This window comes from Podarcis cretensis (genome assembly GCF_951804945.1).
Source record: "Podarcis cretensis genome assembly, chromosome: 11".
In the NCBI taxonomy this organism is placed as follows: domain Eukaryota; kingdom Metazoa; phylum Chordata; class Lepidosauria; order Squamata; family Lacertidae; genus Podarcis; species Podarcis cretensis.
The window spans coordinates 51,424,495-51,712,852 of NC_137180.1; the positions used below are offsets into that span (position 1 = coordinate 51,424,495).

At 44.7% G+C, this 288,358-nt stretch overlaps 5 protein-coding genes and 5 long non-coding RNA genes across 12 annotated transcripts; 7 read left to right on the forward strand and 3 right to left on the reverse strand.

Annotated features, from left to right (window-relative positions):
* Positions 1-668: 668 nt before the first annotated feature.
* LOC307226426 lies at positions 669-6,644 on the reverse strand. The gene is made up of 3 exons (XR_013843407.1): positions 6,571-6,644; positions 2,340-2,400; positions 669-1,235 (listed from the first exon to the last, which is right to left on the reverse strand). It is a non-coding gene; the product is annotated as an uncharacterized lncRNA (long non-coding RNA).
* On the forward strand, positions 6,601-75,229 carry ATP8B1 (ATPase phospholipid transporting 8B1; the record flags this gene model as incomplete). The annotated part of the gene is made up of 25 exons (XM_079994750.1): positions 6,601-7,062; positions 38,512-38,703; positions 42,158-42,255; positions 42,968-43,081; positions 44,016-44,114; positions 45,048-45,109; positions 45,388-45,460; positions 45,582-45,652; positions 47,046-47,128; positions 49,627-49,785; positions 50,850-50,938; positions 54,058-54,248; positions 55,482-55,690; positions 56,516-56,559; positions 60,784-60,940; positions 61,860-62,048; positions 62,693-62,805; positions 63,830-63,994; positions 64,697-64,808; positions 64,994-65,069; positions 66,325-66,457; positions 68,329-68,617; positions 70,109-70,332; positions 73,315-73,398; positions 74,972-75,229. Exons 2-25 carry the CDS (start codon positions 38,526-38,528, stop codon positions 75,227-75,229), a joined length of 3,270 nt encoding a protein of 1,089 aa, XP_079850876.1. The 5' UTR covers positions 6,601-7,062; positions 38,512-38,525.
* On the reverse strand, positions 73,068-86,639 carry LOC307226454. The gene is made up of 3 exons (XR_013843439.1): positions 86,196-86,639; positions 75,122-75,252; positions 73,068-73,145 (listed from the first exon to the last, which is right to left on the reverse strand). It is a non-coding gene; the product is annotated as an uncharacterized lncRNA (long non-coding RNA).
* LOC307226967 (phospholipid-transporting ATPase IC-like) lies at positions 76,787-81,364 on the forward strand. The gene is made up of 3 exons (XM_079995952.1): positions 76,787-76,951; positions 78,744-78,874; positions 79,084-81,364. Exons 1-3 carry the CDS (start codon positions 76,813-76,815, stop codon positions 79,312-79,314), a joined length of 501 nt encoding a protein of 166 aa, XP_079852078.1. The 5' UTR covers positions 76,787-76,812; the 3' UTR covers positions 79,315-81,364.
* NARS1 (asparaginyl-tRNA synthetase 1) lies at positions 85,308-119,825 on the forward strand. Its single transcript, XM_079994909.1, has 15 exons — positions 85,308-85,503; positions 89,774-89,856; positions 90,204-90,269; positions 91,644-91,736; positions 92,830-92,919; positions 96,801-96,879; positions 98,813-98,883; positions 105,893-105,979; positions 108,806-109,027; positions 109,669-109,868; positions 111,921-112,056; positions 113,217-113,330; positions 114,227-114,358; positions 116,120-116,251; positions 117,997-119,825. The coding sequence occupies exons 1-15, from the start codon at positions 85,461-85,463 to the stop codon at positions 118,126-118,128; spliced, it is 1,680 nt and encodes a 559-aa protein (XP_079851035.1). The 5' UTR covers positions 85,308-85,460; the 3' UTR covers positions 118,129-119,825.
* A 5,598-nt stretch (positions 119,826-125,423) lies between these two features.
* Positions 125,424-148,151, forward strand: FECH (ferrochelatase). 3 transcript variants are annotated; one of them, XM_079995014.1, is made up of 11 exons: positions 125,424-125,667; positions 128,447-128,564; positions 129,869-129,988; positions 132,081-132,229; positions 135,849-135,983; positions 137,255-137,361; positions 137,883-137,981; positions 139,564-139,671; positions 140,167-140,331; positions 142,440-142,499; positions 144,716-148,151. In XM_079995014.1, exons 1-11 carry the CDS (start codon positions 125,604-125,606, stop codon positions 144,848-144,850), a joined length of 1,260 nt encoding a protein of 419 aa, XP_079851140.1. In that variant the 5' UTR covers positions 125,424-125,603; the 3' UTR covers positions 144,851-148,151. The 3 variants fall into 3 exon arrangements, with proteins under 3 accessions (XP_079851140.1, XP_079851141.1, XP_079851142.1); XM_079995015.1 differs by having other exon boundaries at positions 128,453-128,564; XM_079995016.1 differs by lacking the exon at positions 125,424-125,667 and adding an exon at positions 126,222-126,282.
* Positions 148,152-179,656: 31,505 nt separating this feature from the next.
* LOC307226552 lies at positions 179,657-184,045 on the forward strand. The gene is made up of 2 exons (XR_013843493.1): positions 179,657-179,710; positions 183,923-184,045. It is a non-coding gene; the product is annotated as an uncharacterized lncRNA (long non-coding RNA).
* A 5,243-nt stretch (positions 184,046-189,288) lies between these two features.
* Positions 189,289-266,223, reverse strand: ONECUT2 (one cut homeobox 2). The gene is made up of 2 exons (XM_079994960.1): positions 264,906-266,223; positions 189,289-196,753 (listed from the first exon to the last, which is right to left on the reverse strand). Exons 1-2 carry the CDS (start codon positions 266,137-266,139, stop codon positions 196,467-196,469), a joined length of 1,521 nt encoding a protein of 506 aa, XP_079851086.1. The 5' UTR covers positions 266,140-266,223; the 3' UTR covers positions 189,289-196,466.
* A 4,621-nt stretch (positions 266,224-270,844) lies between these two features.
* LOC307226449 lies at positions 270,845-272,678 on the forward strand. The gene is made up of 2 exons (XR_013843433.1): positions 270,845-270,962; positions 271,712-272,678. It is a non-coding gene; the product is annotated as an uncharacterized lncRNA (long non-coding RNA).
* A 4,402-nt stretch (positions 272,679-277,080) lies between these two features.
* Positions 277,081-278,690, forward strand: LOC307226970. The gene is made up of 2 exons (XR_013843749.1): positions 277,081-277,324; positions 277,803-278,690. It is a non-coding gene; the product is annotated as an uncharacterized lncRNA (long non-coding RNA).
* Positions 278,691-288,358: the final 9,668 nt, after the last annotated feature.

Below are 288,358 nucleotides of genomic sequence, written 5' to 3' on the forward strand. Positions count from 1 at the left end.
TAATGAGTTAAAGAAAATGTTTAAAAACACTTTTGTTAAAAAAACAGAAGCCTTTTTACTGGGTACAGTAGGCGAAGAGATAACAAAAGAAGATAAAAGACTGTTAATGTATGCAACAACAGCGGCAAGAATCCTTTTAGCCCCAAAATGGAAACAACAAGAAGTACCAATGAAAGAAGAGTGGCAGATGAAGATGATGGACTTTGCAGAACTGGTGAAGCTGACAGGAAAAATCCGAAACCATCACAATCAAGTATTCCAAAAAGACTGGAGTAATTTATACAATATTTGAAAGATCATTGTAAGCAATTAACAACACTAGTAGGGTTATCTGAATACTTGTAATGAGATTTTTTTTTTTACCTTTCTACGTTTATTTAAACTTTGAGGTATTTCGTAATGAGTAAAATTAGAATTGGAAAATATATAAAATGCTGTGATATAAAAGTTACTTCTGAAAGCCAAGAGGTGAAAGGGAAGGAAGATGATGACAGCTCTAAAGAGCCAAAGAAGTGAAGTGGATAATAATGATGGGATTATATATGCTTAAATGGAAAAAAAATAAAAAAATATATTTATTTATTTTTTTAAAAAGGACAGAATATCTGGAAGGGAGTGCACACATATAAATACACAAGAAGGTAATTTTAATTTATTAGTTTCTCCATTTTCAATCTTAAATTCAGTTCTGCACACTTCCACATCTGTTCACAATTTTTTAAACAGAAAAGTCCTCATGAAAATCCATCAACATCTTAACGCACATTTCTCCTAATATTTGTATGCACTTTTGCCTAATATACATTTTTTTTTTTGTAAAGCAATTTTCCATAAGCCAGTGCATTTTTGTAGACACTTTGGTTCAATAGGTGCGTGTGTGTGTGTGTGTGTGTGTGTGTGTGTGTGTGTGTATTACTTGTCTGGAGAATGACATTGCAATATTCGGAGAGCTATGAAATGTGAAAGATAGCTGTCTCATTTCCCGTACTGTTTTGAGAAATGCGAATGAGAGATATTTGCCTTTAAATACGAAGTGAATTGAATTCTTTCCCCCCATTGTTGGTCCTGACATGCATTTGCCTTCTGAAGAGTCACAACATTCCTCACTGCTGGGCTTTAATCACTCTTAAGTAACCCATTACTAAATTTACCAGTCACCTGGAGGTGGTGGTGAGGGAATGCTGTGCTGACACATTTGGAAGGTGCTATAAATAGATTGGAAACAAGGGAGGAACCTACAAAGAAAAAGGTGAATCGGCCACATCATGGTGTTCGAAAAGATGGTCATGTAATCAGAAACAGTAACATAGACAACTCACGCTCATTGCAAGGCTATAGATAAGTGAGTAAACTACTTACGAAAACAGGATTTCTGTGTTATATATTTATTACCTGCCCTTCACCCTAAGTTCCCAGGGCAGGTTGCGACATTAAAAGACAAGATTAAAAACAGTTTTAAAATGACTGACAACCATACAAGATAACGTGGGTCCGAAAAATATACACCTCAAGTGTCAAAAGCCAGAGCAAAGAAGTGTGCCTTCAGCATTCTCCAGAAGCTGTACAATGGAGCTGCTAGACACAACTCTGTGGGGAAGGAGTTCCACAGCTTAGGGGCCACCACAGAGAATGCCCTGTCAAATGATGCGTGCGTGCGCGCGCGCGCACACACACACACACACACACACAGCCTCTGAGGGCCCCTCTGCCAATCTAAGCACTCAAGGGTCTGTAGGAAAGGAGGTGGTCTTTCAGATATTTGTGTGAGAAAAACAGCACAAATTCATCTTGTCCAATTTGTCCAATTTACATTCATTTAAAGTGTGGGGAATGATTGCATGGATTAGATATAGCAACGCTGCTACATCTTTTCTCAGAATTGTCTGCATTTAGGCACACAATTCCTTTCATGCAGTTTAGCAGGCAAAAACCAACCAACCAACCAACCAACCAACCAACCAACCCAGAAAGAGAAGGAAAGAAAATGGGAGGCAGACAAAGCTTTGTATGTAGAGGGATGTAAAATACTGGCAGGAGGCAGTGCCACAGCAGGGGAAGTATCTCAGTAGGGATGTCTGGTGTCACAGGAGCACAACACTCCTCTGTCAGCCGGCTTAGTACTTTCCCTGGATCTCATTTCATGGAGCCCTTCCTAATTCATGCAGGTGGAAATGATTAAAAAATGCTGTGTGGGGGGAATTGAAAGAGTTAAAAAGAATTGGCAGAAAGAGAGGCAGGAAAGATGGTGGCAGAAGATAAAGGGGGTGGACCCACCCATCTCTGGCCCCAAAATGATTACTTCCAAGAATAGCAATCTTTTTTCATTGATAGGCACCTACCTGCACATGTGGTAGGAATGCCAAGAAGTTCAAGAATTTTGGAAGGTTTTTGCAGAAATTTCTGAAATAGTAAAACAAGAAACAAAAACTGCTCATATGCTGTACTTACTGAACTTATTTGAGGCCATTCAGTTCAAAACTGTACTGATTTTAACCACTGATTTCAAAACTGCATTGATCTTTTGATTTCTTTGCATTCCTATTAACAGAGCATCACTGGTGTAAAAGTACTTTATGGAATAACATAAGCAAAAATACAGGTTTATTCACCGAGAAGTTTTGCAATTTACATTTTGATAGTGGGAAAGACTATCAAAATTAGAGGGAGGAGACTGAAGCATTAAACAATGGAAGAGAATGTCCAAATGCAACCGCCTTTACTTAAGCGCAGTTTCCCTCGAAGGATGAGGCACAGTAGGTTAAGACAAAGGCTTCCTGGAAGGCATAGGTTTTGAGGAGGAATGTGAAGGAAGAAGTGACATTGCACAGGTGTTCTGGGAGGGAGTTCCAAACAACCAAAGGAGCAGCAAGAGTGAGGGTAGCAGACAGTGGTCATTTGTCTATTTTATTTGAAATCATTTCTAAACCATTTAATATACTGAGATATCATAGAATCATAGAGTTGGAAGGGACCCTGAGGATCATCTAGTCCAGCCTCCTGCAATGCAGGAATATGCAGCTCTCCCATACCAGGATTGAACCTGCAACCTTGGTGTTTCCGCACCACACTCTAACCATCTGAGCTATGAGGGAAGAGCTATAAGGTATGGCTACCAGATGTCCCGGTTTCCCGGGGACAGTCCCCGGATTTACAAATCTGTCCCCGGACAAAATCCGTCCCCAGATTTCATTTAATGTCCCCGGATTTATATTTTAAGTGTTGTAGATTTTTTAGTAGGGAATGAATGTTGCGCGATTGGTTCAACAGCACAAGACACATCATATGGGGACTTCTGGCGAGGCAAAATGGCGGGTGCCACAGCAGCGAGCAGCTCCTGAAGCCAGCCAGAGCCAACTGTGCTACCAGGCTGGCTCCGGGCTGCTGAGACTGCCACTGCCGAGGGGGAACCGGGGATGCCCGGCATGTCAACCGGGGGGGGGGGGGGAACCGCTGACTTCCCCATGACCCAAATCAAGCCAGGAGCGAGAGCGCCCGGCCACCTGGCCGACTGCTCAGTGGTGGTCCAGGGCCAGTAAAAACCCCGGAACCAACGCAGGGAGAAAGAGGAAAGGAGAAGGAGAAGGAAGAGAGAGAGAGAGAGAGAGAGAGAAAGAGGAAGGAGAAAAAAGAGGGGAGCCCCGACTTTGTCCTGCTGCTGCAGCCGCCACCGCTGAGGAAGAGAGGTAGGAGAGCACTAGGAGAGCAAGGACACGTGGCCGAGCCCAGGCCCGACCCTACTCCACGGCTGATAGCGCTCCAAGAGATCAGGATGGGGCCCAGAGGAAGGCCGCACAACAGAGGAGACCCAGAAGAGAATATCTTACTTCTTAATTATTATTTTTTAATGATTTTTTAAAAACAACTTTTTTTTCCTTTCAAAAAAAAAAGTGTCTCCGGATTCTTTGAAAAAAATCTGGTAACCTTACTATAAGGGGAGCAAAGTATGGAGGGTGTTGAAGAAAGGACATTGTTTGTTTGTTAGGCTGCATGCAGTGCTATTATATAGAGAACCAGGGTATGGGTTTAAAGAGGGGTGCCACATGGTCTGAACTTTGAGGTGAATGATTTTGGCAGTGAGGTTCTGGATAAAGGAGACAGGCTTAAGGTATGGAAATGGAAAGCCAAATAGGACAAAGTTGCAGGAACCAATAAACGAGATCACCAGACCCAGAAGACTTCATTCTTTGATGTTTGTGCAGCTGAACAAACAAAACCCAAAGAGAAAAGCTGGGCACACCCAAGGCTTGAATGGATCCTGCTAGGAAAGTTGACTTGCTTTCACTTCAGAAAAGACGCCCAACCCATACAGTACCAGAAGCAAACTGCATCTCAGAAACAAGACTTAGTGAATTCAGTGGGGCTTCTTCCCAGCTATGTGGTGTTAGGATCTTACCCTGAGTTTGACATAATCATAGAGTTGGAAGGGACTCCTAAGGGTCATCTAGTCCAACCTCCAATGTAAAAATCTCAACATGAGACACACCCCATCCAATTTGCAACCGTACCAGACCCTGCTTAGCTTTGCAAATGTGCTAGCAGTTTTTTAAAAAACCCCGCTGTGCCACTAGATTCAATGCAGTTTGTCATAGCTGGAGTGATGGAGTTTGAGACAAAGGCAAGTTCGAACTCCTAGTGGGCACATGGAAGGAATCATAGAGAAATAAGTGGGTGACGCTGTGGGTTAAACCACTGAGCCTTGGGCTTGCCGAACATAAGGTTGGCGGTTTGAATCTTTGCTACAGGGTGAGCTCCTGTTGCTCGGTCCCTGCTCCTGCCAACCTAGCAGTTCAAAAGCACGTCAAAGTGCAAGTAGATAAATAGGTACCGCTCCGGTGGGAAGGTAAACGGTGTTTTTGTGAGCTGCTCTGGTTTCGCCCAGAAGCTGTACAGTGGTACCTCGGGTTAAGTACTTAATTCGTTCTGGAGGTCCGTTCTTAACCTGAAACTGTTCTTAACCTGAAGCACCACTTTAGCTAATGGGGCCTCCTGCTGCTGCCGTGCCGCCGGAGCCTGATTTCTGTTCTTATCCTGAAGCAAAGTTCTTAACCTGAAGCACTATTTCTGGGTTAGCGGAGTGTGTAACCTGAAGCGTCTGCAACCCGAGGTACCACTGTACTCCCTCATCCAATAAAGCGAGATGAGCACCGCAACCCCAGAGTCGGTCACGACTGGACCTAATGGTCAGGGGTCCCTTTACCTTTACCTAAGCCCCACTTCACATGTTACTTTCATCTTAGTGGCTAGCCCAAACCACTGCTCCATACTGTTGCCCTCAGGTCCTGGTTACTGGCCTCCCAAAAGTCCCAGAGTTGGCCACTGTGAGAACAGGACACTGAACTAGATGGGCAAGCTTTTCTAATGAAGACAAAATAGAGAGGGATTTCGTTTCCTTTCAGGTAATTTCCAGGCAATTATACTGATTACATCTTAGGGATTTACAACTTCCCTATTCTTTGCAAAGCACTTGCAATACCACTTAAAAAAAAAAAAAAACTCTTTGGGAACGGGCGACAGTGACGTGTGTGAGGCACCTATCTACCACTTACATAGCGCGGGGAGTGGGGGAGGTAAATTCAGATACTGTAATCCTGAATGTAATCCTGAATTTAAAGAACCTTTTATTGAGGGTGAAAGAGGAGAGTGCAAAATATGGTCTGAAGCTCAACATCAAAAAAACGAAGATCATGGCTACTGGTCCCATCACCTCCTGGCAAATAGAAGGGGAAGAAATGGAGGCAGTGAGAGATTTTACTTTCTTGGGCTCCATGATCACTGCAGATGGTGACAGCAGCCACGAAATTAAAAGACGCCTGCTTCTTGGGAGAAGGGCAATGACAGGCCTAGACAGCATCTTGAGAAGTAGAGACATCACCTTGCCAACAAAGGTCCGTATAGTTAAAGCTATGGTTTTCCCAGTAGTGATGTATGGAAGTGAGAGCTGGACCATAAAGAAGGCTGATCGCCGAAGAATTGATGCTTTTGAATTATGGTGCTGGAGGAGACTCTTGGGAGTCCCATGGACTGCAAGAAGATCAAACCTCTCCATTCTGAAGGAAATCAGCCCTGAGTGCTCACTGGAAGAACAGATTGTGAAGCTGAGGCTCCAGTACTTTGGCCACCTCATGAGAAGAGAAGACTCCCTGGAGAAGACCCTGATGTTGGGAAAGATGGAGGGCACAAGGAGAAGGGGGCGACAGAGGACGAGATGGTTGGGTAGTGTTTTCGAGGTTACCAGCATGAGTCTGACCAAGCTGCGGGGGGCAGTGGAGGACAGGAGTGCCTGGCGTTCTCTGGTCCATGGGGTCACGAAGAGTCGGACACGACTAAACGACTAAAGAACAACAATCCTGAATGAGCAAGACCGGAAACCGAATTCAGTTTGCCTCAGGAAGGGCGCGCGCGCGCTGCTCCTGCAAAACTTCCTCGCCAGGTGCGCTGTTTCCCACCCAGCCTTCTCGCGCGCGCCTGGAAACGCAGCAGCTGGAGAAGCGGCCGCTCTCCCAAGCCGCGCCCTTTCTTAGCGGCGCTGGTAGGTAGGGGGCGGCGCCCGCCCGCCGCTCGCGCCCTTACCTGCGAGTCACGTGTTCGCCTTCCGGCAAGGGGCGGGGCTTCTTCTTGTCAGAGGTGTGTGTTTGTGTCTCTCTCTCTCTCCCCGCCTCCTTTTTTAATTTGGCTTCCCTTTCTCTCAGGAGTATCCCAATTAGACTCTTCTTCCCTCAGACCTCTCCACGTTTCACTCGACTTTTTCCTCTCGCCTCCACTCCCCGCGCGGAGGGAAGACACCTGGTGCGCGCCTCGCTTTCTGTGTGTGTTTTGCGCGCTGCGGGGAGAAGGAAGCGAGGAAGAGAGAGAGAGCGAGCGAGCAAACTTGAGAAACTTGTTTGTCCACTCGCCGGGCTGACTCTCCGCGAGCGAGCTCGTTTTAAAAGGGGAACGGTGTGGGGAGGGGGGAAGGAAGGAAGGAAGGAAGGAGAGGGAGCCGCGGGCCGAGAAAAGCATGAAAGCCAGCTGAGCAAAACATCCCCCGCCTGCTTGGGATTCTGCCTGGACGCGGAGAAGAGGGTGAGCGAAAGGGGGGGGGGCTATTGTTTGGGAGCGAGAGGGATGTTGGGAGGCGGGGGGAGGGGAAGGGGCTCCAGGTGTGTTGCAGCACAAAGGTAGGGGGACAACTTGGGGCTTTGTTCTTCTCACCTGCCCGTGGCATGACAGCGCCACAACTCCCCCTTCTTCCAGTCTTTCCCATATCTCTCCAGCAAGAAGTTGTATCAGATGCTGGGCGGAGGTCGGGCTGTACCTCTGACCTAAGCCTTCCACTTCATTTTCGTTTCCTCTGTTCCTTCTCCCCCAGGAAGACCGATCTTGTTTTTGAAGAGGGTCTTATTCTTTCCTTTTCACTTCCTGCTGTGTGTTTGTCCCCCCCCCCCCCCCCCCCGTTTTCAATCTCTGCAAGGTTGTGTATGTGGCATGTAATGTCTGGGTTGGTTTTTGATTTGCATCTCTCAGCTGTGTAATCGGAACGTGGACGGATAAATTCAGGAAAGCACACAGGCTCTGGACCATATTGCAACCAACTTGTTTTCCTGCTCACAAATCTAACTGTTTCTCCAATTAGATCTGGAGACATAAACAATGTCTGCAGTCCACGCCTTCAGAGATTCCTCCCTTTTCATTTCCCGTTCACAACTTCTCAAATGGATTTTCCTTAATTCAGATCCAGATGATGTTTAGGGATGGCTGGCTGCCTGTTAAATTTGTTTGGCGGATTCTTACTTAATGGTCTGAGATAAATCGGTGCTGCTGTTCACTGATGGAGGGAATTGTTGGGGAGACGGTTTTCTGATAGCTGTGAATCTCTGTTTGTGAATGAGGTACCCATTAGAGTTAGAAGACAGTGACACATGCAGATATTATAGGTAGAGGCAGAGAAAGCAGGAACTCTAGTTTGAAAACACAAAAGCAGAGAGAGAGAGAGAGAGAGAGAGAGAGAGAGTTGTTAGTTGCAGGAGGAGGATCTGGGGCTCAGAGTTTTTTTCCTGGGAATGTGACACAGGGTGGCACTGATCTACTGCCTTTGGCCTATTTAATTAATTATTATTACAGTGGTACTTCGGGTTACAGATGCTTCAGATTACAGATGCTTCAGGTTACAGACGCTTCAGGTTACAGACTCCGCTAACCCAGAAATAGTACCTCGGGTTAAGAACTTTGCTTCAGGATGAGAACAGAAATCGCACGGCAGCAGCGCAGTGGGAGGCCCCATTAGCTAAAGCGGTACCTCAGGTTAAGAACAGTTTCAGGTTAAGAACAGACCTCCAGAATGTTTTAGATTCTTAACCCGAGGTACCACTGTATTAAAATATCTGTCCATATCTGTCCTGTCATTTCTTATTAAATACTGTGCTTTATTTATTTCATAAAGTTTATATACGGCTTGATTGTAAGAACCTCAAAGCTCAAAGTTTTGATGGGTTTCTCTCCACCCCCAACCCCCCCTGCTTTGATCCAAATTGAGAAGAAGAACCACCTAGCTATGTTTTAACTCGGTGAGGTGTACACAGCCCCGTATACACTGTTTAGTTTCTTGATTTACCTATGTATTCAGCAGGTAAATTAAGATACCAAACAGCGGGGGTTGTGTACATGTCTCCGACTTAAAACATAGCCAGGTTGTTGTTCTTCTCAATTTGGATGAAAGCAGATTTTTTGTTTATGTCCCATGGACAAATGAGAAAAGACTTACTATTCAGTTTCTAATACAGTGGTACCTTGGGTTGAGTACTTAATTCGTTCCGGAGGTCCTTTCTTAACCTGAAACTGTTCTTAACCTGAAGCACAACTTTAGCTAATGGGGCCTCCTGCTGCCACTGCGCCGCCGGAGCACAATTTCTTTTCACATTCTGAAGCAAAGTTCTTAACCCGAGGTACTTTCTGGGTTAGCGGAGTTTGTAAACTGAAGTGTATGTAACCCGAAGCGTATGTAACCCAAGGTACCACTGTAGTAGAACCCACCATTTTCTACCTCTATCCTTTTGGGTATGCACAATACTGAAAGCAGTCGTTTTCCAGCCTGGTGTGCTCTTGATGTTTGGCACACCAGCTTTAATCAGGCCCAGCCAGCCAAGGCTGGGGAACGTGTGGCCCTTCAGATGTTGATGGACTGCAGCTCCCATCATCGCCAACCATTGGCCACGCTGGCTGGGGGAAGGAAGTTGGAGTCCAAGAGCTGGGCAGCCGCAGGCTATACACCTGCCTTAGACAGTCACCTGCAGCCTCACTGCCTTGAAAGATTAGGCAGGTGGCCCCAAGGAAAAGAGTATTTTCTGTGGTAGGCGCTTGTCTTTGGCTATATGTGCTGGGTAAAATAAAGAGGATGGAATGGGCATGGGCATTTGGAGGGAGAAGGCTTTGGGTATCCCACCAGCCATTGAACCCAATATGTTTTGACTATACACAATTTGGACTTTATGTACAATCCCCAGAACATAACCTCCATGTAAGCCGAGAGTTGTCTGTATGGGAATCAGTTGGTTTAAGAGCTCCTATATCTGCATTCTACCCCAAAAGCAGCTTCTAATAACTAGCCAAATCTCTCTAGAGAGGGATTTCACTATTTGGAATGCTGCAACTAAAAAACAGAAAATATTGTTAGTTCAATATACGTACTACTACTGGCATGGATATTCTTTGAATGAGATGTTGTGGTGCATGGTGCAGATAGAATCATAGAATTGTAGAGCTGGAAAGAACCCCGAGGGTCATCTAGCTCAACCCCTTGCGATGCAAGAATTGGCTAATAACTTGTTCCTTAGAATGTTTACTTGGAAATAAGTCACCCTGTGCTTAATGGCATCTATTTCCAAGAAAATGTGAGTAGGCTGCTTGCCTTGGGCATAAGCTATGCTTGTTATGTGCTTTAACCTTTATTCTGTGATTGAAATACGTGTTCCAGGTGTGGTAGATAAAAATGACCCCTTCCTGGTTGGATATTGCTTGGGCCAGAACAACACCGAATATCTATAAGTGATTCACTAGAGCAGGAATTCAAGCAGGTCACAACCAGACTGCAGAGTGTGGTTAGTCTGGAGATTCCACCCTTTCCTCCAGAATTCAGAGCATCCTTCTTCAAATATGTGCACTGTTTGCCCAGAGCTTTAGATCTTTCCATGGTAGACATGGCATGTAAACACAAAGTATTATTCCGAAGCGAAAGTGGGTTATTTTCCATCAAACAACATCAGTGTAGTTTGAAGGGGCAGAGCAAAAATTTACCGTACTTCCTCTTGTCTATGTGGCTACAGGCTACTTGCTTGTCTCTGGGGTATTTGCTTGTGAAATGACTCCATGTGGCAGCTTCTTTCAGATTCCTTTAGAATAATTTGGGCTGGCACAGTTCGTATTGCACCTGTAACAGGATAAGGAATAATAGTTTGTGGCTGTTCAGGATTTTGTTTTGTTTTGTTAACTTGCTTGCTTAAACCATTTGAAACACCTCTCCATACCCAATTAATGTTCCTCTTTTTTTAGTTTGTATGCGGGGTAGGAAAATAGACTAGCTGTTAGCTCTATCAAAATCCACTTTGTCTTAGTAAGCCAAGCTATGCACAAGCCTTTTGCTTCCATTGGCATGAGCTGTGATTAAACTAGGAAGCCTCTAATTAGCCATAGTTTCACACTCCTGTGGTAAACTATAGTCACCAGCTACAGAAGGAGCCAGGATCTTTCATCAACTTTAAACCATGGTTTAAGAGCCTGGCTTGTTTTGAAGCTGGTGACCATAGTTTCCCAGTTTGGAGCAACACTAAACTGTGGTTAATGAGACTTTCCTGTTCAGCTTCAGGTGGGAAAAGACTCGTGCATATATATTGCCCTGATGATTGGATACAGAAGCTAATGGAATATGCAGAAATGACGAAACTTACTATGGGGAGAAGAAATCAAGATAACAATTTTTAAAGAAAGGAATGGAAGTGGTTTATTGAGTATTTACAAACTGTAAACAGATCAAGACATTGCCAGGATTGTTGTAAAAAACCCTGCAGTTTTAAATATATATATATATATAAGATATATGTAGAATACTGTAGACGATTAAAAGAATAAGGCAATTTGGAGTATGCAGGAAAGGACGAAAATAAATGTAAGGAACTGCAGAAAGAGGGGGAAGGGAGTCAAAATTGAAAATGTTAAAAATATGGTTAAATAAAGGACTTGTGCATATATTGACTTAATAAGCTGAGGCACGATGATTGGAAGACAGCCCACATCAGCTCTGAACACATTATAAGTCCTGCATTGGAATTTAAAAAGAAACCTTATTTTTACTATTGTCAGGAATACTCAGTTTCCCCGGCCTCACTTGTGAGTAAACAAAAGTAGAGGTATCTGCTCCTTGAGCTTCCTTGGCAGTGGCGTAGCGTGGGGGGTGCAGGGGGGCCCGGCGGCACCGGGCGCAATATCTGGGGGTTAGGGTTAGGGGGCGCAAATCCACGGGTTAGGGGGGTGCAAATTACTTGCCTTGCCCCGGGTGCTGACAACCCACACTACGCCACTGTTCCTTGGTCACAGAATATTTCCCCCTTCAGAATACAAACATAAGCAGACATATATACAGCATTTCTGTTCTCTGTTCCTGTTGCTTAACTCTGTCTTAATCTGCACTGGAAAACTAGTGTTTGAATTTTAAGAATCCCAAGGGTTAATCTATGTAGGCTGGTGTGATACTGCACTGGAGAGAAACCAACAAAGTTTCCATTAAAGAAAGCAAGCTTATTCTCTTGTCTTCCAGTCACTTGGAAATTTAGCAGGATATATTCAATATGTACATTGTTTGGTCATGCATGTCCATAACGAAACATCATATAAGAATTCCTGCTAACTATCCTCTGTTTTGTTTTTTAAACACATGTACGCTTTCTGACTGGTTATGGATTTTGTGTTCCACTCCTAAATTCATTCTTGCAAAAGACTTAACTTATGCAGTCACTTGGAGATGTTTCACACCAGCATGTTTTTTCCACAGTAGTAGGGAAGAGTTGCTGCGATAACAAAAGCTTGAAAACTTCTCTTGACTGCATTAGAGGGGGAGATGAGAGTACACAAGCCTGAGGTTTACTATGACTTAGTGTTCCTGACATCCAAATTTTGTGTGGCATCCAAACAAGCTGTAGTTGGACTGGACCCATTGATATTGCTGTATATCACTAACTTTAGGTCCATTCATTTCAGTGGGTCTTCACTGAATAGAGATTAGCTGGATCCAGCCCTCAGATGGTATGTGGCACTTCCATAGACTTGTTATAACTAATAGCAATGGAAGGACGTGTGATATATTTATTATATAACCAGTTAAGCTAGTGGCCATCATCACATCCTGTGGTACCGAACTCCAAAAAGGAGAGGAGATAGATAAAAATGATGAGGCTGTGGCCAGGCATATGAAATGTGGCCATTCTCCTGGGTATGGTTGGCCAATTGGTGCCAAAGAAGGATAGAACTTTCTTTATGTACGCTACAGCAGCAGCAAGAATACTCATTGCAAAGCATTGGAAGACACAAGACCTACCCACCTTGGAAGAATGGCAGATGCAAGTAATGGACTACATGGAATTGGCGGAAATGACCGGCAGAATCCGAGACCAGGGAGAAGAGTTGGTGGAAGAAGATTGGAAGAAATTTAAAATCTATCTACAGAAGCACTGTAAAATTATTGAATGTTAATGACGTTGGAATGAAACGAAGTGGTTCTAGTAATAAGGCAAAATAAGAATATGCAAGAATGGATTGATATTAGATGAAAATTTGAAGTTATAACATGTGAGGATAAACAATTAAGGGTAAATTAAGAGGGTATGAATTTGCTGAACAAATTTTTAAATGGAATACAAAAAAGGGAGGTGTGAGGAAGTCATGAAAATAAGTAAATGAGTGGTAAGATATTAGAAAGAGGGATTTTTATTTTTTATTTTTACGTTAAATTTTGGTTTTTGTATTTTTTTGTGTTTTTCGTTTACTGTTTTGTAACCCTTTTCTTGTTAAAAACTTAATAAATATTATTTTTTTAAAAAATGAAATGTGGCCATTCTCTTAAGCTGCCGTCAGATTCCATTGTTGTAAAAAGCACTGGATTTGGAATGGAAAATTTCTCACGTAAGACCGGTAATTAGGAATTAGTCACAGTTCACACAAGCCTTGTATAATTCTTTAGAGCACGTTTATGAGACAATATTTGATATTTCTCACGCGCCGAAAACATCTGACTTAAAAATAGTAGAACCAAAGCAAACAAGGTATGAGTGATTCATGCTTTGTTTTAATCCAGTCTGAGTAGATCTTGTGATACCTCAAAGCAGGATTACCCAAGAATCACCCTAACCTTATTGGTTCGGGCCGTACTCTCCAGAGCAGGAGAAAACAAGCTTGCTCCATCTTCCATGTGACAGCCCTTTAGATATCTGAAGATGGCTATCATATCTCAGCCTCCTCTTTTCCAGGCTAAACATCCCCAACTCCCCCGTCCATTCTGATACGGCTTGATTTCTACACCCTTGATCATCTTGGTCACCCTCCTCTGTACATGTCCTGCCTTGTCAATATTCTTCTTGAATTGTGGCGCCCAGAACTGGACACAATATTCCAGGTGTGGTCTGGCTAAGGAAGAATAGTAAAGGTAAAGGTACCCCTGCCCATACGGGCCAGTCTTGACAGACTCTGGGGTTGTGCGCCCATCTCACTTAAGAGGCCCAGGGGCCAGCGCTGTCCGGAGACACTTCCGGGTCACGTGGCCAGCGTGACATCGCTGCTCTGGCGAGCCAGAGCCGCACACGGAAACGCCGTTTACCTTCCCGCTGGTAAGCGGTCCCTATTTATCTACTTGCACCCGGAGGTGCTTTCGAACTGCTAGGTTGGCAGGCGCTGGGACCGAGCAGCGGGAGCGCACCCCGCCGCAGGGATTCGAACCGCCGACCTTTCGATCGGCAAGTCCTAGGCGCTGAGGCTTTAACCCACAGCGCCACCTGCGTCCCCCAAGGAAGAATAAAGCAACGCTATTACTTCTCTTGATCTGGACACTAGACTTTTGTTGACGCAGACTGGAATAGCGTTAGCCTTTTTCTGCTTCTGCATCACACTGCTGACTCGCGTTAAGCTTGTGGTCTACTAAGATCCTTTTCACATGTACTGTTGGCCATCTAGGTGTCCTCCATCTTACTGCTCCAAGTTTCGGGTGCCAGTGTTTGTGGGTCCTGCTGTCTTCTTGCAGCTAGGGCAGGGAGGATTTCTGTAACTTTCACTTACCCTTCCTTTCTCTCCCCACATTTTCCTCCTCCAGTGGGTAGTGCAAGGAAATTAGCATTGCAAGGTTTATGGCTGGCATTGTTGAGGACTCCTTTGCAGGGCGTATCAGGGAACAAACAGGCTTTAGGATCCTGCAGGTTCTTATTTGCCTCAGTAAGCCCTGCTTAGACTCTCATCGACAGTGAAGCGTTGCTGGTGGGAGAGCTTTCCACCCTCACATCAGGCTTCTCTCACCACCAGCAGAACAGTGCTTATATCCTTCCTACAGATGCTCTGTTGGGTGAAGGGCTCTGCTTTTGCAGAAGAGCATCTGAGCGTGCAGAAGATCCCAGATTCCTGGCATCTCTAAGTAGGACTGGGGAAAACCACCACCAAAATCCTGGAGAATTACTGCTTGTCAACGTAGACAATACTGAGAGTTGCCACGGTACAATCACTCTGCATAAGGGAGCTTCCTATGTTCCAAAATGCCAGCTGTAGGATTGCACCTTTAGTGTTTTGTTCAGAAGTTTGCTTCCTAATTGCTGCTCAACCTTGCAACCTTAACTTTATTCAATCTTTAAAACTTGTTTTTTCCTCCTGTTCTCCCTTGGGCAATCTACCAATGTTCTAGTCCCCAGGCTTGCAGGTTACAATGAAGACTTAGGTGAGCTACTTGCCTGCCAAATGTCTTGGCCTCCTCGTTAATTTTGCAGTTTCTGCTGTAGCCTGAGAGCTCTTTACTGAGATGACAGATTTGATTGTGAAGCAGGTGTGTGTGTGTGTGTCTTTCTTTTTTTTAAGAGTACAAAACCCCATTCAGCTATTCTTGGCTTCGTCCTTGTTGATGACACCATTCCAAGTTAAATGAGTTTTTACTGCTGTGTTTTTAAACACAGTGAAATTACAACGAAACTATTGTCTCCTTCCCTTGATAAATATCTGATCTCAATAGACACACTCTGCAATTAACCCCCCCCCCCCCGCTATAGAACAGGGGTGCAGAATCTTCTTCAGCATAAGGGCCACATTTCCTGAAAGGCAAACTTCCAGGGGCCACTTGCCTGTGGTTTGCAGGGCCCAGTGTTCGAAACTCCCATTGTTCTAGGTGCCATTTGGGACAGAAAATTTCACTGGGGCCAGCAATTTCTGAGCTCTGGGCACAGTATTGCACCTAAGATTTCAGATTAAAACTGCATAGTGGAAGGAAAGGAGGACCTTTTCCTGCTTCCCCACTTCCAGCTACTCTCTGAAGACTGGAGAAGAGACCCTCTTAAGAATATTAGGAGGGTGGGCAGGGGAAGGACTAGACCACGTGAAAAATGAACATAATATTTTAGCTGCAGTTTGTTTATTTTCGGCTTTGTATTCTTGTTATTAAAAAGCATGCCTAGACATTCCGTTGTTGCGCCCATAACCTAGGTTTAAGGTGCCGTTTTGCTCCTAGCTTTCATATCTAACACTGGTGGGGCCATATGCAAAAGTGCGCAGAGCAACAGACGTGATGCTTAGATTTGTGCATTAGGCTGCACAAAAATGTCAAAGGTCTCTGCATGCACATATATCCCCAACCCTACCCATTCCTCTAATTTTTTAAAGGACTCAGTGCTTTACTTCTGTGCATAGAGCAGGTTGTTCCCATCAGTAATATTAAGAAATCATTCTTGAGAGATGCAGCCTTTGGCTTTACACGAATGTCTTCAGAACTGGTTTGCTTTCTGTTGAACTTTACAAGTGTAAAGTTCAAACATTTTGCCTCTCTGCAGTAGCGAAGTTTCCTGTACAAGGGAACACAGTTGGGAAAGTGCTGTTAAAGTGCACAAACTATCTATTCCTGTTCATGCGTCATAGGCGTTTTCAGTTTGCCCAGTACTTGAATGGTCCCAATATATCTTATCTCACTTTTATGTGATATCTTGCTATCTCCTGTTGGTGCATGCCAAGTTGATCAGGGAAAACCATGTATGAATGATTAATTGACTTTCACGAGTCCTTTTCAGGCAAAAGCTACACGTTACTCTAATTGTTTGGTTAGCAACCTTGTCTTGGGTTCTTTGGCCGTTTTCATTAGGACTACAGCCTGCAGAGAAGAGGATCTGGTTTGATAACTTGCTGGAATTGGTTCCATGACTTGGTAAACCAAACCATGGCTTACTGCCATTTTGCTCCTCTGTGGGCCTTTTTGTTCCTGAGCTTCCCTGAGCTATGCCAAGGTTTGGCTTAGCATGTTGTCTGAATCTGGGCTTGTGGTTAAGTGCTCTCCTCGCTTATCAGAAGCAGTAGTTGAGAAGAAACCTTGGCTACAGTGAGGACAGAGCTGAACCACAAGCAGGGGTTGCAGATGACATGCTAAGCCAAACATTCATTCTGCTACAAAGCATATTGTCCACTGTATTACTTAATGTCTACTTTCTATAAAGGTCATGGTGGGAAATGTTTGGTGAAAGAACACAAAGTGAGACTGTGTACTTATATATATATATATAATAAACTTAGTAAAACATACAATAATAAAATATTTTTTTTTTAATAATTTTTATTCAGTTTTCCATATATTTTTTTAACAAATAAAACAAAACAACAAAAGACAATAAAATGCAACATGTAAAATTTCCTGCTCTTAATTTCATATTTCTTACTCTCCCGACTTCCTCGTACCTCCCCTTTCTGCATTCTCATGTCAAATTAATTAATTAACAAATCCCTCCCTTACTTTCAGATTTATTATAAAAACATTCATTTTCTTCCACTTAATCATAATCGCTGTTAACCCCTATTTTTCTTATTCAACATCAATCTAACATTCACTAATTTTAGAGTATTTCTTTAAATAGTCTTTAAATTTTTTCCAATCTTCTTCCGCCGTTGCTTTTCCCTGGTCGCGGATTCTGCTCGTCATCTCTGCCAGGCCCATGTAGTCGATCACTTTCATCTGCCACTCTTCCACGGTGGGTAGGTCTTGTGTCTTCCAGTACTTTGCTATAAGAATTCTTGCTGCTGTTGTAGCATACATAAAAAAAGTTCTATCCTTCTTTACAACCACTTGGCCGACCATGCCCAGGAGAAAGGCCTCTGGTTTCTTAGGAAAAGTGTACCTAAGTACCTTTTTCAGTTCATTATAGATCAGTTCCCAGAAAGCCTTAATCCTTGGGCATGTCCACCAAAGGTGAAAGAATGTTCCTTCTCTTTCTTTACATTTCCAACATTTGTTCTCGGGCGAATGATAGATTTTCGCAAGCTTGACTGGGGTCATGTACCACCTATAAATCATTTTCATAATATTTTCTCTCAAGGCACTACATGCCGTGAATTTAATCCCGGTGGTCCATAACTTTTCCCAGTCAGCAAACATTATGTCATGACCAATATCCTGAGCCCATTTAATCATTGCAGATTTAACCATTTCATCTTGTGTATTCCATTTCAACAGCAAGTTATACATTTTTGACAAGTTCTTAGTACTAGATTCTAACAGTTCAGTTTCTAGTTTTGATTTTTCCACCTGGAAGCCGACTTTCCTGTCTAGTTTAAAGACTTCCATTACCTGATAATAATGCAGCCAGTCTCTCACTTTCCCTTTTAACTTCTCAAAACTTTGCAATTTCAGTCATACAATAATAAAATAATGGTTAAAATCACAGTTATATCATCATCAGCAATATATATTCTCTGATGGGACAGTAAAAGACAAAGTCACTTATGATCCAAAAGTTTGGACAAATAAAAATGTATTTTAGCTTATGGTTACCACAAAACACCACCACCACTACAACAACAACAACAACTGATCATTGCTGGCAGAAACATTGACTGTGAAGGGGGCAGAAATTACTTGGTGACACAATTTAGGTGACCAGGAATGATTGCTGGTGGCTTGTTGGTATCTGTCCATCTCTGGAGTGGAGAAGTGTGCTTTTGTGGGTGAAGTCAAATTGTTGTAAGGTTACAGCAGCTGCTGTGGCTGTAGAGACATGGTTTGTTGCAGCTGGGGCAGATGAAGGCATCCAGTTGTGCTGCTGCAGATGCACCATGGCGTTTCTTCTTTCCGCTCCTCCCAGCGGCCATTCTTCCTCTGGTCACTGCTGTGGATACACAACCTAATTGCCTGTCTCCAGGCACGGTGGTAGAAATTTGTGCTAATTAGGCTTTGAACCATTTGTAGCATGATAGTGTTCAGTAGGAACAGTCTCAAACTCTCTTCTAGAACTGTAAGTAAGTGCAGTTTTAAAACAAGGATAGGGAACCTGTGCCTCCCCCCCGATGTTCTTGGTCCCGCTGAACACTGGCTAAGCTGCTTGGGGCTGACGTGGGGGTTCAACATCTGGAGAGCAACAGGCTTTCCACCCCTGCTTTAAAGCATCCTGTGCCATGCTGTAACAGACTGCTTCTGATCCTTTCTACATGAGGTTTCAATGCAGGTACTTATGTACTTCCTGATGTCTATAGCAATTTGCAAGTAATAAATCATTAGACAGCTGTCTTGCAACTTCATTTTAGCCCTGGAAAGTTTGTATAGGTGCATACTGACTTGAATGCTGCATGCGTTCTCATTAGTGCTGGAAGAGACTTTTAATTAGCCCCATTTCATTCTGCCCCAAGGGAAGTAATTCCCTATTTACTATATCTTTTTCTTCCCTGCTCTTTATATAATAAGCATTCTGTTCTGCTGGGCAAAAAGTCAACAATTAAATTGCGTCTATAAGAAATCTAAATGATTTATAGCAAGAAGAAAGCCACAGTGCTGCTATAGATCTAGTATTAGATTGGAAACTGGGACTGTAATTGTAACCCCATTTACCCAGGAATAAGCCCCATTGAATTCAGTAGGAACTTCCTGCTGAATAGACACAATTTAGGACTGTGCTGTTGTTAATTATTTGTTGAAATGCATGCTAAACACATCTTTAGACTTGATTACAAGGCACAGTCAAAAATGCACCTGTGGATTTGAAAACCAAAATAATGGAAAGTCTTCCATATATTTAGCAGTGTACATTGAAGCAATGTAATGTAAATAAAGGTGCATTTTTGAATGTATAGTAAGACAAAGTTTCAAAAAATTAAATCTGGTTATGCCTTTTATAAATATCTCAAACTGTGTACAGTGAACAGTGCATTAACCTTCAGTGCAATCAATCAGATATTTCATGATGCAAGAAAAGAACCCCCATCCCTATTCTTTTTTAAAAATGCACAAATTAAACAGATGACTGCAGTCTGTTTTTTCAGTTCCATAATATAATCTACTTCCACAAAATATGTACAGATTGTTTCTCTTAGTGGTAGCCCACTAAATCAACATACAGCGTCTCTGCTTATTTATTTATATGGTTATTGAAGTTTATTGTCTTGCTTAATGTTTTCCTTTAGTTCCCTAAATGGTTTAATGCTTATTTTAATCCTGCCACATTGGGATGGGCAGAATGATTCCCATGAGTGAGGATATAAGATGCTCTTCATGTGTCTCATGATGTGGTCCAGAAGCTTGTTCTGCAGTAAATCTATTAGTTTTCAATGTGACTCCTCCTTGTCTTTGCCCTAATGCAATCAGTCTTCCAGTGGTTGTTGTTCTTTAGTCGTTTAGTCGTGTCTGACTCTTTGTGACCCCATGGACCAGAGCACGCCAGGCACTCCTGTCTTCCACTGCCTCCCGCAGCTTGGTCAAATTCATGCTGGTAGCTTCGAGAACACTGTCCAACCATCTCGTCCTCTGTCGTCCCCTTCTCCTTGTGCCCTCAATCTTTCCCAACATCAGGATCTCTTCTCATGAGGTGGCCAAAGTATTGGAGCCTCAGCTTCAGGATCTGTCCTTCCAGTGAGCACTCAGGGCTGATTTCCTTCAGAATGGATAGGTTTGATCTTCTTGCAGTCCATGGGACTCTCAAGAGTCTCCTCCAGCACCATAATTCAAAAGCATCAATTCTTTGGCGATCAACCTTCTTGATGGTCCAGCTCTCACTTCCATACATCACTACTGGGAAAACCATAGCTTTAACTATACGGACCTTTGTTGGCAAGGTGATGTCTCTGCTTTTTAAGATGCTGTCTAGGTTTGTCATTGCTTTTCTCCCAAAGAAGCAGGCGTCTTTTAATTTCGTGACTGCTGTCACCATACTACAAATCCATCAGGACAGATCGTGTTGGATCACAGCATCTTTGCTTTCCCACACAACTTTCAGTTCTTTTTCGCTAGAAGTTTTAAGCAGTGGCTTCTCAGTTTCTGGTTTGTCTCAGGAAGCACAAGACAACAAAATTGCATTTAATGGCACTTTAATATTGTTGCAGGCACCATGTGTCCTGCTGAACAATTGGATTGGCTGTTTAGCTGTTAAAACATTCCTGAACATTTTGTGACTTCAGAGGAGCTGAGATATATTATCAATTAATTAATTAAATAAATTTGTATACCGCTGTATGCTCCTAGATCTCAGGCAGTAGTCTACAGGTTGCGGTATTAGCGTGGGAAAACAGTCACAATCCAAGGATCCCTGAACATGCACCTCCAGATGGTGCAGGTCACAGGTGAGATGATGGTACTCAGGCATCTTCACTTGGTTTCAAGCTCTCAGATGGGCGGGGTACAAATAATAACCTTTTTTAAAAGAATTACTATAGTAATAAACAACCATGGTACAACTGACACAACATTTAAATAAGGAAAAAAAATAGAGTGGGGGAGAAAAGGCCAAGGGGAGACAGACCAGAAGCAAATGAGCACAGGGCTCTTTTATCTTTTAAGATTTATGAAGGAGAATTTTGGCAGGTGCGACTCATTAAGCTGGGTTTGAGAGAAGCTGTAGCTGCCAAAATTCCTCCCTCTGCTAAGCTGTTATAGGTACAATATCCCTGCCCTCATTTGCATCTGTTCACCTTGGAAAGTGAAGGGCAACATCAGGTATGCATGATACAAATATTAAAAGTGGATCCCATGTTGTAGGTAGTGTTAAAATAAAAGTGGATCTGAAAAGACTGAAGATTTAACTGCATTGTATTCTTTTTAAAAATATATATATACAGTGGTACCTCGGGTTAAGTACTTAATTTGTTCTGGAGGTCCGTTCTTAACCTGAAACTGTTCTTAACCTGAAGCACCACTTTAGCTAATGGGGCCTCCTGCTGCCACCACGCCGCCGGAGCACGATTTCTGTTCTCATCCTGAAGCAAAGTTCTTAACCCGAGGTAATATTTCTGGGTTAGTGGAGTCTGTAGCCTGAAGCGTATATATCCTGAGGTACCACTATATATTCTTTTTTTGTCCAACACTCCTGTTTGTGGAAATAAATGTTTTCTCTTCCTGGTATTTCTCTACACCTTAATTTCTGAAGTTGCATCATCCCACCTTCAGACTATACTGTTTTCAAAAGGGCATGCACTGACTTGGAACGCCTGCTTCCTCCTCTGCTCCCACACATCCTGACGTTTCTGTGGAATTTGCAGTCTCCCAAGGCATGCTTGGGCACCTGTGCTACATACAAGGGGCTACACATGGAAGCACAAGCAGGTCTACCTGCTCTCTGGGTCCAGGCCACTCCCTTTAAACATGAGGCTAGCTTCCTTTTACAGGAGCACATCTGTTCCCATGTGATGATAAACGACAGTACCAATTGCTCAGATCCTCTTTTTTCCCTGGCTTCCATTCTTTAGACAGATGCATTGCTGGTTAGCGAACTGCATTCATGCTTTGTAGGCACACTTTCCATGACACATTCCAAGTGACAAAGCTTCACGCTACCCTTTAGTTAACCTCCTCCCCGGTGTCTATGTGAATTGGCTATGCTGAGCCAAGATGTGACTGATGTTAATTATATAATAGCGGAACGTGCGTTCTGTTGAAATGTGCCTAACTGCTTGTGGAATCCGCGTGCACTGTGAACAGTATGGGTCTGCAGATGCACTGCGTGGCCAGATGTTACTCAGAAGAGAAACATCTGGAGTGTCACCTTCTGCTTGCTTGTTTTTGAGAGGCAGGTTTACAGGTGCTGGTGGTCGCACCCAAGCTTTTTAATTTCTGGCAAAGTAGTTTGGCTCCAACATGCTCTTTGGGCAGAGCTCACACTGGTCAGTACTTGCATGTATGTGCTGGGGTTGATTTTGTGAGAACTCGCTTTCTGCAGCCCCGGATTCCCTGCACCTTGTGTTGAATAGCGGAAAAGATGGACGAAGGACACAACTCTGTTGGATTCACAGCTCTTTATTGCAGTAGTTAGAACTGCTCCTGGAATCAGACTGACTGCAGCCTAGCTGGCTGCTTTATATAATACTAAGTAACTTGAAACATTAACAACTTACAACTAGCTAACCAATCGGGAGCGACAGTTTTCAATCCTTCATTTACATACTGGTGGCCCTGAGTGAGAACTGCAACTACTCTTAATACATAACACCTTTATTTCTTAAAGACATGCACAAACATACACAATGTACGCCTCCCATTCTTCCTTGCCTTCTCTGGTCTCAGACTTTCATATCATCCAACATTCCTCAGATGAAAGAAAATAGGGACATTTCTCACTCCCCCACAACTGACTCTCCTTGGCCCTCCATTTTTTGCCCCCTCATTTCCTATCAGAAGAGGGGGGGGGGGGCGTTACCACCACTACATGTGTGACATTTTGGTGTATTTTTAATCTTTGTTGTAAGCCACCCAGAGTGGCTGGGGAAACCCAGCCAGATGGGTGGGGTGCTAATAATAAATTATTATTATTATTACATCAATGGGACACAGCACACATGCCCTCCACCATCCTGAGAAAAGTCTCCAATTGTCCTTTAAGACAAAGTAATATTCACTTAGCAGTTTGAAAGCACGTCAAAGTGCAAGTAGATAAATAGGTACCGCTCCGGCGGGAAGGTAAACAGCGTTTCCCTGCGCTGCTCTGGTTCGCCAGAAGCGGCTTAGTCATGCTGGCCACATGACCCGGAAGCTGTACGCCGGCTCCCTCGGCCAATAAAGCGAGATGAGCGCCGCAACCCCAGAGTCGGCCACGACTGGACCTAATGGTCAGGGGTCCCTTTACCTTTAATATTCACTTGCCACTGGAAGGGATACAGTGGTGCCATTATGGCAGAGGTCCTAACCATTTGCCATTTGCTCCTCAAAACAATACAGGTACCTGGAACAGGGCCTCCAAAGCAGATCAGTTTCAAGTCATTTATGTAGCATTTAACAGTAATGGTCCGTTTTTGTTTGGTAATTATAAATTTGAATCACTGATTTGGATTGCAGAGGCATTCACGCTTATGACTGATGCTGGTCGCCACTATTTGCAAACAGACATCTTTGCTGCCATTTCCCATTATTCTTTGCTCCGCTCATGCTCTTAAAATGACCAGTTGGTCTAAAAACAACAACAGCAGCTCATGATCTTGTCTGTCTCTAGCATGCAAATCTGAAATTTTTCTCATTACTACCTCAGCACGTGGGAGCCATAAGAAAAAAAGAGCAGCTTTTGTTAGCTGGCAGTGCCATCAGATGTCTTAGTCTGCAGCTAAGCAGTTGTTCGGGAACACCCTTCCCAGGGTTCTTGATGGCTACACTTCTATCATTTGGACTCTAAACGAAGAGTACTGTACTGTATATTCTTTTCCAGAGTTGCTGCTTCAGTGAGATTCAGTGTTTTTGCTAATTCTTCTCATAAGGGTTTTGATGCTGCTTTGTTTTTGTGGGGCTAAGTCTGTTTATCGTCTTATAGTGATTTAACCTAAGCTCTTGTGCTGTAAACTCCTGTGTTTTCCTGAGCTGCCTTAGGTGTGCCTTGAATTCTATGCTGAGTGAATATTGGCATGCTTGCACTTACCTGGTTTTTTGCATGTTGCTGTGTGCTTATAGAATTGTAATTTGTTGTACAGGCACACAGATCTCTAACTAAGGAGGTTAGGTAGCAGAATCGCACATAGCTTCTGGTAAGGGATGCATTTTCCACATTTTTAACAGTCGAGTGGCTTCGTTAGCACTGGTATCTCTAATTCTGGACAAGTTTCTCATCAGGTAAGTCAAGTTTAATCCAGTCTAACGGCTCTTCCAGACAGACAGTGTTGCAAAAAAGTTGGCAACTGTAAACCACTTGGAGACAAATAGGCTTTTTGTTTTGTTTTGTTTAGACGCCTTTTGGATAGCTCCAAACTAGATTTTCAAGCTTCTTTCTGCAATTCGGGGCATGTGATTCCAACTCTCTCTTCCCTCCCTGCTCTCCAAGGCACTTCAAGTACTGGCCAGAATGTGGTGGTTTTTTTGGCTGAAGCGTCTAGAGTGAGGGAGGAAGAAAAATGGAGGGAAATCCTTTTTTTGCACACAAACAAAATAACAATAATAATGAAGTTGAGCTGAACAGAGTCCAAATAGGGTACTAGTGGGGCAGCTTTGGAGTGTATGACGCCACTTCCAGTTTTGTTCAACTTGCGTTCTTTAAGGGTAAGGCCACCTCGGTCAGGTTCTTCTCTTGCCATTTGGGTGCTGGTGCTAAAAAGTGGTATAATAGTGCTTTGGATGTATGGTGTGGCTGTGGCCCCCCTGCATGTGAGAACCTTATCCTACAATGTCAGTCCCTTGGCCACCACAGCTATGGCAACCCCCACCATCAATTCTGTCCCAACATTTTCTTTTATCTTAGAACGACAGGGGGTGGGGGAACATATATTGGCTCCAGGAAGAACAATTGCAGGTGTTTCATAAGTTTCACTGTTTGTTTTCCCCATTTTTTTTTCTTTCTGCACTCTATGCGTGAGATTTGGTGATTGACAGCCTTTTGGAAATACGGTTTCTGGTCTTTGCTTATATATAATCAGATGGCCTTGGGGAGACTTGCTTTCTTTCGAACTTGGTTCCGCACCTGCCTGCGGATGCATAAATCTATATCTCAGTGGTATTTTAAGAGCAAATAGATTGAGAGCGGAAGGGCGTGTGGACATAATCCTAGCTCATGGTTTATGAGGTGCAAAAATCAACCAACTTTCTTTTGAAGTTTCCCTGGTTTGCATTTGGGTTTTATGCACAATCTATGCCTGGAGCTTTGCAAATCTGGTTCCTTCTCCTTAGGGGAAACGTTTAGAGAAATGTTGTTCAAGTACTTCTTTTTTTTTACAGAAACTTCTGAGAACAGTCTTGAGCAATTTGACAGGAGAATGTGTGTGTGTGTACTGTGTGTGTGCGTGCGCGCGCGCACACACACACACACACACACACACACTTTAAGTAGATGTGCAGTAGGATTGTCAGCTAAGGATAGAAATAAGAGGGGTCTGGGAAGCAGGGTACTGTCAACTTGATGGGTTTGGCCGTGGGTTGGTGAGTTGGAAGGTACTGGGCTTTTGAATTCCACCTTGTTTTAGGCACTGGTCAGTACTACAGCTAGAAATCCTTTTTAAGTTCAGAAGCCTATGTTTTGTAACTCTGTGCTATTTTATACTAGTTAGGGCTAACAGAAGGTTGTTATCGTGCTGTACAATTAGAATCCATAGAGTCGCTCACGCTATTTCAGAAGTGAGATACCAGTCTTCAGGAAAGGAGCGAGAAGAAGCCTAACCTGTGAATCTCCCAGTTCAGTGCCAAGATTGACTGTGATACATGAAGGAGGTCCTGTTCTGCTCTTGGGTTTGGTTATTCTATCGCCTTTATTTTCATTCAAGTGATAAAGCGGGAAGATCGCTGAACACTCATCTTCAGCTTGACACATGTTAATGTTGTGCTTGACCTGGTTTGAACCCTTGTTAATATTTTCGAAGCATATCTGGTTGTGCAAATTGGACTCTTTTTTTTCTGGCAGAATCTCCTGTTACAGGAGCAATTAATACATCTTTAAGCAATTAAAGGCAACTAATACAACTTTAATGAAGGATAATATTCCATGAGGCTGTTTGGTTAGGGATTGCTCAAAATGACAAGAGCAATTGCTTATCCTCAATATATTGTGCATATCTGACGGATCCTTTTGTGAAGAATTAAATGGACAAGAGGGAACTGTAGAAGTATGTATTCAGCCTGTGTTAGCTGCTTGATATTGTGATTGATGTAAACTCTTAGAGATCTTGTGCTGCTGTCTTTATATTTTACTTTTGGCTTCCTGTATCTGCTTCTTAGCATTACCACCATTCATTCTTTCTGGAACTAATTGCTGTCTGTACCTACAGCTGCTTTCTCTCATGTCTTCCTTCCTTTTCTTTCTCAATATCAATTTTTTATTTAACATATTTTAATGCTGGAAAGTGTGACAAATGTGGTTTAAGGCAGCAAAACACAGCTGAAAGCTAAACCTACTTTTAGTTTTAAAATCAGCACCTTAAAATAAGAGCCTGCCCATCGCAGGTGTAAATGACACAACGTGAATAGAATGAAACAGCCTACCATATCCCCAGATCACTTTAAACCATTCTATTAAAATGTCAGAGATATCTTTAGACCCTGCTTGAAATTTTGTAGGGATAGGGCTAGCCCAATCTCACTCGGAAGCATATTTCACAGGAAGTGGGGCCATTGCTGAAAAGGCCCTGTCCTGTGTGCCTGCCGTTCTGCTTGCTCTCATAGGTGGGTATGTGGGCCTGTGATGTGGAAGGCATGATAAGGGCAGGTTGGTGAGAATGAAAGCAGTCCTTCAAGCAGTCCTTCAAGTAACCCACACCCAAACTTCTTAGGGCTTCAAATGTCACCACCAGTACTTTGTGCTGGGCCTGGGAACACACTGTCACACAATGCAACTGGTACAATACACATGAAGTTTACCGAATCAACTTCCTGGTACCAGCCATTACCTGTGTGGCTGCATTTTTCACTGGCTGACGTTTGAGCGCATTGTAGTCCTTAATGCATCTTTTCTTCAGCTACTGCAGTTTATCATGTCTACTCCTCTGCTGCCACCTGATCCTCCAAGATTCCATCTGAACTTTATTCCACCTGAACAGACACTCCTCTGCCTTATATATTAGGTGAGCATATAAATGTCCTGTGTGTCTTGACTCTAGTGTGGGGGTTGTCAACCTGGTTCCTACCGCCCACTAGTGGGCATTTCAGGATTCTAGGTGGGTGCTGAATCTTCCTTCCATCGAGCACTGGTGGGCGGTAAGGAAATTTTACTATCAAGAAAGATGCATTAGTGGGCGGTAGGTATAAAAAGGTTGACTGCCCCTGCTCTAGTGAATAAGAGACAACTCTGCCGCTTCTACTACTGATTCAGGAATCGCACCTCTCCAGCAACACAATATCTGTAATATATTTGACCTCTTTCTGCAGCGCCCGCCCCCTCTCCATCGCAATGATTAAGAATCTTATTAGTTAAATGATAAGAGGCCGGGATCCAAATAGTTACCATAGGCGTGGCCAAAAACTTTTGCCTCCCTAAGCACTGCCTTTGGTCAAGAGACCATGATACCCTTATCCTAAACTATATTTGAAAACCTCATTGGTTCGAAAAATCCTCTCCTCCTTACGGAGGGGAGGCGTTGTGATTGGGAACTGTTCCCGCGTGGAGCAGGGGGCGTTCCGGCCCCTGCTTGTCATCATCGCTGACGTGCCACGCCCCCAGGGAGCCTGTCTATCAGTGGCAGGCTCGGGGGCGGGGTTTAGCCACTTAAACACGGCTGCGGGAGCTCATTCCCCCATTGCGCTGCCGGTTTCTTCATCGGATCACCTACCCACCCTCCCTCTAGTCATTCCTTTTGCGCATGACCTTGCTATGGACCTTTGATTGGTTGCCCTGGTTGCATAGGGGGCCTGGTAGGATTTGTTTCCATTTGGCAAATTGGTCACTTGGTTTTTTCACCTACCTCATAGCAATTCATCACAACTTTTTGGTATTGGCGGTTAGGCATTGGAACATGTGGTTGGTGTATGGAAGGGCAGGGTGTGGCCATCACCTACCCTTTCACTTTTGGGTATTCCGTTAAAGGAATCCGGCGGTCGTGGATCCTGTCCGGTGCCATGCTGGGCTGGTGGCAATGGCGCGACCCGCGGTGACATCAGGGGAGAGCTTACAGTTGTATTTGCATCAACAGGCTCCCCCTACTGGTGATTAACCCCCGCTAGACTCACCCCTCACTGAGTGGGTGGAGTCAACTTTGCTGTTATTCCAATACCTAAGCCAATACCTCTCACATGCTGTAATCAATAAAGTTGTGGCCTTTTCTGGCCCAAAAACCTAACATACCGTGTCCATGTGTCTTTCTTATCCCAAGCTAAGGGGGTGGGTCCTCGAATCACAAGCGCTTTTTGTTTTGAGAGCAACGAGCCCGAAGCTCTCCCAACCCACTTGCCTATGTATAACTACTTTTGTGGATCTTGAGGATGTATGGATCTGTGATCACAGCACCCTAGGTCATCTGCTGGCCCTAAGTTGCTGTAAACTAGGAAACAGATTCCAGCTGCAGCTCTTGCGACAGCTGCTGTACTTTGTGGGGAAAGTTTTCTTGGGGTTAGTTGGACCAGGGTGGGGGTAGTTAAAGTGGTAAATCAGGATCGTGGAGGAGGTAGAAGTAATTCAGAACCGTAGAGAAGGTGGAAGTGACGCACCAGAAGAGCTTCTTTTCCTGTGGGAGTCTTTGCCACTTGGCATTTCTTCAATTGCCTTTCAGATCAGTGGCAAATGTGACCCAGTTGGGGCACTGGTAGCATTCGGCTTATGGTTTCCTCTGGTGTCCTCATCCTGTGCCCAGAGGGCACTGTTGTCACTCAACAGAAGGAAGAATGGCAGGGAGAAAAGGATGATTAGAGCAAGTTTGGAATTGGAAAGATGTCCAGGAGAAGTGTGGAGGCAGGAGAGAGAATACTTGTTCCTTTTAGGCTCTGAAACTTCAAAAGATCTGGTGTTTGCTTTTCCACACCCTTCTCTATTATTGCAATATTTGTTCTTCAGCAAGCATTGTGCATGGTTCTTAGAATTCCAGTTGCATGTGGAATATACTCATAAATGTGAACGCCACCTGTCTGGGTAGTCTTGTGTTGGTACGCTCAGTCATACATATATGAGCTGTAGCCTGTCTTGTATAGTTTCATTGCTCGATTTTTGTATATGCATGGTAGGCTAGAACATGTCATCTTATCGAAAAGCCCTTTGTCCCCAAAGTGGAGATCCATACATGTACAAAGGGGTGGGTTGTCTGAGGCAGTCCAAAGTACAGGAAAAGGCTCTCTGTGCATGCTGAGTGGCACTGCATTTGTGCCAGCAAGCGGGTGTGAAGGAAAGGTTGTTAAGAGTACATGCTGCTCAATGTTTCGCAGATGAAAACAGGGACACTTTTGTAATACTACCTGCTACTCCAACCAAGGTTAACTGTCTGAGCTTCCTATCCCTCTCATTCCATATTGCTGGGGATCTGCCAGTATCAGCTGCTCATTCTTCCAGTCTTCTTCTTCTCTTCTTCTTTTTACATTTTAAAATTCATTTTCACTTTTAACATTTATCATCATACATAAATCATAATCATGGCTCCCAGTATGTTTCCAAGCACAATTCAAAGTGTTGGTGCTGACCTTTAAAGCCCTAAATGGCCCCGGCCCAGTATATCTGAAGGAGCGTCTTCACCCCCATCATTCTACCCGGACGCTGAGGTCCAGCGCCGAGGGCCTTCTGGCAGTTCCCTCACTGCGAGAAGCCAAGTTACAGGGAACCAGGCAGAGGGCCTTCTCGGTAGTGTCGCCCGCCCTGTGGAACGCCCTCCCACCAGATGTCAAAGAGAACAACAACTACCAGACTTTTAGAAGACATCTGAAGGCAGCCCTGTTTAGGGAAACTTAATGTTTCATGCATTACGGTATTTTAATATTTTGTTGGAAGCCGCCCAGAGTGGCTGGGGAAGTCCAGCCAGATGGGCGGGGTATAAATAATAAATTATTATTATTATATTATTTTACAAACAGGATTCTCAGAATCCCCGAACTTCTCTCCACCCCTCCATGGTTTTCCCAGATACTATTTTCAAACTGCATCGTATTGTATTCTCCATATTTTCTTAAAACTCAATTTTTTTTATCATAGTTCTCTCTTCATTGAAAGTGTTTTCAAAATCCTGCTAATGTTTTCAGTTGTTCACAGTGTTCTTTCAAGTAACTTAAAAAAATCCCCCATTCTTTGTTCAGTCCAGTCGTCCACACTTTCACTTCAGTTTGCGAATTCCCCCCTGCCAATGAAAATACTTCAGCATTTGTGTGCAAATTTCTCCTGCTGTATACATGTAATGTGTGCAGTTTTGCCTCGTATACAAATTTTCACAAGGCAATTTCCCCTGATAAAATGTGATTTTCACAGACATATGTTTAAATGTTATTTATAATGCTGTTCCTGCTTTGATTTTTTTCGTGCACTATCTTAGTTTGCAGAAAGCTGGCATTAAAAAAAATAGCAGCAAGTGAATAGCAATAACGAAATAGCAAAATGCCTGAGTAATTGAAAGAATGAGCATGAGTTCCTTCAGAGATCCTGTTTTGGATCATTTGCTATGGAACTTCCTTTTCCTGCAAATTACTTAGTTTTCAGTGCATGTAACTTAAGGGTTCAGAAATAAAGGCAAAGGGCTTAAACACAGTACAGTCGTACCTTGGAAGGTGAACGGAATCCGTTCCAGAAGTTCGTTTGACTTCTAGAATGTTTGGAAACCAAAGTGCAGTTTCTGATTGGCTGCAGGAAGCTCCTGCAACCAGTCGGAAGCCGCGGAAGCCCCATCAGACGTTCAGCTTCCAAAATAGTTTGCAAACCAGGACACTCACTTCTGGGTTTGCGGCGTTCAGGAGCCGAAACGTTCGAGAACTAAGCTGTTCAAAAACCAAAGTATGACTGTATATAACTTTTTTTAAAAAATGGATGCTGTGCTGCTGCTGTTCTTGCACCGTGACGTCAATGACTACTGGCTCAGTAAAACACTGATTCCTACCTAATTTGTTAGCTTGCTGGAATGACAGTCTGGACACCAGTGCCTTCCTTCAGGCTGCAACAAAAAACGTATAATCTTTCAAATGTCTCCTTAAACAGCTCTATCCATATGCTGGGAAGTCCTGAGTGAACTGCATGTTCGCTGAGGCATGTACACAGCCAGTTGAGGATGGACGATTGTCATTTATGTTTGGAAGTACAGTAGGCAGCACCAACAAGCTTTTGGTATACCTTCAGCAAATGCTGTTGCTGTATAGACTGTGGCGTCATGAAGTCACTGTAGCTCCCTACCTATTCACCCAGTGGCGTAGCGTGGGGGGTGCAGGGGGGGCTGGCCGCACCGGGCGCAACATCTGGAGGTTAGGCTTAGGGGGCGCAAATCCACGGGTTAGGGGGTGAAAATTACTTGCCTTGCCCCGGGTGCTGACAACCCACGCTACGCCACTGTATTCACCTGATGTGCTAATACCTGGAAACCAGAATTCGAAACTTGTTTAATCCATCACTAGGCCTTTCCATGTTATCTATATGCATACACAAGTGTAATTGCAGAGGAGGGGAAAATGACTGGCTTTTTGTTTGCTCCTTCCCTCCCAACTTATCAGTCAGGCTAGGGTGGGGAGAATTGGCTTAGAGAAAGGTAGATCTTTCTTCCTTCATCTGCAGTTATTTCAGAGGCAACGGTAGGCTGAGCCTGAATAGTCCCCCCCCCCTCCAATGCCCTAAATGATTGTTGGGAAAGAGAGTAAAGGGGTGTGTAAAAGGTCACACTTCCTTTGAGCTTGTAACAAGTTTGCAACCTGTTCAAATCTGAGTCTTCAGCGTAGCTGGGCTCAGCTGACCTAGGCCAGCAAACCGGTTTCCAGACCAGGAAGAAGCATGTGGCAGTCTGCTTGCTTTCCCTGTGCCAGTGAAACTCCTTGTCTCAGTGGGTTGAAGGCTACCCCCTATGTACTGCCATGTGCTACTGAGGGTGGGATGACAATGCAGCATGCATTGGCTTAGTTGGCTGAGCTTTTGGGTAGTGAGGAGGGACATAGGGGTTCACCTTGTCACCTGTACAAGGGGTAGGGTTCCTGGACGACCTTACATAAAACATTTTGTTGAAGTTAGCAAAGTTGCATGGTTCAGGAGCAAGACTATACAATGTAATCAAAGAGGTAAGGGACGCGGGTGGCGCTATGGTGTAAACCACAGAGCCTAGGGCTTGCTGATCGGAAGCTCGGCGGTTCAAATCCCTGCGACGGCGTGAACTCCTGTTGCTCAGTCCCTGCTCCTGCCAACCTAGCACTTTGAAAGCATGTCAAAGTGCAAGTAGATAAATAGGTACCGCTCCAGCAGGAAGGTAAATGGCGTTTCCATGTGCTGCTCTGGTTTTGCCAGAATTGGCTTAGTCATGCTGGCCACATGACCCAGAAAAACTGTCTGCGGACAAATGTCGGCTCCCTTGGCCAGTAAAGCAAGATGAGCGCTGCAATCCCAGAGTCATTCGCGACTGGACTTAACTGTCAGGGGTTCTTTACCTTTACAAAGAGGTAAAACGTGGGGTTCCCCCCCCAGACCTGATTGTTGCGTTGAGCAAAGCCATTGACTTGAGTGGCAGAAAAGAATTAGATGCCTTAAACTCTTATTAGCTCTGTACTGTGCTTGATGTGGGGTTGTCTTAAAAAGTGCTTATTTCAGGAGCATAATTAATTGCAGAGTGTGTATTCTGGGGCGCTATTAAATACAGTACAAAAACAAGGAAACCTATGGCTAGAAAAGAAATTTCCCTATGAAGATTTGGAAAAACATGATATCATCTTGTCCGCTGTGAATATTTGGTCTGAGTTATATTACGTGGATGACGAAACTCTTGATGGCTCCTATCAAGGTTTGCTTTGGGCAGCAACCTTCTCTGTCTGGACGATTGGCAGACGAAAGTTCCATGAGTTCAAGTTTTTAGAAGGATTCTTCTTTTGAATCTGATGGGAACCACTGAATCAAAAGGGATTGCTGAAAGTGGAGAAGCAGAGACACTGTTGTGGTCCTTAGAAATGGTTCCGGGAAAGTGGGATTGCTGCCATGCTGGAGTTTGCAAAGCTCTTGCATTTTCAAAGGAAGCGCTCCATTCCTAATCGTACCTCCTAAAATGATTGATAATATGAATTACTTAGGTTCTACTTAGTTAGAATCAACAAAACCCTCTGCTCCATATCCTTTCAACAAATCTATGAGATTGACAATCATTTGATGCAGAAGGGCCTCTCATTCACAAGTAAGCATATGCAGATACTCTCTTGCCTGTAACTTATGTTATGTCCCATGTGCTGCTTTATTATTATTTACCACCACCATCATTTATTTAACTTGTTAGCCGCCTGCTTACCCAAAGGTCTCCAAGCGACCTAAAACACATTTCGTTGCTTTAGCCTTTGAACCAACAACAAAAAAAGCAGTCATGGAGTTTGAAAGCTAGTTAGGGAGAGAGGTTGTATCCTTGAAATTGGCATGTTGCTTTAGTTGTTTGACTGTTGATTTAAGTGGCACAATACACAATTCCTTTGAGTTTGTTGTTATTGCCTTTATTAGCAATCTAGGCTTGTTGTGTTTTGAGATGAAGGAGAAAAATACTGCTGTCAGAATGAGATCACCCAAGTTGCATTTAGGACTTCAGAAACTAAATCGACGCCAGAAGGCTTTCTTTCTTTCTTTCTTTCTTTCTTTCTTTCTTTCTTTCTTTCTTTCTAAAAACCTGTTTGGAGTGTGTTGCTCAGCTTACCCGGCAGTCTACACTTTTTTTAAAAAAATAAAAGCAATTGTACATGTCTCATGAGCAGTGTACCTCTTTCATATAAAATGGGGATCTGGTGTGTGGGTAGTTAGCATAACTGATTTGTCACGATTCTCTCTCATTATTATTTTTTGTAAAGGAACTGCTCAGGGTCATAATACTCTTTTCTTTATGAGTATCCGGTATCCAGCACAAAGAGTTAGTTGAACAGTTGGCTAGGGGAGCGGCTAAAAGGCTTTGGTTTGTGTGGTTTTTTTTTATTACCTTGTTAGGCATTAACAGGGCCACTCCCTAGCCTAGACTGTATCAGCAAAAACAGTCTTCCTAGTATATGCAGGTGTGGAAGCATATTTATGTAGCCTTACTAGAGTTCAAATGGAAAATCATGATTTAAAGTCCTTGTGGCATGGATGATTGAGGACCGGAATTGGGCTGTTATGACTACTGTCTCTCTGCAGGCCGTGATTCTTGCCCAGGGATGTGGAGCTCCATTCTCCTACTCAAGTTCCTTTTAAACCAAATCTTAATTGTCGGAGCTCTGAATTTTAGAACACACTTTTTTATTTCTTCAGTCTGTTTTGGCGGCTTCAATGTAATGGGAAATGAAGCAATGACAACGGCCCTTCCCTCTAGCAAATGGTAACTGCTTGTAGAATTATAAGCTTACCTCCTTTATACATCACAGAAAGGCAGCTTTTATATTTGATAAAATTCAAATTTAAATGTAATGATCTAATCCAACTAATTTGTTCATTAAGCACCCTAAAGCATAAAGGTAAAGGTAAAGGTACCCCTGCCCGTACGGGCCAGTCTTGACAGACTCTGGGGTTGTGCGCCCATCTCACTTAAGAGGCCAGGGGCCAGCGCTGTCCGGAGACACTTCCGGGTCACGTGGCCAGCGTGACATCGCTGCTCTGGCGAGCCAGAGCCGCACACGGAAACGCCGTTTACCTTCCCGCTGGTAAGCGGTCCCTATTTATCTACTTGCACCCGGAGGTGCTTTCGAACTGCTAGGTTGGCAGGCGCTGGGACCGAGCAGCGGGAGCGCACCCCGCCGCAGGGATTCGAACCGCCGACCTTTCGATCGGCAAGTCCTAGGCGCTGAGGCTTTAAACCACAGCGCCACCTGCGTCCCACCCTAAAGCATAGTGACATTCATATTAAACTTCAACACTATTTAAGTTCGTTCCACTTTCAAATGAGTTTCCCTTGAGCTTTGGATTCCCATTGCATATGCTTTTTACCTATGAAATTTTTAGTACTTTTTAACAAGCTTTATTGCAAGGATGGGCAACCTGTGGCTTTCCAGATGTTGTTGGGCTCCAACCTCCCTGCCTGCCCTGCCCCAGCCCCAGCCTGCAGGGTCCAATGATCAGGGATGGTGGAAGCTGTCATCCAGCAATTTTTCAGAGGAGCATAGGTTCCTCAACCCATCTTCTGGACCCCCCGGGAAACTCAACAAACTGTGCTGCACCTGGAACTGGGTGTGGAGAGGGGAACTGAATGGGACACAACTGTGGGCAGCCTGAGGAGGTACCATCCACCTTGGGCCAGTCTGTAAAATGCAAGTCTGGAGTGAAAGACTAGGGTGACTATTTCCAGGAACTCTTATTGTGAGACTTTTGTGGGTGAGCTGAGAGTTTGTTTGGGCCCTAGGAGAGAACCCAGAGCCTGAGAGGAAGAGGGTGTGCCAGAAGGAAAATGAATTGATGTTGATTTTCATATGTTTTGTAACTTCTTTGCAATGTTGTTGTTTCAGTTTTCTGCGTACTGCTTATATTAACAGTATACAAATTAAATCATCAGTCAATCGGGTTGTGGGGTGGGGTGTAGTGCTTGGTATTGGCAGAGGGTAAAGCTGTGTGTCTTCTTTAAATTACAACTTTCTGCTGCAAAACCATTGTTCAGGTCCCCTGAGAGAGAAGGATTGTAGTCATACTTCACAATACAACATATTCTATTCTGTTAGGCTTCGTTAAGAAGAAACAAAACGGTCTGTTAGAGGTGCCCTTCTTTGTGCTGTTGTGTTTTATTGGAAAATTGCCTTTATTGTCATCTCTGAAGCACATATGTGAGCTTCCTCCCTTTTGTTATTCATTTCCACACACAAATTCACAGAAATTCTATTTAATAACATATTCTTCAAAGGCCTGCTTTTTAGTATTCAGTTGCTGTACTGATAAGAGATGGCTGCATAATTGCACACCTCATTCTAATGAGTTTTCTGGGGACTGAGTGCGAGCTACGTTTGGCAGAAGGCAGGTGGCAATGCCAGGGTTGGGCCTTAGGCAAATAATCCTTTATCATAGAGATGAAAATGTGTACTCAGAGGTCATCCAGCTGAGCCCCCTTGCAATGCAGGATCTGTAATGCCGACTGCAGCTCCAGCGTCTCTGACGGATAGCTGTCCAGCCTCTGTACACATGCAGGATAGAAGCATGTGGTAATTTTATTAGATCCTGCCACTTGTTGAAAGAAAGGTTTGTGAAACATTTGAGTTTTAATACATTGATTAACTACCGTATTTTTCGCTCTATAAGATGCACCCGACCATAAGACGCACCTAGTTTTTAGAGGAGGAAAACAAGAAACAAGAAAGCAACGCGAAGCCTCTTGAGCGAAGAGGGAGGAGCACTCCCGCTGCACTCAAGAAGCTTTGCGTGGCTATCCATGAAGCCAGAAGAGCAAGAGGATCAGTGTGCACCGATCCCTCTCGCTCTTCTGGCTTCTGTGATAGCTGCGCAGCCTGCATTCGCTCCATAAGACGCACACACATTTCCCCTTACTTTTTAGGAGGGGGAAGTGCGTCTTATAGAGCGAAAAATGCGGTAAATTTGCATCTCCAAGTGAATGAGAGAATAAGGTATATTTGCAGCATGCAGATATCAAGAAGAAATCTAGGATTGTCTTTGCTTGTGTATAGTGTTGGGGAAACAAATGCTGTATGTATAACTCGGCCTGTATAAGGTTGGAGCTGCAGATAAATTTGACAATTACACTTTTTTTTGTTTTTGAAAGCACATCTTTCAGTTGCCTACATTTGTTTTTTGGATTTTAGCTGCATTTTATCTGTACACTACTTTGAGAATTTTTCTGATGTGTTTAAATTTGCCATGATGACGAGGATGGTGGCTAAAAAGGGATGAGTGCAGAAATCCCAGTGTAGGGTAGGTGAAGAACGAGAGCAATGAATCAGAAAGTCCTTGGATCAAATTTTAACATCTGGTGTGAGCTCACTAGGCACACTGCTCTCTCTCTGTCTCTCTCTCTCTCTCTCTCTCTCTCTCTCTCTCTCTCTCTGCCTCAGTCCTCCTCATCTTTAATATGGGAGATAATAAGACAACAGCTTTGTTTACAACAACTATATAGTGCATGTGGAGCATTTTTAATCCTTGAAATCATTATCAGGTTTGGGCAACTGTTGACACTGTGGCAGATGTGCACATCAAGGCTTATTTCCCTCCTTTCTCTGATGGTTCAAATGGAATGCAGGGATAAAGAATCTGTGGCCCTCCAGATGTTTCCGGGGTTCAGTTCCCATCGTCCCTGACTATGAGCCATCGTGGCTGGGAGCTGATGTGAGTTGGAGTCCAATGTCCTCTGTAGGGGCACAGGATCTTCACCATCCATGATCTAATGCCTGGAAAGCATGTGTGTTGCTCATGTATATGGAGACAGCTAAAACCCTCTGGCTCTTTGAGAGGAATTTGATGGGTGAATTGACTTCCCTTTGGATGTAAAGTATATGCCCTCCGCTCAGTAGTCCACCTTGAACTTGATTGTCTGCTAGCACCATGAGCCAAGAACAACTGAGGCTGGAATATACGAAGTTTTTAGCTGTACCTATTCACTTAGAAAATGACCTTTTAACGTTTCTCCACCACCACCATTACATTTTACTGCCTGTAAACTCCTAGGTGTATTTGCACAAGACTACAGAACTCTCCTAGGTGTATTTGCACAAGACTACAGAACTCTCAGGGACGCAGGTGGCGCTGTGGGTTAAAGCCTCAGCGCCTAGGGCTTGCCAATCGAAAGGTCGGCGGTTCGAATCCCTGCGGTGGGGTGCGCTCCCGCTGCTCGGTCCCAGCGCCTGCCAACCTAGCAGTTCGAAAGCACCTCCGGGTGCAAGTAGATAAATAGGGACCGCTTACCAGCGGGAAGGTAAACGGCGTTTCCGTGTGCGGCTCTGGCTCGCCAGAGCAGCGATGTCACGCTGGCCACGTGACCCGGAAGTGTCTCCGGACAGCGCTGGCCCCTGGCCTCTTAAGTGAGATGGGCGCACAACCCCAGAGTCTGTCAAGACTGGCCCGTACGGGCAGGGGTACCTTCACCTTTACCTTTTTACAGAACTCTCAGCCCAACTTCCTTTGGCAGTTTAATCTGTTACCAGGGACTATGTCTTAGGTGAGAGACTTCAACCACTTCAGGAGACAGGCAACTGAAAACAGATGCATGACTGAGATTCAGAAAAAATTAATACCTTTTATTATTATTTTTAAGTGGTGCTAAGAGAACTTGGTTCCAGCTTGTAAAGTCTCTCAGGGGGTGGGGCTGTATCCTATGGCTATCCTGCTAGGCTGAACTCAGGTTTGCTTTCATTTCCGGCTTTAGGAACGGCTAGGAGAATGAATTCGGAAAGAGATTCGGAAACTACCTTTGACGAGGACTCCCAACCCAACGACGAAGAGGTGCCATATAGCGATGATGAGACAGAGGATGAATTGGACGTTCCGCCTCCTGTCGAGCCAGAGCAAAACCGCATCAACAGAGAGGTGGAAGTGACTCGAGATACGCTTAGAAAAGGTGAGTCGGACGTGAATGATTCCGGAAGGGGAATGTAAGGCGAGCCGCACTGGATCACGTCAAAGGCCCATTCAGTTCTGTGTGGAGTGGTCAACCAGATGTCAATGGGAAGCAGGGCCTGAGTGTGACGGGACTCTCCCCACTTGTGGCACCCCCACTAACTAGTATAGCTAGCAGACAGAACATAGCTAGAAGCCACTGATAGCCTTATTCTCCATGAATTTGTCTAATCCTCTTTTAAAGCCATCCAAGTTGGTGTCCATCACTGGGGCCGGCCCACACCCAAGGCAAGGTGATCCACAGGAGCAGCAGCTCCAGGGAAGTCTTTGTCTGCTGCTGTTGCTTACACTGCGGCAGTGATAGCCGGGCCCTCTCCTTGGTAGTGGAATCTGCCTCCCCAGTGGCCTCTTGGAGAATAGGAGATGCGGCTGGTCTACTCCCACCCCCTAGGAAGGAAATGGTGAGGGCTGCCCTCTGGGGTCTCCTGGGCTGTGCACCCACCCAACAAGATTCAGAGCGGGTCCATTTTCCTCACTGCAATGGCCTTTGATTTCCACTTGACCATTGAGTAAAGCTGTTTTGAGTTTCCCAACTTGTTTCTTGAGATCTTCACTCACTCCTTCTTCCCTGCTGCTGTGGTGCTGGTGGTGGTGGGTTCCATTTTGTGGTTTGCCTCAGGTGGCAAAATGTATTGGGCCAGCCTTGGCTATCACTGCACCGTATGAAGTACTTTCTTTTGACTGTCCTAAATCTTCCAACAGCCAGCTTCGTCGGAAGCAATTACTCTGAGCGTTATGTTTTTTACTGTTCAGTTTCCAAAACACCACAGGGTTATTCCTAGATTGATCCAGCAGGGAAACTATCAATGTGGTTTGGAAGTGGCATAAGCCTGTTTAAAATGAAATTGATTTGGCCATATCCTCTAAACAACTGGTTGAAAACGCACAAGCCACATTTTATGCATGGGTTTTTTAATTTTTATATTATTTGTACATACAAAGTATACTATAAATATACATGAATGCATAGTAATATAATCAAGATAAGATATGGATGCAGAGAAAACTAATAGTCTAACTTATAAATATAAACGAGGAGTATAAATCTATGCATGAAAGTATGAAATAGGTATGTGGATAAATAGGTTGCAATATTTAACTTCCTATATATTTTACACTAGCATATAAACAATCCTTGTCCCAACTATTTCCAACTCTGTTTTTCACAAGCTTCAAGTTGATGCAATACTGTAAAAATTATCACTTCCCCCTTCTTTTAACCCTCATAAACCACCACATTTTAAAGCATACTTTCTCTACTTTTATTAACTTAGTTTTTCTGGTACTCCAGAACTCCCCCCCCCCCTAAAATATGTAATGTACTTCCAAAAATACATAACTCGTTTCTGCTTAGATGGACTAGCCCACTTCTCAACAAGAAAACTCAGCAAAGATAACAGCTGCAGTTCTGAAATTTGTTCTAGTAAATGCTGAGAATCCCCAGAACTACAAGTATTCGCTGCCAGTTTTTGTCTGTGGGGTGGTGGTGATGGAAATTCCTATAATCATAATTTCAGGACTTTGCAATGTAGATTTTGAAAGGGAATATACTATCAGGCTCAAGGTGCAATTTGACACAAACAGTTCATTCACACAAGCTTGGCACTTATGCATAAACCAATAGCCAGGGTGGATTTGATTTAAATCACTAGTCAGTAAGACTTGATTTAAATCATTATTTTTTTTTTACAGAAAGACTCATTCTTATTGGTATAATATTAATATTTACAAATGAGAAGAAGGGCCTGGAACCAGCGAACTCTTATTAGTTGACTGGCAAGCACTTCAAGGTCTTCCAAGGACTTACAGATCCCAGTTACTATTTCCACACACACACCTATTTGGATTTGCTTCTACGTTCAGGTGCCTATTCTGTACAGTTAAGTGTTAGCGCAGTTGTTGCAACCCAGCGGGATTGGGAAGAGGTTGCCAGCCCTGAAGTGCCTTCAGCACTTGCCTCAAGTCTGAGTTGCACAGACATGCAATTGACTCACACAATTATTACACAAAGATCCCAAGAATTGTGGAGCATTCCGCTCACAAGGTTGCACTTTCATTTTTACTGCTTCTTACTTAGCTACTTGTGCAGATCTGTTCCACTCCAAACAATCTATTCATTGAACCTCTTGGAACTTAGTATTTAAGAGGGGCTGATTCTGTGTACATAAATTTGCAGTGGAACAATGGGATTAAGGTCGTCCCGTCCCCCCCGCTCAACTCTGTGTATGTTTATTTTACAACATTTTTCCTGTGAAGAAAAGGCACGTTATCTCTGCAGACACAAATTCACACTTTTGAAAACTGCAAAAACAAGCATCTGTGATAATATCTTCTTGTTAGAAAAACTGCCCCAAATAATCTTACAGAAACCTCTGGAAGAGCATGACATTGTGAATGGATTAATGGAATTCATTTACCCAAAAATTAAAACATTGCATATAAAGGCTCATGCAACATAATTGAAAACAAATCCTTATTTCCTGAAGGACTATAATGTAAGTTAAATAGAAAACTATCTTTAGAAAGATTTTTCCTCCAAAAGCATTTTTTATATATATAAAAAAATCCAATTTAAATTTTAAAAATCCATTTTTTATTTTTATAAATCATTTATTTTTATCCACCCTGCCAATGGCTCTACATCAGACTTCCTCAAACTTGGCCCTCTAGATGTTTTTGGCCTACAACTTCCATGATCCCTAGCTAGCAGGACCAGTGGTTGGGGATGATGGGAATTGTAGTCTCAAAACATCTGGAGGGCTGAGGTTGAGGAAGCCTGCTCTACATGCTGATGTGAAAAGTAGGTCTGAGATGAAGAAAAATAGTTGTGGCAGTAAATTAACTTTTCTCTCCACTAAGATCCACCAGTAGATGAGTCATAAGGATAACCTTTAAGTGAGATTTCCAGTCTGTTCTTTGCTAATTTTCTAAAAGACAAATGGTTGACATCACCACAAATTGCATTGTATTTACCTGGGATGTTCTCCCCAAGGTCATTCCGGTAATAAAGCTTATTTCTCTCTCCCACGGCTAACTTGTTTTCCCACTTTTGCCTTAGCGGAAGCAAAAGTAAGCAGCTTGTAGGTAGTTTTGAAATTATGCAAATCAAGGGAAGTTGTTTGGAATTCCTTAGGGTTCCCTTGTTCTCTTAATTCTTTGAACAAGGAGTAAATGTTTAAAAGCAGAACACTTGTTCCACTGCTCATCTTTGTTGCATTTGTAGTTTCTTTTTGATCTTGGGTATGCTTAGACTGCTAACTGGGGAGTGGGATGGGGGTCCTAACCATTCTAGCCTTCATATGCCAGTGGGATTTAATAAATTTCCTGCTTTCAGTCACTTGATTATTAAGTTCATGATGATCACACTTTATGGTTTGCATTTTCTTGTTTTTCAGAATGCGGCTGGCAAGTTAAAGCAAACGATCGTGCCTTCTATGAACAGCCCCAATTTATGAAAACGACTTATCTGTGCCTTAAGAAAAGTAAATATGCAGTAAGTGGATTTAAAATCATGGTGTTGAAGGGGACCTTCACCTAGTCCAGGGATCAACTAGTCGTGGTTCATTGGTTTTCATTACTGGAGTACAATTCCCATCATCCCTGAGCATTGGCCCTAGATAAAACTGATGGGAGTTGGAGTTTAACGGTATCTAGAGAACCACACGTTTCTTATCCTTCATCCATTCCAGTTCAACACCTGACCTGGAGGAAAAAGTTCCTGCAGGTTTTTTTGGGTTTTTTTTTTTTAATGCCTCGTTTTAGCATGAAATGGGTTACACCAGGGGTCAGCAAACTTTTTCAGCAGGGGGTTGGTCCACTGTCCCTCAGACCTTGTGGGGGGCCGGACTATATTTTGAAAATAAAAATAAAAACGAACCGATTCCTATGTCCCACAAATAACCCAGAGATGCATTTTAAATAAAAGGACGCATTCTACTTATGTAAAAACACGCTGATTCCTGGACCATCCGCGGGTCAGATTTAGAAGGTGATTGGGCTGGATCCGGCCCCCGGGCCTTAGTTTGCCTACCCACGGGTTACACCTTTTCACAGAACATGAACACCCCCATATCTGCTGGAAAACTATAATGCACTTGCCTAACTGAAGAATGATTTCACTAAATGATAACGTTTCGCATTAAATGCTACCTTGTTAGTATATTTAATGCCTTTTCTGTAATTTGCTTCTTTGTCTTCTTCCACAGGGGAATGCAATCAAAACCTACAAGTATAATCCCATTACCTTCTTGCCACTGAATTTATTTGAGCAGTTTAAAAGGGTCGCCAACTTCTATTTCTTGGTTCTACTTATTTTACAGGTAAAACATGACTGTATCATTCATTGTGGAGACTGGGTCCCCCACCCCCACCCCTTTGTGCCCCATTTAAAGCAGGTGTGTGATGAAGTACAACTCTTAATAGGTGGCAGATCTCGGGGTCTCAAATTTCAGCGGCACCCTGCGTGATGTCAAAATTCAGCACCCCTCCACCTATCGCTTTTCATTCTGAATCGTAATTACGGTGCCCCCAGCAGCGCCCCCAAGACTCCATACCCAGTGTGACTGAACTGGTTGTTCTCCCCTAAATCTGCCTTTCCTCCTGCAGCTGAGCCTATTAAAACTGAAGGGTTGGGAAAGTCAGGTACAATTATCAGTAGGAAATGGTCAAAGAGGATACCTGAGTTGATTGATGTTTAAATTTATTATTTTAGTGCATGAATGATGGAGCATGTAGGTGTTAGGGCTCAGAGAATCACTCCACCTGACTTGAGAGAACAATGGCTCTCCAGCTTAGACCTTTCAAAGTCCTCCTTCCTGCGTAACTGCAATTCCATTCATTCCTGGAGGATCAGCTGTGATGCTGCATCTGGTTTTGAGCTTAACGTGTAGATGCAAGCTTGTCTCGGTTAACAGCATGCTCTGCTCTCCCATCACACCTGCCTGTTTACTTGCTGGTGCAGCTCTTCTTCTGACCATTGCTGCTTTTCAACCTTAGTGGAGGTTGGGGGGGGACAGGACTCCCCATGGTGCCAGGCATGGAGAGTTAACAGCTCAAAGATATTTACTGTGTGAAAATTTGTATATGCAAAGCCATGTGGTCTACTGCTGAGATATGGCATTTACAGATGTGTAAAACACCTTGTATGTAAATGCAGGGTAGTAGTTTTTTTTTTAAAAAAAAATCAAAATAAATAAATAAATAAATAAATAAATAAATAAATAAATAAATATTCCTCTCTTTTTTTTCTTGCAGTGCATTCCTCAGATAACCACCCTCTCATGGTATACAACTCTGATACCTTTACTCTTGGTTCTCGGCATCACTGCGATAAAAGACCTAGTGGATGATATTGTAAGCATTGTTTTATTTATTTATGTATTCTTCCTCTTTTTACATTTCAGGGTGTTTCTCTCCCCCCCCCCCCGGCATTATATTGGGGTAGTTAAAATAATTGTCACAAGAAACCTTCCTGGACCAAAGAACAAAAAGGGTGAATGACAAATTATAATTGTAACAACAGGTCAGTTTGGTGACCTGAAACAAATAAATAGAAGAGAGAATTGTGTTTTATGCCACCCCAAAGAATGAATCCACGAAACTTTTGTTCCTAGCAAGATTATTCACTGCAATTGGGACTTCCTATTCTTCGCCTTCTGACCTATCAAGGAATGTACAAAGGTTAATTTTGTTCATTCAAAATAGAACGGATGGTTATTACTATTACTGTTTCCTAAGTTTAGTAGCCACTTTACACAAACATCTAAAAAAATAAAATCTTACAAATAATAGTAACATGCGCATTAATTGAAAGCAAAGCAGGAGGAGATCAAACCATACGAACAACCCATTCCCTGTCCACCACAGATAGCAAAGCAAAAACAAACACCACTCAGTTTCCTGGGAGAAGATAAACTTCTTTGGCTAAAAATGTCAGTGTTGGTGCCAGGCGAGGCTCCTTGGGGGAGAGAATTCTGTAGACGAGGGGGGAGGACACAAGCCCATTCCCTTGTTGCCATCCCCTGAATAGTTTCTAGGGGGTGGGGGAAAATAGAGAAGGCCTCCGGTGCTGGGACATGGGAATGCTCACTTAGAAGATGATGTTCTGTAAGGTATTGGGGTTTTAAACACACACTCCTTCATTCCAACTCCATTCATTCTTCTGGGCTTAAGGAGCTGTGCTGAAGGAGTCTGAGGGCCTCATACAGGTTGCCCAGCTGTGCTTTAAGACAACAGCAACAACGATATAGGTTCTTTTAATCTCTTTCACTTCTTCCTTTTTTTTAGGCTCGGCATCGGATGGACAATGAAATTAACAACCGTACGTGTGATGTAATCAAGGATGGCAGGTATGGTTCTATAGGTGTCACCTTAAAAATTGTCTGTCCGAACCATCACTCTGCACTAATCATACATGTTTCAAAAAGGTTTTCTGTGGAAAGTTAGCATGGCTGTTTTTAATAATTTTCTGCACAGCCAGAAACTGAGAGGGTTGAAATATTATTAGTTAATATTACCTAGTAGAAATGGCATATATTCTTTGAGAGCATTCAGCCTTTTTCCTAAATGTTATCCAGTTCACTTTTTAAATATATATATATATATTTATTATTTCTCTCTACTTAAGGTTTGAAAATACAAAATGGAAGGACATCAAAGTTGGTGATATCATCCGTCTTAGGAAAAATGCCTTTATTCCTGTAAGTGAAATACTGTGTGTGTGTGTGAGAGAGAGAGAGAGAGAGATTTTTTTTTTTTTTTGCTGTGTGACGGCAGTATCATTCACATGCATTTAATTTGCTTTATTCTTTATTTAATCAGGCTGATATCCTGCTGCTGTCCACTTCAGAACCTAATAGCCTTTGCTATGTAGAGACAGCTGAACTAGATGGGTAAGGATTCTTTCCCCTAACGTTTACGTCCCCATAATATTAAAAAGTTACTCTTCTTTGTAGTCTTAGCCTTAGCCCTGCTAAATTCCCAGTCAATGTGTGGTTTTTTTTGGTGCTATGTTTTAAAACTTGCTCTGTCCATTTTAAGGTTGCGTGGATTCAGAAAAGCACATTTTGACCCAACATGCATAGGATAAGGAAATACTGCTCTTAAACATAATTAGGTTGTACAGTGGTACTTTGGTTCTTGAACTTAATCCATTCCGGGAGTCTGTTTGACTCCCAAAACCATTCGAAAACCAAGGCGTGGCTTCCAATTGGCTGCATGACTTTCCTGCACTCAAGCAGAAGCCATGTTGGATGTTCGACTTCCAAAAAACGTTTGCAAACTGGAACACTTACTTCTGGGTTTGCGGCATTCGGGAGCCAATTTCTTTGGGAGCCAAGCTGTTCAAGAACCAATATAAATATTGATTTCTGGGTGAATAGCAAGAGCAGAGGTGGGGCTATTCTTTACCATTACATCCTGGGAGGCTGTCGATTTTGGATCTAGCTGAGTGACATGACACTCGGACCTAACCAAATATAGTCTTATCCATCGAGCCATTGTATAAATTGTCCTTTTTGTAGGGGATGGCTCACCATCGCCAGGGCTGCTACTGATAACTTCTTCTACTGAAGGATAAAAACTATTAATTGGCTCTGTTGTTTTGAATCATAGAATTACAGAGTTGGAAGAGACCACCTAGTCCAATCCCCTGCAATGCAGATGGCCAAGTGACCTTCAGCATTTGCAGGAATACTTGACTATAGAGAGAGAAATTAGCCTGAATGATAAGGGGCTTACACAGAGACAGGTGCAGCCATTTCTGTGGTCCTGGCTTCATACAGCCATTTCCCCCCCGATCTTCTGCTTCTGTAATCATGGTGCAATGCATATTCTCCCGTTGTGATCAAAGAAATGAAGAAAAGGCCTGCTTGCATGTCTAAGCAGGCTCCAGGTAGCTTCCCAATAAAATCTATGTGCAACAAATGTGTTAGGAAAACCTGTTCTGCCTTGTTGGGATTAACATTTTATAGCACCATCATCGGATTGACCCAAATGGACATGCACCACTGTGTACTCTTATACTTCAGTAGCAAAGAACACTGTGAGACAAAGCACATCTTGTTGCTCATACCCTTGTTGCTCTCTTTGGAGCCCCAGGGATTTTGTTTGCTTTGTGTGTTGTTCAGCTGCTGTTTTGTTAGAAACCCGCAGAACAGTAGAACAGAAAGCTAAGCTAAGATTCCTTTTACTGGAACCTTGATGGTTCCTTTAAAATTTCTAATGGCCCATTGTCCCTATAGAATTTGCAACATTACAACTTTGCATTTCCCTCCTGTGCTTCAGTGAAACCAACTTGAAGTTCAAGATGTCTCTGGAGGTGACTGACAGATACCTTCACCAAGAGGGCGCCTTGGCAGCATTTGATGGTTTGTACAAACGTGCATTTCTTCTTAATTACATATGAATATGCTGTCTTATGCCATGTCAAGACACTGGACCAACTAATGCAGGATGGTCCAGCAGCAGGTCTGCAGGTTTGCAAACGGAGACTTTCCCAGCTAGTGATTTCAACTGAGAACTGTGCACGCAAAAGCCGTGCTTTACTAATGAGCTGCAGCTGCAAGTACCTAATGCCACTGAAGTTATAAAAAGAGGGGAAAGCCAGTCTCTTTCAAAAACAAAAGCCTGGTTTGCACAACACTCTTTCCTGATTGCTCTCCTGTGAGCGGTGAGGGAAGCAAGGTTGTGTCATCTCTTCCTCCTTGTTCACCTGTGCTGTGCGCCTATCCTGGGAGATGACTGTTTCAGCAAAGGCTTTGCCACTTGCTGCCCCAAATGCCTTCTCGGTAGTGGCACCCACCCTGTGGAATGCCCTCCCACCAGATGTCAAAGAGAAGAACAACTACCAGACTTTTAGAAGACATCTGAAGGCAGCCCTCTTTAGGGAAGCTTTTAATGTTTAACAGACTACTGTATTTTAATACTTGATTGAAAGCCGCCCAGAGTAGCTGGGGAAACCCAGCCAGATGGGCGGGGTATTAATCATCATCATCATCATCATCATCATCATCATCATCTCCCTTTAGTCATAGTCAGCAGGACTAGGCTAGGTAGATGAACAGCTGATGGCAGAGTCATGTCTTCATGGGGCCTGACTGCAGTGGGCCATCACTTTAGAAGTCTCTTCCCAAGGATATATGTTTGCACCTTTTCTACCGGTTTTCAAAAGAACACAAAAGCCTTAAGGGGGAGGGGGGAAACATCTAGTCAGCTTTTGAAAAAGTTTGGGTCTGTTTTTATTCCGCTGACACTGTTTTCAATTGCTGTTGCTGTTATATTTTTAGACATTTTGTGTTTATACTATGGTTTTTATGGCTTGGACTGTTTTGTGTTTTAATATGTGGTGAGCCACTTTGAAGCAGGTCGCCCTGAAAGGTGACCTATAAATAAGCAACAGGATGTGCACAAGATGGTACAAGTTGGTTTGGCACCCAATTCAGCACTTTGGAAAACAGCTGATCTCAGTCTGAGTTGGCTCATAGGCCAGTGATGGCAAAACTTGGCCCTCCAGCTGTTTTGGGACTACACTTCCCATCACCCCTGACCACTGGTTCTGTTAGCTAGGGATGATGGGAGTTATAGTCCCAAAACAGCTGGAGGGCCAAGTTTGGCCATCACTGTCATAGGCTGCCCAATTTGGCTTGTGTCTGGCTAATTTCCACCCCATTCATGGTTGGGAAACTAAACAGTTGCAATAACATTCCCCCCTTTTTGACAGAAGTGGATGGCATCTGCAGACGTAGTTTTCTTCTCACTGGATGCAGCCTGCTAAATTCCAGGCAAATAGGGGCAGAGGATTTTGTTCTGGACACTCCCAAAATGTCTTGTTTTTCCTCCCAAACAGGAACTGTGTTTTTTTTTAAAATTATTATTGGAAATAATTGGGTGAAATTTTCAGGCAAGATTGCCCCTTCTGAAGGCATGAATCCTGACAAATTTCAGAGCTATATCTGTAGTAGTTTCCACACAATGGGAGTCATTTGGGGTTGGGGGTATTTTTTGAGGGGGAGGCAGAAAAGGATTCGCTTAAATGACCTCAGTGTTTTCAGATCTGAAAATTGCAGGTATGGGGGGGGGTCCCCTGAGTAAGAAAGCTTTTCTGTTAGACACCTTAATGCTTGTTGAGCATTTCAAATAATTCCCTCTTATTGACGTGTCGGTCACGATGAAGCTCTCCAATGATTAGGGACTCCAACTCCCATCATTCCCAACCAGCATGGTGAATGGTCAAGGATGATGTGAATTGTAGTCCTGCAACATCTGGAGGGCCACAGATCCCCATATTTGCCATTGCTTGTGATTACTCCATAGTTTCCATTTATCTCCTGTGCAGAACCACTTCTAGCATCTGATCACATTCCAGTCAGATACAGATGCATATTTTTTTGCTATATAACATGCTCATCCAAATCTCCTCAATAGTTACTGAGAGGTCTCCTTAAATTGTCTTACTATAAATGTATTGCAGACTTATCCATCGTAGGCTAAAAGGGAACTGCAATCAGTGAGTTTCCTTTTTTCTTGATGATTGATCTGCTTCCTCGTTTGTGCCTGTATGTTTTTTACTTCGCTTCCAAATGCCGTCTTAACCTCATCCCCTGAAACATTTCTGCCACAGAGACCAACTCTACAAGTGGTACATAACTATATGTAAAAACTGCAGTGCATTTCTGCCACAGTTGATGCAGTAGGAAGCTTAGGGGTGTTGTTCCTTCAAACATCTCCTTTTAAATATTGTACTTTTGCAGAATTCATTGCTTAATATTTAACGAGAATGGCTTACTGTGAAAATGTATTAATACATTCTTGTGACGTGGTGTGTTTTTTTCTCTCTCCTCATTCTTTTTTTGAACTACCACACCAGGTTTGATAGAATGCGAAGAGCCCAACAACCGACTCGATAAATTCACAGGGACTTTGAAGTGGAAAGGAAAAAGCTATGCTTTGGATGCTGATAAAATCTTGTTGCGTGGCTGCAAAATCCGGAACACTGACGTTTGTCATGGGCTTGTCATATTTGCAGGTATCTGTTTTGGAAATGGAATGCTGCTGCCTGTTTAAATTAGACATTGATTGGCAGGGCTGAATGTAGGAGTTTTTCTTAGCCCAGCCTGGAGTTGTTGGAGGCTGAGCTCAAAACCCTCTCCTTCACCTAATGCCATACCCTCCAATATGTTGAGCCTCCAAACTGAGACACGCTCCCACACGAGTCATGTGACCTGTGAGGGATCATGGAGCCCCAAAAATGTGTTTTGGGGTGCTGCGTGAGATTGCTGCTCCAAAAAAGTGGGGTTTTCTTGGGGGGGGGCGAGATCTTGGCAAGACGTCATGTGAGATCACGGCACCCAAAATGGCTGCTGAGATCTTATGGGGGGGAAATGGGATGTCCCGGTTTTTCTGGGACACTTGTAGGGTATATAATGCCCCATCCACACATTGATTCAGACAGGGATGAAATTATTTGGGGAAGGGAGGTCTTTTTACCTTAACACAAGGTAGTGATTGTTTTTTTTTTAATAAAATACAAAAGGCTTATTGAAGCTTGCATCTTTCCCATGGGGCATTCTGCTTTAGACTGGAATGCCCATAGGTTCTTGTGAGAAGCCAAACTAATGGAAGCATCAGTAAGGTCTTTTTAAAAAAAAACTAAGAAAAGGAAATTACTTGCATATTCATGCAAAGAGACACCCCAAAATGTCTTAAAATCCTCCCCACACCTCTATATAAGTCACACAATACGCACTTTTGTGCGAGAGGAATATTCCTATGACAGTGTATTGTGCCTGGGATATTCAGCTTACTGTTTTCAGCAACAGAAATAGCAGCTTTAAAAAATAAATCATTTGTTAGAGTTGCCACTATATTAACTACACAAGTATATACATTTCTACCTAGAAGTAAGACTCATTGTGTTCAATGGATCCTACTCCCTCACCTAAATCTATGAGAGATAATCAAATGTACTTATATTATTTAAAATTATTCATGTTCATAGTTGTCTTTAGCCGTTAAGAAAGCAGTTTTAAAGTATTCATATTTGTTTAAAATTCAGTGACATTTACATTGCAGTTTTTAATATGATTTTAGGAGCAGACACAAAAATAATGAAAAACAGTGGGAAAACACGGTTTAAAAGGACTAAAATTGACTCCCTTATGAATTACATGGTTTATACGGTAAGAAGTTTTGTGTTTATTTTTTGCTTTTAGAGCTTACAGGAGCTGTAGCTCTTTACTGATCGCTAGCTTGCAGTTCTGTGCAAATTAAATATTTCTTTTGCTTATTGACAGAGTCATTTGTGTACCTAGCACAGGCTCTGCAAACGCTTCCTGCTTGCTTCCTTACTGAAGTTTGTGTGGGTGGATGGTTTTCTGTGAGTGAGGCAGGTAGAGACAGTCCAGGACTTGCAAACACATAGAAGTGTCATGCAGAGATCTGCAGGTTTGGCTTTCCCATTAGGCAACTCTTAAGTGTTTCACCTTATGTGCTTTGTTAGGGTCACGGCTGGCTTTAAAAAAACAACCTTACCTGGAGAAACAGGTTTTGCCACAGATACTTGCTGCTGGCTATATCCAAACTATAGTTCTGCAGCGTGGGCAGCTTTTAAAGATGGTTTGGAAGCTCCGGTTGGTGCATAGCTGTCAACTGTCCCTTATTTGGTGGGAAAGTCCCCTATCCCAGCGCTGTGTCCCGCTGCTGTCCCTTATTGATGATGTCCCTTAAATTTCCCGGGTTTCAAAGGAAGCAGCTCCTCTCCTTCCCTCCCTGCCGGACAGGGAGGAGGGAGGCTCCAACTGTGTTGCTTGGCTGCGTTGCTCACCCAATAAGGAGTCTAAGAACGACTGGGGGGTGGAGCCTGCATGCCTTGTGCCGATCAAATCGGCCGCGTTGCCTAGGGACTCACCTTTGCTCAGCGCTTCCCAGCAGAAAGGTGACGGTGGTTTTCCTTGCTGCATCCCCTTTGCCGGGTTGCTGCGCTGTGGGAACCATTGCTTGAGGCTTCGTTTGGCTGCTGGCTGGGTTTTCTGCCTTTGGCTCGGAAGGGCTCAGAAATTGAACATACTTGTGTTCGGAAAATCCCTTATTTTGGCTGCTGATCCCTTATTTTCAAATCTGTAAGTTGACAGCTATGGGTTGGTGTGGAGCTGCATTCGCCAACCTGGTGCCCTCCAGATGTTGTTGGACTGCAGTTCACATCAAGCCCCATTCAGAATAGCCAATGGTAAAAGACAATGCAGATTATAAACTAGCAACATCTAGTGCGCACCGATCTCTCTCGCTCTCCTGGCTTCAGGGATAGCCACGCAGAGCCTCCAGAGTGCAGCGGGAGCGCTCCTATTGCTGTGCTCCGCAGGCTTTCCGTTGCTTTCGCTGAAGCCAGGAGAGCGAGAGGAATCGGTGCGCAGCGATCCCTCTTGCTGTTCTGACTTCGCTTCGCTGGAGAGGCACTGCACAGCTTTCCCTCTCTGCGCAGCGCCTCTTCAGTGCTGGAGAGGCGCTGCGCAGAGAGGGAGAGAATATATTTTTTTTCTTGTTCTCCTCCTCTAAAACTAGATGCGTCTTATGGTCGGGTGCGTCTTATAGAGCGAAAAATGCAGTATCTTTAAAGACCTAAGCAGTTTGATGCATATGATCCCTACACTGATGGTTCCTAAAGGGGTCTTAAAGACTTTTTTTGTTTCATTCCACGTTGCTTATAATTGGCATTTATGTCAGTACTTTTCTGCTTCTGGTCTCCCGATGTACTATTTTTTGCTGTTTTGTCCGCTTTTATATGTGTCATAGTCTGGGCTGTTGATATTTATTTATCATGTGCTCTGATGCTTCTTAGCTTGGCTGCATTCACATGTAACACTGGCCATAAATCACAATTAGAGAAATTAACCAGTGCCTGAGCTGCGTGCTTCGCTTTATACCTGCCCCCTCCTCTCAAGGAAGGCAGAAGCAAGTTATGGGGTGGCTGGTTTAGCATTATGCAGTGATTTTTTTCCTAAAAATAAATAAATGTTTAGGGGTACTCTCATTTTCCTACTCAAATTGAAATACTGCCCCTCAATGAGGCCAAACTTAGATTCACAAAATGTTTAGGGGTATGTGTAGCCCTGTGTCCCCCCAGAAAAAAGCACTGGCATTGGGATGCGGGTGGCGCTGTGGGTTAAACCACAGAGCCTAGGACTTGCCGATCAGGAGGTCAGTGGTTCGAATCCTTGTGACGGGGTGAGCTCCCGTTGCTCGGTCCCTGCTCCTGCCAACCTAGCAGTTCGAAAGCACGTCAAAGTGCAAGTAGATCAATAGGTACCGCTCCGGCGGGAAGGTAAATGGCGTTTCCATGCACTGCTCTGGTTCGCCAGAAGCGGCTTAGTCATGCTGGCCACATGACTTGGAAGCCGTACACTGGCTCCCTCGGCCAATAAAGTGAGAAGAGCGCCGCAACCCCAGAGTCGGTCACAACTGGACCTAATGGTCAGGGTTCCCTTTACCTTTATCTTTACTTTTACAATTGCCGCACAGCCTTGGTTCCTCATTTGCACAGGATCGCTCATTTAGTGTCCTCTGGAACCCCCTGCCTATTGACATTAGGAAGTTGCTTTCCTTGTACTGTTCTAGATGCTTGCTGAAACCTTTTCTTGTTTCAGTGGACCTATCCAGACACAAGATTTGGGTACAACCGTTTTTAAACTTGTTTTAATACTTTAATGGCTGTTTTTTTTAAAAAAAATGCTTCAGGTTTTTGTTTAATTGATTTGCTTTACTTTCAGAGTGGATCTACACATAGGAAAAATGCTTTAAATAAGTTAGAAATTAAGTTATAACAAAGTTAAGTTCCCGGGGGGGGGGGAATGCTATGTGGAAATCACATAGAAATTTTTTTTTGCTCTCTGGCGCCATCTGGTGCTGCATGTTTATAACATTGTTTTTTGACCAATGTAGCTGAGTCCTCAAGGGTACTGTTTTATCACACATGGGTTTGCCGCCTTGTATTCTTTTGGGAGGAAGGGTGGGGTGTAAATGTAATAAAATAATTGCTGAATAGTTTTTGAGGCTTTTTTAAAGAAAAAAACAAGTCGAGAGCCACTTTGAGAGCAGCAACCTTGGTAGCCTATACGTAACAGAAAATAAAACAATTCTGCTTCATCTGTCAATGACTCCTGTTTCTATTCTTCTCAAGTATCAGCGAGTTGATAGCTAATTCTTCTTCATGGTAGTTAGTCTGGGAAGCAGGAAAAGATAAAAAATGCATGAGCTTCAGCTAACCTTTTAAAAAGCTTTGTCGTCTTAATGTTTTTTTCTCCAGATTTTCGTTTTGCTCATCTTAGCGTCAGCTGGCCTGGCTATTGGGCACACTTACTGGGAACAGCAGATTGGCAATTCTTCTTGGTACCTCTATGACGGGAAGGATGAGACCCCTGCTACCAGAGGCTTCTTTAACTTTTGGGGTTACATCATTGTCCTTAACACTATGGTTCCAATTTCCCTCTACGTGAGGTAACAAATATATGTAACTTTACTGCAGTTCTGCATGCAAGCATTGAAATTGTTAGAGGTTAATGAAATCTCAGTCTGTCCAATAAATTTCCTACATAACTAGTTTCTCCCACAGACTATGGGTTCTTCCAAATGGCCATTTATTGACCATTAACCCTGATTTGTTTATTCAACCTGTGTGTGGAGATTATATTATGTCATTGCTGAGATTTTGTTCAAATTAGTTTGCATAGAGATTATACAGTGGTACCTTGGTTCTCAAACTTAATCCATTCCAGAAGTCCGTTCCAAAACCAAAACGTTCCAAAACCAAGGTGCACTTTCCCATAGAAAGTAATGCAAAATGGATTAATCTGTTCCAGACTTTTAAAAACAACCCCTAAAACAGGAATTTAACATGAATTTTACCCTCTAACGAGACCATTGTTCCATAAAATGAAAGCAATAAACAATTGCAGTCACGCAAACAATCAATCAGTAGCTGAACTGGGTTCCACACAGTTACAAAAACAAAAAGAGCCACAAAAACACAAACACAAAATAAATAGCAAAGAGACATACCTCAGCATCACACTCGAAATGGAAGTGTGCTATTCAAAACAGAAGCGTAACACTCAAAATGGAGTATGTTCGGCTTCCAAAAAATGTTCGCAACCCGAACACTTACTTCCGTGTTTACCAGGTTTGGGTTCCAAGTTGTTTGAGTACCAAGGCGTTTGAGTACCAAGGCGCCACTATATAATATTGCCCGATGTCACCATTATCCCACAATTCCTAATGCATTTCTCCATCACTTTTCCTAATACAAAAATAAATAAATTATTTTTGGCGAAGTGGTTTTTTTAAATCCAAGAGCAGAAGAGCACTAAATCCACTTCAATTCTGTAACCTAAAATTGTGGGTATACTACAGAATCATACCCATAAAAGGTATGACAGTTTGGAAGCAGTGCAAGGTTGCAACAATATCTGTTTGTTTTTCTTGTAAGTGTAAACATGATTCAGATATTCCCCCCTGACAATCCTGCCCCTTTTTACAAATACCTTCTTCAAATAAGTCAGTGCTATCAGTTAGTGAGCATACAAGAAGCTGATCTGAACAGCCTCCCTAGATTTAACAGTTAAGAACCTTGCATGGTTTGCAGAACTCCATAGTTTTGTTAAATGCCCTGCTTTTGTACATTGAAGATCTCGAAGCAAGGATAATCATCACTGTTACATCTTGCTCCCTCAGTGTTGAAGTGATCCGTTTGGGCCAAAGCTACTTCATCAACTGGGACTTGCAAATGTATTACCCAGAGAAGGATACAGCAGCAAGAGCCAGGACAACCACTTTGAATGAACAGCTTGGACAGATCCACTACATCTTCTCAGATAAGACGGGCACACTGACGCAGAACATAATGGCATTCAAAAAGTGTTGCATAAATGGACAGTCCTATGGTAAGTCTAAGCGTCACTGGAGTTTCCCAAAGAAATAGGTTGGATGCCACGGAAATATTAGCAGGAGGAAGTGCTCATTCACTTACTATCAAAAATTATAGAATTCACCACTGCAGAATTTGGTTCCGTATCCAATGTTTGCCATGCTTGGAGGCAAACACATTGAAATTAGTGGGCATTACTAACTTAAGTGTATTTATTTAACAATTTGTTTATTGCTTAACTGTGAACAAAACCTCTAAGTGATTTGCCAACAACGCAGAATAAATGCTAACATTTTCAGTAAGAGCCAATGTTAAAAACAAGTTTATTAAAAAAAAATCAGAATAAATAAAATAGCCATTTAATTTTAGTTTACGGTGTAAACTTTTAAATGTTAAAATGCACATCAGCTTTCCATGCCTGGGTGCGTTTGCCAAAGCAGAAAAGCTGTCAGCAGGCATGGAAGATGTCAATGGGCACAGAGTCCCATAGGAGCTGTCACACGAAAATATTGGCTCCTTATGAGGTGCTTTAATTTCAGTGCATCTGCTCTGAGTAGCATTTAGTTGGATGCAAACCATGGTGATGGCCACCAGCTTTTCGATGGCTTTAAGAGATGATTAAACAAATGAATAGAGGCTGAGCCGACCAATACCATTGAGCACTGTGGCTAATCAAACATTCACATGCCAGAACTGTGGAAAAGCAGATCCTGGGAACAGAGAACCACATGTTCTCTTCGTTTGCTGCTTGTATGTTTCTTTAAAGGCACTGGCAGACTCCTGAAAACAAATTTTGGTTGTATCAAATTTTTATATTTATATTTATCTATTTTCCTTGCAGGAACGTGCAGGGATAAAACAGGCCAAGAACTGCATCATCCTGAGGTAGGTGACTTTCAGTAGCAAGCAATACATCCCTAAAAAGAGGCAGAGATATGACCCTTGGTCAACTCCAAAGATAACTTTCTCTGAGGCTCCACCTGCATCGTTCAACCTGGACACTGAGGTCCAGCGCCGAGGGCCTTCTGGTGGTTCCCTCACTGCGAGAAGTGAGGTTGTAGGGAACCAGGCAGAGGGCCTTCTCGGTAGTGGCACCCACCCTGTGGAATGCCCTCCCATCAGATGTCAAAGAAATAAACAACTATCTGACATTTAGAAGACATCTGAAGGCAGCCCTGTTTAGGGAAGTTTTTAATGACTAATGTTTTAATGTATTTTTAATCTCTTGTTGGAAGCCGCCCAGAGTGGCTGGGGAAACCCAGCCAGATGGGTGGGGTATAAGAAATTATTATTACACTGGTCAACAACAAATTTGTTGTCTGCATTTTTTCAGCTGATTTAGGACGAATCTGATGTACTGAACCCAAAAATCACATTGGTTTTGCTCAATCAGGTCAAATTTTTGAGCTATGGCCACATGTCATTTTTTTACATTTTTGTTCACATGTACGCTTGTGTGGAGCATTTTAGAAGAAGTTGGTGGGGGTAAAATGCCATGTCGAATAATTGTTTTGATTGGAAATGATTATTTTAATGACAAGAAGTATTCAGGTCCGATAGTTCTGGATGATTATGTCGAAAAGGGATCAGTTTGAAGTCATAAAACCTTGAAATCTTCCATAAATTGGTGCTCAGCATTACACAAAGAAGGACTGGCCTGTGCGGGAGGAATTGGTGCCTTGCAAAAAAAGGAACGTCATCAATGACCCTCTGGTGGACAGAGACAGAATATTCTTCCCACCGCTGCACATCAAACTCGGCTTAATCAAGCAGTTCACCAAGGCTCTGGACAAGGCTGGTGACTGCTTCACTTACTTGTGCCAGGCTTTTCCAGGACTGACCATGAAGAAGTTGAAAGCTGGCATCTTTGACGGTCCTCAGATCCGTCAGCTCATCAGAGATCCAGAGTTCGGAAACTCAATGAACGAAGTGGAACTGGAAGCGTGGAAGGCATTTGTTCTGGTAGTGAAGAACTTTATTGGCAACAATAAGGCCAGAAACTGCACAGAACTTGTCAACAACATGCTGGCTGCTTTCAGAAACCTGGGCTGCAACATGAGCGTCAAGATGCACTACCTATTTTCACATATGGACCAGTTTCCTGAGAACCTGGGTTCAATGAGTGACGAGCAGGGGGAGAGATTCCATCAGGACATGAAAGAGATGGAGAGCAGGTATCAGGGTCGCTGGGATGCAGTCATGATGGCTGACTACTGTTGGACTCTGAAGAGAGACCTCCCTGCCACTGAGCATTCCAGGAGTTCCAAGAAATGGAAGTTCAAGCCCTGAAGTTTGAAAAATGGTGAAGCAACATGCAATTTACGTGTACTTACCTTTATAAATGCCCACCATTCAGTTTACAGTAATCAATGTTTCTATAAGGTAATCAATATACCGTAAATTTCGCTCCATAACACGCAGATTTTTCCTCCTAGAAAGTAAGGGGAAATGTCTGTGCGTGTTATGGAGCGAAGGCCTACAGATGGCGGGGGAATCTGCTGCAGTTGTGAGCAGTCCGTGGCTCGCTTTGAAACAGCAAAGCGGGTGTAAGCGGCTCCTGTCAGCAAGCCGAGCTGGGGAGGACGGAGAGAAGCAGAGCGGGCTTGGCTGCTTTAAAACAACCCCGTCCTCTATGTTCCTCTCTCCTCCCCACTGAGCTGCTAAGTAGCAGCAAAGCTTTTCAGCCAACCTAGCCGGGAGGAGGGAGAGAAGCAGAGCTTTAAAACAACCCCGTGCTCTCTGTCCCTGCCTGCAGTTTTTTGCTGTCCGATTTTGGATTAGCCACTGTGTGTGTGTGTGCTTGAGCTATCGTTCTCCTCCTCCTGCTTCCCGTTCACTCTCCCTGCGCCCCTGCGCTCTCCCTCCGACTTTAGAATTGACACTCTGTGTGTCTGTGTGTGTGAGAGAGAGGGCTCCTCCTCCTCCTGCTTCCCGTTCACTCTCCCTGCCCTCTCCCTCCCTGCCCTCTGCCTCTGACTTTAGAATTGACACTCTGTGTGTCTGTGTGTGTGTGAGAGAGGGCTCCTTCTCCTCCTCCTGCTTCCCGTTCACTCTCCCTGCCCTCTGCCTCCGACTTTAGAATTGACACTCTGTGTGTCTGTGTGTGTATGAGAGAGGGCTCCTTCTCCTCCTCCTGCTTCCCGTTCACTCCCCCAGCGCCCCTGCGACTTCCAGCGCCCTGCGACTTTAGGGGCAGTTCTCTCTCTGCGTGTGTGTGTTTTGACCTCACTGCGCTTGTTGGGGGAGAGTGTTGGTCGCAATTTTTCTTGATTTGTCTCAGAGTGGTTACTATCATGGTTTCCTTGCCAGGGAGGAGGGAGAGACACAGAGCCTGCTTGTTCTAAAGGAGCAAAGCCGGAGAGGAGCCTCTCCTGCATTATTAGCAGCATCCTTTTCCACCCACCCCACGCGTGCTCCTTGTCCCTTGAGTTCTTTTCCTTCCCTCCCCACTTAAAACGTGGTTACAAAGCACGGATCCACACGGATCCTCAGGATTTTTGCACTAGGTCACCCCAAATTCACCATCAGATCACATAGCATATCCATGGCTACAGCCTGCACCAAAAAGCACACGCACCCACTGTTTCATGGGGCCGCAATGGCGCAAAAACGTGGTTACAAAGCATGGATCCACATGGATCCTCAGGATTTTTGCATTGGGCTACCCCAAACTCACCGTCAGATCACATGTCTGTGGCCACAGCATGAACCACAAAAATCATACATCCACTGTTTCGTTTAGAATATTTTTTTCTTGTTTTCCTCCTCTAAAAACTATGTGCGTGTTATGGTGCGAAAAATACGGTATGTTGTTGGGAAATTTTTTTTTTCCTCTTAAAAACATATTTAGGATGATATGTGTTGACAAAAATCAGCTGAGAATGCCACAAAAATGTAATAGATTTTGTCACAAGATCTGATTTTTTTCAAATCAACATAGCACAAAAACCTGACCTGATGGAGAGAAACGGATGTCATTTCCTGATTCAGCAGTGCAAAAATACCCTAAATCAGTTGTAGAAATCTAGACAACATTCAAAAAGTAAAAAATTGTTGCCCAGTGTTATTATTAACCTCAGATGGCCAGCCTGTGACATAGATGCAAGAAGCATCAAAGGAAGCAGGAGTTTGTGAAACACCTGGGAGGTAGTTGGAGGGTCAGTGAGGCTGGTTACACATTTTGATAATTAATACCCAAGAAAGAAGTGTTTTACACCCTAGAGCAGCCTTTCTCAACCTGTGGATCCCCAGATGATGTTGAACTATAACTCCCATCACCCCTAGCTAGCAAGGCCAGAGCTCAGGGATGATGGGAGTTGTAGTCCAACAACATCTGGGGACCCGCAGGTTGAGAACCACTGCCCTAGAGGGTTAAGTTACAAATCGGAATCCAAAGAAGCCCATGCCATATTTACTCGGCTAGGACAAATCTACTTCTAAGTACGATCCATTGGGTTCTTCCAGTTTGCACCAGGTTGTCTCTTAGCTACGTGTTAGGCTGGTTTTAATGGTTCCAGCTGTTTGGGTTTTTTTAATGTTGATATTAGGTGGGGGCGCCTGGGCTTTTCGGCTTTATGATTTGGTCTGGCTGTTAATTGCATGCTATTGTTGATTGTGAACAACAAAAAGGACTTGGTTGATGAGTAGTATACCAACCAGATAAGTAAATGGCATGCATATCTAGCTGAATCAGGCAACATGCCAAAATATAGAATAATAGAATCTTAGAGTTGGAAGGGACCCAAAGGTCATCTGGTCCAACCCTCTGTAATGCAGGAATCTCAGTAAAAGGATCCATGACAGATGGCCACCCAACCTCTGCTTAAAAACCTCCAAGGATGGAGAGTCCACAACCTCCTGAAAGAGACCATTCCACTGCTGAACAGCTCTTACTGTCAGAAAGTTATTCTGAATTGTTTTTAATGTTTTATGGGGCACAGTTAGACCTACACCTGCTTCTCTACTGCTGACCTTTCTCAACAAAGGTGAAGCTGCCCCGACTGTCCCAGGATTTGGCCTACGTACTGTTTATACTTTGAACTGGTTGTGCATTGTCAGAAAGATAGACTGTGTGCACTAACACATTATTCACGTTCCCTTCTTGTGTAGCAAGTTGACTTCAGCTGGAATATGTATGCAGATGGGAAGCTCACCTTTCATGATCAGTATCTGATCGAACAAATTCGGTCTGGCAAGGAACCTGAAATTCGACAGTTCTTCTTCCTGCTTGCAATTTGCCACACAGTGATGGTGGATGCCTCTGATGGTAAGTACTGCATGCACAAAGAATCCTCATTTTATATACACTGAGCTGACCCAATATGCATTGAAAGACAGCCTAGTTTAGAATTCTACATCTATACAGCAATAGCTGCACTTTCGTGCGTCAGGTGTTACTACGAAATTGCAAACTGCTGGCAAATACACGTACTAATGATGTTGCCAAGAAGCCCTTTTACCTATAGCTGTGCTCAAGGCTTTTCATCATCCCTAATATCATAACAGCCCCCTCTCCACACTCTAGTGAGGTTATATTTCGACTTAATGAGAGCCAGAGTGGTGTAGTGGTTAAGAGCGTAGTCTCGTAATCTGGGGAACCGGGTTCGCTTCCCCGCTCCTCCACATGCAGCTGCTGGGTGACCTTGGGCCAGTCACACTTCTCTGAAGTCTCTCAGCCTCACTCACCTCACAGAGTGTTTGTTGTGGAGGAGGAAGGGAAAGGAGAATGTGAGCCGCTTTGAGACTCATTCGGGTAGTGATAAGGCGGGATATCAGATCCAAACTCTTCTTAATAAACTGGCATGTGAATGAGTCTTGCACCTGCACACATCCTGCTTCCTCCCTCCTCTCTTGGAACAATTAATCCTGGAGGCCTAGAATTAACCAGAGTTTGCTGTTCCGTCTGAACTGGGAAACGATGGTTACTAGACTAAGGAAAAAGCCTTATGCCAACCCCACAAAAATGGTTCAAGGTCTGGCATATTCTGCACCTGCTAACCAAAGCGTACAGGTTCAGATGTAATGGGAAACTGATTAAATGAGAACTTCCAGGGTTATTGCAGCATGCCAAGAAAGGAGGGGCCGGTGTGAGAACAGAACACATCGGCAAGAGACTCGCGCGTATATCATCTCATGTGATTCTCCCATCTACGAAGGTTTTCTAATTTTTTGTCTTAATACTCTAGGTGAGCTCAGCTATCAGGCGGCCTCCCCTGACGAAGGAGCATTGGTAACTGCAGCTAGAAACTTTGGTTTTGCTTTTCTTTCACGGACACAGAATACTATTACAATAAGCGAGATGGGAACTGTGAAAACTTACGAAGTTCTTGCCATTTTGGACTTCAACAGCGATAGAAAGAGGATGTCCGTTATCAGTGAGTAAGCTGCAAAAAAGAAAGAAAGAAAAAGGTTCATAAATCCATGTGCTAGAAGGTCTCTCTGCTGGAAGTGGAAAAACACATCAACTGTGCTCTCCGCCCTTTTTTTAAAGGAGCAATAACGAAAGAATTAATGAAACCTCCTTACATAAATAATTTGTATACTTCCAGCATAGCAGCAGACCAGCCCATCATCTTAGCTTTACAGCACTGATGCCCTTCAGACTCCAGTCTTCAAACCAATTTCCCACAAGTTTTCCCAATACAGTCCTCCTCCTCTCATTTTAGTCTAAGCATGGAGGCAGTTTGGGAAAGGGCCATAGCTCAATTTCCCACAAGTTTTCCCAATACAGTCCTCCTCCTCTCATTTTAGTCTAAGCATGGAGGCAGTTTGGGAAAGGGCCATAGCTCAGTGGTGAGGCATCTGCTTTGCATGCAGAAAGTCCCAGGTTCAGTCCTCAGCATCTCTAGGTAGGGCTAGGAGAAACCCCCATCTGAAATCCTGCAGAGGGACTCAGTATGATCTGATTCCTTAGGAAGCACTTCCCTATGTTTCTTAAAGGGTCCAGCATAGGCCACATGAAGGGGGAGTGCATTTTTCCTATAACGCAGTGTTCCTAATCCATCTGTTGCTTTTGTAGCAAGAGAACCAGATGGAGCAATCAGGCTTTATTGTAAAGGAGCGGATACAGTGATATATGAACGGCTGCATGCAAGGAATCCTACGAAGCATGCAACACAGGAAGCATTGGACGTAAGTTGGGTTCCGTATGATTCTGTTTTGCTTTGTTTGCCATGTTTCTTTCCTTTCCTTTCCTTTTCGTTTTCCATAAAGTTCAAACACTGCTGGAGTCAGGAATAGGTTGGCAATTATAGAATTAAATTTTTTAAAATTAATTTTTCATTTATGACTATACAGTCATAACACAATACCAAATCATCACAATACAATCAAAAGAGCCAATTAATCAGTTCCGAATTAAACATTTTTGGATGGCTTCCCGTGTTCCGGCTATCAGGAGTTGATGTCATTCCTTGGTCCTGCACCAGTTCTCTTAATCAGTCCAAGTTCCACAATTCCGATCTTAATCCTTTAGTTTTGCAGCCACTGATGTAATGACTTTTGATCGTATTTAGTAAAGGAATAGGTCTGCAATTGTAGAAGAGCATGAGAAGAGCTCTGCTGGATCAGGCCCGTGGCACACCTGATCCAGCATTCTGTTCTCACAGCGGCCAGCCGGATGCATGTGGGAAGCCCACAAGGAGGACTGTCCCGCTGTTTCCAACATCTGGCATTCAGAAGCATTTCTGCCTCCAGCCACGCAGGCAGAGCATAGCCGTTGTGGCTGGAAACCTTATCATCCATGAGTGTGGATTAGGTGACACTTATAGGTGTGACCCTCCAGATGTTGTTGAACTCCAATCCCCATCAGTCCTAGCCACCATGGCCAATGGTTGGGGATGATGGGAGCTGTAGTCTAACACCATCTGGTAGAAACAAATGCTGACCACCCCCCAAAAATTGGCGGACTTGCTGCATTTGTTTCTACTTAGATTTCTCTGCATCTCTTTCAGTTATTCCAAAATGCCTTCCGTTTTATTCACAATCCCTGCTTGGCAGAGTGATACCTGTCAATCTGTTTTTGTCACAGAGAGCTTTCTCAGATAATAGAATTGCAGGGTTGGATTGCAATGGAGGACTCTCAACTAAAGCATCCTTGACAGATGTCCGTCCAACTTTTAAAAACTGATACATTCTCGTTCCTTCCCCCTGGTAGATCTTTGCAAATGAAACCCTTAGAACGTTGTGCCTTTGCTACAAGGACATTAGCGAAGAGGAGTACGAGGCGTGGAATAAAAAATTCATGGCTGCTAGTGTTGCTACAAGAAACCGTGACGAAGCTCTGGACAAGGTGTATGAAGAAATTGAAAGAAATCTAATTGTAAGTCTATTGGGAGTGGCTGGGGAAGGGAGCTTTTGCTGTCTGCTTCCACACTTGACCTTGCAATACTTCCTATGAGGCTGTCAACTCAAATAGCATTTTCTTAAATGTGCACATGTGTTTTTCTGGGCCCCTCTCTCTTCACTGCTTGGATGGCTATGCGTTTATTTTCCTTTGGCACCCACATACATGCATACCTGAACAACTTCTCTGCAGTAGAGGCTGCTTTGGCATACTAAAAGTTGTTGTAAGTTGCTTTGGGATTATCTTTTCCATGTGGAGATCATGGGATTGTAGAGTTGGAAAGGGCCACAAGGAGCATCTAGTCCAATCCCCTGCAGTGCAGGAATCTTTCACCCTATGTGGGGCTTGAACTCACAACCCCAAGATTTAGAGTCTCATGCTCTGCTGGCTGAGCTATCCAACCTCCTATGTCTGGGTAGGGAAACCTCTGGCTTTTGAATGTAACCTGATAGATTCTGTTAGTCATTTCTAGCATAGCCACACCATGCATTTAAAACACATCTATCATGTGACTTCACCCAAAGAATCCTGGGAAGTGTAGTTTAAGGATGCTGGGAATTGTAGCCCAGTGGAGTGGGGGAAGCTACAGTACCCAGGATGCTTGGGTGGTGAGAAGTCATAGGCTTCAGATCTGACAACGGTCATACTAAACATGCTTGTTCTTTAAATAACCTGCAGCTCTTGGGTGCCACAGCAATTGAAGACAAGTTGCAGGATGGAGTTCCAGAAACAATATCCAAATTGGCAAAGGCAGATATTAAGATATGGGTGCTGACAGGCGACAAGAAAGGTAATGTGTATATAAATAGCTGCTTCTTATTTGCCCAAGGGGTGTGAATGCAAAGCAAATAGCTCTGTTCCAGGGCTTTTTCCTTGTGGTTTGAATTGCTGTCGTAAGTGCAGTGCCGGCATATGCTTGTGAAACGTCAGGTGAGCTAACAGATCATGACAAGGCATTTTGTTGTTCTGTTGCAGAAACTGCAGAAAACATCGGGTTTTCCTGTGAACTCTTAACGGATGAAACAACTATCCACTATGGAGAAGACATCAGGTAAACAGGAAAAAAAAACCTGGGGTTTTTTTGTTTTGGTTTTTTTGCATGTAAGGGATCTCTAATGAATGGAGTCACAGTGTAGGCTGGTCCGTTAGGACAAATGGACGACAGCAACCATCGTCCTCATTGGCCTAAATCTACGTCACAAGACATTTGTGAGGACAAAATAGGATAACTATTTTTCCTGAAGCCTGGTGCCATCATTATATAACTTTAGGCGCCAGGCAAAAGCTTTCCTTTATAACTGGGCCTTTGCCCTTTAACAATCTGTGGCCTTTTAGAAGTGGGTGGAATGTTTCTTTAATGCATTTCTTTTTCGTCTTAATGTATGTATGGGGTCGGGAGTTGTCTTATCTGTTTGTTTTGTTGTAAGCTGCTTTGAAATGCCCTGGGCAAGATAAAGCAACTAACAAATTTAATAAATAATAATAACAACAACTCTTACGCACACCTCCCGTTAGCTTTTAGGAGGAAAGGTGGAATATAGAAATTTGGGGGAATGGATGAATGAGAGAAATAGTACTTTAGGTTGATGTAGTAACCTGTGCTTAGGAGGATAATTCCAAGGGTTTCTTAAGGACTGGCGCCACTAACTTGGACAGCTGTTGATCTATAAAACAGTGGTAACGAACTTTTTTTCTGGCTACTTGTGCTACAAGTCCAGTACAGAATTATTACAGTGCACAAGATGTTATCTGAGCCTGGAGACAGTTTTACCCTCCTTCCTCTAACTGCTGTCCCCACCCTCCCACTCAATGTGACACATACATGGGAACCCCAGTTATAGGGAAAACATTCGGTGAATTACAGGTGCAGAGAAGTTAGTGTAAGGGAAGATTAAACACTCCCTCTCACCTGCAGCTTCTCTGCTTCGAATTAGCTTTCCCCTGCCACTGAGTAAGAGAAAGAATGACTCTGGTCTGTAGACTCACCTTTGCTACAGGGGTTTAGTTCCTGGTGAAATACCAAGGATTTCTTGTTAGGGTAAGATTAAGGAATTTCACAATCAAGACTAAGAGGTTTCAGAAGCCTTGTAGTCAGTGTAATATGCCGAGGTTCTAGAAGACTTTAGATCAAATGCCACTAAAACCAACTTGAAATATGCTGTTAGGTTTCATACACCTTCAATTGCAAAGCGGCCTTTCTTGCTAAATCCTAGTGGCATTTTCTTGGACATCTTGAATTGTTACACCCATCGTGGTTAAATAGTAAGATTTTGTGAGATTTTGGTTTTGCCTCTACACCTATTTAGTGCTCTTCTGCAGACAAGGTTGGAAAACCAGAGGAACATAGTCGGATCAAACACGAATTCATCCCAAAGAAGCAACGATCCCTTTTTTGAGTCGGGTAGAAACCGTGCCCTAATTATCACTGGCTCATGGCTGGTAAGTATGCATTAGAGGTGCACTGATTACTTTGGTGTGAGAGTTTTCCATACCCAAACAGCGGAAAATAAAATGCTAAGAATTTAGCAAATCAAGGCAGGTAAACACATGGTCTTGCAAAGCCACCAACACCCATATGGAACTAAAACTGTCTTCATATTCAGGAAATTGGAGAATATTCATAAAGTTACTCCTTTTTTAATGGGTCGAAGCTTTTTGCCTTTCATGCTTCCTGTGGAGTCATGGAGTTAGAATATTTGCTTTCTGTTTATCTAGCTTGTTTACCCAACTCAGTGAGATATTTGGCCATTTGAATAAGTGTAACAGGTGTACAGGATCAGATCAATCATCCTTTGGGACAAAAACACATACCACTGACAGCAGGCAGCATTTTCCATAAGGATATTTTACTGAATAAGGTTGTTAATGATTGTGTACTATTAGAAGATATATCTGATGGTGAATGGCATTGCAGAAGGTCTTTGCAACTGATCCACAGAGATGTTTATAAGCCCCTTTCAGACACATCTTGCAGTACAGAACCAACGTGGCTACTAAGCCAAATACTCCATAAGCAACCTGAAGGCAATTTTACTGATGATGTATGACTTTAGATGTGTCAAGTCATTGCAAACAAAAGGGAGGAAACCTCAACATGCCATTTTTATAGGGGGTGGTGTGCACAGGACCCCAGATTCACTTTCTATCTCTTGTAGTGTTTTCAAATTCTGATCAGATTTTGAGTTGCTCTGTGCACTTGCTGCCTGTATTTAGACTTCTGAATTACTTTGCAGTAATCTTTCAACCACAGTGGATGAAATTTATCGGACCACTTCAAAGGTCTCCAAGCCTCCCAAATTGCAGTCAAATAGGTCTAGGGACTTTTTGTGGAGGAAGTAAAAGGAATGAGGAGGGGGGAAATGTGAGTTGGTTGATTTCTTAGCTCAAAATAATTAAGAGATGGCAAAGTATATATTCTTGCTGCGACATTAAAAAAACCCAAAAACATTTTCAGCCTTCCCAATCAGCCTTTACAGGAAAGACTTTACAGGTCTATGACAAGCCTTACAGTATGAGGCTGTCTAGAATTCTACATGTGGATTTCTGAAGTTCGGGAGGGGGGAAGCAGTTGCTAAAGAAGAGAAGTGCATAATTTTTATTTTTTTTAAATTAAATTTTATTTTTTTTAAATTTTTTAAATTTAATTTTAAAAAGTTAAATGATGCTTTTAACCTTTCTTTTTAAAACAACAACAACACCAAACTCCTCTGCTGTGTTCTAACAAAAAATAACAATCCAGAACACTTCAGTGCTCTATAGGTAACATTTATTACAGCCTCACTTCTTGCAAAGCGCATAGACCTAGTCAGACATAAAGGTATTACAGTGGTACCTCAGGTTAAGTACTTAATTCGTTCCAGAGGTCCGTTCTTAACCTGAAACTGTCCTTAACCTGAAGCACCACTTTACCTAATGGGGCCTCCCGCTGCCGCTGCACTGCCGGAGCACAATTTCTGTTCTCATCCTGAAGCAAAGTTCTTAACCCAAGGTACTATTTCTGGGTTAGCGGAGTCTGTAACCAGAAGCGTCTGTAACCTGAAGTATATGTAACCCGAGGTGCCACTGTATATAGGAAAGTGTAGAGCTGTATTGGCACAGCAAAGCAGGAATGCAGAGGGCTCTGTGTCTTACTGGTAGACCTGATCTGACTTGCACGGTGGTAAAGGTAAAGGTAAAGGTAAAGGTAAAGGGACCCCTGACCATTAGGTCCAGTCGTATTTGCCTCTTTATTCAGCCCCTACAGAGATCCTGTGCACACTCCTAATTTTTATAGCAACTGGAAGTTTACTGAGAACAATTATTTCTTACAGAATGAAATTCTACTGGAGAAGAAAAAGAAGAGGAAGAAACTCTTGAAGCTGAAGTTTCCAAGGACAGCAGAAGAAAAGCAAAAGCAGATGGAGAGCAAAAGGAGAGCTGAGCTGGTCAAGGAGCAGCAGCAGCAGAACTTTGTTGACTTGGCTTGCGAGTGCAGCGCAGTGATTTGCTGCAGAGTGACGCCCAAGCAGAAAGCCATGGTGGTTGACCTGGTGAAGAAGTACAAGAAAGCCATCACCTTGGCCATCGGGGATGGTGCCAACGACGTAAATATGATAAAAAGTAAGTGGTGCACGCATTATTTTTTTTTTTTGCCAAAACACATTTGTTTATTTAAATGTTTATATGTCTCCTGTTGTGAAAACAACCAAGGCGGGTTACAATAAAATCCATTAAAAATCCAGTAACAACAGTAAAAGAATACCAGCAGTATTAGCAGTCTGTACAAAATGTAACTTTAACAGTTTCCAACAGATGCCTGTCAATCAGTAGCCTGGAAAGGCCACAGTAAACATATGGAACAGGGCTGCACTGGTACAGTTAAGACAGAAAACAGGAAGGCTATCCTCACCTCCATTGTTTTTCAATTTAACTTTCTGGGGGTGGGGAGGAATGCACCCAAATGCATTTGGGCAATGGTATGTCACAGGTGGCGCTGTGGGTTAAAGCCTCAGCGCCTAGGACTTGCCGATCGAAAGGTCGGCGGTTCGAATCCCTGCGGCGGGGTGCGCTCCCGCTGCTCGGTCCCAGCGCCTGCCAACCTAGCAGTTCAAAAGCACCTCCGGGTGCAAGTAGATAAATAGGGACCGCTTACCAGCGGGAAGGTAAACGGCATTTCTGTGTGCGACTCTGGCTCGCCAGAGCAGCGATGTCACGCTGGCCACGTGACCCGGAAGTGTCTCCGGACAGCGCTGGCCCCTGGCCTCTTAAGTGAGATGGGCGCACAACCCCAGAGTCTGTCAAGACTGGCCCGTACGGGCAGGGGTACCTTTACCTTTTACCTTTTTATGTCCCATCTTTTATTCTTGCAGTAGTAATGTTTTAATGCTGCAAATTCTTTTTCTTGACCCAGTCTGCCACCCACATTCCTTATTTTCTGGGTCTACTTTTTCCTTTCTACTATTTTTGAGAATTCTGAACTTTTTAGATGACACAGTACAGTGGTACCCTGGGTTACATATGCTTCAGGTTACAGACTCCGCTAACCCAGAAATAGTACCTCGGGTTAAGAACTTTGCTTCAGGATGAGAACAGAAATCGCGCTCTGGCGGCACGGCAGTAGCAGGAGGCCCATTAGCTACAGTGGTGCTTCAGGTTAAGAACAGACCTCTGGAACAAATTAAGTACTTAACCTGAGGTACCACTGTACACTCATGTCAGAATTTAATGTTGGGAAAGCAGGAAATAATGGACGGCATAGCCTCACATGCAGTGAAAATGTTTGTTTTTAATCTTTGTACACAGCAGGTGAAAATACAGATATGATTGATTTATTAAAAGCCTCTATGATGCTTAGACCTGGTTTACATATAATCCTAAGGTAAATGGTTAACTGGATCATCCAGACCCGATTCAGGGGCTTAACAAAGGTTTATTGACCATGAACAAGCCACACTCTAAACTGGTGGTTTGTTGTTAGTTGATAAAGCTTGGTTAATGTTAATCATTGGCTAGCAGTCTGTGCAAACCTGGCCCTCAACCCCCTCCCTTCCTTGGTGACTGCTTTTCGTGGAAGGAGCTCTCAACTGTGTGTTTTCATTGTTGTTATTCTAGCGGCCCATATTGGTGTTGGCATAAGTGGACAAGAAGGGATGCAAGCAGTCATGTCCAGCGACTACTCTTTTGGCCAGTTCAGATTCCTCCAAAGGTTGTTGCTTGTTCACGGCCGATGGTCGTACATAAGGATGTGCAAGTTCCTTCGGTACTTCTTCTACAAAAACTTTGCATTTACGTTAGTCCACTTTTGGTACTCCTTCTTCAATGGCTATTCTGCCCAGGTAAGAGAGAGAAGAGGGGGCGGGGTGGGGTGCTCATAAATGTCCAAATTAGCTCATAGTCTAAGAGGCAGGAACATCAGTACCAAATAATATTCATGAAGTTTTAGTCCAAAGTGAATTTTCTAGAATTGTGCTGAAGGTTTAAGTGCTATTCCAGTCAAAACAGTTCCTGGTGACCTAATTTATTGTCGAAACAAAATAAAAAAATTCCTTCCAGTAGCACCTTTGTTGTTGTTTAGTTGTTTAGTCGTGTCTGACTCTTTGTGACTCCATGGACCAGAGCACACCAGGCACTCCTGTCCTCCACTGCCTCCCGCAGTTTGGTCAAACTCCTGCTGGTAGCTTCGAGAACACTGTCCAACCATCTCGTCTTCTGTCGTCCCCTTCTCCTCGTGCCCTCCATCTTTCCCAACATCAAGGTCTTTTCCAGGGAGTCTTCTTTTCTCATGAGGTGGCCAAAGTATTGGAGCCTCAGCTTCAGGATCTGTCCTTCCAGTGAGCACTCAGGGCTGATTTCCTTCAGAATGGATAGGTTTGATCTTCTTGCAGTCCATGGGACTCGCAAGAGTCTCCTCCAGCACCATAATTCAAAAGCATCCATTCTTTGGCGATCAGCCTTCTTGATGGTCCAGCTCTCACTTCCATACATCACTACTGGGAAAACCATAGATTTAACTATTTGGACCTTTGTTGGCAAGGTGATGTCTCTGCTTGAAAGCTCATACCAATTACAAACTTAGTTGGTCTCTAAAGTGCTAGTGGAGACGATCTGGTATTGACTTTGCAACAGCCAGACACTAGTACTAAAAGAGTATTAGAACTAATTGATATATTTGGTCGAGTAGCAGGTTTTAAATTGAATAGACAAAAAACGAAAGTGTTGGAAAAAAATTTAACAATGGAAGAAAGAGAGAGTTTTCAGAATGAAACAGGCTTGGAAATAACAAAAAGGGTAAAATACCTGGGGGTAAACTTAACATCCAAGAATGTGAACTTATTTAAGGATAATTATGAAAAATGTTGGTCAGAAGTTAAAAAGGATCTGGAAATATGGTCAAGGTTGAAACTTTCCTTGTTAGGCCGAATTGCTACTATTAAGATGAATGTATTGCCTAGAATGCTGTTCTTATTCCAGACGTTGCAGATTGTGGACAAGATGGACTGTTTCAAGAAGTGGCAGAAAGACATATCAAAATTTGTCTGGCAGGGCAAAAAGCCCAGAATTAAATTTAAGATTTTAACTGATGCAAAGGATAGAGGGGGGTTTGCCCTGCCGGACTTAAGACTTTATTATGAATCAGCAGCTCTCTGCTGGTTGAAACACTGGCTACTTCTTGAGAACACTGACATTTTGGATCTGGAAGGGTACGACAATAGTTTTGGTTGGCATGCATACTTATGGTACGACAAGGTAAAGGTGTATAAAAGCTTTAAAAACCATATTGTAAGGAAAGCATTGTATAACGTTTGGATTAGATACAAAGATTTGTTGGAAAGTAAAACCCCTAGGTGGGTGTCACCAATGGAAGCTAGGGAAGTAAAAAAACTTAATATGGATTCTAAATGGCCAAAATATCATGAGATTTTAGAATACGATGGCGAAAGGGTGAAACTTCAGAGTTATGAGAAACTAAAGCCTAAGGTTCGAGACTGGTTGCATTACCATCAGATAAATGAGACGTTTAAACAGGACAGGAAAATAGGATTTCAGAAAGAGAAGTCAAAACTAGAAACAGAATTGTTGGAACCCAATACTAAGAACTTATCAAAAATGTATAACTTGCTGTTAGAATGGAATACACAGGATGAAATGGTGAAATCAGCTATGATTAAATGGGCACAAGATATCGGTCATGATATTATGTTTGCTGACTGGGAACAGTTATGGACCACCGGTATTAAATTTACTGCATGTAATGCCTTAAAAGAAAATATTATGAAAATGATCTACCGATGGTACATGACCCCAGTCAAGCTTGCAAAAATATATCATTTGCCTAATAATAAGTGTTGGAAATGTAATGAGACTGAAGGCACTTCCTACCACCTTTGGTGGACCTGCCCAAAGGTTAAAGCTTTCTGGGAAATGATCTATAATGAAATTAAGAAGGTCCTTAAGTGGACTTTTCCTAAGAAACCAGAAGCTTTCCTCTTGGGCATGGTGGGCCAAATGGTGCCAAGGAAGGATAGGATTTTCTTTATGTATGCCACTACAGCAGCAAGAATTCTACTGGCAAAGTATTGGAAGACGCAAGAACTACCTACTCTGGAAGAATGGCAAACAAAGGTGATCGACTTTATGGGACTGGCCGAGATGACGGGCAGAATCCGGGACCAGGGGAAAGAGACAATGGAAGAGGACTGGAAAAAATTTAAAATATATCTTAAAAATAATTGTAAAATTGAGGAATGTTAAGATGTCAGGGGGTAAGAAGTAAAGAATTGCAGCAGTAAATAAAAAACTTAAGAAATTTTTGATGAAAGGGAATTAAGACAATGGACCTAAGGGTTGCTAAAGAATTATTAAATAAGGATGCAGGGTTGGGGAGGTATGGGGAAGTCAAAGAAAAAAGGGCATGAACCGATGAGCTTGAAGTTATACTGTTTTATATTGTTCTTTATTATTTGTGTGGAAAATTAATAAAAATTATTATAAAAAAAAAAAAAAATAAAGTGCTAGTGGAAGGATTTTTTTTATTTTGTTTCGACTACGGCAGACCAACACGGCTACCTACCTGTAACTAATTTATTGTGTTATGAAGAGAGCCTACAATTGGAACTGAAATGCTGTGTAACTTTTCAACAACTGAGAACTGGAAGAGAAAAATAAGATGTGCAGTTAATTCTGTTTGTGGATGCCTGTTCTTTCAATTCTAGTTACAATCTCTTGACTAACTCTCTCTGTCTCTTTACATACATACTTACATGCATGGGAGATAGAAAAATGATGTAACCAAATTATTATTATATTGTTTATTGCAGACAGCTTATGAAGATTGGTTTATCACTCTCTACAACGTATTATATTCCAGCCTGCCAGTTCTCCTCGTTGGATTGCTTGACCAGGTATGCCAACGAAGTCAGAATTTATTTCTTTTAAAAGCAGTGCAGACTTTTGGATGCCATGGAAACAGCTGACCTGAATCCTCTGTGTTAGTGACCTCCATCCTGCTCAAAACCACTTACCCGTAGTTTGCTCTATTGGTATACTGTAGAACTAGGAGCACAAATCCTGTAGCTGCCTCCCACATCAAGGCCACACCTTCAGACCTGCTGATTCTATCATAGGAAAAACCCATGTGACTCTAGGTGAGGTTGGGTGTTCAGTGAATGGACTCTTGTATAACCAGCCTCCAGATTCCTCTTCCTCTTTGAATGAGGTTGTTGCTGGCATTCATCAGTCTTGAGAGACAATGGAGCGTGCCTCTGGGGGCGAGGCAAAACCCTGCAAAAATGCCTGTGTTTCAAGACTTATTGGGGAACTATATAAAAGCCCTGTGCCTGTAAAGTCTTAGTGTCTTGTGTTAGGCACCAGGTTGCTTTTGAGCAACCTTGGAGCTCCCATCATATATTATATGCTGAGAAGGCTGCAGAAGCAGAACCATACTGCTGACATCCCCCTTAGTGCTGAGCATGCCACTGGGCCCACCTTCTAGACATCTGTGTATTGGTGTGGATGTCCACAGTGAGGAAGTGTATGCATAAGTAGCATAAGGGAAGACCTGGGCATTTTCTGGTTCCATAGTGCAGAGCTTTTGTTGAGCAGTATGGAAATAAGGGTGTAACCTTCCACTGGTCAAAGCAGAAACGTAAGTCCTTATTTATATTGAAATGCCTGCAAATATTGACGCAGTTTGCTTAGTGGGTTCTCGGAGATAAGATTGTGGCTGCTTTGCTCTTCCTCCTCCAATCTTGCTGCTGTTGTGATTGGGTTTATGATTGGGTCAGCAAACTTTTTCAGCAGGGGGCCGGTCCACTGTCCCTCAGACCTTGTGGGGGGGCCGGACTATATTTGGGGGGGGGGAATGAATGAATCCGCAAGCCCCACAAATAACCCAGAGATGCATTTTAAATAAAAGGACACATTCTACTCATGTAAAAACATGTTGATTCCCGGACCGTCCGCAGGCCAGATTTAGAAGGCGTTTGGGCCTGATCTGGCCCCCGGGCCTTAGTTTGCCTACCCATGGTTTAGTGTGTCATCTGAACCAGGGGTGGTGGTTTTGCTGTGTTCCAGACAAGCCAAAGCTGTAAATGAAGGCTTGTTCTTGGGTTTCAGTTTGTGGTTTGTCCAGAGGAGACAAATAATGAGCATCGGGTGAGATGAAACACTAAGCCAAATCATGGTTTTGCTCATGTGCAGTGCAGCAGGACCAGAGGAGAAGCAAAGAGGCCACAATTGCCTCTCTGGGAGCTCACATGCTCACATGTTCATAGTGTTACATGCAAATTTTTTACTGAGGACCAATTTTTATCACTGTTTCTGTAATTGAGATATGGCTGCCTTTCTGTTTTGGAATTGAATGTTTCTGATTAATATTACAGAGTAGTTGTGGGGGGGGGGGGTTGCATATTTTATAGTTACCTTTCAAGATAAAAAAAATTGCTGTAGTAATAAAATTGCAATGATTTCTTTAAGGACGTGAGTGACAAGCTGAGCATACGTTTTCCTGCCTTGTACGTATCGGGACAGAGAGATTTGCTTTTCAACTACAGGAAGTTCTTTGAAAGCCTCCTGCACGGTGCTCTATCATCACTGATTATTTTCTTCATACCGTACGGTGCTTACCTACAAACCATGGGGCAAGATGGAGAAGCACCCTCAGATTACCAGTCCTTCGCTGTCACAGCGGCGTCCTCTCTCATAATCGCAGTCAACTTTCAGGCAAGTAGATGAATCTCATATAGCTCCTCTGTCTGCTGTACACAAAGCACATCAGTGAAATGGGCAGCTTGGTAATCAGACTCTCTCTGATGCTGTGAACATGGAGATTTATGGCCAGACATTGTGTGTGCGGGTGGGAGACTGAGAAACTGAATGACCTTTTCTCAGACTTGCAGACCTAGAGAAGTTTTATGCGATATGAGACTGGGTGTGAGGAGGGCTGAGAGAGAGACCCTGTCTGCACTATACATTTAAAGCAGTATTATACCACTTTAAACTGTCCTGGCTTATCTCCCCCCCCCCCCCAAGAATCATGGGAACTGTAGCTTGTTGAGAGCTGTTAGGACAGTGGTGTCCAAACTTCTTTCAAAGAGGTCCAGATTTGATGAAATGAAGGGCCATGAAGGCTGACCAAAGGGCCAACCAAAGTTGCTAAGCCACAAGGGCCGGATTAAACTGACCGGTGGGCCAGATTAAGCCCCCAATACAGACTTTGGACATACCTGTGTTAGGAGAACTCTATTCCCTTCACAGAGCTACAAATCCCAGAGTGGTTTAAGAATCAATCCCTCTTCACAGTTGTCACTCTGGGAACTGTAGCGCTGTGAGGGGAATAGGAATCTGACAACTCTCAGCAGCCTCAATAAACTACAGTTCTTTGAGAGAAGCCCATGACTCTTTCAGGTGGCATGATGCTGCTTTAAATGTATGGTGCAGATGGAGCCCAGAGTGTTGCTACGGCTCTGTCTTGTAGCAACTCTGCCCTTCATCTAACCCTCACATCTGTGCATCTTAACTACTGGAACTCTTGCAAGAGGAGCAGGAAACCTGCAGGAAACCTGCATGGCCCCTATCACCGGAAGCAGCATCTGGCAAGAGTGCAAGTGTGCCGAGCGATTTGGGCTTTTTGCAGTTGTTCCTTATTTTTCTTACAATCCTGCCCTTCCTCTCGTGAGAGACCAGGACATAGCTTTTACAACAGCCATAAAAACCCAGCACTAAAAACCCAAAGTAAAATCACAACCCACAACGTAAGTAAGTTATGCAGGTCAAAGCTGATTCTACAGTGTTCCAAAGGCCTACAGGAACGAGGAGGTTTTTAGCTGATACTCCTTCGTGCAAACAATGCGTGGATGATAGCCGGATTTTTGTAAGGAGGGAGTTTCATGATAACTCTTTCATGCTGTCTTCTGAGCGCAAGCAACTCTTGCTTCTCTTTGAAGAAAACCCAGAAATATTTAAAGCAGGAGAGGCAAAATATTTTCTGTGGGAAATGGAATGAGGGAAACGAAATGAGAGAGAGAGAGAGGGAGAGAAATTGCTCTTGTAGTAGACCAGGAGAGCTGAGGGATAGCTCCCTGCTCTGTCCACTTGAGCATGCGATTCCTCAGAAAGTCAAGCTGAAGAACAGCTTGGGCATAGCTGGGAGAAAGTAGCAAATGGAGGTGCCAGCCTCCTTTGTCCTCCCCTCCCTTGTGCTCATCTTGCCCATTGGAGAACTGTCTTCAAGGTTTTGAAGAATCTATTGACACCTCCCACCTGTACCGTGATCTGCCCTCTTGCTAACTTCTGCATGTCTGTCTGTTTGCTTCTAGATGGGCCTGGATACATCTTACTGGACGTTTGTGAATGCTTTCTCAATATTTGGGAGTATTGCACTTTACTTCGGAATTATGTTTGATCTACACAGTGCTGGGATCCATGTCCTTTTTCCTGCTGCTTTTCAGTTTACAGGTCAGTACTTAACTAAGTCACCCTAGCTGCAGCCACATTAGTGACTACAAATGCCATGTGACGCACCCCAAAGAGTCTACACTATCCTCGTGTGCCCTCCATGATGTCGTTGGGACTAAAAATCCCATCATCCCCAGTCATGCTGGCTGGAGCTGATTGGAGTTGAAGTTCAACACCATTTTGGCAAAGGCGATCTTAAAAGAGAAACAAGCGTTTAATTAAAGTTTGGGCCTGGTAAGGAGGGGGCTCCATTTTATTCAGTTTCATTGAATTTTATGTACGGCTGAAGCTGTTGAAGTCCAGAAACCTGATAACGTATCACAGGCATATTTGAGGCCATGGTTGGTTGGGAACCAAACCCAATGTACACTAGCAATTTTTAATGGGGCTGTTGCTAATAACTACTAATCTTCAAATTTGAGTTCGTATTGGGACATCAAATTTCTGTATCTGTATCTGGTTTCTAATCACATTTATTGTTTGCATTCATATAAATCACCATAAAAACATCACCATCTTATTTTTATTTAAATTTGTATACTGCCCTTAACCTGTAGATCACAGGGCGCTTCACAACATAAAAGCAGAAGATAAAAAACACAAAATGCAGAATAAAAGCAAGAACGAAAACAAACCAATAACCCCTTCCCTCCCTGCCTTTTCCGCTGCCACCTTTCCACAAAAGCAGTCATCCTCAAAGTGGCTTTAGAGATGGAGCGGGGGCTGGGGACCGCAGAGCTCAGTAGAAGGGCACACATTGCAGAAGACCCCAGGTTAAATCTCTGGTATCTCAAAGGATCTCAAATAGCAGGGCTGGTAGGTACACCTGCTGGAGACTTAAAAGTGCTGCTGCAACTTAGACTAGATAATGTTGGACAAGGTAGACCAATTTGGGTCTCCAACTGCTTTTGGACTACAGTTCCCATCATCCCTGACCACTGTTCCTGCTAGCTAGGGATCATGGGAGTTGCAGTCCAAAAACAGCTGGAGACCCAAGTTAGGGAAACTTTGAGGTAGACCAATGGTTTTGCTTGATGCAAGGCAGCTTCATATATTATATATATATATATACACACACACCACTTCAGCCTTACCAACCTGGTGCCCTCCTGATGCTTTGGGCTACAACTCCCATCAGCCCTGTGCTGCCTGGAGCTGATGGGATTTGTAGTCCAATGCGTCTGGAGAGTGCCAGGTTGGTGGAGGCTGCAGCAAAGAGCCATAGTATTTGGGCCCCTAGAGGCCATGTGATAAATGCTCTGCAAGTTACTTCTAAAAACATAAACCCATCACCAAAGCCTTTTTTAAAAAAGCCAGTAATTATTACGTTGTGGGACACGGGTGGCGCTGTGGGTTAAACCACAGAGCCTAGGACTTGCCGATCAGAAGGTCGGCGGTTCGAATCCCCGCGATGGGGTGAGCTCCCGTTGCTCGGTCCCTGCTCCTGCCAACCTAGCAGTTCGAAAGCACGTCAAAGTGCAAGTAGATAAATAGGTACCACTCCGGTGGGAAGGTAAACGGTGTTTCCGTGCACTGCTCTGGTTCGCCAGAAGCGGCTTAGTCATGCTGGCCACATGGCCGGCTCCCTCGACCAATAAAGTGAGATGAGCGCCACAACCCCAGAGTCGGTCACAACTGGACCTAATGGTCAGGGGTCCTTTACCTTTTTTAATTCTTACGGTAATAACATTGCCAGCATTTTTGCTTTCTGTGTGATACTATTAGCATGAAGGGGAGCACCACAACCATAGCTATGTGTACATTATTCTTTCCTCTCTCTTTCCTCCTACAGGTACTGCCCCAAACGCTCTCCGGCAACCGTATCTCTGGTTGACAATAATCCTATCCGTTGCACTTTGCTTGCTGCCGGTGGTCGCTCTCCGTTTCTTGAGCATGACCATTTGGCCTTCGGAAAGTGAGAAGGTACGTATGAGAAATGTAGAGGGCATTAACAGGGCAAGCAGAGCTGAGCTCAACGAGCCCACTGGTCCGTCTCAATGCAAAGTAGCAGCTTAGGGTTCCCAGCATCTTCCAGGAGTCCACAGGATTTAACTTAACCTTCTATCCGTAGCAAGTTGAGTCCGTTTCCCTGCTTCCTCGTTAACCTTTTGTGCAACTTTCTCCTTTAAAAGGTCCAGAAGAATCGCAAGAAGTTCAAGGCCGAAGAGGAAAAATGGAAGCGAAGGCAAAGCGTCTTCCGCCGCGGGATCTCTGGCCGCCGTTCTGCTTATGCCTTCTCCCACCAGCGGGGTTACGCTGACCTCATAGCTTCCGGGCGGATCATTCGTAAAAGGAGAGCTTCGTTAACCGCAGTCCTTGGCAACAATTTAGCAGAAGTCAGGCAAGCTGAAGAAGCCAGCTGATGATTTTCTGTGTCCTACAGGAAGTGGATCCCCCCCCCACCCTTTGAAAAACAATTGCACAAAGTTTTTATTTTTTTATGAAGAACTCAGGATTCTTTTTTCTTTTTTGGGGAAAAAAATTCAAGATTATGAAGACAGCTTGATTTCCTCCTCAAGCTACTTCGTTTGAGATAACTGAACTGAAGAACTGAGCAGTGTTTTCAGATCTTGATCCTTGTATATTTTGTTTCATGTGAAATTGAAGGATATAAATCTATGGGCTTAAAGACCAACAATTGCAACGGTTGTTCTTTTAAAATGATACTTAGAATTTCATGTTTCTTTTTTTAAAATGCAATCATGAAAATACAGTTTCAACAGATGTTTTGTGCCTCAACACCAAAGATGGACTTAGCTGAGAAGCAAAATGGTTTTGTTTGCCACTTCATTCCACTAACTCAGCTATGATTATTATTTTTAGCTAACCAAAGATGTCCTCTTTTTCTTTTAAGACAAGAGAGGTGCAGTTTTACTTTGCAAGCATTCAGAACCATTATTCACCGATCCATGGGGTATTGTGGCCCAAGGCAGCAAGCTTTTAATAATTTTCATGGATTTGGGTGGGGAAACGTCAGTATATGCAAAGCATCCTAATCAGGTTAGCCTCTTAATCTGGCATTGGGGATAGGGAGTCTGTGGCTTTGTGCATGTTGTTGAGACTCCAACTGCCATCAGCTGCAGCCACAATGGCCAATAGTCAGGGGTGATGGGAGCTGTAGTTCAGCATCTGGGAAGTACAAGTTCCCTGTCTCTGTTCTAGGTCTGGTCCAGGAGGCATAGCTAGTTTGCAACATTCACTCAATCGGGGCTTTCTTGGGGGATACTCTACTGAAATCACCACCAACTGTTCACCAGCAGGACTTGGTGAATTGAATCTCTTTTCTGGTATATTGTTTTATATCACTGCCTTTCCTCTTTTTAAAAGTCTCTGTGTTCTTTGTATCATGTTTTGCGAAAAAAGGGACGAGATATCAAACCAGTGAAGGGTGTATTATTGGCATACTTCCTTGATTTTCCACCTGCTTAACCTTTATGCAAGGTAGACGTCAACGATTCTCACATTACGGGAATTGTTTCCACGTAGAACAGGTGTGAGGAACTTTTGGTCCTCCAGGTGTTCCTGAACTACAACTCCCATCATCCCTAGCCATTGATTTTTGCTGGGTGTGATGGGAATTGTAATTCCCCACACCTGATGCAGAACATGTGGACACCATTCTACTTAAAAGGCACGTGCGTTGTCTATTTTACTACACATGTATATGTGGCTAAAACCAGGTGTGCATGGGTTCTTCACACATGATAATATGCACGCTTAAGTGAGACCCATGTTACAAGTCCTGGGTGAAACAGACTAAACTGAATAAAATGTTTTTTTTTTTTCACTGGGTGATGGTTCAAAGCACAAACTGGAACAAGAGAACTGAGCACATCAAGGATGACTCCTTTTCACTATGTTTTAATAGTAAAAAAATTTTTTTTTGAGATTTTTAGTGTACAGTTCAGAGGGTTTATGTGTTGGGACATATAAATGGTTTACATTTCAAAAATTTCAGCATACACCAATGTGTCTTGTTAAATATTCACTATATAGTTCCACTTTTTTTTTTTTTTTGCAAACCATGCAGTCTAAAATCATCCTTTAGGAGCATGGAATTCATACATTTCTTCATTATTATCGTTATTTAATGTGCAAAGGTTTACAGCTTTTTCTTTTAAGTAGGTGGGAGAAGATTGACTTTAGTTTCCTAGACTGGTTTCTCTCCATCCAAAGACGAGGTGGCGAGCCACACGTTTCAAGCTCCTAATCTGGGTGCAATATTAATTTTAACGTGCTGGTTGAGATAGGTATGCCATACACTTGTATCCAAACCATATATTGTAAATATTTTTATTTGCTTAAAGATAATGTACATATTTGACAGGCCTTAATTTTTAATGCTTTTGACTGAAGTGAAAGAAGTGTTTTCACTGGTCCGAAATATTTTTATTAAACTATACTTCAAATACATATTTGTATATTCATATAGTGTCCAGCGACTTTCGTGAGAGTGCAACTGTTACTTTATTTGCTATGTTTATGTTCCCCCTTTCCATCAAGTAACTCAGGAGTGGCATACACAGGTCTCCCCATCTGTCAGGAACAGGCAGAATTCCAAAGGAGGCAGGGGGCAGGAGGACAAACCAAGAGAAGGGGATTCTGTGGGGCAGGGAAAAGAGGAAGAGTATGGGCAGTCAGATGGAATAAATTGTTGCAGGAAGGCGCAGAGGTAAAGAGAGTGTCGGTGTCATGCACTGATTGGACAAAGAGAGGAACCAGCTGGGGAATCATCAAGGGAAGCAGGCTCAAAACCTGAGGAGTGGTGGTGGGACGGCGATGGGGGTCAAAGGAAGAAAAGACTGGGAGGAGGTGTTGGAAGCTGCTGAAGAGGTAACTGTCGGAGCCTCCGTACGACCGAGCTGTAATGGCTACTCCTCCGGCTGTATTTTCGGAACCCCATCCAGGCTCTCCTCCGACGGTGATTAACGACCTAAGCCTTTGAATGAGACTTCAGGCACACTCTCCATTCACAGAGTACTTAGACAGCAGCAGCAGGAGCCAGAAATATGTGCTACATTGCTACTTTATTTCTAATTACGCAAGGCAGAAAAGAATATGCGTCTGATCTCTGTGAGACAGAAAACAACAGAACAAAGAAACGGGAAACCAGTAACTTCAACATCCGTCTCCCGTCAGACTTCCAACAGTCTGGAATGTCAACAGAGTCTTGTGACTCCAAGAACTGCACAGTGGCTTAACAGAAACCTAACAGGAACAGGGCTTAGTGAGCTGGGAGAGTCTGTGGCAGAGAGAAGTCCAGAAGCAGGAGAGAAGGGAGGTCAAGAGGCAGAGATGGATCAGGCTTGTGAAGAGGTGCCGGTATCTCCCCCTGGTGTTGTGACAAGCTCCCCTCCCTTCTGTTCTCCCAGAACCAGAAGAGGTATGAATCGGGAGGAGCAAAGGCAGACACGCAGGAGCAGTCTCAGATTGCTTGGGGTGGTGGTGGGGAAACCAGAAGAGGCAGAGACATAGGTGACCGTGGGCAGTTGGGGATGTTTTTTCTTGGCAACTGAGTCATGGGGGCAAGACCTGCCGGAGATGAGTTGCTGTGCTCATTAGGCCTAACACTCCTGTACAGATCCTCTTTTGCTAATAAAGAGTTGGCTTGGATTCACTCAGGTGATTTACTGCTGCTGGCTCCTGTCAAAGGGCTTAAAGAGATAGGAGCAGCTGATATACCATTTGTCTGATAATAAATGTTGGAAATGTAAAGAACCTGAAGGAACATTCTTTCACCTCTGGTGGACTTGCCCTAGAGTGAAGGCCTTCTGGGAAATGATATATAATGAGTTGAAAAAGGTATTTATACCTTCACTAAGAAACCAGAGGCCTTCCTTCTGGGCATTGTCGGCCAGAAGGTGTTAAAGAAGGACCGAACATTTTTTATGTATGCAACAACGGCAGCAAGGATACTTATCGCTAAGAGTTGGAAAACTCAAGATCTACCCACACTGGAAGAGTGGCAGATGCAGCTGATGGACTATATGCAACTGGCCGAGATGACTGGTAGAATTTGAGACCTGGGAGAAGAGAGGGTTGAAGAAGACTGGAAGAAATTCAAGATTTATTTACAAAAGTATTGTAATTTGGTAGAAGGCTAAGAAGGATGCTAGATCATAAATAACTGCCTACCATTGAATTAGATTTGAATTTGACGATAAGTGAGATTGAGGAAAATATAAAATTTTTGGAGAATTATTAGATTAAATTAATTGAACGAGATTTAAGAATGTAAACAAGATGATAAATTGCTGGAAAAAGGTCATAATGATGTAAGTGGGAGTGGGAGACGTGAGGGAGTCCAAAGAAGTTTTGAAAAATGTGTTATCATTCATGTTATATTGTTTATCATTTTTGCATTTTGTATTTAAAAAAAAAATCTCAATAAATATTTATTTTAAAAAAATAATAATAAAGAGATAGGAGCAGCTGGAGATGCCGCGCAGGAGGAGTTTCCAGTCACTTGTGTGACCACCTTTTGCGATTCCAATTTGTAGGGTGCAGCAGTGCAGTGGTAAAACTGCTACCACATTTGCAAAGCTAAGCAGAGTAGGGTATGGTTTCAAACTGGATGGGGGACTGCGCGTTCAGGATTCCTGCATTGTAGAGGGTTGAACTATAGATGACCCTTGGGGTCCTTCCAACTCCACAATTATATGATTCTTTGAGAACACTTGGGCTGGATCTATACAGATTTTTTTTTAAAAAAAAAAAACCGCCACAGAACACGTTATAAAGGCTCTTAAAGGAAAACCCCATTGGTGATGGATCACTGCTCTACAGCGCCATCTGGTGTTGCATGTTTATAAGGCAGGTATAACGATATACAGTGGTACCTCTGGCTGCAAATGGGATCCGTTCCGGAGGCCCGTTCGCAACATGAAAATAGCACAACCCGCAGCGGCAATTTGCCGCTTCTGCGCATGATGTCATTTTCTGCCTCTGCGCATGCGGTGAAACCCAGAAGTAACCCTTTCCGGTACTTCTGAGTCGCCGCAGGACGTAACCTGAAAGAACGTAACATGAAGCGGACGTAACATGAGGTATGACTGTAACTGAAGAGTCTCACTTGAGTCCTTGCTCTAGCTCAAAAATCTGCTGAAAGTGAAGTCTGACATTTCACCACTAGAGGTCTCACAGACCTGACTTTAGATAGCTAGAATATACAGTGGTACCTCAGGTTAAGTACTTAATTCATTCCAGAGCTCCGTTCTTAACCTGAAACTGTTCTTAACCTGAAGCACCGTTCTTAACCTGAAACTGTTCTTAACCTGAAGCACCATTTTAGCTAATCGGGCCTCCCGCTGCCGCCGCGCCGCTGCAGCACGATTTCTGTTCTCATCCTGAAGCAAAGTTCTTAACCCGAGGTACTATTTCTGGGTTAGCAGAGTCTGTAACCTGAAGTGTATGTAACCTGAGGTACCACTGTACTAGGTAAGTGGTGGTCTGTGGAGCCCAGGGGGTCTGCATAACCTACCCATGGTGTGTGTGGCACCATTCACATAACAAAAACTACCGTAGAAATATCAAAATGTTCAAAAGTAGGGGGTCCATGGTTTGGCTTCTGAAAAACATGGAGCCCGCAGTATTTAATTAGGAACTACTATGCTAGATGATGCACAAGCATCTTGCTTTTCTTGCTGCAGAGGAGTGAAAAATGTGTATTGAATACAGTACATACACAATGCTTTCCCCCTTAAGATAGCTTTTTTTTTTTAATAAAAAAAGAACTACATAATAGCTAAGCTAGCAGCAAAAAAATTACAAGGAACTTGCAGGGGTTTATTACAACATGAACTTTCATGATTCAAGCATGCAAATTTAAAACAAGTATGCACACAAACTCATGCATACTCTCATATTCTGCAATTCGCAAAACCAGCATAACTCCCATGATCCCTAGCTAGCAGGTCTAGTGGTCAGGGATGATGGGAACTGTAGTCTCAAAACATCTGAAGGGCCGAGGTTGAGGAAGCCTGCTTTAGATACCTATTGCATCCATAAATTACCATATAGCATATACTGTATTCAACACATATAAAGGGTCCCATTACCTTCAGTAGCTTAGTGCCCCGTCAAACCTAAATACGGCCTTGGGAAACACTGTTTTAATATAATATTTTAGCTTCCCAGCTACGTTTCACTCCCGATTTAACTGACGCAAACCGTTTCGAATCTTCCCCCCAGCCCCTTGAAATTATAAAGCGGTAATGGAAAATAATAATAATAATAATAATAAAAGAAGTCCCCGCATTCCACTCCTCCCCAACCAGGCGCAAGCGGCGCGCAATGGGTGGCGGCGCCGGGGCGGAGCGCAAAGCGGAGCAGCAGCCACTGCTGCGGCAGCCGGCCTCGCTTTGCGGCAAGGGCGGGCTTGTGGGCGGGCAGGCCTGATGCAATCTCCCTGCCGGGAAGCGCAATCCCCTTCTTGAAAAGGAAAGGGAAAGAGTGGCGGCCGCCACCTGTCTGCTTCGAGGGGCGCGCGGCGCTTTACGCAGGAGCAGCGATGTCTCTGGAGATCCTCAAGCAGACGGGCGCGCTGGCCCTGGGTGAGTTTGTGGGGTGTGTGTGTGTGTGTGTGTGTGTTTGGCAAAGAGAGCCCGGCAGGGAAGCCTTCAGAAAAAAAAGGCCCTGGGATCTGGCAAGGGCAGGCGGAGATCCTGTCTCGATCATAAGCAATAATAATAATAACAGAAATAATGCACGTTGGGTGAGATGGCGCAGCTGCAAAAAGGGCCCAGGAACAAAAGAAGCGCGTCCTCCTCCTCCTCCTCCTTTTGCCATTGTAGCAACTGCAGCCCCAGCCTCGGATGAATGAGGGGCCCGCCATCTCCACGCCTCGGAACCAGATTTCAAGGCCTCGAGGCTTTTGGCTGCGCGCTCCGTGCGCCCTAAACCTTTCCTTCCCCATCAGCAGCTGTTTAAAAAAAGATCAGCTAGCGGCTGGTGTTAAAGGATTTAAATGGCCACTTACAGACCCGCCCTTCTTCTCCTGCTTTCCTTGGGAAGAGGCGCTGCACGCGATTGTATAGGTTTGCAGGTGCCTCGGGGCAGGGGACCTTTTCTTGTAGTCACCCATTTCCCCTGCCTGTGCTATAGCCACGTCCACTTCTACCCCTTGCAACGCAGGCAATCGGTGCAAGGGCGGATGGGCTTCTCCTGCCGCTCTTCTGTCTCCTTCCAGCCAGCCTCTTGTCGGGAAAAGCGGCTTGTAGCAATGAGTTAAAGAAATGCGGCTTACCAGAGTCATCCTGGGGGGTTGGAAACTCGGGGTTCAACTTGCCAGACATGTTCTGGCGCTTGGAAACGGGTCTCCTCCTCCTCCTTCCTTTTTTATTACTCATGTTGGGTGGGGTGTGCCAAAGCGACGTCCAGGCACAAGGAGAAGCTGTATTAGCAGGCGTGGGGGGTGGGAAGGTATTAAATATCAGATATTTAAGAGGAAGGACCCTCCCCATCCCAAAAAAGAGCCTAATAAGGACTACTCGGTGTGCAAATGGATTGTTACTGGGGTGAAGGGTGGACAACTGGGAAGGAGGACAATTGTGCTGAATGGATTTAATTTAATTCAAATCGATTTAAATCACTAGTCAGTAAGACTTGATTTAAATCATTTTTTATTTTTACAGAAAGACTCATTCTTGGTGGTATAATCTTAATATTTACAACCAGAGGAAGGTTTCATTTTTGGAATAATAAATGTTCAGAGTAGTTTTTACAGTTATATAAAAAAATTACTGATTTGCTTATACAGTACTGTTAGAAATACACAGACAGATAATTATGAAATTCTTGTGAGGTTTAATAAGGTAACTTATATCCGGACAACTTCTTCTGCTGTACTTTGTTGGAAGGAGAAAAATAATAATTTGCTTAATAACAATTTAAACAATTTTATTTAACTAAAGCGATAACATTATAGCATATGTATCCATGTTGGTTAACTGATGTGGTTAAACTTTTTTTAAAAAAACAAAAACAAAAACTTAGACTGAGTTTTAGCACACATGAAAAACTTAAAACAAATCCTTATTTCCTGATGAATAGCTTTTGGACTATAATGTAACTTAAACAGAAAACTATCTTTAGAAAGATTTTTTTTCTCCAAAAGCATTTTGTTTTAAAAATCTGATTTAAATAATAACAATCCAATTTAAATATAATTTTTAAAATCATTGATTTTGATCCACACTGAAATTGTGTAAGGCAGAGCTTTGCGCTGCCACATTTTGTGGTAGGCCCTCGCTTGTCATTTTCGCAGCGAAGTGACTGGCCTTTTAGCCGCTTTGGGGTGACTGTCCCCCATTTTCAACTACAAATCCACAGACCACCTGAAGCAAGCTTGTGAGACACAGAATTGGAAGCCCTGCCTTAGGTAATGAGAAGAAATGTTATGGAATTAACTTGCCTCTCCTGCTCTGTAGGTTTGAGGCTGGCAGTGCACTTGGGGGGGGGGGATTAACTCTCCCCTCAATTGGCAGTGCTAAAGGAAGGTTTAGGGGGCGGTAGCTGCACCCCAAACCTGCACTGTGCTCTTGTTGAAACCCTAAAGCAGCAGCAGTTGATGTTGTTGAATTCCAAGTCCTATCATCTCTGATTGATGAAAGTCCAGCAAATCTGGAGGACACCATATTGATATCCGCTGCTCTCTCTCTCTCTATTTTTTAAAGAAATGTAAAACAAAGTGGTATAGATGCCTTTTTTGTTAGCATGTCCTGGGCATTCTCCATATCAGTAGAACATGGCTTTTAGTTTAAAGCAGATAACATTAATATTAATTTATTTCTATCCCACTTCCCCCCCTAACAGGGACTCAAGGTGGCTTATAGATAAAATAGGAATAATTGGGAAAAAAAATTGTCCAGTAGCACCTTAGAGACCAACGAAGTTTGTTCTGGGTATAAACTTTTGTGTGCATGAACACTTCTTCAGATAAATGTATGCATACGAACACTTATACCCAGAACATACTTAGTTGGTCTCTAAGGTGCTACTGGACAATATTTTTATTTATTTCGACTGCATCAGACCAACAGGGTTACCTACCTGAATCTAGAAGATAAAATAGAAACAGCTAAAGACAGAGGTAGGGACGCGGGTGGCGCTGTGGGTTAAACCACAGAGCCTAGGACTTGCCGATCAGAAGGTTGTGGTTTGAATCCCCGTGACGGGGTGAGCTCCTGTTGCTCGCTCCCTGCTCTTGCCAACCTAGCAGTTCGAAAGCACGTCAAAGTGCAAGTAGATAAATAGGTACCGCTCCGGCGGTCAAGGTAAACGGCGTTTCCGTACGCTGCTCTGGTTCGCCAGAAGCGGCTTAGTCATGCTGGTCACATGACCCGGAAGCTGTACGCCGGCTCCCTCGGCCAGTAAAGCGAGATGAGAGCCGCAACCCCAGAGTCGGCCATGACTGGACCTACTGTTCAGGGGTCCCTTTACCTTTACCTAAAGACAGAGGTGGAGGGGAAAACAAACAAATCATTATAGATAATGAAACCGAAACTGTACAGAGTCTTCTTTTTAGAGCCAAAAGGACATTGAAGTCTTTAATACTGGGCTTCTTTGGGAAGGATGGTACTGCAATAGAAAAGCTTGATTTTGGCCACAGCCGCCTGGTCTGCCTCACTTGGTGAGGGTCCTTGAAGAAGGGTCTTGGATGCCTTATTACAGGCGACAGCAACCTTTTTCAGCCATGGGCTGGTCCACCGTCCCTCAGACCATGTGGTGGGCCGGACTGTATTTTAAAGGGGGGAAAAAATGAACGAATTCCTATTCCCCACAAATAACCCAGAGATGCATTTTAAATGAAAGGACACATTCTTCTCCTGTAAAAACATGCTGATTCCTGGACCATCCATGGGCCGGAGTGAGAAGGCAATTGGGCCGCATCCGGTCCACAGGCCTTAGGTTACCGAAAGGTAAAGGAACCCCTGACCATTAGGGCCAGTCGTGACCGACTCTGGGGTTGCGACGCTCATCTCGCTTTACTGGCCGAGGGAGCTGGCATACAGCTTCCGGGTCATGTGGCCAGCATGACTAAGCCGCTTCTGGCGAACCAGAGCAGTGCGCAGAAACGCCGTTTACCTTCCCGCCAGAGTGGTACCTACTTATCTACTTGCACTTTGATGTGATTTCGAATTGCTAGCTTGGCAGGAGCTGGGACTGAACAACGGGAGCTCACCCCGTCGCGGGGATTCAAACCGCTGACCTTCTGATTGGCAAGCCCTAGGCTCTGTGGTTTAACCCACAGTGCCACCCGCGTCCCTAGGTTACCTACCCCTGCCTTATTATATGCTTCCTCCACACCTACCAACGCCATTCTGTTGTGTATGGGTGGAGCTGTTTGGGCTACTTAAGAGTTGTTGCTCAGAGAATGAGTTCATTGGTAGCCATTCCAAAGAGGAGATTAGTACCTTCTTCTCTGCATGCTCTCCTAGCCGAGTCTGATCCATCGACAGTCTCCATCTTTAAATGTTGGACTGCCAGCTCCCTTGAGCCCCATCCAACCTGGCCGGTGGTCGGCTGTGAAGGGAGCTGAGAGTCTTAGGGCCTCCAGAGCAGCATCAGAGGTTCCCCACCAGTTTTTAGAGGTAATAATAATAATAATAATAATAATAATAATAATAATAATTTATTTATTATACCCCGCCCAACTGGCTGGGTTTCCCCAGCCACACTGGGCGGCTTCCAACAGAATATTAAAATACAATAAGACTATTAAACATTATTGAGTGCAAAGCAACCGTTTTGTGTAAATGGATCTCTGTGTGAATGAATGTGTGCTATGTGTAAGACTCCTAATTTCCATGCCTGCTTTTACAGGAGAGGTCTATGTCTCTGATCGAGAGGGAAGTGATGTTACTGGAGACGGGTCACAGGAGAAGCCTTACAAAACAGCTCTGAAGGTACCTGACAAGCCCAGTTTAGCTTCTCCCATTTCCCCCCAGGAGTTCACATCCAAGGCCAGTCAGTGGGCTTATTCTGTGGTGGTTCCTGAGGTTACGGCAGCTGCAAAGTGCTTGGTGCAACAGTGCTTGCAGCAGTTTGCACAGTGTCTGTGATTGCCTGCCTTGTGCATCCTTAGCATTTGTCTGCACAATGGGGTTCCAAAGAGCATTCAGGGCAGCGTTCAAAATTTGCCAGGCGCATTTTGGGAGTTGGAGTCTGAAAGTGCACTGGCTGCCCCTGCTTTTAGAACTAGCTGTCTTAAAAATTAAAACAAAACTTATTCCATCCTTTTCTCTTTTTAAAGGCTTTGCTGTCTGCCGGAAAGGAGCCATTTCCTACGATCTACGTGGACTCGCAAAAAAAAGACGAGGTTGAGTATTGTGATGGTTCTAGGGGTTGCTCGTGCGTAAATCGGCTCCACACCTGGCTGGGTTGCCTGAGTGAACCTTTTCTGTCCGGACAGCCACTCACCCGTGGCTGACTCAATCGCTGGCAGAATCCGTCAGTGGGCGTTTCTTGAACTTCTTCCAGCAAAGAAGCTCTTTGACGCCTAATCTCCGCCTACTCTCCCTGCACGGAAGCCTCCTGCGCGGGGGGTGGGGGTGGGGGGGCTTGGGCAGCGGAGGACCTGTGCTCTCTTCGCTGGTCCCCGGCGAGGAGTCATGGAGCCACCTCGCCGATTCCCCCATCGGCCCCCCTTCTCCACTGGTGCTACGCTGATTTCCTTCCCCAGAAGATGGGCTGCTTCTCTCCCTCCCGGGACGCTCTCCGGAATCCCTCTGGAGCCCTCCCTCTCCCTCTGGCTCCGATGGCAGTTCCCTGACAAGTATTAATGGGTGTTTTTCTGCCGTTTCCACGGTGAAAGGATTTGGTTTCGATTGGCAGTAGATTCAGGACAGACAAAATATAGAGTCTGCACAACAACACATAAGAATTTGCAAGATGTAGTGATGGCACTCACTTAGTTAGCTTTAAAGGGGGATTAAACATATTGATGGAGGATTAATCAACGGTGACAAAAAGGTACCTGCGACAAAATGTTGCAGTGTGGAGTACTCTGTTCACTATACCAGTCAGCTAGCCACACCCTTTCCCTGAGACTCCATTATGTTATTTTCCTCCTCCTCCTGCTTTTGCTAATATATTGTGTTTCTGCAAAACTTTGGGGTTCTCTCAATCTTGCTGGATAACTCCTCTTGCCCCTGGATGGTGCAGTTTTGACAGTGTAAATAATAGCACTTATTTTCTGAACATTGGGGAAAGGGGATGATAGCTCTAACGAACCTTTGAGTCATCTGGCTGGCCACTAGACGGACCCTGGGGGAGAGCCAGTGTGGTGTAGTGGTTAAGAGCGGTATATTCGTAATCTGGGGAACTGGGTTTGCTTCTCCGCTCCTCCACATGCAGCTGCTGGGTGACCTTGGGCTAGTCACACTTCTCTGAAGTCTCTCAGCCCCACTCACCTCACAGGGTGTTTGTTGTGGGGGAGGAAGGGAAAGGAGATTGTTAGCTGCTTTGAGACTCCTTCGGGTAGTGATAAGGTGGGATATCAGATCCAAACTCCTCCTCCTCTTCCTCCTCCGCTTCCTCCTCCGCTTCTTCTTCCTCCTCCTCCTCCTCCTCCTCTTCTTCTTCTTCTTCTTCTTCTTCTTCTTCTTCTTCTTCTTCTTATGTTTTCATCGGAAAGCGAAAGCATAACTCTCTTAATTATGCTTTCGCTTTCTCTTCTTTTCATCTGCCCTAGAGATGGGATACCATTTCCAAGACCCAGTTGAAGAATGTCAAAAAGCTGTGGCACAGGGAACAACAAAAAGCTGAAGCGAGAGAAAAGAAAGAGGTAAGGTTTGCAAACGTTGCTCCTTTTTCTTGTGGCATCTTCAAGACTCCCAGTGGAGGTTTAACAATCCCCCCAGGGAATTCTGGGAACTGTAGCTCAAATGGGGCCTTAATCATAGAATAGAATCATAGAGTTGGAAGAGACCACAAGGGCCATGGAGTCCAACCCCCTGCCAAGCAGGAAACGCCATCAGAGCACTCCTGACATATGGTTGTCAAGCCTCTGCTTAAAGACCTCCAAAGAAGGAGACTCCACCACACTCCTTGGCAGCAAATTCCACTTACTGTCAGGAAGTTCTTCCTAATGTTTAGGTGGAATCTTCTTTCTTGTAGTTTGGAACCATTGCTCCGTGTCCGCTTCTCTGGAGCAGCAGAAAACAACCTTTCTCCCTCCTCTATGTGACATCCTTTTATATATTTGAACATGGCTATCATATCACCCCTTAACCTCCTCTTCTCCAGGCTAAACATGCCCCTTGAACTGTGGTGCCCAGAACTGGACACAGTACTCCAGGTGAGGTCTGACCAGAGCAGAATACAGTGGCACTATTACTTCCCTTGATCTAGATGCTATACTCCTATTGATGCAGCCCAGAATTGCATTGGCTTTTTTAGCTGCCGCGTCACACTGTTGGCTCATGTCAAGTTTGTGGTCAACCAAGACTCCTAGATCCTTTTCACATGTACTGCTCTCAAGCCAGGTGTCACCCATCTTGTATTTGTGCCTCTCATTTTTTTTTGCCCAAGTGCAATACTTTACATTTCTCCCTGTTAAAATTCATCTTGTTTGTTTTGGCCCAGTTCTCTAATCTGTCAAGGTCGTTTTGAAGTGTGATCCAGTCCTCTGGGGTGTTAGCCGCCCCTCCCAGTTTGGTGTCATCTGCAAATTTGATCAGGATGCCCTTGAGTCCATCATCCAAGTCATTGATAAAGATGTTGACTAAGACCGGGCCCAAGACAGAACCCTGTGGCACCCCACTAGTCACCCTTCTAATGCTAACATTCCCATTGGTTCTAGTGTTCCCAGATCACTCCCCACATGCTTGCGTTCAGAGTAGAGTCTCGACTAAACCACTCTTTAAAACAACCCGCAGGAAGAAGATCTCTTGCGCCGTGAAAAGAACTTGGAGGAAGCAAAGAAGATAATCATTAAGAATGACCCCAGTCTCCCAGAGCCCAAATGTGTGAGTAAAGCTTGAGTGCTTTTGCAGACAACCTTAACCAGCTCTTTTGAGGCTGTGAGGGGAGACCACTTGTAAATGACATACGCTGGGGGGTGTAGGCAATGTGGTTGCTTCCTTATATTGGTCTCCCAACTCATCCCATCATCCCTGGCCCATGGGATTGGGAGTCCAACAGTATATAAAAAAGAAAAAGGTAAAAGACACTTGGACAGTTAAAAAATAATAATAATAATTTATTATTTATACCCCGCCCATCTGGCTGGGCTTCCCCAACCACTCTGGGCGGCTTCCAACAAAATATTAAAATGCAGTAATGCATCAAACTCCCTGAAAAAGACCCTGATGCTGGGAAAGATGGAGGGCACAAGGAGAAGGGGACGACAGAGGACGAGATGGTTGGACAGTGTTCTCAAAGCATGAGTTTGACCAAACTGCGGGAGGCATTGGAAGACAGGAGTGCCTGGCGTGCTCTGGTCCATGGGGTCACGAAGAGTTGGACACGACTAAACGACTAACAACAAGAACAATGCATCAAACATTAAAAGCTTCCCTAAACAGGGCTTAAGTTCAGTCAAAGGCGACTGTGGGGTTGTGGCACTCATCTCGCTTTGACGCTGAGGGAGCCGGTGTTTGTCCATGGACAGCTTTCTGGATCATGTGGCCAGCATGACAAAACCGCTTCTGGTGCAACGGAACACCGTGACAGAAACAAAGAGTGCACGGAAATGCCGTTTACCTTCCTGCCTCAGCAGTATCTATTTATCTACTTGCACTGGTGTGCTATCGAACTGCTAGGTTGGCAGGAGCTGGGACAGAGCAACGGGAGCTCACTCAGTTGTGGGGATTTGAACCGCCGACCGTCTGATCAGCAAGCCCAAGATCTCAGTGGTTTAGACCACAGCGCCACCCACGTCCCTTGCCCAACAATGTAGCCCAGGTTCCACACCCCTGATTTAAAGCGATAGTAGGAGGTTCCAAACATTGAATGGGAATCTGTATTGTGCATGTTTATAGTCTAGCACATTCAAAATAAACTTAGCTCTCTTTTTTCGGTGTTAGAAACCCAAGTATTTCTAAACATCTGGATCATTAGACAAATGCATGGCAGATAAGCGTATATAACAATGGCTGCTAGCCACAGTGGCTATATTCCACCTCTGCTCTCAGTGTGCGTTTGAATACCAGATGCTGAGAATCATAGAACTGGAAGGGACCCCTAGGGGTCATCTAGTTGAACCCCCTGCAATGCAGGAATCACATTTGGGGAGAGGACTGTTGCACTTGGGTCCATAATAATAAATTTTATTTATACCCCGCCCTCCCCAGCCAAGACGGGCTCAGGGCAGCTAACACCAGCTATGTAAAGAATTGATTAAAATACAACTTAAAAACAAGATTAGAATACAACATTAAACTGCAGCCTCATTTCAGTAGAAACTCAAATCAAAAACGTTTTGGGGATGAAAACGTCAAATCTTCACCAAGGCCAACTATCCAGACTGGTCCTACGTGGGCCAGAAAAAAAGCCAGGGAAGTCCCCAAATAGGAGTTCCATTACAGAAGGAGAAAGGGAAAAGGAAAGAGGGGGAGGGGATCAAGTTGATTCCAAGCCAAAGGCCAGGCGGAACAACTCTGTCTTACAGACCCTGCAGATGTCAAACTATGTAAGCCTCTGGATCCATGCCTTAACGCAGATTAAAATCTCTGCTTCGTCCCAATCATGCCCTGAAATGGTAGGGGGGGAACCCTTCCCTGATCGTATGACTGGATGCTTAAAAGGCAACTATCTTCTTTGGCGATCACTCGTACCCGAGTAAGATTGTCTTCCATGAACATGGCTTTAACGAGTCCATAAGTGACTGTGGAGACCAGTTCTGGATCCACACGTCCTTCCACAGTGGGGCATAGGTTTCCGGGCGGGAGTTGATCGTGGTGAGGGTTTGCCAAGCGTGCCTTCCTCTTAGCGTGTTTCTCTCTTTTCTTCCTGAGTTCGAGCGTCTTCAAAGCCCCTGCCAGCTTTGGTAAAGGCTGTTCTCCAACTGGAGTGCTCGCAGGCCAGTGTTGCCCAGCTGTTGGTGCTTATACTACTTTTTTTAGATTTGCTGTGAGAGAGTCTTTAAACCTCTTTCGTTGACCACTAGCATTACACTTTCCATTTTTAAGTTCGGAATAGAGTAGCTGCTTTGGTGGACGATAAATCAGGCATCCGCACGACATGACCAGTCCAACGAAGTTGATGTTGAAGAATCATTGCTTTGACACTGGCGATCTCTGCTTCTTCCAGTACGCTGGCATTAGTTCGCCTGTCTTGCCAAGTGATGTGTTAAAATTTTATCAGCATGCTCCAACTTAGGCCGGAACTATCTGAGAGACTGCTTCCTTCCCTTCTTGGTTGTTAAAGTCAGCAGAAGGGGCCCTCATTGTCGTTCTGCTGCCATCAAGTTTTGGGGGGGATGGCATTCTCTGTGGCAACCCCTGAGTTGTAGAATTTCCTCCCCACAGAGGTGTTATACAGCTTTCGGTGAATGCTAAAAATGGAACTCTTCAGCCCCTGAAACATGCTTCTGTAATCTGTTTTAACTGTTGTTGATACCGAATTTCAAATTATTGTAACCCCACCCTGGAACCTGCTGGTGATTCAGGGTTTAAGAAATTTGATGATGGTGCTTTAGGGCTTTTCTGTCCAATAAGCATGCGTGGGGTTGCAGCCGCCATGTGTTAGCTGTGGAAAGTGACCTTGAGTGCTTGTGTCCAGGCAGGCTGCCAAATTTAGCTTGCAGAAATGCATGGAATTGGCTTCCCAGCTCACTGAATCGTTCCACCTCCTCTGGCAGGAGAATTGGATTGGAAAGAATATCTTTCCTTCCACCAAAAAGAGCAGATCAGGAAATCCATCTAGATTTTGACACATTTGAGGTTAGACTCAAACTACTGTATTTTTCGCTCCATAAGACACACTTTTTTTCCTCCTAAAAGGTAAGGGGAAACGTCTGTGCGTCTTATGGAGTGAATGCCTATGGATGGCGGGGGGATCCTGCTGCAGTCGAGAGCAGAGGATCCATGGTTCCCCTTCCTTCCCTCCTCCGTGGCTCACTTTGAAGCAGCAAAGCGGGAGAGGAGCTGCTTACACGGCTGTAAGTGGCTCCTGTCCGGTTGGCTGCTTTAAAGCAAGCGTGCTCTTTTCCTCCCTCCTCCCCACTTAGGTCGCTGAAAAGCAGCAAAGCGGGAGAGGAAAGGAACTGCTTACACGGCTGTAAGCTGCTCCTGTCCGGTTGGCTGCTTTAAAGCACATGGATCCTCAGGATTTTTGCATTGGGTCACCCCAAGTTCACCATCAGATCACATAGCATGTCCATGGCTACAGCCTGCACCAAAAAAATCACGCACCCACTGTTGCCTGGGGCTGCAATGGCGCAAAAACATGGTTACAAAGCACAGATCCACATGGATTCTCAGGGTTTTTGCATTGGGCTACCCCAAACTCACCCTCAAATCACATGTCTGCGGCCACAGCATGAACCACAAAAATCATACATCCACTGTTTCGTTCAGAATATTTTTTTTCTTGTTTTCCTCCTGTAAAAACTAGGTATGTCTTGTGGTTAGGTGCGTCTTATGGAGCGAAAAATACGGTATTTGCTCCTTGTCTTGTGACATAGATTGGTTGGTCCTGATACAACTGGCGAGACTTGGAGATTTTCTAATGTGTCTTGCTTTGCTTTTCATGCGTAAGGTATTGTAAACGGTATCTGAGGAAAAAAGCAACAACACTCAAGGAGAGTTTCTTTCGTATTCTTGATTCGGTGTTAGGCAAGCAATCTGTGTGTATATCTTGATAATATTTTCAAAGAAAAACAACTTACTCGGCTGCTTTCTAACAGGTGAAAATTCGTCACTTAGAGGCCCACAGAGGAGAGAGAGTCAAGGTCTTTGGCTGGGTCCACAGGCTGCGTAGACAAGGTGAGTGCCGTGTTAAAAGGAACCAGTTCTGTAAAGGGGGAACAACAAACTGCCCCTCAAAAGGACTGAAGCCTAGAAAATTTGTGAGAGAACCAGCATCGTTGCAAAACTTCCAAGTTGAAGCTTCCTTAGGGAAAGCCAGTTTAATTTAGTAGACTGACGTAGTTCGTAGTACGTATCTTATCAAAGCAGCCTATCTTTTGTTAAGACTTGGGCTGCTGTTTCAGAGCACTTTCCCCTCAGAAAATGACTTAGTTCTTACCTTGCATGCATTTGGTCACTGCACAGAATGTGATGCTCCTTTTTTATTTCATGGGCCTTTCAGCTCCGCTGTTTGCAAACTGAAACCAATAGTTCAGAGCTGCAGCTTTGCACCTCAGTTAGTTTAACTTCCTTGTGAGGGTGTAAAATCCCTGGTGAGCTCTGTAGTCCTTTGCATCTGTGCATGTAGGCTTATATTTATTGTGCATATTTTAAGTACAGTAATACTTTAACGGGGTTGCTGTATTGCATCTTGAATTATAGAAGTTTATATTTTTGTGTTTTTGTACTATGCAAACTGCTTAGAAGCTTATTTTGGCATTAAGTGATTAATAATAATAATAATAATAATAATAATAATAAATTTTATTTATACCCCGCCCTCCCCAGCCAAGGCTGGGCTTAGGGCGGCTAACAACCAATAATAATAATGAATACAACTTAAAAACCAGATTAAAATACAACATTAAAACAATAAAATGCAGCCTCGTCACAGGAGGAGAAAGGAAAAAAAGAAATGATTAATTATTTATTTATTACTTATAATAAATATAAGTGAGTGAGTGGGTATAATAAATAAATACTCTGAGTGGGCCACTCTGGGCTGCTTTCAACAGAATATTTAAAACACAATAAAACATCAAACATTAAAAACTTTCCTAAACAGGGCTGCCTTCAGATGTCTTCTAAAAGTCGAATAGTTGTTTATTTCCTTGATATCAGAAGGGAGGGTGTTCCACAGGGTGGGTGCCACTACCAAGTAGGCCCTCTGCCTGGTTCCCTGTAAACCTCACTTCTCGCAGTGAGGGAACCGCCAGAAGGCCCTTAGCGCTGGACCTCAGTGTCTCGGCAGAACGATGGGGGTGGAGACGCTCCTTCAGGTATACTGGGCCGAGGCCGTTTAGGGCTTTAAAGGTCAGCACCAACACTTTGAATTGTGCTCGGAAACATCCTGGGTGCCAGTGTAGGTCTTTCAGGACCGGTGTTAATATGGTCCCGGCGGCCGCCCCCAGTTACCAGTCTAGCTGCCGCATTCTGGTGATAACATAGTGATAATAGCAGGCTCCTTGACTTCACTTGTTTCTTAGAACACCCTGGAAGGCATTAGTTTAAAAAACAGCTTTTGAATGCATTTTAAACATGCAACAGCAGATGGAGCTGGAGAGCAAAAAAATAATTCTTTGCAATTTTTCGTAACCTTTTTTCTTTTGTTATAACAATTTAATTTCTGACTTATTTATAGTGGGGTTTTCCCTGTGTGTAGATTCATCCTTAGTTTCTCTCTTGCTTTCGATCTTCACACACTACATTTGACGAGTGTACAAGCTGTGTACACAGTAGGCGAGCTGCACAAATTAAGAAGTATAAACCCTTTTCCACACAAGCACTTGTACCTGTGTTCAGGATAATATGTGAACAAGCCTGTTCCCTCTTTCTCTCCATGCTTCTTTCACATGCAGTTCCAAGCTCTTCTCCACAAAATAAAATCATATATGTATTTAAAGTGTCGTGGGACTTCTCTCTTCCCCACCCCCTCTGGAAATATTGTATCTTCCCTGTTTTGTTTTTTAATAGTAAAATAGTTTTGATGGTTTGGGATGGAAGGGGATGAAGGATGCTTTTCAACGAAAGGAAATTTAAATTCTAACACCTAACGCTTCTTTTTTGCTAGGGAAGAACTTGATGTTTATTGTATTAAGAGACGGCACAGGATTCCTTCAATGCGTCTTATCAGACGAACTGGTAAGCTGCTTTGAAGTGTGTGTGTGTGCACATACACACACTCTCCTCACCCTTCTTTCTTCAAAACACACACACACACACACACACACACACACACACACACAAAACACCCCTTGCTTTTACTCTTCTTCCACTCCCAAACCGCCAGGGTCACACGTTAACAAAGAGAAAATACAGGACTTCCGGTCGGCGCCAGCGCTTAATGGCGGTCCGTGCCTCGAGCTCCGAGGCAGGACTGCTCCGTTAGTTCGGGTCTCACCCGCTACGGCAAGCGGGGGACCCCTAAAATCACAGGCGCGGAGCCTGTGAACAAAGGAGATTCGGTGGGCACCCTTTGCGCCCCCCGGTACTGTGAGGGAGCCTTTTTAAAGGCTTCTGAGCGGCATCGGGGTAAGCGCGGTGCTGAGAGTCGTCACCCAGCTAGCGGAGTGAAGCCGCGTCGCCATGAGCGGAGAGCGCCGATTCCTTCCTGCAATTGGAATTTGACCACAACACCCGTGAGTAAGATTGAAAAAGTAACGGGACATTAAAAAAAAAAAAAGAAAATTTGGCTGAAAACGGGAAAGGCAAAAATTAAGGAAGTCTGCCTCCCCGGAACTGCAGAAGAGATAAAGCAACGAAAATCAAGCTGCACTTAAAGGGAATCTTTCTAATTTTTTTAAGCTGTCAAACTGACATCGGACTTAAAACCTCCCCCCAGATTGGCAGGAGAAGGGGGGAAGGGATTGGAACGTTGTTAAACTGCTGGAAAATTAATGGAAAATTAAGACCTTCCATTGCCAAACCCCCTGGGGTCGGGCTGCCCAAACAAGACACCGGGACGTGGACTGTCAAACTTTGAGAAGTGGGGACTTGTTTGTAACAAAGTTACCGGACCTTAGACGTACTTTGTTGCATTTTGGCCACATAGAAAATAGAGACATTACAATTTGGATATTGGAAACTTCTGGCTACTGTTATACTTCCTTGCCTCTTTGTTTTCTTCTATCTTTGCCATTGGGATACAATTGAATGCTCCCTCTAGAGGGTTCTATGTGAAATTGTTGCACTTGAAAAAGTAACAGTGGGATTTTCCACCTGGGAATCAACTCTGTGAAAACGACCTTGAGGATATGAGTGCCCCTACAGAAGAGATAGTAACAAGGCAGAAAGCAAAACAATCTCACAAGAAAAGGGCCTCTATATCAGGAACTGCAGCGGTGCAGGAAAAAACACCAGCTTCTATGGATCCTATGACTCAGGCACTACTTAAAATAAATCAATCCCTGGAAGCATTGACAAAACTATCGACAGAGAATTCTAAAAAATTAACAGAGTTGACAACAAGGTTGGATGTGAATACAGCTAGTGTTACATCGAACACAGATTCTATAAATAGATTAATTCAGGAAAGTTCAGAAACACGAAAGATTGCAGAAAGTGCAAAAACAACGGCAGAAGAGACAAGGGAAAAATTTGGGCCTATTATTAAAAAAGTGAATGAGCATGATGCAGCCCTCTCCTTACTGGAACTTCAACGTAAAGAGAAGAATTTAAAATTTAGATTGGTGCCTGAAGGGGAAGGGGACAACCTTGTGAAATTTCTTACAGAGAACATCATAACTTTTTGGCAGGAGGAATGGGAGGAAGATGAGGAACTTGAGATAATATCAGCCTTTCGACTGGGTAGAAGGCAGGATAAAAAACCAAGGGACTGTCTAATTACACTGAGATCAAAAGAAGAAAGAGATAGAATATTGAATTTGCATTATCAAAAGGCATTGGTGATCCAAAATTGTCAGATACAGATTTTTAAGGACATTCCTAAATACATTTTAGAGGTGAGAACATATTACAAAAGTTTAGTAGACCTGCTGAAGAAAAACACTATACCATTCAGATGGGAGTTTCCACAAGGACTGTCCTTTAACTTCAAAGGAAGGAAGATTAAAATAAAAACAATTCAGGACAAAGAACAATTTCTGGAGAAGTACCTGGAGGATCTGCAGAAAGGAACCGTGGAGGAGAGGGAACCACCTGATATAGCAAATTTGTCATTTGGACTTCCACTACCACCATCGGAGGAAGAGCAGAAGCTTGGAGCAGTTGGAGGAACAGCTACCTAAATACAAAATGTCTCTGCAACTCCTTAGTTGGAACTGTAACGGTTTGAACCTTCCTCGGAAAAGAAGACAGGTTTTTCACATTCTGAAGAAAGAACAATTAGACATAATATGTTTGCAAGAAACCCATATTGCCAGGATACATAGGAAATTACTGATAAATAAGAGACTCGGTCAAGAATTTATCTCATCAGATAAAGTAAAGAAAAGAGGTGTGGTGATCTATGCAAAGGAAAAGTTGGCTCCAAAATTGATATTTAAAGATGAACAAGGAAGATACCTGGCAATTGAAATACAAATTCAAGGAGAAAAGATACTAATTGTGGGAGTTTATGCCCCAAATGAAGGGAAGGCTGAATTCTTTAGGAAGTTGCATGAGACATTAGTTGACTTTTTAGATTATAAAATCCTAATGATGGGAGATATGAATGGAGTTGTCTCAACAAACATGGATAAAGCACAGAGACAAGTGATCTCGAAAGAAGGGAGACTACCAAAGATCTTTTTTGAAATGACTGAAACAATGGACTTGATTGACATCTGGAGAATAAAGAATCCTTTAGAGAGAGAGGGAACTTTCTTCTCAGAAGCAAAAATGACATGGACAAGAATAGACCAAATTTGGATTTCTAGCAGTCTGGCGTCAAGAACAAAAAAAGTAGAAATATGCCCAAAAACGTGCTCCGACCATAATGCGGTCAAGATGGAGATGAAACTAACAACAACTGGTTCCTTTAGATGGAGAATGAATGACACCCTATTCAAGGATGAAGAGATCCATAAGAAGGCCCTTAAAACATTAAAAGATTACTTTGAGATCAACAGGAAAACAGATGTGGAAAAAAGAATAATTTGGGACGCAAGCAAAGCCGTGATGCGAGGTTTCCTAATTCAACAAAATTCTATTAAGAGGAAGCAACAAAATGAAAAGAAGGAAAAAATTTTAGAAAAAATAAAAGAAGGAGAGAAGAAGTTGAGGTCCAAACCAAAGTCCCATGAGATTTTGAGAGTAATAAAGTTTCATCAGATGCAATACATGGAGCTCATGAACCAACAAATAGAATGGAAGATAAAGCAAATGAGACAAAGAACTTTTGAATCAGCGGATAAATGTGGGAAACTTCTGTCATGGCAATTGAAAAAAAGGCAGAAAATGAATACGGTAACAAGTTTAGAAATGGATGGAAAGATTATCCACAAACCCAACGAGATCAACAATTGTTTTCAAAGCTTTTTTAAGAAATTGTATGCACAAGGGCCAACCAACGAGCAAGAAATAGAAGAATTCATCAAAAAATACGGTTTACCAAAAATCTCAGAACAAAGTAAAAGGACCTTAAACGAGGAAATAACAGAACAAGAAATAGAGGGTGCCATTCAAAATATGAAATTGGGAAAATCACCAGGACCAGATGGCCTGACGGCCAAATACTACAAAATGATGAAAGAATGGCTGATACAACCATTGAAGGAAGTTTGCAATGAAATTTTGAAGGGGAAAAAGGCACCTGAATCGTGGAAAGAGGCTTTCATCTCACTTATACCGAAAACAGAGACTGAAAAGAACCAGGTCAAAAACTACCGCCCTATATCTTTACTCAATGTGGATTACAAAATTTTTGCAGACATTTTGGCAAAAAGATTAAAGAGAGTTTTGGCAGAAGAGATTCATAAGGACCAAACAGGCTTTCTCCCAGGTAGACATATGTCAGACAATGTGAGAAATATTATAGATATTTTGGAGCTGCTGGACGTTGACATTAATAGGAAAGCAGTTTTGATTTTTGTGGATGCGGAGAAAGCCTTTGACAACATTTGTTGGACTTTTATGAAAAAGAATCTCCAAGGGATGGGGGTAGGCCAAGGTTTTGAAAACGGTATAGGTGCAATATATTCTCAACAAAAAGCCAAATTAATTGTAAATAATGTGGTAACAGAAGAAATACCTATAGAAAAAGGTACACGACAGGGTTGCCCAATATCCCCTTTACTTTTTATATCAGTCCTGGAGGTTTTGTTAAACATGATCAGAAAGGACCAGTTGGTTAAAGGAGTTCAGGTCGGAGTTAGACATTATAAATTAAGAGCATTTGCAGATGATCTAGTATTGACCTTGCAACAGCCAGACACTAGTACTAAAAGAGTATTAGAACTAATTGAAATATTTGGTCGAGTAGCAGGTTTTAAATTGAACAGACAAAAAACGAAAGTGTTGGAAAAAAATTTAACAATGGAAGAAAGAGAGAGTTTTCAGAATGAAACAGGCTTGGAAATAACAAAAAGGGTAAAATACCTGGGGGTAAACTTAACATCTAAGAATGTGAATTTATTTAAGGATAATTATGAAAAATGTTGGTCAGAAGTTAAAAAGGATCTGGAAATATGGTCAAGGCTGAAACTTTCCTTGTTAGGCCGAATCGCTACTATTAAGATGAATGTATTGCCTAGAATGCTGTTTTTATTCCAGACGCTGCAGATTGTGGACAAGATGGACTGTTTCAAGAAGTGGCAGAAAGACATATCAAAATTTGTCTGGCAGGGCAAAAAGCCCAGAATTAAATTTAAGATTTTAACTGATGCAAAGGATAGAGGGGGGTTTGCCCTGCCGGACTTAAGACTCTACTATGAATCAGCAGCTTTTTGCTGGTTGAAACACTGGCTACTTCTTGAGAATACTGACATTTTGGATCTGGAAGGGTATGACAATAGTTTTGGTTGGCATGCATATTTATGGTACGACAAGGTAAAGGTGTATAAAAGTTTTAAAAACCATATTGTAAGGAAAGCATTGTATAACGTTTGGACTAGATACAAAGATTTGTTGGAAAGTAAAACCCCTAGGTGGGTGTCACCAATGGAAGCTAGGGAAGTAAAAAAGCTTAATATGGATTCTAAATGGCCAAAATATCATGAGATTATAGAATACGATGGTGAAAGGGTGAAACTTCAGAGTTATGAGAAACTAAAATCTAAGGTTCGAGATTGGTTGCATTACCATCAGATAAATGAGACGTTTAAACAGGACAGGAAAATAGGATTTCAGAAAGAGAAGTCAAAATTAGAAACAGAATTGTTGGAACCCAATACTAAGAATTTATCAAGAATGTATAACTTGCTGTTAAAATGGAATACACAGGATGAAACGGTGAAATCAGCTATGATTAAATGGGCACAAGATATAGGTCATGATATTATGTTTGCTGACTGGGAACAGTTATGGACCACCGGTATCAAATTTACTGCATGTAATGCTTTAAAAGAAAATATTATGAAAATGATCTACCGGTGGTACATGACCCCAGTCAAGCTAGCAAAAATTTATCATTTGCCTAATAATAAGTGTTGGAAATGTAATGAGACTGAAGGCACTTTCTACCACCTTTGGTGGACCTGCCCAAAGGTTAAAGCTTTCTGGGAAATGATCTATAATGAAATTAAGAAGGTCCTTAAGTGGACTTTTCCTAAGAAACCAGAGGCTTTCCTCTTGGGTATGGTGGGCCAAGTGGTGTTAAGGAAGGATAGGACTTTCTTTATGTATGCCACTACAGCAGCAAGAATTCTACTGGCAAAGTATTGGAAGACGCAAGAACTACCAACTCTGGAAGAATGGCAAACAAAGGTGATTGACTTTATGGGACTGGCCGAGATGACGGGCAGAATCCGGGACCAGGGGAAAGAGACAGTGGAAGAGGACTGGAAGAATTTCAAAATATATCTTAAAAATAATTGTAAAATTGAGGAATGTTAAGATGTCAGGGGGTAAGAAGTAAAGAATTGCAGCAGTAAACAAAAAAACTTAAGAAATATTTACGAAAAGGAACTAAGACAATGGACTTAAGGGTTGCTAAAGAATTATTAAACAAGGATGCAGGGATGGGGAGGTATGGGGAAGTCAAAGAAAAAAGGCTATGAACCGATGAGTATGAAGTTATATTGTGTTACATTGTTCTTTATTTTATGTGTGGAAAATTAATAAAAATTATTATAAAAAAAAAAAAAGAGAAAATACAGAAAAAGCGAGGCTGAGGAGGAGGTCTGGGTGTGCAGCATCTTTGAGTCCTTTTGATAGGTCAAGGATGATGGGAGTTGTGGTCCAGCAATGCGGTGCAGCCAACACACATTTTGGAGAGGAAATTAAATAATGTTCGGGTGTGGAAAGTTTAGAAGAGGACCCATTACGATCCAGTTCTGGAGTGCTCTGTCCTCAGAATCTGGCGGCCCACTGGAAGTTGAGTGGGACAAGACTGCAGCGATCATCCAACACATTGGATTACAATCGCTAAAACAGGCAGAAAAAAAATAATTAAGTGGTCCATCAAGATCTCTTAAGACCCTCAGAAATCTTCAAGCGGTCTGGTGAGAAGAAAGTTTGGGAACCACTAAGAGAGAACAAAAGGGAGCGATGGGACCTGACGACAAACGGAATTCTATGGCTCAAACATGGCTGCCCCAAGTTCTTACATGGGTGCGGCCATGTATTTTTTTTACTATGCAGTTCCTTTTGAGAGCAATGGAACATTGTCAAGTTCTCTTTTCAAGGTGAAAATGGCAGTAGGAATCTCAGTGTTCTAGCTCCTCTGTGATATCTGGGGTTTTGCAGAACAATTGAAAGGGGGGAGGGCGGAGAGGCAGCGCTGAAACCTGCCGACTGCAACCTGCCTGGACTCGGGATCTGATCTGCGTCATGAATCTGCCCAGATCAAATCAGACGAGTCGTCTTTGGAATTCACAACCTATGGATTCCTCCTCCATCCCTAAGCGAGAGACAACTCTTGGCTCTCGTGATGAAGCATTCTAAGTGTTTCCTTGGGAGTGGTGTGCTCCCATCTGCTCTTTATAAAAACAAAAACAGGTAAAAGCCTGGCCCACACAGCCTGAATTTCCTCCTCTGTTTCTCTCCCTTCTAGTGCCAGTGTTACAATGGAGTTGTCCTCTCAACCGAGAGCACTATTGCTATCTATGGAACTCTCAATCTTCTTCCAGAAGGCAAACAGGTGAGTAAGGGAGTCTGCTTGCTCTCTCCTTGCTCCTGCCAAGGGAACGGCTCTAGCTGGAAGGTAGAGAGTTTGCTTTGCATTCCAAAGGTCTTCCGTTTGGCATTACCTGGTGGGGCTGTGGAAGAGTCACTGCCACTCAAAATGGCCTGCCTGTTCTGCAGGTAGTAGGGAATGTTTGTTTTTTGTTTTAGTTTAGGGAAGCTTTTAATGTTTAATAGACGGTTGTATTTTAATATTTTGTTGGAAGCCGCCCAGAGTGGCTGGGGAAACCCAGCCAGATGGGCGGGGTATAAATAATAAGTTGTTGTTGTTGTTATAATAGTCATCCTCTTCCAAGCATGGTATTACTCCAGGAGATGATCGGACAGGCTTTGAAAACCAATAGAGATTTGCAGATGACATGACTGGCCTTGGTTAAGTTTCAGAAGTTGATTATGTGAACTGATTTGCTGTTGGTGTTTTTTTCTTGTGAGAAACATGGTGATTGGCAACTGCCACTGTTGTCTCACAGCTGGAGCATTTCTGGATAAGGTATCAAAGTGTCTGTAAAGCCACGTGTGATTTTGAGGCTCTGTTCAATGTTTTGAGAGCGAGAAGAGTGCTCAGGACTTGCAGTTTCTGCCGCTAGCAGCTGGAAGTCATTTAGTCCCGTAGACCACGGACTGCATAATTCTGTTGACCATATAGTTCTGATGTGGAGATGGGAATGCAAATAAATGGGTTATCTTGGTTTCAAAGCCAGAAATACAGCATGTATGGCGGTTAGGTGCTGCTGTAGCCCTGTGTCAACATCACACGTGTTATTCACCTGCTAAATATATTCCTTGAAAGTTCCCCCCCCCCAACACCCCGCCATCTCAAGAACAAAGGACTGCCAGGCTGGTTAAGTGGGATAGTATCAGTGAAGGAAAGAATTTTGATGGCGTTATCCCCCAAGTCTGGTTTTTCCATTGTGATACATAGATTTCAGTAATAATAATAATATAATTTATTATACCCTGCCCATCTGGGCGGGCCTCCCCAGCCACTCTGGGCGGCTTCCAACAGAATATTTAAAAGACAATAAAACATCAAACATTAAAAACTTCCCTAAACAGGGCTGCCTTTAGATGTCTTCTAGATAGTTGTTTATTTCCTTGACATCTGATGGGAGGGCATTCCACAGGGCGGGCGCCACTACCGAGAAGGCCCTCTGCCTGGTTCCCTGTAACCTCGCAGTGAGGGAACCACCAGAAGGCCCTTGGAGCCGGACCTCAGTGTCCAGGCTGAACGATGCAGGTGGAGACGCTCCTTATAAATTCACAGGAAATGAAATCTGTAATATTAACCAGCAGGGGGAGCTCGTGGAGTTATTCTAGAGAAAGAATTTAATTTGCCTGAGAAATAACGCCTTGGCCTTTGGGATATGTTTAGTACCAGCCGTGTTGTATTATTAGCTCAGATATAAAGAATAAAGGTAAAGGTAAAGGTACCCCTGCCCGTACGGGCCAGTCTTGACAGACTCTGGGGTTGTGCGCCCATCTCACTTAAGAGGCCAGGGACCAGCGCTGTCCGGAGACACTTCCGGGTCACGTGGCCAGCGTGACATCGCTGCTCTGGCCAGAGCCAGAGCCAGAGCCAGAGCCGCACACGGAAACGCCGTTTACCTTCCCGCTGGTAAGCGGTCCCTATTTATCTACTTGCACCTGGAGGTGCTTTCGAACTGCTAGGTTGGCAGGCGCTGGGACCGAGCAGCGGGAGCGCACCCCGCCGCAGGGATTCGAACCGCCGACCTTTTGATCGGCAAGCCCTAGGCGCTGAGGCTTTAACCCACAGCGCCACCTGCGTCCCACAGATATAAAGAATAAAACAATGCAAAATCATACTGTCAGCGGATGCCTCCCACACTCAAGCTTTTGTTTTCTGAATCTCCGGCTCCATCTGCACTGTTGATTTAAAGTAGTACCATACCACTTTAACAGTTGTGTCTCTCCCCACAAAGGAAACAATCCTGGGAGCTTTAGTTTTTGTTAAGAGTGCTTGGTACTCCTCTGTTCCTCTCCCAGAGCTACAATTCCCAGATTTATTTGGGAAGAGGGACTGATAGATAAACCACGCTGGAAACTGTAGCTCTGTAAAGGGAGTAGGGGGACGACCTCCACCCTCTCCTGATCTTTGCACATTTAACTTAAAGACCTGCAGGAAGAGTCTTATAACTGCGTTCAACTGATTGGGAAACCTGATTGCAGGAAGGTTTCAGCTTAACGCGGTTAGAAATCCCCCTTTGTGGTCTTTTGCGTGAAGTTCAGGAGAAGAGAAAGGGCTTGTGTGGACCTTGGAAGGGCTTGCAGATGTCCCTGTCCCATTTTAATCTCTGCATGTGGATTTTGGACCACCTGATGTGCTGCTGTTTGCTGGTACAGTGGTGCCCGGCAAGACGAACGCCTCGCAAGACTGAAAACCCGCTAGACGAAAGGGTTTTCCGTTTTGGAGGCGCTTCGCAAAACGAATTTCCCTATGGGCTTGCTTCACAAGATGAAAATGTCTTGCGAGTTCCTGCGGGTTTTCCCCCCTCCCCCCCCCCTTTTCTAAGCTGCTAAGCCGCTTATCAGCTGATCCACTAAGCTGATAAGCCGCTAATAGCGCTAATCCGCTAAGCTGTCAATGGGCTTGCTTCGCAAGACGAAAAAAACGCTATACAAAGAGACTCACGGAACGGATTAATTTCGTCTTGCGAGGCACCTCTGTAGTGAGCCTTGTTGGTAGTGAGTTGCGGGTAATTTTAACAGAGCATAATTATTTGTGCTCCCATCCCTCTCTCCCTATGTGCACACCCAACCATAGGCTCCAGGAGGCCATGAGCTGTGTTGCGACTACTGGGAGCTCATTGGCCTGGCCCCTGCTGGTGGGGCTGATAACCTTGTCAATGAAGAGTCAGATGTGGACGTGCAGCTGAACAACCGGCACATGATGATTCGAGGAGAGAACATGAGCAGGATCTTCAAAGTGCGCTCCGTGGTTGTCCAGTGCTTCAGGGATCACTTCTTCGACCGAGGGTATTACGAAGTAAGTAGATCTGCTGCTTCGCTGATCTTAAAGGAAGGATCTCCAGTCTCTGGGATCCCCCTTCCCACTTCAAGAAGTACATCTGCAGCCTTTCATAAAGTTATTATTAGCTCTTTTTTCTCTTCTCTTTTCTTACTATTTTCTGTTTAGATTTACAGTCGTACCTTGGATCCCGAACGCCTTGGTTCTCGGACGTTTTGGTTCCCAAACACCGCAAACCCGGAAGTGATTGTTCCAGTTTGCGAACATCCTTTTGGAACCCGAACATCTGACAGGGCTTCCACGGCTTTTGATTGGCTGCAGGAGCTTCCTGCGGCCAATCAGAACACGCGATTTGGTTTTCAAATGTTTTGAAAGTTGAACGGACTTCCAGAACGGATTCGTTCAACTTCCAAGGTACGACTGTAATTTGCTTTTTAATTATGATGTAAAAAATTATAATAAAACTTTTTTTAAAAAAAGTTCTTCTTTATTAGATTTTTCTCTTGCTTTTGATACCGCAGACTACTTCTTTCCTGTTCTTTCTGAACTGTACACAAAGAATCCAACATTTAGCTCTTGGGCTTAAGTTAGTTCTTTGTAAGGGGCAGGAAATGGTGTTACTCTGTACATGCATAATCTCATTTCTGCTTCCCTTCTAGGTCACCCCTCCAACGCTGGTCCAAACTCAGGTTGAAGGAGGCTCCACTCTGTTCAAGATGGACTATTTTGGCGAAGAAGCCTTTTTGACACAGTCCTCCCAGCTGTATCTGGAAACTTGCATCCCTGCCCTGGGAGACACTTTCTGCATTGCCCAGTCCTACCGAGCTGAGCAGTCTCGGACCCGCAGGCATCTGGCTGAGTAAGAGACCCTTTTTGTGGCAGAGCTGGGGAACCTTTTATAGCCCTTCAAATATTCCTGAATTACAAACCCCATAATCCTCAGCCCAGCGAATGGCCAGGGATGGTGGGAATTGAACAGAAAGCCTGCAACTTGCACACACACACACATTTAACTTGTGCGCGTTCAGATTTGGCAAAACAAAACAAGAAAGAAAATTTAAAAGGGGTTGAGCGTTCAGGAAAAAAGACTTTGCCACCTCCCATTGACTATGTACAATTTTGGTTTTAGGCATGATAATCCGAAACTTAACCCCCATGTCTGTTGCGGGCTTGCTGTAGTTCAGCAGTGTCAGGAGGGCCAAAGATTCCTCACACCTGATGTATGGGGCAGAGCAGTGCTGTAGTGTGAGTTGCCAGTGCCCAGGGCAAGGTCAGCACCACCAACTGATAAGGCTAGAACAAAGGGGCAATCATTCGGCAACCTACCAAAGTGGGACGGGCTTGGTCGGGAGTTGTTATCTTTCTAAAGCTCATGCAGAGGGTGTCCTAGGAACCGAACATCTCCCAAATCTGCCCCTCAGTCCACCCACATGAACACTGGGAGATTTTCTGTGTGAGGGGATGCCATTTATTATTATTGCTGCTTTCTTCTTTTTTCTTTTAACAATAGTAATAATAATAATAATAATACATTTTTATTTATACCCAGCAGCTAACACCAGTAAAATTACAATTAAAAAAACCCCCAATTTAAAATACAGGTTAAAATATAATTTAAAATGTAGCTTCATTTTAATAGTAGCCCATAGATAAGGGGAAGGAAACATAATGGTCAGACTGAGTCCAAACCAAAGGCCAGGCGGAACAGCTCTGTCTTGCAGGCCCTGCGGAAAGATGTCAAGTCTCGCAGGGCCCTAGTCTCTTGTGACAGAGCGTTCCACCAAGTCAGGGCCAGTACTGAAAAGGCCCTGGCTCTGGCCCTAGTTGAGACCAGTCTAACCACCTTGCGACTTGGGACCTCCAAGGTGTTGTCATTTGTGGACCTTAAGGCCCTCCGCGGGGCATACCAGGAAAGGCGGTCCCATAGGTACGTGGGTCCTAGGCCGCATAGGGCTTTAAAGGTCAAAACCAGCACCCCTAATAATTTTGCGCAGAGTAGTTTTGTGCCATTTCAGAGCAATTAGGAAGTGGCCTGCAGGTTGTTAGTAACAACCGACTGTTGAGCACTTTGTGTGTGTCGACTTTAAAAAAAAAAAAAGTATTTGACCGACTGAGGTCATGAGGCTGAGTTGCAGAGGCTTTTCGGCGTAGCCTTGTCGGCTTTTCATAGCTACGTAGAAGGGAGAAGTTCAGTTCAGGTGGCTCTTCCCACCTCTGCAGCAGTGCCACAAAGAGACAGGTACCTGCCTATCTTTTAGAATTGTGAGCCACACTGAGTCCTGTTTAGTGCAGTTCCCATGTTGTGATCTCAGTCTAATAAGCCTGTGCAAGGCTGTGTTTAAAGAAAAGGTCTCAGCTGGTGCTTTTGTTGTCATTTAGTTGTGTCCGACTCTTTGTGACCCCATGGACCAGACGACGCCAGGCACTCCTGTCTTCCACTGCCTCCCGGAGTTTGGTCAAACTCATGCCGGTAGCTTCGAAAACACTGTCCAACCACCTCGTCCTCTGTCGTCCCCTTCTCCTCGTGCCCTCAATCTTTCCCAACATCAGGGTCTTTTCCAGGGAGTCTTCTCTTCTCATGAGGTGGCCAAAGTATTAGAGCCTCAGCTTCAGGATCTGTCCTTCCAGTGAGCACTCAGGGCTGATTTCCTTCAGAATGGATAGGTTTGATCTTCTTGCAGTCCATGGGACTCTCAAGAGTCTCCTCCAGCACCATAATTCAAAAGCATCAATTCTTTGGCGATCAGCCTTCTTTATGGTCCAGCTCTCACTTCCATACATCACTACTTGGAAAACCATAGCTTTAACTATACAGACCTTTGTTGGCAAGTTGAGGGGAAGCAGTTTGCAGGCAATAAGACTGCGAGTTCCCAACGTGTTTTATATTGAAGGCGTCAATGTTCTCCTGCAGATACACACACATTGAAGCAGAATGCCCTTTCATGACCTTTGAAGACCTGCTGAACCGTCTCGAGGACCTTGTCTGTGATGTAGTGGACAGAGTCCTGAAATCCCCAGCGGCTGACATGCTTTATGCCCTCAACCCAGTAAGTGGCAGCGTAAAAAACAAAAGTTCTCCTCTTTTTACTAAAGCGTCTTTGCTTCTAAATCTTCAGGGGCCCAAGGCAACCCAAAGTGACTTACAACCAGAGCTTTTTTCCTAAAAAAAAAATGTTTAGGGGTGGTACTCATTTTTACTTGAGAAAAGCACCATCAAATTGGGGTGGGAAATGAATACAGCAAATGGAAAAAAGTACAAAGAACATGCATTACCTCATATTACGTAGTTGACAGCTCACAGTAGCTTCCACGTTGGCATGAGGTTGTTTTCACTGACATCTCATATTGAAAAACACTGCCCCTCAATGAGGCCAAACTTTAATCAGTGAAACACCACACATCCACATTCCACACTGCTTCACACATTAAACGCTCACTTCCATCTGAAGCTCTGGAGACACCAGAAAAGGAAATGAGACTGCCATTGGGAGTAGCAACAGAACTGACAATTCACCGTGCTAGAGAAGAAACTTTTTTTTTAGTTTCTTCTCCCATTAGATTCACAAAATGTTTAGGGGTATGCGTACCCCTGTGTACTCCCCAGAAAAAAAGCACTGCTTACAGCCCAAAGAGACCTGCTTTATACTGTAAGCTGATCAGAGCTCCCATCTTGTGAGGATGGTTGGGGTACAAAGATGATGAAGTAAATGTGTATTGTTTTAATTATTATTATTAAGTTACTTGTATACTTTGGTCCAGGACACGGGTGGCACTGTGGTTTAAACCACAGAGCCTAGGACTTGCCGATCAGAAGGTCGGCGGTTCGAATCCCCGCGATGGGGTGAGCTCCCATTGCTCAGTCCCTGCTCCTGCCAACCTGGCAGTTCGAAAGCACGTCAAAGTGCAAGTAGATAAATAGGTACCGCTCTGGCGGGAAGGTAAACGGCGTTTCCGTGTGCTGCTCTGGTTCGCCAGAAGTGGCTTAGTCATGCTGGCCACATGACCCAGAAGCTGTACACTGGCTCCCTCGGCCAATAAAGCGAGATGAGCGCCGCAACCCCAGAGTCGGCCACGACTGGACCTAACGGTCAGGGGTCCCTTTACCTTTATACTTCGGTCCACAAGCTACCATAACTTGCCTTTGCAAATTGTTGCTTTTGGGATACTGTGGTCTTCCTCAGGCCTTTTCCTTCCTCTGTGTTTGCAGAACTTTGAGCCCCCGAAGCGCCCCTTCAAACGGATGAACTACACAGATGCCCTTGTATGGCTGAAGGAAAATAACGTGAAGAAGGAAGACGGCACATACTACGAATTTGGAGAGGTGAGCCTCTTGGTTTCCTGTTCAGCCTGCTTTTGTCCATTTGTGTTCCTTCAAAATCTATTGCATTGCTTGCTAAGTGTTCTGTGTGGGGCTGCCATGCAGAAGAAGGTTGTTTGCAGACATGGGCAGATTTCTGCATCCAAGCAATTGACCAGGAAGGCCAGTTAAATGGAATACGTGACTCCCAAGTTAACAAGAGCTACATTGGCTTCCAGTCCGTTTCCAGATGGAGTAGATAGCAAATACAGTTCTGTGTTTCCACTTCAAGTCTCCCGCCTCTTTTTAAGGGATTCCCCCTCAAATATTGTATTGTATTCCTGTAAACTATGTAGGTTCCCCTGCCCCCCCCAAACCTGCTGATGCCTCTCTCTCGTAGCTGTTTTAGCTCTATGAGGCATATTTGGAGAATAAGTTTGCTATTAGCCTATAGCAGCCTTGCACAACCTGGTGCCATGCAGATACTTTGGATTCGAACTCGCATCAGCCCCAGCCCCAATTTGCTTCTCGGCTGCCGGGTGATAAGTGGTTTGAAGAGGGAGTCCGGCATGTATATCTAAGCACATATTGCAGGTAGAGGAACCCCCAACTACAATTCCCATCATCCCAAGCCATGCTTGCTGTGGGTGATGGGAGTTGTAGTTCTGCAACACCTGGATGCCCAAAGGTTCCCCACACACCTGATTTATTGGTTGCCTATTCAAAACAACGGGCGTTCCAAATCGCAAGCTGAGTTTGCAATCTCTATATAAATAAGTAGCGGCAAGTAACGTGAAATGCCAGGGTGGCTCGAGAAACAGTTCCCTTGAGCAGGGAAGTGGCTTAATGAGCGGAAGCATGGCAAGAGGTGTTCCTAGGCAGTAGATGAGCTAATAATAAGTCTTGTTTCCTGTCCGTAGGATATTCCAGAGGCCCCCGAGAGACAGATGACGGACGCCATTAATGAGCCAATCTTGCTGTGTCGATTTCCTGCTGAGATAAAGTCTTTTTACATGCAGCGCTGCCCTGAGGATCCCCGCCTTACTGAATCTGTCAGTTTGCATTCCCCGCACATATCCCATGCAGGGGCTAAGCCTGGGGAGGGACGGAGCTGTTAAGACATCTTCTTAATGGGTGTTTTTGCCCTCTGTTAAAAGGCTGCGTAGATATATTTTAAGAGAGGCGTGAACGTAAGGGTTAGAGGGTTCTCGCAACCAGTGTAATCATTAGAGCAGAACACTCCTCTTGAAACAAGCCTTGTTTTCCAGTTGTTTTAACTACATTAAGAGACTGGTGTACAATGTCACTGAGCTATACTTTAAGGAAGGGTTTCCCAAACTTGGGTCTCTAGCTGGTTTTGGACTACAACTCCTGTCATCCCTAGCTAGCAGGACCCAGTGCTCAGGGATGATGGGAATTGTAGTCCCAAAGCAACTGTGGACCCAGGTGTGGGAAACCCTGCTTTTTAAGGGTTACATCACACATGCATGAGCATCCCTCGATTTCTGGCACTTGCTGAATGAGGTCTGATCAGAACAGTCTGCAGAATAGAAGTAGTAATATTGTGCCACGTCAAATTGCAGGTAGGAGACTCACTATGTGTTTTGAGGGTTCCCCGCATGTAGTAATTTAGCACATCAGAGAGAGCTATGTTAAATTTCTTTCTGATGGGCTCGTTTTCTACATGCAGGGAATCTCTTTTGAACTATGGTCCAGCCTTTAGCACCACCTCCACCTGAAGTCTTGGAAGTGATAAGAGCTTAGAATTCTGCCACTCAGTTCTGCGTAGAGTAGCTCTTACTCCATAGAAAAAAACATTGTATGTTTCTAGCGACACATAGGCTCTAATCTGTGCTGGCTCCTGTATATAATAATCCTGCTGGGCTTCGTGGTGCTGAGTGCCTTCCATAAGCTTTAGATGATGGCCCAGCTGTGTTCCTATCTGGACTGGGATAGCCTATCAGTTATGCTCTGGTAACCTCTAAGATAGATAACTGCATCACATTATATGTGGGGCTGCCCCTGAAGACTGTTCAGAAACTTCAGCTGGTGCACAATTCCATGCTCAGGTTGCTCACTGGGGCAAGATGGTTTGAGCATTTAACACAAATCCTGGTCTGACTGCACTGGCTGCCAATTAGTTTCTAGGCCCAAATTCAAAGTGCTGGTTTTGACCTATAAAGCCATCAATGGCTGAGGACCGCAATACCTCAAGGACCGCCTCTCCCCATATGAACTGACCTGGACCCTGAGATCATCATCTAAGGCTCTTCTTCATGTGCCTCCTCCATGAGAAGTCAGGGTGAAGGGGGGGGCAACACAAGAAGAGGAATGTTTTTGCTTGGCAGGGAGAGGAGCTGTGCTTTCAGTCCAGTCGTAGGAAGTCTCCAACCCACCTGGGAGCCACAGAAACTGGGTTTGAGGAAACGCCTGGTGGGCCACAAGTGGTCCAGCAGCTAATTAACTTGATCCCCTCCCCCTCCTCTTTCCTTCTTCCTTTCTCCTTCTGTGATGGAACTCCTATTTGGGGACTTCCCTGGCTTTTTTTTCTGGCCCAAATAGGACCAGTCTGGATACTTGGCCTTGGTGAAGATTTGACGTTTTCATCCCCAAAAAGTTGTTGATTTGAGTTTCTGCTGAAATGAGGCTGCATTTTAATGTTGTATTTTAATCAATTGTGTTATACCTGGTGTTAGCCTCCCTGAGCCTGGTCTTGGCTGGGGAGGGCGGGGTATAAATAAAATTTATTATTATTATTAATTATCTGGCTCTTGCTTAAACTGTTCAACATGCTTCGTCCTGCCTATTTTTAGGTTGATGTGTTGATGCCTAACGTCGGCGAGATCGTTGGAGGCTCAATGCGTATTTGGGACAGCGATGAGCTGCTGGAAGGCTACAAGAGAGAAGGGATTGACCCCACGCCTTATTATTGGTACACCGACCAGGTGCGTGTTGATGTTCTTGTTCCATTGGCCAACTGTTGCAGCACAGCCACCATGCTCAAACGCAACACGTAGAGTCGTAGACCAAGGCAACAACAAACGTTTGGCAGGCCAGTTAGTCTTTAAAGGGCTTAAAAGTTGTTGTTTTTTCACATTTCCCACCTGGCTTTATGTTTTCTGTGTACAACCAAGCCAGAGGCAGTGATGAGTCTAGGATGTTGGAGCAAATTTGATGAGGATAAATCTATCCCCTGATCTTTTGCGCTGGGAGTTTTCCCTGGAAAGGGTGTCTTGCCTATTTTGGAGCCCACATATGGCCATGCCTCTTCATTCGAAACCATGTCAACGCATTCACAAACCCATAGCAGTGCTGGGTAAGGAGGATGGAGGACCGAGAGGGGAACTACTGCTCCTCCCTTCTGGCAGCTGCTGCCCCCTCTTGCGAACAGCTACTTCTGCTTCTTCAGATTCTTCTCAATTGCAACTTGGAGGGCTCATCTGGCAGGAGGAATTTGAAACACTCTCGCTTAGGGGCTGCCTCCTTTTTCTCCAGCTGCTGGGTGACCCAAATGGTCATGCTTGACACATTGTACGTTGCAGATGGCTGGTTTCTGTGGCAGGGGGGTGGCTCCCCTACTCCCCCACCCCACTCGCCGAAGGAGCAATTCGTTCCGATTCGTGCAATTTCCCATTGCCATTCCTGACACGGAGTTCTGCTGTGGTGGCCTCAACTGTAGCGTTCAAAACCTTGGGGAAGTGTTGTCTTTCCTTAACCTGTTTGTTTCTTAATTTGCTGAACTGACGCTGGTTTCGAAAACGCCGTGTGTCTAGGGAGCGTGGGCCGATCGGGCTGATCTTAACCCCAGCCGGTGACCCAAGGCGGCAGCATGTCAGGGCTGACAGAGGGGTCTTAGGTAGAGTGCAGGGGCCGGATTTTGTTTGTGATTGTCAGCGCTAGGCAAAAGCTTGAGGTGCCGGTACCCTCCTAACTGCTCGCTTTGGTGCCACCGCACCACTTCTGAGGATGGACGGAGGATATAAATGCAAATACCCGACCATAAGACGCACCTAGTTTTTAGAGGAGGAAAACAAAAAAATATTCTGAACGAAACAGTGGGTGTATGATTTTTGTGGCCACAGAAATGATATGTGATTTGATGGTGAGTTTGGGGTAGCCCAGTGCAAAAATCCTGAGAATCCATGTGGATCCGTGCTTTGTAACCACGTTTTTGTGCCATTGTGGTCCCACGAAACAGTGGATGCTTGATTTTATTTTATTTTTTTGGTGCAGCCTGTAGCCATGGACGTGCTATGTGATCTGATGGTGAATTTGGGGTGACCCAATGCAAAAATCCTGAGGATCCATGTGCTTTTACCTCCCCCCTCCCAGGCAGCCTCCTTTATCGCCAGAGTCCCTTATCTCCCTCCGATCGCTTGCCGGCTTTGTTTCAACATCCCCTTCCCTCTTTCTTAAAAAAAAAAGCACGATCTGTTTTTTGCCCCTGGGCAATTCGGCTCCAGGGACCACGCATTCGCTCCGTAAGACGCACAGACATTTCCCCTTACTTTTTAGGAGGAAAAAGGTGTGTCTTACGGAGCAAAAAATACAGTAATTTTGGGTATGCCAGCACCAGGGCACTGCTCTTGGGATCAGGCTGCGAGATGGCGGGAGACAGGTGTGTTTGTGGGTGTTCTTTCCACCTGTCCGTCCGTCGAGTGACTTGTTTCTTTCTCGTTTGGCTTTGCAGCGTAAATACGGCACGTGCCCTCACGGTGGCTATGGCCTGGGCTTGGAAAGATTCCTCACATGGATCCTGAACAGGCACCATATCCGGGATGTGTGTCTGTACCCACGCTTTGTCCAGCGCTGCAAACCTTAACCAATGTTGCTCTTGTGGCAAAAGTCCAGCAGGCTTTAAGCAAAACCCTCCTCCCTCCACAGAGCACATCTCATCATCCTTATAAAGCCATCCTGGCAGGAAATCCAAGAGATCAACTTCTTTTCCTTTTTCTACCTCCCAACCTTTTCCAAATGAGAATCTGGAAATTTGAATTGCAGTCCACTGATTTCAGAAAACCCTTCTTTCTCCTCCTTTCCCAGATTTTCTCCCCTCATCTATCCTATTGATGCATTTTAACTTATTGATTGCTAGGATAAACGAGCAGTGTGCAGTACTTAAGAAATGCACTTCTGTAGCAGCGCAGAGCCCATAAAATAATCGGGTTGTTTGGTAAAAAGGAGCCAGAAGCAGGGCTTTTGAAAAGGGAATATTTGAGTTTTCTCCCCAAAACAAAATTCATTAGTAAGTGCACAATGTAACATAATATAATATATCTAATACAATAATCTGGGATAGTCTACTGCTACCCTGAGGGACAAACTAAGCCCCCCAGCTATTTTGGCCGTGGTCAGTGGCATCCAGTTTAAACGTTTTCCCAATCCAACATCAGAGTTCGTAAGAAAATCATGCCACCTCCATTCTTCAGGTAAACAAAACACTCAGCTTGGCAGAGTGACTAGAATGATAAAAGCATTACAGTGTAAAGAACCTCCAATCTTCAGGTAAACAAAACACTCAGCTTGGCAGAGTGACTAGAATGATAAAAGCATTACAGTGTAAAGAACCACCCAACTGAGAGGAGAACTAAACTCTAGGTACCTTTTACCTCCTTCCTTAAAAATTTTCAGCCTGAATTCTTAGAAGTGGTGGCTGGGCAGAGGTCGGGCCCTTTAACTCTGCCTTGAAAAATTTATTCATTAACAAAATGCTGCCCTAAAGTTACTACAGCTCTAAGCCGTAGTAACCTACTATTCCCTAATGGGTGAGATTAGGGTGGAGAATATGATGGTCTTTTTTTCTTTTAGCCTTTCATGTGAAAATCCTGTGTACCTCTTGTGTGGTAGGATATTCCCTGCTTCGGACAACATTGAAAAATCAACCCTAAGCAATTGTACCCATAAGGATCCCTTCCTGCCACTGTATTTTCATCATATCTGCATTTTGAACACGGCACTAATTGATGACTTCACTTGCCCAAGTAAGGATGGCTGCTGTCCAGACTCCCAGTTCCATCAAAACGTTTTCAGCAAATGTTCTCTTGGCAGAAGCCTCCTGTGTTTCACACTCGGTTAAGTTGCTTTTCAACATGCCTTGTGTTACATAGTTCAGAAAGATGGTCTGATACAGCTTGCATTCCAAGAACCCCAGGAACTGAAGTTTTGAGAAGGTCCTTTGATCCTTCTCGGTTTCTTGCTTATCCTACCCACTGAATGTCTGGGGTGTCTTAGGACAGAGGGGCCAACTGAAAATTAGAGGAGCTTTCAGGTGATGAAGCTGACTGACGTCATTGTTCCTTCTCTTTCCAGCAAGTGTTATGAAAATGGTTTTTAGTTATCAGACTAATTTAACTGGAGCAAAGTACGGGGTGTGTGTATGTGTGCTCTGGGTCGTTGCTGTAGGACCTTGCCTGGTCATATTTCTCTTATTCTTCTCACTGTTACATTTCTGTGATGATTGTGCATGCCTTGTTTTCAAAGCTGGTTGGATCTCGCAATAAATAAATTCATAGCACTGGAGGGGGGAAATGGTCTTGGTTCTGTCACTGCACTGCGTGTTCTAATTTTGCTGATTTTCACATATTGGTAGAAGAATCTGGCCCTCCCACATCTTGCCTCCCTAGTTATTAAGAATGTAAGAACAGCCTGATGGATCAGGTCAATTTAGGATAGAGTCATATATTTGGAAGGGACACCAAGGGTCATCTAGTCCAACCCCCAGCAATGTAGGAATATTTTGCCCAAAGTGGGGCTCACACCCACGACCCTGAGTTTAAGAGTCTCATGTTCTACTGGCTGAGCTGTCCTACTTGTATACAGAGCTGTGGTAGCTGGATTAGGAAACTTCGTGGAGGGTAGCCTTGACCTCCATTAATTTGTCAAACCCAAAGGGCGTGGCTCCAGTAGAAGCGTGTGGGCTTCCCCAGCCCATTCCTGCAAAGCGGAGGCAGTGCATAAGTCCTCCTTGTGTGCAAGATCTCGCCACGTGCAAATCGGCTGCCTCTGCTTTTCTGCCCTTAATGTGGAAAAATGCCCCAGGCCACAGTTGAAGCTTGATGGTGCATTTGGGCTTTAAACTGTACTGCATTATTTCCAAACCCCTTTCACAGAGATAAGCAGGGTAAAGCGAGCACGGCTTTTCCCCTCTGCTTCATCCTATTCACAATGCGGTTCTTTTATTTATCAAATTTCTGCATTTATCCTACTGGCCGTAGAAGGAACAGGGCTCTTTAGTCTCCTGTTTTGCTTCCCTTTGTGGCCTGTTGTGTGTGACATTTGAGTGCACCCAAGCACAGAATCTGGAGTTTGACTTGACAAAACATCAGGGACTTGATCTGATTGGTTAACCAATGAGTTATCTATGCTGCAAGGATTCTTGAAACAAGACCCCGCTATTGTTTACTCCCTCTTTGTTTTGCCCTGGGCATTCAGAAGCTCTTGCCTAACCCCACAGAAGCTACCAGCTGCTCGGAATGCAGTAGCTCCTGCTAAAATGACACAAGAAAGCAAAACAAAAGGGTCCAAAAGATACCTGAGCGAAATGTAAAAGTGGTGCAAAGACGTGTCATTGTTATTATTCTTGACTTTGATATCCAAAAATCACTGTCTGGATGTAAACAAAAGCAATTTTTCGACTGGTGCCAGTGTGAAATATGGCTGGCCTAGTGAGTCCTGAAAGCCAACCCAAAACTGATCCCAGATTCACAAACATGTCAAGATTACCTGGGTAGTGAATTCTTTAGCTCAACCTGATACGTTCCAAATGTTGCCGGACTACAACTTCCATCATCCATTGACCATGATGGCTGTGGGTGATGGGACTTGTAGTCCAAAACATCTTGAAGGTACCAGGATTAGGAAAGGCTGCTTTAGGATTTTTTTGTTTTTTTAAAAAAATTAAATCGGCAGCGATCTGCCAGTTTCATGTGAAATTAAACTCTGGGCTATAGAGCCTCTCCCCACTTTTAACCTGACCTTTGACACTTAAGATGCGTATTTTTAGAACCCATCCTATTCTTGCAATTTGTTTAAAATGGTTTGACGTATTTTAAACTGTTGTGGCTCATCCTGGGACCTTAGGGTGGAAGGTGGGTAAAAAATCCAATTAAAATTATTGTTGCTTATTATTAAATTTGTATACTGCCCTTCATCTGCAGAGAACCACTTGTAGGAGTGGGCAGGTTCTGTGAATATACACAATTATATTAACCATTGTGCTTGTCTGCAAGGTTGCCCATCTTGGACACAATAGCAGTTTCGCCGGGCATAGAATCGATGCACAACTCATGCAAAAGCTTGGATGGCCCTGGTCCCTTGCAGACTTCACTCCCCAACCTCCCTTTATTTAGCAATAGAATAAAGAATGGCTGACCATCTAGTTAGGCCCATTGTGATTAGTTAAAAAAATTAAAGATCCTAGGGTGTGATGCAGTCACTTGTGGCCCTGGTATTCCCTCCATCTACATATGGCTATCCAGAACAGGATGAAGACCTTTTGGTGCCTGGGGCAGAAATGCGAACCGCTGCTCTCCAAACCACACAGCATCATCGCCCCTTCCCCTACATCTTGTCTATAACTCAACAAGAGCAGCAGGAAGAGTTTCTGCAAGAAAAACCTGATGGAAATGATTGGAAGCTGAGGAAAATAAGTTCCTTCTGTAGTCCTTCTGTAGCAGAACTTCCTCATATACAAATATGACACCCTGAGCCTGCCACCCGTGGCAAACACTTTTCACCTTGCCTCCCAGCGGGGCTACCTGTGTGCCTGTTGTTTAGTCGTGTTTGACTCTTCGTGACCCCATGGACCAGAGCACGCCAGGCACTTCTGTCTTCCACTGCCTCCCGCAGCTTGGTCAAACTCATGCTGGTAGCTTTGAGAACACTGTCCAACCATCTCGTCCTCTGTCGTCCCCTTCTCCTTGTGCCCTCCATCTTTCCCAACATTAGGGTCTTTTCCAGGGAGTCTTCTCTTCTCATGAGGTGGCCAAGGTATTGGAGCCTCAGCTTCAGGATCTGTCCTTCCAGTGAGCACTCAGGGCTGATTTCCTTCAGAATGGATAGGTTTGATCTTCTTGCAGTCCATGGGACTCTCAAGAGTCTCCTCCAGCACCATAATTCAAAGGAATCAATTCTTCGGCGATCTGCCTTCTTGATGGCCCAGCTCTCGCTTCCATACATCACTACTGGGAAAACCATAGCTTTAACTATACGGACCTGCGTGCCTACCTGAAACAAAAGGTTATTGCATCGTCCTTCAGAGACACGCCAGCTCATGCGTTAGTAGTTAAAAGTGTTTTCTGGGTTGGTGGATACAATGGAACTGTAGGGGATGATGTGCTTATTGACCTGATAAGAATCGCCACATTTACCCTTCCTTAATACCCTGGAATACAGGCATGTCCTGCTACAGTAGCCCCCCCCCCCCCCCAAAAAAAAAAAACCCTGACATGACAGGATTGATTAAATACCCTGGGGCCTGAAGTCCACCCCATGTGTGCTTGTGTAGCATCTGGAAAAGTGCAGCTGGCTGGGATGTGAAACTGGCCAGGGTGTGTGTGCATGAAACGAGCAACTAGAATACAGTGGTACCTCTGGTTGTCAACGGGATCCGTTCCAGAGGCCCGTTTGCAATATGAAAAGAGTGCAACCCGCAACGGTGCGTCTGCACACGCGCGGGTTGCGATTCGCTGCTTCTGCGCATGTGCGTGATGTCATTTTGCGCTTCTGCACATGTGCAAGCGGCAAAACCTGGAAGTAACCCTTTCTGGTAATTCTGGGTCGCCGCGGGATATAACCTGAAAGAACGTAACATGAAGCAAATGTAACATGAGGTATGACTGTACTGATCCTCATCTCAGCAAAACAAAGAATTGTTTTAAAACTGGCTTTAGCTCCAGTCTCGCAACACCAAATCTGGGCACCTGGCTGCTATTTTTATTTATTTTAGTTCCAATACAACATTCTGCCCAATAGCGAAGGTTTGTTCCTTGTTTATTTGCTACATTTATATCACACCTTTCCTTCAGGAAGTTCAAGATGGCAGACATCTTGTATACATCCCTCTCTCGTATTTTATCCCCTTCCCCCTTTTTACCCTCATAGCAACCCTGGGAGGTAGGTTAGGCTGAGAGACAGTGGCTGGCCCATGGTCATCCAGCAAGGTTCATGGCCGAGAATCAGGAGCTCAGGGTAGTTTACAGAAAAAAAAATCAGAAGAGTTCTGGACGACTCAATAAGTTTCTCAGGGTTACTTCCAGATTGCTGCTGCTTTCAGGTAGGATTCGATCTCATACCAGCAAATTTAAGTTGTGCAGTTAAAATGGTTGTGAGCTCCTGCACAACAAACCTACTTCTCTCCCCAGAATAAAACTTCTGGCAAAAAGGAAAGTGATGGGAGATGCACTGTATACCTGAAGAAGTGTCTCCACACCCATCATTGAGCCTGGACACTGAGGTCCAACTCCGAGAGCCTTCTGGCGGTTCCCTCACTGCAAGAAGTGAGGTTACAAGAAACCAGGCAGAGGGCCTTTTTGGTAGTGGCGCCCACCCTGTGGAACGCCCTCCCATCAGATGTCAAGGAAATAAACATCTGACACTTAGAAGACATCTGAAGGCAGATGTTTTATTGTGTTTTTAATATTCTGTTGGGAGCCACCAAGGGTGGCTGGGGAAACCCAGCCAGATGGGCGGGGTATAAGTAATAAATTATAATATTAATATTATTACTGGAAAATGTGGGATAACATCTGCTCGACGCATTGCCATCTAACCTCCCTACAAACAAATCAGAATGAATATGCAACAAAAAGTCATTGCGTAACTCTCTCCGGAAACTTTGCACAAACACATCAGAATGAGGGCTAAATAAAGAGCTGGCGCTGTCTTGTTACTGTGGCACGATGAGTCAATGTGTCTGGCTGTTAAGCAGCAGGTTGGTGGTTCAAACCCACCCAGGGACAGCTATGGGCAGAATTCCTACACTGCAAGGGGCTGGACTGGATCCCCCAACTCTTATGATTCTATGTGGTCCTCACAATCGAATCGGAATGAATGCGTAATATGAAACTTTTTTTTGCAAACACACCAGAATGATGCTCCTCCGCAAGTAGCTGAACATTGTCCCACCTCCCAGCAAACGCATCAGAATAAATGCTAACTAAATCGGCCAAACTTTGTGCATGCTCAGGAAGCACGGCGCCTGGAAGCAAGCTCGCCTTTTTGTGACATTGCAGGTTTTTTTATTATTTAAATTTTTATTTCCCCCCCATTCTTCATACTCACACTTTCATCAAGGGATCTCGTATAACTTACAAAAAAATCATTCAGTAGAAAATCTAACAACAACATGCATCAAAATCATCCTCCTATTAGTTATACATAACTATGTACTTTTGTCCCTACTCACTTATCCTAATTTCCCCCCCTTCCTCCCTCCCCTTTAACCCCTCCCCCCAAAACTTGTTCCCTCTTCAGATCTTTAACCATGTGCACAGATTATTCATTCTAATTTGGATGCTTGGGTTGGCTTCCCCCAGTGCTATCCAGTTCCTATAACTTGTCCATTTATTCAAAATCTTTTGACATTTGTTTTCCCATGTATCTTCCGTCATCACCTGTTCAAATATATCAAATTGTATATATTCAAAAACACAGTCATTCCATTTATCCTTTTATTTCCATCCTAATGCATGGCAGTTGACCTGATAAAGGTCAGGTTTGGGGGGTTATTTTTTTCTTATGGTCCAAAAAAAACCTTTTTAAAAAGATAGGTAGCCGTGTTGGTCTGCCATAGTCAAAACAAAAAAAATTCCTTCCAGTAGCACCTTAAAGACCAACTAAGTTAGTTCTTGGTATGAGCTTTCGTGTGCATGCACACTTCTTCAGTGTGCATGCACACGAAAGCTCATACCAAGAACTAACTTAGTTGGTCTTTAAGGTGCTACTGGAAGGAATTTTTTTTCTTTTTAAAAAGAGTTAGGGCCTTTCCCAGTCCCATCCTAGCCCAAAGCGCCGGCTCCCTCCGTCCCCGCACAGGACTCGCCTTGCAGACTGGGAAGGGCGGAGAAGGAGGCGCCGCCTTCCGCCCCTTTTTGCGCACAAAGGGCTTTTCGCCTTTTCTCCCTCGTCGCCCCGCCCCTCTGGCTGGCTTGTCACAGCCCAGGCGAGCCAAAAGGGCTTCTGGAGAGATTAAAACAAGCCCACCAGTGTGGGCGAGACTCCCAGGGAAGGCATGCCACAAAGCAGCCCAGTTAACTCGAGGAAGGAACTGTACCGCTCGGGCTGCTGCACAGTAACGGAATGCATTTAGTTAACACAAACATGGCTGCTGCCTTCAGAGCTGCAAACCGAGCCTTGTACCCATGTAAGTGAACAAACCGGCTGCATCTTTCTCCAAAGGGTCGTTGCAATGCCTATTCCCTTCCCCCTCTCTTCCTTACTAAGATGATTCAAGCGCAGAGGGGGAATGGGAGAGTACCTTTTAATTGGGTTTTGCTATCTGCCTGGAGAGGGAGAAAGGAGGCTATTGCATTTTCCTTTCCCCGGGGTGGTGGGAGATGCGCTTTTGTTGCGGAGGTCGATCTCCCGGGGTCACTGGAGGGATGGGGGGGGGTGGGAAAGAGAAAAACGGCGTTATGCAAGCAGCATGTTGCAGAGGACTCTGTCCGGCGTCTCTCTTATATAAGGACTTCTATCAAATGCATTGCTTTTTTATTTTGTTAAAGTGACAGCACTGAAAACTGCTTTTTCGCAATCCTGTGCAACTTTTTACGCGGAATCAGGGTAAACAAACCGGGCAAAAGAATTGTTCTTTTTTTAATTATAGAAAAGGGTTTTCAGCACGCCTTGCATAGATCAGCAAAGCAAGGCTATTACTGTACTTGAGCGAGCGAAAAGGGAGATATTATTTTTTAAAATTAAAAATCCACGCCCACTTGAGACCCGCAGAATGCACGCGCGGACCATGTAGCCCTCCCAGGTAAGGCTAAAGTGCGCGCGGTTGGTTTTGTGCAAGCGATCGTCGGTTTGGGTGCGAAAACGAAAGGGGATCCGTGTTGCTGACGCCGAGATCTTGTTACACAACGTGGCCGCCGGAGAGGAGAGTTTGCGTAAAGGGCTTAGCACCAAGTCTGGAGGGCTTTGCATCCGGCGTGCAGCATCAGGGAAACAGGGAGTTTGGAAAGGGCAAACTGCAGGGAGTTTGATTGTTGTTCTGCTTGGAACCGTTTCACTTTTGGGTGTGTTTAAGTTTAAATTAAATAATTGCAACTGTATTTTATGGTGCTGTAACCCATCCAGGGAACCTTAGGGTGAAGGAACAAATACTGTGGAACGAATATTGTCAACATTTTAAGAAACCAAAGAGCTCTGCAGTTTTTGCTGACCTGCCTCTCAGCTAGATGTTGCAAGGCTCATTTTTAAATATGGAATTTGTGGGTTTTCTCCCTCCCCCACTAGGTATAATCTTTTCCTTTCAGGGAAAACTCAGGTGGTGAATGTCAAAAGAATTGTAGCATGTTGGGAAGCCTCCCAAGTTTTCAGAACAAAAAATATTTAAAAGGTGGGAGGGGAAAACAAAGCAGCCAGTCTAACCCCTATAATTGAATTTGAAGCCCATTTCAAGGCTTTCATACCAAACTTGCATGTATGATTATCGCTGTCACTTATGTTTGAAGGCTAGAATTGAGCACAGTCTCTCATGTGCACAACCTTTGGTGAATGGGCACTGATGAAAAGTTTTTACCAAAAACAGTGTTCAAAACTCTAGGCGCTTTTTGCAGAAGGGAATTTCATTTGGGCCAGCAATTTCTGAGCTCTGGGCACGGTACTGCACCTAAGATTTCAGATTAAAACTGCAATGTGGAAGGAAAGGGCCTTTTCCTGCTTCCCCACTTCCAGCTACTCTCTGAAGACTGGAGAAGAGACCCTCTTAAGAATATTAGGGGGCTGTGCAGGGGAAGGACTAGACCACGTGAAAAATGAACATAATATTTTAGCTGCAGTTCATTCATTTTCAGCTTTGTATTAGTGTGCCTGGACATTCCATTATTGCACCTATAACCTAGGCTTAAGGTGTCCTTTAGCTCCTAGCTTTCATATCCCAGTTTCTAACACTGACCAAAACACAAAATGTTGAAAGTGTGATACTGGATTAGGAAGGTAAGTATTGCAGCTTTACAAGTGAAGGTGAGCAGTTTGCACTTCTGTTGTCAGCTGTGAAGTTGGTTCCCCCCCTTCCCCAAGCTCTAGACCAGGGGTCGGCAACCTAAGGTCCATGGGCCATAAGCGGCCCATGGGGGTCGTTTAACCGGCTCATGGATCCCCGCCACTCGGTTGGCTCCTGTGTGCCGCACTAAACCGGCGTGGAGCAGAGCGGAGACTGCCTTCCACAACACTAGTCGGCTTCCCATTGGCTGCGTACGCCTCTTCCGCACCGGAAGGAGTGCTGGAAATATTGTTTGTGTGTGCGCGCACTTGGGCCCACTGCGGAGTCTGCGGGACCGTGAACCAGCCCAAGCCACAAAAACTTTGCTGACCCCTGCTCTAGACAAGTCAACTGCCTGCAGATACAGCCCTTGTTGTTTTATAAGCAAATTTGAGAAGATCCGTAATAGAGAAGCTCCGTTTGGGGGCGTCAAGTTTTGACCTTGCACAAGGCACCATATTACAACAGATTACTAAAGCACGCCCATTGTGCAGGTATCACTAAGTGGGTAGGCAGCATTGCGGAGACAGAAAAAACCCACAAGAGAAGCCCTAGAAATGGCCCTAGAAATATGCTTAAATTTAACAACTGTAGAGTGAAATAAACCAGTCCTTAATTTTTTCCTAAAGGCCTGACACCTGCTAATCGGGGGATTTTCTGTTGTGTTTATTTTCCGATTTCATTTGCATCCTTGTGTGCATTTTCGAGGAAATGCCATAGCTCAGTGACAGAGGCTGTTTTATGCATGGAGAAAGCCCCACGGTCAGTTCTTGGAGGTCATTGTGGACCGTTCTGGGCTTGGTGGGGATGAATCATCTGACTCCGTATAAGGCAGCTTCTCATGGGTTTTGAATGAACGAAATACCGCATTGTGAAGAAACAAATCAAGTAATAAACTAATTGTGGGTTGTTCTGTTTTCCCCTTGCTCTTGTCTAGTCACAGCAAGCAATGGCTGCAGTCGGGCAAGAGTCCAGCTACAAGGGAGATGTCAGTCAACAGCGACGGCAGCTGCGCAGGCCCAGAAAACCAAGCCTCAGGCCCAACCTGAAAAGAGGTAGGGAGCTGTTGTGTGGGTGGTTCATCTGCACAGGAACTGATAAAGCTCTACATATGGGTGTAGTTTAAACTGTAGAACCTCAGAGAAATTACATGCTTTTCAGAGCAGGGGCAGGGGACCCTGCATCTCTACAAATATTGGTGGACTGCAGTTCCCATCAGCCCTGGCTAGCATAGCTGACAGGTGTGAGGGGAGTTGCAGGCCACCAATATTTGGAGGGTAGCGGGCTTCTCACCCCTGCGAAAAAATGTCAGGCTGTGCATACCCTTAACAGGGAGTAAACCCAATTGGAACACAGCGAGGCTTGCTTACAAATTAAAATGGCTAGGATTTTGGTGCCTGTTGAGCTAGTGTTACCCGTTGGCTGATGAGGAGTGAATATTAATGCCTCCCTTCAGTGCTGGATTTACATATAAGCTAAACAAGCTATAGCTTGGGTGCCCCCCCCCCCAAAAATGTAAAGAAAAAAACCCTGGATGTACATTTCCAAAATATAAGATAAAAAACAAATAAAATAAAACCTACATACAGCAACAGTGTTTTGTGTTGTGGAGGCTCCTATGATTTAAGTAATTGGCCACGCCTGCTAGCCTGCTCCCTAAAATATCACTGGTTTGCTCATTTTTATATATAGGGTGCCTACATTCTGCTATTTATAATTATTAGTAGTTTTCTTCATATATTTACACCTGTTATTATTTCACATTATAGCAAGTTTCTAGAGACTAGATTATGAGTCTTTGTAAATTGTGTTTCTAAAGTAACACTTTTTATTGCCAAATACTAGTGTGTTTGCATTATTAAGTTTGTTATGAATAAAAAAATCATTTTAAGTTAGCGCTTAATAATAATTTCACTATTAATATACTTCTTCCCTGGTGGCACTTATTTATTTTGCAATGTTTCTAGGCCACCTTTCAAGTGGGGAAGGGGAGAAGGCCTTTCCGAAGCAATTTGGACGTAAAATAAAATGTAAAACTTCAATATAGAGTTTCAGTAAAATAACAGTAATTTAAAATGGGCACCCATTACGATGCCTTCCAAACGTGGGTTGGACTCCATCTCCCATCAGCCCAAGCCAGCATGGCCAATTATCTGGGGGCACAGGAGTAGCTGGGGGATGCTGGGAGTTGTAGTCCCAGCACTATGTGACAGGCACCCTGCTGGTTACTCCCAGGTTAAAATATCTCACAGTCAGCCAAATAAGAAGCAAACAAAAAAGGAAAGTGGAAGGCAACAGCCCTTGTTTTATTTCAAATTGATGTGTTAAACTTATCCTCCTGCTCTCTTTTTTCCTATAGGAAACCTAAAACAGGGATCTTGATGTTAAACATGGGAGGCCCAGAGACACTTGGAGACGTCCATGATTTTCTTCTTAGGCTTTTCCTTGACAGAGACCTGATGACTCTACCGGTCCAAAAGTAAGGCTTAGTGCTTCGGTCTGCCAGAAGTTGTGCTGATTTGTTTGCTGTTTTGGGAGGTTTAGGAACCCTTTCTTTCTTTCTCTCTTCCTTTCTTTCTTTCTTTCTACACCTGGCTTTCTTTCTTTATTGTTTCATAAAATGTATACACCATTTGATTGTTGTTTAAAAACACACACCCTTAAAGCAATTCATGAAGAGAGCAAAGCAATAAAATGACCAGCAAAAGCAGTTAAAAACAACTAACGTATTTTTCGCTCTATAGGACGCACCGGACCATAGGACGCACCTTGTTTTAGAGGGGGAGAACAAGAAAAAAAAAAAACTCCTCCTCTCTGCTCAGCACCCCTTCAGCAAAGTGGCAGGAGAAATGGAGCCCCTTCCATTTCTCCTCCCGCTTCGCTGAAGGGGCGCTGCACAGCTCTCCTTCTTTGCTGAAGCCAGGAAAGCAAGACTCTCCTGGCTTCAGCGAAAGGAAGCCGAAGCCTGCGGAGCACAGCTACCCCGAAGCTTTGGAGGCTTTCACTGAAGCCAAGGAGCCTGTATTCACTCCATAGGACGCACACACATGTCCCCTTAATTTTTGGAGGGGGAAAAGTGTGTCCTATAGAGCGAAAAATACGGTACTTAGAACATTTGTAAAATAATTAGCAATAAGCTAAAAGCAGATTGGGGACGCAGGTGGCGCTGTGGGTTAAAGCCTCAGCGCCTAGGGCTTGCCGATCGAAAGGTCGGCGGTTCGAATCCCTGCGGCGGGGTGCGCTCCCGCTGCTCGGTCCCAGCGCCTGCCAACCTAGCAGTTGGAAAGCACCTCCGGGTGCAAGTAGATAAATAGGGACCGCTTACCAGCGGGAAGGTAAACGGCGTTTCCGTGTGCGGCTCTGGCTCGCCAGATGCAGCTTTGTCACGCTGGCCACATGACCCGGAAGTGTCTCCGGACAGCGCTGGCCCCTGGCCTCTTAAGTGAGATGGGCGCACAACCCCAGAGTCTGTCAAGACTGGCCCGTACGGGCAGGGGTACCTTTACCTTTACCTTAAAAGCAGATTAAAACACATGTCAATCTGAGCAGTCTTTTGGTCATGAAGGGTGATGGTTGACTTCCCTGCCTTGTTTGGAATTTTCATTAGCTGACTTAAATGTGGTGCAGGTAAGTAGAAAGTATTTGACACCTTGTGTGGTGTTGCATATATCTGGTAACATTGAAACGGTGCCTTCAGTTCCTGCAAATGGCTGGCTTGCAGTTCCATGCCATGCCAGCCAGTCGGTGGTTTCCAGGTGTGCTAACATGTGCATAGCTGCTGATGGCTCAATCTGAAATCTGTGTCCAGGGCATCTGTCTACCAGCTCCACCTGGTACGCAGGCTGAGACCCTACCTGCCCATGGACTGTCTCGCCAGAGTGGTGCATGCTCTGGTTATCTCCCGCTTGGACTACTGCAATGCACTCTACGTGGGGCTACATTTGAAGGTGACCCAGAAACTACAAATAATCCAGAATGCGGCAGCTAGACTGGTGACTGGGAGTGGCCACTGAGTCCAAATAACACCGGTCTTGAAAGACCTACATTGGCTCCCAGTATGTTTCCGGACACAATTCAAACTGTTGGTGCTGACCTTTAAAGCCCTAAACGGCCTCGGTCCTTATACTTGAAGAAGCGTATCCACCCCGTTCGTTCTGCCCAGACACTGAGGTCCAGCGCCGAGGGCCTTCTGACGGTTCCCTCACTGCGAGAACTGAGGTTTACAGGGAACCAGGCAGAGGGCCTTCTCGGTAGTGGCGCCCGCCCTGTGGAACGCCCTCCCATCAGATGTCAAGGAAATAAACAACTATCAGACTTTTGGAAGACATCTCAAGGCAGCCCTGTTTAGGGAAGCTTTTAATATTTGATGAATCATTGTATTTTAATATTCTGCTGGAAGCCGCCCAGAGTGGCTGGGGAAACCCACCCAGATGGGTGGGGTATAAATAATAAATTATTCTTATTATCAAACAAGATGCTGGTTAGAAAAACAAAAACCTTTTTTATGATGGTGAGCGGGACGGAGGTAGAGTGAGGTTGCTAGCGCTAACAGCAGTCTCTCGACATTTCAGTAAGCTGGCGCCTTTTATTGCCAAGCGACGGACGCCCAAAATCCAGGAACAGTATAGTCGGATTGGTGGAGGGTCGCCTATTAAGAAATGGACTGCTACGCAAGGAGAAGGCATGGTGAAGCTGTTGGATGAAATGTCTCCTCACTCTGGTACGTGAGTCCTTCCTTTAGGCATGTCCTGCAAATACTTATTTTTTAAAAAAACTGCACACATTTGTATGGCGCACAGCCAAGAAAAATATTCTCTCCAAGCGGTGCATGTGAAAAAATCAATGTACAGTGGTACCTCGGAAGTCAAATGCCTTGTGACTCAAATGTTTTGGCTCCCGAACGCCGCAAACCCGGAAGTGAGTGTTCCGGTTTGCGAACGTTCTTTGGAACCCGAACTTCCAACGTGGGTTCCATGGCTTCCGAATGGCTGCAGGAGCCAACTGGAAGCTGCGCCTTGGTTTCGGAACATTTTGGAAGTTGGACGGACTTCTGGAATGGGTTCCATTTGACTTCCGAGGTACCACTGCCGTGTCCTAAAATGCGAGAAGCGCAGTTACAGGGAGCCAGGCGGGAGGGCCTTCTCAGAAATGGCACCCTCCCTGTGGAATGCCCCCCCATCAGTCGTCAAGGAAATAAGTAACTATACAGTCGTACCTCGGGATAAATACACTTCAGGATAAGTATTGTCGGGCTGCGCTCCACTGCGACCTGGAAGTAACGGAGCGCGTTACTTCCGGGTTTCGTTGCTCACGCATGCGCAGACTGTCAAAATGACATCATGCGCGGAAGCAGTGAAACGCGACCCGCGCACGTCTTACGTTCTGTTCAGGATGCGAATGGGGCTCCGGAACTGATCCCGTTCGCATCCCAAGGTACCACTGTACAACCTTTAGAAGAAATCTGAATGCAGCACTGTATAGGGAAGTTGTTTAATGTTTTATTATGTTTTTATAGATGTTGGAAGCCACTCCGCTCAGATGGGCAGGGTAATAATAATAATAATAATAATAATAATAATAATAATAATAATGGTTATAACCAGAGGCAAAGCCCTCTAGGAAAGAGCTGTACAGTGGTACCTCGGGTTAAGTACTTAATTCGTTCCGGAGGTCCGTTCTTAACCTGAAACTGTTCTTAACCTGAAGCACCACTTTAGCTAATGGGGCCTGCTGCTGCTGCACGATTTCTGTTCTCATCCTGAAGCAAAGTTCTTAACCTGAACCAGTATTTCTGGGTTAGTGGAGTCTGTAAACTGAAGCGTATGTAACCTGAAGCGTATGTAACCTGAAGCGTATGTAACCTGAAGCGTATGTAACCCGAGGTACCACTGTAGCTCAGTGATAGAGCATCTGCTTTGCAGGCCAAAGGCCGCAGGTTCAATCCCAATCATCTCCAGGTCAGGCTGGGAATGTCCTCTGCATAAAACCTGAGAGCTGCTGCCAGTCTGTATTGACAGCACTGAGCTTGATGGAGCAGTGCTTTGCCCGGTAAACGCAGAAGGCACTTGCCTAATACGCAGAGCTAACAAATTCTGCGGTATAGTTGCTGCGTTAAGCGGCCCGTTTCATGGCAAACATCCAACGGATGTTGTGAGGAGCAGTGAGCGATGCAGCACGGCCAGAACACTGCCTGTTCATGTTTGAACCAGCTCCAACAAGTCCCCCTGGCCGCTGATACAGAACACAAGCAGATCCGAGTGTGGCTTGCCGTTCCCACCGAAACCGTTACTCCTTCCTTATCATCCAGCCTGAACTCAGGGGAGGAACCTTGCAAGTGTTGGGTGGGGCCGATGACAGTTGCTCGACTTGAGGGCGCCGGGGGTTGTCTGGCAAAATGAGAACCTTATCAGACACTCTCTAAATGGTCCATTTGTCAGACACCCAAATAACCAGAGTTCTATGAGAGATGGAACAGGTTGAACCAAGTTGCAACTGCACCTGAATTCTCCCCATCGGCAGACCCAGACGCAGAGGTGCTTAGTTACCATGCATTGCCTGTCCATCTCTTGACCCGGTGATGTGTCAGTCAGCCATTCTGGATCAAAGCCACTAGGCGGAACTTTGGTATCCGCAAGCACGATGCTTTTAAAAGAAACCTGCTAGCGTGGGACACAAGATTGATGTGCGTTGCACAGCAATTGCACGTGCGAACTGCGGTAATTAGACTAGCGCATGTAGATCGTGTTCTTGACACAAGTAAGCACACTGCAAAAGATCTGAAGGCTAGTCTCCAACACTCCCTCGCCTTGTCAGGCAAGTCAGTAGCTTTTTGCTTTTTTTTTTTTTAAAAAAAGTAAAATTAGTGTGTTTAAAAGGGCTGGGGAATTGGGAGCATTAAGTTAATGGTTTAGGGAGCCTTATCTGCTCCTGTCAGACCTCATCACTCCCTCTGATTTTACAGCCTGGTTTTCCCCAGTGAAAGCCGCCCTGCCTTTTATCTATTTGTACATCCTTTGCATCTTAACTTTCACTCCTATTATGTCAGGCAGGCCTCTTCTGCTTCTGCCATGGCTGCGGGCTACTGTTTTTTTGCCAGATAAGTGCAAAACAGGTAGGAAAGGGGAACAACGCTTCTTGGAAGCATGCTGAAGTCTGCGACTCCAACACGATGGAAGTCTTTGCTTCCTTGGAGTTCTGTTTAAAATAGTTAGTTGGTCTGTTTTCTCCTTTCCAGCTGTCAAGGTTTCCTATTGGGCAAAATACAGTGGTACCTCGGGTTAAATACACTTCAGGTTACATACACTTCAAGTTACATACTCCGCTAACCCAGAAATGGGTTATTTCTTAACAAGAAATAGTTAAGAACTTTGCTTCAGGATGAGAACAGAAATCGTGCTCCGGTGGCAGTGGGAGGCCCCATTAGCTAAAGTGGTGCTCCAGGTTAAGAACAGTTTCAGGTTAAGAACAGACCTCCGGAACGAATTAAATACTTAACCCAAGGTACCACTGTACCAATTTAGTGGGTCGTTGGGAGTTGCTATGATGTTTGCCCAAAGTGCTCCTGTTCTAGTAAAAAGATGTGCAAACCAGCTGGGTTTTTTTTTCCAGTTTGAGGATTTAGGTCACACACAAACCCTCTAGTGTAAGTTCGAAACTCCCATTGTTCTAGGTGCATTTTGCGGCAGTGAATTTCATTAGTGCGAGCAGTTTCTGGGCACAATACCTCATCTAAGATTTCAGATTAAAACTGCAGAATGGAAGGAAAGGAGGAGCTTTTTCTGCCTCCCCACTTCCAGCTACTCTCTGAAGACTGGAGAAGAGACCCTCTTACGAATATTAGGGGGCTGTGCAGGGGAAGGACTAGACCACGTGAAAAATGAACATAATATTTTAGCTGCAGTTCATTCATTTTCAGCTTTGTATTAGTGTGCCCGGACATTCCATTGTTGCACCCATAACCTCGATTTAAGGTACCCTTTAGCTCCTAGCTTTCATATCTCAGTTTCTAACGCTGTTGTAAATACACCACTCGGAGAGCCTTTCAGAATTGTTGAGTTGGAAGGGACCCCAAGGGTCATCTAGTCCAGCCCCCTCTTTATTGTTTTTAAAAATATTAGTAAGGCAGATAAGACCACAGTGCAGACGCTCCTGCAACTGGAAGGCACAGGCAATGTTTACACCAGCTTTTTCACCAACCTGGTACCCGCCAAATGTTTTTGCTATCAACATGTGTGATCCAAAACATCTGGCGGGTGCCAGGGTAGCGAAAGGCTGCCTCGCATAATGTTTAGATCACGTTGCTCCACAGAATAAGGTGACCAGCTGTCTTCTGTTTCCAGCGCCACACAAGTACTACATCGGATTCCGCTATGTCCACCCTCTGACCGAGGAAGCCATTGAAGAGATGGAGGAGGATGGCATTGAACGGGCTGTTGCTTTCACACAGTACCCACAGTACAGCTGCTCCACCACAGGTGAGCTCGTACCTGGAGTACAGAATCAATGCCCGGCCTCCAAAGGCAGGCCTTGGTCTAATCCAGGGGCCAGCTCTGGGAATCTGCTTGTTCTATGCCTCAGCAAGAATCATATCTGTCAACTTTCAGATTTGAAGATAAGGGATCAGCAGCCTCAAAAATAAGGGATCAGCAGCCTCACCTGTCCTGGGGACAGTCTACGGGATATCTAACAATTTGGGATAGTAGCAGGAAATGGCACTGGAATAAGGGAATTTCCCACAAAAAAAGGGAAGGTTGACAGCTATGCCAAGAATACGCAAGGCAGTATCAAAATAGATAGTCTTCCTCTTGATTTTGCATAACTGCAGTCCATTCTGCACCTGAGCAGCCTTAGGTCAGGTGCTAGCACCTAGGCTTGCTAGAACCCCAACACGAGTTCTCCAGGAGTTTCCCCTCAGTGTTGCCTCGAGTTGCCAGAGATTGGACCTTCTGCATGCCAAAAGAAGTGCTCTGCCACTTGAGCTTTACTTGGGCAGCAGCAGCAGCAGCAGTACTGTACAAGTTTCTCCTTTGGCTCATTGCACAATTCATGCTGGTCTTGCTTTATGTGAAAGTGAGGTGGCGGCTATGTCAGCGAGCAGCCAGGCAGGTATGTTTTTACTTAGATGTGGACGTGCAGAAGAAAATGATATTCAAAACTTGATTTTTTAAAAATGGTTTAGAAACCACTGAATATCAGTTTCTGAGGAACAATAGGCAGGGGAAATGTGGAACCTGCTTAGCTGTGCCACAGCCCACAAATTATTAGCTGGTGGCAACATGGAGGTGACCTTTTTCACTGGTACCACCCGTGTTGTGGAATGCTCTCCTTGCTAAAATACGAGAGGCCCCATCAGTATTGGCATTCCGCCGGCTCTTGAAGACATGTTTCATTACATGCGCTCTCCCCCGAACCTCCTCTCTTAACTTGCTAATGCTAAGGTCTTGTTTTATCGCTCATTTTAATTGTGTGTCTGTTTCAGTGTTTTGTTGTAATTGCCTTGTGTATTTTAACGTGTGCTTACATTTTCTGGTAGCTGTCAGTAACAGTAATAATTAACAAGAATAATATGTCCTTTTTGAGTGGCAACACCAACCTGACCACTGTGAGGGACTAAATGGAACTTGGGTCTGATCTAGCAGGGGACTCGTCCTTTGCAGAGTCCCTGTATCCCCTCCCTCCTTACCACAACTTGCCTTTTCTGCTCTTTTTGCCTTTCTGATGGGCTCATTGCTTTTGTCCCCTTCAGGGAGCAGCTTAAACGCTATTTATCGCTACTATGACAAAAAGGGGGATAAACCAAAGATGAAGTGGAGCACAATTGACAGGTGGCCAACGCACCCCCTTCTCATTCAGGTACGGAATTCTTGGTGGGAACCAAAGCGAGGAGTAGCAGAAACCTGCCAGTTCTGTGGGGGAAGAATGCTGGACAGTGTTTCTCCAACTCGGGTCTCCAGCTGCTGTCGGACTACAACTCCCATCATCCCTAGCCAGCAGGATGATGGGAGTTGTAGTCCAACAACAGCCAGGGACCCCAAGTTGGGAGAAACACTTGATAGGATCTCTCTGACGTGTAGGTTCCTCAAGGAGCTTGAGGCTGTACTTGTGAAACAAATAGATAGCTGAATAGGTCAGGATTCTTACTTGGAGACTTTTCCCATATTTTATAATCGTTTTTTGTTTTATTCTTATGTTAAATTGCATAATTGTTAGTTGGTGCATGCCTAGAAAGGTTGGAAGAAAATCTTGGTGTAACATAGGATAATATTATTATTAAAAATGCATTCAAATTCTCAGCTGTGCTTGAGGATCACTGTCATTATTGGGGAGGCTGGTATTTGGACTTGTGTTTTATTTCTCCAACTTTTGCTTTTCAGTGCTTTGCAGACCACATCCAGAAGGAACTGGACTTATTTCCGCCCGACAAAAGGAAAGATGTAGTTATTCTGTTCTCCGCTCACTCTCTGCCAATGTCTGTGAGTAACAGCAATCCATTTCCAAAGCTGCAAAATACTTTCTTAAAGAGGTGGTTTTTTTTTAATAATAAAAAAAAACCTTGTTTGTATGATCCATTGATCCATTCGCCAGTTTGCCTGTCCATTCACAAGACCTGTTCCCTACCTGCCTTGCAGGCCTTTTTCCACCTGGCCTGGGAGGGTGGAGCTCGGACTGACTCCAGCTACAAAAGCTGAGGCTGTTGAACCAACTCCTGGCCGGGGCTGTTGTTGTAACTTTATTTTAGATCTTGTGATTTACCATATTTTTTGCTCTATAAGACTCACTTTTTCCCTCATAAGAAGTAAGGGGAAATGTGTGTGCGTCTTATGGAGCGAATGCAGGCTGTGCAGCTATCACAGAAGCCAGAACAGCAAGAGGGATTGCTGCTTTCACTGCACAGCGATCCCTCTTGTTCTGGCTTCTGAGATTCAGAATATATATTTTTTTTGTTTTCCTCCTCCAAAAACTAGTGCGTCTTGTGGTCTGGTGCATCTTATACAGCGAACAATATGGAATATGGAAATTGTTCAGCTTGGTTGTGCATTTCAAAATGTTTTATTTATTGTTCATGACTACTTTTGTTATGTTGTGGTTATGTATTTTTTTCTTATGTTGTAAGCCACCTTGAGCACGGTTTGAACTGCGGAAAGGCGACACACAAATAAAATTATGTATGACTGTAGAGTGTCAGAAATACTGGGTTCTTCCTCTTTTCATTCTCCTGCGCCACACAGGGATTTTTGTGATCTGTGGAAATTGGGTGCCATCTAGTGGTTTCTCTTTAGCACCGAAAATAAGTTGCAATACTGTAGTTCTGAATTAAGCTGTCTGGGGTTTGAAGGCACAAATGTCGCTTCAGTGGAAGAACAACCCACTAGAAATTATTTTTTAAAATATCCCTTGATAATATATTGCATCTGTTTGAAATGCCTTGTGCCTTGTATTAAACTACAGTTGGCTCCCGAACGCCACAAATGCAGAAGTGAGTGTTCTGGTTTGCGAACTATTTTTGGAAGCCGAACTGTCCGATGTGGCTTCTGATTGGCTGCAGGAGCTTCCTGCAACCAATCAGAAGCCATGCTTTGGTTTCCGAATGTTTTGGAAGTCGAACAGACTTCTGGAACGAGTTTCGTTCAACATCCAAGGTATGACTGTATCTCCCTAGGAAGTGGAATGAATTGCTGAACCTCTCTGTCAATTGTAGCTCTGTAATGAGAATTAGGGTCTCCTAGTGACACTCGGCACCCTTGACAAAACTCCATTTCTCGGGATTCCTTGCAGGAAGCCATGACTGTTTAAAGTGGCGTGATACTACTTTAAATGTATACAGTGCTGACAGGGGCCATAATTTATTGGTTATAAGAAACAATTGGTTCTAAGCTTAGGCTGGGGCTGCATCTGATGGGACTCCTTATGAGTAAGGGGAACCCTTTAACTGGCATGCGTTGCTGCAAAATGTGGACTAATTGTGGTGGTTTGATAGTGTAGGGGGAGCATTTGTGGTGTTTGTTTTAACCCCGACTGAGCTGTTTTAGCTAACTTGCCCTTTCTGTCCCATAGGTAGTTAATCGTGGCGATCCGTACCCACAAGAGGTGGGAGCAACCGTTCAGAGGGTTATGGAGAAACTCAACTACTCCAACCCGTATAGGCTTGTGTGGCAGTCCAAGGTACATTTTTATTTCATTTATTGACATCATTGGCATACTGTCCAGTGAAAGCCCACAGAACAGTTAGCAATAAGCTTGTTCGGCTGTCGGAATTGGCCTGTGAGAGTAGATCCTGATAAGGTTCTGACCCACAAAGCTTAAAAGTGTCCCCACGCCTGCTTTAAAATGTGGTGTATATATTGAATCACAACTTAATACAGTGGGTACCTCGGGTTAAGAACTTAATTTGTTCCAGAGGTCCGTTCTTAACCTGAAACTGTTCTTAACCTGAAGCACCACTTTAGCTAATGGGGCCTCCCGCTGCCGCCACGTGATTTCTTTCTCATCCTGAATCAAAGTTCTTAACCCAAGGTACTATTTCTGTATTAGCGGAGCCTGTAACCTGAAGTGTCTGTAACCTGAGGTACCACTGTAATGTAATGTCTCTCTCTCTCTCTCTCTCTCTCTCTCTCTCTCTGTGTGTGTGTGTGTGTGTGTGTGTCTCCTTTATCCTAGGTTGGTCCTATGCCTTGGCTGGGTCCTCAGACGGATGAGACGATCAAAGGGCTTTGCCAGAGGGGAAAGAAGAATATTTTGCTGGTTCCAATAGCGTTTACTAGTGACCACATAGAAACGCTCTACGAACTGGACATCGAATACGCGCAAGTCTTAGCCAGTGAGGTAAACTGTTCTGCTTTCATTGTCATTCTGCACAGTTGTAGGCTGAAGGCTTTAAGCCTGCTTAATAGAAAGGAGATCCCGTTATAAACATAGAGTCCTAGAATTGTAGAGTTGGAAGGGACCCTATGCAGGAATCTCAGCTAAAGCATCAATGACAGATGGCGCCATCCAGCCTCTGCTTAAAAACCTCCAAGGAAGGAGAATCCACAGTCCCCGGAGGGAGACGGTTCAACTGTCCCAACAGCTCTTACTGTCAAAAGTTTTTCCTGATATTTAGTCAAGAAATCTCCTTTCTTGTAGCATGATGCTTATTTCTGTGTAACCATGTTTAAAATAGGTCTGTAGATTTTGTTTCCAGAGGGCAGCTGCGTTTATCTGCTGGCAGCAAAAACAGCAGAGAATCTACGTGGCGCCTTAAAAACTGAACAGATTTCATTGCGGCACAAACTTTTGTGGATTACACTCCACTTTCATCAGCCGCCTGCATGAAGTATTATTGTGATTTAAAGACAGGTAGGTAGGTAGGTTCTAAGGGACGCGGGTGGTGCTGTGGGTTAAACCACAGAGCCTAGGACTTCCCGATCAGAAGGTCGGAGGTTCGAATCCCCACAATGGGGTGAGCTCCTTTTGCTCAGTTCCAGCTCCTGCCCACCTAGCAGTTCGAAAGCACGTCAAAGTGCAAGTAGATAAATAGGTACCGCTCCGGTGGGAAGGTAAACGGCATTTCCATGCGCTGCTCTGGTTAGCCAGAAGCGGCTTAGTCATGCTGCCCACATGACCCGGAAGCTGTACGCCGGCTCCCTCGGCCAATAAAGCGAGATGAGCGCCACAACCCCAGAGTCGATCACGACTGGACCTATTGGTCAGGGGTCCCTTTACCTTTACCTAGGTAGGTTCTGCGATTCTGTGTTGGCACCCTTCACCATTCAGGTTCCCCTGCCAGGGCCTGTTGGCTTTTGTAGTACAAAACATTTGAAGGCACCAGGATGGCGAAGGTTGGTGTAGAATAATCCCTCGCCCCCAACCGTGTTTCAGTCTGTACCTGTAATTCAAGATGGCGTTTCTGATGTAGTCCATGAAAGTTCATGTCATTAGAAATTTATTCGACTTTAAGGTGCCACCATACTTGGTTATATTTTACGTATTGTCTGTTTACAGCCCAACTTTTCAGCCCAAACTAACCCCTGAGATTTTGCCCTCATTTGTGGAAGTATTTCTATCTGATTAAATGTCAGGCTGGTATACAGCGATGTGTATATAATTAATGCCTAAAACACTTAAGTGGACACCAGGCGTTCAGGGCTCTGTATATGTAAACAAGAACCTTGAATGTGGCGTGGTAGTGTATGTCTTAACAACAATTAGAACGCAACACCAAGGAAAGTCGAAAGGCTGTGTGTGTGTTTGGTGTTTTCTCCTGCTCTCTGTTAGCGGATGACACAGTCCAGGATTTAGGTTATTTCCTCTTGAGAGGGACAGGATGGAAGCAGCTACATATGACATAGCAGGTTGGCTGTGATGGTTAAAATGACCACCAATAGAAGCAGCCCTTTTCACTGCTGTGCTGTTGGTTGGACGCATGCACTAAATATCAGTGCAGTTTGCGAATAGAAAATAATATCTGGGTAAAAATCTGGGGGTTTGGGTAGCAGAAAAGAGTTGGTGTAAGTGGGTTGGTTTGGCGGGTTTTTTTTGGGGGGGGGGACCACTTCCCCAGTCCCTTGGCAATCCGACAGTGTGTTTGCAGATTTTTCCTAAGTGATTTCCAGGGTCCTGGAGGGACATGGGACTATAGCAGCAGCGGGGAATCCATGGCCCTCCAGATGTTGCTGAACTAACTCCCATCATCCCTGGCTGTTGGCCAGCCTGGCTGAGGTTGGTGGGAACCAGGAGTTTCACATCATCCGGGGGTGCCATAGGCTCGCCATAACTGGACTGCAGGAAAGCTCCTGTACTGCTCTAGTAAAGTATGAACTGGGCTTAATTCTGCCTCATTAATTCCCATTGCTCTCTGCATCATCATTGAAACAAGGGCTTTGTCTGAGGGCTATGGACTTAGTGAGATGATACCACGTGTTAAACCATTTGCTCCCTCTCTTCTTCTCCAGTGTGGAGTCGAAAACATCCGAAGAGCAGAATCCCTTAATGGAAACCCATTGTTTGCCAAGGTAATTCCACCCCTTTTGAGTCTCTCCAGTCTCCTAGTTAGGGATGGCAGACATGATTCCCACCCTTGTCAATTTTACAGGGGTTCAGCTTTTTTTCTACTGCTCCTGTTAAGTAAGAGGAAGGGATGTAGCTCAGTGGTACAGCATCTGCTTTGCATGCACACAGATGGAGCAAGGTTGAAAGCAAACTATTGTATTGGTAGACCATGTATACCTGAAGGAGCTTCTCCATCCCCATCATTCACTGAGGTCCAGCTCTGAGGGCCTTCTGGTGGTTCCCTCACTGCGAGAAGTGAGGTTACAGGGAACCAGACATAGGGCCTTCTTGGTAGTGGCGCCCACCCTGTGGAACACCTTCCCTTCAGTTGTGAAGGAAATAAGCAGCTATCTTCTCTTTAAAAGACATCTGAAGGCAGTCCTGTTTAGGGAAGTTTTTAATATTTAACGCTGTACTGTTTTTAACACTTGATTGGGAGCCGCCCAGAGTGGCTGGGGAAACTCAGCCAGATGGGCAGGATATAAATAATAAATTATTATTATTATTATTATTATTATTATTATTATTATTATTATGTGAATTCGTCCCTCACAGCTCAGTAATGTCTACACTGGCTGGCAGCAGTGCTCTAGGGTTTTGTATGGGGCCATTCTGACCCTTACCTGGACATGCCTAGGATTGAACCTACAACCTTCTGCATGCAATGCAGTTGCACCAGCACTGATCTCTTGTTCAGGTGTGGAGAAATTATTGGACTGGGTTTTCTAGTTTGGCAGAATGATCCTGACTCCTGCGGAGATAGGGAGGAAGATTAGGATTGGACAAAGGAGTGGCTTTGCTAGGAAACACCCCCCCCCCAGTCCACCTATGGAAAGTTCCACAGTATAGTTGTGTCCAACCATCAGTGCTTGGAGACAGCAAATTCAAAGCTCCCCTAATTGGGATGTGAATAGGTGCTAGGGGAGGCTAGATGTACAGTTGCAATCAGAATAATTCAACCCCCGTTGCAAATCAGGTTTATTATCAAAATTGACAGACTTTCTTGAATGCTAAGAAGGATGCTAGATCATAAATAACTGCCTACCATTGAACTAGATCTGATTTTGATGATAAGTGAGAAATAAGGAAAATATAAATTTTTTGGAGAATTGTTAGATTTTATTTAAATGAGTGGAGATAAATATTGTAAACAAGTGGGTAATTTGCTTGGAAAAAATCTTCTGTAACGATGTAAGTGGGAGTGGGAGAGGTGAGGGAGTCCAAAGAAGAGACGAAACTATGTTATGATATAAGTAATTTTTATTTATGCATTTGTATTCAAAAATCTTAATAAATATGAAATTAAAAAAATAATAAACAAAATTGACAGACTTTCAGCTGTTTTGCAATAAGCAAATCAAAAGCAGTTGAAACTTCAGAGGCTTCAAGTGGTTTCTCCAAGTTCAGCTGAAAATGCAATAATAGTGAGACTGGAGAAGCCAACATAAGTTGCACTTTCAGCTGAATTTGGGAAACCACTTGAATATTTCCGATTGCCACTGTATTAGATATTTAATTCTTCCTTCCTCACGTTTGTGAGTTCAGCAGAGTGCCATCCCTTTGTAGCTGAGAAGGGAAGCTTAGTTTTAGCCTTTTAGTTTAAGTAATCCAGGATGCTTTAAGGCAGCCTGGAATTTCCTAGTATTTCCCCCTTTTCTACTCCTTAAAATATTAATTACACAGATAGCCTTGTAAAAGATAAAAAATAACATTTACTAACTCAGGATACTTGCTGAAGAGCAACAGATGCAGCAACTTGGTTCCTGCAGGCTTAAAGAGGGTCTCCTCTGTGGGGTGTGCATGAAACAGGGCCTTCTCAGTGGTGTCATCCAGGCTGACACCAATTTGTTCCCTTCCTGACTTCCACAACCAGTGGAACCAGTGCCACACAAGCATTTAATTAATAAATGCCCAAGATACTCAATGGTCTATTGAAACACACCTGGAAAATCTTGTGTAGGGAATTTTCCATATCATACGTTTTTAATCTCAATTTGGCCTTTGATACTCCCTTGCATCAATAAACCCAGCTTGCAACAACAACAACAACAACAACAACAATGTACATAAATTGTAAGATCACCAACTTGCACTTACCTTTTTGTTGGAAGCCTAATGTTTGTGGTTTTTGTCCTTCGTTTTTTAAAAAAACATTTTATATTATTTTACTTCTTTTCAGGCCCTCGCAGACTTGGTCTCTTCCCATCTCAAGTCGAACGAAATCTGCTCCAAGCAGTTAACCCTCAGTTGCCCGCTTTGCGTGAATCCCACTTGCCGAAAGACAAAATCGTTCTTTACCAGTCAGGAGCTGTGATGCGCATTTGCAGTGGGTTCACCTGACACAGAGTATAACCCTGCGGATCCTGCCCTGTGCGCCCGTTTACACGGCTTTCTTTTGCCCCGCTCAGGGCCGCTTCAGACGGGACGATTAGCCTCCTGTGTGTGCTAAGAAGGGTCCCAAATGGGGTTTGCACTGGTCTGAAGGAGGGATGAATCTGAAATCTTTTTATGTTTATTTTTTGTTTCTATGGAGGGATCTTGCGTTGGAAGGGAAGTAACATTTCAAAGGGTTTCATCCTGCCGGGGTTGCTGAGAACACACTTGTCTTCCTGTAAAGGCATTCAGGGGACTCTTAGCACCTTGCAGTATCAAGTTTGGCACTAGGCACTGAAAAACGAGCAAAACTTCTGATACTTATGAGCTGCATATATACTGGAGTAGGGCTCAGCAGTGATGTTGAATAATAGCAACTGGCTCGATTTCAGCTTGCAGGGACTGGTTGCTGTCCAGGTTAGTTTAATCGCTTCTAAAAGAACTACTCCAAGGATCTTGACCTGGGAGTTACAACATAGATCTCTTAATATGTACTTGTCATAAAAATAGTATTTTTAAAATCCTTCCATGTAGGATACTACTTTTTTCCCCTATGTGGTGTGTTTTGTTTTTTCATGCTTGGAACTCTGCAACTAACCACACTGGCCATCACACTGCTGATACTGGTTTGTTTCAAATCAACTGACACCTTTTTTAAAGCATGTATTTGTTTTTTTTTTAATGAAGTTTTTTTTTGTGGGGTTTGTTCTTCCCCTCCCCCCCCCACCCCATAACATGCAGAATTGATTCTGCACCAGCCCAGCAGCTTTCAGTTCCTTTGACAGCAGAGTTATCTAAATTTCGGTGGTCTCGGTGGCAGCGTCTGCCCAATAAGCCAAAGATCAAGAACTTGTGCCCCTTCAGATGTTGCTTGACTCCCACTCCCATCAGCCCCAGACAGTATGGTCCAATGGTCAGGGATGATGGGAATTGCAGTCCAACAACATTATGAGGGCCAGAAAATCTCCATCCCTACAAACCGCCCAGATCCTTGGCCTCAAAAGCCTTCCTGAACTTTCAGGCCTGCCATTCAGGCTTGTCCCTTGGCGCCCAGTCAGGTAAACAAACCACCTTAACTTGACATTCATGGTTTGTTTCTCTGTAAGGAGCCAGGATTCATTAAGCCAGCAACAAAGTTTGGGTTGTTAGGGACAAACCAACCACGATCGCTAGTTCTGACATCGCACCAAGCGGCATACGGCTGGTCCACAATATGACACATTAAGCCAGGGTTCTCGGCTTATCATCATGGTCAAACTTGGCCTTTGTACGAAGGGAAAGCTTTTGTTTTTTCCCTTGGAAAGCATAACCTGTCAAGAAATCGCCGTAGCCTGTGGCTTGGGGCGGGGGGAAGCTACATTGAGACAGCATTGATTGTGTGTGTATTGTGGTTCAACGAGTACAAATGTCTCTTCATAACTTCTGGATGAGACTCTGGGAAGCGCTGCATCTATATAACAGCTTGGACCTGAGGAGTGACTCCTCTTTTCTGGCCCAGGAACCACATTCAGCCTTGGCCAATCCTTTGGGGTCTGCATATCAGCAGTGGGTGTGGCCGGCCAGCCACCCACTCTACCTGGAAGACAGGTAAGGCACACAGGCCCCCCCCCCCCCGATCTGTGAAGGTGAGCTGAGATGTGGGGATTATCACACCACATCATACATTCTTTGATTTATTTTTGCTGCTGCCAAATCAAATTCATAGGTGGTTGTTGAAGCGTAAAACATTACTGGGAGGGGCGGTTCTTGATCAGGCCTCCAAAATGGGGGCTAGCCACCCCCATCCCAGCTCCTATAAGCCGAGGCTAGTTTCAGCTGGAGACCTTCAGTAATCAAGTTGTGCAGGCAATGTTTTTATATCTATGTGCATAAGCACTGATGGTTGTGCAGTTCTACACACAAAAGGTGCAGAGTATGTGCAAATCAATGGGAAATTCTGTGCTTTGCTCAGTATGGGTAATTGCCAACTGACGTCGGAGAATGTGTGAATCGATCAGTGGTGTCTTTTTACATTGCTCAGTTAATACACATAACTTGTGTGCAAATTTTGTATGCCACTTGGGGAATTATTCTAGGGGAGAATGTGAATGTTACCTGGTGAGCATTGTCTGTTTTGCATATTCTCCACAGCTGTGCTATGCTTGGTACCAATGTGTTCTTTTTACTCCTTTGCCTAGTCCTCAGACCTTAGTTGGCACAAAAGAGTCTTTGAGAAAGAGTATTCTTGCAGAGTATTGCTGCTTTTATTCTTAAAAAGTCTTCTCCAGCCACGACCGACAGCTTTTACACACACCAAACGCAACCAGCTTTCTACCATTCAACCAACCCACGCCAAACACTAACATTGACCACTCTATACAGGTACAATTTGGTGAAAGGTTGCATGAGTCATTGTAGGCCGCTGACTCATGCTGACTTAGTTCTTTTAGTATTAAAGAAACAGCAGCTAATTTTTAGCCATGACATGTACCCTTGCAAATTGCCTGCTTCTGAACTGGAACTGTCAAGAAATTCAGGCTCGATATTTCCAACAGCCTCTTACTTTAGATCATTCCAGTGGGGAATTTTAGAAATGTGCGTCATAAGGACTTGCTTGTTCTTGTCATGCATTACGTCAGGTGCATGGTAAAATTACGGAACCAAGAATGACACCTGGGCACTTGCTTAATAGCAAAGTTTGGTGCTTCCTGGGAAATGTCAATGTTGTCTGAAATGCCTTCAGGATCTCTTAAGAATTGCCAGTAAATGTAAAACATTCACCAGACTGTTGACACTTACCCACAGCAGGTGCCGTTTGTCCTCCAATGGTAACTGCTCTACTCGAGAAAGCTGCCCTGTTGAATGTAGACTACTTTGAGGAGTGAGTGCCCTTCCCATTTCCCTCCGTTGCTCCTGTGTGAGGAGCCTTGTCTCTTTTAAACAAGCGTTCTTGTCACGGAGGGCTTCCTTCTCTTTGAACAAGCGGGAATATGAGGCCGTTCTTCAGAGCTGCGTTATAGATCTGCTTATCGCTTTCTAGCTGTCAAGCCACTGTGGTTTTTGTGGTATTTCTATGGATGCAAATTGATCTGGATTTAATTCATGTTGTCAATTAAACTCCAAATGATCTATTAGAGTGTTTTTTTCTTTTTCAAATGGTGGTGAACACGCGAGACTGCTGGTGGCAAGCTTGTACTGCTGGTTCTTGGCAGGCAGAAGATTATAAATTTCCTTGAGTCAAATAAATAAAATGTTGGACTCTCTTTTCTCTCTCTCTCTCTCTTTTTTTTAAGGGCAAGTATGGATAGGGTAAGCATGCAGGTGGCACTGTGGGTTAAACCACAGAGCCTAGGACTTGCTCATCAGAAGGTCGGCGGTTCGAATCCCCGCAACGGGGTGAGCTCCCGTTGCTCGGTCCCAGCTCCTGCCAACCTAGCAGTTCGAAAGCACCTCAAAGTGCAAGTAGATAAATAGGTACCACTCCGGCGGGAAGGTAAACGGGGTTTCCGTGCGCTGCTCTGGTTCGCCAGAAGCGGCTTAGTCATGCTGGCCGCATGACCCGGAAGCTGTACGCTGGCTCCCTCGGCCAGTAGAGTGAGATGAGCGCCCCAACCCCAGAGTCTGCCACAACTGGACCTAATGGTTAGGGGTCCCTTTGCCTTTTATGGATAGGGTGAGGAAGTACGTTTTATGCTGTGGGATACGATTAGGAAACTAATCCTGCTCCCACATCAGTAACTAGTTTTGCTTTAGAACCAGGATGGGAAAACGCTGCCTCTCCCAGATGTTTGACTTCAACTCCCATTATATGCTCTCCAGGCCTTAGGAAGAAGTGGGAAGAAGGGTGACTGAAACCCACAAATCAACTCACCAGCCTAATCTTGTTCATAGTTGCCACAGCCCAGACCTGTAAGCCTGGAATGCTCTCCCGAGACAGACAGATGCCAACCATGTCGTAACTGTAGACATGAGCAAGCTTCGGTTCTGGGTGGTGGGAATTTTTATGTATATAGGATGATAAAGTTCCGTAAAGCTTCGCATTGATCATAATTTATAAAGCACACATCTTTGCAAGGAAAAGCTAAAACAACAACAACAACAAATATATTATTTACACCCCACTCTGGGTGGCTGCCAACAGAATATTAAAAACACAATAGAACATCAAACATTAAAAACTTCCCTAAACTGGGCTGCCTTCAGATGTCTTATAGAACTCAGATAGTTGTTTATTTCCTTGACATCTGATGGGAGAGCGTTCCACAGGGCAGGCACCACTACCGAGAAGGCCCTCTGCCTGGTTCCCTGTAACCTCGCTTCTCGCAGTGAAGGAACCTCCAGAAGGCCGTCGGATCTGGACCTCAGCGTCAGGGCTGAATGATGGGGGTGGAGACGCTCCTTCAGGTATACTATTTGATATAGGGAAGTTGTGGACTTTCCGTGCTTGGAGGTTTTTAAGCAGAGGTTGGGTGGCCATCTCTCATGGATGCTTTAGCTGAGATTCCTGCATTGTAGGGTGCTTATCTAGATGACTCTTGAGATCCCTTCCAACTCTGTAATTCTATGTAGTAAAATCTCAAGTGCTTTACAAGATGTTATTAAATTATCAATAAAAAACAAAAAAATAAAAGAGATTAAAACTCATCAATAGGGATAGGCTTGCCCAAACAAAACAAGCAATAAAGGCACCTGCCTAATGTCAATAGGGAGTTTCAAAGTGCAACTACTGCCACACCAAAAAGACTTGATTTCTTACACCTGCAGAATGAGCATTGTGTAGAATCTGTAACTGATGGAATGGACGCATGTGGGATAAGTTGATCCCACAAGTAAACTGGTCCCTAGCCACTAAGGGCTTTATATATATGTACCAATACTTACACCTTAACCTTGGCTGGGATGCGGGTGGCGCTGTGGGTTAAACCACAGAGCCTAGGACTTGCTGATCAGAAGGTCGGCGGTTCGAATCCCCAAGACGGGGTGAGCTCCCGTTGCTCGGTCTCTGCTCCTGCCAACCTAGCGGTTCGAAAGCACGTCAAAGTGCAAGTAGATAAATAGGTACCTCTCCGGTGGGAAGGTAAACGGTGCTTCCGTGCGCTGCTCTGGTTCGCCATAAGCGGCATAGTCATGCTGGCCACATGACCCGGAAGCTATAAGCCGGCTCCCTTGGCCAGCAAAGCCAGATGAGCGCCGCAACCCCAGAATCATTGGTGACTGGACCTAATGGTCAGGGGTCCCTTTACCTTTACCAAACCTTGGCTTGCTAACAAGCCAGAAGTGCAGAAAAGATGATGGCAATGCAGAACACATAAAACCAAAGGACTGCACTCTCTTTCTACCTCTTCCTTAAACTCAAAGACAGCGCTTGGATGCTCATGCAGATTGCTTGGCTGTCAGCTGAGAATCTGCCCAGACGTGAAAACTGAAGTCTTAAGTTTTGTGGGAATGTTATAATGGCTATAAAAATTGATTGGGGTTTTTATCTCCATACCAAAGAAGGGAGGAAGAATTAGCTGGCATTAACGATGAGGCATCGTGTTTTATCCCACGGTAGCAGGAGGTATTTAAAATTCAATTTTTATGTATCCTTAACCCCAAGTGGGATAATTACCCCAACCTGTTTGGTTTGCTTTTTGCTGTTAGCCCATAATGTAGATAACAATTAATTTTCCAGCTTCTGGCAGGCAGATGATGATGGGGAGAGAAACATGGGTGGTTTTTGATTAGCAGGGAGTGTATAATTAGCGCAGATTTTTTCTTTTGCCACATCTATTTGGCTGACGTCTTTTCTGTAGCATTAGTTTATAATTGTTTATATTTTCATCTGAAAAGGATGGCAAAGCAAATCCTTGAGAGCACTGTACGAATTGCCTAGCCTAATCACCAAATCTCTTAAACTTACTCCATTGTAAGGCAATAACAGGGTATCTCAGCTTTATTTGATAGTAGGCTGAAGGCTCATCAGTTTTAAGGCTGCATGTGAAAGTGGAGCTCTACTAGCTGTAGAGTGGAACAGAAAGTACAGATAGGAATGGCCATTGTCTTTGATGACTTTAAAGGGGTACTGGACAAATTTGTGGAGCTGGCAATGGTTATTAATCACAATGGTTATTTACCCCCGGTATCAAAGACAGTGACTGCCAGCTGCTAGGATACCCAAGCAGGAGAATATTATTGGCACTTGTGCCCTGGATGTAGGCTTCTCATGGTGATTGACAATTGAGGGAACAAAATGCTGGACTAGACAGACCTTTGGTCTGATCCAGCTGGGCTCTTTTTATACATTTTTATAGATTTTTTAACATATCCGTTCCAACAGTCATACAACGTATCTTCTCACCTTATACAATGTTTTAGACTTCCGTCAACACCTCTGATGATTTTCCGTTCTTTATCACTTATTCTGCATTTCTTAATTTCTATATTGCATTTAATTGCCCTTAACTTAATAATTCTTTATTAAGATTTCCATAATAAAGGACAAAAGTGGAAAGGACCTAACAGAAGCAGAAGACATCAAGAAGAGGTGGCAAGAATACACAGAGGAATTATACCAGAAAGAAACGGATGTCTCATATACCCCAGGTAGTGTGGTTGCTGACCTTGAGCCAGACATCCTGGAGAGTGAAGTCAAATGGGCCTTAGAAAGCACTGCAAATAACAAGGCCAGTGGAAGTGATGGTATTCCAGCTGAACTATTTAAAATTTTAAAAGATGATGCTGTTAAGGTGCTACACTCAATATGCCAGCAAGTTTGGAAAACTCAGCAGTGGCCAGAAGATTGGAGAAGATCAGTCTACATCCCAATCCCAAAGAAGGGCAGTGCCAAAGAATGCTCCAACTACCGCACAATTGCACTAATTTCTCACGCTAGCAAGGTTATGCTTAAAATTCTACAAGGAAGGCTCAAGCAGTATGTGGACCGAGAACTCCCAGAAGTGCAAGCTGGATTTAGAAGAGGCAGAGGAACCAGAGACCAAATTGCAAACATGCGCTGGATTATGGAGAAAGCTAGAGAGTTCCAGAAAGACATTTACTTCTGCTTCATTGACTATGCAAAAGCCTTTGACTGTGTCAACCATGGCAAACTATGGCAAGTTCTTAAAGAAATGGGAGTGCCTGATCACCTCATCTGTCTCCCGAGAAATCTCTATGTGGGACAAGAAGCTACAGTTAGAACTGGATATGGAACAACTGACTGGTTCAAAATTGGGAAAGGAGTACGACAAGGCTGCATTTTGTCTCCCTGCTTATTTAACTTATATGCAGAATTCATCATGCGAAAGGCTGGGCTGGATGAATCCCTAGCCGGAATTAAGATTGCCGGAAGAAATATCAACAACCTCAGATATGCAGATGACACAACCTTGATGGCAGAAAGTGAGGAGGAATTAAAGAACCTTTTATTGAGGGTGAAAGAGGAGAGTGCAAAATATGGTCTGAAGCTCAACATCAAAAAAACGAAGATCATGGCTACTGGTCCCATCACCTCCTGGCAAATAGAAGGGGAAGAAATGGAGGCAGTGAGAGATTTTACTTTCTTGGGCTCCATGATCACTGCAGGTGGTGACAGCAGCCACGAAATTAAAAGACGCCTGCTTCTTGGGAGAAGGGCAATGACAGGCCTAGACAGCATCTTGAGAAGTAGAGACATCTCCTTGCCAACAAAGGTCCGTATAGTTAAAGCTATGGTTTTCCCAGTAGTGATGTATGGAAGTGAGAGCTGGACCATAAAGAAGGCTGATCGCCGAAGAATTGATGCTTTTGAATTATGGTGCTGGAGGAGACTCTTGAGAGTCCCATGGACTGCAAGAAGATCAGCCCTGAGTGCTCACTGGAAGGACGGAATGTGAAGCTGAGGCTCCAGTACTTTGGCCACCTCATGAGAAGAGAAGACTCCCTGGAGAAGACCCTGATGTTGGGAAAGATGGAGGGCACAAGGAGAAGGGGGCGACAGAGGATGAGATGGTTGGATAGTGTTTTCGAGGTTACCAGCATGAGTCTGACCAAGCTGCGGGGTGCAGTGGAGGACAGGAGTGCCTGGCGTTCTCTGGTCCATGGGGTCACGAAGAGTCGGACACGACTAAACGACTAAACAACAACAATAATTCTTCTCATAGTCTTTCTTGTAATTTTTCAAATAATCCACCTTACAAAACTTCTTGCAGTCTACTAGTGTAATCTGTTCATCACAATTACTTTTCAAATAGTTCATATATTTACTCCAGTCCTCTAAGAATCTCTGATCCTGCAGGTTTCTAATCCTGCCTGTTAATTTATCTAATTCTGCATAGTCCATCAACTTCATCCTCTATTCTTCTTTCGTCGGTAATTCTTCTTGCTTCCATTTTTGTGCCAATAATATTCTTGCTGCTGTCGTTGCACCAGCTGGGCTCTTCTTATGCGTTCTTTGCCAGTGTAAAGCCACATGGATAGAGTCTGCCTATTAGCAGCGCAAGCTTTTGTCGTGCTGGTTTATGGAACTCACTCAACCTTAGCTTTTTGCTTCTAGAAACTGGTGCATCATCATCAATATCATTGAAACAGACCTGGTGTAAAAACCAGTCATATACACATAGAAAATGTGCAGCGTGACATGCAACTTTGATGCAAGTGATGTCTTCACCCATTTATTAAAGCACAAATAGCGAACCCGCATGGGTTGCCTTCACTGCTTGTCTTTGCTTGGGAAAAGCAGGCTGAACTTCTGATGCTATGTAGTTTTCCAAACGTCAAGGCAAAACAAGTGTGTGTTTTTGCAATGCGCTGAAAGATCCTTGTTGAAGGATGCAAGCACAAGCAAGGACATAAAACAATTGGCTCCTGACAGAACCATCAACGGCCTGTGAGACCCCAATTGGGGCAGCTGCTTCCCCAACATCCCTGCAGCTGCTAAAGACCCATAGGAGCCAACTCCTAGGGGCTTAGGTCCTTTGGCCTCCCCAATAAAATATTTGAGGGGGCCACTCTGGCGATCACAGAGGGTCCCCAAACATTTCACCATCTATTGATCCCTGTGCCACCACTTTATTTCTCGCTGCCACCACCCAGGACCTACCTGGTACAATACTGAGTCCAGTCAGGGTTAAATTGTAACATAAACTTCTGTTTATTTATTGCAGTTTAACAAGCGTGTGGTTTCATAAACAGTATTGGTCCATTACAATCATTGGGTGCCTATCCAGACCTACAACTTCCGCTACCTGCTCTCACTCACTAAACCACCTCTCAGATATTTACTTGTCTTCCTAGCCCCTAACTGTTCCTGACTCAGCTTATTTCTCGACACTAACTCAACCTACCTACAGACTCACTCCCACTCCAACCAACCACCCAACAAACTCTTTCCTTCGCCCCTCCCAGAGCTGGTTTTATAGTCCCTCTGACTCCACCCCCCGGGTTCTGATTGGATAACCCGTTTAACTATTTCACCTCCAGCACTTTCATATATTAAAGTCACAGCCACCCCCCCCCCAAGTTGATGGGCATTGCCATTCAAATGGTGCGTGTGCACCATGTCATGTGATTGATTATGCAGGACGGGGCGTCCCTGGCCTCCCCCCCCCTCATATTTTATTCAAGTTGGCCCAGACCAAGGATCACATATCCCATTGGCTCCCACTTGGCCTGAGAGGACTCTTGATTACTCTGCATTTTATATCTTAGTGTTTTAAAATTGTAAGGCACCCTGGGTTCTGCGAACTGCCCTGACACCTCCGGGTATAGAGCCGGTATATAAAGTCAATAAATAATAATAATAAATAATGACGACAGTGAGCCTCAAAAACCTCAATTACACCCATCTGAAGCTGAATATTACATGGAGGAGATTAGGAAAAGGTGGGCAAGCTATTATTTGCAGAAGCTTACCCTCCTCCGTTACTCTGTGAGAAACTCCTAACGTGCTCCTGCAGAGCACCCTTTGGAAACGAGGGCCTCGCACAAACCCTTATCAAAAATCAGCTGAAACCCAAGGACAGCATTAACAAAGAGCTTAAAAAAAAAGAAGAGGATGGCAAGAGGAGGAGGGGGAAGGGAGAGCAGGCAATTTGACCTTGTCTCAAATGAAAACCCACCCACAACTGTTAATTTATTTGGTTATCTATTAACAGTCTCTAGGCAGCTTAGTTTTTACGTTTAAAATTAAGTGCTTGATTGATTATTTTCTGGAACAGTGATGGGATGTTGTTCTATACTTAAGCCAATCCATTAGTGAGCTCTCATTACTGATCTCTGGCATGTGTGTGTGTGTGTGTTTATGTAGAAAAGGCATGGAGGGTGAAGGGAAGACCAGGGTGAGCTCAGATTCAAGATGCTGTATGGATTTGATTAGCCATTAAATGCAGGCCCAACGTGAATGTATTGCTGTATACATGCATGTGTGTACATATGGAAGCCCACGCACATGACCCCGTGATCCTCATTCATGGTTGCATCCAATCACAGCAAATTAACCATAAGATGCTTCTTAAGGGCAGGAGATAAGGAGCTGGCCTTCCAGGCCAAAAAGGCTTTCTACCCCTGCCCTAGGAGATACCCAGCTGTAGGTCTGTATTAAGAGCCATGCCACAGAACTGCATGAATTCCTGTTTCATAAACCTCTTACATTACCAAGACCTATAGGGAGCCTAAATCTGTAGGCGAGAATCAACAGGCTGCATATCTGTTATTACCAGGGTTGTCAACTTCTTTATATAGTAGCCTTCTTAAATGTTTCTTCAGATTTACAGTGGGACCTCGGTTTACGAACTGAATCCGTTCCAGAAGTCCATTCTTAAACCGAATCCGTTCTTAAACCAAGGTGCGCTTTCCCTAATGAGGCCTCCCGCTGCCGGTGCGCTTCCACCGTTCAGCTTCCGTTCGTAGACCGAGGTAACGTTCACAAACCGGGACAGTACTTCCAGTTTTGCAGAGTTTGTAAACCGAATAGTTCATAAACAGGACTGTTTGTAAACCAAGGTACTACTGTACTAGTTAATTTTGGTTTATCTGTTAATATCAAGCTTTTGGCGTGACATTTGGGTCTCTGCGTTGTTGTTTTTTCAAAAGGTCGTGTATATACTTCCTGAGGAGTATTTAGATTTCTGACTAATTTAATTCTTCTGTTATAAAAGGCTCGGTAGGCCTATGGGCTAGAGAGCTGGGTGTGTCAATGACAGAGATCCCTTTGCATTAGAAGAAGAAACTGTTTTTAAACTACATACCCACACCCCTGCAACAAATTGTCTTCACATTCAGTTTCTGCTTGAATCTAACATTTCTGGGCCATTTCAGATTTCCACAGAGCTTATTTTTTCTTGCTGGTAAAAAAAAATTCTCAGCAAATTTTTAAGACCCACTCTCCTGATTAAGTGACAAAAATTCAGTATCAAGCCTTAAAAGTTTGCTGAAAATTATGCTCTTCCCAATGCCCTTGGAAAGGAAATCTAGAATGGTAGTATATTTAATTCCCCTGCAAGAGTTCAGGGAAGAAAAATCTTAACATTTTGAAACTCTAAATATTATGATTAGACCATGTTTACCGCTCTATGGTGGTTCCGTTTATACCTATTTTTTTCCCTTTGCCAACCAACGCATAGCAGATGAATCAGCTGAAGGGAGATATAGGTACTTCTGGTCACTAAGGCCACCTGAGCCTCACATGACGATTCTGGATCCAGGAGTATACCCAAACTTCAAATGTGGAGTAGTCTGGGTGTTCTGAAAGTGTACGTAGGAAGAAGCCATCACTATTATTTCCTTAATCCATGCGTAGTGAAATTTGCTTAACTGCAGACTGAATTGTCTCACGATGTTGTATGTAAGTCCTTCCATTCCATCCGTAGGCCAAACCACATATAGAGCAAAGTGGAAGGTACAATTCACATTTGGTTTGTGATTCAGCTGAGAGAATTACTGGGCAATGCTAATTGCATTAATTAAAGATAAACAGGGTTTGAGCTTTCTGTTGATCCTAAAATGGGGGTTTATTACGAAGCTATTAAATCCAGTCAGGTCAGCGTGGTGGCTACTGGAGTGGGGAATCTTCCACCATTCATGCCCATATGGGGAAAAAAATATGGACGTAACAGTTCTCAAACTGTATTATAATCAGAGAAGGGTGACAAGTGAGAAGTCTGTAGAAAAAAAGGATTTGATTTGCTCAATATGGAAATGAGAAGTACAGTTGATAATAAAGGTAAAGGTAAAGGTACCCCTGCCCGTACGGGCCAGTCTTGACAGACTCTGGGGTTGTGCGCCCATCTCACTTAAGAGGCCAGGGGCCAGCGCTGTCCGGAGACACTTCCGGGTCACGTGGCCAGCGTGACATCGCTGCTCTGGCAAGCCAGAGCCGCACACGGAAACGCCATTTACCTTCCCGCTGGTAAGCGGTCCCTATTTATCTACTTGCACCCGGAGGTGCTTTCGAACTGCTAGGTTGGCAGGCGCTGGGACCGAGCAGCGGGAGCGCACCCCGCCGCAGGGATTCGAACCACCGACCTTTCGATCGGCAAGTCCTAGGCGCTGAGGCTTTAACCCACAGCGCCACCTGCGTCCCTACAGTTGATAATAGCGGTCAGTCATTTTCTTGACATCATAAATTGCTTCCTTTACTCTTGCCGTAAATTATGGACAAGGCTAACCGCATTAGTTAAAGGTACAACAAACTGGATATGTGTTGTCTGTTGGTCTTGAAACTAAACTAAACGAATCCTAAACGATTTAGGCCTCAACCGTATGACCACTGGCCTGGGACGAAGACCTATTGGGGCTTACATTCATTGTGTTGTTGGTCAGCTAGTTGTCCAGCCTCACAAAAGCCACTAGATTCTTCTGGGAGGAAGCAGGCAAGAGATCCTTTAAACAAGAATGCTCTGAGATGCTTCGCCTTGTCACAGCTCTGAATCTGGCAGCTTCCCCCTTTATTGCAGGGAAGAGTGAATAGTGGACCCGTCTGGCTGTCACAGGCCTAATCATGTCAATTCTTCCCACTCATCACATCACAGGCTGATTGGAAAATGCTTGCCCGCTGCTAAGAAAACACCCCACTTAGACTTATTGCATCCAGAGAAATCTTAAGGTGCTACAATACCCAAGTTGCAAAAACCCAACCTGCACGGTGCCCCTCCACTGTGGTACAATATGCAATGGTCAGTTTGTTGACTTAAAATGGCACCTTCCTCACCCTACCTAATGGTAGAGGCTCAGCCTCTGGAATTCTCCTTTCTCCGCTGACAAAGTACAAAGTAATCCCTTCCAGAAGTCCGTTCTTAAACCAAAACCGTTCTTAAACTGAGGCGTGCTTTCCCTAATGAGGCCTCCCACTGCTGGTGACCTTCCACCGTTCGGATTCTGTTCTTTGACCAAGGTAAAGTTCTCAAACCGGGACACTACTTCCGGTTTTGCGGAGTTCGTAAACCGAATTGTTCGTAAACAGGACTGTTCTGAAACTGAGCTACCACTGTATTTCTGTAATATTTATTGGAACAGGATGATGAAAGGGATGACTTAAAACAACAAGGAATGACGCCTGGGTAATCTCAATCACGGAAGGCCAACATTAACATCCTTCCAGCGCCAGGTGAAGATCTACTCTTTCTTCCAGGCAACAGAGAGAACGTTTCCTTCCACCACCGAGCATCTTTCTCCCCATCAAACCACAGCGAGGAACGGCTTGCAAATTAATCGTGCTTGTCAGTCACGGCTTGGAGAGCCTTCCCCGCTGTCCCACGCCACCAATTTGCTTTTGCACCTCACCGAGTTGGCTTGGAGGGTCGTCCTCCCCAGCTCTATTGCAGCTCCCTCTCCCCTCGCGACACCTCGCCCCACACTTCCCTCCCCCGGTCCCCAATACACAAGGCAAATTTAGATTCAGGAGCGAACGCCGGAGAGAGAGAGAGCGTCATTTAATTTGTACGCCGTGCCCTGATTGAATGGCATTCTTTATTGTGACCGCGCAGAGATGGATCGTCTCTCAGGGCTTCACAGTCTTTTATCCTCTGGAGTTCAGAGGTTACATCAAAAACTGCCTGCCTGCTGCCTGAGGTGACCTATGAACCGCAAAGGCCAGGAGGTCATGAGGCCAGTGAAGAAGGCAAAGGCACCGAGAGTGTCATCTCCATTGTTCTCGAAGGAGAAGAGTTTAAGGCTGCACCACATGGCTCACACTGGGTGGAATAACGAGAAATGGCACCTGCAACTGTCTTGCGATTAAGAACTGGCGTTGAGCCTTGGGGGTCACTCTCGCACCCCGCATATATTCTTATAAGCATCCCATTTTAATAAGAATGTTCTTTTCTGTCATGCTTTTCGTATCTGTCTAAAGCCAATAACACAACATTTATTTTTTTTATCTGCTTCGCACATTTACAGAAACGGTTCGCCAATGTGGTTAACTCTCTAGGGTGCTTTTCTCCTTTTTTGGTCAGGACTGTCCAGAGCTTGATGATAATAAAGGAGCCATCACTCCCCGTCGGAGCGATTTTTATGTTCTTTTAAGGATGGTACACAAAAGCAGGGAAAGAAACGAAACTCTTTTAGCAATTAAATAATAGTAGTAGTACAAGGAATTCGGTGGCACCATAAAGAGCAACAAATTTATTGCGGCATAACGTTTTGCAGGCCAAACCCCACAATATACTTGTAGGCCTTTAAGATGCCACCATGGCGTTAGTTTTGCTACAACTGACTAGCATGGCTGCCCGCCAGGAATCTTACGAATTAATCCTCTGCCTCGTGGCTCAGGAAGAGTTCTGCCACCAATTTTGTTTTCCCAGCCACAAGTGATGGATTCCCACAGAATACACGTTGTTATGTACTGAGCTGAATCCTAGAACAATAGGATCCAGAATGCAGCAGTCTGATTGGTCCGCAGGGGCCACCCAGTCCAGCTCCAGGTGGAAGTGAATCAGCAACCTGATTGGCCTGCATGAGCAGCCAATGAGGCTTCTGGAGGAGGTGAATCCGCAACCTGATTGGCCTACAGGAGCAGCCTAGAATTAGCCAATCACGCAGGGCCCAATGTGTAAATAATGTATATATGTATAGCTAGACATTTTGGGGGAAGTTTCATTCATTGCTACTATGAGCTGAATAAACAGCATGAAATTCACACTTGACTCCGAGTATATTTCAAGCAGACATTTTCTTCGTTCTCTTTACTTTCTCATGGTTCCCTGCCCCCTCCCCTTCCCAGCCACTTGATATAAACTAGATCTCAGCAGCTTCCATGCCTATGTATGTGGCCACACTGCATTACGTGCCTGATTCTTACAAATGCATAAACACTTTGGCTAGGATCCATTTTGTGATGTTTGCTGGAGCCAACCTCAAAAGCATCCTTCCTTGAAATACTTTGATCTCTCTCTCTCTCTCTCTCTCTCTCTCTCTCTCTCTCTCTCTCTCTCTCTGTCAGGGTAAGTAATGGCTGTATGAGAATTTTTCGAAAGAAAAATAGTGCTGATTTGCAATGTTTTTCTTCAATTTCCTGAACAGATAATATACATAGCATTTATTTCATGCTTTACTATGAGCTTTTTAAATTGCAGGGGTTCAGGAGCAGAGGCACAGGGAAGAGAGGAGATGGAGAGCGAAGGGGAAGAATCCGAGGGGAGCGTAGGAGAAGAGGACAGTGGACCGAGGGATTCCATGAGCCTCTCCAGCGAATCGGAAGATTCACAGAAGGGGGCGCCAGTGGCCAGGGGTAGGGGGTTCCCAAGGGGAACGCCCCAGGATCAAGGGGGCAGCAGGGACTCCCAGAGCAGTAGTTGGAAATCAGGACCAGCTTCCCCACCAGAGCAGAGTGGGGGGGAAGAGTCCCAAGGATCGGGGCCAGTGCATTCCCCACCAGGGAGAGAAGATAAGGCAGGGCTGACCACACCTCCATCGGAGAGTCAGACAACGGAGGGGAGGTCAGATCCGGCCAGTATCCCGGAAGAGGGAAGCAGTGACAGAAGTAGTGTAACGGTCAGGAGGAAGGTCACTGGCGCGAGAGGCAAGTTCAAATGTACAGGAGCACGGGACAGCAGAGAATGAGGATTGGGAACTGGGTCCTAAAGCCCGCCGGAGGCAGGGGGAGGAGCTAAGCGACTCAGCGTCTGAGGAGTCCAGAAAGGGCAATGCCCCAGCGGGCAGGAGGACCCAGAGGAGGAGAGAGCAGCGTAAAAGGTGGAGCAGGGCTAGGATCTTAAACTGGTGTCATAGGGGAGGAGACTCAGACGGTACTTCGCCGGTCTAGGGTGTAAGACGTAGAGCTGCGCGCTGCGGCTTTGAAATGGAAACTGAACCTCAATAAATACTTTTGTACATAACGACAGCCTAGCGTTGGTCCTCTGTGAGCTGGGACCTAGAGGCAGCTTTGACAGATACGACTGCAGCTGGAATTACCATGGCTGCTGGCACCAGACTCGGCCTCCAATGGATCCTTGTTAAAGGATTTAAAGCACACTCATTCCAAATACAGGGACTTAAAAGAGTCCTATATGGTGTGTGTGTTTTTTTTATCACTACCTCCCTGACTTGGAAGTGGTTAATTTGTACACCTGCTTGCTTCCTTGGATATGGTATCTTCTTTCCCAGGGAACTTCATCCTGATTCTCCATTACTGTGGTAGACGCAAGCTAACTATCATTTATTTCTTTATTAAATATCTATCCTGCCATTCCTCCCAAAGGAGCCCAGGGTGGCAAACAACAAATAATGAAAATGATAAAAACATCCATAAAACAATTCCAATGCAGATGCAGACTGGGAAAGTCAGTCAGTCAGTCAGTCAGTCAGTCAGTTTTATAGCACATAGGCTAAGGCTGCTGCAATGTACACAGAATCATTCAACAATTAAAAGAAAATATGCCGGATTGATACAAAAAGCTTAAAACATTTATATTATCAAGACATTACCTACTCTAAACAGAGCTATAAAGGTACCTTAATATACAAATTTAGACGTTAAACAATAAAATTTATAAGCTAAAATTATCACATGGCCACTAATATATATATATATAAATGTTAATTAGTACAGTGTGCAATTATATTCAGAGTTTGGTGATAAAGATAGAATATAGCTTGATGTAGATAGGGTCAAATAAATTCATCTCCTTTACAGTTGGTGGCTACCTTGGCTATATAATTTGCTCTAATTTTCCTAGCGGCAGTTGCAAAGAGTACTACACACCAGGTCACATACTTATCTGTGTCTGCGAGGCGATATAAAATCATGTCAGAAGGGTTCTGGCCAGGGAAACTTGTCATAGGTGCAAAAAATCTTTCACTTCATTATATAAGGGGCAGCGCAAGATATACTGCATAAGGTCCTCTACTTCAGGACATCCCCGAATGCAAACACGTTCGTTTGTTGGTATGCCTCTGTGTCTCCCATCTCTAGACTGGGAAAGAGGAAGTTCTTCAGTAGGCACTGAAAGAATAACAGCAATGGTGGTTGTTGCTGGCATCCGTCTGTCTTGAGAGACAATGGAGTGCGCCTCCAGGGGTGAAGTCAAACCCCTGCGTTAGAAGCACCAAAGTGACCTCCCTGGGGTGCAAGCCTGGGTAGCGTGTATGGAGGTTTTGGGGGTGCCCAGATTACAAGACCCCCCTCTTGGCCTTGCTGATGTGGTCCAATGGAAAGCAGAGCAAGATGTTTGACACCAGCTTGTCTGCAGGAGTTGCCAGAAGGAGGCATACAAGGCATTATTCAACCATCTTAGGGACGGCTCTGTGTAGGGTTAACTCCTTAGCCTTTTCTTCCCCCATAGATATCACACAACGCAGTGGCAGTGCCTATCTAAGGAGGGAATACCATAGTGTGGGTGTCACAGCACTAAAGGCCCCGTTCCTACATTGTGCGGAACCTGCAGAGCTCAGTGATCAATTTGGTATCTAAGGGATAAGCAATCTTTTAGGCAACTAAAAACAGATGGACACTATGCCTTTCAAGCATATTCAGTGCACGTTTAAAGCACATGACATCCCCCAGAGAATCCTGGGAACTATTCTTTGAACTGGAGAATCCTTGATTCAGCTTAATATTCTAAGCGCTACACTAACAGACCCTCCAAGTGCTCCTATTTTCCAGGGACATCCCTGATTTAGAGAAGCCACCCTGGTTTCTGATTTGAGCCCAGAATGTCCCACTTTCCCTTAGGACATTCCTATTTTCATCAGAGAATTGTTGGAGGGTATGGAGTTACCCGACCCCCAACCCATCTGAAGGCAATCCTGTATAGGGAAGTTTTTTAAAAAAATGTTTATGTTTTTATATATGTTGGAAGCTGCCCAGAGTGGCTGGGGCAACCTAGTAAGATGTGTGGGGTATAAATAGTAAAATTATCATTCTGGAATGGGACGTCTCTATTTTTATCGGAAAAATGTTGGAGGGTGTGCACTAAACTAAAGTAACAAAACACACCAACATTTCTCTTTCTCTGGTACAGTGGTACCTCGGGTTAAGTACTTAATTCATTCCGGAGGTCCGTTCTTAACCTGAAACTGTTCTTAACCTGAAGCACCACTTTAGCTAATGGGGCCTCCTGCTGCTGCCATGCTGCCGGAGCACAATTTCTGTTCTCATCCTGAAGCAAAGTTCTTAACCCGAGGTACTATTTCTAGGTTAGCGGAGTCTGTGACCTAAAGCGTATGTAACCTGAAGCGTATGTAACCCGAAGTACCACTGTATATTATCAGAGCAAATGTTTCCAGTTTGCACAATCTGAACCTTTGGTTCTCACCCACTCAGTTTTCCTGGGTAACTGGGCTGTTCCTTAGCGAGTATTGAGGTGCTTTCTACTATCCTTCCACCCACCCACATATTGATTATGCCCCTGCCCCCCACCATCAGCGCTGATGTGATATTCCCTCCCTGACCAAAGATCTTATGAGGTTCATTAGGCCCAAACAGATATTTCTAAAAGCTCTTTTAAGAGCTATTTGTCTTACAAGTAATGGGGAGAATGAAGTAGGGAAGCAGTAGAAGGAGGGAGAGAGAAACTACCCTCATTGCTCAAGCAATGGACTAAAAAGCTTTTTTTAAAAGTGTCATAATAGTAACTATCACTGCTTTTTAAAAACACAACACAGCCACCCCCAAGGGGATTGGAAGCAACCCAAGCTTCAAAACACAGCAAGATATCATTAGAGGGCGGGAGGAACGACTCTCTCAACATCGGTTTCTCATTTTTCTATTCATAAATTCTGTTCTTCGAACCTCCCTACCAGTTTGCTAAGTAATAATATATTTTTTTTAAGTTGTCGTGAAAGCTCATCCGCGTTTTAGTGCAAATCACTCTGGATGTAGACATTTTTGCATGGAATTTTCCCTAATACAACACCTCTTTTTTTTGCATGTTATATTTTCACTAATATATGCATTCCTCTCGTGTACACATTTTGCGTGCGTCGTTTGGTTGGAGGAGACCACCAAATCTGGGAAAGCGCAAAGTTTGAAAGATAAACGCAGTTTGGTTTGCGTATTGTTTCAGGGTATATGAAATAAGGAATTTGCTCTGCAGTGCAAACTGAACCAAACATTTACCCCATCCCTAATTCGAGGTGAGAAAATCTTCTTGGAATAAGAGCAGTACTGCGCTCTGTGCCTGGCTAGCATCTCAATACACAGCAAAATAAAATAACTACCAGATAAAGTGAATCCGAACACATTTAGTGTTCCTGACGCTTTGAAGGACTGTGCCCCCCGGTGCTCCCAGAGATTTTTATGGATGCCTTGGGTGTTCAGAATTTCCCAGTAAGCCAGGCCTCAGCGGAGTACAAGGGAAGTGTCTCATTGTCTCACTACAAAAATACATTACAAAAAATTAACTTCTGCTGATTTATGCCAAGGCTTCAAAGATCTCTTCGGAAATGCACGTGGAGGCACATTTACACTCCCCAGAGGTCCGGAAAACCTTATACAGCAGCAGAAAAGCAAAATACGTGAGTGAAGCTGAAAGCTTAAGAGCAGGGAGTGCACAGCCGTGTCTGAAAAGAGCCATTATAAATAGAAATCTCTCCTCAAACAATATCCCCTGACGGTCGTGATAGTGCACCTAACTCTGTGCCAAAAGCGCTTTGAAACACAATGCCTACACGCACACATACACACACCAGCCATAGATGGTATCCCAACAATTCAGATGGAGGGGGAAAGGAAAGGGAAACTCTTGTGTATTTGCAATGTTTCTCTTTCTCTATCAAGGAATAGGATCTTCCTTTGTCTCCCCTCCCCCTTGTTAGACATTTCCGAAACACCTATTGCATGGGTAGGCAAACTAAGGCCCAGGGGCCGGATCCGGCCCAATCGCCTTCTCAATCTGGCCTGCGGACAGTCTGGGAATTAGCGTCTTTTTACATGAGTAGAATGGCCACCTCATGGGAAGAGAAGACTCCCTGGAAAAGACCCTGATGTTGGGAAAGATTGAGGGTACAAGGAGAAGGGGACAACAGAGGACGATATGGTTGGACAGTGTTCTCGAAGCTACGAACATGAGTTTGACTAAACTGCGGGAGGCAGTGAAAGACAGGAGTGCCTGGCGTGCTCTGGTCCATGGGGTCACGAAGAGTCGGACACGACTAAACGACTAAACAAAGAATGTGTCCTTTTATTTAAAATGCATCTCTGGGTTATTTGTGGGGCCTGCCTGGTGTTTTTACATGAGTAGAATGTGTGCTTTTATTTAAAATGCATCTCTGAGTTTTTTGTGGGGCATAGGAATTTGTTCACCCCCCCCTAAAAAATATAGTTTGGCCCCCCACCAGGTCTGAGGGACAGTGGACCGGCCCCCTGCTGAAAAAGTTTGCTGACCCCTGACTATTGTGTATTGTAGTCTCCCACTCTGCCTTCTGTTGGCTTCTGAAATAGGCAGTGATGTGCAACATTCTGTTGCCCTTTGCATTTTTGAGTGGACTTGCATAGGATTGCACTGCTCCATTTAGGCAGTTATGGATTTTTTGGGCACTGAAATCTCGCGCAGCCCCGAAAGAAATGCATGTTTTTTTCCTGCGGTGCCCCAAAATGCATGTTTTGGGGGAACCATGCGTTCAAAGAGACACCCCCTCAAAACAGAATGTCCCCATCATGGGAACAGTTGAGGGGTATGCACTCGCATACCATGTTGTAGATGTGTTACACTTGGCGTCGAGTAGGAGGCTAAGGGAACCATGATTAACCATAATCATTAAAGGATGAGGTGCTGGAAAGAACTCTGTGGACCACAGATGACTGAGCTTACTCACAGAAAGGAACTCTGAGTTGTTCATCAAAGATGAAACTTCCTTCTAATGTTGAGTCATGGTGAACACACATTTCAGGACTGTGATGTATGCAGAGAAGGCCAAGATATCTCTGAAACAGAGGCAGAAGACTACGAAGGCAGACTGCTTTCTGACATGGCACACAGAACAATGTGAAACTTTAATAGGATCACACAGAATGGTACTTTGTGTGCCTTTTAAAATTGCTCAGGACATTCAACTGCTCAAAAAATGACAGCCCGACTTTTGCCTAGTGCTAGATGACGAGAGCATATCATTCTGAGTTTGTTCCAGCATCACTGGTTACCTGGGCTTGATTTAAAACTTCAGTATTGGCCTTCAAAAATGGTCAAGGTGTTGGTTTACCTTAGGCATTACCCACTTGCTTCTATAGCAACAGCCGGCCCTGCCATTAGGCAGAGTGAGGTGGCTGCCTCAGCAAATTTTGGGTGTCACGAAAAAGCAGAAAAATCATTCATTTAAAATTTATTATCACTGCATTTCCATTGCTGAGAAGCAGGGCAGTTGCTCAAGTACCCTTGTAACTTGACTATCTTTGGCGCTATGTACTGGAGTGCAGGTGGTGCCATTTGCTATTCTGCCTCAGGCAGTAAAATTTCTTGGACTGGCCCTGCTGCCTGGACTTTAATGTTTCAAGAATCTCTGCTCTCTTTGTGCCCTCATTATAAGCGAGTGAGTAAAAAATACAGAGCATGCTTGATAGAGACTTTGGACTGCCCTCCCTGTGGGGTTCTCACCTGGTTCCATCCTTCCCTGTTCTCTGTTAGAAATACATTGCTTGAACTGATTTTATTTTTAATTCAGAGGCTGTCAATGTCTAGGTCTGCTCCTGCTTTAAATGACTGCTATATTAATTGGGGGTTTAATATTGCCTGTTGTGTTTCTGTTTTCTTTTCTGAGTTGCTCTAGATGTTAATCTGAATAGAAAAGTGGGGTGGAAGTATGACTGAATAATAATCTGCCTCTCAGCTTCCTCATTTAGAATGCGGTTCTCACAATGATATAGGAACATGGGAAGCTGTCTTATACTGGGTTAGAGCAGTGGCTCTCCAGGTTTTCAGGCAGATAATCTCTCCCAGCTGGGGATTGGGACCATCTGCATTCATAACAACTGAGCTACAGCTTCCCATTGTAAACCTTTGAGTCCTTCTAGGCCATGCACTTATGCTTATATCTGCTTATATGCTTCTAGGCCATGCACTTATGCTTATATCTGTTTCTCGATAGATAGGGGTATGGATTGATTAAACACATAGACAGATAGATATAGATTGGTTAGAGTTCCTTGAAGGTTGAACCAAAACAGTTGCACAGAACAGAACTGTAGAGTTGAAAGGGACCTTGTCTCATCCAACGCCCTGCAATGCAGGAATTTCAACTAAAGCATCAACTAAAAACCTCCAAGGATGGAGAGTCCACAATCTTCCAAGGGAGACCACTCCACTGTTGAACAGCTCTTATGGTCAGAAAGTTCTTCCTGATGTTTCGGCTGAATCTCCTTTCTTATAACCTGAAGCCATTGGTTCGAGTCCTACCCTCCAGAGCATGTCCAACTCAGAAGTAAGCATGCTCACCTGAAGCCTCTTATTTGAAAAAAACACACATGATGATGGCTGCCTGAGCTATGGGGCCTTCCCTGGAAGTAGGACCTGCCCCCTCTGTTTTCAACAAGTGGAACTCAGCCAGTTCTTGGCATGTTTATGTGGGAGATAAAGGGGAAAGCATTGCTAAGACTACCACTGTTCTCATTTCCTGTGCAGAAAACACATGGGCACCAGCAAGCACACCCTTATATGAGAAGGGCCCCTGAGATACGTTGTTTTCTTGACATCGGTTGGTTCGGCACACTCAAAACGTGCTATGCTCCTTCGTTGCGTTTGTCATAAAGTGGTAATTTTCCCACAAGGCAACGTAATGGAACAAGAGGCGTAATGGACCTTTCAGAGCTCTCTAGGTCGTTCATTCCTCCCCTCCCCACCCCTCCCCTGTCATTTTTAAGGATGATCCACAATGTGTGAACGCCACCCACAAGTGAGGCCTAATTACGTTTCTTAAGTGAGCATGTTGCATTTCGGAGGAAGTCTTAAACGAGCACTTATGCAGTAATGCTCCAGAGTCCATCGCTGCGGATTTTAAGGCCCACTATGTATCCTGGAGGCTGTGCTGAGCTGGTTGCGGACTACTCCCACAAGTACTTTTAGCACAGAGTTATTAGACCATTATGGCCGACGATTGTCTTTTACTGCCTTGGATCTCGTCTGTTGTCAGACGTGAGGAAAGTGATGTGTAATCCGATCCAAAAGGCTCTTGTTTGTTTTAATCTACTGTTTTAATATATTATGGCTTCCTGCCATTATAGCTTCTCCAAGAGATGGACCCTGGAGTAATTGGGAATGGTTTCTATATAGGCCAAAACGTAAAGCTTCCCTCCCCTCCCCCTCTCATTCCCTACCCACCCCCCACTCCAAATGGCCATGTACCTTAAGAAGGAACACTGCCCTTGCTCTCTTGTAGCTCTTACGCAGAGCAGGAGATGGAGAGGCATGTGGTGGATGCTTGTAATGGGCTGTGTGGGTTAAAAGAGCCCTCTACACATTATTGCGTAATGCATTATGGCTGTGGGCCTCAACTCTCCCTATGGATGCATGATTGCTTGGAGGTGCAAATTGTTCCTTAGGTTTCTCCCAGCCGTGATCTGAATGTGTCTTGGTTAACATGACTCTGTTCCCATTGTAGTGGATCAGGACCAGACAAACGGCATTTTAGGCCACTACTCTGAGCTGAGAGGGTTTCGAATTGCTTACTCTGCCTTTTTTTGTAATCTCTACCCCTATCTTTGGAATGCACTGTCAAGGAACGGCAAGCAGAACATCCTCCTGGAACAAGGGCGAAGATGAGGAAGTCACACACCCCAGAACCGAAGAACAAGTAGAAAAAGTTGAATAGTGTTATGTACTGAAGTTCTCACCCTGGGCCAGCAGGGGGATACTGTAGATAGTTTTCACTCAGGTCCACATATGCAAATAAGGGATTGAAAGTGATGTTAAGTGATTGGAAAATTAAAGAAAGTGGTTACAGTTGTGTTGTACTGGAGCTCTATATAAGCAGGCTGGCTGAACCCTTCAGTTCAGTTTTGTTCTGGCCTGTGAATAAACAAGAGCTGTTCGAAGAATCGCTGTGTCGTCTGATATGTTCACCCACAACTTAACAAATAGGGTACAGCTAACTTGATTCTACAATGGGACATGGGTGGTGCTGTGGGTTAAACCACAGAGCCTAGGGCTTGCCAGTCAGAAGGTCGGCGGTTCGAATCTCCATGACGGGGTGAGCTCCCGTTGCTCGGTCTCTGCTCCTGCCAACCTAGCAGTTCGAAAGCACATCAAAGTGCAAGTAAATAAATAGGTACCACTCCGGCGGGAAGGTAAATGGCATTTCCATGCACTGCTCTGGTTCGCCAGAAGTGCCTTAGTCATACTGGCCACATGACCCGGAAGCTGTACCCTCAGCCAATAAAGCGAGATGAGCGCCGCAACCCCAGAGTCGTCCTCAACTGGACCTAACGGTCAGGGGTTCCTTTTTACCTTGATTCTACAGCAATGTATACGTCAACACTTTACAACCAACCAGCATATAGCATGATATACCCTACTGATGGCTTGATGTAAGCAAAACAGGCACCCATGAGGTGTGCAGGCTTGAGAATCCATCCCCCTGCACTGCAGTCTGAATAAATCTTTTCCTATTCCACCCTGGTGCAATTATTGGCTCTGGTCACCCCAGCTCCGGACTCTTATTATCTGTCACTCCATTTCACAGCACCCTTTCTTAAACAACGTACAAACTGATACACCGCCATCCTTTGAAATTCAACCACCTCAAAATTTTGCAGCAGAGTTTACCAGCCACATAATGTGTACAAGAAATGCATGTGCTAGGGTGAGGTGTGTATATGGATGCATAAAAGGTAAAGGGACCCCTGACCATTAGGTCCAGTCGTGGCTGACTCTGGGGTTGCGGCGCTCATCTCACTTTACTGGCCGAGGGAGCCAGCGTACAGCTTCCGGGTCGTTTCAATGGCCGGCATGACTAAGCCGCTTCTGGCAAACCAGAGCAGCGCACAGAAACGCCATTTACCTTCCCGCCAGAGCAGTACCTATTTATCTACTTGCACTGGCGTGCTTTCGAACTGCTAGGTGGGCAGGAGCAGGAACCAAGCAACGGGAGCTCACCCCGTCACGGGGATTCGAACTGCCAACCTTCTGATCAGCAAGTCCTAGGCTCAGTGGTTTAGACCACAGTGTACATTCGGGCAAATAACATACAGTAATGTAACGTCTTAGGGGAATGTTTTTTGCAGAAATGCATGCATTAGGCCAGATTGCGTACAAAAATGTGTATATCAGCAGAAATTCGCACTAAAACGCTGATGGTTTTTCATGAAGCAAACTGAACTTTTGCGTCAGGCAGGCACCTTCACTGTACTCTTTTCAGCACCTGCTAAAAACATTTTTGTTTAGAGAAGGCTACCCATATACGTGGAACGTTGGTGTGACTTTTAATCTGTTTCTAGTCTATCTCAGGTTTTCATTTTTTAAAAAAACATTTTAAAGAGTTGTTTTTAACTGTTTTTACTGATAAATTTATTGTTTTATTCTTTTTGTAAACCACTTTGAGGTTTTGCTTTGCAATGAAGCCATATATAAATTTTATGAAGTAATTAAAATGTGAATAAACTGAAGACTGCAAAAGTGAGAGAATGGGAGAAACCGGAACTTGACATATTTGTCCATTCCTTGTCTTGGTGCAACCATGTTTTCCCACATCATCCTTGTTGTGTCTCCTGGTACATTCCTGAAGTTCTGCTCTGCCTCATGATGAAGACCAGGCTGTATGGTTCCTCTTTTCCCTACTGCACAGTTTCTCAAAATGGAGAGTGCTCAGAATATGAAGGGGCAACTATAGAGAGCACCACAACGTTACTTCGCCCAACATTTGGAGAGCCAGTGTGGTGTAGTGGTTAAGAGCGATAGACTCGTAATCTGGGGAACCGGGTTCACTTCCCCGCTCCTCCACATGCAGCTGCTGGGTGACCTTGGGCTAGTCACACTTCTTTGAAGTCTCTCAGCCCCACTCACCTCACAGAGTGTTTGTTGTGGGGGAGGAAGAAGGGAAAGGAGAATGTCAGCCGCTTTGAGACTCCTTCGGGTAGTGATAAAGCGGGATATCAAATCCAAACTCTTCTTCTTCTTCTTCTTCTTCTTCAGGGCTGGCACCAGGTTTAGGCATACCCAGTTTATTCATGTAATGTTATTTAATTTATGAATCACCAAGCCAAAACAAAGAATCTCCGTTTCTCCTGTTACCAGATTCTAGACACGTTATCAAAACTCTGTTTGTGCTGCATTTACATGGAATATGCAGCCCTACCTTTGAGGAATAATGTGGTAAATCAATCAATTAATAATAATAATAATCGTAGTACTTTGAAATAACTAATCACTCCTCTGAATATATATTTCCGTATAGGTGTTTAATCATTTGCGCTGTTGTTTTTTCTCTGTTCAAGGTCAGAATTGTTTCTCGTTTCTTTAAAATAAAATAAGAGAGAGAGAGAAAGCGGTTTAACTTGAAATAATCATGCAAGATCTTGTCGGGTCAAAAAGCAGGGAGACCAGGGCAAGGTCATAAGAATAGACTGATTGCACAAAGTGAAGTTAATCTGGCTGGCACAGAATGTAAAATGTTAATGGAGAATGGAGTATAAATGTCATGACCTTAAACTGATAGAAACAACCGTATGACAGAAATGTAATTTTTGTCTTAGAAGGCTTTTAAAAATATATTTTATTGATGTTTGCCAGGCAAGAGGGAAAGGCATTTCCTGTGTGGTAAATGAATGCTTTTCTCCTCACAACTCCTGGTGGTGTTAGTGAAAATTATACTTGCAGTCCCCTGAGCTGCACCTTGATTTTAAAGAATACAGAGAGAAGAATTTGAATGATATTATAAGGTGGCACTGATGGTTGCTTTTTTGGTAGGAAAACATGGTTGGGAGGTGAGAGGAATGACAGAGGGACATAAAATTATGAATGATGGGAAGACTGGGAGAAATCCTCACTGCCCCACCCCCCACCCCCACTATAGGACAAAATCGGCAATACATTCAGGATGGGGTAAAAAAGTAATGACATCTCCATGTAACACATAATTAAATTATGGAACAATGTAGGAACATAGGCAGCAGGCTAATACAGAGTCAGACCCATTGGTTCATCTAATTAGGTATTGCCTTTACCAAGGGGGGAGCCTTCAGTCTTCTGGTCAAACTTGGCCGCCATTTTGAGCATTGTGACACCAGAGGATTGACTGGTGGGCAGCCCCGTCTACCTGCCAAATTTGGATCCTAATCAGGATTTAGCCCATTAAGCCTAAAAGGTTGTTTGGTTATCTCAGTCCCCTTGGAATTGCTAGGGATTTGACAGTTGGGAGAAATCCAGTCCTCTCCTGGAGCACGTTTGGTGAAATTGTCTCCTAATTTTGCTACCTGAATTGGCTGCAGAATTTTGGGTGTACTTATTCCCCCTAGAGTTCCACCCAGTACCTCCTTGCCATCCATCCCTGACAGGTGTTAGACCTGCAGAGCTTGGGGAAATGGAGGATCTTCTGCCACAGATTCTGCTTCCTTTACTGAAGCTCTCCAAGAGTGGAGCTTAAATCATCCGGGGCGTGTGGAAATAATCACACAAAAAGCGTTTCACATCCATCGGCTTTTAAATACATACATTGTGGGGAGACTAATTAGACTCCAAAGTCTTCGTCCTAAGTGGTTTATAATGACAACCAATCTAAAGAAGCCTATAAACATCCTAGAAAGATTTCCTGTCCAATCTCTTGTCTCCCTGCTGGCAAAGAAGATAATATATTTTGTGTAGGGTGGCTGCACATTCCCCCACCCCCATTCATGCTCTGGAGAAAAAAAGTGCAGCTCTTCACAGTGTGCTGCTGTTACCAGATACACAGATGTTTTCTGTGGATGTTTGTTTGTTCCACTTTAGCGATAAACAGCGAGATTTCCTGGGGAAAGCAGCAGAATGAAAGAAAAAGCTCTCAGGCTTATGTCCAAAAATCAGAGGACAAGTGCTAGAGTGGGCGAGCCCTTCGTCATGTTCATTAATGTCAGTGGGTCTACTCTAAGGTTACCAGATTTTTTTCAGTGAATCTGGTGACACTTCAACTTCCTACTAAGCAGATGGATTTTGTCAGGGGACTGTCCCCGGGAAATGGGGACGTCTGATAACCTTAGTCTTGCTGTTGTTTAGTCGTTTAGTCGTGTTCGACACTTCATGACCCCATGGACCAGAGCACGCCAGGCACTCCTGTCTTCCACTGCCTCCCGCAGTTTGGTCAAACTCATGCTGGTAGCATTGAGAACACTATCTAACCATCTCGTCCTCTGTCGTCCCCTTCTCCTTGTGCCCTCCATCTTTCCCAACATCAGGGTCTTCTCCAGGGAGTCTTCTCTTCTCATGAGGTGGCCAAAGTATTGGAGCCTCAGCTTCAGGATCTGTCCTTCCAGTGAGCACTCAGGGCTGATTTCCTTGAGAATGGATAGGTCTGATCTTCTTGCAGTCCATGGGACTCTCAAGAGTCTCCTCCAGCACCATTAACCTTAGTCTACTCTGACTAAAACTTAGTTGAATGCCATTCATTTTGTTGCCTGACTTGTAACAACAAGCGGCACCTCTGCCTGCTAAGGTGCGTATTATTATACTCTAGTTCCTTGGAAGTTATGAAGTAGAAGTTGGACGGCCATCTGCCATGGATACCTTAGCTGAGATTCCTGCATGTTTAGTCTCCATGGGGCTGCTTTTGGGGCTCCGTTTTAAAACTTTGTGTGCTTCTGGAAACCGTGGGGCTCCCCTGAGGATGAAGACACGATCCCAAAACGGTTTGCTCATCTGAAGCTGAATTTGATGTCTTCTCCGCACAGCTAGCAAAGGCCATTTTACTTAGAAACTGAGACAGGACATTTGTTCATCTAGTTGGAAGATGAGAATGGCTACCAGCCACAATGGCTACGTCCTGCCTCTTCTGTTGGAGGTAGTAAGTCTCTGAATGCCTGCTGCTTGGAATTGCAGAGTGAGGAAGAGTGCGACTGCACTCAGCCTCTGCCTGCAGGTTTCCCATGGGCTCCTGTCCTACTCAAGTCAATTGTATTGCTTCTGTTTTGAGTGCAAGAGATATCTTTGTACTATCAAAGTACAGTGGTACCTCGGGTTACGAATTTAATTCTTTCCGCAGGTCTGTTCTTAATCTGAAACCGTTCTTAACCTGAGGTACCTGTCAGAGCTGCCTCTAGGTCCCAGCTCACAGAGGACCAACGCTAGGCTGTAGTTATGTACAAAAGTCTTTATTGAGGTTCAGTTTCCATTTTAAAGCCTCAGCGTGCAGCTCTACGTCTCAACCCTAGACCGGCGAAGTCCCGTCTGAGTCTCCGCCCCTTCCACACCAGTTTAAGACTCTCGCTTTGCTCCACCTCTTCCTAAGTTCCTTTCTCCTCTGGGCCCTCCTGCCCGCTAGGGTTTCATCCTTTCTGGACTCCTCTGACGCTGACCCTGATGATTCTTCCCCCTCCTTCCGGCGGGCTTTAGGACCTGGTTCCCTATCCGGGCTACCTTCTGTGCCGCTCGCCTGTACATTTGAACTGGGCACGCGCGCCCAGCCTGCAACTTTCCTCTTGACCGTTCCCTCGCTCTCCGATGGAGGCGTGGCCAACCCTGACTCATCTTCTCTCGCTGGTGGTGAATATGTGGGCTCTGATACCTGGGACTCCTCCCCCCCCACTACGCTCTGGTGGGGAAGCTGGTCCTGATTTCCAACTGCTGCTCTGGGAGTCCCCGCTGGCCCCTTGCTTCTGGGGTGTCCCCCTTGGGTCCCCCCTTGCCCTGCCCATCGGCGCCCCCTTCTGTGAATCTTCCGATTCGCTGGAGAGGCTCACGGAATCTATCGGGCTGCTGTCATCCTCTCCTACGCTGCCCTCGGATTGCTCCCCCTCGCTCTCCATCTCCTCTCCTCCCTGCGCTCCCGCTGAGTCCCTGACAGTACCACTTTAGCTAATGGTGCCTCCCGCTGCCACCACGCGATTTCTGTTCTCATCCTGAAGTAAAGTTCTTAACCCGAGGTACTACTTCCGGGTTAGGGGAGTCTGTAACCTGAAGCGTCTGTAACCCAAGGTACCACTGTATGCCTATTGTTTTGGGAAAAGGGAGGTTCATCCCAGTTTCTTGTGTATTTTGTGTTTTTTATCTTTCCATATGAACCTACCCATCATCTTCTGAGGCCCTCCTTCGTGTGCCTCCTCCTTGTGAGGTCCGGAGGGCGGCAACACGAGAACGGGGCCTTCTCTGCAGTGGCTCCCCATCTGTGAAATGCTCTCCCCAAGGAAGTTCGCCTGGCGCCTTCATTATATACCTTTAGGCGCCCAGCAAAAATGTTCCTTTATAACTAGGCCTTTGGTTGATCTAATTTACATCCTACGCCCTTTTAAAATGTGTTTTGTGTGGGGAAGGGAGGCTATTGGGTTGTTGTTTTTCTTTTTATTATGTATTTTGTGGTTTTATATCTTGATTTTGTTTTGTGAACCGCCCTGAGGACCCCGCCCCCCCGGGTATAGGGCGGTATATAAATTCAATAAATAAAATAAATAAATAATAAACAAACATGGCTGTTTTGTGTTGTGAACAGCCCTGAGATCTGCGGGTATAGGGAAGTACAGTGGTACCTTGGGTTAAGAACTTAATTTGTTCTGGAGGTTAGTTCTTAACCTGAAACTGTTCTTAACCTGAGGTACCGCTTTAGTTAATGGGGCCTCCCGCTGCCGCCGCACGATTTCTGTTCACATCCTGAGGTAAACTTCTTAACCCGAGGTACTATTTCTGGGTTAGCGGAGTCTGTAACCTGAAGCGCCTGTAACCCAAGGTACCATTGTATACAAATTTTAACGACGACAACAACAATCTGGTTAGTCCTGTGAGAACAGGATGCTGGACTAGATGGGCACCTGACCTGATTCAACTGTGTTTTCTCATGTTTTTATGCTCATTATTGCCCACACTCATTGGCAAACAAGAGACTCTGCCAGTCCCTGGAGATGCGAGGAATTGGACCCGAAACCTTCTTCAGGCAAATCAGCAGCTCTACCAACTTAGCTGGCTTTAATGTGAGCGTGTGTGCCTCTGCCTCTGTGCTTTATTGATTCTGCTGGCTTGTTTGTTTTTTATTAATTCCGCTTAGTTTTTGTTTTTATTGCTCTTCTGTGTTTAATTTACAGTATGTTTGTTTTTCTTTGATATTGCTCTGGCGACTGGGAGTTTTGTTAAACGGAAGGGCGGCACAGAGATGCCTTAACGTAAACAAGTAAAATAAAATAAAAGCAGTTTGCCTTAAATCTGGGGGCTCCGTTTAGCTTTCTTGGGTGAGAGGTTGGCGGATAAATTGGCCTCTTTAAAAGCTAGCGAAGCCAGTCGATGCAATAAATGAATTGCATCTTGAGTGTGAAGAAGCGATTCCTTTTGTCCGTCTTGAATGGGCTGCTAATCAGCCCGGACAATTCTAGATCTGGGCTGGGTATCCTGTGGTCCTTCAGACATTGTTGGACTCCACCTCTGAGTCCAGCAGCCAGCACTGCTACTGGTTAGAGATGGTGGGAGTTATAGTCTAACTATAATTATTATTATAATAATAATTTATTATTTATACCCCGCCCATCTGGCTGGGCTTCCCCAGCCACTCTGGGCGGCTTCCAAAAAAATATTAAAATACTGTAATACACCAAACATTAAAAGCTTCCCTAAACAGGGCTGCCTTCAGATGTCTTCTAAAAGTCTGGTAGTTGTTCTCTTTGACATCTGGTGGGAGGGCGTTCCACAGGGCGGGTGCCACTACCAAGAAGGCCCTCTGCCTGGTTCCCTGTAACTTGGCTTCTCACAGTGAGGGAACCGCCAGAAGGTCCTCAGCGCTGGACCTCAGTGTCCGGGTAGAATGATGGGGGTGGAGATGCTCCTTCAGATATACTGGACCGAGGCTGTTTACTAACACCATCTGGAAAGCCAAAGCTGGTAGAATGGACTCTACTGCTTCAGAGTACAAGTCACATTATTGAATGCTTTGCTGTGTTATAAAATACACACAAACTTCCTGTACCTAGCAAAGCGGGGTGAACACCCTGGCCTGCAACATTTCTCCAGTATATGCTTAAAAAAAAATACATTGGAGTTTTTGTTTGTGTCCATAAGACAGCAATACAAGTGATACATGCAGTCTGGAATAGTGCATTCCACTCTACCTCCCTCCCCTCCCAAATTATCACCTTATCCTGCTGCATGTATAAACCCGGCCTAATATTGTTCCCAGTGGGGTGGTTGTTGGAATGAATGGAAATGTTCAGAAAGGATGTTGTCAATCAAGCCGCACAATGCAGGGCAGGGTAATTAATACAGTGAATTGATCCCATCAGTTAATTGCCACTTCAGATCCTCTTAATGGCCATTTGGTTTGCTCCAGTCACCCACTCCAGAAAAATATGAAGTGGTTTCTTAGATTTAGTCAAGTGGCTCAGAGTCAGAAGTGACAATTGGTTGCAGCCGGTTGAATTGCCATCCATCTCCGCGGTCTGTGCTGCTTAACACCAGGTCAAGCGAAATATAGGCTCTGTAAGTATCCAAAGTCTACAAAACTGAACTCACAAATACAAGGGCAACACAGATGGGTCCTTCCGGTTGCTGGACTGGTAGAATGTCACTTATGTGTTGCCAGAAGAAGAGGAAACACCTCTCCAAAAATGGGGACACAGAAGATGGAGCAAACCCTTATGGGAAGACATGCAGAATGGTTGCCTGGCTGAGGTGGAGTTGCTATGTTAGCTTCTCAGCAGATTGGGTCCTCCCTTAAAGAGGGCACGTGTTGTGGTGAGACCTGGCAACCAAACCCTGTGTTGTGGGTGGGTACAATTGGTCAGCCACAACACCCAATTGGTAGGTCCCTTGACGCAGGGTGCAATCTGGTCAATGGGACACAGTCCAAACGGTTCGAGGGACCTATTTATGCCCATGCACTTGACCCAGAGCTTCCTCTTTTGGCTCGTGCATTCAGAACACCTGCCCACCTCTCCCTACTTTTAGGGCATTGTGCAAATGACCTTGCTATGCTGTCGTGTGTCATCTGTCGTTGGGCTGGGCACGGCAGGAATTTTCCCACTTGGCTGATTGGCTGGTGCCATTTGGGTTTCGCCTGCCGCATAGCAAATCGTCACAACTTGTAAGGTTGCGGATAGGCTCTGGTTCAGGTGATAGGGATGGGAGAACGCTCTCGCCATCCCTATGTGAAGGGTATTCCGTTAAAGGAATCCAGGGACTCGATGGTTTGGTCAACCCTGTGAGGGGGTTGTGCCCGTGCCTGAGTCCAGGGGGACATCTGGGTGGTCCTATCCGGGTATTCACCCTTGGCTGACCTATGCTGGGTCAGCGCTACCTGCAACGGTGCAGGGAGTTAGTCGGACCAGAGCCTATGCAACCACTCACTTGCTGTAATCAATAAAGTTGTGGCCCAAATTCTGCCAAAAACCAAACCAAAATTTGAGTCTTGTCTGAATTTATTGAAGGGGGAGGTTTAAAGGTCTGAACACGCAAATGGGCCACTGCTGTTTACCAGGTGGAAGAGGGGGGTGGGATGAGGCAGTTGAGAGGTCAGCATCATGCAATTGCACCAACAGAGCAACCCTGATGCTCAGCATTGTTCAGGTTCACCAATGGGCCAAATCTTGTAACCAAAGTACCTGGCTGGGGCCCTGCCCCACCGGACCAGGTTTACACAAGTGGTCCTCTATGGCTGCTTCTGAGCAAACTGATCCCATCCCATGCCACATGCAAGGAGTTGTCACACTTGTGACCATTGTTCCAAACCTGTGTTTCTCCTAGCCTGATACTGAAGTCTTACTTTCTTCTTCTTAGTTGAAACTGGAACCACCTTTCAAGACGCAAACCCAGAGTAATGAAGAACAGCCAGCACAGAACACAATTGTGTCTCTGGGTGAGTACTTTTGGGGTGATTGGAGGGGTGGCTTTTTATTATTCAATTACGGTAATTTATTTCTCATGGCCTGCTTGTGTACCCTGGCACAACAGCTTGGGAAGGATGGCTTTAAATATTGCTTCAGCAGGTTAGTACGGGCCACTGTCAGCCCTGAGACCAGTTGCATCTAACGTCAATGGGAAATGGACTTAAGGTCCTGTGTATGTATTTGTGTGTGTGTGTGTGTGCTGTTTTTCCATTTCAGTTGATAACAGAGGAAATGGCTTCTCTAAATGCTTTAACTTTTTTTTTTCCTTTTAAAAGAAGCAGCAGCTCTGAGACACAAAGGGAAAGTTTACTCCTAAGTGCTTTCCCTTGTTTGTTGATGCAATTGCATCTGTTCTACTCTGTGTGAGGCCACTCGAGAGACAAATGCTGGATTTTTCCATTCAAAGTAAAATGAAGGTCAACGGAATCCATTGTCAGAAAGCCTTCAACTCTCTTCTAGGTAACTAAAACACTTTTATGGGGGGGGGGATTGTGTCTACATTGGATGGTTTCGCTCAAAGATAACTATCCCAGTTATATTTGGATTCTCTGAAGTGGCTGCCCTTTTATTCTTTCTCTTTCTCTCTCTCTCTCTCTCTCTCTCTCTCTCTCTCTCTCTCTCTCTCACAAACACACACACACACCTGTTGGACTTATTGATTTAACAGTCTTTCTTTCTAGAGAATCTTGGATTGGGAACTTGTGAGGAAGGTCAAAAGCTACACAATACACTTAGTACATACTGGTGGCATAGACGCCATATTTTTAAACCACATTTAAAGCACTCCCCCCAAGAATTCTGGGAATTGTAGTTTACCTCTCAAATAGCTACAATTTGCAGCACCCTTAACATGCTACAGTACCCTGCATTCTTTGGGGAAAGTGGAATGTGCCTTACATACGCTTGCAAGGTATGGTTTGTATGCGGACTTCGCCTCAGTTTCTCCCCCCGCCCCACTTTGGACTAGACACCCCATCTGCTCCCTTCCAATTCTACAATTATATGGTTCTAAGTGTTGCAAATACTGTGAGTGGCACCCGCTGAAATTTTTCATCACTCAGGGAAGTGAGGCAAGCCCTTTGGGAACTATAATAACAAACTCCGGACTGACGCTATACTCTCTCTTGGCCAGTTTCCCGCTTCACTGAGATGAATTCTGGACTAAGCCACCTTATGCATGTGTACTCAACCCTGCTGAATTCAATGGGTGTTACTCTTAGGCAGTGCTTTTTTCTAAAAAAAATATGTTTAGGGGTACGTGTCCCCCTGCGTACCCCCAGGAAAAGAACCCACTGTTCTCAGGCATTTCTGTTTAGAAATCAGCCTTATACAGTGGACCCTCCGGATACGAATTAAATTCGTTCCGGGGGTCCGTCCGCAACCTGAAAAGTTTGTAGGCCAAGGCACTGCTTCTGTACACGCACAGCGAAATCCAGAAGTATACACTTCCGGGTTTGCCGCGTTCATAACCCGAAAATTACGTATCCAGAGTGGTATGTAACTAGAGGGTCCACCGTACAACTGTGGGTTGCATCCAAACCAAGTTAGCTGAACTTAGTTCCCATTGAAATCAGTTGGGTTGAGTTAGTCCTGACATAATTCCTGTTCCGCTGACTTCAATGGTAAGTAACTTTGCCTGAATGCAGGCCTATGTTCATTCCCACCAGCTCAGCTTTGTAGCTTTCTAAGAAGAGTTTGGATTTGATATCCCACTTTATCACTACCCCAAGGAGTCTCAAAGCAGCTAACATTCTCCTTTCCCTTCCTCCCCCACAACAAACACTCTGTGAGGTGAGTGGGGCTGAGAGACTTCAGAGAAGTGTGACTGGCCCAAGGTCACCCAGCAGCTGCATGTGGAGGAGCAGGGAAGCGAACCCAGTTCACCAGATTACGAGTCTACTGCTCTTAACCACTAACAACATTTGGGCATAACTCAGTGTCTACAATGATTGGCAGAGGCTATGCAGGGTTTCAGGCAATCGCTCCCTTTTTGTCCATGGCACAAGGTGTGTCTTGTGCAAGGGGATACAACAAAATAAAAGTAAAGTAAAATAAAAAATAAAAAAGAGTAGGCATTCTTCATTTATTCAACTTTGACAAACCATACGTGTTTTTCTCTTTATTTTCACATCAAGAACTATAAATTAAGACTTTGACACATATACAGTAATTTGTTATTAAGGTAAAGGATGTCTGTTGGCACAAATAATTGAGTAAAAACCATTTAATAATAAAATAACATTCATTCTGTAGCTACTTTTATTTGTCTGGAACACTCGATTTAACATATCACCTTCACAAAAGAAAAACAAAAACAAAAAAAACAAAAACGAAAACCCAAGACATATAATGGCATTATAAAATATACCTTAAATTACAAGTGTTCTTGGCAAAACTTAGTAAGCTGGACCACCTGCTGTTTGGCGAAACAGCAGCTGGCATTGCCATTCTCTCACATACCCCTTATTTCCTTTGGATCGAAAGAAAAAAATAAAATAAATGCATTTGAGTGTTATGCAAACATTACAACAAACGGCTGCATTTTGGGTAACTATGGTTTGTGAATCTGTTAGCATGACTGGAATTCACTTGAAACAGATATTTGGTTCGGCTTATTGCGGAAGAACATATAAAGCTTTTGGGAAGTTTTTTTTCTTTTTCTTTTTAAACACTATTACAATCATTAACTGTCTTACAAAAAAACCTATTTAAAATCCTTGTATCCAGTACCATCTTTGGCAGATAAATAGGAAAACAAAAATAAACAGACTATAGTACAAAGCTTTCGTTTATCACAATCTACTTTTATAAGGCCAAATAAAAAATATGTTCCTTTGCACTAATGTAAAGCACACGTCCAATATATTCTTAATGACAAAAGACATAGAAACACACTACGGATGTTAATGTTGGACGTCGTCTTGTATAGCAGACTGCCGTTTCCCACACACGGCCTATTTCCTAAGTGGCACTCTCCTAAACATAGTAAAGTGTACTTAGCAGTTTTTTTGGCTTTATGGTGTGGCCGGGTGGATGGGTTGAGGCAGAAAGTTTGCAAATGGGACCAGTAACGAACCCAAAGGAGATCCGGTGTGCTAATGACAAGCCAGTTCTGCCACATACTATGGTTTTGGTTTTGTTTTAATTTGGTCAAGGCTGGTTCAAGTATTGTGTGCTACCCTTGACAGGAGAGTGTGCTGCAGGGATTGGGCCAAAAGGAATTCCCCTCATAACCTGAGAGTGCACCCCATCGTTCTTGTTAAACCACAAGGATTCTGCAAAGCACTCTTGCAAGGAGCTGGCTGAGACAGATGCAAGAACCCGTGTTTGACATCTGATAATGGCAGGCCCAAGGTCTACCCTGCCTATATGGTTGAGGCAGCCTTTGATTCCAAAATGCTGGACCAGATCTTGTGGGTGTCCAATTTTTGCGTCCGTGGTTGGAATCAGCGAAGGTGCCCCAACCAAGGACCAAAATCTATTGCTGCCCACCCTCCTTAGCAAAAAAATGCTTCTGAAAGCACCGAGTCAGAATAGAGTGCACAGCATTCTTGACCTGTCTCCAAAATATACCTTCGTAAATATAAGCCGTGGCGCCCTACTTTGTCCTCTAAAGAAGGCTGTCCCCATTTTCTTTCTTTCTCTTTTTTTTTGGTGAGGTACAAAACAAAACGGACAAACACCCTTTGGACACACTTGAAAAGTGAAATACAGTTGCATAGGCAAGGTAGATGAGTAGCTATTATAACCGTGTTGGGTGTGTTTTTTTTTAATTGAATTTTTTTTAAAGACTGAACTACCAAAAGAGCCTGTTGTCAGTCACAGCAGACAACAAGACTTGAACAGACCCTGCTAATTCCGGTGGGGTTTGGCTTATGCCAAACGTTGACCACCTTGTATACACCCCAAGAGAAATAATGCACTGGACCATCTGTATGGTGTTCATTCCCAGCAGAGCTAAGGGGGAAATTGCTGCTCTTTCTTCTTCATCTTCTCAGAATCGCTATATAAATTTGCTATAATATTTCATGTATTGCTGGAGATTTATTTTATTTTATTTTTTAACCATAAAGCCAAAGGAACTCCTTTTGTATTGGAAAACAATGCACAGCTGACTCATATTTCCAATTAAGAGGTGTCAAAGTACCCACATATAAGTGACATTTGTCTTAGAAACAGGGAACTGCCGACTGGCCAATCTTTCTTGTTAACATTATAATTTGAATCTAATTTGGACTGGGTGTGGGTTTTTTCTCTCTCCCCAATGTGCACTGATCTAAATGCATATTAGAATGGAAATACCTTCACTTTGCAAACCAATATTTCAACTGTATGAGACAGAACTGTGCACATTTTTCACAGTCTAAATGCAATGTATACACAAACTGTTTCACAACCGCTAACGGATAACAGGCTCTCATGCATAAATAAATTTCATCAAATGAAAGGGAAACATCTATTTCCAAATGAAAAAGAAATTGCTATTAAGAACCACAATGCATTACACTGCTAAGTGTTTTTTTTCTTTTGCCTCATGCATCAAAATTATAGCACTGAAATTATAGCAGTTGCTAATTATAATACTACACCGTTAACACAGAACAATTAATTGTTCAGACCAAGTAGCACAAATGTAGAAAATAAATCATACTTTTTTTTCTTCTTCAACAGAGCAAATTAACACAGATTGTTTCTTCAGCAAAATATGAAAAACTGTAAACTTTGGGCTCATTCTGCAACTTTTCCCAATCCAGAATAAATAAAAATCCAAAGGGAAGAAAGACGGACATACAACTTTAAGCGCACCTTTTTTTTCCTGTCTATTACAAAAGCACAACCTAAAACGTATAAAGCTTTTTTTTATTTCTTTTAAATCACAGTTACCAAAATGAAACAAGTGAATAATTTATTACATACGCTATAATAACATTACTCTAAACACTATCATCTATGAGGTATATCTGAGAAAATTCGGTAAGGAATTGAGCGGTCTGCGTTGCCAACATGCCCATGGTTATATTTTAAAGCTTTGGAACCATGAAGAAAGAGAGAGGAGAGGAAGAGAAGGAGGGAAAAGGAGGAGGAGGAGAAGGAGAAGAAGAAGAAAAGGAAAGGACCTTTGGTATTATTATTACAAGTCATGTTCTTTGCAGGGTTGCATTGCAAAGCACCACAGTACAATAAGCCCACCAGTTACAATATGGCGGCCCAGTTGACGCTGAGGTATTCACAGGAAGAATTAAAAAAAAAGCACAGAGAGGTCTAGACTGGCAAAATCGTTGCTTTGGTTCAAGCAAGGCACTCATCCTGTGGTAAGTTCACACTTTGCACGTGAAGCATGAGTCTGATAGGAAATGTGGTTTGCCATCAAAGGGCACTGCCAATTTTGCATCATTTTCTGTGTCCAGGCTCTGGGACTTCCTTCGACGTTCCCTTGCAGGGCGAGAGGTCGACGGAGGGCCCGGCCAGGAAGGGCTCAACACAAAGGATCAATCATTGTCTTCCACACATGGAAGGCATCCTGAGAATTATTATAGCTCTATGTTGAAGGCATATCGCCATACGCAATGTAGAAAACTTTACACAATAGGAGTCAAGAAACTGGTGGCGGTGGGAGGGGGGTGAAGTACTTCATATGGAGGGGATGGGAGGAAGGAGGGGAAAGGAAGGATGCGAAGGCAAAAAGGAATCTGTGACAGGATTGGGGTTTCGTTGTGTTGAACTGACGAAGGGCACAGTTTGCACGTCAAAAAATCTATGCCGATCTGCTAAAACCTTGTTGGAAAAAAGCAAAGTGGAGGATGGGAGAGGAACCAGTGTTATTATTATTAATTACATTTGTATACAATATTGTCTCATTTTACTTTTTGTATATTTTAATCTGCTGTAAGATGCCTTGGATCTTTCTTAGAAATCGGCATTAATAATAATAATAATAATAATAATAATAATAACTAAACCAAAGTCTCATCTGCACTATACATTAATATACTATTATAAACAGCCATGGCTCCCCCCACCCCACCCCTTTTTGCCTCACAGGGCTATTGTTTCCAGGGTGGGGTTGATTGTTAAACTCTGGGAATAGGTAAAATGAGCTTTGCAAATTTTTAAGCTGTGAAATGGCAGAATAGAGATGGTTTAAACAGTATTCTAAGAAGCAGGTCCCCCCCCCCCGGGACAGTGAGGTCCTGCTTCAGGTGTTCTTTTTGGGGAGGCCAAATTGGTGATGGCTTGGAAAGGGTCTTCTCCTGCGTCATTTTTATGGAAATCCGAGCCCAGGAAAAACCTGGAAGCAAGTTCTCCTCAGAGTTTGTGAGGAACTTCTGAAAGCACATTTCACAAGGTCTTTTGAATATTTTGGAGTACAGGAAGTTGCCTTATACTGAGGCAGGCCATTGCTCCATTTACCATTTAAACTATACTGATTTAATCTGCCTGTGGTTTGCTTTTTCAAATAATAATCATAATCAAAAGATGCATATTTGTGATTTTTTGTTTACTCTCTTTTCTTATCCCTTTAAACTGGATTTCTAGTAGAGGACTGTTCTGAAATAAATGACTATGTATTGTAAACTAAGACACATAGACAACCTGAGTATGCCAGAATCAAAAGGTGTCAACAAATCTTGGGTGAAGTCCCTCAGATATTTCCAACAAGTATTTAGCAGCTAGCAGAAGGAGAAACAACAACGGCTGAGGTAATTTCCTAGGAACAACCAGAATAGCAATAAAATATGACTCATGTTCAACACATTTGCCTTCTTTACTTTGTAGATCCCCACAGCTTGATCTCAAACACATCTACCCTGATCCTTGTGCAGAAGCTTGCATGAGAATCAAGCTCTTCAATGAAGTGGCCGTTCCTTGCATTCGAAGAGATGCCTTGCTGAGCTTCTGCTGAAATGAAACATGATCGTCCTGGAAGTTTGTGCATGCACAGAAGCCCACATGGCTGGAGCTCCACCTCCAAATGGCCACAAGCCAGAAGAACACTGGGCAAACTGAAGTTAATCAAATGCATAGGTTGATGGTCAAGCCACAGTTGCTCTGAAGTAGGCACCACTGGTGTTAGTTGGATTTACTTCCAAGGAAGAGTATAATTTAGGGCACCCTTCACTAACCTGCCCACCCTCCCAGTGTTTTGGACTACAATTCCCATCATCCCCGGCCATCTGGGGATGATGGGAATCGTAGTCCAAAACACTGGGAGGATGCCGGGTTAGGCAAAGCCTGCTTTAAGGGTATGATTAGCACATTCATTTATTTGACCCGGACCCTAAACACACCTGCTTGGAGATTGCATTGATCTCAGTGGAACTTACATCCAAGGATGGGAATCTATAATCACAGTCTTACACAGAGTCTGAATGCTCCCCTCAAGTTAATGTGAGTCCCCTTAAAACTGGTGCACTTGCTGCATGTCTATGAACAAACCAAGCTAAATTATGCTGTGTCAGACCATTGGTCCCGTCCAGCTAGCTAGTAGCAGGCAACAGTTTTGGTCTTCAAGAGCTGCATTCTCTCAGGAGTTAAGCTGCTACCACCTGTTACCCATCAATTGTAATCCACAGTAATAGTTGTAGTGTATCTCATGCTTCCTTCAGCAGCGATACATTATTTAATTTTAATGGGTGATGGCAGTGGTTGAATCTGCGCCCTTCTGGGTGCATAGCCTGTGTCCTAGCACCAAGCGACTGTCTCTCCCCATCGGTCCCAGGCCATAGTTCCAATCAAGTTACAGTCATGGGCAACTAGATCCAGTAAACTTAACTAGATTCCAGAAATCGACTCACATTCCCATTCAGCTGGCTAAGGCCACTCCAGTAGAGCATCCAACATTTCTCTGATGAAAACAGGGGTGTCCTATTCCACAATAATAATTTTATCATTTATACCCTCGCCCATCTGACTGTGTTGCTCCAGCCACTCCAACATATATAAAAACATAATAAAACTCTTTTTTTTAACTTCCCTATACAGGGCTGCCTTCAGATGTCTTCTAAAGATTGTGTAGTTGCGTATCTCCTTGGCTTGGAGGTCATGTAACTCCATACCCCCCAACATTTATCTGATGAAAATGGGGGTGTCCTAAGGAAAATGAAGGACATTCAGAAACTGGGATGGCTTCTGTAAATCAGGGACTGTCCCTGGAAAACAGGGGCACTTGGAGAGTCCGCTCCAGGGAGCGCGATGCTAGATTTTGTACGTCTTTCTGATTCAGGTCATTCCAGAAAGGCATGCACGCTGCCATCCTTCAAAGCAAACGTGAGCATCATGATGCAAAAATTGCTGGGCAATTCCATCAGCTACACCCACACCCCTCTCTTTTCTGCATGTGGATCATTCTTGCTGTAAGAAGGCAACTGTGCCTGAGATCAAGCTGTGGGTCTCATTTTTTTGGGAGGCAGTGGGTAGGGACTGGGGCAGGGGGAAGAGGGGGTGGCAGAAGGATAAAACACAGAAAATGACTTTGTCAGAATTAGCAGTTCCCTCTGATAACGGTGTTTGTCGGGACAGAGGACGGGGCATCTAAGTTGCAGCTGTACATACTGGATGTAAAGGAGGAAAAGTTAAAACTATAAAGAGCACAAGCAAAATGCAGACCGCACAGAGAAAGAAATCTTTGGTATCTTTGGTATCATCAACACGATTAAAATTACAAATGGAAAAAGTCAGTGAGGTAGCCTCTTTGGTTCTCACTAGAAATAGAAAGTTTTTTTTTCCTTTTTCAGTTTTTTTTTTAATCCTTTTAATTTTTATTTTTTTTACACACACACAAAGTTCATTCTTGGAAGCAGCTACTTTAAGGGTTTCTCTCTTTTTAGGTTTTTTTTATTAGTTTATTATTATTATTATTTTTTGCTTGTTGTTATTTTATATTTTTTTCCCCAGCTTAAGTTTTTAAAAAGCCACAAAGTTCAGGCAAAGTGTTGCAGTGTCTTGGTTTTTTTTCTTCTTTAAAAAATCCCCTGTTGTTCCTGAATGCATGGTTTAGACAAAATATTCCTTGCTTGTCCAAAAAGAGAAAAGGAAAAAAGAAAAATCATCATCACTCTGTTGTTCTGACAGCAAATAAGTTGTAGTGCTTTTAGTTGATTTCATAAAAAAAATAAAAATATAAACTATACAAGGGCACCTGCAGTAGATGCTGAATAAGTTAAATAAATAAGTTATATTATGAAGGCTCTTATGTGCCATAATAATAATAATTAAAAAGGTATCCCTCACTGGGTTTTTTTGGTTTCATTATTTTGAGTGAGGTGAGGGGGAATTAAATTAAATAACTTAAGGGTCAATCATTTTATAAAACCATTGAGATTGATTATAAGAAATAAAGCATGCTGCAGTTTGGGGAGAGGGGTTGGGGACTCTTTAATATTTTTGGTACCTTGTCTCCCCGCCCCCCCCCCATGTCTGTAACAGAACTTTACTAATACTCCCTCCCTCCCTCCCCATTAAATTTATGTGCTAACCTCAGATTTGCATCTAGGATGCACTACGATTCTAGGATTGATAAATAAGGGGGGGGGGAGCAAATTAAGTCTAACAAAAAGGCCCAGCCCAGCAGGAAAGGCTCTTGCACACGACCCATTGAAATCTGCGGCAGTAGCATGCATCCATGCTCCTGCACAACTTTGGTTCATTTCAGTGGGACATGTTTGGGAGCACATCCAAGTGGGCTGCGACCAAAATAACCAGCAACGTCATCAAAATAATCACAAAGGGTAATCAACAGAAATTTGACCCTACCGTTTTAGCTCCAGCTAAAGTCGCATCTGAAAATCCAAGATGGCGCACTGGCTCCATTGGAACCAACAGAAGCTTTGGTGGGAAGGAAAATTTAACTGGAGCTAAGGCTTTCGGCTTAGGTCTTGATCTCATCAAAGCAAATCTTACAATCGATAACCACCAATATAGCCCCAACATTATCAGGAAAGAAATAAAGGCTTTGAAGATGACTGGCGTAACTTTTAAACAATAGCAAAAATAATAATTCCCATAATAAATATAGAGTAGGCCAAGCATAATCTATAAAAAAAAATCACAAAATACTTAAATATGGTGACAAGCAAGAAAAACATCAGAATTTTTGTTCCCCCATAGCTATGTCATTGCCCCTTCTCCTCTTTTTTTTTGGGTAAAAAAAAAAGGAGGTTGCTATTCCTGTAAGTCGGTCTGAGCTTTACGTTTTGCTGGTTTTTGTCCTCCGTAGGTCTTTGGATTTAGCTTTAGTTAAGAGAGATCCAGTATAAAGCTATTCAACCGAAGTAATCAAGCACATTCTTTGTTCCTCCACAGATGATTAAACAATATCCAAGGTTTCTTGAAAGTTGAATTCATCTTGGATGTGCCCATGAAAAAAAAACTCCAAGTATAAAAGGTAAGGAAGATGTTGGGATACTATATCGCTATTATTTGATGGAGCAGTACACACAAAATGAGCAGTACTCAATGCAATTATACAGAAGTTTAAGCCAAGACATTAAAAAAAATTAAAATCTTAACAATGGCTGCCATGTCTCCAAGATGCCCTTGTCATTCGGTGAATGGCAGGTGGCAAAGTTACATAAATGTTTACCAACAGTGCAACTGCAATGAAGGAAATACGGCTGGGACAAGTCAAAATAAGACCACAAGAGGTTAGGAACAGAAGTAATGGGAACAGAGACACTGGAAAACTTCAGAGAAGGAAGAATGTGTGTTAGATGTTGAGTAGAAATCACCAGCTAAACTGTTGGCAGCCATTGGTGGAGCTACAAATGGCATGTCAAACATTAACCACTTTCTTTCGTATTCATACAATTAAAACAGAATATGCGTCTCATGCCTGAGTAGATATACCAGATGACAGGATTTGACAGTCTGAGATTATCCCTTTTCACCAATATGACCATTACGCCTGAAATGCTGTCAGAGCTCTCTTTAGAGTAAGACTGCAGGTAAGTCTGAATGTGTGTGTCTATATATGTATATATCCACGTGCAATGGGTACACACACACACACACACACACACACGAACACATAATTATGCATAAGGTATATTTTATCAACACTTGGGCACTCCAATCCTAGCAAAGCACAGCTGTAGCAACTTTGATTGTGTGCAATGAATCTGCTCTCCACACGAACTCTTTCTCCTCATCCCTAGGGATTCCTGTTCTGGTGCTTTGCCTTCCAGGGCTTGCCATGTGTGTGTGTGTGTGTGTGTGTGTGTGTGTGTGTGTGTGTGTACACATGTGCACACACACATAATGCCAGTGCTGACCTCAGGAATGCAGTTCAATGCTGATGAATACTTTTGATGTTTCGGACTATGTGGAAAAACCCAATGAGATACATGCTCTACTGTTCTAAGTTTAATCTCTATCTCTCTCTCTCTCTCTCTCTCTCTCTCTCTCTCTCTCTCTCTCTCGAACCTGGAGTAAATGGAAGACCTAATGTGTGATGATAAGCAAAAGCCACATCTCTGACTTGTCTCCAGGTAGCAGGGAGCTAAGGATCTCTAAAGGAAGTTTCTCTGCATTTTCCCAAACTACCTTTCATGGGATTTTTAGGGGAAGCCCACTATAAATTTGTAATGTAAGTATGCCTTACTGCAGGTATGGGGAGCCTCAGTTTTGCTGGATGGGAGTGATGGATTTCTCACAATAGCTGCAGGGCCACAGGTTTCCCATTCCTGGCTGACTGCTTTGCCAGTGCAATCCTATACACATCTACTCAAAAGTAAGTCACACTGAGTTAAATGGCACTTTCTCCCAAGTAGGCGAATGTAGGATTGCAGCCTAAACCTTTTGCCATGTAAAATATTTTCACGCGGATTTTGCTTGGGTAGAAAGGGAGGTCCTAGTTAAGAAGAACATAGTCAAAATGCAGAGCTCTTGCATCAAGTGTATCGTTTGTACTGGGCTGTTGCTCCGTACAATACCAGCAATTATCCTGAGCCCTGGTGCCTCTAAGTGCTTGGATAAAACTGAATTCCACTCCCCTTAACATGCAAAATCTGTGTCTTCCACATTTCTTGTTTTTAAACTAGATTTCCTTTTGTCGTTGACTGTGACTTCTTTGCCTGCATATAACAGAAATGGGGTGTGGGGTCTTTCATGACTTGTGACTCGCATAGATTACAAGCCTCTTTGGACAGCAATCTTAGCACTGAGATGTTTATAATGTTGTCTAGCCTTTCCATAGATAACTGAGTGCTTTCTGCCCACTGCTTGTCTGTATGGTATGGCTGCAATTGGATTTTGTCCGCACCTTTGACAGAGGATGGCAGGATTTGTTCTGATACTGTCTCAGTGGGTGGTTCTAGCTCAGGGTTTTCCAAACTTTGGTCTCCAGATGTTTTGGGAATACATTTCCCATCATCCCTGACCTGCTAGCTAGGGATGATGGGAGTTGTAGTTCCAAAACATCTGGAGGGCCAAGCCTGGGAAACCCTGTTCTAGCTCAAGGAATAGGGGAGCACTTAGTTATCCCTGCCTTACCAGTTATGTGTGTGTACTGTCATGCCAGTGCGTGGGGTGGGAGCAGGTAAATGTGGAGGGAATCTCCCTACCCCTTTGCTTGAAAGTTTGTAACACCAATGCAAGATACTCTTTGGACAAAGGCGGACTTCTGCAATTTAGGAAATCCCTCCTGTTGCAGCCGTTTACACTGATGCAAAGACTCTGCAAGTGACTGAGTGTAACGAAACCTTTTCCCTGTAGCATCTATGGCAGACACCCCCAAACTCAGCCCTCCAGATGTTTTGGGACTACAACTCCCATCATCCCTAGCTAACAAGACCAGTGGTCAGGGATGATGGGGACTGTAGTCCCAAAACATCTGGACTGATCTATGGGGATGCCTGATCTATGGTATCAATTGACAGGATTGGAGCGCTGGCCATGCTCCCTAAAAAAATGATCCAGAAACATCTTCTGCAGTCCAGAGTGTGTCTGATGGTGTGAGCACCTGGATATTAAAAAAAAAATTCCCACATTCACCAACAACTGGAAAAAAGGCAATATAAATGGATTCTAGACCAGCAGCATTCAATCTGTGTCACTCTAGGGTTCCTGGGAAGTCTTATCAGGGCTTCCTGGATACCTAAGAGCAGCCAGCATGGCAGACAAGCATTCCGAGAAAGACAGCTTGCTTATCGCTGCTAATGTTTCCGTGCAATGTACACACAGCCACAGGGGAAGGGGCGGCTGTAATATAGGGCATACTCTCAGTTCATGCAGGCCAAGAGTGAGGCCTGACAGTCTTGGCCAGTGAGCTGCTTGAACTGACTTTGCTGCCTAGGAAGTCCCCCAGAATCACCCATCTCTCCCTGGCAAGCAAAGGAAAAACAGAGAGCAGTATTTGAAGAGGTTGGAAATGACCTTTTGCTCTTCAGCTGAAGTACCGTGTTCATCCCAATTAGACGTCTGAGACATATGAGCAAATCAAATGCAAGAATGAATCGACAGCATTGCATAAGTGAACATTCTTGAATAGAACATGACCCAAGATGCAAAGTGTGTATCTTATTTTGGAGGGATGGGCCACATCTGCCGATGCCTGGATCTGACCATACCCAGACTTTCACATGGACTTCGTGATCCTTTTCATTTGCACAAGAGGCTTTGCAAAACTCACTCAGTGTTGATGTTCTGTGACCATTGAGAAGCCACTGTGGCCATGGTTGGACGTCAAGCCAGGCTTTCAGTTTCTGCCATGGCAATTCTTAAAATAATTAGAAGGGAAAATTTAGGTTTTTGGCTCCAAGACTTTTAGGGCCAACACTCCCTTCTGATATAAGCAAAATCCACCTCTCACACCAAAGCACTTTGGAATGAATTTTGGGTGCTTTTCCTTTAGATCTTCAGGTTAGGATTTGAAAAGACGTTTCATCTTGAACTCTTTCTCATGGAAGAATCCAAGTTTGTTCTACAGGTGAAACAGTTCCAAATTCTTTCCTACAATGAAGTTAATCATAGCCACCCTGTTATTGTTATAGCGATTGATCTGAGCTGAGAGCTTAGTCCAGAATTATTTTTTAAAAAAGAAGGGGAGAGTTTTGCTACCAAAGTCTGGCAATACCACAACAATTTTAATGGGTGTGGATGATACCTGCATGTCAACATCTCCAGCTCCTCATCCAGCTTAAGTTACTGATTCCCAAACAGTAACACCCCACAGAGGAGTTGGAGGTGTCTTATGGGTAGTTCCCCTTTGAAGTGGGGTGACTGAAGGTGGATTTTGCATATAGCCGTTATGAAAATTTCATTACTAGCTCAAATTAACAGAATGCAGGCTCTCGATGGAGACAGAATACCATTGGTGGGTCCGCAATATTTAAAAAGTCACCAAGAACAGTGTTTCTCAACCAGGGTGGTGGTGTGTTATTACTTAATACACTTTCAATATTCTGGGTTCTCCAAAGGAAGGATTACCACTCCACTCACATTGATGACTGAGAAGGGTAGAGTCATGCATCTCTGATGTTATATGTCCAGTTCCTGAGTTCAGAGAGGGAGTTCTCCCAGGAAGAGTGAATGTATATGAATCTGCGGGAAGAAGCTGTATACCGTGGATGAATCAGAGCTGTATACTGTGTGAGCAGGAGCTAGGCATAGGATTGTTTGGGCCTGCTTGGTGGTGTGGGGACCAAAGAGCTAGAAGGTCTAGAAGGTCTATGATTTTCTAATTTGAGAAACACTGGTCTGGTGGGAAGATCTGGACCTGAGTGGTCAAGACTTAATGGCCATGTGCAGGACACTGGATAGTGAAGTTAAACTGCCCAAAGATCTGACAAAGAACTAACTATTCACTGTCTGGATTATATGTGTCAGGCTCCTTTCCAACAGTATGAGATTCCTCAAGTATGAAACAAGAACACATACCATTCATTTGCATTCACAAAAGTTGTCCTCTGACCCCTGTCTCCTAGGTTATCATTTAAAAATCACATAACATATGCAACCCCACTGAGCCAAAATTATCATTTAAAGAGTAAGATGCTTCTCCACTCCACACACGCACAACATCGGGTTGGAGAAGATCCATTAGCTTAGTATCCCAACATCTTATACTTGGAGCCCATGGAATCCTTTGGAAGATTCCACGTGAGAGCAGAAATTGGAAAAAAAGAGAAAAGAACTTTTTAATATTAAAAAGAAAAATATCATCCTTTTTGTGTGTTTGTTTTTTGTTGCTCAAAAGAAACAGAATCAATTTACCTTTGCACAGATCAATCGTGCTATACGCATATTAGCTGTGCAAGGGGGGGAAGAATGAACTGAACTAAAAGTCGTGAGAAATCCTCATCTTTGGTATTGTAGCTGTTGAGGTCTCGGTTGCTCTGTTCCTTGTTCTTTTGAAAAAACTGCATAGGCACAAATTAAAGACAATCTTCAACTTTAAGATTACTGAGTTGTCAAAATGAAGCAGCAATCCCCATTGGCTTTTCCATTCGTTTCCTTTCTTGTCAACCCTTTCTTTGAACTCTGCTTCCTAAAAATGTCCCAAGATGTCTGTCAAAACACAGTGTGTTAGCATTGGTTTGTTTCCTGACGTGCTTCCTTGGTTTGGTTTTTTTTATTTTTTTATTTAAATTATTATTCATTTCTTTATTTTTTTTCCCCCTAAATGGAACAGTTTGTTGCAGAAGAAGTAGGTGCAGAAAAAGTTTCTTTGGTTTCGATTAAGTAGTACATAAAAGAGTCTCAAGTGTCTTTAAAGGATCGTTACAGCATTTGGCTTGCTTTTGAACACTCAAGCGGTGTTCCAAGGAATGGGGGGCTATTCACTGGTGAATATGCACATTGAGTGACCATAGCAATTCTGATGAGAAAGATGGCGTGTGTTGTGTGTGGGTATCCTTAGGTGAACACTGTACCCTAGTGAGATTAAAAGTTATCTTTGATGCTTCACTTGAGAACACTGTTTCTTTCAGCTCACTGGACAGGTGAACTGGAATAGAGCTGTTTACTTCTAACATATTCAAAACCTGACTACACTGATGACAAGGACAATGGCGATGACAATGACGTTGGAAAATGGCAAGTTATAATGGTCTTTGGCTTGCAATATCCTGCATCTTTGGTGTGTTGCATTCTTACATGAAGTGGTGGGTGGGATGCTTTTTATCCATGGAAGAGACTTGGAGTAAGTGCTCCAGTGGTCAGTGAAGTTATGAAGGCATTGGCTTTATTTTCCTTCCTGGAAACACCAACTAACTCAAACACAGAATGGATGTGGCCAAAAAAATAATAATAATTAAATAAATAAGTGAGGGGATGAAATTGGATGTCTCATAACTGTTTAGGACATATTCACCATTAGTGGTTTTTTTTTTTTTAATATAAAATAAAGTCTAGAGCGTTTCAAGTGTTGCATTTGCTCTATCTGTGGTAGCATCTTAATCTGGCTTCCTGAGTGTGTGTCTGCACTATGTACAAATAGAAATTGTGAAGACCTGCAAAAGTGTGCTTGAAACCAATGTGTTCGCTAACACCCCCTAACTCCGAGCACGTCTTGTAAGAACAGGCAAAGAGTCCAGAGCTGTTCCTGTTTTCTGGTGTCTTTGTGCTTGATAGTTTGGGTTCAAGGGAACCGAATCGTACTGATCCAAGACCTTATCTCCATTGACATTTCCCCCCCCTTAAGAGAAAGCAAGTCGGATAGTTCTGAAAATGTTTAACGTAACAATGCCTGAGTTTCTAAAATAAACCCCCCATGTTCTTAGGTCTAGATTAAGTTTGTGCTCAGTACTTGTATGTTTCAATGCTTGTGAGCTTTGGTATAGTAGTGTGGAGAAACTAAGCATGTTGGAAACAAAATAGGTCCAGTGTCTTTGGATTTCCTTTGGTGAACAAATCTTAGCAAAATTGATGCTGTCTTGTTGACCGATTCCTTGGCCCTCGAAGCTGATGAATATTTTCAGCTTCCATTGGCTCTGTCATGATAACCCTGGATTAATTTGGGTCATGCACGACCTACTTCTGTTTCAGACATGCTTAGTCTTGCCTTTTAATGTATTTTTGACCTGCACATATATTTTTTAAAAAGAAGAAAACCCTAAAAAAAATTTAAATAAAATTAAAATGCCCTGTGTTGTAAATCAGTATTACTGTTTTAAGAGGATTGTGCTTTCATATCACCAGTGAAGGGCCCCAGGAAGAATCCATTCCTTTTCATATATATATTAGTTGAGTTGTGCCCAATTTAGATTCTGATTTTCGATCATGCTTTGGTACAAGTGGTGGAGGTTGAGGAGGGGCCCCCGGTGCTCAGATCATCCTGCCATTTCTCCAGGCTCCGCCTCCTAGCATTCATGAAGAAGTTACTGACAGTGGTAAGTTCCAAGCCCAGCTGCTGAGAGATGGTGATCTGCATTTCTTTGGACGGACGTTTGTTCTCTTTGAAGATGGCAAAAAGTGTTCTGCGTTGGAGATCAGTGAAAACCAGACGAGATTTCTTCTGGGAGTTGTTCCTATCTTTGTTTGGTTCTTGTTCTTTGCGTTTGCATGCTTAGGAAAGAGAAACAGAGAGAGGAGAGAGAGAAAAAAGAATCAATGCATGCATAAGTACCAGTCAACTGAGCAGGTGATACATTGAAAACATTGATGAAGCTGTAGAGTAGATGTAAACTGTTAAACTTTTATTGTGCAAATTGCAGAAACGTCAATATCCAACCTGCCCAGGCCCATCTTTCTTGACTGGGAGTGACTAATGCAGGCGAAGTGCATAGTAAAAACCATCTCCGTTAACACAGTGTGTGTAATTAACCGGGTTGGCATTAGCATATAGGCAGACTACCATGGCTCTGCCCCTAGCAATGGAGGAGAAACTGCTCACATTTCAAAGGGAACCTACCCTATTCTGTACTTTCCAAAACAATACGCAAATGGCCATCCTTCGGAATTTGCACTCCTCTGAATTTTGCAGCAGTGAATTCTGCAGCCAAGTAATGTGTAAAGGTAAAGGGACCCCTGACCATTAGGTCCAGTTGTGGCTGACTCTGGGGTTGCAGCGCTCATCTCGCTTTACTGGCCAAGGAAGCCGGCGTACAGTCATGTGGCCAGCATGACTAAGCCGCTTCTGGCGAACCAGAGCAATGCATGGAATCGCCGTTTACCTTCCCGCCGGAGCGGTACCTATTTATCTACTTGCACTTTGACGTGCTTTCGAACTGCTAGGTTGGCAGGAGAAGTAATGTGTTCAAGAAGCATATCAAAATAACATACAAAAGTGAATTGTTTTCATGGAAACTGCATTGCAGAAATGTGTATATTAGGCAAATTTGATGAATTGCACAATTTCAGTTTCTCATTTTTCCAGCCTCAATTTCAGTTATCCAGATTTGCACATTAGTTTGTGGTTGGCTTGTTTTTGTTTTTTTAAAAAAAGTCATTGTGAAAATTCAACAGCATTTTAGTGTACAGTGGTACCTTGGTTTGCAAACAGTCTGGTTTGCATACATTTTGGTTTATAAACACGTCAAACCTGGAAGTGCATGTCCCGGTTTGTAAACTGTAAACTTTTTTTTGGATTACAACCCATTTTTTCGGGATTACGACAAAAAAAATGTGGAGGTCCCATTGGTGAAAGCGCGCTTGGGTTACAACCAGTTTTGGTTTACAAACGGACCTCCGGAATGGATTATGGTTGTAAACCAAGGTACCAATGTATTTTTTTCTCTAATGTGCCCATTCTTATCCAATTTCCCCTAATGTAATGCATTTTGCATGTCCTTTTCACCAATATGTGCATTTCTCCCCACACTTTTTGGTGGGAGAGCTGCATTGCAAAATTGGGAGAAGTATGAATTTTTTAAGGGCAGCTGCATTTCAGTTTTGATTAAGAAAGTGTGAATTTAAAAGGTCCACCTTTACATGTGAGCCAAATCAAAATTCCTCCTTCCAAACAAGCTTGTTCCATCCTCCATGTGACAGCCCTTAATATATTTTGTGGCTATAATATCTCAGTCTCCTATTTCCCAGACTAAACATACCCAAGTCCCCCAACCATTCCTTATAAGACTTGGTTTCCAGACCCTTAACCATCTTGGTTGCCTTCCTCTGCACATGTTCCAGTTTGTCAATATCTTATTTAAATTGTGGAGCCCAAAGTTGGACACTGTACTCCAGGTTGGGTCTGACCAAGGCAGAATAGAGTGGGACTATTACATCCCTTGATCTGGCCCCTGTACTTCCATTGATGCATCCTAAAATAGCATTAGCATTTAAAATTAAATTTATATACTGCCCTTATAGGGCAGCTTGCAACATAAAAACACATAACATATAAAGACATAAAAACACATGCAAACAAAAACATTAACTCAACCTGCCCCCCGACACATTTAAAAGTGTGTTAAATCCCAATCACTGATTTCTATGGACAGATTCACATCTTCCTCACAATCTTAAATGAAAGCTGGGCATTCACAGATTCATGGAAACGAACACGGAAAAATCTATGTGCAAAACAAACTGAAAAGCGGGTCTTACAATGGATTGTGTTAATCCCTTGGGAAGAATTACCGCAGTTAAATCATTGTATTTCCAAAAGATAAAGCTATTAGTGTTGGCTTACGCTACTGATTCCTTCCTCCGCCCCCAAAATTAGGAGACCTGATTATCTGAACGCTGTAGGATATATTCCCAAATGAAAGCATTTCGCTCTTTTCTTGCAAGGTCTCTTCAGGAGACATGCTTCTCTGCCTGATTCCTACAGCTATGGGTTTGTTGTCCCTCAAATCCAGCCCTGTGTTAGGCTGCAATCCTAATGCCACTTACTCAGGAGTAAGCCCCACTGAATTCAACAGGTAAAAGGTAAAGGACCCCTGGACAGTTAAGTCCAGTCAAAGGCGACTATGGGGTTGTGGCGCTCATCTCGCTTTCAGGCCGAGGGAGCTGATGTTTGTCCACAGACAGCTTTCTGGGTCATGTGGCCAGCATGATTATACCGCTTTTGGCGCAACGGAACACCGTGACGGAAACCAGAGTGCACAGAAACACTGTTTACGTTCCCGTCGCAGTGGTACCTATTTATCTGCTTGCACTGGCGTGCTTTCAAACTGCTAGGTTGGTAGGAGCTGGGACAGAGCAACGGGAGCTCACTTTGTTGCAGGGTTTCGAGCCACTGACCTTCTGATCGGCAAGCCCAAGAGGCTCAGCGCCACCTGCATCCCTATCCAACAGTACGTACTTGTGACTTGCTGTGGTTATAACTGGCAGCCTCGGGGCTCCTCCAGATGATCTGTTTATTAGGCATTCATGCAGATAGCTTATGCAGAGGTTAGACTATGTCTGGTAATTAAAGGTAAAGGTAAAGGGACCCCTGACCATTAGGTCCAGTCATGGCTGACTCTCGGGTTGCGGCGCTCATCTCGCTTTATTGGTTGTGGGGGCCAGCGTACAGCTTCCAGGTCATGTGGCCATCATGACTAAGCTGCTTCTGGCGAACCAGAGCAGCGCACGGAAACGCCGTTTACCTTCCCGCCGGAGCAGTACCTATTTATCTATTTGTACTTCGATGTGCTTTCGAACTGCTAGGTTGGCAGGCACAGGGGCCGAGCAACGGGAGCTCACCCCATCGCAGGGATTCAAACCACTGACCTTCTGATCAGCAAGTCCTAGGCTCTGTGGTTTAACCCACAGCATTTATTCTGATTTGTTTGCAGAGCAGTTACATGACAATGAGAAGCGGCTATCCTGATTTGCTTGCAAGGTGTTTGTACGCCTTCCTGTTCATCATTCATTCATCATTTTTCTAAGCTAAAAAAAGCATGCTTTTTAAATAGTAGTGAATCTGTTGCACTAGAGTCCCAGAACACTTTAAAGTGCTTTAATTGCACAAACCTAGTATGCTCTCAAATCCCTCCTACAAAATAGTCATGGTACAGAGGCGGCCTAATCTGGTAGGCAAAATATAGCATATTCTTGAAGCAAGTGAAAACGACTGTGAAATGAATCCAGAACAAATAACTCTTTTAGCATAGCGGGTCAGACAATCTTGACCTAATATTTTATATCTACTCCCATGAACTCTACAGTACTATATTTCCTGCTCCGCTCGGCAGTACTATGCTGAGTAAATGCAACATTAATCTGCTAAGTTAATGCACATGGTTGGAGACAAAGCTGAGCCAACATAATTCTCCTCCCCTCCTTGTTTTGAGCGTGGAAAGGCCTTGCCAAATGCACATTTGCAGAACTGAAGTTCCCTGGATGAAATGTGGAAAGCCCATGTGGAACATCTACATCAGGGATGGTCAGACATGGCCCTTCAGCTGTTTTGGGACTACAGTTCCCATCATCCCTGACCACTGGTCTTGTTAGCTAGGGATGATGGGAGTTGTAGTCCCAAAACATCTGGAGGGCTGAGTTTGGGGGTGTCTGCCATAGATGCTACAGGGAAAAGGTTTCGTTACACTCAGTCACTTGCAGAGTCTTAGCATCAGTGTAAACGGCTGCAACAGGAGGGATTTCCTAAATTGCAGAAGTCCGCCTTTGTCCAAAGAGTATCTTGCATTGGTGTTACAAACTTTCAAGCAAAGGGGTAGGGAGATTCCCTCCACATTTACCTGCTCCCACCCCACGCACTGGCATGACAGTACACACACATAACTTGTAAGGCAGGGATAACTAAGTGCTCCCCTATTCCTTGAGCTAGAACAGGGTTTCCCAGGCTTGGCCCTCCAGATGTTTTGGGACTACAGTTCCCATCATCCCTGACCACTGGTCCTGTTAGCTAGGGATGATGGGAGTTGTAGTCCCCAAACAGCTGGAGGGCCAAGTTTGGCCATGCCTGATCTACATGTATTTCAAAACAAAACAAAACAATGCCCTTTGAGAAACTGTTTAGGTTCAGTTTAGACACTAGCAGGGCAAACCAAACCTCATTTGCACACGGCTGGGGTTGGTTTGGATTGGATTAAAGTGTTCCTCTGTTGGGTCTCGGTGTCTGCCTTCTAACATCACTGGGCATGCTGCTGCCTTTTATACACATGCGTGCACATGATTCATCCATGAAAATGGCAGGAAAGAACTGTCTGCTGGAATGCCACCCCAAATCCTGCCCCATGGTATGATGTGTGACAAATGTGAAGAAATTACACCATGGAACTCCTACAACATTCTGGCTTAACGAGGTTGCAAGTATTTCTTTTTCTTTTCTGGAAGCAATCTTCATGAAAATGAGTGCAACACATCTGCTAGAGTTCAAGGAGTGTCTTTTGTGCAAAATATCACATAAAGTGCAGGAAACATCAGGTGTGGAACTGGGGAAATGGAATGAATACTGTCTGAATGCAGCCTTAGGCTGCTTGTTGAAAGGGGAAACTCTTCAGCAGCTGCCCAAAAGACAACAGATAGCGTCTTTCTAATATTCAAGGGGAGGGAATTCCAAGGGCAGTAGATGCCACAACACTAAAGGCCTGGTTCCTATATTTTATGGAATGAACTTTCTGATAAGATCTGCAGGAGGTCTTCCCCTGCTGTGACCGATTGGGCTGGATCAGGTGGAGGAAGCATGTCTACAGCAAGTGTTTAGATGCAGGATTCCCCACCCAGCTAAAAATGGGCCCAAGGCAGATTGTTTCTACATGATGACGATGATGATGATTATGTGTGCTCACCCTAACTGGATAGGAATAACAGGCCCATCAACAATCCCAATTTCACCATCCTGGCTCCTGATTGGATGTCCTATTTTTGATGCCAAGTTCTCGTGTGAGTCAGCTGGCTCCCGCGAGATCTTGGCACCAAAATATATGCATCCTCATCCCTTGATAAGACTCAGTTCTATGACTCTTATGACTCCAGACCTTAGGAATAACAACAGCAACAACTCTGCCCTCATCTCATGCTTAGTTGCTGTTTTCCCTGATGAGAGGGAAAAGGCAGCCAGTGCAGGACAAAGCAAAGTCAGGGGCTGGAAGCAAATGGGACAGCAGCAGGACATGGTGCTGGGATAAGGGACTGTCCCGCCAAATAAGGGACGCTTGACAGCTATGCTCTGGAATCTACTGGATTTTTCTGTGTATAAGACGCCCCCTTTTTTGGGGGGGGGGAGGTTTGCCAATAATTCCTCACCCGTCTGACCACCACTGCAAATTGCACATCTCGACAAGGTGACCAATTGTCTGCCCACTTGCCGCCATCAGCTGCCAATCGCCCGCCATATTGCCGCAGCAGCAGCCAATCACAAGCAGGCCTTGCCACAGCCACCAATCACCCACCAAATTGCCAATTGGATTCTCCAATTCGTGAATGCCACCAATCGCCCGTTCCTCACCTACACTATCCGTGTATAAGACGACACCCTTATAAAACATCGTTTTATACATGGAAAAATAAGGGTATTTTCACTGTCAACTCAGGCTTCAAACATGTGAAGTCGTACTGAAGGCAAGAGTACCTCTGAGCATATGAAGAGCACTTTGCCTGCACCACTGAGCAATTACACCTCCAAGATGAGTGGTAAGGACATCCTAAATGACAACGTTGTGGCTTTTATCAAGTTTCTTTTTTATTTTATTTTACTTACAGTGGGACTGCCTTATAAAGTTCTCAGAGCAGTCCACAAGAAGAAATAAAACAACCTAAAAGTCACAAAACCTGCACAGAGTTGGAAGGGACTCAAAGGGTCATCTAGTCAAAAACCCCAACCCTCAACAAATGTCAGCAGCTATATGCTCTTTTGCTAAGAATAAAAATGGTTCATGTCTAAAACGGATTTAAAAGGCCTGGAGAAATAAAAAAGGTATTCACCAGACACCTGAAAGTGCCAGATGAGCCTGATATTGCAAAATGAGGGGCCACCACGGAAAAAGACCTTGCTCCATTGCCGTTGTTCCTAGTTGTACTTTTCATGAGGCAGGAGCTCAGAGAGGCTTTTTTAAAGGTTCTAATAAATCCCCCCTCCCCCCCAGTCTTAAACTGTGTGTATGTGGAATAATTACTGGTTTAATAGGGTCGTATGAGATTTCTTCCCCAACCTCAACACTCCCCCCCCCATTTCGTTTTGCTTCACTTAGGTTATTTATTTATGATGCCTTTCTCCAATATGGTCCCGCAAAAAGCCAAGAGAAGTTACGGAATATGATCAGGAGCTCTTACCTTTTCACTGTAGTTCCTAAAAGGTTTTTTGGGAGGTTATTTTATCACATCACTAATTCATGGCCTTATCCTTCTCAGTAGCGAACAATAAATAATGCAAAGGCTGAATGCGTCTCGATGCGATTCTGTAAATACTTTCCTCCAGCTGTTAAGTTTGCTCTGGAAAAGGAATTGTGGGGGGTCTTCTCTGCCCTCCTCATCTCCCCTTGCCCCAATCACTGAATTTGAAATCACATCTCATGGCTGCAAAAAAAACACAAAAAAACCAGCGCCACGCTACACACCAGAAATACATGTTTAGCGAAGCGTTTGAAATTTGCACGAGGAATCTTGAGGGTTTGTTTCCGGGCAGACTGTAGAGTGCGCTGGGATTGAGGCAGGAATGTTTGAGGATAGAAGCACAATAAATTACCTTGTGATGAGCCTAACACACATAGTATTGTCCACACTGACTGACAGCAGCTCTCCAAAGTTTCAGGCAGGAGTCCCTCCCAGCCCTACCAGGAGATGCTGGAGGAATGAACCTGAACCTGCAACCTTCTGATGTGTAGATGGTATATTACACCAGTACAGATAGCAAAAATGTACAAAACCGGGTCAAACATATGTTGGAAATGTAAAGAGAAAGAAGGGATTTTTTATCATATGTGGTGGGAATGGTGGGACCCCTCACCATTAGGTCCAGTCGTGGCCGACTCTGGGGTTGCGGCGCTCATCTCGCTTTACTGGCCGAGGAAGCCGGCGTACAGCTTCCGGGTCATGTGGCCAGCATGACTAAGCCACTTCTGGTGAACCAGAGCAGCGCAGAGAAACGCCGTTTACCTTCCCGCCGGAGTGGTACCTATTTATCTACTTTTACTTTGACGTGCTTTCGAACTGCTAGGTTGGCAGGAGCAGGGACCGAGCAACAGGAGCTCAGCCCGTCGCGGGGATTTGAACTGCCGACCTTCTGATCGGCAAGTCCTAGGCTCTGTGGTTTAACCTACAGCGCCACCTGCGTACCGGTGGGAATGTAGAGAAGTTAAATTTTTTTTGGAAATGATATATATTGAATTGAAAAAAAATGTTTAAAATGACATTTGTAAAAAAAACCAGAAGTATTTCTGTTAGGGATTGTAGGACAAGACCTGCCAAGAAAAACAAAGAACTTATTTATGTATGCTACAACAGCAGCAAGAGTCTTGATAGCACAAGGATGGAAGAATGCAAAATCCCAACGAAAGAACAGTGGCAAGAAAAATTGATGAGCTACGCAGAGTTGGCTAAATTGACATACAAATTGCGGGACAAGGACAACTGTGACTTTAAGGAAGAATGGGAGCTTTTCACAATTTATCTAAAAAGACAACAAAATGAATTGGACTTCTTGGCAGGTTTTGAATACACAAATTTATTAGTTGATAACATGATAGATAGATAATGTAAGGATATGTATAACTTTATAACATGCAGAGAATAATATGTGCTGAGAAATCAGAGAGAGGAGCTGAGGGAGGGTTTGAAGGGGGAGTGGGAAAAAGGGTGAGAAATAATGAATATGATATGTTTTGATAATTTGTTATGTTGAAATTGTTAATAAAAACTTTTTTAAAAAAAACAAGAACCTGCAACCTTCTGCATGTTGCAAAGGAGATGTTCTGCCATTGAGCTATGGCCCTTCCCTGTATTATTGCAGACAGCTCTTGAGTGCAGACAACCATCGTCCCAAGGCATAACTTGCTGCAGTATACACATAGCCACTTTGCATGCCCGTCCCCCTTTATGCTCCTTCCTATTAAATGGGGAGGATGGTTATTTTTATAGGTGTATCACACAGCTGCATTTGACTGGGGTTTGAAGATGCTGACAAGGATTTACCAAGTATTAAAATGTACTGCAATGGACATAGCCCTGTCAGCTTCCTTCCTTCCTTATAATATTTTTAGATTGTGGTTTCATAACAACTTTGCCATTCAAATCATTTTAAAAGCATTTTGGGTGGGATTCAACTAATGAGTCCCGCTAAGCAGAAGACTTCTGCTAGCTCAGTGGGGCTCTCCCCTGCTCTCTTTTCCCCATACGCCCCACAAAATTATCTTGGGGGAACCCCCAGAATGTTGTGCAGGGGGAGGACAGGGGAGATTGTTGCGTCCTGCAAAGCAAAATGCTTGCATTGACAGAACGATTGCCGTAGCGCTACATTTAATTCCTCCCTTTATATGTTTTTAGATATTTTAAATTGTTTTTATCATTACAGTGGTACCTCCGGTTACAAACTTAATTTGTTCCGGAGGTTCGTTCTTAAGCCGAAACTGTTCTTAACATGAGGCACACTTTTGCTAATGGTGTCTCCCGTTGCTGCGTTGCTGCCGATGCACAACTTCCGCTCCTGGGCTAAGTTTGCAACTACAGTGGTACCTCGGGTTAAGTACTTAATTCATTCCGGAGGTCCGTTCTTAACCTGAAACTGTTCTTAACCTGAAGCACCACTTTAGTTAATGGGGCCTCCTGCTGCTGTGCAATTTCTGTTCTCATCCTGAAGCAAAGTTCTGAACCCGAGGTACTATTTCTGGGTTAGCGGAGTCTGTAACCTGAAGCGTATGTAACCTGAGGTACCACTGTAGAGGCATCTACTTCCAGGTTAGCAGAGCTTGTTACCCGAAGCATTCATAAGGAGGACGGTACGTAACCTGAGGTTCCACTGCACACACATTCACCCAGAAATCCGCATGTGCCCATGGATCTAAACAGGTTGGCAATTCCTGCTTTAAGCACTCTTGAGTGTGTGTGGACCAGTCCTACACTGGCTTCCAAGCACAATTCAAAGTGTTGGTGCTGACCTGTAAAGCCCTTTTCAGACTTGGTCCTCATAACTCCATTGTTTAGCCCGGACAAAGAGGTCCAGCTCCAATGGTCTTCTGGCGATTCCCTCACTGCAAGAAGTGACCTTACAGGGAACCAGACAGAGGGTCTTCTTGGTAGTGGCACCTGCCCTGTGGATTGCCCTCCCATGGAGATAAATAACTATACAACTTTTAGAAGACATCTGAAGGCAGTCCTGTATCAGGAGATTTTTAATGGTTGATGTTTTATTATGTTTTTATATGTGTTGGAAGCTGCCCAGAGTGGCTTAGGCAACCCAACCAGGTGTGTGGGGTATAATCATAATCATAGGTAAAGGTAAAGGGACCCTTGAGCGTTAGGTCCAGTCGTGGACGACTCTGGGGTTGCGGTGCTCATCTCGCCTTATTGGCCGAGGGAGCTGGTCATGTGGCCAGCATGACTAAGCCGCTTCTGGCGAACCAGAGCAGTGCACGGAAACACTGTTTACCTTCCCATCAGAGCAGTACCTACTTATCTACTTGCACTCTGACGTGCTTTCAAACTGCTAGGTTGGCAGGAGCAGGGACTGAGCAACGGGAGCTCACCCCGTCACAGGGAATTGAACCACCGACCTTCTGATTGGCAAGCCCTAGGATCTGTGGTTAAGATTAAATTAATCTTTTGTAATTTGTGGGTTAAAGGGCCAGCTCTACTATAGCACCAAGTGAAGCGAGTTGCTTAGAGTTACATCATTTGGGTACATTTCAACCAGGGCAGCCGCAGTTGTTAACTCCCTGTTCCAAGGAAGCACGCCAAATGAAGGAGACAGATGAAGGTGGGCATTGATGTGTGAAAGGATTGGCCTTTCTATGGAGGGGGGGGCAGGGGGCACGGCTTGGCGCTTTGGTTCAGGAAGCAAAATGTCTTGGACTATCACTGCTGAGCTGAGCTGTCACTGGGATGGATTGTCTTGAGGCTGTCCCTGGAAGGGAATAAGGAAATGTCAGCTACTTGCCAGGGAAATTTGGAAAACGTTGTTGAGGAAATCTCCGAAAGGCTCAGAGGGACGCTCTGGTGAGGCACTCAGCAAAATCATTAGCATTCACAGCCAGAGAAAGAAGCTGCCATTGCATCAGGTGATTTCTCAGAAGCAAAAGCCTCGAGAGATAGAAAAAGAGAGAGGAAAAGTCATGTCAAACAAGAACATTTTTAGTTCTTACCAGACATCTAACAATGCAGACTCTGGTAACTAGAGGACAAGAGACCGGCTGTGAAGATGAGTGATGATATGGAGAGCCCACTGCCAGAAGAATTGAGACAGAATCTGGTATGTTCCCCCAAACTTGCAACATTTGCATTCTGCATATTGAGCCATTTTTGCAGGCTGGGAAGATTTTGGAAAGCTTGCACACCTTGTTAACTGGCATAATGTGTGTGCGCCTCTGCATGTGTATAAGGCAGAATTGGCTGTCGAGATTAGTCCGTGTTCAGAGTGGCAGGCGTTGCTTCTTGCAGACCTCCTGTGGGACCTTGTTTGTGACCTATCCCACCTGCTAACTCGAGGCCTTGGAGGGAGAGAAGGGGACTGAGAGACCTGCAATCCTTCCACAGAAGCAACTGGATTTTCATGCCAGGGAGAACAGGTGCCATTTTGCATTTCTCAGTAAAGCTGCAAGCGTGTTGAATGGCTTCTGCAATCTGCTTTGACCTAAAATTTGGATCTGAGAACTCTGCTGGCCAGACTTGGGTTTGACCCAAATGTTCCAAGCAAAAACTTTAATCTGACTCATCTGGGAAGAAGAAGAAGAAGAGTTTGGGTTTGATATCCCGCCTTTCACTCCCTTTAAGGAGTCTCAAAACGGCTAACATTCTCCTTTCCCTTCCTCCCCCACAACAAACACTCTGTGAGGTGCATGGGGCTGAGAGACTTCAGAGAAGTGTGACTGGCCCAAGGTCACCCAGCAGCTGCATGTGGAAGAGCGGGGAAGCGAACCTGGTTCACCAGATTACGAGTCTACTGCTCTTAACCACTACACCACACTGGGCTTTTTTACAAACAGCACAGACCCTACCATTAGGCAGAGTGAAGCAGCCACAACTTTGGGTGTCATAAAAGAGCAGCAAATTGTTAGTAACTTCACTTTCTTATTGTATTTTTGCTGCAAGGGAGAGAGAGAGAGAGAGAGAGAGAGAGAGAGAGAGAGAGAGATTTTGTGCACCCCTATCAAAAAACAAAACAAAAAAAACGAAGATCGTGGCCACTGGTCCCATCACCTCCTGGCAAATAGAAGGGGAAGAAATGGAGGCAGTGAGAGATTTTACTTTCTTGGGCTCCATGATCACTGCACATGGTGACAGCAGTCACGAAATTAAAAGACGCCTGCTTCTTGGGAGAAAAGCAATGACAAACCTAGACAGCATCTTAAAAAGCAGAGACATCACCTTGCCAACAAAGGTCCGTATTGTTAAAGCTATGGTTTTCCGAGTAGTGATGTATGGAAGTGAGAGCTGGACCATAAAGAAGGCTGATCGCTGAAGAATTGATGCTTTTGAATTATGGTGCTGCAGGAGACACTTGAGAGTTCCATGGACTGCAAGAAGATCAAACCTATCCATTCTTAAGGAAATCAGCCCTGAGTGCTCACTGGAAGGACAGATCCTGAAGCTGAGGCTCCAATACTTTGGCCACCTCATGAGAAGAGAAGACTCCCTGGAAAAGACCCTGATGTTGGGAAAGATTGAGGGCACAAGGAGAAGGGGACAACAGAGGACGAGATGGTTGGGCAGTGTTCTTGAAGCTACCAGCATGAGTTTGACCAAACTGCGGGAGGCAGTGGAAGACAGGAGTGCCTGGCGTGCTCTGGTCCATGGGGTCACGAAGAGTCGGACACGACTAAACGACTAAACAACAATAAATCATGTCTTCTCTAACTTGCATTCCTCTAAACTAAAAAGTCCCAGATGCTGCAACTTTTCCACATAGGGGAGTTTTTTTTAATCCCACACGGTCATTTTGGCTTCCCTTTTCTGAACCTTTCCCAACTCTACAATATCTTTTTTGAGGTGAGACGGTCAGAACTACACACACTGCTCCAATGCAGTTGTCTTCTCATATTATTTCACATCACTTCTAATTAATTTTTTTAATTGCTTCATCCTTAGGCTAGTTTGCACACAATGAAGTGCTGTGGAGTGCCCTCCCTGGCCATCAACATTGTCATTCCGCCAGCTCCTGAAAGCAAACTTTTTAAGGCAAGCATTCTCCTGGTTTTATTGTTGTAACTGGTCCTTTCATCTGTTTATAGTGCCGTGCTTTGTGTGTTTTATTATACGCTTTAATTAAGGATGTTTCAATACTCCAGGGGAATTGTTATTGCATATTTTAATTATAGGCGTAAAATGCTCAGGTGCCATTTTGGCATATAAGGCACAGCAATAGATTTGGGTACATTTCAACCGGGGCAGCCGGAGTTGTTAAATCCCTGTTCAGTGCACTTGAATGGCAGGCACTGAAAAGTGCTGGGTTGATCTGAAACTTCTACCTGTGGCTTATTCATCATGCCAGGAGACCTGAACTTGTGGTCCTCCTTACACCACTGGACTACAACGCCCATCATCCCTGGCCAACATCAGCTGGCAGGAGCTGATGGGAGCTGTAGTACAACACCTAAAGAGTTTCCCACGCCTGATGCAAGCCATCACTTGATGCTGCAGTCATCAGGTGATGTACATGCATTTGTCAATGAGCCCCAAGGTTTCCCACTCCTGTTGTAAGCCATCACTTGATGCTGCAGTCATCAAGTCATGCACACGAGCAAGTCAACGGCAAACACCCCCGTTGACTGAGAGGCGTGACAGCAGGTTTGCCAGGGACGCAGTAGGAAGCAGCTGCATATCTCTTTGCAGCAAGTCAGGGTGCCTGTGTTCAACTAATTGTGCAATCCATTTCTTAACTCTGAGCAAAGCATCATAATGTCCCCTTGGATGCATTATGGAGAAGTGATCAGATCTGTAATGAGGAAGAGTGATTAATGAATCACTCTATATGTATGAACTGGAAAGCTAGTTCAATTAGCGTGAGATCCTTAATGAAACAGGCTTGCAAGCCTGCCCGATGCAGAATACTAAAAATATTCACACTTAATGCTGACATTAAAAGTGTTAGCATTTTAGTTGATCCTGTTGCAAGATTAATGGAGGGCAGGGAAGTTCAGGCTTTCTTAAGCTATCTGTTGGAGCTGTCTGGAGCTGGAGCTGCTTACACATGCAATTCCCCTGATCCAGTAAAAGGAAATCCCTGCATGGAAACCAGGGCATCATTTAAGGAGGACAGAGGGGAAGCAGTGCCCTCCCTTCCCCTTGTTTCTAATGTGATCATTCCTCAGCAGCATGGATATTTCACTGGTTCGACACATTAAGTGGCTATCTCTACAAACAATTAAATGGGCACATATCCTCGGTACAAGGGCTGGCTGTGGTGACTCTTGGTTCATCACCTTTCAACCAATTATTATGAAGCTTTAAAAAGCAACAATAGCAAGTGCTTTTAAAAGACACCACTTTTGCTCTCCCCATTTATTTTTTTAAGCACTCGCTCACTCACACTAAAACAACAATCTACACCTTTTGTTTCTTTGTTAACAAGCTCACATCTTATACAATTTCCTACTTTCACAGGTCATGTCTCAAGTCTGCATTCAAGCCGCCAAGTTCCAATATGTTCAGAAAGTCACAGTCTGCTTTTGGTGAATTCACCACTGGGTGAGCCTACAGCCCACATTATTTGTTACCTACAGCCCACATTATTTGGAGATCAGGGGCCTTTCCAGAGCCGGATCTGTACCACAGTCAATGATCTATTAGTGCTGTTGTCAAGAGATAATGTTGCGGCCCCGGCAGCATACCTCTATTTTCTCGCATCAAGAAACACAAGAAGGGACTTTACTCTAACCAGAAGCTCAGCCTTGCCCTTGCCGCTTTTGGAAGGAGCATTTGGAAAAGTCCCATATGCTCAGAGACTTTGCGCCTGCCCATTAGGGGAAATAGGAAGCTGAGCATTTATTTTTTAGATGTACCTTTTATGACGAGACATGCAGAGATACCATTGACCCTCAGCTGGAGAGGTTTGCTAACCTTTCGGATAAGTCTAAACTCAATTTTCTCCACTTAGGCAAAGACCACAAGACAACCTGGATGGTTACCAGATTCTGCGCGCAGATTTGCAGGCGCAGACCACCCTCTGAAACACATTAGTTCACTGGGAAAACAATCAAAGTCGGCCTCCATGGTGGCTGGGCCAATTTGTATGGTAGCCCAAATTTTAGGTCTTTATGTGTACAGTGGTACCTCTGGTTGCGAACGGGATCCGTTCCGGATCTGCAACATGAGCAGAATGCAACCTGCGTCTGCGCGTGATTTGCCACTTCTGCGCATGCGCGTGACATCATTTTGCGCATCTGCGCATGCGCAAGCTGCGAAACCCAGAAGTAACCCTTTCCGGTACTTCCGGGTCGCCGCGGGGCACAACCTGAAAACGCTTAATCTGAAGCAAACGTAACATGAGGTATGACTCTAAAGGGGTTTATCTCTTATGTGTATATGCGTTTATGTCACTGCCAAAGAAAACCATGGTTTGCCATGCTTCATAGAATTGTAGAATTGGAAGTGACCCCCCCCCAAGGGTTGTCTAGTCTAGCCCCCTGCAATGCAGAAATCAGGAGCAGGGAACCAAGGGTCATATTCCTTTGTGTGCATCCTTCCATGGGGGGTTGGGGACGCATGCACAGAAGGCTACGCAAAAGCCAGAGGTGTTCTTCTGCATGACCTCCCGCCCCAAATATGCGTCATCCAACAAGAAGCATTATCACCATCCAGGGACTCTTTCCAGCCAGGCAGAAGAATATAGGGAAGGCGTGGAGCAGGGTCATTAAGAGGTATGGTCAAAGCAGAGTCCTGAAGGCCAGGCAGAAGTTCTCCACCCATGTCACCCTTTATTCTTGAGTACTTCCCACAACAGGCTGTCGGGGATTGGCAGGACTCTGCAGAGAGTGTGCCAAAAGGAAGGGACCAGGGGAGTGACCCAGGAGACGGGACCAGTGATTTGTAGGGTGTGATGCCACTCACAAGGCAGGAGCCAGGGCAGTCCAAGGAAGGCACTCAGGGATGGGTCAGTAGATTCCCCACCTTCCCTTGCACCACTGTCCCCTAGAATCCTGGAGGTGAAAAAGCAGGATTCAGATTTCAAAATAAATACATACAATTAAGCAAGTCAAGGCATAATTGTGGGAAACTGAAGATAGATAGAAAAGTCATCACACAGAGCATGTTCAGGGGCAGAGGAAGGGGGGGCAGGCTTCCCCGGGTGTCACCACTGAGGGGGGTGACAAAATACCAGCGGCATTCACCGCGGGGCCTGCAGCGCGCCCGAGCCACGCGTCTCTCCTGGGAGTGTCGCGATGGCTTGGGTGCCCGCCATAGCTGTTAATGTTTCCCTTTTTAAAAGGGAAATTCCCTTATTCCGAATAGGATTCCTCGCAAGAAAGGAATCACATCAGCCTCAAGGCAATTTATAAGCATACAACTAAAAACAACTAAGATAGAAACACCCAGGGCAGAGACCTAGGAATGAAGCATTCATTGGGTTGGTTCGCACATCACTTAAAACCACAGTTACACCTAACTATGGTTTACAGGCGAAAGTGTAGCACACAGGTGCACAGGGAAAAAGCCACAGCTTCTTCCCTCTTTCCTTCTGTGCTAGCAGGAGTTAAGCCATGGCTTGGCTCAGCATGATGTCCAAACCCAGGTTTATGGTTTGCCTCTCTCCAAACAAAGCACAGGCTGTAACCAAGGCTAGCTCACCAGTCCTGGAGATAAGCAAAGCACAACCCCAGGCTTGGATAGAATGCCAAGCGAAACCATGGTTTTAGCTCTTGGTAGCAGCAAAAGCGGGGGGGGGGGAGCAAAGTGGCTGCAATTTTCTCCCTGTGAACCAGCATGCTGTGTGTTCACTTTAAAACCATAGTTAAGCTTAAAGTGTAGTTTAAAGTGGCGTGCGAACAAAGCCAGTGTGATTGCAACAGTTTGTGAAGTGCTTTGCCCATCTGGTGTTCCTGCTGGTGCATTTGCACCATGCTGACCTCCCCACCACCTCAGCCCCCCCTCAGCCCTTTTCCCTCCTGGGAAGAAGAAGAAGAAGAAGAAGAAGAAGAAGAAGAAGAAGAAGAAGAAGAAGAAGAAGAGTTGTTTAGATTTGATATCCCACTTTATCACAACCCTAAGGAGTCTCAAAGCAGCTAACAATCTCCTTTCCCTTCCTCCCCCACAACAAACACTCTGTGAGGTGAGTGGGGCTGAGAGACTTCAGAGAAGTGTGACTAGCCCAAGGTCACCCAGCAGCTGCATGTGGAGGAGCGGAGAAGCAAACCTGGTTCACCAGATTACGAGCCTACCGCTCTTAACCACTACACCACACTGGTAAGCAACAGTAACCCATTCACTGGGATGCTATCACAGCAACACCCTCCAGCCAGCGAACTGCTTTTGAAGTATCATGTGGAGTGCAGCCTTACTCATATGCCTAAAACCCATTGACCCTTGGCTGGATCATATCCATAGCCAATACATTCCTAAGTCACTCTGCATTTTTTGCAAGGGAAAGGCTTGCATATTGGTTTATTATGCGTTGTTTTCTGCGTGTGCAGAGTGCATCTAGCTCAGCCGAGTTATCTGCCCAATGGAACTAAAAAAGAAGAAGAAGAAGAAGCAGTTTCTCAATTTGATTTCAAACAGACCTCAATGTGAAGAGAAATTCAATTACGCCCGTAATGCTGAACACAATGAAATGACTGTCAAAAAGGGGCTTCCAAAGGTTTAAAATGTTTTCCTTTTTTCCTCTAATTTAGTTACAGCAACCTCTTGTATATCTGTGTTAGTACAATCTCTTAAAAAGTAGGCCCCAGAAATCAATTTGATTACCTCTCTGAATTAAGTATGCACAAATGAGAGCAATTGAGATCGATATAAATTAGGTTAAGTACTCCGCTGTGTACAAAACCATTATGTAACAGGGAACAATTGGAATGAAGACACAAATAAACATAGCGTAAGGGGGGAGGCTAGGACGGTAAACATATTTATCTGCTTATTTCCGCCAGGTAGTTGCCCATTAAGCCTGCCTGTTATTTTTAACCTTAGGAATACCCTCTAAAGACACTTTACATATCACTGTAAAACAGGCATTCGGAAGCCGTTAGTCAAGCCAGCAGTCCTCCTACCGGCATAGACGTTTCCCATCCCTGGTGGGTGCTGGAACTTCAAGCTGATTTGGTGACCACTGGGAGTCTTTAAGCCCAGTTCAGACATTGCCCTAGCGAGTGTCGTTGCCATGCCAAGGTCAGCTCAAGTTGCACTGGTGACAAGAGAAGTTTCCTACCATATGGGCCACCCAGATTTAATAGGTACTTCACACACCAGCGCCAGGGGTGTAAGAAAGCATCGTTTTCCCATTCCACCGCATGCAGCGCTGTTTCTAGTGCACTGCAGTTCATCTGCCACCCAATACTACATCATTCGTCTCGCTTTCCACTGTGGTGAAATTACATACGTTACATCATTTAATTGTGTAAATTACCTTGTTGTTACGTTACGCCATTCCATTTGTACCAATGCAAACAAGGAAAGGAAATGCCAGTGAGGTGGAACATAATCAATTACAGTGGTACCTCGGGTGTACGTAACATTTACAGACTAAAAGCAGCAGTGACAGCAAATAGCAATCTTATTCGCTGGGTTGATTTCAGTTCTGGGCATGGGATGAATACGCAAACACCGACCATTCCTGCTCCTGTTTCCATTTCCACAGGAATTTTCCAAAATCTCCAAGTGGGGTGTGTTTGTGAAGTTACCCACAAATATTTCATCCAGTCATTCTTTCATTATTAAAATGCATATTCCATCTTTCTCAGTGAAACACCCACCAAAGGCAGCTTATAAGAGCGAACTCAGGCGGCAAGTGCAGACTAAAAAAGAAGCCCAAACTGGACGACAGAGAAACTAAGGAGTGGCATCAGCATACTCATGGATTTCAAAAATATAGTCTGAGCATGCTCAGTAGTCTAGCTTTGGTGCGCTGGGTGTTCATAGGCAAAAAGAAATGGAAAACCAGGTGGGAGTTGCCATGGCTTGGCTGGCTGGAACCCTGATCAGGAGCATGCTCCTTACATACCCTTCAACATTTTTCTGATGAAAATAGGAACGTCAACAACAACAACAACAACAATAACAACATCCCACCAATCAGACTGGGCTGCCCCAGTGGCTTCCAACATTTAAAAAACTCCCCTATCCAGGGCTCTCTTCAGATGTCTTGTAAAGGTTATACAGCTACTTATCTCCTCAGTTTGTGGGGCTCATAACTCCGTACCCTCCAACATTTCTCTGATGAAAATAGGGATGTCCTAAGGAAAAGTGGGACATTCCAGGATCAAATTAGAAACTGGGATGGCTTCTGTAAATCGGGGACTGTCCCTGGAAAATAGGGACACTTGGAGAAGCTGTTCTTAGGAGGCAAAAATATATCACAGTGTTTTGTTGCAGCAACCTCCTTTGTGTATCTTACGCAAGATAACAGAATGAGATAAAATATAATGAAAGCATAAACCAGTCTCACTAGACAAGGCTACGTGGAGCATAGCCATACATCTGAATGACCTACTATATTATGGGGAACATCATACTCTTCTACTTCTCAGTAGGGTTGCCATGTTTCAAACTTGAACTTTTTTTTGTGCAAAGTTGTTGAGCTTTATGTGCAAAATTGCAGAAATAAAAAAATCTCCTACCAGGTCCACTGTCCCACTATTCCCTACTGATCTAGGCCTTTATACCTCATTACTGTATGCTAGTTTTGGGGGGATTTCTGCACTGCAATCGCCTCTCTCCCTCCCCACTGCCCCCTCAGGCATAGTAATTTGAGTGCTGTGCTAGGATATAGGGGACCAGAGCTCAGATCCACACCTGGCTATGAAGCTCACTGGGTGAATTTCATCTAGTCACTGTCTCTCAGTCTGCCTCGCGGTGTTGTAAGGATAACTCATGTACCATTTATACCACCTTGAACTCCTTGGGGGTAACATGAGGTATAAATGCAATGCTAAATAAAAAGTAGAGACATCACCTTGCCAACAAAGGTCCGTATAGTTAAAGCTATGGTTTTCCCAGTAGTGATGTATGGAAGTGAGAGCTGGACCATAAAGAGGGCCAATCGCCAAAGAATTGATGCTTTTGAATTATGGTGCTGGAGGAGATTCTTGAGAGTCCCATGGACTGCAAGAGGATCAAACTTATCCATTCTTAAGGAAATCAGCCCTGAGTGCTCACTGGAAGGACAGATTGTGAAGCTGAGGCTCCAGTACTTTGGCCACCTCATGAGAAGAGAAGACTCCCTGGAGAAGACCCTGATGTTGGGAAAGATGGAGGGCACAAGGAGAAGGGGGCGAGAGAAGACGAGATGGTTGGATAGTGTTTTCGAGGTTACCAGCATGAGTCTGACCAAGCTGCGGGGGGCAGTGGAGGACAGGAGTGCCTGGCGTTCTCTGGTCCATGGGGTCACGAAGAGTCGGACACGACTAAACGACTAAACAACAACAAATAAAATAGAGGGCATTGCTGGTTCAGGTGTCTAATTTCAAGCAAGACTGCAGAGGTGCCAGCCAGATGCTGCTCCCCATCTGTCTTATAGGAAACTGTGTTGTACTACATCTGAAGATTTGCCAGTTTAGTCCAAGGTCAGGGAACCTGCAGTTCTGCAAAGGATTGACTCCACCTTCCATTAGCTCTGGCCAGCGGTGGCAGACCTACATTTTTGGGGCCCTGAACTGTTATGGGGGTCCCTTTGCAACCAGCAACAAGGTCTGAATAACCGCTGTTATCTCCTTCAGTTGTGTTAAGATAACCACTGTTATCTTCTTCAGTGGGGTTGTTCCACAACAGATCGCCACAATTTTTGGGTGGGGAAACACACCTCAAACTTTGATTAAAATTGCTATACTGAATTATCTCATATTACATGAAGCACATTCTACAAAATACACCTTTTCTGATTTTTTTCTAGCAATCTATTCATGTACAGTTTCATCCTATGAGAGTTTCCTTGCAATATCATTTTCTAGAGGCAATAGGAATAAAGAATTTAAGCACTCTTGCCATGACATTCCACTTTTACAACGTATGTGCTACTGACTCTCAAACTTTGGGATTGTTGACATATATACAACAAGAAATTAAACAATTTGAGTCATGCAACTCAAATTGGGTCTACTGGACCTAATTTTTTTAAAACAATGTAGATGAAAGTCGCTTCTGGGGCCCTTCCTGGATTAGGGGCCTTGAAGCTTAAGCTTCATTCGTTTCATAGTAGATCTGCCCCTGCTGGCCAACAGGGCCAATGGTCAGGGATTATGGGAGCTGGAGTCCAGCCACATCTATCAGGAACTCAGGAAGCTACCAAATGGTCCATCAAGCTCAGTCGTGCCTACATTGAGTAGCAGAGGCTCTCTGAGGTGTCTTCTCGTAGCCGGAAGGGATACACAGGAAGTTGCCTTGTACTGAGTCTGACCATTGGTCCAAATAGCTCAAAACTGTCTATGCCGATGGGCAGAGATTTTCCAGGAATTCAGACAGGGATCTTTCCTACTTAGAGGTGTAAGGAATTGAACCAAGGATCGTCTGCATGCAACGCATGTGCTCTAACTACGAGGAGCTTAGTTAGATGTCCCTTTCTGAACTGCTGAAGAGCCACTGCCAGCCTGGTGCCCTCCAGATGTTTTGGACCACAACTCCCAGCAAGCATGAATGGACCATAAATGGAAGCTGCAGTCAAAATATTCCACAGGGAACCAGGTTTGCAAAGACGGTTGTAAGTTAAGGCCCTGAATCCAAAACAACATGCAATGTTCCTGAGATGAAAGTTACCGTATTTTTTGCTCTATAAGACTCACTTTTCCCCTCCTAAAAAGTAAGGGGAAATGTGTGTGCGTCTTATGGAGCGAATGCAGGCTGCACAGCTATCCCAGAAGCCAGAACAGCAAGAGGGGTTGCAGCTTTCACTGCGCAGTGATCCCTCTTGCTGTTCTGGCTTCTGAGATTCAGAATATATTTTTTTTCTTGTTTTCCTCCTCCAAAAACTAGGTGCTTCTTGTGGTCTGGTGCATCTTATAGAGCGAAAAATACGGTATCTGGTGCCATTTTGAACATGCTCTAAAGAGAGTAGCTTAAGCTTCCTCTTCCATTTCCATTCTGGGGTGTCCAAAGCTGATCTCAAAGTGCTCTGTGCAGCTATGGAGCAACTTGGGTTGCCCAAAATGCCCCATCTGTCTTTTCTCTCTCTCTCCTCGACACAATGTGCACATCACCATCGGCCTGATGTTCTCGCTACCTCATATTTTCACACCCCAGCAGCTTGATTCTGTATCTCTCACCATCTATCAACTGCCCATCATTCTTCTTACAGTTTAAATCAATGAAAAGTCTGGTTGACTATCAAATGAGAATGCAATGCTAGACACTCTTCACATGCAAATCTCTGCCAGAGATCAATTGGAGATCTGAAAGCAGCGGGGGTGGAGGAATGTTGAATTTGCAGTGTCCCAAGCACAGCGGAATGATGAGGAGTACGTGCCACATACTCTATATTACTTTATTTACACTTCAAAGCTGGTAGATTACAGAAAAACATCTTGCCTCTGCCGGAGCAGAGAAAGCATCCTCTCTCCTCTGAAGCACGGAGAGAACTGCGAAAAACAGGAAACCAGTGTACGTCACATCCAGTCTCCTTTCCCGTGAGAAACCCAACAGCAATGCTGTCTGTGGAATGTAAACACCTGTCTCGTGACAAGCACTTCCGCTGCACAGTGAAAGAGAGCAGAAACCAACAAGGAGTGGGGTGGGGGTGGGGGGTCAACCTGGCAGGAACAGGCTTAGACAAAAGACCCTTCACTTCGACACACAAACCTGTTCTGCTTTCAGGACTTGAATGGCATTCCCTTCTGTCAGAGCAATGCTGACCATGGATCTTTCTTTCTTTCTTTTTTTTGACAAAAGGTTAAGCTAGCTTGTGTCTGGAGACCTACATCATGTGTATGGACATGATTTCAGTCTATATTATCTTTCTTTCTTTTTTTTGACAAAAGGTTAAGCTAGCTTGTGTCTGGAGACCTACATCATGTGTATGGACATGATTTCAGTCTATATTATCTTTTGCAGAAGATTCTAAGAATGATGTTGTTGTTATGAATACATATCTCCTAGTACGTTTCTAAGCACAATTCAAAGTGTTGATGCTGACCTTTAAAGCTCTAAACGCTTGGCCCAGTATACCTGAAGGAGCGTCGCCACCCCCATCGTTTAGCCCAGACACTGAGGTCCAGCACCGAGGGCCTTCTGGTGGTTCCCTCACTGCGAGAAGTGAAGTTACAGGAAACCAGGCAGAGGACTTTCTCAGTAGTGGTGTCTGTTCTGTGGAACACCCATCAGATGTCAAGGAAATAAACAACTACAGTTGTAGCTTGGTTCTCAAACAGAATGTGTTCCAGGAATCTGTTCGACTCCCGGAACCGTTCAAAAACCAAGGTGTGGCTTCTGATTGGCTGCAGGAGCATCCTGCAGCCCATTGGAAGCCATGGAAGCCGCACCGGATGTTTGGCTTCCGAAAATCGTTCGAAAACCGGAACACTCACTTCTGGGTTTCAATGGTTTGGGAGCCGATTTGTTCGGGAGCCAAGGTACGACTGTATCTGAATTTTAGAAGACATCTGAAGGCAGCTCTGTTTAGGAAAGTTTTTAATGTTTGATGTTTTATCGTGCTTTTAATATTCTGTTGGGAGCTGCCCAAAGTGGCTGGGGAAAAAGTAATAATAATAATAATAATAATAATAATAATAATAATAATAATAAAATATTTTCCTGCCCCCTCTACAGCTCCTGGATTCCCTTGAGTTGCAAGATGGAGGGGGACGATTAAAGCACTTTCAGGGATGGGATTCCAAGAGCCACTGCATGTGTGCCCAGTGATGTTTTTGACTTCTTGTCAAATGTCCCGCTTTTTCTTAAGATGTCCCTACTTTCATCGGAGAAATGTTGGAGGGTATGCTGATTATGTTCTGATCGACACATTAGTCTAAGGAGCTTGGGTCAGTTTAAATTGCTTTGAATCAGAATGGCAAAGAACTGATTTCTCAAGCATCCGTGGTTGCATCCAATACAGTGGTACCTCGGGTTACAAACTCTGCTAACCTGGAAGCAGTACCTCGGGTTGAGAACTTTGCCCCAGGATGAGAACAGAAATTGTGCGGCGGCAGCGGGAGGCCCCATTAGTGAAAGCGCGCCTCAGGTTAAATACGGTTTCGGGTTAAGAATGGACCTCCAGAACGAATTAAGTTCGTAATCCGAGGTGCCACTGTAGCAGCTTTGCAGTTATATAAAGTAATTCTACTTTCCCAAGAATTATGTTTTGAATTATGGTGCTGCAGGAGACTCTTGAGAGTTCCATGGACTGCAAGAAGATCAAACATATCCATTCTTAAGGAAATCAGCCCTGAGTGCTCACTGGAAGGACAGATTGTGAAGCTGAGGCTCCAATACTTTGGCCACCTCGTGAGAATAGAAGACTCCCTGGAAAAGACCCTGATGCTGGGAAAGATTGAGGGCACAAGGAGAAGGGGACGACAGAGGACAAGATGGTTGAACAGTGTTCTCGAAGCTACAAGCATGAGTCTGACCAAACTGCAGGAGGCAGTGGAAGACAGGAGTGCCTGGCGTGCTCTGGTCCATGGGGTCACGAAGAGTTGGACACGACTAAACGACTAAACAACAACTTTCCCAAGATGGGGGGGGGATCCCATTTCCTCCTCACTATACTGCTGTGAAGGGCTCCCCAACCCCCAGGAGCAGCTTTTCATGGTGTATTTGGAGAGGGGGTGGTCCTGCAGAGGGGAAGTGGAGCTGATGGAAAATAAACATCAGATAGGACTAAAGATGGGCAAATCTATTTCAGTTTCTTATTTCACTTCCTCCCTATTAGTTTGCAAGGGCTTTTTTTTTTTACAAAAGTCCTCATAAATGCGTTTGTTTTGTACACATTAAGTGGCTGCACTGCAAAATTGGGAGGGGTGCACATTTCGAGTTTCAGTTAGCATGTTGCTTTGGGAACTGTGAATTAGGTAGGTTTGCCTTTACAGTGGTACCTCGGGTTACATACGCTTCAGGTTACAGACTCTGCTAACCCAGAAATAGTACCTCGGGTTAAGAATTTTGCTTCAGGCTGAGAACAGAAATCATGCTCTGGTGGCGCGGCAGCAGCAGGAGGCCCCATTAGCTAAAGTGGTGCTTCAGGTTAAGAACACTTTCAGGTTAAGAACAGACCTCCGGAACGAATTAAGTACTTTACCCGAGGTACCACTGTAAATGTAAACTCAGTTGAATTCCTAGACAGATCCCCCCAATATCTTCTCCCTGATATGCAAGGTCCCAGGGTACAGCCTGAAAGCAAATGAAACTACCACCTTGATGCAGCTAAGGGGGTCTGGATCCAGTCAATGCCTGGACATGTGACCTTAGTGATGTTTTACCTTCTGCGAGGCCAAAATTTGACACCCTCTCCAGCCTTGCCCCACCCTATAAAAGCTGAGTAAGTGATAGGCTTTAAGAAAGAGGTGTGAGGCTCTGGCAGGGTCCTGAAGCCCCTCGCCTCCTCCTTCCCAATGCCTGGTAAGTTAATGCCCAGCTTTAGTAAGGAGGTAGCAGGACTCTAGGACCCTGCCAGGCAAGTGCTTACTAGGCTTTGAGAAGATGCCCTCCTTGGCTGCATGTCAACTGTGGTTGAACCAGTGGCGCGGCCCTAAAACCACCTCCGGTGTGACGACCTGGGTCCATAATTGAAGAAAATATAAGATATACATGAAAAAAGCTGATAAAATTGCTCTCCACCTGCAGAAAGCATCATATGATTCCATACCCTGCAACACTTCTCCAATGAAAACAGGTATGTCCCATTCCATAATAATAATAATAATAATAATAATAATAATAATAATAATAATAATAATTTTATTATTTGTAATCTGACAGGGTTGCCCCAGCCACTCTGGGTGACTTTCAAAATATATAAAAACATACTAAAACATTAAACGTTTTTTTAAAAAAACCTTCCCTATACAGGCTGCCCTCAGATGTCTTCCATACCCTCTAACATTTCTCCGATGGAAATAGTGATGTCCTGAAGAAAAGCGGGACATTCCAGGATCATCTGAGAAACTGGAAGGACTTCGGTAAATCTGAGACTGTCCCTGGAAAACAGGGACACTAGGAGGGACTGTGATTCTCTGTGTTGCTGGTTGTGATTGACTGAATATACACAAAGTGTGCAGTGACTAAATATTATCCATTAATTAAACACAGGAACTGGCTGTTTGCAACTGCTGTGAGGGGAGGGGAACTAGTGGGTTCTTCATTGCCCTTTTGTCCTTTCCTTCTTGCCCTCTTCTCTTTGCAAAGGATGTTGCCTCGACCCAGGGGACTCTTATTTCCATCTCTTTTAGGAGGTGCGTTTCTTCAGATACCCTTGGCCAGCCTGCTGCCCATCTGCACCACTGTGCAATATGGAAAACGAGGTGAAAGGATTCTTCGTTTTCCCAGTACCAGAGGGTTTGTTTTTAATATTTTTAAAAAAACCCCAACTATGTTGAGAAAGTGTTAATATGGCATTTGTTCCAGTGGAACCAAATCAACGGGAAACACGAAAACTTGCGAAACCTGTTGAAATTGCAAAAAAAAGAGGAAAGGATAAAGGATCCCAGTCCTGAGCACACGTTTACGAGTGGCAGTGTCTAGCATCAGTGCCCACATCAGCATAAAGAAGAACACCACTAAAATAACAAAGGAAGCAGGAAGTCCCAGCCAAAGAAGTGTGGATAACCAAGATGATGGAATACAGTGGTACCTTGGTTCTCAAACGCCTTGGTACTCAAAGAACTTGGAACCCAAACACTGCAAACCCGGAACTAAGCGTTCCGACTTGTGAACTTTTTCTGGAAGCTGAAGGTACTCCATTTTTAGTGTTACGCTTCCGATTTGAGTGCCACGCTTCCGTTTTGAGTGTTACGCTGAGTTCTGCCTGTTTTTGCTATTTATTTTGTGTTTATTTTGTGTTTTTGTGGCTCTTTTTTTGTTTTTGTGACTTTGTGGAACCCATTTCAGCTACTGATTGATTGATTGTGTGAGTGCAGTACATTGTTTATTGCTTTCATTTTATGGAACAATAGTCTCATTAGATAGTAAAATTCATGTTAAATTGCTGTTTTAGGGGTTGTTTTTAAAAGTCTGGAACAGATTAATCCATTTTACATTACTTTCTATGGGAAAGTGCACCTTGGTTTTGGAACGCTTTGGTTTTGGAACAGACTTCCGGAATGGATTAAGTTTGAGGACCAAGGTACCACTGTACGCTGAAATGGCAAAGATGACAGTGAAGATCAGCCACCAAGATGATAAATTTTTTTAGTCAAGAGTGGAAAAAAGACCACTGTAGATACTTAAAAATATTAGCAGGTTGTTATAACACTTACAATGTAATATGACTTAAAGTAAAAAAGGAGATAAAATGGATTAGAAAAAATGTAATTAGATGAAATAAAAATAGGGGTAAATTGGAAACCAGGGGGTGGGGTGGGGTGGGGAACATCCGAGGAATCTAAGCAATCCCAGAAGTGAGGAAACTGAAAATGATGTGAATGTATAAGAATATTGTTAAAAAATGAAAATGAAATATTTTTTTTTAAAAAAAAACCAAAGGAAGCAAAAAGAGAGAGGCCTCCGTATGCTCCTGAAAAGGACTTTCTAACAAATAATAACCATTATAAAACAAGAAAATACCCCATGTGTTTCAGTTGTTGACATCCTTCTAAGATTAATGTTCTCCTGTCAAGGCAACATCACTAGGACTTCCCACAATGCCCAAATGGAATATTGCTCTGAAGCATTATGGGAAATTCCTAAGAGCAGGTGAATTACAATACTAGCAGCTGCCCACCACCACATAAATCCAGGGCAGGAGGACTGGGCTGGGCTGATGGGGGTTGTAGTCCAGAACATCTGGAGGACACCAGGTTTGGCAAAGACGGATAGAAACTTTCTTCAGAGCACAAGACGGTATCAAGTGTATTTTGTATCTGTTTTCCAAGTAAGTCTACAGAGCTGCCAAGCCCAAAACACCTTGTCTGTCCAGCTACATGTTCCTTTGTTACCCACCATTAGTGACACAGCATCAGCTGGGAGAGGGAAGCAGGGCTGACCACCCAAGACTTTTTGCTGCCTGAGTCAAAGGCCAAGGGGCTCCTGCCTTTTCATGTGCGGAATTCAACTTCATTGGCATTTGAACCTTACTTCAAACTAGCAGCAGAACAGAGTCTGAAACTATACCTGTTTAGTTTTGAGCAGGTCCAGGGAAGCCTTTTCAGCCCTATGGATGTGTTCCATAGTGGGCAACCTTACTTAGAATCGACCCTGAGGGTCATCTAGTCCAACCTCACTGCAATGCAGAAATTTCAACTAAAGCATCCATAACAGATGGCTATTCAACCTTTGCTTAAAAACCTCAAAGAACTTGCAGGACCTTCTTTGGTGGTCTTTAAGCAGAGGCTTGACAACCATATGTTAGGAGTGCTCTGATGGTGTTTCCTGCTTGGCAGGGGGTTGGACTCGATGGCCCTTGTGGTCTCTTCCAACTCTATGATTCTATGTGTCAGGGACTCAGCGGGAGTGCAGGGAGGAGAGGAGATGGAAAGTGAGGGGGAGCAATCCGAGGGCAGCGTAGGAGAATATGACAGCAGCCCGATAGATTCCATGAGCCTCTCCAGCGAATCGGAAGATTCACAGAAGGGGGCGCCGATGGGCAGGGCAAGGGGCGACCCAAGGGGGACACCCCAGAAGCAAGGGGCCAGCGGGGACTCCCAGAGCAGCAGTTGGAAATCAGGACCAGCTTCCCCACCAGAGCGTAGTGGGGGGGAGGAGTCCCAGGTGTCAGAGCCCACATATGCACCACCAGCGAGAGAAGAGGAGTCAGGGTTGACCACGCCTCCATCGGAGAGCGAGTTAACGGTTAAGAGGAAAGTTGCAGGCTGGGCGCGCGCGCCAAGTTCAAAGGTACAGGCGAGCGGCACAGAAGGTAGCCCGGATAGGGAACCAGGTCCTAAAGCCCGCCGGAAGGAGGGGCAAGAATCGTCAGGGTCAGCGTCAGAGGAGTCCAGGAAGGATGAGACCCTAGCGGGCAGGAGGGCCCAGAGGAGAAAGGAACTTAGGAAGAGGTGGAGCAAAGCGAGAGTCTTAAACTGGTGTGGAGGGGGAGGAGACTCAGACAGGACTTCGCCGGTCTAAGGTCGGGACGTAGAGCTGCACGCTGCGGCTTTAAAATGGAGACTGAATCTCAATAAAGACTTTTGTACATAACTACAGCCTAGCGTTGGTCCTCTGTGAGCTGGGACCTGGAGGCAGCTCTGACACTATGATTCTAGGATTTTAGGTGGGGGACATCCCAAGCCCTGACTGCACATGTTGGGGATTGAACCTGGGACCTTTTACTTGCAAAGCAATTCTCTACCACTGAGCCTTCCTCTACGTTTCTTAAATTTCATGGCCTTTTGGCTCTATGGTTTACTTAATAACACACAAAATAAAATGAAATAAAATAAAATAATAAAACAAAACAAAATAAAATAAAATACAACAACAATAATTTATTATTTATACTCCGCCCATCTGGCTGGGTTTCCCCCGCCACTCTGGGTGGCTTCCAACAAAACACTAAAATACAACAACCTATTAAACATTAAAAGCTTCCCTAAACAGGGCTGCCTTCAGATGTCTTCTAAAAGTTTGGTAGTTGTTTTTCTCTTTGACATCTGGGGGAAGGGCGTTCCACAGGACGGGTGCCACTACTGAGAAGGCCCTTTGCCTGGTTCCCTGTAACTTGGCTTCTCGCAGCGAGGGAACCACCAGAAAGCCCTCAGCGTTGGACCTCAGTGTCCGGGCAGAATGATGGAGGTAGAGATGCTCCTTCAGGTATACTGGACCGAGGCCGTTTAGGGCTTTAAAGGTATGAAAGACACCTGAATAAGTGGGTTCCACTCCATGAAAGCTTTTGTCACAATTATAGTCTTTAAGGAGGTGCGGAACTCTTGCCTGGCTTTGGCCAGAGCACCTACAACGATGGTTTGATTACTGGGCTCAGATAAGACATCAGATCCACTGTGGTTTGCGCTAATCAGACTAAACTGAATGCCATGGTTTGTGTACAACAGGAAAACTGTGAAGCAGAGCTGTTTGCTTTTGTTTAGCTACGCCAAAACCACCCATCCCATTGCTTAAAAACATAGACAGCCCAACAACGACTCAAAACCAAAAGTGGGAGCGCTGTGTAAATAACGCTGCAACGGTTATTGCGGCATACACAAACATACACATGGGCACACAATGATACTCTTAACCGCTCCCCCTTGCAGTTTAACCTTGAACATCTCCAAAAGCAGGAATTTGGACCTTGCTAAGTCTTGTTGCAACGCACCGAAAATAAACATAACTTTGTTCCTAAACTCTTAGTAATGTTTGGCATGGAGTTGCCTGGCTCCCATTCTTAGGCATGATGCTGCACCAGCTTTTCCTGTCAGCAGGGGTGAGGGACCTGTGGACAAATCAACCCATTTCAATTTCTCATTTTGTGAACTTTCAGTTTCCCCCATTTCTGGATCCATTTGCAACATTTTCTCTTACAAATTCCGACAAAGATCCATATACATTTTTGCACAGAACGCACAAATCATAAATGCAGCTTTGCGCGCATCTGGCTCTACTAGAATGTAGCTTCACACATTATTTTCACTAATGCATGCATTCTTGCGCACACTTTTTGGCTGAAGAAATGCATCACAAAATTTGGAGGAGTGTAATACTCACAGGATGACTGCATTTCGGTTTGCTTGTTTACTCAGGAAATGTGAATCGGGTCGGTTTGCATGAACCTGCAACCTGAACACATTTCTTTCTCCCCCATCTCTACCTGTGCCCCGCCCTCCCCGATGCTGTCAGACCATGCCTTTCATAATCCCTATTGGCCAAGCTGGCTGCAGGTTGATGAGATAACCTACAGGGCCACAAATTCCCCTTTCCTGATCTATTGAGATGTACTTTAAAAGCACATGGTTCAGCAACTGGGATCCATATTCAACTTATGAAAGCATTTTGCTCATCAACCTTGAGGGGAGGGAAAATGCAGAAAGACAGCAATGTTTGTAGATTGCAGAAGAGGGTCTTGGTGCCTTTGACTCTTTCGATGGACTATCATTGTTTATACAGTAGGCCTACTTGACCCTTGACCCCTGGCTTCTGCAAATAGCCAACAAATGAGAAACAGGTTAATGACACTTGCTGGAATCCCTAATTGCATAAACAAAAGGCTCTCTCCATTCTAATAGAACCACTTTTTATTATTCATCGGTCTGAGTATCCCCCTGTCTGCCCTCTCTCTCCAGGTTCTGCCTCTCCTCTGCACGTCAGTCGTTCCAGTATACCAATTATCCAGCGGCAAAAGAAAAACCTGCTTCTTATTCACAGAGTTATAGAACTGTAGAATTGGAAGGGACCACAACGGTTGTCTAGTCCAACCCCTTGCAATGCAGGAATATTTTGCTCAATGTGGGGTTCAAACCCACAAAAATAAGAAGTATTTTACAAACAAAACAAAAAACAAAATTTTATAACCAAGTAGCATGAGCCTGTCTTACCTCTTCCATTTCTGTAAACAGAATTTCTTCTGGCACTGCCCCAGAAATGCAGCTCTTTGCCGACCCTGGATTTGATACAGCACCTCTGTCTGGAATTTTTTTTACTTGCTTTGCAGGAGTACAAAGACCCTAGGAGCCTGGCTTTGTGGGCAATTAATCTGAACCACGTTTGAACGCTGCCCTTTGAACTCTTCAGAATGGTGATTTTGCTCAGCTTTCCCCAACCCAGTGTCCTCCAGCTACTTTGGACTACAATTCCCATCAGCCCCAGGACTGTCGCTCTTTTGTTCCTGGTTGAACTGGTTTTGCTGGGTTTTAAAACAAAAAAACACCAGCCCTGTTAACCAGACAGTGGAACCATTTCCTGACAATTTCATCCCACCCACTTCCTTGCTTTCTTCTCATCCAACTAAAGGACCTTCAGCCTAACAAGGCAAGGGGGCCTCTGCAAAGCCAAAGCTGGAGCCAGCTTAATGTTTCCTTCCATGAGAATTACCCCAGAATGATTTCCAGAAGATGTTGCATCAACTAAAAAGCCGTGCAGTTTGTGGAAAGATCCCAAAACAGGAAGAGGTGGCAGGGATCTAGGATCTTCTGGCGAAGGCTAGCTCAGTGGCTTGCCTGTCATGGGCTACTGGGAGGGCCACTGGCTGTGCTGCCCTGTTCATAAGGGTTTCTGTTTGTTATTGACTTTGCTGCTCTGAATCTGGTCTGAGAAGGATGTCTTCAGCATCATTGGCTACCCGTCCCAGTTTGGCGTCATCTGCAAATCTGATGAGCATCCACTCAGTACCTTCATCCAAGTTGTTTATACAGATGTTGAAGAACAATTGGCCCAGGACAGAACACTGTGGCACCCCACTTGTCACTTTCCCCCCAGGATGACAAGGAACTATTAGTGAGAACTCTTTGGGTTTGGTCAGTCAACAAATCAGCCAAAATCAGTTAACTCGTCCAGCCATGGGCATCTTACCCATAGAGGCTAGTGGCGCAGGGTGCCAGGGCGCCAAGTTCTGGAGGGCGCCAGGGAAGAGGCAGAGGCTGGATGTGGTGCCTCCCGGCATCAGCTCGCTGCCCTCACCCGTCTCCACCATGCTGCACCAAAGCAGCGCCATGCCCAGAGCCTCCGTCTGCCGTGGCCACGGCGGCACGAAGCAGCCAGCTGAGCTGGTAGGTACCGCGTCCAGCCTCCACCTCTTCCCTGCTGGAGGAGCCGCCCTCCAGCCGCCGCCCGCCGCATCCAACCCCGCCGACAGCGCCATCCTCCCTAAAAATCTCTGGGAAACTGGGGGTGGAGGGAGCTTTGCACCGCGGTGTCAGATATGCTTAAGATGGCCCTGCTTCCAGCCCATGTTGGCTCTTAGTAATCACAGCATCCTTTTCTATGTGCTTACAGGCCAACTGTTTAATTATCTGTTCCTAAAATATTTTCCCCTCAGACACTGCTGAATCTCACCACCATCCTCACCACCCCTACTCATGAGATCAGCTATGGGGTTCTAAAAATGCACAACAGCCCTATGCAGATGTTTCACTCAGGTCCCAACCCATAAGTGTGCCTGCGCCGAGTAACCCCCTCACCACAACAGGACATGCCATCCGGCCCCACCTCCTCACAACTGGACATTCACAGGGAAGGAGACTAGATGCATACGTGCGAAGCCTCCTTCCTTGCAGACATTTGCAATGTAGACCCAGGTGCCAGGATGGGGTGGGGGAATAGCTAGTGGACGTGAACACAGGAACCCAAAGAAAGAGTGTAATCCAGAATGCCTTGTTGTGTAAATAGCCTGAGGCAACCTTCTTCAACCTAGGATCTTCAGATATTGTCGGACGTCAATGCCTATCATTCCTGACCACTGGCAAAGATGGTGCTGATGGGAGTTGGTGGCCAACAACATCAAGACCCAAGACTGAGTAACTCTGGCCTGAAGTATGTTCAGATAATCCAAGTTCTGATAAAAGCATAGGAATGTAGGGAGCTGCCAAATCAGACCATTGATCCACCTAGCTCTGTACTGACTGGCAGTGGCTCCCTGGATTTAAGGCAGAGAGTAATTTCCAGCCCTATCTGGAGTTGGTGTTGCTGTTTAAATTCGTATACCTTCATCCAAGGATCACAAGGCAGTTCACAGCATAAAAATACGAAACGAGAACCCAAAATACATAATAAATACAAAAGCAAACCAATAATTCCCCTCCCACAAACCTGGGACCAGTGTGGGTGTGAGGTCTGGAAGCAGGAGTGCCAACTTGAATTAAATATTATGGGGGGGGGGCAGGCCTTAGTCTCAAGGTCGTAGTTTTGAACCCCACGTTAGGCAAAAGATTCCTACAAGTTTATGGCTCCAGTTCCCATCAACCTTGGTCAGTGGCTGCAGGTTAGCTAATTCTAGAGCCAGGGCAAAAGGCATTATGTTTATTCTTGCTTCTTCTTTTTTTACCATGCCTTTTGTGACACAACTTGCTGCATTTTTGATAGCAGCCGGCCATTGCACGGGCATGTTCGGGGAGCTTCCGCTAATAATTCCGAGATCTCTTTCTTCGGCGGAAGTAGCTCGCTTTCCATTTCGTCCGCTTGTTTAATACCATCCGCTGTTACCCAGACGAAACCACTTAAAAGAATGTTGCAGGCACATAAAGGATAAATCTATCAAATGGGTGTGTTGGGTGGCGGGAGTGGGGGGGGGGAAGGGTGCCTTTTAACTATGCGGTTTCCTTAAAGGGAAAGATTGGATCAATAGGATCAATAGAAAAGGTTTCCCTGGCTCTGCATAAAGCATGCACACACATACACACACAACGGGCGGAAGCCTTCTTTTCTCGATGGTTTAACTTCCCTCCCTGACAAATGCAAATCAATGGATGTGTGTTTACAACAGATTCCGCTAACAGACTGGACTTGGGGGATGCCATCACTTAAGCCAATGGAAAGAAAGAAAGAAAGAAAGAAAGAAAGAAAGAAAGAAAGAAAGAAAGAAAAGACAAGACCCAGCAAAGACAATGGTGCTGGACAGCTGCCAAAAGACCCCTGGGTCACGGCCAATTTACATAAAATGGAAAACATTGAAGGTGCCCTTACGTTTAACATGGAAATAGGCTTTGGGGATTTGGCAGGAACGATGCAGGCTAAACACTGCACAGGCCTCCGGACCCATCTTCAAAACCTTAGGCAGGCAACAGAGTCAAATTGGATTTTAAAAAAGATGCTTGCAATAATTTACGGTATGCAACGCCATCAATGTACGCAGAACTTTACAGAGCAGCCAAAGCAGGCAGGGGAGCCTTGCATCCACAGCACCAGTAAATGAAGAATAGGCCGTGCGGAGTCAGTGGTGGGGACCTTATAATTTTGCATACATTACCCCCCCCCCCCACCAGTCTCTTTATCACCTCTGCACACAACAGAACATAGCTACCCACGAACCACCACACGGCAGAGTAAGAAAACAGGAGATGCCGAATTTTCAAATAGACGCCTGGTGCCACGTACTAATTGTGTATTGCAATCTATTTCCCACTGCATTTAGTAACTCTTCTTGGCATCTAATCAGGACTGCAAGTTTCAGTCCAGAGTAACAGCTAAGATGGGGACGGGGTAGAACTTTTGACTGTGCATTCTCAAAAGCCTACAGTGAGGGCCGAGAAAATTACAGTGGTCTAGGACAGAATGGGGAACATGTTGCTCTCATAGAATCATAGAATTGTAGGTTGGAAAGGATTCCCAACCCCCAGCAGTGCAGGAATCACAGCTAAAGAACCCCTGACAGATGGCCATTGAACCTATGTGCAATAACCTCCAAGGGCTTCCAAGGCAGACTATTCCACTGTTGAACAGCTCTTGCTATCAGAATTTTTTTCTTGCTGTTTAGTTGGAATCTCCTTTCTTGCAACTTAAATCCGTTGGTTCAGGTTCTACCCACTGAAGTAATAGAAAATAAGCTTGCTCCATCTTAAATTTGACAGCCCTTTCAGATCCTTTTCCTGGGCTACAGCTCTGTCTCTACATCATCATTTGTGTGGTGGAGTCTCCTTCTTTGGAGGTCTTTAAGCAGAGGCTTGACAACCATATGTCAGGAGTGCTCTGATGGTGTTTCCTGCTTGGCAGGGGGTTGGACTCGATGGTCCTTGTGGTCTCTTCCAACTCTATGATTCTATGATTTGTTCTATTATAACCAAGTTGAGCACTGCTTTCCTTTTGGGTGAAGACACAGGCAAAGTAGGCATTGAGCATTTCCGCCTTCTGTCTGTCACCCAATAGCATTTCTCTGTCTTCTCCATGCAGAGGACCTATTGCTTCCTTGTTCCTCTTCTTGCTTCAAACATAAAGGTAAAGGTAAAGGGACTCCTGACCGTTAGGTCCAGTCGCGGACGACTCTGGGGTTGCGGCGCTCATCTCCCTTTACTGGCTGAGGGAGCCGGCACAGCTTCCGGGTCATGTGGCCAGCATGACTAAGCCACTTCTGGTGAAATGGAAACACTGTTTACCTTCCCGCTGGAGCAGTACCTGTTTATCTACTTGCACTTTGATGTGCTTTTGAACTGCTAGGTTGGTAGGAGCAGGGACCGAGCAACAGGAGCTCACCCCATTGTGGGGATTCAAACCGCCGACCTTCTGATCAGCAAGTCCTGGGCTCTGTGGTTTAACCCACAGTGCCACCCATGTCCCGCTTCAAACATAGCTGGGGGGTGGGGTGGGAGAAGCCATTTTAATCTTCTCTTGCAAGCCTGAGCTTGTTCAGAGTTACATTGCACCTGACCTTCCATTTCTTATACATGCCCCTTTAAAACCACAGCTCTTCCAAAAGCTCCTTGAACAGCCATGCCGATCTCTTTTGATGCCTTCTACTTTTCCTTCATGTTGCAATAAAATATGGCAACCCTGCCCCCAAATCCATGTGGTGAGAACCTGCAAGCATTATAGTCCTGGCAGGGGCGGAGGAAGGGGTGTGTGGTGGAGGCGGACAATCCCAGGTGTCACCACTGAGGGGGGTGACAAAATGCAGGGCGGCACTCACCGCGGGGCCTGCAGCGCGCCTGAGCCACACGTCTCTCCAGGGAGTGACGCAGTGGCTTGGGTACCCGCAGGCTCCACGCTGCCCAAATGGTCCGCTCACTGCCTCCTCCCCAACTGTAGGGCGGCTGAGTGGAAGGAGGCAGGCAGACTCCTCAGAGGCCCCGCGGAGCATCCTGCCCTGGCTGGCCCCGCCCCATGGGTGGCTGGCCTCACCCCTGTGGACAGCTGGCCCTGCCCCTGGGCACAAGGCATGTGCAGCGCTCCAGGGGCCTAATTGGCTTGCTCTGCCGCTAGGTCTAGGGTGAAGATCAGTCATCAAGGGGAACCACGCCCAGTGTCATCCCTGTGGCAAGCATATTGCATGCCCCATAATAATAATAATAAATTTTATTTATACCCCACCCTCTCTAGCCAGAGCCGGGCTCAGGGCGGCTAACACCAGTAAAATTACAGTAAAATCATAACAGAGAAAAAAAAACCACCCCAATTTAAAATACAGGTTAAAATGCAATTTAAAATGCAGCAGTCTTTAACATCAGCAGTCAGGAGCGCTTCAGTCCTGTTTCTGAGTCTGTTTGAAACTTCAAACCTCAATTTCTTATTACTTCTGCTTGGTTCTCTTAAATAGAGCTATGTTTAAAACTTTTTTGAGTTTCTGCCCGGTTTTTTGAGTTTGTTTGAAACTTTAAAACCTCAATTTCTTATCACTACTGTTGGATTCTCTTAAATAAGGCTATGTTTAAAACTTGTCATTGAGGTTTTCATACCTTTTTTGTAAACTCGAGGAGGCATTTTCAGCCCTGCTCTTGAACTTGTTTGATATCACTTAAAATCTTATAATTTCTTTATTTCCTTCTGAGGAAACTGATCAGTTCAGTGAAATGAGTTTTGTAGCCGGCATCTTGTAAAGTCTTTGTTTAATTCTAGTTTATTTTTTGATTATTGTTATTCTATAGTCGATTACTTCTCGTTTCAGGGATTTTCACGGTAATTTTGTTTCATTTTGTGTATTTTAAAAGTAGCCCATAGATCAAAACCATAAGGGGAGGGAAACATAAGGGTCAGACTGAGTCCAAACCAAAGGCCTGGCGGAACAGCTCTGTCTTGCAGGTCCTGCGGAAAGATGTCAAGTCCCACAGGGCCCTAGTCTCTTGTGACAGAGTGTTCCACCAAGTCGGGGCCAGTACTGAAAAGGCCACGGGGTCTCCTTGGCAGGTTTCATCCACTCACCCTACTTTTCAAACCCAGCAGCTGGTGTATCTAGAGTGTCCAGCCTGATGGAAGGAGAATGACATTGACGAGACGCAAGCAGCGGTCAGCAATCTGGCTGTCCAGGATAACATGCCAGTCAGGTCTTGCAAGAAAAGCTCCCGCCATGTAAATGGATCCTTAATTATTAAACAGACCTTATCCTGCTGTGTTTGGCTGAACAAGATTCCCAGTGGTTCAACCAGAGTGGGGATTTTCTGCCTTAGGCTGTCTGCACATCAATACCCTTTGTCACATTTTATTTTGCCCCTCACTGCATTTTCCACTCATATTATACAACCCCGCTCCCCTAGGGTGGTGCTGCTGCCGTTATTTATTCCCCCGATGTTGTTTGACTTTATTTCACCCACCCACCCACTGATCCTCTCCTGCTGAAAAGGGGGCATTTGCTCTCTTGTATTATTATTTTCAGTGTGCGCTGGTTCAAAATCTTCTTAACGTTAAGAATATTCCTTCGGAAGTCATTTTTAATTTCTTGTTTTACAGGTTTTACCATTGTTCACATCATTGGATGTTAGTTATAAGAATTGTGTTGTTTCATATATTGCTACTGTCTGATTGTCAATTTATAGTTTGTTTATTTGATTGTATGTTTGTCTGTTGGTTTGCTTTGCTTTTCTGGCATAGATGTATCTATTTTAAAACAATAAAGATATACACATTGGGGGGGGGGATATTCCTTTGTGAAAACATACTAGGGAATTCATTAGTCAATGGCCACTCATTTCCCCCAGACATTTCCAGGAGTTTATTTCCCATTTTGATTTTATTCCCGGAAAAGAATATCTCTTGAACTTCTTAGCACACAAAACAATGGATGATGCTGTTGCATTGTGGGACGAGGAAGTATAATGTTCCAAAAGTTGAACCTTGGTTGAACCAAGGATTTTGATTTTTAAGGCTGTGAGCACCAGGAGTGGGTGGAAGGATCTGTCAATTCCGGTGCTCTCAGTCTCTCATCCTATAAATCAGTTCAGTTCTCCACATTTTGCAGCGATTTGCAATTAAAAAAACCCACAAAACTTCATGAAAATCTAGCAGCATTTTAGCGTGAATTTATCATACTAGACACAGTTTTGACTGGTGTACACATTTTTGCAAGCAATTCCCCCTAACATAATGCATTCCAATGTTATTTTTACTGTCATATATTAATTTTTATGGGCCCATTCATCTAATATATGCATTTTTGTAAACACTATCTGGAGAACTGCTTTGCAAAATTCCAATAAGTGTGAGTTTCAAAGGACAGCTGTGTTTTGGTTTGCATGTTTTTTTCGGAATATACACCAGGCATTATTGTTTTCATTTTAAATGCCTAGAATGCAAAGGCTGAGAGAGATTCTGTTCTAGGTTGTTTGGAGGAGATTTTCTAGGAAGAATATATATATACCATTTGTCCTCTACCAAATGTCTTTAATTATTCGTTCCTCTTAATGTAACTTTGCTCCATCCTGATTTCATATGATTAGTACTTACGACATGCTCCAAAGTCAATACTGGCTATATACATTTAAATTATTCTCTTCCTGAAGGAGAATGTGTATGTATATTCGATTACTGGAGCCAAAGTCCAAATGTGATTAAATTACGGTCGAGGTATGCTTATAACCCCGACAAAGCCAACCTGTTTCTATGAGAATAATTCATCTTTAAAATGATACAGTGCAGCAAGGAATGAATGCTAATATTTTCCCCGCCTGTATTAGTATTTTGGCCTATGGCTCCAGTGCCTGGGGAAAATGCTACTATTGAATACAGTAATATGTGGCTCAGGTTGTGCATGTGGCATTTTATGAAACATTAGAGGGTTTGCAGGACTTCCATTAGATCATCATTTGGAACCACCCCCCTTGTGCTCTTCTGTAATTACCACAATCATAATTATAAGTTAAAAAGGTAAAAGTAAAGGACCCCTGGATGGTTAAGTCCAGTCAAAGGCAACTATGGGGCTGTGGCGCTCATCTTGCTTTCAGGCCGAGGGAGCCAGTGTTTGTCCACAGAGAGCTTTCCGGGTCATGTGGCCAGCAGGACTAAACTGCTTCTGGCACAATGGAACACTGTGATGAAAACCAGAGTGCACGGAAACTCCGTTTACCTTCCCGCCACAGTGGTACCTATTTATCTACTTGCACTGGCATGCTTTCGAACTGCTAGGCTGGCAGGAGCTGGGACGGAGCAACGGGAGCTCACCCCGTTGTGGGGATTCGAACCGCTGACCTTCCGATCAGCAAGCACAAGAGGCTCAGTGGTTTAGACCACAGCGCTACCCACCATAATTATATATGCTGCTGGCATCCATCTGTCTAACGAGATAATGGAGGAGTGTGCCTTTGAGGGTGAAATCAAACCCTTGGAGAGTTACAGCGCCTGCTGTGGCTGTAGAGACCAATGCAGGAGAGACATGTTTTATTGCAGCTGGGGTAGTTGAAGGTGTCATGTTATGCTGTTGCAGATACACCAGGGCATTTCTTCTTCCTGTGCTCCTCCCAGCAGTAATTCCTCCTCTTGTCACTGCTGTGGATACACAACCTGACTGACTTGTCTCCAGGCACTGCAGTTGTCTGCAAGGGATTCCCACATGGCGGGTTTGATGCTGCCAGCCTTCATGTCTGTGGGATGTGATCCATGAGAGGCAGTCAAGTACAACATTCCATGAAATGCTAGAGAAGACATGCGAGGGAATGTTCGGTCCAGCCAGTTGAAACTTCCTATTCCTCCTAGCTGGAGCATCCTTCCTTTTGCATGTGACAGAAGGTGGGCGTGACCTAACCTGTCCAGGTAACAAAAGGACAAGTCACACAGCAACCTTTCTCTTTTTGACTTCCTTCTTCGTTTGACCAGCTTTTAGCTAGGACTGCTCTGCTAGCAGCTAGCAGAAGCACTGGGATTATTCCCCCATATGGGGTAGATCCCCATGTACATATTTGTAATTAAGCCTGCCTTCAGGAATCCAACTGTGAACTGGTGTAAGTAAACTTCTTTTATTGACTTTGAATAGGATTGTGGCATCTTTATTCTTTTTAAGCGGGATTCAAGGGAAGTTACCAAGAACGTACAATTCAATCTGAAGACAAGACTGAATTGTATAATAGTGAGAGGCTCACACGAGCCTGCAACCAGCTATCTGCTGTGCATGTAAAAGGGGAATGCAACTCTGCTAAGTAAAGGAACTTGCTAGCGCAAGTTAAGAAGGATACTCAATTCATCCTCTCCTGCCACCCTGAACATTCCCACAATGTCACGTTTGCAGACATCTTTGCAACACAGAGTTGGTCTGCCAACTCGCCTGGTGCCTCAAGCCAGCTCCCTACAGAGCACGTCCTTGAAGACCCTGCCATCTTCCATTCTGCGGACATGGCCAAGCCAGCGTAGATATCACTGAGACAGGAGTGTGAACATGCTGGGAATGAGGTCTTGGGAGAGCACATCTCTGTTTGAGACTCTGTCTGACGTGTGATGTCCAAAATCTTCCTGAAACAGCGCATGTGCAAGGCATTGAGGCATTGCTCCTGGCGGTTGTAAGTTGCCCATGACTCACTTCCATAAAGCAGTGTGCTCAACACGCAAGCCTCGGAGACCTTCATCTTGGTATTGGACATTAGCATCACATTCTCCCACACCCTTTGGGAGAGACGAGCCATTGCCTAGCTGCCTTGCCAATGCACTTCACAAGAATCTGAGCAGACATTCTGCTGTCTAAGGCAAAGGATAAAATAGTGCCCCAGTCCATGGATGAAAGCTGGCCAGAGTGGCAGATGAATCATACTTCAACCCTGGCTGCAGAAATATCTTCTACTGCTCCTGAGGGCAATGGGGTGATGGTGAAGGTCAGGCTACTTGACTCAGATGGGCATTTTCCTCCAGCATCTTGCCACTGCAAGTTCTCCAGGTTCTGCTACCTGGGGCAGCTGCCTCACTCTTCCTAATGATACGGCCATCCCTGAAGTTTGAAGAAAAGCCCTGCCATTGTAATGTGAAACATGACCAATAGCACTTCTTTTACACACTGTCTCCCACACCCCCACCAATAGGAAATACCTTGTGTGTTTTTTCCAAAGTGAGATGGTTTTGAATGCAGAACTTGCTTCTGGACTTTTGACCAACCAACCCTAGCCACTGAGGCTTGAGAATTTGGGGCCAACTAATGGAGATGCTGTGGGACGCAGGTGGCGCTGTGGGTTAAAGCCTCAGCGCCTAGGGCTTGCCGATCGAAAGGTCGGTGGTTCGAATCCCTGCGGCGGGGTGCGCTCCCGCTGCTCGATCCCAGCGCCTGCCAACCTAGCAGTTCGAAAGCACCTCCGGGTGCAAGTAGATAAATAGGGACCGCTTACCAGCGAGAAGGTAAACGGCGTTTCCGTGTGCGGCTCTGGCTCGCCAGAGCAGCGATGTCACGCTGGCCACGTGACCCAGAAGTGTCTCCGGACAGCGCTGGCCCCTGGCCTCTTAAGTGAGATGGGCACACAACCCCAGAGTCTGTCAAGACTGGCCCGCACGGGCAGGGGTACCTTTACCTTTACCTAATGGAGATGCTAGCTTTGAAACGGGCCCATCCAGTGTTTTCTTAATTCCTAAAGGCAAATGTTGTGGAGAATGGAATGTCAGGACAGTACTATATCCATCTCTGAGCACCCTATTTTAAGGAGGACATTGACTGAGAAGAGCGGTCAAGATGAAATGGCAAAAGGTTTGGAAGCAGACCGGTGAGGAACAGTTGAAGTAGCTTGGCATGTCTGGAGAAGCAAAGATTAAGGAGTGGCCTGACAGCTAACTTCAATCGTCTGAAGGGCTGTCATGCAGAAAATGGAGTCAACTTCTCCCCTTTTACCGCAGAGGGCAGGAGCTAGAACTAATGGATGGAAATTGCAAGGAAGCACTGTTTGGCTGAACACTGGAGAAACTTTCTAACAGTAAAAGCTGTCCAATGATGAAAGAAATTGCCTTTGGGAGGTAGGGGCTGCCTTTCAGTGAAGGTATTTAAGTAGAGGATAGATGGCCAAATCTTGGGGATAGTTGTACCCTGCATTTAAATCCTGCACCAAGGTGAGACTTATGCAATCCTACAGCAATCTTCCTTAATGATAGCCACTTACGTGAAGCACTTATTAGGTGTTTTGGAAGAGACAATGGGCACAGTATCCCCAGTGAGGGTACCTTGCTTGTTTCCTGCAAGGTTCTCACAGCCATCTTGGGACCAATGTGTCCTTCATCTGTACAGAGAAACACAGGAAGCTAAATCAGACCATTGGTCCATCTGGCTCAGCAGTGTCTGCAATGACTGGAGGCAGTTCTCGAATATTTCAGGCGGGGTCTTTCCAAGTCCTGCCTGGAGATCCCTGAATTTGATTCCAGGACCTTCTGCATGCAGAGCACTACTACTGAGCCTTTCCCAACAGATCACCGGAGCATTGAAATGTCTCTAACAAGATCTTTACCTAAATTTATCTAAAGCCCTGCCATACCACATCTGTGGCCCTGAATTCCATAAATTAACTCACCTGCCAGGTGAAGAATTATATCCCAGATATATAATATTCTTCCAGTGCTCATTTCACTTTCTCCCTCTCTTTCTCTCCCCCTAGGCAACCCTTTTCTCTCCCCATTCCTTTATCTTCATCCTTTATCACACTGCACCTGAGACCTGGTTTGGATCGGCCCTGAAATTACACACCAGGAGTGGCTGACTGAGGAGTTGTGGGGTTATCTTCTGGTTGGTGCCTACAGACATCAAATGCATTTTTGATAATAAAAGTAGACTGAATAAAAGTAAAGACTGAAAAGTAAAAGTAAGACTGGATAAAAGATGTTGTTATAGTGCACTCCAGGGGTCGTTGACCTTTTTAGACTCACAGACACATTTGGATTTTTGAGGGAACACTGTGGACACCATCTCTCCCCACCCAATTACTTTTCGCCCCACCCTCGATCAGACCAGCTACCCACTAAGAGACAAGGAGTGCAGGTGGACACCACTCTTTTCCAAGGGAAAATGTCAGGTGCATTATAATCTGAGCCTTGAAAGGCACATAGAGCTGAAAGAGGAAGTGAGAAAGAGTGCCATTCTTCCAACTTCCTCTCTCAGCTCTTTGTATTTTTACATTACACAGTGGTACCTCTGCTTGCAAACGGGATCCGTTCTGGAGGCCCGTTTGCAACATGAAAAGAACGCAACCCACAGTGGCGCATCTGCGCACGAGCGGGTTGCGATTCGCTGCTTCTGCGCATGCACACAACATCATTTTGCGCTTTGGCACATGCGCGAGTGGCGAAACCCGGAAGTAACCCTTTCTAGTACTTGCGGGTCGCCACGGGACGTATCCTGAAAGAACATAACATGAAGCAGACGTAACATGAGGTATGACTGTACAGTAATCTGAGCCTTGAACGGCACATAGAGCTGAAAGAGGAAGTGAGAAAGAGTGCCGCTCTTCCAACTTCCTCTCTCAGCTCTATGTGTTTTTCAAGGGAGGGAAAAGAGGCAGTGTGGAATGGGGGCTCAGGTGCTTTATGGATGCCAGGGGAAGACCTCCTGAGCGCTACTGCACACATGGGCATTCCTCCATGTATTGTAAGATGGGACCTATGGACTTTCAAGGGACTGATGTGATGTCTCCACCATTCACACATGCATTTCCCATAAATAACCCACACCACAGTGTGCCACAGACCGAGGGCTGCAATAATGCAAGGCACTGAATTTGGCATTGCACGTGGCTCCAGATTACTAAAGCCACATACTAGGCTTTGGGTACTGTAAGGAGGGGACCACAGTCTTAGGCAAAGGGTAATAGCTCAGTGGTAGAGCAGCTGCTTTGAATGCAGAAGCTCCCTTGGTTCAGTCTCTTGCATCTCCAGTTAAACAAGGATCTCTCTCTCAGGCAGCGGATGATGTGAAAAGCCTCTGCCATCCAGAGTGGACAATATTGGGCTAGAGGTCAAAGGCAGCCTTCAGTGTGCTATACCATTAAGGGGAAAAGGAAATGTGTTCCCATTAACCTCCTGCATCCCTGGGGACTGATTAGGACAACCAATGGCAGGGCAGGGATGGGAATTGACTTGATGTTCCAGGGCATATTTTGCTAACATCTATGCATATCTCCATAGAGACAGCCACGTCTCACTGTGCCTCATGCCTTAGTAGGGTTGGGTGAATATGTCAATTTTGGATTCTCGCTTTTCCAATCTTATGTTCACTTCTCCACATTTCCACATCAGGAAATTTATCAGCATTTTGGAGTAGATTTTCCCCCCTAATGTACACACTTTTGCAAAGCGATTTTCTCCAACATAATGCAGTTTTGTTTGCTATCGTCACTGGTGTGTATGTAGGCATATGTATATTTATATGCATACTTTAGCCTGGTTGTGCATTTTTGTACTGGAAGGCTGCACTGCAAAATTTGGAGAAGCACCAATTTTGAAAGATGCCTTTGTTTCAGTTTGGAATATGAAAATTGGGTAAGTCTGCCATTCAATGAGAACTGAATCCGATTTCATCCCCTAGCCCTACCTTAAAACAGTAGGAAAAAATAGTTTGTGTTATAGCTCAGCATTCCCATTGGTGCTATTGCACCAATATTGCACTTGTCATCTGAAACATCTGGAGGGCATCAGGATGGCACTTAATTTTCTCCAGATATCTTCTTGGCACAAGATGAACATGTGAACATGCTACCATGATGTATGTTCATATGGCATTGCTGTTCTGGGCTTCCCACTTTCCTGGCAGGAGACCTGAGTGTAGGTGAGTCAAGGACAACACTATAGAGTTTACTTTCTGTTGGATGAGAAGGCATTACGAGAACATAGTGGAAGCAAACAGACTCTTGTTGTAGGCACCACATGTCCTAATAATCCTGCACGTATCTGACTCCAGTGTAACATTTCCAATTCTCTGTGACGAAACTTTTTCTAGCTATTTCTCGGTCCCTTTCTGAAACTCTGGTGAGTGTGACATCCCAAAGGCAGAGAGAGAGATTCCAGACCATTAAGGACCATTAAGTTCATTTTCTTAAGCCATCCATCACCCATTAGTTGCACTGAAATCAGCAGGATCTAAGTGCATTGAACAGTCTCGTTTCCACACATTATTTTGTGAATTCTTGAGGCATTTGCCTTAGGGCAGACAAGGAACATCATAAGTACTTGCTGAAAACAGCAAGATCTCCCTGAGTTTCCTCCTCTGCCCTTAACATACAATTATCGAAATGCATGTTTGGCACCGCTATAGCAAGTGGTCCTCGTCCTGCTGCAGCTGCCATGACAACTGATAATGTAGAATGAGGGGGACCCATGAAATGGATGCTGCTAAAAACCAAGGAAGGGTTTTAACTATGTGCATAGGGACATGTGCAAATCTCTTGTGTAATAGAGGGAGCTTATTATCTCCCCATAAGAAGTAAGAAATACTGCGTGTGGGTTTTTTTTTATAAAAAATAAAACAACAACAAAGCAAATCACTGTTGAGATATGAGCAATCAAGAGATTTTACTACAATTTAGAAGAGATATTATATCACTCCTGATGAGATTTCCCCCCTCTTACTCACGGGTTCAAAGAGAGTTTGTATTACTAATTTACTTCTCCTAAGCAAGTGCACTCTGATGGAAATCCTGCAATGAGACTCCCTCTCTCTAGTAAGTGTGCTTAAGACTGTAGATTTTAAAAGATGTTCTCGGGCCCTAATCATTGCACCCCTGTCACAAGGCATCACATCGTCGTAGCATTGGAAGGGACTGTAAAAATCATCTAGCTCAGCCCTCTGGTGAAGCAGGAAATCTACTAATATTACAGGTCCCTGATAGGTGGAGACGCCACAACTAAGGCAGCCTGTTCTGCAGTCGAACTTGCACTGTGGAACTGCTACCACTATGACAACTACATTCATATCCCAGCTTCTTCAAGGAACACAAAGTAACAACCATGGTTCTCCCCCTTTTCATTTTGTCCTCGCAACAACCCAAGAGACCAGGTTTAGGCAGAGAGAAAAGGGCTCTCTCAGCCTAACAGTTGGGCAGCATTATGGCCACCAACTTAAGGTAAAGGTAAAGGGACCCCTGACCATTAGGTCCAGTCATGGCCAACTCTGGGGTTGCGGCGCTCATCTCGCTTTATTGGCCGAAGGAGCCGGCGTACAGCTTCCGGGTCATGTGGCCAGCATGACTAAGTCACTTCTGGCGAACCAGAGCAGCGCACGGAAACGCCGTTTACCTTCCCGCCGGAGCGGTACCTATTTATCTACTTGCAGTTTGTCATGCTTTCGAACTGCTAGGTTGGCAAGAGCAGGGACCGAGCAAGGGGAGCTCACCCCATCGGAGGAATTCAAACCACTGACCTTCTGATCAGCAAGTCCTAGGCTCTGTGGTTTAACCCACAGCGCCACCCGTGTCCCTGGCCACCAACTTTAAAAGATGACTGGACAAATTCATGGAGGATAAAACTCTGGACGGCTACTAAACCTGATGGTTGCGTTCTCCCTCCACTTTTGCAGACTAATGAGTACCAGTCGCTGGAACCCACAGGAGGGGCGAATGCTGTTGAACTCAGGTCTTGCTTGAAGAATTCCCATGGCCATCTAATTGGTCCATAGGAGCCAACTCCTAGGGGTCGAGGTCCCTTTGGTCCCCGCAATAAAATATGTGAGAGGAGTCCAGGGCCCCCAAAGTTGATAGGCGTTGCCATTCAAATGGTGTGCGTACACCTTGTCTTGTGATAGATTATTTGGGGCAGGGCTTACCTGTCCCCCTGCCCAATATTTTATTCAAGTTGGCATCCTTGGATTGGCCAAAGTGAGAACAGGATGTTGGACTAAATGGGCTGCTGGCCTGATCCAGAAGAATGTTCATTCTCACGACTGATCCAAAGTCACCCAGTGAGCCTTATGGGGGTTAAGGTTTGAACCCTAGTCACCCAGATCCTAGTGCAGTACTCTAAACACTGTGCCACAAACCTATAGTCAAAAATTCCTTCCTTGCCAATTGTTTTGGATGCAAAAGAGAAGGCAAATGTGCTTCCTCCATCCATGTTGGGCGAAAGATTCTTGCATCGCAGGGAATTGGGGCTAGATGACTCTTGTGGTCCCTACAGCTCTACGATTCAATGTGTCAGTCCTTCTTATAACTCAAGTGGCTTGGTTTTTTTAAAAAATAACTGCATATAAACAATTCCATAGGTTAACTCCAAGCTATGTGAAGAATAGCTTGCCAACAAAGGTCCGTATAGTTAAAGCCATGGTTTTCCCAGTAGTGATGTATGGAAGTGAGAGCTGGACCATAAAGAAGGCTAATCGCCAAAGAATTGATGCTTTTGAATTATGGTGCTGGAGGAGACTCTTGAGAGTCCCATGGACTGCAAGAAGATCAAACCTCTCCATTCTTAAGGAAATCACCCCAGAGAGATCACTGGAAGGACAGATCCTGAAGCTGAGGCTCCAATACTTTGGCCACCTCATGAGAAGAGAAGACTCCCTGGAAAAGACCCTGATGTTGGGAAAGATGGCGGGCACAAGGAGAAGGGGACGACAGAGGATGAGATGGTTAGATAGTGTTCTCGAAGCTACCAGCATGAGTCTGACCAAACTCTGGGAGGCAGTGGAAGACAGGAGTGCCTGGCGTGCTCTGGTCCATGGGGTCACGAAGAGTCGGACTAAACGACTAAACAGCAACAATGTGAAGAAGTACCTACTTTTAGCAGAACCCCAATGCAGTTTATCCAACACAGTTATTAGGTTGTGTTATTGAGGCGTTATCTGCCCTAAGCCACCCCAAAAGGGCAGAGCAGAAATCTCTATATAAATAAATGGGAAATAAGCCGTGTGCTTACGTTTCCACCAAAAGGCCTTTTCAACATCCTTCCCTGCCCCATGTTTGCTCATGAATAAGAGCCTCTGGGACTTATTCTCTCGCTTGAAGCCTTAGCAACTGGTGTGGCGACCGATTTTCAAAATCCAAGCCCGCAGCTCGGGGCTGCCTGGATCCAGAAAGCAAACAGAAACAAAGGCTGGAAATGCTTAACTGGGCTCGGCCACGTCACGTGACAACCTCCCCCACCCCAAAAAATCAATTCCTAAGGGCAGTATGAAATTTACAAAAGCTCTCGCTCGCTCTGCTCCTCTTTCTCAACCTATTTGACCTTCCAAAGGGTTGCGGGGCCGGAGGGGCTAACGGGGGGGGGGACGCGGGGGGAGTAGGGGAACGGGCTGGCTACCGTCCGCTTGGTAAAGCAGCGCACTGCAATTCTTAAGCAGTAATTAGGAGATAACGGCGGTTGCATTTAGGAGGAGGCGGAATGTAGAAAGTAGGCGGCACGTTGGACTGGAAATCTCTAGCCTTATTCTCTTAAGATACACCCGCGCAGTTTGCATTTAACTCATTTAAACATCTAAAGCACTCTTGAGGACGGGCTGGTGGTGTCCATACATTTGCTTGCTAAAATGAGACCCAACCAACTCCCCTTGGAAGCCGCGATGTGTCTTCAATAAAGGTTGTGGTGATGCGGTTTTCAGTGAACTGCGCTCTTCCCTTCGTGCGGGGGGGGGGATGAGGGGGCTGAGCCCCTCTGCATCAGCATCAAACCTTAGTTTAGGGATCGGAGCGGCGTGTTGGCAAATAAGAGTGACCGACTCCCCATAGCTTCAAGCCTCGATCCTGTCTTTCGGCGCAGGGCAACCCGAATTGTCCGCTGCTGAGCGTTAAAGTGGACGGCGACCGGCTTTTGCAGGCGGGGGCCTCTTCTATTAATTCCTTCAGTCTTTATTTAGGTAGGTATTTAAATTTGTGGTGCGACCTCAAACTCAGAAACAGAGAGTTAAATTCCATTGAAGCGATTTGATAGGGATTTGTAAAGAAGACGTGGATGAAAGTGATCTCCATGCATTTGGAATCACTTTTCAATACATCCCATGCATTGAAAGCACGTTTCTTTACCCGCACCCCCCCCCAAAAAAAAGAATCGTGGGAACGTTAGTTTACCTCTCACTGAGCTACAATTCCCAGCACCCTTAAGGAAATATAATTCCAATGATTTTTTGGGGGAGAGAGGAGGGGTAAGACTTAAATATACGATGTGTGCACAGAAAACACGCACAGGATGAGACCGCAGGATTTCTTTAAATCTGCACACAGAGTTCAATGGGGCTTACTCCCAAGTAAGCGTCCTTAGGAAAGTTGTCTTTGTACAGTCCAAACACACCAGATCAAGCAGGAAGTCACCACCTAAGGAAGGATTTTATTATATTCACCCGGTGGGGTTTAACATCCTGATCCTAGGTGCTTTTACTCAGAAGTAAACCTCATTGATTCCCATGGAATTTGTTTCCATTGAATACAGTGACAATTGCGCTCCGGTGGGTGCTGCTGAGGTTTGAAACCTGCCTAAAGACCACTGAAATCAATTCAGTTAACGCGCAAGAAAAAGTTGAGGTCTTTGTACACGGCGTTTACTTGAAGGTAAGCCCCGCTGAGCCTAGTGGGATTTACTTCCGAGCATCATCGGACTAAAAAACACCGAACAGCCCAATTTTAGGCTTGTTTATGCAGAAGTAGGGCTCCTTGTGCGCATAGGATTGCGGCTTCAGTCGATTAACTGTATGCGTTTTCAGCTGCAACTCAATTAATAAATAGATCAGCCTTTGGAAAAAGGAACAGTTTCGAAGGAAATGGCATATTTTGGGTGGGTGAGTTTTATTTTATTTTTAGGATGCTCAGATCTGTCACAACCAGACCATTTTAGAAGGGGCGTTCCCTCAATCCCCCCCCCCCATTTTGATGGCTTGTTTTATTGAGTATTGTGTAAACAGCTTGGTGGCAAATAAATAAATAGATGCGCAGGATTTTTTTAAAAAGGGGGAGGTCTCCTCTAAGTTGACACTCTGCCATCTGCAATTTTATTTCTACTTAAAATTCTTTAAAGGGGAGGGGGAATCGGTTGCTCGATTAAGCGGGTGATGCTTTTTAACAGACCGAGAGGTTTTTAATGAACGCATCTAAGCGATTGATCATCGGGGTCACAACTTTGCAGCCCCTGCTTCCGAGTCAAACATTCATAGGATCGGGATGAGCATAGATTGGTGGGCTTGGATTAAAAGCAGCAACGACGCTCTGGACCTGACTTGCAAGGAAAAATAGAACTGTAGCGATATATACATATTTCTGCATCTCAGCGCTTGGGCTGGAAATGGGTGACCGAGGAAAAGGCTCACGGATTCTGTTCCCTGTTTTGCCTTGCCTGCCACCGTTCACCGTGCTTGGATTTCAGGTGCGATCCAGAAGGCAGCTATGCCAACTGCCACCGTTCAAAACACGTGAATTTAGAAACCTGTTGCACTGAAACCAAGCGGATTAATTTCCAAGGAAACCGGTTGGCGATTGAGGCGCTGGATTTTGTAAAGGCAAACACACCCGGATCGACGAAATTCCCATCGACTGCCCATCCGCTTCAAAGGGACTAGCGCCTTAACTCTGTCTCCCGGTTAAGAGAAAGCCCAAACGAATGAAAGCAACAAGACTGCAATTCTAGGCGCCCGAAACAGGTCCCTGGTCAATGCAGGGAGGCTTGCTTCCGAGTAAGCGGCGGCAAATACTTCCCATAGAGTTCCAAGTAGGTTTGAGATCGGATTGTAAAATGATTGGGGGAGGAGGATTTGGGGAGGAGGCAGTGTTTTCCAAATTTGGGTCTCCAGCTGTTTTTGGACTACAGTTCCTATAATCCCTGACTACCGGTCCTGCTAACTAGTCCAAAAAGAGCTGGAGACTTAAGTATGGGAAACACTGTTTTGGAAAAAGGGACCAATTCGGGTTCGGCGCGGGCGCTTAATTCGGAGTGAACGCTCGCTTCGTCTCTCTCCCTCTTTCCTTGTCGTCCACATTGTCAGTTCCAGCTTCTGTCTCTCCTTCTCTCCTCCCACCCCCACCAACGGCCCTGACTTCGGGGAAAGCGTGGTGGGCGATGCCCGGGGGTGGGGGGAGAAGGGGCGAGCGGAAGCCAGACAAGAAAACTCACCCAGACTGGGAAAGGCAGAGGAGGGGAGGGGGGCGATGCCCCGGGGGGGGGAGGTAGGGAAGCCAGAGGGGAAGGAGGGGGCCAGCCCGAGCCAGACGAGAAACCCACCCAGGCTGGGAAAGTCGGGGGAGGGGGCGCGGGGGGGGTTGGTGGGTGGGGGGGGCAGCCTTTGATGCCTCTGCTGGGAAAGGCGCGCGCCGCCAGCTCGCAGTTCCTGGAAAGGCGCCGGCTCGAGTTGCCGGGCCAATCAATGGCGAGTCGGGCGCGCACGCTCTGCCGTCGTTGGCAGCATTAATGCGCTTTTAATCTTCGCAACATTATCAGCATCGATCCGGCTCCATATACACATCGGCTGGAGAAAGTGACACAACCACAGGGGCGAGCGAGAAGGCAGGCGGGAATAAATAGAAACAAATAGAGGGGAGGGGGAGGGGGGAGGAAGGAAGAGCCGCCAAGTGCAGAGGGAAAGAGGGGGGGGGGGAGGGTCTGCAATGGCTCTGCGCCAAATCGAACACCTCCGTTGGTTTGTTGACAAGGTGCTCGCTCGTACACAGCTGCTTCGCCCATGCAAAAGCTGCCTGAAAGACCTGGCCGCCAGGCTGCTCGCCTAGGTAGCCTCCTGCTGCCTGCTCAGACTGGCAGCGCTGGAGTAGCAGCCAGTAGGCAAGCGAAGCAGGGGCACCAAAAGGAAGGAAGGATGGATCTCTCTTGGAAATAAATTTGCAATCAGAAAACCTAGGAACAAAACTGTTTTAATGTCTGTATGCATAGAAGTTTTGTACGTTTCCGAGCACAGTTCAAAGTGTTGGTGCTGACCTTTAAAGCCCTAAACGGCCTCGGCCCAGTATATCTGAAGGAGCATCTCCACCCCCATCATTCTGCCCGGACACTGAGGTCCAGCGCCGAGGGCCTTCTGGCTGTTCCCTCCCTGCGAGAAGCCAAGTTACAGGGAACCAGGCAGAGGGCCTTCTCGGTAGTGGCACCCGCCATGTGGAACGTCCTCCCACTAGATGTCAAAGAGAAAAATAACTTTTGGAAGACATCTGAAGGCAGCCCTGTTTAGGGAAGCTTTTAATGTTTAATAGATTATTGTATTTTAGTGTTTTGTTGGAAGCCGCCCAGAGTGGCTGGGGAAACCCAGCCAGATGGGCGGGGTATAAATAATAAATTATTATTATTATTGTGTCACTTTTAAAAATAATATTTTCTCTTGCCGTCTAGTGTTCTTTTTGTTTTGAATGGCACATGCAGGGAGTGCACCATAACCTTTCCCCTGTTTATGACCTCTGAAGGTCTTAATCCAGCCTGCAGACTGGCACACACAAAGATCAGAGGACAGGTCCCAGGCATAGAGGTCACCAGGCTTTCCCCAACTATAGAAGGCAAGGACTGAACCCAGGACCTTAGTGCTCTATCACTGAGTTACACTCTCCTCTCCTAGCTCCTGACTCAAGGCTTAGGTCTGCCAAAGCACTGGGAATGTGGAGAATCAGAATAAATGGTGAGCACGACCCACCTGGTCTCATTGACTCCAAAGGCAGAATTAAAAACACACTTCTAAAAATATCAGCCAATAAAATCAATGGAGTGCTGCCCCATTTTGTACACATGTACTAGGAAGTTCATAAGGGTGCATCCTTAGGAGGCTTAACTTTGGCTGGATTGATGAATCATAGAATCCCAGAATTTCAGAGTTGGAAGGGATCCCAAGGGTCATCTAGTCCAATGCAGGAATCTCAACACGAGGTGTCACAAAGCACGCTGGTCAGTAATCACAGTCCAAAGCTGGAACTAACCTTTTATTAGCACAGCAGTTCATTCCTGGTGGGGAAATCAGTTGCTGAGACTAAAGGTCCCTCCCCTTTCCCACAGCTGTCTATGTCTCCTTTTTCCAAGCAATCGGAGACTATGCCTACATAGGGGCAGCCAATCTCTCCTCCGCCCTTTGCATGCCTCTCCTGGTTCTGGGATACAGTGGGGAGAGGAGATTGTCACAGCCGGAGGGAGAGATACCCACGATTCTTCACCGGCCTGAATAATCTCTGCCTCTTGGTCTTTCTCCTCCCACTCATCAGCTTCAGCTTCTGATTCTTGAATTCTCTCTGCCGCAGACTCTCCCAGCTCACTTCCTGGTCTTCCCAGTCATCTCCCTCATTGTCAACCCACTACCACTCACCGGGCTCCTTTGATGGTTCCCCAGCTGGTTCTTCCCACCATTCCTCTGCGTCCAACCAGTCCAGAACACGGTGTCCCCTATCCAATTTGAAATCATGCTTAGCTTTGCAAATGTGCTAGCAGTTTAATTGCTGCACCAATTGCTGCACAGCAATCAAAAGTTCATGGGTGTTAGGTATGTTCCATTAAATTGTCAACCCAGTCTTGTGCATGCTTACTCAATAGTCAATAAGGCTGCAATCCTGCGCACCAGCTATGGCTATTCTGTGGTTGGATTTCCATTAATCCCAGTCATTCCCATTCATGCTCTGGTATTTGTAGACAGCTTTCATTGTGCCCAAATGAAATGCTTCTATTTGTCCTTTCTAGGATCTTGTGGGGCGGGTCATTGCTGTTATCCCCCTACCCTGTGTTGCTGCAAGCCAAGATCTAACAGCTTGCCTAAGGCCAGGTACTGTAATGAGTTCAGCTTGGCCTACAGAACTGAAAGTGGTTTATAGCTTCTAAACAGCATCCAGAAAAACCAGGCAAGAACAGGAGCCAATACAAACACTCTTGGCTGGGTCAGGTAAGTTATACAAAAGCAAAGTCCTACAGCAATCAGCCAGATTTACTTCCAGATAAGATGTTTCCCACTGGGGAAATAACATACTTAAAACAGCATCACAAGAACGCACACTCATATGAAATTGCTTTAGACCACTGGCCCATCTTGCCCAGCACTGCATACACTGACTGGCAGCAGCTCTCCAGGTTTTTGGACTGGGAATCGTTCCCAGCCATAACAGGAGTTGCCGGGGATTGAACATGGGACCTTCTGCATGCAAAGCGGCTGCTCTACCACTGAGCTATGGCCGTTCCCTGCACAGCTGGATCACAGGGGCCTTCTGTGTACAGATGTGCTCTGCCATTGACCTATGGCCTGCATTCAGACAACAGCTTTTCCTGGAAACATGTACGAAGCAATTCGCCGGGGCCTCATTTTCCAGTTCCCACATGCCCCTCTGCAATTACAAGAGCCACCTATGAACAGACTGTGGGGACAGAAGTGGCAGTCATGACGAAGGATGAAACTGGCATGGACAAGGATGGGGTGGTTGTTTTTTGGCTATTCGCTTTAAAGGTGAAGTTGGGTAATTTTAGACTTTGGACCAAATGGTCTTAACAGGGCCTCTGTCCTCTAAAGATAACCGTGTGTATCACTTCACTAATACAGTGGTACCTTGGGTTAAGTACTTAATTCGTTCCGGAGGTCCGTTCTTAACCTGAAACTGTTCTTAACCTGAAGCACCACTTTAGCTAATGGGGCCTCCTGCTGCCGCTGTGCTGCCGGAGCACAATTTCTGTTCTCATCCTAAAGCAAAGTTCTTAATCTGAGGTACTATTTCTGGGTTAGTGGAGTCTGTAACCTGAAGCGTATGTAACCCAAGGTACCACTGTATCAAACTGCCATAAGGCAGCCCTCCTGGATCATTCGTTTGAGTATAATATAGTAATGCATGCAGATACTTCAAACCAGTAAATTTATGTTGAGGGACAAAGGCCCAGGGAATAAAGCAAACACAAGAATGACAGACTGGGCTGTTATGTTACTGCAATGCCTTTGAGTTGCGCAATGAAACTTCCTCCTCCCTCTTCTCCCCACACTGCCCTGTCCCCTCTAGATCTGCTCTGTGTTTCTCCTCAGTCCTCTGGAGCAGAGGGGGCACTGAGGGTACAAGGGTGGCATAGTGTGGTTGTATACCACACTAAAGAATGTGGAAGAAGGGCCTGAATCTCCTCTAAAAAGGAAACATGGAGAGCAGTGAGTGCATCATATTCTTCAAATATCTCAAGGGCTGTCACATGGGAGATGGAGCAAACTTTTCCCCCCTCCCACTCTGGAGGGTAGGACTTCAACCAATGGCTTCAAGGTACAAGAAAAGAGATTCCAACTTAACATCAGGAGGAACTTTCTGAAATTAAGAGCTGTTTAACAGTGGAATGGTCTCCTTCAGGAGGTGGTGGACTCTCCATCCTTGGAGGTTTTTAAGCAGAGGTTGGATGGTCACCTGTCATGGATGCTTAAATTGAGATTCCTGTGTTGCAGGGGGTTGGACAAGAGGATCCTTGTGATCCCTTCCAACTCTATGATTCTATGACTCTATGGTTCATAGCATATAGATCAGGAACTGAAAGACCCCCACCAATTTATTATCCAACTTTCCAACATTCAGTCCAGAGGGTGAGGGGAACAGTGGAACTGAACATAGAAATCTGCTTCATACGAAGTCAGACCATTGGCCCATCTACTTCAGTACTTCCTGCACGGACTGGCAGGAGCTCTCGCTTCCAGATACTCTAGCACTGAGCTCCATCCTTTCATTTGGCTGTGGGACTTGGAGTAACTCAAGGCACAGGGATCAGGGGTGGGGGGAAACCTCTGGTGCCCAAGCTGTTGTTGGGTCCCATCTCCCATCAGCCCCAGCTGGAATGGCCAGTGGGCAGGGAGCTGTAGCCCAAGAACACCTGGTTCCATACCACTCAATTAGGTTGTCTGTCCCCTCTGGTTTTATGAGACTGGAGACTGCCTTATCTGGATGCTTTGGCGTAAAATAACCACAATAGCTGCTTTCCTTCCAAGGAAAAAGAATCACAGGATTGTAGACTCTGAGGGTCATCTGATCCATTCCCCTGCAATGCACTGTTGCCCTCCTCCAGAGACACTTGGCCTTTAAACTGAAGGGCCCAGGACTGGAGATCTCCAAACAAGGAGGTATCTAACCAAAACAGAATGAAGCAGTGCCATTACTGTTTGGGATCTGAGACTTCTGTTCATGCAGTGAATGACAGAGCATAATGACAGAGTTTATGCCATGCATAAACTTACTTCCATAGAACTGTGGTGTTAGAGCCACTTCATTCATATTCCTTTTAAGGAAGTTACATGGGCACTGCTATAGGATAAGGTCTGTTCCTACTACATGTGTCTTGGTTGCTTTTTTTGTACATGGGGTGTAGAGTAGAGTCCTTACCTGTTAAAGGTAAAGGGACCCCTGACCATTATGTCCAGTGGCAGATGACTCTGGGGTTGCAGTGCTCATCTCGCTTTACTGGCCGAGGGAGCCGGTGTACAGCTTCCGGGTCATGTGGCCAGCATGACTAAGCCGCTTCTGGTGAACCAGAGCAGCGCACGGAAATGCCGTTTACCTTCCCGCTGGAGTAGTACCTATTTATCTGCTTGCACTTTGACATGCTTTTGAACTGCTAGGTGGGCAGGAGCAGGGACCGAACAATGGGAGCTCACCCCGTCACGGGGATTTGAACTGCCAACCTTCTGATCAGCAAGCCCTAGGTTCAGTGGTTTAGACCACAGCATCACCCGCGTCCTTACCTGTTACATGTGCTTAAATCTCTTCCATTTAAAGCAACTGAGGATTAAATGTGCTTAGATTTGTCTGGGCTGAGCCCCACACATTGAAATCATTCATGTTGTGGTCCCAGTGTAAAATTTGGTGGCATGTAAGGGGTTCAACGAGGGCATAAATTTAGAACAAGCCAAGTGGCACTATTTTATTTGAAAGAAAATTTATCTTAAAGCAAGCATGATACACACACACAAACACAGCTTCTTGAGCCACACAACGACTCTTCTAGGTAGTTCATTATTGCTCCCATTTTACAGATGGGCAAGTCAAAAGAACAACTTGCCCAAACCTATAAATAACAACAGGCCCAGTCCTGACTAACAAGTTCCTGAATTAGAATTAGAATCTAGAATACTCATTTTTCTCTGAACCACACTTTCTTGAGCTTAAAGGTAAAGGTAAAGGTACCCCTGCCCGTACGGGCCAGTCTTGACAGACTCTGGGGTTGTGCGCCCATCTCACTTAAGAGGCCAGGGGCCAGCGCTGTCCGGAGACACTTCCGGGTCACGTGGCCAGCGTGACATCGCTGCTCTGGCCAGAGCCAGAGCCGCACACGGAAACGCCGTTTACCTTCCCGCTGGTAAGCGGTCCCTATTTATCTACTTGCACCCGGAGGTGCTTTTGAACTGCTAGGTTGGCAGGCGCTGGGACCGAGCAGCGGGAGCGCACCCCGCCGCAGGGATTCGAACCGCCGACCTTTCGATCGGCAAGCCCTAGGTGCTGAGGCTTTAACCCACAGCGCCACCTGCGTCCCTACCTTTCTTGAGCTTAGGGTGCTCATATTTTTAGAGTGAATTTTATGGAAGCAATATTTAGTGCAGCATGTCATGACTTATCATAATACAGGAGTGTAACATAAAACTTTGTAAAAAAAAAAAAAATCAAATTAGACTATTGGTTCTTCTAAGCCTACTGCTGCCTATGGCTTTCCAAGATCTCAGGGATAAGTTGTTCTGAGTCTTACCACACTTCTGTGGTAAGACTCAGAACATGCCAAGGATAAAAATTTCTAAGTGAACATGCCAAGGATAAAAATTCAAATTTCCTGTATGCAAAATACCTGCTAAGTCATGGCCCCTCTGTAGTTCTGTGCACATACATGTCATGGCATAGCCTGATGCAGAAAGATACCAGAGACTCAAGAGACTGCATTTCAGAAAGTACTCACAGTGGTAGGCAAGACGGAATAATACATACACATATGATTTGGTTATAGTGCCTGGAGACAGACAGACAGATAGGTCATGCATTCATAGCCATGACCAGAGGAGAAACTTCATCTGCCCCAGCTGCAACAACACATGTCTCTCCTGTATCAGTCTCTGCAGCCACAGCAAACGCTGCAACCTTCCAACAGTTTGACTTCACCCCCAAAAGGGAGACACTTTTCCATTGCCTCCAAAGAAAGACGGATAACAACATCCAGTAAATCAAAACTTTTTCAATTAGCTAAAAAGTTGGTAATATAAGGACAGCGAGCTTTAATCAGTCTGATCATTAGATTAATCAACCAAGCCTTTATAGACCAGTTCTAAGCATATTTAGTCAGAAGTAAGCCTTAAGTGTAATAGTTTCTCTGCAAGTGAGTGTGCTTGGATTGGACCCTAGTTGATTGATTGGGAATGGGCTAATTTTAAAGGGTGAGGCCAATTTTTGAGTTGGTGTGTCTGTTTATCCCTCCATACACCTTTTTTAAAATTCTGCTGTGTTACTGCAACAAGCAAAGGAAATTATAACATTACAGTGGTACCTCAGGTTACATACACTTCAGGTTACATACGCTTCAGGTTACAGACTCCGCCAACCCAGAAATAGGACCCCGGGTTAAGAACTTCGCTTGAGGATGAGAACAGAAATTGTGCTCGGGCGGCGCGGCAGCAGCGGGAGGCCCCATTAGCTTTTTTTTATATATATAATATTTATTAAGGGTTTTTTAGTTACAACACACAAAACAAAACATACAGAAATATCACATTTTATAACATATTTTCTTGTCCTCTTTGGACTTCCTCACATCTCCCGCTCCTGCGTTCCAAATTTATAAAAATTGAACCAGCAATTTATCACCTTGTCCCCACCTTACAATCTAATTTTCCAATCTTATATCTTAAATTTTAGATATATTCATTTTACTCTTTAAAACATTTAAACTTAGCCTAATAGTTATCTAAAAATTTGATTTTTTCATAAATTTAACTTATCTTCATAATTCACTTCGTCTGTTTCGATGGTGCCAAATTGTTTATGATCAAGCATCCTGCTTAACATTCATACAGTTTACAATATTTTTGCAAATAAATCTTAAATTTTTTCCAGTCTTCTTCCACCGTCTCCTCTCCCAGGTCTCGGATTCTGCCCGTCATCTCGGCCAGTTCCATATAGTCTATCAGTTGCATCTGCCATTCTTCCAGTGTGGGTAGATCTTGAGTTTTCCAATGCTTGGCAACGAGTATCCTTGCTGCTGTTGTTGCATACATAAAAAATGTTCGATCCTTCTTTGGCACCCCTTGGCCAACAATACCCAAAAGGAAGGCCTCTGGTTTCTTAAGGAAGGTATACTTAAATACCTTTTTCAGCTCATTATATATCATTTCCCAGAAAGCCTTCACTTTGGGGCAAGTCCACCAAAGGTGAAAGAACGTTCCTTCATTTTGCTTACATTTCCAGCACTTATTATCAGACAAGTGGTATATTTTTGCAAGTTTGACTGGGGTCATGTACCATCTATATATCATTTTCATTACATTTTCTTTCAAAGCATTACATGCAGTAAAATTCAGCCCGGGAGGCCCCATTAGCTAAAGTGGTGCTTCAGGTTAAGAACAGTTTCAGGTTAAATACAGACCTCCGGAACGAATTAAGTACTTAACCCAAGGTACCATGTACTGTAAGTATGTCCATGGTACCAACAATGGGATGTAGCTTTCATTTCTCAAGGCTGCAACCCTGCACACACTTACCGAAGAGTAATTCCTATTGAAATTGGTGGAGTTTAGTTGAGTAGATGTGTATAGATTGCCCTGTAAATTGCAAGTTATTCAAGGTCTGAAAAATAACCACATATTCCATTTTTTGTAGTATGTAAGTTATTTAAATTTTATTCAATGAATTGGTTAAAAGGCAGATTATTAATACATGATCGTTATCGTGTATGCACATGTTTCAAACACAGCAGTGGCTAAGTATCATTATTCCACTTGTGACCGGGAATTTTCTAACACCAATTGATTGGGTTGTTATTATGACAAAGAATGCTCATAAGCATTCCAGTCACTCAAAAACTGTCAGAATGTTTACAGTCCCCGTCCAGCTTCTGTAAGGGAACAAGAAATTGTTGGTCTGGCTAGAAGTAAAACTTCCCATACACTCCAGGGACAGAGGTGGCTTTGTGTGCTAGGCTGGAGGAAAATGGAGGAAAAAGGTGTGGGACAGAATTTTGCATCTTGATTTGGGTCAAATGATTCTTGGCTGCATATTCTCTACTGCTGCATATTCCGTAATGTGTCTGTGCACGCAAATATTTTGCCCACCAATATCTATGAATAAAAAGAGATTGCATTGTGACAACCTGTCTAAAATACAAAACATAGTATTGAATGTTATGGTATTGCAAGATGGTTTGTTTTGGAAGAGGGGAAACTGTGTGTTTTGTTATAAAGGCTTTGATATGAATAGGTGCTCCAAATCTTTTCTCTCTCTCATGTTTTCATTAATTATATCTGCATGTTGCAGTGGCAGGCTACAGAATAAACAGAGAGTGATGTGTAAACAAACCCAGGCAAATTTTGGAAGGTACTCATTGGAATTGCTAAAAAGGGTGGGAATATGAATGCATAAAGCAAAATACATGTAATATACATGCAGGCACCAATCAGAGATATTGCATACACACTGCTGAACTCAAAAAGTCCGCCACAAAGCAGTGCTTTATATATAAGTACTGACACCCCTGTCTCCCCACAAACCATATTGCAAAAACCATAGAATTAAAGACTGTATAAACCATAGCATTCAAAATCCCTCAAACCATAGCATTCAAAACTATGTTCTGTATTTTGGACAGGTCTCGCCACCTTCTGAGTCTAGAGATAGAATCTATATGTGATAAGTAAAAATGGATGGATTGGTCAATTTCTATTTCTCATTTCTTCAGCCTTAATGTCACGTCTCCCCATTTCCATATCCATTTGCAATTTTTTTAATTATTATCTTTAAAAAATAGTTTGCATGAACACTTGCACACATTATTGTATGCAACCTTGTTTAATATAGATATTTTTGCTAGTAGTTTCCACTTAGATACACACCCATCATTTTTGTCTGTTATTTTTGTGAATATAGGTATTTTTGGTGCAATCTCCCCTTAATATGTACAATTTTGTATGCACTTTTGGGGTGGAGAGCTGCATTGCTAAGTTTGGATGTGTGCAAATATTGAAGAAAATATGTATTTCAGTTTGTTTGGGAAGTGTTCATTCCATAGGCATGACCAAACAAATGTCTTTCCGAGTCCTGGAGATTAGTACTGATGATCTGTTTGACAATGGCAATATGACTTAGTGTTTATCCCCCTCCTTCTGCACAACACACTATTTCATGCGCAGGAGCCAAAATGATTATTTGTTTGCAGAATATTCTTTCCACATGTGCATCACCATTTTTACACCAGGATAGCACAACACATGTGCACACTGTGATGAATTAATTTGTTTTTAAAAGATTAGCCAAAACGTGCAGTATTCAACTAACAGAGTGGTTTGCATTACATTATTCTTGGGTTATTATTGCTGACACTGTATTCTTTCGGCTTTGGTATATTATAATAGCACTCTGATTCTAAACATATTGCTGAACTATAACTCTTACACATGCTTAAGTTCACTGGTTTTAAATATGCTCCAAACTCTCTTGAGTTGTGTCCATTGATACAAGTTTAAGGAGTATTTAAGGATAATTAAAAATTGCTCAGAAATAAGTATCAATGAATTTAACAGGGTTGACTCCAAAGCAAGTCTGTTTAGGTCTGTTTCCTTAGTACAGGGTGAATTTCACAACAATTTAATGGGGGTTTTGGTCACTGGTTTTGGTAGTGTGTACATTGCAGTTTAAATTGGAGGGGGGGGGATAATTCAATCAGGTTGCAGAAATCAGGTATATATTATTGGGAGTAAGCCTATTTTGTAACTATCATGCACAATGTATGAACATAACCCACTGGTAGATGGTCCTGCAAAAGCTCCATAGATATAAGTCAGAGCTGTGTAAGGGGTGTGTAATTCTTTCAATGGTGATTAGGCCGAAGTTGTTCCCCATTTCCCTGACCTCTTACAGCTGTATTCACTAATCTGTATGGTTCATAATGAATATGCTTGCACCACTCTTGTGCAGTTCCCAGTCTGCACTGGAGAAAATCCCAGTCTGCTCTGCCTCTCCTCTCTTATATAATATATACACCCCATATTCAGAGGCCAAAGACTCTTCAGCCAGCTCATGGCATGAAATTGCAAGGCAACACAAAAATTGCAATTAAAGCAAGCAAGCAAAACAAATGAATGAATAAAGCAAATAGCAGTGATCTATAAACAAGCATGTGTTCAACGAAGCAGACACAGGGCTGATTCAGCCACTGTTAAGCACTCTCAGATCCCATTGATTCCTATGTGCGATACTGAAGCACACAAAGGCACGCTCTCTTTCACCGATTTCAGTGAGACTTCAGAGGTGCTTAATTGCCACTATAATTGTGCCCTCTATTACTCCACGATCTGCATATCCCACAATTAACCACTCTCAAATCATCTGCCAATGCCCTTATTCCTTTGGCATTAGGGTGGCTTAGAACATCTGGCAGAAGTCAAAATTCCATTGTTTTTTGTTTTGTTTTCCCTCCATGAGTGTGCTTACTTACCCTAGCCACAAATTATCATTTAACATGTCTTTAGGACAGCAAGGGAAATCTAAAACCTAAAACGCTCACACAAATAAATGCTGTTGGGTTTTTTTTAAAGGAGGGAAATGTTCTGTACGAAATAGGTGTCTTCTGGGAAGGGAGGCGAGGCGAGGCGGCGGAGAACAGAGTCCTCCTGTTTGCAAACAGAAACATTTGCATTGATCTGAGTGGGAACCTGACCATGTGCTCCTGTGCCAATTAGGCGCACATCTGATGCTCTGGAATTGCGCAACGGCCATTGCGCATTCAGAACTCGCCATAACAAGAGGAGAAAATGTCAGCCGGGGGCTGAAGGTCTCTCTCCCCCCCCCACTCCCCCCCCCCGCAATCCTCCCCAGAGGGAGGCGGGGAGGGCAAATGAGGGAATGGTAATTAAAGGAACACCGGGTGTTAATCGAAACGATAGCTTCCTGATAGCACTAATATTAGCCGTTCGAGGAAAATGTGGGCGCTCATTAATAACCAGCGCCGCACAGCAATGGAAAAGGAATATATATATATGCGTGGAGCAAATAAAATCCCTCGGAATGTCTCGCGCTTGCACTGCTGGCCAGCCAGCGAAACGTGTGCATGTGTTATATGCGTAGATACACACAGATACACAAATATAATCAATGCATGCGTTATAGTGATTATCTGGCCTCTCTCCCCCTCTGTCCCTCCCTCCCTCCCTCTTCCTGTTATGTTTCTTCCTCTTAATTGAAAATCGTTAAATTTAGGGGTGGGGAGGGGGCGCCGAGGAAGTGGATGGAGAGAGTGGCGGGGCGACTTTTGCATAAGTGATATTTATCGCAAAGGTGAAAACAATTAACTAGCGTGTTCAGATCTTCTGCCAGAGAGGGCAGGCCGGCCTGGCGATGGTTACGCGCGGCTAAAGGGAGAGACCACCACTACCAGCCCAGCCCAGAAAAGGCTGATAGGAGAAACGTCTGCCTTCTGCATCTCTCTCTCTCTCTCTCTCTCTCTGTGTGGATAAATTTTAATGGTAAAATTCGAACCAGTGAAACCCGTTGGCTCTTCCTGCTGCTTCTTTTTCGAGTGGCTGATGATGATGATGATGATGATGATTATTATTATTATTGCAGGCTGCTTTCTGCTTGAGCAAACAGCCTAAACAGACATTAAATATGTAAAGAAATCACCCCGGCACAGCGGCCCATCTCGCCCTGTGGGGCTTGAGCATGAATTTTTAATAGCTCAGAGAGAGAAAGATGGAGAGACTATACCAAGTCACCTTCCATCATCACTCAAACGCGGCTCTTGAAATTGACCAGACCTTCCCCCACCCCTCTGCACAGGTCGCTGCTGTTGCAGCTGTGAAATTGAGTGGACCAAACGCTGGGTTGTCACTCCATTGAAATACGCCGAAACCTCCATCCTCGGTTTGCTGCCAAGGCTCCAGTTCTGTGACTCCCCAACCCAAACCGGAGTGCGCTTCGCAATCCACCTCCACCCCCAAAGCATTCCCCATTTCCCCCGGCTCTCCATAAGCACCCAGATTTAGTTTAATAATTCATAGAAAGAGGGCTTTTGTTCTTTTTCTCTGCGCACATCCCCCGCGCTTTTGCTGGTGTCTGCAGCTACGCGTAAAGTTCATGGTAATATCTCCTCCCTCCGTTGGATTCTTCGAGCAGTGCCAGCAACTTCTCCAATAGACAAGCTGCGGTGGTGAATATGGCAATATTGGCCATCCCCGCACCGTGGAGAACTCCTTAGGCTGCGTTGCAACAAGTGTGCCAGGGCTACTCGGAATAAAACGGCGGATCAACATCCAAAACGGAGCCGGAGCGCATCTACACACGGTTTTTCAAAAGGTGCAACCCGCATACTGTTGAAAGCGACGAGGGAACGAGATTGTGGCTCTACCAGAAATCTTATCAAACAATCAAGTTTTTCCTCCTCTTTAACTGACTCCTAGCGGCACCTTCAACGCACCTGCTGGAAGGAAAGCTCGTTGATTTTAATGGGCCCTACTTTCGCGTAGTGCATTTAGAGGGGAGCTGCAAGGAAGCAACCTAAGAGCACAAGCCTCTATATGTTTACTCGGAAGTAAGTGTCGCTGTGGAGTTAAAAGTGCAACCTAAATGGGATCGCGACGCCAAAAATGTTCATAATAGTATCTTAACCTACTGATATTCAATAGGCAGGACAGGAATGTATTTCCTACCTATTGTCACCCTTGCACCTCTGATTTTGGATTATAATCGGGCAGCTTTGAAGGTCAGCATATTTTTTAATGCTTTGAAATATGAGCTTCTAGACACAAGATGTGCGTGCGGTCCCATTGGAATCCATAGGGTTTACTTCCAAAGAAGGGCGTTGAGGACTTGAATCCTAAAAGGCAAGAGATTTGGGGGTGCATTCCAGCGCTTTCCCCCCATCCTGAAATTCCTTCGGCTCTGCGTAAATCTCTTCTCAAAAAAATCAGAAAGAAATATGGGACCCCCTCAGCACCCCAGTCTAAAATAACGCCGCGTTAAACCAAGAGGAAAACACCACCGTAATACTCTCTCTGTCCCCCTCCCTTCGTTCCCAACGCTTTGCTTTATTACCGCAAACAACCTTGCTATTAAAAGGGGGAATACCATGCAAAAGGCGGGTCGATAGACCAATTCAGACGGTTCTCACGTTAATTATCATCAGTAAGACCCAATGAGGAAGGGGAGGGGGGCCGAGAGGGAGGGAAGGAGCGGGTGGAAGCGGAGCTCATCTTTGGAGACGAGGTGTTCACAAACTGTCTTGTTAGGGAAAGAGTGACGTGACAACACACACACACGAACAAAGGATGTAGGCACACACCCAGCCTCGCCCGGAAAGCAAAACATTCACACACTCAATTTCCTCTCCTGCCTTAATTTCCCACGAGCTGGTAACGCGGCTCATAATTAAGAGAGGAGGAATGCTAATTATTAATAAATCGCCGGAGACGCGTCAGGGGGAAAAAAACCCCACTCCCCACCCTCCTAGCGCCCCCTCCCCAACGGAGAGGGATTTGAAATCTCCTGCAAAGGATCGATCAGTCCTTTGGTATATCTATAGTAAAAGGCAAGGGTAATTTTGGGCATGGGGTGGGAAATTGGGCTGGGGTAAGAAGAATTTGGAAGCGAAGTCATCTCTTGGGGGGGGGGCGGAGAGGTATCCCTATGTAGTAGTTTCCCCCTCTGCTAATCAATACCAGCCAACGATTAATTGCAACAGACCAGAATCAATCAAACTACAGGTGAATGAGGCAATTGTCAAGGATAGAGGAGGAGGAGGGATTCCTCTTATTAAACGCGGTTGTAAACATTGGACGGGGGCGTTAGACTGTGTGAGAATGTTTAAATATGCCCAGCTGGAGCAAGCCTAGGAAACAATAGATCTCAATGTACCAGAAATCAACACTCTCCTCTGTGACTCTAGCCTTGGGCATCTAACTACCTTGTGATGAAGGGTGATGAAAGGATGAGAGGCGAATCCCCGCGCAGGGTTATCTTTCCATACCCGAGGCTGCACCGCAAAATAGCTGTCAAAACCATGGTGCAATCGGTTTCCCCTACTGATGCATACATTACATGTGATGGAAATATATATATTTATACACACTCCCTTCTGGCGTCTCCCAGTTTCAGCCCATTCAGCGTGATTTGCATAGTAAGATCTGCCGAGCATATCCCCCTGCCCGCCTTTATCCAGGTGATTCATTTGTCAACAATCCGTACTGTAATATTTTTCCATTACGCACAAATGGACGAAATTCCTTGCCATCTTTAGAACAATAGAAGGGGTAGAATGCTTCCCTTAGCTGCCACTAGAGGGCGCCCCCAAACAACTCGGCACACATCAAAAGAACAATATACCAAAAAAATGTGATTGTTCTCTCTCCTCCCCCTCCCCCCACGCTCAAATATATCCAATCTGTTCTGCAGAAAATAGCGCCCTTTCCCCTGCTTCCTTCCTTCCCTCCCTCCCTCCCTCCCTCCCAAAAGAGTCCCCAAGCTTTCTGAGGCGTTCATCTGGTAGCTTTCAATCTCAGCGCCTCATTTTTCGCAGAGCGAACCCGGGTTTTAATTCTCCATTTCCACTCATGATGACTTTTAAATGATACACACACATATCTGAAGGGAAAGGTGGGGGGTGGGGGTAGACGAGGATGGAAGATTTCCACCTCGACACAACCACACACGCTTTTATTTATCTTGCAGACACCCTAGCAGACTCCAAAGAGGAAAGCTTTGGTTTTGTGCTCCGTTTCGAATGTAATAAATAGACGAATTAATTCACAAACAGCACTCAGAGATTGGAGCTGAGAAAGGCACTGTCCTTTCCCAAAGCTGGGATAGTCAACGTGGCGCTCGCCAGATGCTTTTTGCACTCCCCTTAACCCCAGACAGCATGGTCAGTGGGTCAGCAATGAAGTCCAGCATCACCTGGCCAAGGGGCACTTAGGCTGGCGACCCCTGTTTCACAGCATACACAAAGCTGTAGCTGTCTTCTCCCGCGCCCGCTCCCCGCGCATCCTAAAAGCTGGTCAGGGGAGAAGAGCTGCTCCCTTTTCTCCATCTTCCAGGGAACTTTCCTGAGAGAGAAGGGGCACAACACAACAACAACAACACAACCCTCTCCAAAGAGGATGTCTAATTTTGGAGGATTCCTGCCCAGAAGATTGAAACCTCGGGGATTGTTTATAGGTGTCGCCATCCAGAAGTTCCACAGAGACCCAAACCGAGACCACCGAATAAATAATAATAATAATAATAATAATAATAATAATAATAATAATAAGGCAAGGGCGCGGAGGGAGGTGGGGAAGAGAGCAAAGGGCCTGGGCATTGTCTCGCGAGCATCCTCTCCCGAAAACCAAGGCGGTTGGTTCTTGGGACAACCCATCAGCCAAGTTCAAAAGCCTGTGCAGCACTCAGGCCCTACGCGCACGCACGCACGCACACACATACACACACACACACACACACACACACACACACACGTAGGCGAAGTAACCTCTCTCCCTAGCCTCCAACCTGCTTTGACCCGAGGACCAACAGACTTGGCCGCTGACTCCCTGGGAGAGCGAATATTCTGGTGACCCCCCGTGACACAAGGAAAGACCCGGGGTGGGAAGGCTTACCAGCAAGTCTTAAGGCTGACATCCTCTGGAACTCGGGTTCCTGCAGCCATTTCCACATTCTCCTGAAGGTCTCCCTGCCCGATTTCAGTTTACTCCAAGGTTTAGGGTTCCTTAGAAGGTCTGAAAGGGTCCCCTGAGAACGGCACAGCACCCTCTGGGCGAAAATGGCCTGGGGGATGCTGTAGCGCTTCAGCTCGGCCGTGATTCTCTGCGCCACTTCTTTGGTGTTGATCTCTTCCAGCTGCCCGGAGTTGTTGACCTGGGTTCCCGAGGAAGAAGACGGGGGCCTCTCCCTGCCGGAGGCCAAGACCGGCCCGTGAGACTGAGGGTGGCCTCCGGGGTGGCTGGGGTGGTGCATCCCGTTGAGGTGAGACATCATAGGCGCCGGAGGGGTGCCCAGGCCCCGCGACAGGTGCTGCTCCCCGCGGGCCAGCATGGCAGTGTGCGCGTCGAAGTTAGGGCTCAGCATCTTCTCGTGGCCCGCGGGGCCGTAGCTCTGCAGGCCCTGCTGGGTGTTGTGGATGGAGCCCAGCCCGTTGCCCAGAGGGCTGCCGCCCAAGGGGGACAAGCTCTGGCCCATGCCGGGCATCTCCTTGTAAGGGCTGTAGAGGTTGTTCATGGCCGGGAGGCCCCTCTCGTCGCGCATGAGGGTGAAGCTGCCGCTCACGTTGCCCGACAGGCGCTGGTGGTGGTGGTGGTGCGCGTGCGGGTGGTGGTGCGGGTGGTGGTGGTGGTGGTGCGGGTGGTGGTGCGCGTGCGGGTGGTGGAACTTATCCGACACGGTGGAGATGGGGGGCAAGGGCTGCAGCGGCGTCAGCGTGGTGTAGGTGCTGGTCATGCTCATGCCCGGAGGAGACGAGTCGCACGGCATGCTCATGGCGTGGTGCAACGGGATGGACAGCTCCGCGCGGTAGTCCCCCGCGCCGTCCAGCAACGAGGCCATGCTGGTCACCATGGCTGAACGCGACGAGGCGGACGCCAAGTCCTGGTGGGAAGGCGGCGGCGGAGGGCCTGGAGGCGGCGGCGGCGGAGGCGGCGGCGGCGGGTGGACCCGGAGCGATCCGGCGCTCCGGCTGCTGGGGTGGTGGTGGGGGCTGGGGCTGCCCATCAGCTCCTGCTCATGGCTCGAGGGCCCGTGCAAGGGGCCCAGCGTCTCCATTGTCATCTCCGGGTTCATGGCGCAGCTGTCCAGCTCTTTGGTTAGGCATCGATAGGAGGTGCACGCAGTCTTCATTCAGTCCATGGAGAGGGGTGGTCGGCACCAGGGGGCTTCGCGGGGCTGGGTGCAGAGGGGGAAGGCAGGCAGGCAGACGGAGCTCCGGGGAAGGGGAGGAGGTGGGGGGGATCAAAAGCTCCAGCCGCGGCGCTTCGCCAGAGGAAGATGCTGGATGCTGCTGCTGCTGCTGCTGCTGCTGCTCCTGCTGTGTTGGGTTTTCCTTTCTTTTTTTTGGACGGGGGGGTGTCGATATAAGGCCTCTCAGTTGTGTGCGTGTGTGAATTGTGTGGTGAGTGCGTGTGGGGGGCGGGAGGGGAGCCGAGAGAGAGAGAAGGGGGGGTGGGGGAGAGAAAGAGAGAGAGAGAGAAGGGAGGGCAGCCACCAGCCTCTCCGTCAGCCTGGCCAGCGCCGCTGCAGCCGCCTCGCCATGTCCGAGCCCTTTCCTGCTCTTACGTCGTCTGTTTGGGTAGCTGGAGCTGTCCAGAGTTGCGATCGAGGCTCGCCTCCCATCAACCTAGCCCAGCCCCTGGGAAAAGGCGGGCTCTGCGGACGGATGGACGAGGCGATCGCCCACTCAGGACGCCTCGCCGAGCCAGCCGGCTCAAGGTCTGCGGGAGCCCGGCCAATGGCAGAGGCGAGGAGGAGGAGCGACGCGCCGGGAGGCTTCAAGCTTGCCTGAAGATTCCCAGGCACTGGAATCAAACGCCAAGGAGAGAGACAGAGAGAGAGAATGAAAGAGAGAGAGAATTTAAAGATGCAGCGTCCTCCTGCCTTGGCTATCGAGACGGAGCTGGCCAGCCCTGCTTTTCTCTTTCTCTCTCTCCGTGCCCAGGCGCAAGCAGGGCGCACGGCGCGCACAAAGGGAACGCGGGAGAGGGAGCTTGTGAAGATGGGGGGGGGGAGGAGAGCCACGCCCGGGAGCTGCCTCCCTTCTCGGAAATAAAAATAAAATAACGGGGTACCGCCAAGGCAGTAATCAGAGGCGGTTAAGTGGGTACTTAAAAGGGGTGGCGATGCCCGGCACAAATCTCTTTTCCAGCTCTCATTTCTGTTAGGCACAGGCACCAGCTAGTCAACGTTAAAGGCTACAACACACACACACACAAAGACACACACACAAATGTCTATGTAGCTCCCCGCTGTTAGTGATTGCCCCCCCCCCCCGCATTTTCATGGTCGGTCTTTATTTAGGGAGCCCGTCCACCGCCAGCCCAGGTATCCAGGGCTGCAACTCCTCTGCGCGCCTGCCTGAAAGCGAGCCTCCCTGGAGTCCTAGGGGGTTTCCTTCGAGTAAGACAGCCAGAGGATCCGGCTCTTCGTCACCAAACACCCAGCCCCCTCCCCAAGCATTGCCTTTCTACAGCAGCTCAAAGTCCGTCAAAGGTGATGTTCTGGTTTTGGGGGTTTTTTTACTGGGAATATTTGGGCTGGCTTTGCTGGATGGCTGGTTTTTAGAAAAAAATAAAAATCGCCAATAATAATAAATGCATAAAACCGACTGTCTCTTGGGGAGGAAGAGAACAGAGCCTGTGATCCTAGCCGATCGCCTTTGGATCCGGAGAATCTTTCAGCCTTCTTTCTCCCCTCACCCCGCGCCGCCTTCCTGGAGCGCCACAGAACTTAGCCAAACTTGGCTTCATTATGCAGCAGCCACGCTCATTAGCGACGGCTTGATCTTCGCTGAGGAGCGTGGCGGCCGAGGCTGCAGCTCCCCGCGAGGTAGACGGCAGCGGCGGCGCCTGCCTCGTTGCAACCACAAACAACAACAAGGGGTGTGTGTGTGTGAATATGCATAATATATGCGCTATTTATGGAGAGGGGATGGCCCTTTATGGAGATCTCGGCAGTCCCAAGAATGACTCTAGCTGGGCTGCTTCGCCATTCCATCCCAGTCTCCTCCTCCTCCTCTTCCTCCTCGCCTCTTTCCAAAAAGAGGCTTCGGTGGAAGTCTGCGCCGAATGAGCCCTGCAATTATGGACTATGAAACTGGCATCTCGATCCTTAAACTGTTAGGGCGCATGGAGCTTAAGCAGACTGACGCAAGGAATAGAGAGGTCTCTGCCCCGGGGGCACGAAACATTAAATTTACAAATTTTCCAGGTCGCCTTTATGCGCGCGTATATGCAAGTATCGCAATCCTATGCATGGACACCGGCTCCTGAACGCGTCGGAGCTGCGCTCTTACATCGACGTGTATTGCAAGGGCAATCCAGTCGCGAAGCCAACGGCCAAGATTCATCCGCAGCTAAGCGCCGCTGCTTAAACGCCCATTGATTTCAATGGGAAAGATCAGCGCCTGCAATGGGGACTTACAAGGCATTTAATTTAGGCTGGATCGTGGCAAAGCGCTTAGCTGTCCTTGGAAGCAAGAGCCTTGATTTTAGTGGAGCTCAGCTCCACACACACCCTCCTTCGGAAGTAGGATAGGATGGCAAGCTTATAAAAAGCACGGTTTCCTCGAATGTAAACCTCACTAATGTGAGAAAATCCAAGGAGACGCTTGGCTGTCTTGTGTTAGGGATCCCCAACATGGCAGAAGCTTTGCAGTAGCTGTGCCTTCAGGAACCTTAATGAGATTTCGTGTGTGTGTGTGTGTGTGTGTGTGTGTGTGTGTGAGAGAGAGAGAGAGAGAGAGAGAGAGAGAGAGAGTCAAAACAAATGCCAAAGGCCTGCTCTTGAACACCCTCCAGTTTAATTAGCAGATAATAAAGAAAATACAAATTTATGGTGATTATGATTATTACAAACCTGTGCTTTTGGTGGTTATTTTCCAAACAGCTCATAATAACCAGAAACACAGAGACTCCGGAAGATTAACCCCAAGGGATGCAGTTGGCCCGATTCATATCAAGACATTGAACCTTTACCTTAGCTTATTTACTCCCAAGCAAATTCTCCCTAAGTTCGACAGAGCTTCCTCCTCTGGTCACTTCGCCCAGGGTTGCAAGGAGGAACTTGACTTCGTGCAAGCAAATCCTTTACAGATTTACTTTGGAGTAAGCCCTAATAAGCTCGTGGGTTGCCTTTCTGAGTGCAAATACAGTATGTCTAAGATCCCTCTGCACGTTCTACACCGAACTTTTTTTTTTTAATTACCGTCCAATGTACATTCACTTGCGAGTAAGCCTCATGGAACTCAGTTTTTGAGTAAGCATGCCTTCAAACAAGAGAAATAAAAGGCCATTGAAAGGACCGAGACTCAAACATAAATGAAGACTGCAGTCCTATACTGTATACCTACTGTAAGGCCCATTGGACGCAGTCGGACTTACTTCTGAGTAAACATATAGGATGGCGCTTGCAAGCTGACCCAAGGAAAGTGTTCCTGTAGATCACCCACATCAAGTAAAATTGATGTCTAAGGAATTTACTCCTGAGTATGGAGTCGATCTTGAAAGCGGCCCAGCCCCAAATCATTCCCCCCCCCAAATTGAGGGCTTCCGCTGAATTGGGTTGGGCCAATTCTGGACCTGAAAAGGTGCAGCCCTAAGCGTGCTTACTCGGAAGTAAACCCTATCCAGCTCGGCTAGCTAGCGTCGTCGCAGTGGGATCCTATGCATGTTTCCTCCCTCACTGGACATGGCGAGGGTTACTCCCTAGCAAGGCTGCTTGCAGTCACATCCCACGCGCATTGATCCACCAGTTAAGACCCCACTCAGTGCCCTGGGATTTTTGCTCCAGTCGCGATGCTTATTTAGGATTGCAGCTTTAGGGTCCTCCCAGAGCCCTTGCCTGCCCGCCCACTCGCATTTTCCATCCCTCGCATTTTCTGTGCCAGCCTCCTTGCACTAGCCAGCCGCCGAGAGAGAGAGAGAACGAGAGAGCGCGCAGCCCCTTACAGAAGTAACAGCTTCTCCAGGGGGGGGGGGGGCGAGAGAGCAGGTTGAGGCTGCGCAGATGTTGCCTTTGTTTAAAGAGACAGTAATTAAGGGCAGGAGGGACATAAGTTTGAAAAGCGTGACCTATTTTCTTTTGATCAGCTGTCAAAAGAAGAGCGGGGGGTCTCTTAAGACAGTCCCTTCCAACCACTTCCAGCTGTTAGAGAAAACTTGGCTCGGAAAACAATGGTGGGTTGCGGGGGGGGGGGCGGGGCGGAGAAAGAGAAGCCCCACTTTTAAAAAAAACAAAAAACTTGAGAAAAGCTTGCAAAATAAATCTTTGGACCAGTGACATGGACTTGTGGGGCTTTTGAGGGGGGGACACGGAGGGGGGGAATAGTAGCGCCCCTCCCCCAAATCACGAGGACGCTTGAGACCTTCATGCTAAAACAAAAAACAGGACTTCGAACGAGACGTGATTACTCAAAAGTTAATAATAATAATAATGACCACTGAACTCAATAGGATTTCATTGGTATTATCATTTGAATGGGACTTGCCCCTAAGTAAGGTTTGAGTATGGGAGAGGGCGGGTTACTCGTACGTAAAGCCCTTAGTATGAATACATATGGCCTGAGCCCAAGCGTGTTTATTCTGAAGTAAACCCTGCGTGGATTGGGACTGTCTCCCACGTAAATTCGCTGGAAATGGAAGCCATAGACAGCAACTCTATGCACGCCTACTTAGGAGGCGGCTCCACTGAACCCAACGAGGTTAATTCCTGAGTAAACATGCCTAGGATCAAGACTACAAGGACCTGAAATTGATTCAGTATTGGCCTCGGGAGCGGTAAATTCTCAAACCACTCACTTCTGGAGTAGTCCTCTTGAATGTAGGCTAACAACAAGATGATGATAAGTGGATAATTTGAGGATAGAGAGGTTCAGTCGCTTTCAGAATTGAAGCCCTACGTGGGTGCAAGAGTCCTAGACAGCGGTGGGAAGGAAAGTCCCAGCTTCTCAGGTAAGGCAAGAAGGTTAACTCAATAGACGTTGGGGTATCAGTCCTTCCGGATAGCCTTTTCTTAATTTCTGTAGCATTAAATGATCAAATAGGATCAGGCTTACAAACAAACACGTTATATTTTGTGCTAAAATAAATCTCTCTAATGATTACCTGTATCTTGATGTGGGTAGTATAACCCCTTCCATAAAATATAATAATAATAATAATAGGGATTAAACTGAAGGAAGTCACTTTGAGATGCAACCTTTCTGAGTTGGGTTCAGGGGGTCAGGAGTCCAGTTCCTTACCCAATCATCCTGCTGCATTTTTTAATTGTTGGTCGAGCACCGTCTCTCAGCCCAGTCTACCTCACACGGTTATTATGAGGCTAAACAGAGGGTGGAAAGGGGATTTCTCCAAGGAGCGAGGAAAGAATAGAAACGTCACCATAAACATTTTCAGATAGGGAATGTGTATTAATTTATGGGCACGCATCTACATTTCTTGCAAAAAAAAAAATCTAGATTTTTTTGTTTGGTTTTGGTATGTCACAGCAGAATAAAAAGCCATTAGAATTATTTCAACTCCCTCCCCATTAAAATCTTAATCCTGACAACAAAATAAATCCTATAAACAGGGGGTGGGTGGGAGGAACACTTTTGAAACGTGCTCAGTTTGGGGCTTAAGAGGGAGAATCTCCTGTTTGGTAGAAATAGAGAAATCCATCCACGTGTCAGTTTTAAACTAAGAAGGAGGTGTTTTTACAGCTGACTCCAGAGGAGCCAATCGCAATTCCTGGGCGCGAATCCGCTTTGCTCCTGAAAGAAAGCCTATCTGACTCGCCTCAGAACAGGGGGATCCAGCGCACATCGAAACGATTAGCTAGGATTAGCAGCACTCCGCGCTTCTAAACCCGTTTCCCGGAAAGTTAAGTCCAACTGATCTCCAGCCGACTTACTCGAAAAGGTGCTTCCATTCACACGTGACGCTGCGCTAAATCGGACGAAGCCCCAGCAGATCGCTCCACCTGCTCTTTTGTGCTACTCAGGCCGCAACGCCAATTTACCCGGGAGTAAGCTCCACTGCATTCAATAGGACTTACTTCTAAGTAGGCATGACTTAGACTGCGCTGCCAGCTTCCAATCTCTCAAAATCAGGATCCATCCGTTTGTAAGGCTTGAGGGGGAAGAGAACCCCTATTTGGAGCAAAGCGTAAACATGCGGCACCCAGGAACCCCCAAGGCTGGTTTTTTTGAAGATCTCTGCGGCCTTTTTCATCTACATTTTCCTGTGGGGAAAAAGGGGAGCAGTGAGTGCCCCTATTCTCTTAACCTGGGGGGTGGGCATGGCGGGTTGAGGTTCTCTAGGGTGGGAGAAGATCAACCTGGAAAAATAAACCTGTTTTCTGGCTGCTGAGCTCCCTGGTCACGTGGGCCAGAGTTTAAAGGTGAGGTGTTGCATGTTCCCACCTCCAGATCAATACTCTGCTTTCTGTATGGAATCAGGCAGACAAGCGGCTCTTTGTGTACTGAATATGCCTTTGACTCGGCTCTGGATTTCCACGCTGAGCGTCTCGAAGGCGAAATGAAAACAGTCTCCAACACCCCTTTTGTAGGGAAAGAGGCACACGACACAGGATTATTTCAGATTAGGATCGTTTCCTATCCAGGGCATTAAAGGACTGACAAACACACATAAAACGCCTTGCTCACAGGAGTCCTGGGAACCTCAGCTGTAAGCGTCACCATATATATATATATGCCTTTATTATCAGCAATAATAATATTCGTTTAAAAAAGGGAAACATGCTCTTGGATCTGCATAAGTGTTTTGCTTTTTACCGTGCTATTTTAATTTCTTCCCCCCCCCCAAAAAAAGCAGTAAATAAGAGTGACTCAGGAATTGCTCCCCTTATTAATATTTGAGAAAAATTGCACGCACCCCAATGATAGGAGACGTGGGTTTGCAGGGAGCTGTTTTTACGCATCCAATGGCAAGCGTGAGGAAGGATATCAAATACTGTTTTGATATCAAATATTCTCAGCGTCTTTCTATAATTGTAAGAGGAATCCTGCATGCTTGTGCCAGAATTTAACCTTTCTCCTCTTCAGTCCTTTATATTAAAAGGTGTGTGTGTGTGTGTGTGTGTGTGTGTGTGTGTGTTCTCCAAATATACTTAACCTTTCTCTCTCTCTCTTAAAAAATCTATGTCATCATGACACCAGCGTGCAATATTCGAGGAGCAATCGTGGGCAGACTGAAGTCAAATTTGAGCACTCAAGTCCCATTCATTCCAGTGAGGGAGATTTAACCACCAATTCATCATCCCCCCCTCCCCAATGAAAACAATGAAGTGTTTAAACACACACACAATTTAATGCTCTTCGATGAATGTGTTGACATACATTGTATATGTTTTTATCTGATAGGCATTCAGGCATCTAGTAGTATTTTTGCTCGCGTCCTGAGCGAGGTTTGTGGAAAGATCACAGGCTGAACCCCATCCCCCGCTTTCTCTCTCTCTCACACACGTGTGCACGTGTGCAGCACGAATGGCTGTGTCCTCGTGTGCAAAGCCTTCATTCCTGTTGGGAACAACCTAATTGTACACGGTGTGCTTGATGATTCTCTGTGAAGCTCCATCGGTGCCCTCTGATTTTTTTTTTCAACCCCTTGGTCTCCTTTGAAACAAACTAAATCCTCGGGTACACGTGTTTAAACACGCCGCCCAATAGATACACGCATGCAATAGATATTTTAAGCGAGTTTGTATTTGCTGCAGAGGGGGAGAGAGTGAAATCTCAACATTTAATCCGGGGGCAGGGGCAGTATTTTTTTCTAGGAGGTGAAGAAGCAAAGAATAACGTGTCACTGATATTTTTTGTTGGTTGAAATGTCTTTATATTTATTTTTAAAACCCTTCCACAGGTCTGTGGGATACTAGGGAGGCAGGAGTTGGGTGGACCTGAACTCTCTCTCTCTTTTTTAGTTTCGAAGGTTTTTTTTCTGTCCCCCTCCCCTCCTTCTCTTCCTTTTCTTTCTCCTCTTCCAAAACCATCTGGCACGTGAGTGCGGGGGTATTGATCAAATCCGTGTGTGCTGGTGACCCCATGCTAATCTATAGCGTTGCTGGCCATCAGTTTTGCTTAGGAAGCGCATCTGCCTGCCCTGTTCCGCTCCCAAACAGTCCTATGATCCTTCCTTCAGGTTCCCCTTTGCCCCAACTCCAACCTCCATTCAGGGGTAAGTCACTCTCTCTCTCTCTCTCTCTCTCTCTCTCTCTCTCTCTCTCTCTCTCTCTCTCTCTTCTCTTCCCATTTTGTTTTGGGGAGGTGGGGGCTGGCGGGGTGACAAAGGACCGAAATGCCGTAGACCAGGCTTTCCTGCATTTGGCGAGCTTCTCCGATTTGACTTCGTGGAACATGAATAATAATAATAATAATAATAATAATAATAATAATAATAATAATAATAATAATAATAATACTGGCGAATTAAGAGCAGGAAGGAGTCTTGCAGGAAGGCCTAGGGAGATGCCGCCCAGATACTGGCGCTGCGTTTAACATCTGGAAGAGGAGGTGGACTCGCTTTCTCTGTGGTTGTATTTAAAGCAGAGGCACCTCAGGGAAATGTCCGGACGGCGAACGGGAAGGGGAGAAGGGTTTTTTGGCTGGTAAAATGAGATCGCCCCTTTAGAAAGGCTCAAAAGAGGCGCTGAGATCTTGGGTGCCAATTCAAAGTGAATGAATTTTAAAATCCTATTACTTCCGCCCACCACCCCAGGGGTCAACGTTAGGAGATGATCTAGGTAAGGAAGTGAGGAAGATCCTTGCTTCTTCTGGCAAGAGGGAGAAGTTTTGCAATGTGTCCGAAGTGGAGTTTGAGAGTTTCATAGCTTTCTTGGTTGGAGAAAGGCGGGGAGATGGGGGAAGAAAGAGTTGGGTGCGAATTGCAAGATTTATGCGGCTGTAAATGCCAGAGGAAAAAGGGAGAAAGGAAAGGAAGAAAGCGATTGGACAAGGGAGGGATCCTGCTCCTATTGAAGGCGAATGCAGTTGGGGTTGGAGAGAGAGAGGCAGGGTTGGGTAGTCCGAAGCGCTTTTCTGGGTGGAGCTTTTTTTCTTGGTGCAAAATGAGGTGGTCTGCAAATCTGGCCTCAAGGTATGATCAAGGCAATGGTGGCCTTGAAACTGGTGAGTCTTAAGACTGGCCACCTGTCGGGATTTGGGGCACGGTGCCCTCCTCTCTCCATCTTTCCCCCTCTCTCTCTCCACGTCAAAAAGCTTGGGTGGGGTGGGGGGAGGAATAAATGGATGTGGGAAAGAAGAGGGCGTGCAAAGAACCGAGATGGGCGCTGGAGAAAAGGGATGACAGAGCCACCTCCCCCAAAAGCTTCGAAGTTCCTTGACTCACAGGCTGGCAAGTCAAGTCAGTTAGCCAGGAAAGATTGCACATTTCGGGGGATGAAACTCAACCCAAGAGTCCTGTGACACCTGCAAGGCTAACCCATTACTGTGGTGTCAGTCACCACCAGCTTTTCCTGTAAGGGAGCTGACGCTCCAGTCCAGGAAAACGTCCGTACAGTTGACCAATGTATAATAATGATGATAATGATGATATAATAATTGCCACAGACTAACATAGCAACCACTGTTGAATTTACCACGTTTTTCACTTCGAGGTTTAAAGGGCTTATTTTTTCGTATGTGTGTGAGGGTCTCCTTTCTCTCCGTCCAACACCCCCTTATTTCCCACCTCCCAGTTTTAATCAGTAACTTCGAAAGGAGTTCTCTCTCTCTGTCTCTCTCTCTCCTTGTTTGGCGGGACAATCTTATCTCTGGCAACCCTGTGGCCATCTTTTGTTTTGTTAAAGCTGCCCTCTTTTCAATTCACCCTCTCCACCCCTTTCAACCCCTCCAACCAACCCCACCAACCCGGGCCCCCCCTCCTCCAGGAATCTGTTTCTTGCTGCTGGGAATCGCTAGATGGAAACGTCACCTTCTTTTAAGGTCAGAGAAAGTTAATCCTGTTTCTATTCTAACCCACCGAGGAGGACATCAGGGAGAGTTTCAAATTCGACAGAAAAGAAATAAAGAAGGGGAAAAGAAAGAGGGGAGAGCGCGCAGCCTTCCAAATCCTTGCATCAAGATAGCTCAATTATACTATTTTTGGTTTTGAGCGTGGAAGGAGAAAAGAAAAGAAAAGGCCACAGGTTTCTTTGAAAGCAGAGGAAAGCTCTAGGGCTGGATCCAGACTTAATCGCACATAAAGTAAGTTAGGCATGGCTTACTTAAGTCCCATTAAAACCCACGAGTCTAACTCGAAGTATGACCTTAAGTCTGGCGTCAACCCCGTAGACCTTTGGAAAGGGAAAAATGCGATTTACAGTACTGGTGGCTAATACGATTGCCGCTTTTGGGCGCAAGAGCACTGGGGGGGGGGGCAGCGGACTCCCTTTATGAACAGAGGAAAACTTCCCAATTGAAAGCCTCAAAGGGGGAAATGGGAGGGGGTGTATGGTGAAAGAGAGGCGACATTTTGCCCCTGTCCCTCCCATTAAACTGAAGACACCCCAGGAGTTCAGCAGGCTGCCGTTTCCATCGTCCTCTTGATTCCATGGTCCTCTTCGATTCCGGTGCTGTTTGTATTTCCAAGAGGACTCCATCCGCCTGAACGCCAAAGAATTTGGTTTAACTGGGATGCTGACCCCACCGTGTGAGGCTTGTGTACGCGAGGTGTGTGTACCCCTGTGCTGACCTGCATGTATGCATTCATACACCAGACTCCCCAGGAGCACACGCAAGTTGGTGGCAGCAATACCATACCATACCATACCATACCATACCATACAATACAATACAATACAATACAATACAATACAATACAATACAATACAATACAATACAATACAATACGTTTTAGTTATTTAAATTCAAAGGTCACTTTAACCCAGCTACAGAACCTTCCCATTCTTACATCTTACGCAGTACCTTTCTTAAACATACCCAATTTTATCTTATGCATGCTTTATTTGTGAGACTGTACAACTAGACTTTATATGTGTACGTCCTTTTATATATTCTTATACATACCTCTGTCTACATTTTATTTCTATATACTTTATGCATATGGATTGTTTAATTATACTTTATTTATCTACGTGGCTTATTTTATAACCTTTCTTTCTTTCTTTCTTTCTTTCTTTCTTTCTTTCTTTCTTTCTGAACATTTTAGTAAAAAAAAAAAATTAAATAAAAAATCCAATGAGACTGAAAGCTTTTAACGTCCTTTATGGAGAGATCCCGAATTTTCCTTTTCCTTTCAAGCCCGCAGTCCTCTCCTGATTACAACTCAGGGACACCCTTCGCTCAAATAAGAAAGTATGTATAAAATTGAGTCTTCTCCTCTCATCCCCCCTAACAAGCGACTCACCCTCCGTTTAACACGGGAGGAGGAGGAGGCGGGCGGGGCGGCGGGGGGGTCCTGAAGCAAAGCGGCGCGAGGTCTCTTTGTTCCGCTCAAGTTGGGCGTGAAATCTTTTTGTTGCGCTTTCAAAAGGAAGGCAAAAGTTGCTGTTGATTGTCAAAGGGACAAATTTAACTCTCCGAAAGCGGAAGCTGGCTTCGGAGGAGAAACTCGGGCCGCGATTTTTTAATTTATCGCCACTTTGGGGTGGACTCTCTCGCTCGTCGAGGACATTTCACGTTTACTTGTGAGAAATCCAAAAGAGAAATCCAGCCGACGTCTCTCTTTCTGAAGTTTAAGGGAAGGAGAGGGAGAGGAGGAGGAGGACATACGAATTTTAAACCCGAGAAGTTTGAGCTATAAATAATTTCCTTTCTTTCTTTTTTACTTTAGGGGAAAGTTTCCCACTTGTTGGAAACGATAAATCTACAGTCAGCGACTGTTCTGAGCTATAGGAAAGCCTGCTTCGATCTGAGGTCTTTGGAAACTTTAAGAATAGCATGAAAAATTTACTAGGTTTCAGCTCTTTACGGTGGAAGGTGCCCGAAAAACTATATTTTTGGAAATATCTTTCTAAGCCGGTATGGGAACAAAGGAAATTTGTATATATATATATTTAACTCCCGGGTGTTTGCTTGAAGAGTTTTCCTGAGATCCAGCCAATTTCTTCACGGCTTCGCGCTCCACGCAAACACCTGCCCAAGATCCCGAAAGCACTTCCCTCAACTCCTCGGTAGTAACTTTTGCTGAAAGCAGTAAACTTCCAATTAATCGAGCAAATCAAAGCCTTGTAAACCGGCTCGTGAGCTTTCCTGCAGCTCGATCCGGAAAGCACTCGAGCGGAATTCAGTTCAAATCGGCTCAGAGATCCATCTAAATCCAACGCACAAGGAAAACCTACTCGGCAATTCCGGCTGGATTTGGACCTCGGTGTGGTCGGCGATATGGAAAACTTTTTATTTTTTATTTTTGATGCGGTGACTTAGCTGAGTCTAATTCTTCTAATTCTTCGTTTTCCATTCGCTGACTTTATATATATATATATATATATATATATATATATATATACTGTGTAAGATCCTACAGCTCAGAGTAGGAGAAATCCAGGCTATACCTATACTGAAAGAGGTTTGTAAAAGATCGGTTTGTAGTGGACTTCATGAGGTATATATTTAAATCTGCCAGCCTGCGTTGAGGAGGGTGCAATATGAATAATAAGAAATATAATTCATGCATGCTTTATGTTTACACATAGATTAAAATGTGTATATCTATTTCTCATTTCTCTGACATTTATTAATTGCACAAAAGACTAGCCATATAAATATATATATGGCTGTCCCAACTTTTCCTGGAAATTTCTGGTTTTAAGAGAGATCTAGCTGTCTACTAAGAGTGTCAGAAATGTTACAAAAGACGTGTCCTGGAGATGGGAAGCTGAAAGGAAAAATGGAGGAGGGGTGTCAAAAAAAGAAACAACCCATCCAGAATTGTGATTTTTGTGGGCGCCCTCCCATCCGTTCGGAAGATGCTATTTTTGTAGGCAAATGTATAGTTTAAAACTCTTCAGGAATACCCGGAATCGGCCAGGCAGAAGGAGGGCTCCCGTGCCAAATAAGGACCCCCCCCCCCGCCAACAGTACACAATTGGCATTTCCCAAGGAAAGGTTTTCATCTCGGCTGCAAGCAATGGGCGAAGGAGACCAGAGAACAAATTTGGGACCCCAAGTCCCACCTCTTTCTCTCTTCTCTTCCCGCGGAGCCCCCACCCCTTGAAGCAGCCACGGAAAAGGAGACCCTCCCTGCGGAAGATTGTTCATCCTTGGCTGATTTGGGATTCTCTGACAAGCGGCTTCGGAAGAAACTCAGAAAGGAGGAGAAACCGCAGTCCAGGAAAGCGAATGCCACAATAAATCTGTTTATTTAAGGTTCTTGGCTGTTTTAGCTTTTCAACTGAAGGAGGAAGAATCTAGCAGGCAGTGTAGGTCAGTGCAATAAACACACTCTGGCAAACATCTGAAAACACTTTCATATCCCTCCCTGTTCCCATAATTGAAGATGCAGAGTCCTCCTCTGCATACTTTTCCTGGAGTAAGCCAAGCTGAACTCAGTAGAATTTACTTCTGAGCAAACAGCATTAGGCCTCCTTTCTGCACTCAGGTAGGGTTCAGAGTCCCGTTGCACTGAGCCTTGCCTGCTTCAGAGTATAAACAGGTGGTGTGTTGCAGTGCTGAAATCCTTTTGCTGCTGGAGTCATCAGCAAAACTCCCCCTTGGTTTCAATGGAGCAGAATGACTGCCTACATGTTTCTACATAGTTTGAACTTTTATCTTTGTCTTTTTTCTGCCCTGGTAGATAATATCACCAAACACTTCAGTTGGATAGGTACATATAAATATGTTGAGTTACAGAGAGATAACCTAAAACTTTCTGGACTGCAGGTTTATATTTGGTCTTCCCAAGGCTTTCTTTGTGATAAGCTGCAGATAGCAATGGCTTTGAGGCAGCTTGCTCTCCATGGAACCACACTGTCCGTAATACGTTCCAAAGAGAAGTGGAGTTGTCCACTGGAATGAAATATCCCAACCTAACTAAGATCCAGTTGTGGACTAGACGCAGCTGTTGTTATTGAGATACAGCATGGCCCTCAATTAAAACCTATGTTACTTCCAAACAATCAGTTTATCTAGAGCACAATGGCCAGGAAGATCTTAGGTTGAATTTTGCCCATGCCAACTTTACAATTTTTTATTTTAATTTATTGCCCATGCCAGGAATTTAAAGAGGAGGGATCTGGATAAGTCACTGTCCCTCAGTCCTCACTTGCAATACAGGCAACGCTCAACTTATGCTGGGGTTATTTTCCAGGGTTAGTGCGTAAAGCCATTAACACACAGTGTCAAAAAGCATTGGGGTCTATGGTGGGTGGGTTTGCCGAAGTCTTTTTCCCCTGATGTCCACCCCTCTTCTGACTCCTTTTAAATTTTTGATTGCCAAGGATGTAAAGCTGAATGCATGCAAGCTAAATGTGGGTAAGTTGCGAGTTACCCGTATGTAGGCAACAATACTGGCCCAATTTATGGGACTGTCATAAGTTTAGCCAAGATAATATATGTGAAATGATTACAACACTCGAAGCTTGCTGTGTAAATGTGGATTGCTGTTGCCATCTATCTAGTGCTGGCTTGTGTGAATCCAGATTTTTCTCTATTGGTTTATTGAACTGATCGCAGCAGTCTGGTCAGATTACTTCCCTCCCATTCTGTACATTCACCCAGTTGAAGTCCTGGAACAGGGTGTCCTGCAAGGGTTATTTCCTGATCGATTCCACAAGATTTCCAGGAGCTGGTTGAGGAGAAAGCTATAACCATTTCATATCTGACTGTTTTCTTACAGTGGAAGAAATCACCCAAAACCTATGTGTCTGCACATGGGCATTTTCTGTGGTGTGCCAATGTGAGATATTTGAAAAAGGTTGTGTCCATACATGCTATCTCCTGCTCCCTGCCCAGCCCCTGTTCCTTCAAACCAAAGCAGGGGTCCTCAAGTGGTTTGTGTGTGTATTCCTTGAGAATTGCTGTGGGTCTTGGTTTAGCATTTAATAAACTTGTTTTTCCATCATCATCATCATCATCATCATCATCATCACCAAAACCAGTTGGAAGCAGGAACAAAAACATGCTAATTTAGCATACTAATTTAGCATGTTTCAGACCCCACTGGTTCTTTGACAGGGAAATCCAAAATCTGTTTTAAGAATCTATATTAAACTTCAGAGCTGAATAATGTCCTATGATATAAGTCTATAGATACGATGTAAAGTATATAAAACCATAACTGACTTTAAAAGGAGCACATGAGCAACTAACACCCTACATTGATCTTTTTCAGAAAGCGAAATACACAGTGATCAAGAAAAAGTATTCTAATACTTATTATACTAGATTGAAAATGAATGTTAAGACTGATTACTTGCTTGGTGAAATAATGATTCAACATTTAAATGTGTTGTATCTTTATGTTATGCTAAATCAAGCAACTAGGGCCAAATATACCACTCCAACTACTCCAAATTCAAAATAGCTGTATCTCAAAGTTATGGTAATCACCCCAGAGTCTTATTAAAGCCTAAAAGAGCCACGATGTCAACCTCAGAATCCACCTGGCTTCCTTCTTCAAAAGTATCCTGTACATTAGTTTTTGGATTTTGTTCCTATGATTCCAAAAGAGAAAGCCCATACTTTTTTGGTGCATTTCATCAAAACCAGTGACATATTATGAAAACCATGGTTCCTAGGCCAGAGTTTTGCTAGTCTGTTTGATCATCTGCCCCTCGTTAAAACTGCCACTATCAGAAAATCATAAGACCAAATACAGATATTCTTCACTGTTCAAAAATCTTCCCAGCAGAACTGGACTTGTGCTGCACAGATGACAGTTTGAGAATTGCCAATTTTTCTGCTGCCCATGGTACTTGCGACTTCAACAGGCAAGTATTAACAAGGGGTCGTGTCTATTTCTTCCTGCTGGGGAAAAAAGTATTCACCTGCTTATTTCTGCAGTTAAGGGCTCAGGATGCCGCCCCCCTCCCCTGACTTCCTGGTCACTTGGTAACTCTACTTGAGGCTGACCTTTTATATGAGATTGCCCCACTGTCACCGGATACAAATGGCTTCTGCCTTAAGGAGGCTGGCATTAGGAAGTCCTCGATACAGCCTACTGCACTTTCAATGCAGCATCTCAGAGGTGATGATCTAATGAGCTGCCTTTATCCATAGACAGCCTGATTTCACCCCACCCTTTGCCTCCCAGGGCACAGGCAAGCAAAGGTCAACACCTTCAGGCCTGGCCAAGCGAGGTCCTTTCTATTATCATAGGCCTTTTCGTTTCGAAGACCAGTGGGTCGAAAGAAAGGAAATGGTGTGATCTAATTCAGGGCGAGCTAAGGCAGGGATTCTCCCCGACGCATGCACATTCATCCACGCATTGCAATCAATGGTAAAAGGACACTAATAGTGGTGTGCGTTCTATTGAAGGAACAGAGAACGCACACAAACTGACAGCACAAACGGAGAATTTTGCACACTTCCTGGTCACGAAGCTGCCTTAGTCATTGGCTTTCAGTGCTTGTTTGATTGCATTCTATAATTTTGCTAAACCGATATATTATTTGTGATTTCCTCAGAGGACTCTGTTGCACAGTGGCTCAATAATAATAATAATAATAATAATAATAATAATAATAATAATAATTTTATTATTTATACCCCGCCCATCTGGCTGGGCTTCCGCAGCCACTCTGGGCAGCTTCCAAAAACATTAAAATAATGTAATACATCAAACATTAAAAGATTCCCTAAACAGGGCTGCCTTCAGATGTCTTCTAAAAGTCTGGTAGTTGTTGTTCTCTTTGACATCTGGTGGGAGGGTGTTCCACAGGGCAGGTGCCACTACAGAGAAGGCCCTCTGCCTGGTTCCCTGTAACTTGGCTTCTTGCAGTGAGGGAACCACCAGAAGGCCCTCGGCGCTGGACCTCAGTGTCCAGGCAGAACGATGGGGGTGGAGACGCTCCTTCAGGCATACTGGGCTGAGGCCATTTAGGGCTTTAAAGGTCAGCACCCACACTTTGAATTGTGCTCGGAAACATACTGGGACACAAATAAACACAATAACTAATGATAAAATGCAGAGTTTCCATGTGATGTTGAAGAATGTGCACAAGTTAACAACAAAAATTGGCGCATGTGTATATGGTCTGGTCACTGTTTGGATCCCCGACTTAGGGAGTATGCATACTGGTCATGTGATGCACGAAACTTCTTCAGTCTTCACATTGTCTGCTATCAGTTGGTACTGTAATTCTCCATATCGACGGGGCAGTAACTGAAATCCGTTGTGGATTGTGTGGGTTCCCTATGTCTCTGTGCAAAAGTGCCCATTTGTCTGTGTTGATGCATGCTGTTCATTATAATCACACCAACCCTAGAGTAAATATACCATACTTTTCTGTGTATAAGATGCCCCCATGTATAATATGCCCCCTATTGAGCTTTTTAAAGGGGGGATTGCCGAAAATCGCTCAGTGGCACACAGCGCAAAATCCGCCTCTCATATGTCCCCTCACCCAATTGCCGCAACATCAGCCAATCAACACCAGCTCTTGACGCAGCAACCAATAACACACACAATAGCCGCTGACAGCCATGGCAGCAACCAATCAAATGTCCACCCTGTGCACTATCCATGTATACTATGACCCCCACTTTTTAGCATAATTTTTAAAGAATAAAACCTAGTCTTATACATGGAAAAGAACAGTGTATTCTTGTACAGTGGTACCTTGGCTTACATATGCTTCAGGTTACATACGCTTCAGGTTACAGACTCCGCCAACCCAGAAATATTACCTCGGGTTAAGAACTTTGATTCAGGATGAGAACAGAAATCGTGCGGCGGCGGCGCGGCGGCAGCAGGAGGCCCCATTAGCTAAAGTGGTGCTTCAGGTTAAGAACAGTTTCAGGTTAAGTACGGACCTCCAGAACGAATTAAGTACTTAACCTGAGGTACCACTTTATCACAAAGTTAATCTGTAAGATATTCAGTTTTGGAAGTTGTGCACTGTATTATACCAAACAACTATACAAAAAGGGGGGGGGGGACTGAATGATCTACATGGGATGATCTCTCCTTGATCACAATCTGTTCTATTTTACAATGCTGCATCTCCATTCATTTCTTCCATATAGCTTTAATGTTTTTCTTCATATCACAGTCCTCATGAACGACCTCTTCTTTTGTAGCCAAATACAACTCCTTTAAAATTCACACATTTATGGCCGAACTCAGCAATTCTTGCACTTTTTCATTGGGGATATTCTTTATTTTTATTTTTATTGAACTTAACCATATAACCCCGATGACAAAATAGAACACCATGAGACTAACACATAAAAACCAAACCAAAGAAAACCAAGGCTGGCATGGGATATCACATTCACAAGGGGAAATAATATAGCTGGTTATATGGATATTTGTGATGAGCTACAAACAGGTAAGTGGAGAGTACAGTCATAAGAACAAGTAGTGTTGACTTTCAAGATATACAGAAATATAAAACTGTGACTGAAACCATCAGAGACGCAAGAAAAAGCTAGCAGTTTTAATATGTACAAAGGTTTTTTTGTGTTTCATCTTCACAACGGTCCTGCAAAGTAGGTTACTGCTTGAAATTTTTACCGAATAGGATCTATGTTTTGTGACTGGTCCAAGATGATGCCCTAAATCATCAGCAGAAAAGATTCCCCCCTCTATAGACCATGTATCAGGCTTCCTCAATGTTGGCCCTCCACATGTTTTTGGCCTACAACTCCCATGATCCCTAGCTAGCAAGACCAGTGGTCAGGGATGATGGGAATTGTAGTCTCAAAACATCTGGAGGGCTGAGGAAGCCTGCCATATATTGTTCCAATATGGGACCACTTTGAAAAGGCTAAAATTTGGTTGGGACATGCTCTGAAAAAGCACCTGGAAAAGATTCTCTGTGTAAGAGAAGACTGCTGTAATCAGAACTGGTTGAAGGGCTGGCAAAACCTTGGGCCTTGTGTTTTTGGGTCATCTAGTCCAACTTGCAGCGCAGGAATCTTCACTAACACATCCATGACAGATGGTCATCCAACCTCTGCTTAAAAAAACTCAAATAAAGGAGAGTCCATCATCTTCTGAGGTAGTTCCTCTCTGTCAAGCAGTTCTTACTGTCAGAAAGTTCTTCCTGATCTTTAGTCGGAATCTTCTTTTTTGTAGCTTGGAGCCATTGCCTCGAGTCCTACCCTCCAGAGCCGGAGAAAACAAGCTTGCTCCATCTTCCATGTAACAGCCCTTAAGATATTTGAAGATGGCTATCATATCTCCTCTCAGTCTCCTCTTTTCCAGGCTAAGCATATCCAGCTCCTTCAAGCACTCCTCATAAGGATTAGTTTCTAGACTCTTGATCATCTTGGTTGCCCTCCTCTGCACATGTTCCAGCTTGTCAACATCCTTCTTAAATTGTGATACCCAGAATTGGACACAGTATTCCAGGTGTGGTCTGACCAAGGCAGAATAGAATGGTACTATTACTTCCCTTGATCTGGACACTACTTCTGTTGTTGCAGCCTAGATTAGCATTAGCTTTCTTTTGCTGCACCACACTTTTGACTCACGTTAAGCTTATGGTCCACCAAGACTCCTAGATCCTTTTCACATGTACTGCTTGTAAGCCAGGTGTCCCCCATCCTATTTTTGTGCAGCTGGCTCTTCCTGCCTAAGTGCAGAACCTTACATTTGTCCCTATTGAAATTCATTTTGTTAGCTTGTGCCCAGTTCTCCAATCTGTTAAGATCATTTTGAATTCTGATTCTGATTAGCTACCCCCTCCCAGTTTGGTGTCATCTACAAATTTGATGAGCATCCCCTCAATTCTTTCATCCAAGTCATTTATAAAGACTTTGAACAACAACTGGCCCAGGACAGAAGCCTGTGGCACCCCACTTGTCATTTTTCCCCCAGGATGGTGAGGGACCATTCCTTTCCTTGACCTGGACACTATACTTCTGCTGGTGCAGCCCAGAATAGCGCTAGCTTTTTTTTTTTATGCTGTTGCATCACACTGTTGACTCATGTTAAGCTTTTCCCATGTACCACTGGTAAGCCAGGTGTCCTCCGTCTTATATTTATGAAGAAATAAATAGGGCTGTGCGAAGGAATTTAGGAACGGGGTGGGGTAAAGAGAAAAATAAGTAATTGCAATCTTGTTTAGTTTGTCTTCCTCCACTAGAAAAATCTCCCTGAAGTTTTTCTGATCTGCAGGTGCATAAATAAAACAGAATAACAACCAATAGTTTTTATTTCATTTTTTAAATATATATTTTCATTATTTTTTACATATCATTCCCAACAATCATATAACATAGTTTCTTATCTTATACAGTGTTTTGGACTTCCATCAACCACTTCTGAAGATTTCTTCAGTCATTATCACTTAATCTACATTTCATAATTTCCTTATTACTTTTAATTATCCTTAACTAACAATTCTCTTCAGGGACGCAGGTGGCGCTGTGGGTTAAAGCCTCAGCGCCTAGGACTTGCCGATCGAAAGGTCGGCGGTTCGAATCCCTGTGGTGGGGTGCGCTCCCGCTGCTTGGTCCCAGCGCCTGCCAACCTAGCAGTTCGAAAGCACCTCTGGGTGCAAGTAGATAAATAGGGACCGCTTACCAGCGGGAAGGTAAACGGCGTTTCCGTGTGCGGCTCTGGCTCGCCAGAGCAGCGATGTCACGCTGGCCACGTGACCCGGAAGTGTCTCCGGACAGCGTTGGCCCCTGGCCTCTTGAGTGAGATGGGCGCACAACCCCAGAGTCTGTCAAGACTGGCCCGTATGGGCAGGGGTACCTTTACCTTTACCTTTAACAATTCTCTTCATAATCTTTGCTGCAATATTTTGCATTGTCCTCCTTACAAAACTTCTTGCAATCCTACCAGCGTAATCTGTTTATTACAATTGCTTTTCAAATAGTTCAAATGGCTTAGGCACCTCCTAGTCATCCTTATTGGCATCTGTCTGTCTCGAGAGATAATGGAAGAGTGTGCCATCAGGGGTAAAGTTGTAGCGTAGGAGAATTACAGTGCCTGCTGTGGCCATGGGGACTTATATGGGGAAGATATATTTTAGTTATTGCAAATGGGGCAGATGAAGGCATCCAGTTTTACTGTTAGAGATGCACCACAACGTTTCTTCTCTCTGCGCTCCTCCCAGTGGTCATTTCTCCTCTGGACATTGATGTGGATACATGACATGACTGTCTGTCTCCAGATGTGGTTTCCCCTAAAGAATTGTGGGTAGTTTGGGGTGTAGGGATTTGCTAGCCTGCTCGCAATTCTTGTGGGAAAGGGAATCACGATAAAACCAGGCAAAGTGCAGGTAAAACTGTGTAATCAGCATATTCACAGAGCTTTTCTTTAGCAGAGTCGAGTCAATATGCAGGCAGGCCTTTTTCCACGTAGGAACGCTTCTGTCTTTGGGTAGCAATACTGGGTTAGGGAAGAATGCTTCAGAGCTGGAAGGTCTTGGGTTGGCCTTCCATCCACACCTTCCTCATAGTCTCCTTTTTGTCCTCCTGTGAGGGACAATCTCCCTCACAACCTGTCTTTTCTTTATGGAAGTGGATCTGTTCCAGGCAACATGAGTCATCTACCCAGGCTATGAGGAAGCACCTGCAGAAGATGGGGTGAAAATGTGTGAAGCCGATTGCTTACATTGATTACATTGATTTTGGATTGGCCTCTTGGAAATTGGATTGTGGAATATTTGAGGGATAATAATAATAATAATAATAATAATAATAATAATAATAATAATTTTTAATTTATACCCCGCCCTTCCTGGTTCAGAAAACCGGGCTCAGGGCTGTGAACAACAAATTTAAAACACTTAATAGTAGAAGCAGCATAAAATACAGTATAAAAACATGAATAACAATAAAATTCAAAGTTCAGAAATCAATTTGGGGGAAATCCATCTAATAAGCATCAGATAGTCACCAGGGCTTCCTGGCTGAATTAGTCCTATTTGGGCCAGCGACGAGGCCAGGGGAGAATTAGCTGTGGGGTCTCAGAGCCGGGTCTTTTCATAAAAGGGGAGGAGGGGTCTATTCATAAAAGGGGAGGAGAAGGGGAATAAAGGATCAGGCTGAATTCAAATTAAAGGCCAGGTGGAATAGCTCTGTCTTACAGTTTATATATATATATAATCTGCTTACACAATTTTGGAATGCTGGAGTAGAAATATTTAAATAAAAATGCTTGCTATGTGGTGCAGATACTTTCAGGATATACTATAACTGATTGTGCTTTTGTGATATGAGATAGTATGGCATGGGAGAGCACCCAGACCAATGGTGCCAAGTCTTAATAAC

What these genes read in the sequence shown, in the direction of transcription:
- LOC307226967 (XM_079995952.1), top strand. Translation starts at nt 76,813, where the DNA reads ATGGGCCTGGATACATCTTACTGGACGTTTGTGAATGCTTTCTCAATA. An exon ending in TGCTGCTTTTCAGTTTACAG is followed by an intron (nt 76,952 to 78,743) that starts GTCAGTACTTAA and finishes TTCCTCCTACAG; the next exon opens with GTACTGCCCCAAACGCTCTC. An exon ending in GGCCTTCGGAAAGTGAGAAG is followed by an intron (nt 78,875 to 79,083) that starts GTACGTATGAGA and finishes CTCCTTTAAAAG; the next exon opens with GTCCAGAAGAATCGCAAGAA.
- NARS1 (XM_079994909.1), top strand. Translation starts at nt 85,461, where the DNA reads ATGTCTCTGGAGATCCTCAAGCAGACGGGCGCGCTGGCCCTGG. An exon ending in AAGCGAGAGAAAAGAAAGAG is followed by an intron (nt 91,737 to 92,829) that starts GTAAGGTTTGCA and finishes AACAACCCGCAG; the next exon opens with GAAGAAGATCTCTTGCGCCG. An exon ending in ACCCGCAGGCATCTGGCTGA is followed by an intron (nt 109,869 to 111,920) that starts GTAAGAGACCCT and finishes GTTCTCCTGCAG; the next exon opens with ATACACACACATTGAAGCAG.
- FECH (XM_079995014.1), top strand. Translation starts at nt 125,604, where the DNA reads ATGCATTTAGTTAACACAAACATGGCTGCTGCCTTCAGAGCTGCAAAC. An exon ending in AAACCGAGCCTTGTACCCAT is followed by an intron (nt 125,668 to 128,446) that starts GTAAGTGAACAA and finishes GCTCTTGTCTAG; the next exon opens with TCACAGCAAGCAATGGCTGC. An exon ending in GTACAGCTGCTCCACCACAG is followed by an intron (nt 135,984 to 137,254) that starts GTGAGCTCGTAC and finishes TGTCCCCTTCAG; the next exon opens with GGAGCAGCTTAAACGCTATT.
- ONECUT2 (XM_079994960.1), bottom strand. Translation starts at nt 266,139, where the DNA reads ATGAAGACTGCGTGCACCTCCTATCGATGCCTAACCAAAGAGCTGGAC. An exon ending in GTCAGCCTTAAGACTTGCTG is followed by an intron (nt 196,754 to 264,905) that starts GTAAGCCTTCCC and finishes CTCTTTCCTAAG; the next exon opens with CATGCAAACGCAAAGAACAA.